Here is a 288,358-nt window from a genome sequence, read left to right on the forward strand (position 1 = left end):
ATCGTAAGACAGAGATTTATGAACCAGGTTCTAAATTGTAAGACATATCCAGGGGCAGATGTGGACTCTGACCACAATTTATTGGTTATGAACTATAGATCAAAGCTGAAGAAACTGCAAAAAGGTGCCATTTTCAGGAGCTGGAAGTTAGATAAACTGAAAGAACCAGAAGTTGTAGAGAATTTCAGAGAGAGCATTATTGAACGATTGACAAGAACGGAGGAAAGAAATATAGTGGAAAAAGAATGGATAGCTTTGAGAGATGAAATAGTGAAGGCAGCAGCGGATCAAGTAGGTAAAAAGATGAGGCTAGTAGAAATCCTTGGGTAACAGAAGAGATATTGAATATAGCTGGTAAAGGAGAAAATATAAAAATGCAGTAAATGAAGCAGGCAAAAAGGAATACAAACGTCTGAAAAATGAGCTCGACAGGAGGTGCAAAATGGCTAAGCAGGGATGGCTAGAGAACAAATATAAGGATGTAGAGGCATATATCACTGGGGGTAAGATAGAGATACTGCCCACAGGAAAATTAAAGGGACCTTTGCAGGAAATAGAGCCACCTGTATGAATATCAAGAGCTCAGATTGAAAACCAGTTCTAAGCAAAGAAGGGAGAGCAGAAAGGTGGAAGGAGTATATAGAGGGTCTACACAAGGGCGATGTACTTGAGGGCAATATTATGGACGTGGAAGAGGACATAGGGGAAAGTGGAATGGGAGATATGATACTGCGAGAAGAATTTGACAGAGCACTGAAAGATATAAATCGAAGCAAGGCCCCGGCAGTAGACAACATTCCATTAGAACTACTGATAACCTTGGGAGAGCCAACCATGACAAAACTCTAACATCTGGTGAGCGAGATGCATAAGACAGGCGAAATACCCCCAGACTTCAAGAAGAATATAATAATTCCAATCCCAAAGAAATCAGGTCTTGACAGATGTGAAAACTACCGAACTATCAGTTTAATAAGTCACAGCTGCAAAATACTAACGCGAATTCTTTACAGATGAATGGAAAAACTGGTAGAAGCCGACCTCGGGGAAGATCACTTTGCATTCCATAGAAATGTTGGAACACGTGAGGCAATACTGATCTTACGACTTATCTTAGAAGAAAGATTAAGGAAAGGAAAACCTAATTCTCTAGCAATTGTAGACTTAGAGCTTTTGACAGTGTTGAATGGAATACTCTCTTTCAAACTCTGATGGTTACAGGGGTCAAATACAGGGATCGAAAGGCTATTTACAATTTGTACAGAAACCTGATGGAAGTCATAAGAGGCGAGGGGCATGAAAGGGAAGCAATGTTTGGGAAGGGTATGAGATAGGATTGTAGCCTACCCTGATGTTATTCAATCTGTATATTGAGGAAGCAGAAAGCTGTATATTGAGCAAGCAGGAAACAAAAGAGAAATCTGAAGTAGGAATTAAATGCCATGGAGAAGAAATAGAAACATTGACGTTTGTCGATGACATTGTGATTCTGTGAGACATAGCAAAGGGCCTGGAAGAGGAGTTGAACGGAATGGACAGTGTCTTGAAAGGAGGATATAAGAACATCAACAAAAACAAAACGACGATAATGGAATGTAGCCGAATTAAATCGGGTGATGTTGACGTAATTAGATTAGGAAATGAGACACTTAAAGTAGTAGATGAGGTTTGCTGTTTGGGGAGCAAAGTAACTGATGATGGTTGAAGTAGAGAGGATATGAGGATATAAAATGCAGACTGGCAATGGCAAGGAAATCGTTTCTGAAGAAGAGAAATTTGTTAACATCGAGTATAGATTAAAGTGTCAGGAAGTCTTTACTGAAAGTATTTGTATGGAATGTAGCCATGCTTGGAAATGAAACATGGACGATAAATAGTTTAGACAAGAAGAGAATAGAAGCTTTTGAAATGTGGTGCTACTGGAGAATGCTGAAGATTAGACGGATAGATCACGTAACTAACGAGTAGGTACTGAATAGAATTGGAGAAAAGAGGAATTTGTGGCACAATTGACTAGAAGAAGAGATCGGTTGGTAGGACACGTTTTGAGGCGTCAAGGGCTCCAAAATTAGTATTGGAGAAAAGCGTGGAGGGCAAAAATCGTAGAGAGATACCAATGGAAGAATACACTAAGCCAATTCAGAAGGATGTAGGTTGCAGTAGTTACTCAGAGATGAAAAAGCTTGCACAGGATAGATAAGCATAGAGAGCTGCATCAAACCAGTCTCTGGACTGAAGATCAAAACAGCAAAAGGCGGATCTATGCTTCTACATTCTTCTTCTAAGCTCTTGAACCGAAGAACTTAGAGTGCTGAATTCGTGTAGAACACAGGAATCTAAAGTTGATGTATAGATGAAATGGAGGTATGGCATAATTTCATCAATGTGAGATTGTCCATACCGTTTATGTAGACATTATTTCTTGTAATAAAAGATGCTGTACTGGTATCATAGAGCAGAATTTTACTTTCGTTTTATAAACTTGAATTTGTTTGAAAAATGTCGTACTGTTGTTCGAGGTTTTTTGCTATGTTTTACGGATCACAATGAACATATCTCGAACAGTTTGGACCAGCCAGTGGTGATTTTCACAGATAAAAAGAGGAAGCAAAGAATCATGTGTAATCTATAACTTCTGTCAGTTATACCTACCTAATGATGAAAGAGAATAAAATCATACCTGACGTCATATCTTGCAAGTGATTTTCGTTGCGTTGTCAATAATAATGAAGACAATAGAAGGTAGAGATCGAGGTTTTGTAGGCAGAGTGATATCTTCTCTTTGTCTATATTCTTAAAAGAAATCTATTTCGGCAGACTTTATAGTTACATTCATTAGGGTAACATGACGTGAATTATTACACTTTTTAAACTTTTTCTAACGAGAGGGGAGGAGGGATTGGATCTTGAGGTGAATGGTTCATAGACGCATGATGATGTGGATACAACGGACAAGGAAATGATTTGATGGGAGTAATAATTTAGTGAACTAAAGCTATGTGTAAGTAAAGGAAAAATAATTAAAATGTTATCGACTTTCATCATTAAGTAGACATTTAGTTGCCAGATTTGTTGGTTAAGTGATTCTTTGTTTCCTACTTTCCTCTATTGATAATAAGGAGATGAGTACTGGTTCGTCGAAACTATTTTTGGGATTGTGAAATGTTGAGGTGACTGTGTCATAGAACATATAGTAATGAAAGAATGAAAGATAATATATTGTTAAGCTCAAAATTTTCCTTTTTATTTACTACTAACACGTTTTGTATTAATAACGTGTGTGCTGTCACTGAAGTCAAAACTTTTCTATTGTTAAATGAGATGATATACTGTATTTTGCATTAATAATGTGCACATTGTCATCTATCTAAGATGTGGGCGAACACTGTACATTGAACATTCTTATATTTACACCAAAAATGTTTACCTAAGCTGGCAGTTTAGTACTTTGATTAAGAGCAATAAACAGATAGGGTCCTATCTGTGGGCTGTTCATGTGTTGCTGTTCCATTTCTCTAGGTATATGTAGCACTTCACTTTTTAAAGCCATGTGATACTAGCTCAGGGGTGGGGATTTGTTTTCTGTATATGCGCTGCTCCGTGGAGTTGCTGGCTGTCCCACTGTAACTCACAATTTTGTATTTTGATGTCAAACTGTGACGTTCAGCTGTCTTTTCCTTGTTACAAGTAAAAAAAAGTCAAGTTTAAAAATTTCGTTTCACATATCTTTTGTAAATATTACTTTCAGTTATGTCGTAGAAGCCACTGATAATAATCCAACAGCTAACGAAGTGGAATGCGTGTAACTTATATTTAAAATTCTGTTGGCCGGTTGCAAAGACGTACTATAAGTAATAGCAATAAAAAACCGAAAATCGGTTGTTTCAGAAACCGGTTATATTTGAGTGGTATTCACAGTTAGGCTAAGTGGGAGATGAAAATGACCGGTATAAGCAAAACCGGTTATTTAAGCGATGACTGCCATTCCTGCTGCAATGCGTGCTCGTGTTGAGCACTTGTTGGATACTGGTCGCGACTGGCAGGCATGAGAGGTCCGTATCTACTCTACGATCAAACGGAAACTCTCTGGATACGAGAGATGATTTAACGCCTCTGCTTCGCTGACGATTCGTTAGGTGTCTCAGCGTGGCTTCTTACACGTATTTAAAGAGCTCTTCTGATAAACCATCCTAGGCATGTGATCACCGTACAGAGTTTCCAAATTTTCTACATTGGAGGCATATTATATCGGATGACGCCCAGTTTCATCTCACGTAAAACGTGTCACAGAGAGAGCAGCCAAGCAAGTTAAGGTGATTGTGGCTACGAGGCGGCCCATCGATGTGAGTGTGAGCAACAGTCGGGAATTGTTAATGTGAATTATAAACAACAATGTACACTAAATAAAGCACTGTGCTACCCTATAACTCATTGTTTCAAATAATTTACACAGCCATTTGATAGACACGCAGCCGATGCCTGCTGCCTTCTGTCACACATGTAAGATGGAAATAAAGTCCTGAAATGCCGACTAGTGCATAGCATCCAACTCTTTGCCTGAGGAAACAGCGGTTCAGGTAAGTCATAAAATATTCCCGACAGTGAGAATTTATTGTTTATTTATTCTAAAACACAAACTGTTAAGGTCAGTAGAATCTGCACACTTGACGCTCTTTTTTTGAAGTCTGACTTTGTTGCACCACATATTTTCTGTAGTAAGTACTACGAACTTTATTGACATTATCTTCTTTAATGTTCTGGAAATGTTGTTATCTTTCAGGTGGGTGATGCGGCTCGTGTGCTCTCATGCGTCAGATGACTTGATAGTGACCGCAGCTGTAAGAAGCTAGACCTGCCAAAGACTGTCGTAGCATTTGTTCTGGGACTGGTCATTTTCATTTTGTTTCCACTGTGCCCCTAATTGTTTTTTTTGTTACTTTATCTTCCATGACTCGTTGGCAAGATTTATATCAAAATGATATAGCAAAACTTCTTTTGGTCCCGAAACACTAAATTCTAAACATCTACAGCCAGTTTGGTCACTAAGGACGTCATACGTTGAAAATCGATCTACTATTAATTATGTTGTTCCCTAACGGAGATTAAACTTTGGTTATGTTACTTCGAATAGTGCCAGTGAGACGCATATTTTTTTGCTGAAGTTTCAGTTTCGTTTCGTATACCTGCTAAAGAACAACACTCCACACCAACCTGAGAACCACGAAAGTTGTGCAAAAGTAGAAACATAAATCTTTTCTCTGAGCATTTGCTTCTATGTGGTCTACTGATATTGCTCAAGGGTGGCTAACTGGTGACGTTCAACGTATACAGAGAAGAGCGGCACCAGTGGTCACAGGTTTGTTTGATGAGTGGGAGGGTGTCACAGAGACGCTGAAGAAACTGAAATGGCAGACTCCCGAAGATAGGCGTAAAAATTCCCGAGAAAACATAATTACAAAGTTTCAAGAACTAGCTTTAAATGATGACTCTAAGAATACACTATAACATCATACATATGGATGCCGTAGGGATCGTGAGGACTCGATTACATTACTTACAGCACGCACGAAGGCAAAAAGCATTCATTCTTTCCGCAATCCGTACGTGAATGGAACGGTAGGAAACCCCAATAACTGACACAGTAGATTGCCAAGCACTTCACAGTGGATTGCAGAGTATAGATGTAAGTGAAGATGTAGATATTTAAAGAGAAACCTGCAAATTTATTAAAGGTGAGTCACTTACTAATATTGGGCGCTAATGACCATAGAAGTTTTGCGCCCTAAAACCACAAACCAAAAAAAAACTTAATACTACCTTTATGATATACGCTTAACTGGACTGAGAATTGCCTTTTCGTGATTTACAATGAGTTTCACAATTCATTTTAGAATCTTCTACGTGTTGTAGAGGGCACTTAGGAAACATAGTTTCGTTAAGGAACCCGTGTCTGGAAATGTACCGTTTGGATGTAAAGTAAATTTGGAGATCGGATCAGTTTCAATAATTCCGCTTTACGGCACACAGACGGCGGAGACAGTGAGCCCTGACCTGCGTGCTCTGAAGGGCTGCTCCACCTGACGAGACAACCCTGCTGTTCGTTGCACGAGGTCTACCTGCAACGCATGCTTTCACACACACGGTCTACAATCCCTGGTGCGCGCCCGTGGAGCGCTACAGTCAATCCACACCCTACAAGATGTGACCGTGCCAGTTTCTCGCAGCCGTTGTTGTAGGCAGACGAATGGAATGGGGTGATCTGGGAAAGGTCCTCGATATGTGAGCTGTGCAGTTCTATCACTGCGCACCTTAGCGTGAATCGGGATTTATGAAAGTCTTCATACTTAATTTTTATCGAAAAAGCATGTTTCTGAACATAGGTTCGTAATTAAAATTTTATCTACAAAGTCCCCTCTGCACCCCCCAAGCCTGTAACAGGAATTCTGAAATACTCCGTATATTATTTTGAGGACTGATCTTGTTGTCTTTCCCTGAATCAGGTGGTTCTAATCCACGCAGGTACGACTTGTTCCTCAAGAGGACAACTTAGGTCAGACGTTCACTAGAATGCAAGCTGACCTTGGTAATTGACTCATGCACATAACAAATATAGCGTCATATTAAAAGATTCCGTTGCACCTCTGCTATTCGTATCTTACGGATTGTAAGACCCTCTTTTTTTCTTCGGAAAACTGCGTGATAAATTGAGGTGCGTCTTATACTTGAAATTAATCTAAAAAAGTCCAGTGTTTGATTTAAAATTCCCGCTAATCTTAAAACGGCCACGTATTCGATGTCGCGGGAAACCTACCTCTGTCTGGCAACACTTTTTTCAACTGGCAGCAGTAGTGCACCGATGCGACGAACGTGAGTTGCGGGGACTCACAAGCTTGCTAACACTGTCTCCCTCCAGCGCCGCCATCACAAACCCAGAACGCTGTCTAGGCTATGATGCGTCACTGCAGTCTACTGTACCAGTGAACATGAACTGAAAGCTATTTTTGTGAGCCGTACAGTACAATATTTTTGTTACCACATAGTTCCGCAATGGAAAAAATAAAAGGTATTCATATGATGCGGGTTATAAACTGTAAGTAACAGCACATGCAGAACAACATGGAAACATAGCAGCTGAGCGATATTTCGGCCCTCTATCAATAGAAAAAAACCGTTCCCTAGTAAATAAGAACTGAAAAAAATGAGGATGGCCATATATGCAAATGGAGGAGTGAATGCAAAATGGACAAAATTGGGAGATGACGAAATGAAATCAAGAACACCTTCAAAATGGTATTGAAATTAATACAAAAATGATTGAAATACATGCTCGTAAGCTAATGCTACTGCGGAACTTAACAGACTTTAAGGACACTGCCTACACTATGCTTGTCCGTCCTCTTTTAGAATACTGCTGCACGGTGTGGGATCCTTACCATGTAGGATTGATGGAGTACATCGAAAAAGTTCAAACAAGGGCAGCACGTTTTGTATTATCACGAAATAGGGGAGAGAGTGTCACAGAAATGATACAGGATTTGGGGTGGGACATCATTAAAAAAGTGTTTTGTTGCGGCGGAATTTTCTCACCAAATTCCAATCACCATCTTTCTCCTCCGAATGCGAAAATATTTTGTTGATTCCGACGTACATAGGGAGAAACGATCACCATGATAAAATAAGGGAAATCAGAGCTCGAACGGAAAGATATAGGTTTTCGTTCTTTCCACGCGCTATACGAGATTGGAATAACAGAATTGTGAAGGTTGTTCGATGAACCCTCTGCCAGGCACTTAAATATGATTTGCAGAGTAACCATGTAGATATAGGTGGAGTTGCTTGGTGCTGCAGGTTTATGAAGCGTCATGGAAGTAACATGCAAACCAAAACCAAAATATATCTGAAAATGCCATAAAAGAATGAAGAGAAAATATTATCTTTCCATCGCTTTATTATTCAACATCGAAAGAAAACCGGTGTGGAACTAAGCCAATTACAGAATATCGACGAGACTCCTCTGACATTTGGTATGCCGAGTAGCAGAATTGTTGCCATGAAGGATGCTAAAACTGTAACTATGAAACAAGTGGACATCAAAAAACGCACTACACTGTTGTCCATTCATGTTATGCTGACGATACTAAACTTAATTCAATGGTCATTTTCAAGCGCACAACAACGGCAAAAGCTTCTGAAGTACAGCCAAGTGTTGTTGTTCACATACGTGACTAGGGTTGGATGGACGAGGTTGGTGTAAAATTATGAATTAACAAAGTGTGGAGAGAAAGAAAGGCGATTTATTCAAGAACACTGCTGTTTTTGTGCTAGATCAGTTTAGTTGTCACCTGAAAAATTCTGTGAAAGAGAAATTGAGACAGGGAACTACAGAGGTTGCTGTTATTCCGGAAAGGCTTATTTCATAACTGCGATCTCTTGATGTCTCTATAAATAAACCATTTCAAGAGCATATGACAGAGGAATGGAATGGAACAAAAAGAGATGGATGAAAAACAACATGAACAATTCACGGCAAAGGGAATTTTAAAACAGGCCACAATGAAAGAAGTGTGTCAGTGGATAAAAGAGTCGTGGTCTTGAGTGAGGGAATACATTATTGTTAAATCTTTCAAGAAATGCGGCAGAAGTAACGGTCTCGATAGCAGTGAAGAGCGTTGTATATATGAAGAGGACGACGAAGAGGAAGGCGAAGAAGAAGAAGAAGAAGAAGAAGAAGAAGAGGAAACTTCAAATGATAATTTTGAGGGATTTTAAAGGTCAATTCGGTTTTTATGATTACGAATATTTTTGTCTGTCTTTGCAATCTAACAATAAGAATGGTGAAAATGTTATTTAAAAAATGCTTATAAATTAAGTTGCGTCTTATAGTCCGTAGCGTCTTATAGTCCGTAAAATACGGTAGTCATCTGACCCCGTTCGTCAGGACAGGTTTCCAGCAAGATTTGTGCTGTCACAATAAGCAGATCTTGTCCTTCTTGTGGAAATTACGATCACGAAGAGATAAAGTAGTATCGAGCGCTCTAACAGAAAGAGCAGCTAATGAAGTTCATGGAGATATATTCCCCCTTTGCTACTGAAGCAAATACTGTCTGTTTTCTGCCATACTCGCTTTGCTTTCCTTTTATGTATCATGTTCAGTTGGCTTTAATACAAGTGTTTTTATAAGCAGGATGCTTCTCAATTCTTGTTGCACACTTCTAGAGGTTGCAGTGGGGTTTAGTAGATCAAGTTTTACATCGGAACCATGATCGGAAACGTCATCCAACCACGCTACAGAGAGTCAAAGTTACAGGCGCTGGCGCCTGTAAATGTATGTACGTACAGAATGAATCTATGATGACATAGCAAAATTTCAAGGATGATAGAGAAGGATAAATGTATCAGTAAGCGTCCCTCTGTTGTAAAAGAACAAGACGATAGTTACAAGCGAAAATCGTTCTGATACCTGTGACAGTGCAATAAATGTACCGGTATTGTTGTTGTTAAGAAAGTAGGAAGCGCAACTTTCAGAGGTGATAGCAGAGACCAAGAAAAGAAAACAAAATGCCTAGTAAACATTAGCTCTAAAATGCATAGCTGAGGAGCTATGAGCACTTGCTCATCTTCGCTATTGTGAAACATATCTCCTCTACCAAACAAGTCCTCATAGCTCTTACGGTATGCATTTTAGAGCCCATGTTTACTAGACTTTTTTTATTGTTTTTCTGCCCTACAATCTTAGCAACGACTGCAGCGGTACATGTATTCCACTGTCAGAGGTATCAGAATGGTTTCCGCTTGTAACTTTCGCCTCGTTCGTTACCGGTGAAGGGACACTACCTCAGATTGATAGATTTATTCATCAGTCGTGAAAGTTTCTTATCACCATGGAATCAGGCGCAGGCGCCTGTAAATTTGACGCTCTGTAGCGTTATTGGATGACATTTCAGGAGATGGGTTCCTACGTAAAACCTGATCTACTAAGTCTATCTGCAACCTCTAGAAGTGTGCACCAAGAATTATGAAACACACTGTACAAAGGTTGTCTCAAACTTTTTGCGTCGAATTGAAACGGGTGACAGTAGGTCCACAACCGATTATACTAAGTTGCGGAACTAATGGCCGGAAATGTATATTTATTGTGTCATGTACATACCCAGCGTACATCGCATAACAAGAAGGTAGCTCATAGTAACTGTTCAAAGTGATGACCGGCAGTCTCAATGCATGCATGGCAATGGTGCCTTTCTCTCTCAAAGACCCCTGCTGTCTGTTGTAATAGGAGACAGGCAGATTGGATCCCAGCAAAACCGGGGCTTTCGTAGCTACACCAACGTCTTAACTTAACCCGAGAGGAAAAAGTCGAGAGGTTTGAGATCCGGCGATCGAATTAATACAATCCAACGGTGAGGACACGTGTTGTTTAGCTGCTCCTGCATTATCATCGAAGTGGGCTGGTGCACCGTTGTTTTAACACACATCCTTCTGCGGACAGTAAGGGGTTCAGTCTCCAGCAACAGTGGCAGCACATCTAACAGGAACACTGGAGACTGGCGCTCGTCTCTTCGAACAGTTACTATGAGCTGTGTTGCTGTTTGCTGTGTACGCTGGACATGTCCATAGCACAATAAATATGCACTTCTGACCATTGGTATCCTACCTGAAAATAATCAGTTATGGACAACTATCACCTGTTTCAGTTTCACCGAAAATGTCCGAGACACCGTACGTCGTAAAGGCATTATGTTGTAATCACAAGAATGTTACTACGTTACGTTTACTCATTTCTTTCTCTTGTTTTTCAGCTGAGAAGAACTTATGCAGGACAAGTTTCGTGAAGTTATAAGATCGTTTGGTGTTACTTGCCATTACCAACGTAGCTAGTCCACGTGTGAGGTCGCCGCGATGTGTTTACTTGGCACCCATACTCCAGATGGTAGTTTTTCTGCGTTTTTTCGCCTACATTTATTGGAACACTTCCCATGCACTTTTCATTGTGCGATTAACGCGCGTGTGTTTACTGTTTATAGTGTTGCCAACTGTCTCTGTGTGTGTGTTTACCTTTGCCCTCTTGTTTGTGTTGTATGTATGGTTTGCTATTTCTTCATTTGTGTGTGTGTGTGTGTGTGTGTGTGTGTGTGTGTGTGTGTGTGTGTGTGCCTGCCTTGCTTTTAGTTGCAAAGACGGGACATACATCTGCGAATTTCCAAGTAACTAAGGAGAACGACGGAAAACGGAAAAAATGAAGTTAATGAAGTCTTCGAATATACACTACTGGCCATTAAAATTGCTACAACAAGAAGAAATGCAGATGCTAAACGGGTATTCATTGGACAAATATATTATAGAATAATTGACATATGATTACATTTTCACGCAATTTGAGTGCATAGATCCTGAGTAATCAGTACGGAGAAACCACCTCTGGCCGTAATAACGGCCTTGATAAGCCTGGGCATTGAGTCAAACAGAGCTTGGATGGCGTGTACAGGTACAGCTGCCCATGCAGCTTCAACACGATACCACAGTTCATCAAGAATAGTGACTGGCGTATTGCTACGAACCAGTTGCTCGGCCACCATTGACCAGACGTTTTCAATTGGTGAGAGATCTGGAGAATATGCTGGCCAGGGCAGCAGTCGAACATTTTCTGTATCCAGAAAGGCCCGTACAGGACCTGAAACGTGCGCTCGTGCATTATCCTGCTAAAATGTAGGGTTTCGCAGGGATCGAATGAAGGGTAGAGCCACGGGTCGTAACACATCTGAAATGTAACGTCTGCTGTTCAAAGTGCCCTCAATGCGAACTAGAGGTGACCGAGACGTGTAACCAATGGCACCCTATACCATCACGCCGGGTGACACGCCAGTACGGGGATGACGAATACACGCTTCCAATGTGCGTTCACTGCGATGTCGCCAAACACGGATGCGACCATCATGAAGCAGTAAACAGAACCTGGATTCATCCGAAAAAATGACGTTGTGCCATTGGTGCACCCAAGTTCGTCGTTGAGTACACCATCGCAGGCGCTCCTGTCTGTGATGCAGCGTCAAGGGTAGCCGCAGCCATGGTCTCCGAGCTGATAGTCGAGGCTGCTGCAAACGTCGTGCAGATGGCTGTTGTCTTGCAAACGTCCCCATCTGTTGACTCGGGGATCGAGACGTGGCTGCACGATCCGTTACAGCCATGCGGATAAGATGCCTGTCATCTCGACTGCTAGTGATACGAGGCCGTAGGGATCCAGCATGGCGTTCCGTATTACGCACCTGAATCCACCGATTCCATATTCTGTTAACAGTCACTGGATCTCGACCAACGCGAGCAGCAATGTCGCGATACGATAAATCGCAATCGCGACAGGCTACAATCCGACCTTTATCAGAGTCGGAAACGTGATGGTACGCATTTCTCCTCCTTACACGAGGCATCACAACAACGTTTCACCAGGCAATGCCGGTCAACTGCTGTTTGTGTATGAGAAATCGGTTGGAAACTTTCCTCATGTCAGCTCGTCATAGGTGTCGCCACCGGCGCCAACGTTGTGTGAATGCTGTGAAAACCTAATCAGTTGCATATCACAGCATCTTCTTCCTGTCTGTTAAATTTCGCGTCTGTAGCACGTCATCTTCGTGGTGTAGCAATTTTAATGGCCAGTAGTGTAGTAATAAATGGATATAGACATTTGCGTTGATGGTAACTTTTTCCGAGACTCTTACACGAAGGAATTCTAGCAGAAAATACGCACAGCAATAATCGATTTAAAACTCGAAATCACTTTTCTGTAGGATGCGTGAAGTATCGTTGAGACAAGAGAGTGTAAAGTGGCGAGGCAAGGCAGGAGACTCACGGCGCGCGGCGGCTGCTCCATGCTGCAGACGCGGCTCTCGGGGCCTCGGCGGACAGCTGGCGGCTGACTGCTGGCGGCGCGGGCGGCGCGACCCGCCCACTGACCCGCGCAGGGCGCTGAGCGGCGCCTGTGTTTCGTTATCTGTCACCAGTCAGAGCGGCTCTCCCAGCTTAATACGGCAGGCGCGCTAGCTAGGCGTCGCGAGATTTTTATCTCTACTCGACACTACTCTGGCCGCCATCTGGTAACGATTTCCCAAAAGCTTCTCAGTTGCATCGCATTTGAAATGTTACTCTGCTTCTTATCTCTTCTTTCCCACTGTACGAGTTTAGTTTCATTCAATACTGTTAAGTATAGGGACCTTGTGGATAACATCGGAAGTTCACTGAGGCTTTTTGCGGATGATGCTGTAGTATATCGAGAGGTAGTAACAATCGAAAATTGTACTGAAATGCAGGAGGATCTGCAACGAATTGGCGCATGGTGCAGGAAGGCAATTAAACTCAATGTAGACAAGTTTAATGTGCTGCGAATACATAGAAAGAAAGATCCTTTATCATTTAGCTCCAATATAGCAACTGGAAGCAGTTAATTCCATAAATTATCTGGGAGTAGGCATTAGGAGTGATCTAAAATGGAATGACCATATAAAATTAATCGTCGGTAAAGCAGATGCCAGACTGAGATTCATTGGAAGAATCCTAAGGAAATGCAGCTCGGAAACAAAGGAAGTAGGTTACAGTACACTTGTTCGCCCACTGCTTGAATACTGCTCACCGGTGTGGGATCCGTACCAGATAGGGTCGATAGAAGAGATAGAGAAGATCCAACGGAGAGCAGCGCGCTTCGTTACAGGATCATTTAGTAATAGCAAAAGCGTTACGGAGATGATAGATAAACTCCAGTGGAAGACTCTGCAGGAGAGACGCTCAGTAGCTCGGTACGGGCTTTCGTTGAAGTTTCGAGAACATACCTTCACCGAGGAGTCAAGCAGTATATTGCTCCCTCCTACGTATATCTCGCGAAGAGACCATGAGGATAAAATCGGACAGATTAGAGACCACACCGTGGCATACCGACAATCTTTCTTTCCACGAACAATACGAGACTGGAATAAAAGGGAGAACCGATAGAGGTACTCAAGGTACCCGCCGCCACACACCGTCAGGTGGCTTGCGGAGTATAGATGTAGATGTGAATGGAAAGAGAAATGGCAAGTAATCGCTAAAAACATTCATATCTATTTCTCTGCAACTAGGAATTACGCTACTGTAGAGTTATAGCTCTAGGGAAATCACATAAATATTTTTTCTCATTTTATTATTTGATTTTCTTAGTTATATTCAGTAATTAATGTCAATTTATTTGCATACACTGCTCTACAGAACTTAACAACGAGATAGATGAAGTGAGATAACATATTAACTACTCAGTGGTATTAGCCGAGCCGTCTAAGGCGCTGCAGTCTTGGACTGTGCGGCTGGTCCCGGCGGAGGTTCGAGTCCTCCCTCGGGTATGGGTGTGTGTGTTTGTCCTTTGGATAATTTAGGTTAAGTAGTGTGAAAGCTTAGGGACTGATGACCTTAGCAGTTAAGTCCCATAAGATTTCACACACATTTGAACATATACTCAGTGGTAGTGAATCTAAGTGCGGGGACACGTTACCAAATGTCTCCCAGTTGCGCAAAGGAAACTGATCGTCACACGGCGTGAGTTCGGCGTGACTATAGGTTCTAGGCGCTTCAGTCCGGAACCGCGCGACCGCTGCGGTCGCTGGTTCGAATCCTGCCTCGGGCGTGGATGTGTGTGATTTCCTTTCATTGCTTAGGTTTAAGTAGTTCTAAGTTTTAGAAGACTGATGACCTCAGATGTTATGTCCCATACTGCTCAGAGCCATTTGAACCAGCGTGACTATAGCGTCAAATGGGGCTGACCGCGAAACTCGAGGCAGTTGAAGAACCGAGAAAAGACAATCTGTATCAGTTAGCGACCAGTTACGCTGCATTATGGTGGTGTTATTCATTACAACATAGTCCGTAGACAACATTTGGATACTTCACACTGGGAAGAATTATCGACAAACTGGAAGGAGGACGAATTGTGACGACTCTAGGCCAGGAGTCTGGTAATGCTCACAGCATTGTTTCACGTGCGTGGGGAGTTTTCTGAACGTAGTCACTGCTGCCTGACGGAAATGAGATGAGATGATCGGCCACGATCAACTGCATCAGCAAATGATCGCCACATTGAGTAACTGGATAGAAGGGAGCCACATCAAACAGCAGGTGCAATTGTAACCACATTTAACAGAACTGCAAGGCGCACGATGACAAGCTCCAATGTGGCACGGTGACGACGCTGGGTGGTCTGTTTGCCCGACGACAAGTACGTCGTGTTCCGTTGGCACCCCCACGTCTGTGGTACTATTCACGATGGTGCCAAGAGCGTAGGGAATGGACCAACGAAGAGTGGGGCAGCGTGCTCTCCCGGGATTCGAGCAGATTCAGTCAATCTCGAACAATGGCGATTGTGATCACGTGCTCTTCTCTGATGAGAGCAGATCATCTGATTAGCGATTCCGGATGCCCTTACATGGCAAAAGTTGGGAACGCGTAATGTACCCAGGAACAACATCGATCGTGGTCGTTTAGCTGGTCAGATTTTTAGGGTGTGGGGAGACATAATGTCGCATGGGCGTATTGACCTCCTGATCTTTGAACATTGTACACTCACAGGTCAATGTTCTTATTACATTTGTACTCTCTCCCCATGTGCGTCTTTTCGAGGATGTGTTCGGCCCTTAATTCATTTTTATGGACGACGATGCGCGACCGCATCGAACAGCCCAAGTGGAGGAGCTCTTGAAACGAGAGGATATTCGCCGAATGAACTGGCCTGTTTGTTTCCCCGACTTAGATGCCATCGAGCGCGTATTGGATGAGTTGAGGACAGGTAGTGCAGCGCGACCACCTGCACCAACGACCAGCCAGCAGATGTTAAGCTGGGCTGGTGGAAGTACGGAAAGCCCTGCCACAAGGACTCCCCACCAACCTTGTAGCCAGCGTGGGAGCACGTTGCACAGCAGCATGCATTGCTGTCCGTAGTCATCACACACCCTAGTAAGAACCACGCCCCGTCTCTTGTAATCTACAGGGGACCATCATAAATTGCGGTGGCTCCAGTGTAAATATTTCCTATGAATAAAAGTGTCATTTGTGTTACTCTTACTACCTATTTCCTTTCATTAACTTCTGCTCTATACTGTAGCAGTTATTTATATGTTTGATCCTAGTTTCATCGAACTATGTTATTTAGTAGCAAGTTACTAAGTAGCAAAGGGTATCTTTCTGCTTTTTGAGCCCTCCTGTATGACACCTTCCTGTGAGCATGATCACAGGGGAGTGCGACCATGACACGAGCGTGAATCAAATGGCAATATGTCTCACCAGGCTCCCCCCCCCCCCCCCCCCCGCCGTCCCACTTTGGCAACACCCTTGATGTGACCCACGCACTTTCATTCTGCGCTTTAAAAATGTCCCCGTACAGAGACTTTGCATTCAACCATGACTACTTGCCTTAGGCAACACTTACAGCACCTCTCAGATATATCATGTGTCCACGAGGTGAAAAAGCATCAGTATATCGACACTCAGGAGAGGCTGCGTCGATAGGATTGCCTATGTTGCCCATATTGCGGCTCATACTCATCGGTGAATTCATGTCTGTGTACAGGGACATTTTTCAAACGCCCATCAAAGGTACACGGTTGGCACTAATGGTGTTGCCAAACTAGGGTTTCCGAGTCATGCCACAGGAGGGCTGAAAAAACATCTGCAGGGCTACAGGGCTGAAAAAGTATCTGCAAACTGAAGTCCACCAGTTTCACATCGGTGTGCTGAACGTTAATTTTTTTTGCACAGTGCGACTTGGTGTTACTACCATGGAGAAATATTGATCCATGGTGCCTCTATAGTTATCCACAATTTCGAAAGTGTTACGAGTGCAGTATTTTGAGCACAAACTGACATCTCGACTATGTCTCATAAATGTTTGATGGGATTCATGTCAGGCTATGTGGGTGGCAGAATCATTCAATCGAATTTTCCAGAATGTTCTTCGAACCAATTATAAACGATTGTGGCCTGGTGGCATGGCGCATTATCATCCATAAAAATTCCATTGTTGTTTTGGAACATGAAATCCGTGAATGGCTGCAAATTGTCTTCCATTCCGTGTTAACACAGCCCACACCATTCTGGAGCCACCACCAGATTGCACAGTGATAGTTGACAGCGTGGGTCCATGGTGGGGTGTGCACCATACTCGAACCCACCTATCAGATATTACCAAATTGGGACTCATCTGACTGGGCCACAGTTTCCCTGTCATCTAGGGTCCAACCGATATGGTAACAGGAGAGACGATGCAGGCGATGTCGTGCTTTAAGCAAAGGCAATTGCTTCAGTCGTCTGCTGTCATAGCCATTTACACCAAATTTCGTCACACTGTACTAACAGGTATGTTCGTTGTGTATGTCCCCCACTGATTTTACGGAGTGTTGCTTGTCTGTTAGTACAGACATCTCTATGCATAGGCAGCTGCTCTCGGTCGTTAAGTGAAAGCTGTTGGCCACTGTGTTGTCCATGGTGGGAGGTGAAGTCTCAGATTTGATAATTTTGGCACACTCTTGACGCTGTGGATCTAGGAATACTGAATTCCCTAACGATTTCTGAAATTAAATATTCCATGCATCTAGCTCCAACTGTCAAAGTCTGTTAATTCTAATTGTGCAGCCATAATCACGTCGGGAATCTTTTACATCAGTCACCTGAGCACAAATGACTGCCAATGCAATGCCCGTTTATACCTTGTGCATGTGATACTACCACTATCTGTATAAGTGAATATCCATAGTCCATGACTTTTGTCATGTCAGTGTATTGCAAAGAAAACAATATTTGTAATGGCGTGAGTGCTCTTAAGCGTAAATAATTTGAATAGAAAAATGGTTTAAATGGCTCTGAGCACTATGGGACTTAACATCTGTGGTCGTCAGTCCCCTAGAACTTAGAACTACTTAAACCTAACTAACCTAAGGACATCACACACATCCATGCCCGAGGCAGGATTCGAACCTGCGACCGTAGCAGTCGCGCGGTTCCGGACTGAGCGCCTAGAACCGCTAGACCACCGCGGCCGGCAATTTTGAATAGAGAAAAAGCTTTCACTCAGTGGTGCAAGACCAGATGTGCATCTAATTCACAGTCCCACCATATTACTCCCATTCATGACAATTATCTAAGAGTTGCAAATCCTGCTCACTCATTGTTGAGAAATGTTGTGAGAGAGAAACCTTTTATTTTGTAACAGCTCTACAATAATAGCCTGCCCCTAAGCTGTAATAACTCTTTTGGCCTCGACGATAGGGAAATGCACGTCTGTTGGTAAAGTTGTAAAATTTACTACGTGTTTCAGGAAGACTGCCTCACTACCAATAGCATTAACCTTCCGTACAAATGAAGGATTCATGTCAATGTGCTCCCGTAGCTATGCAGTTGTACAATAAGCACTCTATCTAGACATCCTCCTATGTTCAAGATGAATACGTGGGATTATCACTGAAATGTTCAACAATAATATTATTTTTCTGTGGAACACATGAGAAATATTGCTAGCATACTGACATGTTCAGTGTATTTCTCTGGAAATTGCTGTGTGGTATTTATTTCTGCAAATATGTTACTGATTCTGGTGTGACTGAGAACTGTGACATGTTCTGACGATTGTGTGCAAATTGTAGCGGTACCACAGTTTAAGATAGGACAGTTAGACTTGGTGCAACATTTCTGAGCGCACAAGTTACAGCCAAGCACGGGCCTCTTGACAGTAAGTTACGCTGACCAGTGGTTGCGAAGTAGAATGGAGGCCACAGGGCCATTGAACCACTGAAAAGAATAAACACAGCGGTTTACATGGCGCAAGTTACAGGCAGAAGGGCCGACTGGCGCAACCTAGGTGTGAGTACGTGACTCAGAGTGGTGCGTTAGCAAAACAGAGACGCACAGCCATGTATAAATAGGTGCCGGTTCACTAACAAAGCGCTGAAGAGTGACAGCTTTCCTGGATGGCGGGGTGTGTCACGCCACCGGCTACAAACAGCAGCAGATCGGGCGCCAGCGTTCCAGTCCACGGCAGGTCGCTGGTTCGACCCTCTGAGACTGACGCGGGGTCCGTAGCCAGCCAGCGACGGGCCACTCCACGGCTCGCTACTGCAGGCAGACTTGTTGGCTCCCAACGCACGCCGGAAGCATCCCAAGGCGAGGGCCGCAGATTCGGACGTCGGATCGCAGGTGCTTGTTGTCGCCCATGATCTGAACCATGACGGCAAAGAAGCGCGCAGTGGATGACCTTGCAGTGGGCGGCGCTGAGGTGGCAGGGGCGAAGAGCGCTGAGTCGACTGTCAGCGCATCCTGACATCGTGGCCGTACAAGGCGACACATAGCAGTGCATGCACTGGTCGCTGAGGCAGCCATTCCGCGCCAAGCCGTTTCGCAGACAGCAAGGTGGCGTCCTCAGCATTGCAGGACCCGGTAGTTGGGAACAATAAATCACTTGGCAAGCTCGGATGAGTCTTCATATGGTGCCTTGTACCTCTTCCCACTACAAAAGTAACTCTGGTAAGAAAAGGAACAAACGATATTGTCAAGCGTTTTTCCAGGATCGTGTGTACGCATTTCAGTGATCCTGGTGTGACTGGGAGCTGTAGCATTCCTACAGTTGTGTGGAAAGTGAGTGGTCAAAAAACAATGATGTCATGCATATCATAAAACTGAGTGCAGCCACCTGCAGTGGAACCTGAATGCAGAGGACTTGGCCTAGGCTGCTCCAGGCACAGCTCCACCATTGCTGTGGAGTCTGAACACAGGCTGCTCCAACGATAACACTTGACCGCACATCTATCGCAGATTCTGTCACGCATTTCTACAGGTGTTGGCATGTGATCTAAAGCTGACACGCATTCCCACAAAACACTGATGTCATACAAGTCCCACAACTGTCACATATACTCGGTCTGAAAAAAAAACCACAAGGCTCAATAAAAGGTTAGTTCAACTTTCTTCGAGTATTGAACGTGCACGAAAAATGTATTCAGGAACTGCGGTTTACAAACAAATAGGACTGAGCTGGATTACTGTGGTAGGTAACTGACAGGTAAATAACATTCATAATCTCCATCATTCCTTCTGTTTCAGTCTTGCATTAATTATTTCACAGTGGTCAACCTCTTCTTCAGGGGTGTCCATATACAGAATTATAGTTTTTTCCCACAAACACGCATACAGCTGCATTTAGAGCATAGAGTACAACAATGAACAAACTGCCACCGACTACAACTACACTCCTGGAAATGGAAAAAAGAACACATTGACACCGGTGTGTCAGACCCACCATACTTGCTCCGGACACTGCGAGAGGGCTGTACAAGCAATGATCACACGCACGGCACAGCGGACACACCAGGAACCGCGGTGTTGGCCGTCGAATGGCGCTAGCTGCGCAGCATTTGTGCACCGCCGCCGTCAGTGTCAGCCAGTTTGCCGTGGCATACGGAGCTCCATCGCAGTCTTTAACACTGGTAGCATGCCGCGACAGCGTGGACGTGAACCGTATGTGCAGTTGACGGACTTTGAGCGAGGGCGTATAGTGGGCATGCGGGAGGCCGGGTGGACGTACCGCCGAATTGCTCAACACGTGGGGCGTGAGGTCTCCACAGTACATCGATGTTGTCGCCAGTGGTCGGCGGAAGGTGCACGTGCCCGTCGACCTGGGACCGGACCGCAGCGACGCACGGATGCACGCCAAGACAATAGGATCCTACGCAGTGCCGTAGGGGACCGCACCGCCACTTCCCAGCAAATTAGGGACACTGTTGCTCCTGGGGTATCGGCGAGGACCATTCGCAACCGTCTCCATGAAGCTGGGCTACGGTCCCGCACACCGTTAGGCCGCCTTCCGCTCACGCCCCAACATCGTGCAGCCCGCCTCCAGTGGTGTCGCGACAGGCGTGAATGGAGGGACGAATGGAGACGTGTCGTCTTCAGCGATGACAGTCGCTTCTGCCTTGGTGCCAATGATGGTCGTATGCGTGTTTGGCGCCGTGCAGGTGAGCGCCACAATCAGGATTGCATACGACCGAGGCACACAGGGCCAACACCCAGCATCATGGTGTGGGGAGCGATCTCCTACACTGGCCGTACACCACTGGTGATCGTCGAGGGGACACTGAATAGTGCACGGTACATCCAAACCGTCATCGAACCCATCGTTCTACCATTCTTAGACCGGCAAGGGAACTTGCTGTTCCAACAGGACAATGCACGTCCGCATGTATCCCGTGCCACCCAACGTGCTCTAGAAGGTGTAAGTCAACTACCCTGGCCAGCAAGATCTCCGGATCTGTCCCCCATTGAGCATGTTTGGGACTGGATGAAGCGTCGTCTCACGCGGTCTGCACGTCCAGCACGAACGCTGGTCCAACTGAGGCGCCAGGTGGAAATGGCATGGCAAGCCGTTCCACAGGACTACATCCAGCATCTCTACGATCGTCTCCATGGGAGAATAGCAGCCTGCATTGCTGCGAAAGGTGGATATACACTGTACTAGTGCCGACATTGTGCATGCTCTGTTGCCTGTGTCTATGTGCCTGTGGTTCTGTCAGTGTGATCATGTGATGTATCTGACCCCAGGAATGTGTCAATAAAGTTGCCCCTTCCTGGGACAATGAATTCACGGTGTTCTTATTTCAATTTCCAGGAGTGTATTAATGAGATTTAACGCAATAAAAGCTCAATGCTGAAATAATGCGTTTATTAATTATTTTAGCGAAGGAACATTGTTTATCTTTCCTGTGCTTAGTAAATGCAGCCTGGTGACAATGCTTTGAGCTGTGTTGCGTAGGACCTTAGACACAATTAAAAAAAAAAAAAAAAACAAAATACAGAGTTCTACGTACACTAGCTGCAATATTTTATATATCATATTTTTTCTGTGTAAAAGTCGTCTACAAAAAACAAAAATGTGAAGAGTCAATATAATTGATTGGAGGGTTGTTGGACCAACGTTGCAGCAAGGTTTTCATGATGTCACTAGAGAGCTAGCACACTGCCTCTTTTCTGGCAAGTGCTTGTGTCCCCTCTATTTTTTTATTACATCGCCATTAGTTCGCAACCACACCATTAATCGATTTCATGCTTGTCTTCTTCTAGCTTTCATATATACCGAAGAGCCAGAGAAACTGGTACACCTGCCCAATATCGTGTAGGGCTCCTGCGAGCACACAGAAGTGCCGCCACACAACGTGGCATGGACTCGACTAATGTCTCAAGTAGTGCTGGAAGGAATAGACACCATGAATCCTGCAGGGCTGTCCTAAATCCGTGAGAGTGCGGCGGGGTGGATATCTCTTCTGAACGGCACGTTGCAAGGCATCCCAGCTATGCTCAATGATGCTCATGTCTGGGAAGTTTGGTGAGTAGCGGAAGTGTTTAAACTCAGAAGTGTGTTCCTGGAGTCACTCTGTAGCAATTCTGCACGTGTGGGGTGCCTCATAGTCCTACTGTAACTGCCCAAATCCGTTAGAATGCACAATGGAAATGAATGGATGCAGGTGATGAGACAGGATGCTTACGTACATGTCACCTGTGAGAGTCGTATCTACACAGATCAGGGGTCATATATCACTCCAGCTGCACACGTCCTACACCATTACAGAGCCTCCACTGGCTTGAACAGTGCCCTGATGACATTCAGGATCCATGGATTCATGAGGGTGTCTCCACACCCGTACTCGTCCATCCGCTAAATACAATTTAAAACGAGACTCGTCCGACCAGGCAACATGTTTCCAGGCAACAGTCCAATGTCGGTGTTGACAGGCCCAGACGAGATGTAAAGCGCGACGAGATGTCGTACAGTCATCAACGGTACACAAGTGGTCCTTCGGCTCCTAAAGCCCATATCGATGATGTTTAGTTGAATGGCTCGCATGATGACATTTGTTGATGGCCCAGCACTGAAATCTGCAGCGATTTACTGAAAGGTTGCACTTCTGTCACTTTGAACGATTCTCTTCTGTCGTCATTGGTTCCGTTCTTGCAGGAACATTTTCCGGCCTCAGCGATGTCGGAGATTTAATGCTTTACCGGATTCCTGATATTCACGGTACACTCGTGAAATGGTCATACGGATAAATCCCCACTTCATCGCTTCCTCGGAGATGCTGTGTCCCATCGCTCGTGCGCCGATTATAACATCACGTTCCAGCTCACTTAAATCATGATAACCCGCCATTGTAACAGCAGCAACCGATCTAGCAACTGCGCCAGACATGTGTTGTCTTATATGGGCGTTTCTGACCGCAGCGACGCTTTCTGCCTGTTTACATATCTCTGTATCTGAATACGCATGCCTATACCAGCTACTTCGGCACTTCAGTGTATATCTATGAGAGCGAATACAAGCCTTAGTTTATTTGTTCCACTGTCTATACCAGCTACTTCGGCACTTCAGTGTATATCTATGAGAGCGAATACAAGCCTTAGTTTATTTGTTCCACTGTGGAAATCAGCTTACATTATGATAAACCACAATGAGAGGCGCACCTATAGAGAAAAAACCTAACACTACTCGTATCCATATCGCTAAATTGTAGAGAGATTGCCGACTGGCTTGTACTAGCCGCAGCATCCGTGTGCATGTGTGTGTACCAGATTGGCTAACTGAACATAAAGATGTGCTGATTAGAAGTGCTGACGAGCCATGTAGAGGCAACATCATGTTGCTTTAAAAGGAATTATGTGTGTGTTTGTATTAATTTCACAAGCCTGGGTTAAAAAGTTATTATTAGAGCACATTGAAACAATTCTCTCTCGCCTTCTTCGTTAGGGGTCTTAAACTACTGAGTGCACTGTATTAACCACTACAAGCTGACACTTACAGCTTTGGAAGGAATTTCTAAAGACTGGAGATCCTAACGTTCATTGGTGGACTGACATGCAGATCTGATTCTGTTCGTATACCAACATGCTAGCCACAACACAGACCACGTTCCAGATGCGTCAAGACAGTATACATTACGTCGTGAGCATACAATTCTGCAATGTCTAAAAAATAAATATTGGTTGGAGGCTTTTCTGTAGCTTCAAGCTCTATAGGAGTTTAACGTATCACTAATAATGTGTCTGGCAGATTGCTTTGTTGTATTAATCTTAAATTCGTTGCATTATACTGGAGCTGAGTGAATTCAAGTATGTAGGAATTTTATTTGTTTTTGCCTTCTTCCTCCTCCTTCGACTATATTCTACTGTTGGATCACAGTGTATATATATATATATATATATATATATATATATATATATATATATATATAGAAAGCTTAAGAACAACTCTCTAGCTGAAAAAAATTCCACAGAGTTACAAGTTTTGTAATTGTTCTGTGTAATATTTGTGGTAAGTCTGCTTGATTGCTCTATACATCATCTTGTTACAGTAAAACTGCTGGATGCCTATATAGATTATAGTGAGCACATGCTGAGGTAACTTCCGCCTAATGTTTGCTTGGTGGTGACATCTCCCATGACATTATTGTTTTATACTGTCAAAGTATCTTACCTCACCAACCGATACAGTGTCTTATCCCTTCACTACAGGACATGGATCTCGAAAGGGGAGCAACAGTGCACAGTTGTTAAGTAATACAGGTACCTTTGAGCACTAAATTATTTATGTTGAAGCAACATTATGCCAGTATGTGATGCATATGAGATGCCAACGTTACATTGATGTGACGCTTGTTACTCTGGTGTTACACCTGTATACCTAATTTACTACTTACACAGGAAATACTACCAGGTTTCAGATTTGGGGTATGTCTGCTTCTCACTACAGTGCCTGATCCTCTCACTAAAGCCCAGATTCCATAAGAACAGTGGAGCCCTACAGCTATTAGCTGAGAGCAAGAGGGCATCGTTGATAAATAATTCAGAGCAGCTCTCATAGAGTGCTTGCATAGTAGAAAGATACATACAGTACATCCACATAAACAGTTAAACCCATTTATTTATATCCTACCAAATTGTGAATTTCCTGCAAAAAATCTGACAGTTACAAGATTCTGCTCCTGCAAGTTTAATGTCATGTTGTTATTGATTGATAGCATTAAGAAAAGTACAGACAAAGAATGTTATAGGATACATATATATTTATAGACCTCTCGAGCTATTACTTCGTTACTCCTCTTCAAAGAGGTGACCATTTGCATCTGTGGCAATTATTCGTTAGGTGGCCCTACTTCCTACATATCGTGCAAATGCCCCCAGTGTATGCTGATGACACTTCAGGGCGTGGGGACCATCCAAATTAGATAGTGTGTGGATTAGTGGATAGAGCTCACCATCTACCTCACTCGTATTACCCCTAAATTCCCACACTGCATCAGGGTCTGCATCAGTAACAAAAAAACCTGAGTATAAACAGCGAATGGCATAACATTATTAGTTTATCTGCAAAAAAAAAACTTGTAGTTAATCAAGGAAGCAGTATATTAGTTGTCATCTCTCGCTCTTATTGACTTTGTTAACAACAAACAAAAAGAACTGGCAAAGTACATGGTATCAGGCTTCTCTTGTCTGACTGACTGACTGCTATTGCTGCTGGCAGTACTTAATGCTGAACAGGAAATGGCAATTCCCATACAGTCAAACTATAAATAGTTAAAATTGCTTGTAGAATGTGGAGCTGAACTTGCATATCCTTAGTGGTGCTGGGTGCAGGAGGGGGGGGGGGGGGGGCAGGTGGCATGGTTGTTTGTGGGAGTCGGTAATGGGCTGGGGGGGAAGTGTTGGGTGATGTGGGATGAGGTTTGCCTTCAGGGGGCAATGACGTAATGATGTTAGGATTCTAGAAGTGGCCCTGGCCCATGTGGCTGGATGCAATGACACAAGAGTGCTGACAGACGCTGAGTCAGCATTTTCTGCCATAATGCCCACTGACCTTCTACTATGAAAGCTGCCATCTAAGGAGATATGGATGAGACTGAACCCATGTTATTAGAATGGCTAACTCCCTTCCCCAAACCCCAGAGGCCTGGGCAGATCCACCGTCTTGTCGTTCGTCACTTGTTTGACTGGAGACACATAGCTCTGTGGCCAGCACGGCCACCAGCCCTCACCTCGGCCCCTCTGTCGAGCCAGTGCTTAGAACTCTACGATTTCAACAGTTATGCCTAGTTGACAGCTTCTCAGTATACACATAAAGTCACAAAGCACAACACTATTTAGTAAAAGTTCTGTGTAGGTTCCCTTGCCTGAACTGTTTTTAGTTCATGTTTCATTTTAATACTAGGCTACACTCCAGATAAATAGTTTTAGGAGAGACTTCTTAACCCTTAAATCTACTTCTTTTAGTGGCTCATTTTATAGTCTCATTCCCTCAGTGTCACATGATTTATCGGCAATACCGCTGTTTTTCTTTTGCAGATGTTCATCTTAATTATATGTTACATATTTGAATGACCTAGCTGATCCGATACTATAACCAGAATATAAGCAAAATCTATCTTAGGGGGCTGCATGCAGTCCGTTGATTGGAACAGAGTGTCAAGTGATTTGATTTCCATGAGAGTTGCGAGTTTTCTGTAAGAAGCAGAAATTTATTTTCAGTATCTTAGCATGGCCACACATACTTACTTCACATTAGGAAACTGATTATGGTGCGAATTGGAAATATCTTTTATTATTCCTCCAAAGGAGAAAATTGCTGTTAATACATTCACATGTATGTTGTTCTTAGATTAGAAATTGCAGTTTTTGTGTTTTACTGAAAAAAGGCAGCTAACATTAGTGAACAAACAAATATCGTCAACAAACACTGCATTTGCAACGCCGCTGCAGCATGATTTGGTTGCTTTTGCGAGATCTCTTTGTTTCTTTTCATCTCCAGATCAGCTAACAGTTCTCTCCAAAACTGGATGCGATCTGCCATGATGTTCCGCTGCATCTTGGGCACAGAAGATATATTCATAAACGCTTGATCCTCCAGCGTGAAGGGGAGCCACTCTTCCTTCATCAACCCATTAGTCTTTGGTGCAGGGTTCCTGTAATATAAGCCAAATGAAAATTAATAATGTTCCTCATAACAGAATGGAAAAGTAACTCACAATACAGAGGAGCAATTCCAGAACATGTAATTTCTCTGCCATTTACTATTTCGAAATTAACCTAGGTTTGGTGCAATATTATTTGACCTGAATGTAGTCGATTCGTTCCTAAAGACAGAAATAATATAAAGCTTCTAGACTGGACATATAAGGGGAGAACATCTGTCGAGAATCTGTCAGACCACTGAACTACGGTGTCTCATCTGGGTTAAATTCTAAACGCGCATTAATTTTCATTAGGAGCTTCAGACGAGGAGACAGCCAATGGATATCACGCCTTCTGAAGTCTAATTAGACCCAGAAGGCCGCTGCAATCGTGGCCGAAATGGTGGTTTTTCTGCAGCAGCAGTAGTTTTTATATAATAACACAAATTATGCTATGACTGTTCTACCATTAAACTAAAAACTTGCAGTTTTTTGGGCTTAAACGGGATTTTTTGCTAATGAAAAAAATGAAAAATAAATATTTGCACTGTGTTCGTAGGAATATTTTTGTTCTTTTGCTACATGTTTCACTACTTTTTCTAGCTGGTTGATCAGGGCACATGAGACATCTTCGTTTTGGTATTCTTTCTGATTCCACAACCTTGGACTGTGAGGTATGGTTTGTTGATTCTCTTCTCAAAATGAAGATGTTCATTTCTTGCACTAATTCTTTGAGCAAAATTCTTCTTTTATCATTCCGCCTTCCTGATAATTGGGATGTTGGTGTAAAAATAAACATTGAATGTTGAATGTAACTATGTCTGGATTCTTTTTACGTCGTTCACCATGTTTTTACCAACTATGTCACTGTGGCGCAATGACTGAGCAGTACGATACTTTTGTTCTTGTTAGGCGCATAACCTACGCTTGTCAAATTGTCTTCTAAACCATATGAAGATGAAAAAACATTTCTGAACTTGGAAGCCTTCATTCCTGATGGTATTTCCTTGTTATTGTGTCTCAAAGTTCTCTTTGCTGTAGTGAATTCCTGCAATAGTTCATCGAATAATAGAACATCCGTCAGCAGGATAAGATCTGTTTTCGAAGAATAATTTTGACAATATTTAGTAGAATTTGTGTCTGCACTACTATCATTATAACAGACGTGTGGTTATGGCTTGAAATGTAACAACAGATGTAGGTCCAGATTGGCAGGACATACGAATGTTACGTAGTGACGATCAGGAAACAACATATCTCTATATGGATGGGTAGACCCATGGGAGGATCTTCCTCTATCTTTAAAATGAATTATCAAAATACGGTACAAGAAACTCAAGAAAATGACAATATACCAGGCATGCTACTAGGACGAGTAAGTAATAATTCTGAGAATATAAATAAGCTAAATATAAATATAAAGAATATAAATAAGCTAACCCCTCCCCCCGCCTCCCCCCCATGGACCATGGACCTTGCCGTTGGTGGGGAGGCTTGCGTGTCTCAGCGATACAGATAGTCGTACCGTAGGTGCAACTACAACAGAGGGGTATCTGTTGAGAAGACAGACAAACGTGTGATTCCTGAAGAGGGGCAGCAGCCTTTTCAGTAGTAGCAGGGGCAACAGTCTGGATGATTGACTGATCTGGCCTTGTAATACTAACCAAAACGGACTTGCTGTGATGGTACCGCGAACGACTGAAGAATAAAAGAGGGTGCCGCCTGGTAGAATTTTACATTGAGAGTAACTTAATCACAGCTAACGCTTGTTTTAAGAATCATGAAAGAAGGTTGTATACGTGGAAAAGGCTTGGAGACACTGGAAGGTTTCAGATAGACAGAGATTTAAGTTTTAAATTGTAAGACATATCCCGGGGAAGATATGGACTCTGACCTCAATCTATTGGTTATGAACTGTAGATTTAAACTAAAGAAACTGCAAAAAGGTGGGAATTTAAGGAGATGGGACCTGGATAAACGGAAAGAACTGGAGGTTGTAGAGAGTTTGAGAGTAAGGATCAGGGAACGATCGACATGAACGGGGGAAAGAAATACAGTAGAAGAAGAATGCATAGCTTTGAGAGATGGGCCTTCTTCGCAGAGGAGTTTCTGTGAAATTTGGAAGGTGGGAGACTATGTAATGGCAGAATTTAAGGTGTGAGGACGGATCGTGAGTCTTGCTTAGGTAGTTCAGTCGGTAGAGCACTTGTCTGCGGAAGGCAAAGCTCCAGAGTTCGAGTTTCGGTCCGGCTCACAGTTTTAACCTGCCAGGAAGTTTCATATCAGCGCACACTCCGCTGCAGAATGGAAGTCTCATTCTGCATATAGGACCTTTCCAACCTTTCACATGAAAAAGTAGGCTATTCGTAAGAAATTATATGCAATGCTACAGAGCAAAATAATCAAACTGGCTTCTAGACCATAAATTACCCATTGTTCACTGTTGACAAGAAAAATGGTGACATCACAATAGTTCTAGATGCGAGACCGCTAAATAAAATAATAAATCCCACCATGGAGCCGGCCGAAGTGACCGAGCGGTTCTAGGCGCTCCAGTCTGGAACCGCGCGACCCGCTACGGTCGCAGGTTCGAATCCTGCCTCGGGCATGGATGTGTGTGATGTCATTAGGTTAGTTAGGTTTAATTAGTTCTAAGTTCTAGGGGACTGATGACCTCAGCAGTTAAGTCCCATAGTGCTCAGAGCCATTTGAACCATTTTTGAACCCACCGTGGAACCAAGAAGAGAACTTAGAAATACTGCTATAAAATTGAGAGAAGTTACAATTTTTGTATTGATCTAATGTCAGGGTACTGCCATGTGCCGTTCTTCCTGAATCAATGAAGCATATAGCGTTTGGTTTCGAGGGTGGAACCTACCAACACTTTTGACTCGATATATCACTTGCTGTTTTGCATCAGATATTTGGGCAAGATTATTGGGAATGAATTAGTAAAGAAATTACAATTCATGTGGACAACATATTGGTCCTATCATACTCTTGAGAAGAATACGCACAGATAGTAGATGAAGTGTTTACAACATTTCAGCGAGCAAGAGTGGCAGAAAATCTTGAAAAATCCGAATTTTCAAAACTTGGAACAAAATTCTTGGGACAAAGGGTCAGCTCAAAAGGTATTATTCAAGTTGACAGCTATTAAAGGCGTTCCAAGGCCTCCTTGCTGAAAATAATTAAAAACATTTTTAGGACACGCTTCAATAGTAAATCTGCAAACAATCGGTAAATAAATGACTCAATTGGCTAAGTTATGAAAAAATAAAGCGACATGGAAATACGGAGATATAAGGACATACATATGTCTCTGAAGACTTCTACCTGGCATATGAAAGCTCAGTCTTTAGCACTGGTGTGCATCTCTATCAGGACGAGAATGTGGATGATGCTATAGATGACAGCAGAATTTGTACAAATGGGAAAGCGAAAATATCATCGAAGAGCAAGAAGTTTAAGGTGTCTTTTGGGGATACGGAAACTTTTGATAATTATTAGCTGTAAGGCAGTTAATGTCGAGTGTGTCCACCCTCCCCCTTTATGACGGCTTGAAGTTTGCTGGAGAGACTTTCAACGAGGTGAATGAATGTCTGTGGAGGAATAACAATCCATTCTTCCTCAAGAGCTGAAACCAGAGAAGATAGTGATGTTGGTCACGGGGTCTGGAGTGCAATTGACGTTGTATCTCATCCCGAAAGTGTTTCATTGGGTTCAGGTCAGGCCTCCGGGCAGGCCAGTTCATTTCAGGAATGCTGCGATCCACCAGGTATTGCCTCAAAGATACTGCTTTATGATAGGGTGAATTGTCATGCGGATATCATCGTCTCAGAACTGTTCCTCTTTTTTACACCGTAGAAGTAGTGACTTGAAGAAAAAGTAAACAGAAAAATGTAAGGATATGAAATTTGGATATAAAAAATGGCAGAACCGAAGCAGTAGTTCTAGGGGGAATTAAGGTCATCTACTTAACGTTTCAATTCTCTCAACTCTATCAGAAGCTCAAACTCATCACTGAAGATTAAGTGTTTTATGCCTTAAGTTTGGTAACAATTATTGTGATCTCACAAGTCGTTGCCACCTGGTATTATGCACAATATAGACGACATGTGGAAATTACCAGAGTGCCTGACATAAAAAAAAAAAGTAAAGCACCCAGAAGAGGAAGCAATATGTTAACGTAACTTCGTTAACGTACTCACCACTGGCGATTAGCTAAATGATTACAGTTTTAATTCTCTGTGACAGGTAGAACGGTCACCAGAGTGCGTTAGTGTTGCTTGTGTTTATTGTTGTCACTAAGCCTGGTAGGCTACGTAAGAGACATGGATAGCGTCACGTGCTGAGTGGTTACTGTGAAGGTGACGGAGGTACCGCGTCTCGTGTGACACAGAGTTACCAGCAGCTGACAGAATTTGAAACATGCGTCACTGAGGGTCTCCATGCGGCCGACTGGTCGAGTCGTGCACGTTTAAAATTTGGGTACATCTGGATGTGTTACTGGCCCTCTGTTCGACTGCACTGAAACATGAGGACAGGCATACTCGTAGTCAAGGTTCTTTCCGCCATGTCCGAGCAGCGCAACCTGGGACCTCCATATTGTACACCAAGCACATCGTGACCCCTTCACATATGCCGCAGCCATTGGAGAACAAGTTATGGATTCCCTGCAACATTTTGTGTTATCCCACATGATCAATTGGGAACTATCAGCAGCAACACTCGGAATTTATCGTCCGTGTATAGGGTGCTGTTAGTATCACCACAGAAACGGCTACGTCTGGAGTAGTTCCATGACCAGGAATGCGGTCGCACTGTGTTCTGCCAAGATTCGAGGTTCTGCACTTCCCCGGATGACTGTCGTCTGTGAGTATGGCGGCGACCTGGGGACACGTAATTTCTTCCAGCGTTTTCGAGAAGTGCAATGGTGCTACTCCTGGCATCGTGGTGTTAAGTGCGACTAGGTATGACTTCAGGTTACGGCTGTTGGCGATTCGGGGAACTCTGACGTCACAGCGGTTCGTCACGGACACCCTACATTCTCTTGCTTGGGGACAGCTGGGTCGCCAACTTCGGTCCAGTGCCAGTATTCAACATGTCAAGGACCAGTTACAACAGTTGTGGACCGCCGGCCGCTGTGGCCGAGCGGCTCTAGGCGCTTCAGTCCGGAACCGCGCTGCTGCTGCGGTCGCAGGTTCGATTCCTGCCTCTGCCATTGATGTGTGTGATGTCCTTAGGTTAGTTAGGCTTAAGTAGTTCTAAGTCTACGGGACTGATGACCACAGATGTGAAGTCCCAGAGTGCTTAGAGCCATTTGAACCATTTGAACAGTTGTGGACCGACTTTCCTCAGGAGGCAACAAAATTGCTTCATTACACTTTCCCCTACACAACCAACTGATGGCTCGACGCCAGAAGTGTGCAACGTTATATTGTTAAGTGTGAGCTCATACTGCTAAGTTATACGTAAATTTGACTCGATTTTGTAATCATTGCAGTAACATCACATACGCATTCAACACATAAATTTCATTTCATTTCGTCCCCCGCTTGTGGGTGCTTTATTTTTTTTTCCAGGCTGTGTAAATTGCACTCAGCGTTTAACTAACTTCAGGCATAGTAATAAATAGATTTGCAAAAGAAATAGATCAGTGTTTAACAGTTAACACAAGATTACTACTTTTCCAAACTATTGTCCAAGCATTTATTAGGCTATATCAAGTTACATGACATATGTTTGTGGTCCGCATCTTCAGCATTGAAAATTAGTATCGTAACAATGAAATCATAAAATTATTTAGAACGCTTATTAAAGTGCCTTATCAACATACAAAAGAACTTTCTTAGCCCTTTTATAATAGAGTCTATTTTCTAACGTTCTACAAAATAAGTAATGTGTTTCTTGTGGACAAAGTCATTGCGAACGCGCACTCTTGTGTAGTTTTACGATGCTGCACTTTCGGAATAATTGTTCAAATACGATGAATTCGTTGCCGTATTCCTATCTGCTTCATTAATATCATTGAAACTTGATTTTTGTATCCAAAAGTAACGGAACACAAACACGGGCCCAAACATTTTAATCTGAAGGTAATTTTTCAAAACAATGTAAAATACATGCGCAAGTGGCATGAGAAATATGCAATGCAAATTGGAAACCTGCCACGTAGAACGATAGCACGCCGCTAGAGAATCCAAGAGAAAAAATTGAGCGCATTTATGAAGTAGAGATGGGACTCGTAATTTTGTTTTGGGTGCTCTAGCGGCGATCTACGGTACTGTGCTCGATATTACAATGTGTACCATGACTGCAGACATGAACCTGTAGACAAAAGAATATTACTAATATCATTTTACTTTTTCGATGTGATTATTAAAATCACCTCTCGTAAATGAGACGTTGTATTCTGTACATATGCCGGCCGGTGTGGCCGTGCGGTTCTAGGGGCTTCAGTCTGCAACCGCGTGACCGCTACGGTCGCAATTTCGAATCCTGCCTCGGGCATGGATGTGTGTGATGTCCTTAGGTTAGTTAGGTTTAATTAGTTCTGAGTTCTAGGCGACTGATGACCTCAGAAGTTAAGTCGCATAGTGCTCAGAGCCATTTTTTCTGTTCATATTGACATGACAACAGAAAGAAATCTAGGAAGAATATGGACAGATGGAAGAAGAATGCAAAATGGGGAAAACAGTAAGAAGTAAACTGGAAATTTGTGGTAAGGTCTTATGGGACCAGACTGCTGAGGTCATCGGCCCCTAAGCTTACACCCTATTTAATCTAACTTAAACTAATTTATGCTAAGGACGACACACAGACCCATGCCCGAGGGAGGACTCGAACCTCCGACGGGGGGTAAGCCGCGCGATCCGTGACAAGACCCCCGAGACCGCTCAGCTATCCCGCGCGGCTGGTAAGAAGTATTGAAACTAAGAGAAGAAAAGGCGAAGTGTACGTAAGTTAATGGAAAAGACGAGTAAACGTGGAAGTAGCTCATTTTTGCGCAGGTACCTGAGCTATTCTCAGGTATCTGGTGCGACTAACCCGGTCCTGGCGAAGTTGGCGACTGCCGTGGCGAAGTAGAGGCGCACCGAGTCGTCCTCGGGGACCCTCTGGCCAGCGGGCGGCTCCCCTGGCAGCAGCGGGAACAGCGCCGCCAGGTCCTCCCCGTGGGGCACGCCGGGCACTGCCGGCACAACACGGACTCATCTCACGCTGGGGAACTTCAATAAAGCAGTCATCAGAGCGACGCGGTACCAACTAGACATGTGAGGACGCAGCCCTCGGCCTACTAGGGGAGCAGAGGCGGCGCGCTCTTAGGTCCGATAACAGTAGAGTCAGTATGAAGGAGATCGCCTTATCACCTTCACCCACATAGTCACACTCGTAGAGTAGCATGGATGGACTGTTGCATCGCTGCTCCAACACCCGAGATGGAGCCGAAAGCGGAACACTAGTATTTTCCAGCGTTTGAAGGAAGAGCGGAATGCTGAGAAAAGCACTCGACAACACTTGGACGCTTGAATAAAGAAACGATCTTTGTCCACATTCGCCTTTCGGCAAAAACGCAATAATGTGTATTTATTTGTTTATTACATATAACATATAGAGCATAAATGAGCATATCATTTTATTGTATTTATTAGAAAATCACTGATTCCTGTGGCAGAAAACTTTCTGACTGTTATTCCAGAGTGGCTTCTGTTTTGAAGATAAAAACGACCATGTTCACGTTATACAGCTACATTGCATGAATTCTTGAAGTAAATATCTGATATAACAGCTTGCCCAAACATTTACAATACCATAGTAATTGCTTCGTTTCTAGCACACTAGCTGCTGATCTACTCTTCTTTAGTTTGAGAAATGTATCTCTCTTCTTTCTTATCGACTCTATTGCCTGATGTTAGATTTAATTGAACAGTGTGGTACCCAGGGACTGTGTAAGAAAGAAGTTTCTTGGAGTTCCTTAGATTTCCTCTCTCTTGCTATTTCTGCCTGTCTCATTCGCAGTTCATGAATAGTTTTTAGTGTTTCCATTCATCCTACAACGTCCGATGGATGTGGCCCTTTATATTACTGTCTCTGCTACTAGAAGCAACGGGTACCTCAAAATGGCAAAAGTGGACTTTGTCCATTTTTGTACTCCGGCGTCCATTTGACAGTCAAACTGCTACCTTTACAGCGTGAGGAATGGGAGCTAATTTTACTCAGAATCTTCAAAAGTTCCGGAGAGGACTGCAGAGATTAGTTTCTGCTGTGCTCCCAGCGCAAATAACGGGAATGAACCATACATAGACACTTGGAACACGTGAGGACGAACCTAATACGGAACAGTAGGCAAGCCCAAATTGTCCAAGGGCTGCCTAAAGGGCGAGTCGAAGTCGACCTAATATGGAGCATGCTGTGTCAATGGATCTATCTACAGTCATGAGCGACGCTAATGAACTACTGTGCGAGAAGACTCTCAAACCATCCGTATAACTCAGAAATGATGTCATAAAATTGTTACAAAGCAGAGGAGAGTTCTGTGAAGAAGCACTCAGGAAAAAAAAACAATGTTACAAAAACATTAATGTTACCCGACATACCAAATGTAGCGGAATGTTGAAATATATATAGCACAGTATTGATATTCCACAATAATATATACACTGCCTGACAAAAATACTGAAGCACTCAGAAGACATGGTCAGATTTCAGCGTAACTTTGTGCACATGCATACCGTCTGGGAGTATGTGCGAAGGGTGATCAAAAGGTTTCCGTTTGAAGGCGTTGCTGCAGTGTATATGCAACGTAACGCGGCTCCGCTGAGGATATCTAAGTACCAACATGCAGGGAAGTGATAAGTGTGGCATTCGTACATTTCCGATGTGAGTGCGATCAATGACAGAACGTAAACTATGGCGAGGTTATTACCAAACGCTTCAAAACAGGGCCAGCGTACTCCAAGAGCCAGCTGCTGAAGGACAGTCACTAGACATCAATGGGAGAATGAAGAATGTGTATGGAGCAACATGTTTGTCGAAAACTATCCTTGTGGGATGTTGTTGCTTCTTCATAACTCGCGCCCCTATGTCGCAAATGTCGTAACGCAGAAGTTAATTCAACTCGAGTGGAAAACACTCGGACACCCGCCGTATAGCCCTGCTGCCTCCCCATGCGATTATCAAGCCTTCGGTCCCCTAAAAAAGGCCATAAAGGCTCGATGACTCCTGTCGGACGAGTATGTGCAACAGACAGTTACGGCCTTTTTGAAGCAGAAGGACGCGGTGTTTTACCAAAAGGGTATCTGAAATATCGTCTGTCGATGGGATGATTGTCACGATGCTCACAGTGATTTTGCCTGATTGGCCTACCGATTCTGGTCTGCAGGTGTTCGAACGGGGTATTTTTTGATCGCACCTTATAAATGAGTATAACTGCAGTTATCTGTGACAGATAGAACGCCCACCAGAGTTAGCTCGTGTTTAGCGTTGTCAAAGCACTGGTGGAGTACATAAGGTACGTGAAAAATGTCAGATTCTCAGTAATCACTGTGAAGGATACGAAGATGCCGCGTACTTGTGTGTGACAGCGTTATTAGCAGTTGGCAGAGTTCGAAATGGACCTCAGTGTGGATTTCCATTTGGTCGGTTGGTTGAACTCCGCAGTATCCGAATTTGTGAGACATCTGTTTGTGAGACTGGCCTGATTATGGACCGCATGCGATCATGAGGGCATATATTCGTCGTCAAGATTCAGGTCAAACATGTCTGAGTACCACAATGGAGGACCGACGTTTTATACCCCAAGGCCCATTGTAACCACTTAGCATCTGTGCCTATCGTTCGAGATCAAGTAATGGATTCTCTGCTATATTCTGTGTCATCCCACAACATTGTTCACAGAGTAGGAGCAGCCGGATTCGTGAATTATCGTCCTGTACATAGTCTGTTGTTAACACCAGAACAGAAACGGCTGCGTTTGGAATGGTGCCGTCACCGGGAAGCATACACTGCTGATAACAGGCGTTGCACTGTGTTCACCTGTGAATCACAACTCTGCACTACTTCGAATGATAAATGTTGCCGAGTATGGTGGCGATATACGGAGGAATTCCATTCTTCCAATGTTTGGAGAAATACTGCAGTGTCACTGCTGGCGTCGTGGTGTGGGGAGACATTGTGTGTGGCTGCAGTTTACAGCCAGTATTGAGGGATTGAGAGGACTCTGACGATACACCGGTACATCGCGGACATCCTACGTCCGCATGTCTTGCTCCTCATGCGAAATTATTGTCGGGTCATTTTTCAATAAGACAATGATTGCCCCCAGACACAGGTGCATCTATGGACTTCCTGCGTGATGTTGAGGAACTCCCGTGCCCAGCAGAATCCCAATACGTGTTCTCAAAAGAGGATGTGTGAAAGCAGCATGGACGTCAGTTGTGTTCCAGTGCCAGTGTCCAGGAGACTAGTGTCCAGTTACTACAGTTTCAGTCCATTTTACCTCAGAAGAGGATACAACGAAAATTTGTGGTAAGTTCCTATGGGACCAAACTGCTGAGGTCATCGGTCCCTAGGCTTACACACTACTTAATCTAACTTAGGCTAACTTACGCTAAGGACAACACACACACCCATGCCCGAGGGAGGACTCGAACCTCCTACGAGTGGAGCCGTGCGAACCGTGGCAAGGCGCCTGAGACCGCTCGGGTACGCCACGCGGCAGAGGATACAACGGCTTCATGTCACGCTTCTCAACCAAGTCAGTGCACGCATCCAGACCAGAGGGAGTGCTACGTCATACTGTGAAGTGTACACATACTACCAAGTCCTTTGTTAATTTTACACTATTTCGTAACTACTGAAATAACGTCACATATCCTCTCAACCCATTAAGTTTCATTCTGTTTCTTCCTTTCCTTTTGGGCGACTCTCCATTTTTTTGTCAGTAGATGTAATTTATAGTTCCTTGTGAAACGACTATCGGTTTTTCAAGCCATCCTTTTTAGGATGGCCTACAAAGCCGAAAATCGGTCCACTAGTAGCTATAAAATATATATTTTGAGGAACATCATCAGCAATGTTTATTTCCGTTTTTAATAATTTCATGATGATGTACTGACAAGTCATCTTGTAATTCACTATGATACTCTCCATCCTCTTCAATTTTTCTCATCCATATGAGGTTGGTATATGTGATCCTTGATTGACTTCATCGTTTCATACTGATATGTTTGATAGGATGCCCATCTTCCCAAAACAGAAAAAAAATTACTCATGTTTTAAACGTAGCCAATGTAAATGTTATTCCTGAATGAAAAAGCAATGAAAATGAAAGCGTTCTCTGAGCCTGAAAAATTAATTCATAGGTATTAAAACTCTCCGCTCTTTTTATTCAACCCTTCTAATATTAATCTATAGAAACTAGTAAGAAACGCGAAGATGAAAGATAATAATTAAAATAACCAAAAAAATAAGCAGCTATTTATGGCATCGACCTACTGCTTATTAGCTTTAAAAATGTAAAGTATCGCATCGTTTTTTGGAATACCTTTGTTTTTTGATGTGCGGCTATTATATCTTACCCATTAATAAACGTGTACAGGTGCAGTGTATGCAGGGAGTATTCAACGAACCTCTAACTTTCTGGAAGCTTTTCTACTACTATTGCTGTAACGGTGAGTGCGTTCATATCATTCAAGACACAAACTGGTTCATCCTGTGCGAACATGTGTAAATACAATGTCGAATTTTATTTTATACCCATTTAATAGATGTTTCACCTTGGATTGCGACGTATGTCACGGGATGTGCACTGGTGTAGTAGGTAGACATAGAAACATACGTTGTCTAGGCAAATATCGCTCACGGCTTTTATGAGTGAAGGTAGCGAGCCATTCGAATTGAGGAAAATGTTGTCTAGCAGCTTTCAGTCAAGGTTGGCAGTATTTCTGCATTGGCGAACATTCCAAAAAGTCAAAGCTAAAGTATTTCCTGAATGGACTACACTGATATTGCGAATAAACATGTACAAACGGCACATTTCCGTGTGTCCCAAACGTGCGGAATGATCTTCGACAATGTGGACACGTAAAGGCCAACTGACACGGTACACATCCACAACTCATCATCAACATAGAAAAGGATATACACTCCTGGAAATGGAAAAAAGAACACATTGACACCGGTGTGTCAGACCCACCATACTTGCTCCGGACACTGCGAGAGGGCTGTACAAGCAATGATCACACGCACGGCACAGCGGACACACCAGGAACCGCGGTGTTGGCCGTCGAATGGCGCTAGCTGCGCAGCATTTGTGCACCGCCGCCGTCAGTGTCAGCCAGTTTGCCGTGGCATACGGAGCTCCATCGCAGTCTTTAACACTGGTAGCATGCCGCGACAGCGTGGACGTGAACCGTATGTGCAGTTGACGGACTTTGAGCGAGGGCGTATAGTGGGCATGCGGGAGGCCGGGTGGACGTACCGCCGAATTGCTCAACACGTGGGGCGTGAGGTCTCCACAGTACATCGATGTTGTCGCCAGTGGTCGGCGGAAGGTGCACGTGCCCGTCGACCTGCGACCGGACCGCAGCGACGCACGGATGCACGCCAAGACCGTAGGATCCTATGCAGTGCCGTAGGGGACCGCACCGCCACTTCCCAGCAAATTAGGGACACTGTTGCTCCTGGGGTATCGGCGAGGACCATTCGCAACCGTCTCCATGAATCTGGGCTACGGTCCCGCACACCGTTAGGCCGTCTTCCGCTCACGCCCCAACATCGTGCAGCCCGCCTCCAGTGGTGTCGCGACAGGCGTGAATGGAGGGACGAATGGAGACGTGTCGTCTTCAGCGATGACAGTCGCTTCTGCCTTGGTGCCAATGATGGTCGTATGCGTGTTTGGCGCCGTGCAGGTGAGCGCCACAATCAGGACTGCATACGACCGAGGCACACAGGGCCAACACCCGGCATCATGGTGTGGGGAGCAATCTCCTACACTGGTCGTACACCACTGGTGATCGTCGAGGGGACACTGAATAGTGCACGGTACATCCAAACCGTCATCGAACCCATCGTTCTACCATTCCTAGACCGGCAAGGGAACTTGCTGTTCCAACAGGACAATGCACGTCCGCATGTATCCCGTGCCACCCAACGTGCTCTAGAAGGCGTAAGTCAACTACCCTGGCCAGCAAGATCTCCGGATCTGTCCCCCATTGAGCATGTTTGGGACTGGATGAAGCGTCGTCTCACGCGGTCTGCACGTCCAGCACGAACGCTGGTCCAACTGAGGCGCCAGGTGGAAATGGCATGGCAAGCCGTTCCACGGGACTACATCCAGCATCTCTACGATCGTCTCCATGGGAGAATAGCAGCCTGCATTGCTGCGAAAGGTGGATATACACTGTACTAGTGCCGACATTGTGCATGCTCTGTTGCCTGTGTCTATGTGCCTGTGGTTCTGTCAGTGTGATCATGTGATGTATCTGACCCCAGGAATGTGTCAATAAAGTTTCCCCTTCCTGGGACAATGAATTCACGGTGTTCTTATTTCAATTTCCAGGAGTGTATCATGGAGAGGGAACTGTGCTGCCTGTAGAGCTGAGATGCAGTCTGATTGTAAATTAGCAACTGCACACGTAATAATCACAGAGCACGTGGAGAAAATACTTTCGAGGAAGAGTCGGACGACTATTACTTCTCCCCTCACACGTCTCGTGAAATGACCACGACGAGAAAGTTCGAGAAATTAGAGCTAATACAGAGTCTTGCTGACAGTTATTCTTTCCCCCGTCGGAGGTTCGAGTCCTCCCTCGGGGATGGGTATGTGTGTTGTCCTTAGCGTAAGTTAGTTTAAGTTAGATTAAGTAGTGTGTAAATCTAGAAACCGATGACCTCAGCAGTTTGGTCCCATAGGAACTTACCACAAATTTCCAAAATTTCCAGACAATTATCCTTTCAACGCACTATTCGCAAATGGATCTGGGACGGGGAATCAGTTAGTGGTACCAGAAGTACCCTCCGCCACATTTAGTCAGTTGGTTAGTCGAGTACTGATGTTCCTTCTGAGTCGTGGGGTTGCTTCCAACAAACTTAGTGAGGGAAGGAACTGTGAAGTAGTAGTCAAAATGCCTAACTTCATAAACAGATGTCTACAAGATGGTTGCAGGTAAGGATCACATATTATTCTTACACAACTTCTGTGAGTGGTGGACAATTTCTTTCTTAAAGTTGAGTATCGGAGAAGATTATTTCATATGACACTACTGAACGAAAATATGCGAAATACGTTTACTTAATGATTTGTCTCTTCTCACGATCTTTAATGATTGGAAGTGCAAATGTGGCTGTATTGAGTTGTTTTAGGAGTTTGAGTTCTCGTGAGTAAGGACGCCAAAATTTTTTTGAAATTTCCACCCTACTTATGATTTCTCTCGATGTATTGCGTTTATCATTGCGTATTACCGTTACACGTGCAAACCTAAATACTTTGTGTCTTTCTGAAACTGAGAGTGAGTCCATTTGTAAAAAACCGCTCAATAATACTTTTAAGAACGTTATTTATCATTTCCTTTGCTGCTGTATGTGTGTTTGGGTTGGTCATCGTACTAGTGTCATCGAAACGAAACACTAGTTGTGCTTCTTGTACATTAGACGAAAGGTAATTACCATATTGTAGCAGAAACAACACTGGGCCTAAAATAGAGCCTTGTGGTAAGCTGTAAGCGATTTCTCTCCAGTCACATGAATCTCTCCCACTTACATAGGCTGAATTATTAAGTAGAACTCAATGCATTCTTTTGATGGATATGACGTTGGTTGGCTACACCATTAATTCCACAAAATCTCAGTTCACACGAAAGGCTCGATAGAGGAAGTAGGAAAGATCCAAAGAAAACAGCACTTTTCCCCACAGGTTCACTTAGTAAGCACGAAAGCGTAGTAATAGAGGTCACAGGAGGGGCGTTAAGCATCACAGTGTGGTTCACAATTGAAATGCAAAGAAAAGTTCTTGGAAAGTCAGCCGATATGTTACTTCCTTTCCAGCACACCTCATGACAAGTCCATGAAAGGGGGACGGGACAGTGTAACACAAAATACCGTCTACTACATGAGATACAGAAGTAGATGTGAATATGAGTGTAGGCTACTTTGTATATAGACTGGTGTCCGTAATGGTGTGAGTGGGTGGCGCGCGCCATTACCATGCTAGGTGTGGTGGTGCTGACCTCCCAGACTGTTTATGAGGTGCAGCGGCGTCCCCCAGAAGCTGTGGCGAGGCTGGTGCGACAGCAGGTAGAGGAAGGCCGGCGGCGGAGAGTGGGCGGCCAGCGCCCGCAGCGTGCGCTCCACGGGCTCCACGACGTGCAGGTCCGCCAGCAGCTGCGCACGGCCTGCACTCAGCCACCTCTCTCTGCAACACGTCTCACAAGCTTTAAGAATTTACCCCTCCAGTTTGGCTTCAGTTCCCCAAAACACTGTGACAGGCAGCCACAAATCACAACCACCCACGAAAAAAATTTAACTCAGCTCCAGAAGACATCACAATAGTACCGTGTAATAGCGATTGCAGTGTTAATAACGGCGTAAGTTCACGAGGAAGCGAGTCTACAAGATTCTTCACGTATGCTAAACCCAATCGAGACAACTCGTTGATGGTGGGGTCCAGCAGAGCTACCAAACTGTGGAGATTCGATTGCTACATTTCACCTGCTGTTCCAAAGTCTCCTATACATCTTCAGTGGGTGTGCGATAGGGTGACCTAGCGGCCCATTCGAGGTGCGATATGATCCCTGAGTGTTCGTTAAACCAGGAACGTACGCAGCAGGCGTGTGAAACGGCTATTATGTTTCTGGAAGAAGTGAATCCTCAAAGCATACTCGTCATGAAGATGTAGAAGAAATGGCTACGTTTCGTCACCGAGAATGCTGAAATAGAACTCGTGCTCCACGTTCACGGTAACGAGAATGGCTGCGCCTAAATCAAGGAACATGAGAAACACTCAAAACACCTGAGAACTACCCTGGCCTGAACAACGTCGTCTGCACACAGCGAATTAAACGACGCTCTCAACGTATTTCCACCTCAACGTGTTACCGCAAGCATTATCTTCGAGAAATATTTGAAGAACAAAACCCCATTGACAAAAATGGTGTCGTAACAGGTCCAACACTTCCCAAAGAGAGTAAATTTGCAGAATAAAAGATCTAATTTCTTGCTAAGTTGAAACTTTTGTCAGCAGTTGACAAGTCTACTTCAGTTTTCAGCAACAAAGTTTCGGATGTTCTTCAGGAAAATTACCTGAGTATTTCGGTACCAGAGACCAGTGGTTTCTAATAGCTCGTTACAGAGTAATAACGTAATTATTAACATCTTGGGTTGTCGGGTGTTCTGCCGGATATCAGCGTCGTACTTGCACGATATTTCGGTCACGTAGCTCGTGATCTTCATCAGGTGCGACCTGAGACAGAAGCCAATAGGCGGTTTGTCAATTGTCTTATTAGTTGACATGCTTCGTTTGTGTGCCCATGTGCTTGCGGCGACGTTTAGTACTCCTCGAAGAGAGCACAATGGTATGTTCTCATTACTGAAGTGGTCCGAGTTTAGTCTTACCAGATCGTGGAGTATTTTTTCTGCTTTGTCCGTCGTGATTTTTATGCGTTTCTGAAAATTCAGTTTTTCATCGATATGAACCCCAAGATAGCGCGTGGCTTGTGATCGTTTGGTGTTGGTGTTTTTGATTTTGACTGTTGGGTTCCTCTGCAGGAGACCTTACAGCTGAGTGTACATTGTTTTGTCTTTTGCTATCTTGAGTTTATTGTTGTTGCACCGTTGTGCGTAGTGTGCCATTGGTTCTTTCTTCTAGCTGGGTCCTACAGTTCGCAGCTATGCCCACCATTACATCATCTGCGTAAGCGACAGCTCCATCTGTCATTTCATGTCCCTGCAGTATCTGTAAAAGGGGTTCCAATGCGATGTCCTAGAAGATAGAGCCACAAATCGACTTTTAGGGACAACCTTTCGTGATACGTTTGATCACTTTCTGGCTGTCCATTTGCCAAACGACAGTTCTATCCATGCAGTAGCTTAATAGACTGTTGTAGGCCACCATAGATTGTCAAATGCACCTGCAATGTCGATCATGATTGCCATAACATATTTGGAAGGGGTTGTGTGTACTACCTCGAGAGCTCTGTTTATAGCATCATCGATTGATTTACCTGTTCGAAATCCAGAATGGTGTGATATAAGGCCGTGTAGGATTCTGTGTGCCTGTAATCGTTTACAGAGCTTTTTCTCTTGGGTCTTGACTAAGGTATTTATTAGGCAGATTGGTCTATAGCCGGCCGGGTGGCCCAGTGGTTCTAGGCGCTACAGTCTGGAATCGCGTGACCGCTATGGTCGCAGGTTCGAATCCTGCCTCGGGCATGGATGTGTGTGATGTTCTTAGGTTAGTTAGGTTTAAGTACTTCTAAGTTCTAGTGGGCTGATGACCTCAGCAATTAAGTCCCATAGTGCTCAGAGCCATTGGTCTATATGACTTTGTATGTGAGGGATCTCTGTCTAATGATTTCTTGATTATGACTGCTTAGGAGGTTTTCCATCCTAGAGGTACTCTGCCCAGCCTTAATGCATCGTTTAGCAGCGTATTTACAAATGGGGTGATCTGTGGTATTATTTTTTTCAGTACCTCTGAGTGGAAGCCGTCCGGCCCGGGTGCTTTCTTATTTTTGAGTTCTGCAATCGCTAGCCCGACTTCTTCCTGTGCAAATGGGCAGGTGATGGTATTTGTGTTGTATGCTGTATTTGTTGTGTGCGTATGACCGACTGATATTTGGTGTCGTGATCAAGATTGTCGTCTTGTAGGAGGTTATTCAGCGCTGTTTGTCTCTATCCCTTTGTCATTGTGCCGTTACTATTTTGTAGGGTTCCCCCCATATGTTTGTTTGCGTTTGAATGGCTACTTGTCTGTCCCAGAAATGCGTTCTCGTCTTTACTGGTTGTTGTTTGTATCTGTTCTTGACTTGCCTATATGCTTGTAGTCTTATTTGTCTATCCTTCTCAGCAATAGTATGTTGGTATAGCTGTCTAGTTCTTCTTGTCTCACGTTTAAGTCGAGTGAGTTCGTTGGTCCATGGTATTGACTGTCGTTTTTTGCTATGAATTGTTGGATTGAAGTGTTTTGCGCGAGTGTAATGATTTCTGTGAGCTTATGTGACCTGTAGTCTACACTACCTGCAATGTCGTCTATGTCCTTGTCTACGATTATTTGTTGTACATTCTCCCAGTTAGCTTTGCTAAATACGAGCGTTTTGGAAAGTGCTGTTATATGTCTGTGTTGTTTCCGTTCTAGGGTGAATATCATTGCATTATGGTCACTTGTGGTAATGTGTTCGTCTATTGTCCAGTTAGATATTTGTTTGTTGGCGGCGTTATTTGCGACTGTTATGTCGATGTTAGATGTATGTCCACTGTATCTACTATACGTCGATATGTGTGTGTCTACGTTCATGATGTTCAGTCTTTTCTCCTGTATTACGTCGTTGACAATTCTGCTCTGTCGCACGTTCTGTCAGACATTTATGTCGGAGCAAATGACCAGTTTTTTGCCCTTTGCGTAGTCGGCAAGCTGTTTTATTCGGCCTGCATAAGGCTGTATTGTGTGGTTGTAGTGGACTTATAGTGATGCTATTATCCATGTTCTATTGTTGTGAGTTACCTCTACAGTAGCCAAATGTTCATCGCATAGTTCTGTTATCTTATCTACGTTAACTTCCTTATTTAGGATTACCACCGCAGCTCTGCAGTCAATGTTGCTGTGACTGTGACTGCATTTCGGCTGAAGTGGAGGAGTGTACCCCGATGGATGTACGGTTCCTGCAGGCATACTATGGCTATTTTTAAGTCGACTAGTACTTTCGGGAGCTCAGCACTTGCGTGCATGCTCCTCGTGGCGTTAATTTGTAGAACGTTCATCATGGGTGCTTAACGTGGACATAGCATTTGCTACCTGTTTTTGCATAATCTTAGTATGTCCTACCATGAGCTCGCACGTGATCGGCATAGACTTCGTCAGTGTTGAACTCCTGCTCTCTCCTCGCACAGAGCTGTAGTAGGAGGTCTAGGAGGGTGTCTGGATCAGTTGGTAAGTTTTCAGACTTTGGGGGATTCTGTCTTTTTTTTCTCGGTAGGTGGAAAACAGACAGAATCACCCAAGGGATGTGATTTCCTGACGACCAGTCTCTGCGTGGCCTGAAGGATATCTTTCCTTTCTAGTCTACTTAATTTTAGGTTTAATTCTACTTTATCATGCAGTGTAGGCTTATTGCTAGGGTTGTGGTTCCTTGAGGCGGCAGACGCCGGTTGTTGCTCGAGGGCATCGTTGTGGGTGAGGGGTTGTGTGGCTGCTTTTGGTGGACTGTTGCTGGTTCTGGTATCGCTACTAGGTGGAGGTGTTGGTTGAAACGTGTGTGGTCGATTCTCCGTTGGCGGGTGCGAAGATGTGTTCTGCAGCTTGTGCAGAGGACGTTGTGGATGGTTGTGCACTACTGGTACTTCACACGGCTTATATAGCGCTCTAGATGTCACACGCGTAGATATTGTATTGGTGTCACACGGGTCAGTCTGAATTTCTCTGTTGATGAGAAAGGGTAGAGTTTGGGTTTCGATATTGACGGTATTAGTGTTTTTGACTCAGGGGATTTTTATGGACACTACGCTCCGTGAGGGGACAGGTATAGTCATCGCCAGGATCACAGTAATCGTAGCAGACAGTAGAGCACTGCATGCACGTTGCGAATCCGCGTGGGTTGCGTTCGTCTGTGTCATTCGCTATGCACGCAGACGCGCAATCACGCGACTGGCAGTTCACTCACTCGGTATCGTGTGGCGCTCACTCACCGAATGATGGGCAACAACCGCATGGCTTTGCGACGCTGGTAAGGAAACATGAGCTCTACACAGCTTCGTCACGTCGGCAAACGAACGAATGCATTTGGAATTAGAATTTCTTTTCAGTTGCTGATTTTCTGTGTTTTCTATGGAGAAAGTGTGTGCTGTATACCTGAGGTTCACCAAGTGTAATCGCAGTGTAACGAAATTTAAATTGACTGTCAAATATTGAATGTTACTGAAGGTCATTGTTTTAGCTGAAAGAATAGCTGCTGAAATAATGCCCGCTTTCCGTCAGCTGATAAAACTGCTCCGGAATTGAGACATGTTTCGAACAACACAAATTAAAGATATTTATGTTGAGGAGTATGACACCGAACTATTCAGTCCAGTTACTCATGAGTAAATCGAGCAAATGAACTAATACAACTCGGTACAGTTGATAAGATGAACTGAAAGAGAAAGGAGGCATAAGATGTAGACATGAGAAGAGATGGGTACCATTCGAATAAATTTTTGTCTGGATAATTAGTCGAATCAGTAGATTATTCAAACAAATGTATTCGCCAATAAATTACTTGTAAATTAAATGACGAATAACATATAACGCCAGCGTATTTTCTTTGTTTACTTCTTGTACAAAATTGGTATTGGTTTCCTTCGTACAATGCAGCTTCTGTTTGATAAATAACTTATTAATGGTTTGTCTAGAAATGTGACTCTGTGGCTCAGTGGCTTAAATTCCAGACTTCAAAACTAAAGCTTTACAGTCCGATTCTCATATTATCCTACGATGTCCTCTGTAACTTACTGCTTCTTTCACCTATAACAGTGACAATAATGGCAAATAAAGTAGCACCGAATTTCGTAGTTCGTGTTGAAATGTAGATCTCCCACTAATTGGTTGTATAAGTTCAGACGTGGGAGGAAGTCAAGGGCACATCACTATGCACAGTAAATTACTGCAAAGTTCAAGCCAACCTTCGAATTGAGAATGGCTTTACTTGATCAACAGTGTAACAAATGAAACATAAAAATACTTATAGGCGGACGGCCTTAGCAGTCAGAGACTTGTAACGCACTAGGCAGCCTGTCTGAGAGCCGCAATGTTGAGCAGCCAGCTGACGGCCATTCACGACCGATCAGTCTAACGCGGTGGACGTGAAATCTGTTATGCCTTTTTTCTCACAACAGAAGCTAAGCCACGTTATTCGTGCTCAATACAAAAATTATTTTTCCGTCATTTTATTTGATTTATACGATTCGGATTTTAAGTTCACCTACATACAGTAGATGTTGAATCATACTGAAAACACAGTGACTCATCTGCTTTTAAGGAATTAATTTTGCATGATAAATTCGTTTAATAATAACTTACCGATATCGAAGGATAGCTCCATAAGCGACAGTGGTGTGCCGATGCTGGATGTCATTGTCGGAAATGATGCATTTGGTTTATCAGGAAATTTAGTGCGTCCTTATGGAGGAAGGAATTTATTAAACAAGAAAAGTATCTTTAGCTACCGATTTTCTCGGACTAGACGTTTTATGGAATGACGTTTAGTACTCTGGCAAATAAATAGAGTACTTTCCATCGCCTAATAGATATTCGAGAAGAATATGATGTTGCCATAATAAAAGCATGCTCTGTTTTACAAAACTGTGGCAGAAAGCTATGGCTATAAATTTGAAGACTGTTATACGTCCTTCTAGGTACTACAAGCTCCCAAGTCATAGCGAACTTTGTTTCAGGATGCAAGCAAGGTCTGCCTAATTCGGAGGTGCACGGACACGGAAGGCAGCCACATAAGTTCTCCACGAGAGACCCGGATGACAATTAGCTGCGCAGAGCCAGCTGGCTGCGATGCAGTCCGATGTGTTGTAATGGCTGCCGCAGCTGGGAAATCACAGCTGCTCAGTGTGAGGGCTGCAATGCACCGTCACTGTTTTATTACTGCAGCAGTTTGGCCTCCACAGACAGGCTAACGCGTGCGTTGCAGGCCTATTACACCACCGGATCGTCTCCATTACACTTTCTCTGCACCTGCCAGTAAATACCCCCTCCCGCTGATAACATGTGCAAGAATTCTGCCTAAGCAGCCAACGATGAGAATGCACCTGTAAAAAACTCTTAATCTTAAACGTCTTTCTTAGATTGCTAAAATCATCGGATATGCAAGTCTCCTTGACATACACTCCTGGAAATGGAAAAAAGAACACATTGACAACGGTGTGTCAGACCCACCATACTTGCTCCGGACACTGCGAGAGGGCTGTACAAGCAATGATCACACGCACGGCACAGCGGACACACCAGGAACCGCGGTGTAGGCCGTCGAATGGCGCTAGCTGCGCAGCATTTGTGCACCGCCACCGTCAGTGTCAGCCAGTTTGCCGTGGCATACGGAGCTCCATCGCAGTCTTTAACACTGGTAGCATGCCGCGACAGCGTGGACGTGAACCGTATGTGCAGTTGACGGACTTTGAGCGAGGGCGTATAGTGGGCATGCGGGAGGCCGGGTGGACGTACCGCCGAATTGCTCAACACGTGGGGCGTGAGGTCTCCACAGTACATCGATGTTGCCGCCAGTGGTCGGCGGAAGGTGCACGTGCCCGTCGACCTGGGACCGGACCGCAGCGACGCACGGATGCACGCCAAGACCGTAGGATCCTACGCAGTGCCGTAGGGGGCCGCACCGCCACTTCCCAGCAAATTAGGGACACTGTTGCTCCTGGGGTATCGGCGAGGACCATTCGCAACCGTCTCCATGAAGCTGGGCTACGGTCCCGCACACCGTTAGGCCGTCTTCCGCTCACGCCCCAACATCGTGCAGCCCGCCTCCAGTGGTGTCGCGACAGGCGTGAATGGAGGGACGAATGGAGACGTGTCGTCTTCAGCGATGAGAGTCGCTTCTGCCTTGGTGCCAATGATGGTCGTATGCGTGTTTGGCGCCGTGCAGGTGAGCGCCACAATCAGAAATGCATACGACCGAGGCACACAGGGCCAACACCCGGCATCATGGTGGGGGGAGCGATCTCCTACACTGGCCGTACACCACTGGTGATCGTCGAGGGGACACTGAATAGTTCACGGTACATCCAAACCGTCATCGAACCCATCGTTCTACCATTCCTAGACCGGCAAGGGAACTTGCTGTTCCAACAGGACAATGCACGTCCGCATGTATCCCGTGCCACCCAACGTGCTCTAGAAGGTGTAAGTCAACTACCCTGGCCAGCAAGATCTCCGGATCTGTCCCCCATTGAGCATGTTTGGGACTGGATGAAGCGTCGTCTCACGCGGTCTGCACGCCCAGCACGAACGCTGGTCCAACTGAGGCGCCAAGTGGAAATGGCATGGCAAGCCGTTCCACAGGACTACATCCAGCATCTCTACGATCGTCTCCATGGGAGAATAGCAGCCTGCATTGCTGCGAAAGGTGGATATACACTGTACTAGTGCCGACATTGTGCATGCTCTGTTGCCTGTGTCTATGTGCCTGTGGTTCTGTCAGTGTGATCATGTGATGTATCTGACCCCAGGAATGTGTCAATAAAGTTTCCCCTTCCTGGGACAATGAATTCATGGTGTTCTTATTTCAATTTCCAGGAGTGTAATTAAGCAATTTCTTCGTGTTTGTAGTGCCACAAAATGAGTGATCCAAGTAAGACCTCAGGGGTTTTTAACTACCAACATCACCAGATGTTTAAATATGAAGTCTCCTATAATGTTTATAGAATGCTGCTGGGCGTCCAAAGTCATCCAAAATGTTCTAGGATTCACTCCGAGTAAGCTTGCCATTAAAATATGGAATATTTTTTTGATCCAACATGTGTTTATGTAGTTACGTAGACATTTGAGGTTCAAAAATTTCTGACGAGACATTGGCTTCCAGTACATAAGAGTTCGTAATATTGCAGCACACTTGCCTCTGTTGTATAGTGAAGGTATCAAGAGGCGACTGAAACACGATTCTCGCCTTACTACACCAACTGCAGTTAAAACAGTTATGTCTTACCCAGGATTTAAAAACAAATACTGTAGTTCACCTGTATGACAGGAGGCTTAAAGAAACCTACAAGGATATAATAGCCAAAGAAATGTCAAAGAAAACGGGTCACGAGTTTCGAGTGTGCTTGAACTCGCCACCGACGGTGCCCCTAAGCACTGGTGAGGGATCAGCCTCTGCAGAATCAACTCGGATGATATCCGCGCCCTCCTAGGCGCCTCTATGCAACAGACGCCGGACCCTGCAGTGCTGGGTGCGGTTGCAGTGCTTCATAATGCCATGTCTGGTGTCCTCCTGCAAGTCATCGATTCTGCACGCACTGGAGGCGACGATTAGCCATGAGACAAATCGTGGACGCCGCCACAGCATCTTCTATAAGCTAATGCCGAGAATAACTGCGTGTCTTCCTTCTGGCAGCGCAGATTAAACCCTACTACGAAACGCTTACTCAACTGTATCTGACAGAAAACAAAGGTTGCTGTGGAGCATCATCGGAACCAAACAGGCGCCGACGGAATTGCTGCACTTCACATCGAAAATGGTTCTGTGTGGAAGGAGATCCAGTGGTTTCTCCACAAGAAATCCTGTAATTCACCGCTACAGGCCGGCGACATCGTCACCAGGGGCCTAACGATGCTGTGGCTATCTTCACCACCAATTGCACTTCGGTGGAGCATCCTGTTAATCCCACCCACAACGCTATGGTTGCTGAGCAGCTTTTGGTACTCTAGGAGAGGTGTGACGCAGATGACGACATTGGACCTTTAACGGTAGAGGAGATCGAAGATCAGTGGAGCAGTCTCAATGGAAAGGAGGCTGGAAAGGCTGATGTAATCACAAAGCAGATACTCAGCGCCTGCCACCACTCGCCTGTATCGAGATCACTGGTGTCTTCAATGCCATACTAAGGACGGTGTAGTATTCCAAAGGATGGATGCATGCACAGATAGTGACTATCCACAAGCCACACAAGGATCCTCGATTATCTACTAGTTACCGCCCAAACAGCGTTTTTCATTGACTCTCTCGAGTTTTTGAATGATTGCATTTGAAGAGACTGCAAGTCCATATCCGTGAGAACAGCTCCTTCCTGGTGAACAATTTGGACCCTGGTGCAACCATTCGACAACTTACTCCAACTGATGCAGCTGAAAGAGAATCCCAGGAAGCAGTGGAATGCCGAGAATACTTCAGAGGTGCCAAAAATGGTTCAAATGGCTCTGAGCACTATGGGACTTAACATCTGTGGTCATCAATCCCCCAGAACTTAAAACTACTTAAACCTAACGAAGCTAAAGACATCACACACATCCATGACCGAGGCAGGATTCGAACCTGCGACCTCAGATGTCATGCGGTTCCAGACTGAAGCGCCTAGAACCACTCGGTCACAGCGGCCGGTTCAGAGGTGTCCTCCTCGTTGTTCCCTGAGCATTTGATTCCATGTGACACGAGGGCCCCCTCGTCAAATTATTAGTGCTATGGTCCCTGTGTCACACGTCTGGCTTCTTAGCTGCTACCTGCACGATTGTACTTTCCACGTCCATGCCTACTCAGGTGAATCATTTCGCCGCCACATCCAATTCAGTGTCTCCCTATCTCCATATCAGTGTGACCCTTGTTGTGCATCCTCTCCGCCAGCAACATGCCAAAGTTGCAGAACACCCATGTCGCGTTATATGTAGATGACAACACGCTTCTCAGCACCAGCAGATACCCACTTATTCGTCAGCGACAACTTGAAAGTGACCTCGACGACCTTGTTACCTGAACCACCATCATCATCTGGCCTACAACTCACGGAAGTCTCACATCACCACTCGCTTTACGGCCCTTGCCTGTAGGTATTCCACCTACAGAGAACAAGGAATGTCGGTTCCATGGTCGAAGAGTGTGAAACATTTGGACATCATGTTCGACTGCGCCTTACATGGCTCCTCCACAACCAAAATGTTCGCTGCTGGGCGAAAGCGCGTTTCCGCCAGCTTCACCCAGTTGAGAATCCGCAGTCAATCCTGCACCTTGATGCTGGACGCACCATCTATAGATCAATAATATGGCCACTCAGAGTATGTAGTGGTTGTCTGGTGAAATGCAACAGCATAGTATAGGACGTCTTCAATGTGTCCAGAACTGAACTCTCAAGTTGTCTCTCCACTTCCCTCCAGACTAACCGACGGAACTAGTCCATCAGCTGAAGGGCGTTCCCTACCTCCGAGAACGCTTCCGCGAGGTGTCTCGGACTTCCTTCAGCAAGAAGAAGGCTCGCTCAGCAGGCACACTCAGGCGCTGGGTAAACCAGTACTGGCTGCCCCAACTTGCTATACAGCAGGTCAGCATTGCTATAAACATTTTTGAGGAAGGGAACAGCACAAAGGACTAGAGGAACAACCTACCGGTTCACCTCCACCACACTCTGGGTAACTGTTTCGCAACATGTTCTCTTAGGAGCAGTGGCAAGCCAGTTCTCTGCAGACGAGCTCTCTGGGTAGCTGCACCGATTGATGCCACGATTATTCAATGAGAAGCTGTCCTGGAATCATCCTCCGATATGTCAACCGACGCCAGCCAGCCAACTGGGAAGCTTCCCCTCCGCTGCGACGTGGGGCAGCCATCTATGGTCTCCGACTAACTCGACACTTGGTCTCCTGGACTGGATACTTTTCATCCGATACAGTGTTTTTTTGTGCAACTAGACATTCCATTCCTCTTATATTGACTCTAGAAACTGTGCTTTAGTTTTCTGTGGCTTACAGTCTACTGGGCTTACATTTATTTTCATTTCAAAGCCAAGGATTTAACTGTGAACTGGTATTTGTATTGTGTAACAAAAGTTTATATCCATTTTAATGAACATACTTACGTGGACCTTAGTTTCTCTGCGCCAAAACTGGCAACTGCCATTTCACAACCGATCCAGTTCGATTGCACCCAGCTGTTTGTATCACGAACGAATATTCTCGAAGGCGCATTTCATTTCCAGAGGTGCTGCCTGCGTGTCTACGTGGGAAATAGTCTTTTAAGCTGACCATACCAGATGAACAGCGTAACACATACTGAAGGGTATAGTACAAACTACAAGCCCAGTTTTAAAGCATTGTGTGTACTCACAAAGCTAAATTTCTTAGACGTCACAATACACAGACACAATAAAAAATACCAGTTTTCCATACTCAGAAAACGTACAGGAACAAGCACAACCAGACATTAACAATCCATTTACCCAAAAGAAAGCCAGGGTATAATACATGCCAGATGGATTGAATAAAACTCCCTCAATGAGGACAACTAAAAAATAAGCTACAAATAATCAAACATATAGCAGTGGACACTGGATACAAAACAAACATGATAGACAAATTAAACAAAAAAATTGTAAGAAAAATGGAAAATGCACCCCAGGCACAGCAGCAAAAAGGGTACAACAAACACACAACTACAGACACAAAACATAAGCACATATTACATAAACACAAACAAGATAACTGAAAAAGAGGCAACCACAACAACAAATATATAACATACACTCACGACAACAACAAGCAGCTCACAGAATAGGCAATGTATGCAAAAAGCCAGGACTGAAAATCGGCTACAGAACAGACAACTCTATGTAAAAGAAACTGAGAGCACCTAAAACCAGCGCAGACAAACCAACATATTTGAGATCTACATATTCATGTGTCAAGACTGCAGCTCAGTTTATAGTGGACAAACAAGCAGAAATCTCGAACACCGAATGGCACTTAGGAGTAACAGCGGTCATTCCATATTTACAGATCACCTCATGGACAAGAAACACAGACCAACAGATATAAACACAGACTTAAAAAATTCGTAGATCTAACAATAGCCCCCCTCAGAAACTTATAAGCGAAGAAAATTACCACACACAAAAAGCCAAAATGGAAGGAAAAGAAGTGATGAATAAATACACAGCACTATGCAATGGAACTCTGTCCTCAGCGCTAAAGGAATTATCAGAAGACCGAGACACATAAGTCAGATTCACACACACACACACGCACACACACACACACACACACATACACACACACACACTGGGAGAGAGAGAGAAACAAACAAAAACACACACTCCCACATCTTGCTGTCACTGCGAAATTCAACATTCGTGCCCAGAACAAAAGAACAAGATGGACGAAAGAGTGAACGTCACATAAACAGTGGAAAAATGTGTACTATGAAGCTCTCCTCAAATACCCTGTAGAAGTACGAACACGTGAGCTGTACAGAAATTAACGTACACACGTTTACGTACAGACTGCTCCCTCTCCCCAATCAATATTTCACAAACCACAACCACAATCAGCATATATCTAAAAAATTTTCGAAAAATAGTACTGTACTATAAAAACGCCAGTAAAAGAGGGAAACAGAGAATCTTTGTTTACAACACAACATAATATAACGGCAGCAGTGCTGTAGAAAAAAGTATCGATAATTTCATATTATGCCTAAAATTTGAGAAATTATGCTTATTAATTGCAGATGACATAGTGAAAAGCGATATTTATACTTGTGCTGCAAATACAGAACAGACTCTTGAAGACCAATGTGTAATAATAAGGTACACACTTTTTCTTCAAGTTAATATTTCTACCAATATAATAATGTAAATACTATAATCTCAAACACTGGCAAATATCGTAAAGAATCGTTAAAAAGATAATAAATAAAATCCACTTAAGATGGTCAAATTTCTCCGAACAAGTCTGGGTAAAAAGATAAGGAAAACTGTGTTTGCTCATTGCAGGACCACGTTTTCTTATTTCGCGAGTGTATTTACTCAGGTTACAACTATTTGTAATGGAAGGTTGTAAAGGCATATTGTTCTACATTCGAAAATAGCTAACAGATAATGCCAACAGTATATTAAGAATATACAGTATATTAAGAATATACTTACATTTGACACATTCATGAGCAGCTTTACGGTTATTGGTTCGCTCCCAAAATAGAAATTTCTTATTCGATCGATCAGTTCTGCATCCATAATAGAAGAAAAAAGATGGTTAAAGTTTTTATCAAAAGCTTCCAGTGACTCCTTCGAACCCAGGCCGCCACCTGGAAGAGAAGGAAAAGTGTTGTGTTCTAGTCATCTGTAGCATAAAACCCTTAGAAGTCATTAAACAACTTACAGTTCTTGAATTAATGGTTTTCTGTCATAAGAATCGCAGTGTGTAAGTTCAGGCGCTCGCTTAGCTTCACTAGTGGTCGCCGCAGACCCCTACCCTATGATAGATTACTTATCCTTTGTTAATTGTTGTTGTTGTTGTGGTCTTCAGTCCTGAGACTGGTTTGATGCAGCTCTCCATGCTACTCTATCCTGTGCAAGCTTCTTCATCTCCCAGTATCTACTGCAACCTACATCCTTCTGAATCTGCTTAGCGTATTCATCTCTTGGTCTCCCTCTACGATTTTTACCCTCCACACTGCCCTCCAATGCTAAATTTGTGATCCCTTGATGCCTCAAAACATGTCCTACCAACCGATCCCTTCTCCTAGTCAAGTTATGCCACAAACTTCTCTTCTCCCCAATCCTATTCAATACCTCCTCATTAGTTACGTGATCTACCCACCTTATCTTCAGCATTCTTCTGTAGCACCACATTTCGAAAGCTTCTATTCTCTTCTTGTCCAAACTAGTTATCGTCCATGTTTCACTTCCATACATGGCTACACTCCATACAAATACTTTCAGAAACGACTTCCTGACACTTAAATCTATACTCGATGTTAACAAATTCCTCTTCTTGAGAAACGCTTTCCTTGCCATTGCCAGTCTACATTTTATATCCTCTCTACTTCGACCATCATCGGTTATTTTACTCCCTAAATAGCAAAACTCCTTTACTACTTTAAGTGTCTCATTTCCTAATCTAATTCCCTCAGCATCACCCGACTTAATTTGACTACATTCCATTATCCTCGCTTTGCTTTTGTTGATGTTCATCTTATATCCTCCTTTCAAGACACTGTCCATTCCGTTCAACTGCTCTTCCAAGTCCTTTGCTGTCTCTGACAGAATTACAAGGTCATCGGCGAACCTCAGAGTTTTTACTTCTTCTCCATGAATTTTAATACCTACTCCGAATTTTTCTTTTGTTTCCTTTACTGCTTGCTCAATATACAGATTGAATAACATCGGGGAGAGGCTACAACCCTGTCTTACTCCTTTCCCAACCACTGCTTCCCTTTCATGCCCCTCGACTCTTATAACTGCCATCTGGTTTCTGTACAAACTGTAAATAGCCTTTCGCTCCCTGTATTTTACCCCTGCCACCTTCAGAATTTGAAAGAGAATATTCCAGTAAACATTGTCAAAAGCTTTCTCTAAGTCTACAAATGCTAGAAACGTAGGTATGCCTTTTCTTAATCTTTCTTCTAAGATAAGTCGTAAGGTCAGTATTGCCTCACGTGTTCCAACATTTCTACGGAATCCAAACTGATCTTCCCCGAGGTCAGCTTCTACCAGTTTTTCCATTCGTCTGTAAAGAATTCGCGTTAGTATTTTGCAGCTGTGACTTATTAAACTGATAGTTCGGTAATTTTCACATTAATTTGTTAATATAGCAGACATATGCGTGACCGCTCAAACCTGAATATGCACCTAGGAGGACATGTCTAAGAGTCAAGACATCTGTCATTTTCTTCCAATTCGCGTTAATTACTACATTCACCAGGAAATGACCGGTGATAATCCTAAGTTAAAATGGCGATTCATGCCTGCGTAGGCCTGGTTTCATGTCACCACATTGCCGTTTATAATTTTTCGGATTTTTCCGCTATTTCGACGTTCATACACTCCTGGAAATTGAAATAAGAACACCGTGAATTCATTGTCCCAGGAAGCGGAAACTTTATTGACACGTTCCTGGGGTCAGATACATCACATGATCACACTGACAGAACCACAGGCACATAGACACAGGCAACAGAGCATGCACAATGTCGGCACTAGTACAGTGTATATCCACCTTTCGCAGCAATGCAGGCTGCTATTCTCCCTTGGAGATGATCGTAGAGATGCTGGATGTAGTCCTGTGGAACGGCTTGCCATGCCATTTCCACCTGGCGCCTCAGTTGGACCAGCGTTCGTGCTGGACGTGCAGACCGCGTGAGACGACGCTTCATCCAGTCCCAAACATGCTCAATGGGGGACAGATCCGGAGATCTTGCTGGCCAGGGTAGTTGACTTACACCTTCTAGAGCACGTTGGGTGGCACGGGATACATGCGGACGTGCATTGTCCTGTTGGAACAGCAAGTTCCCTTGCCGGTCTAGGAATGGTAGAACGATCGGTTCGATGACGGTTTGGATGTACCGTGCACTATTCAGTGTCCCCTCGACGATCACCAGTGGTGTACGGCCAGTGTAGGAGATCGCTCCCCACACCATGATGCCGGGTGTTGGCCCTGTGTGCCTCGGTCGTATGCAGTCCTGATTGTGGCGCTCACTGCACGGCGCCAAACACGCATACGACCATCATTGGCACCAAGGCAGAAGCGACTCTCATCGCTGAAGACGACACGTCTCCATTCGTCCCTCCATTCACGCCTGTCGCGACACCACTGGAGGCGGGCTTCACGATGTTGGGGCGTGAGCGGAAGACGGCCTAACGGTGTGCGGGACCGTAGCCCAGCTCATGGAGACGGTTGCGAATGGTCCTCGCCGATACCCCAGGAGCAACAGTGTTCCTAATTTGCTGGGAAGTGGCGGTGCGGTCCCCTACGGCACTGCGTAGGATCCTACGGTCTTGGCGTGCATCCGTGCGTCGCTGCGGTCCGGTCCCAGGTCGACGGGCACGTGCACCTTCCGCCGACCACTGGCGACAACATCGATGTACTGTGGAGACCTCACGCCCCACGTGTTGAGCAATTCGGCGGTACGTCCACCCGGCCTCCCGCATGCCCACTATACGCCCTCGCTCAAAGTCCGTCAACTGCACATACGGTTCACGTCCACGCTGTCGCGGCATGCTACCAGTGTTAAAGACTGCGATGGAGCTCCGTATGCCACGGCAAACTGGCTGACACTGACGGCGGCGGTGCACAAATGCTGCGCAGCTAGCGCCATTCGACGGCCAACACCGCGGTTCCTGGTGTGTCCGCTGTGCCGTGCGTGTGATCATTGCTTGTACAGCCCTCTCGCAGTGTCCGGAGCAAGTATGGTGGGTCTGACACACCGGTGTCAATGTGTTCTTTTTTCCATTTCCAGGAGTGTATAAACGTCTAATTATTTCTACCCATTGAAAATTGTATTTGGATGACATGGGATCGAGATGAGAAGTCAGAATATTTTTATTTATTTAATGGAAATTTTCCTATGTTTCCACATTTACACAGGTGTCTCCTCCACACGCTTGACGTTCACCTAGATTGCTTGAAGCCTTCCTTCTTTATATCATTTGTATCTAAAGAAACAGTTCATATCGACAGGCTCTGTAGATAAGAAATAGAGAAGAAGGAACGTTGTGTATGCATTTCAAAAATACCAAAATTTACGAAATATTGCATCAACTGGGAACCAAACTTGTGATTTGTGATATAATGAAAATAGGCAGGAATAACGTGACATTTGTGTTTAAATCTTGGAAAATTTTCTGAAGCAGCAAACGTTGACAATGTAAAAATGTCGGTATTCGAATCCACAATCCCAGATGTGTTCACCCCCCTGTGAAGGGCATCTGTCTTTCGTGCGAAGGTCAGTTTAGCCTACGAAATAATTGCCGAAATTTTTTCAAAAATTTTGAAACTAGCGAAAATTGGAAAACCAACTTATAACGAAACTTGAAACTAGGGTCTCTCAGGTGCAAATCACCAGGTGAGGAGCGAGGATATACCACCCATTTTAACTTCAGATAAGTGACGTATCATAGACTGGGGCGTTGGCTAAGACAAGAGTGAAAATAAGTGACGTAGGCACCAGTCTGTCTAGCAAGTGGCGTCACAAGTGCAAGGAGGACACGGTATGTGCACCTGACTGCACATTTCTACACTACTGCTACATTCTGACTTAATAGCAAAGAAATTTATGTTATAGCAGAATCAGAAACAACTCATTAACCATGTTACGTAATTTCCTCTGAAGTATAATGTCCCTATATAATGTAATATGATTGTAATATTCCGGCTCCGAGTACCAGCGATGATGTTCTACCGTAACTGAGAAGGCAATGCTCTATGCTGTGACGACAACGCTCTTTGCTGTGAAAAAAGGAGCATCTACGCTTTTTTTGTAATTGTTGGAGATACGTATGCCTACTGGACATTGCAGTTTCTTGAGGTCAGATAAGTTTGCATATAGAACTAATCTGAAGTTCTGAGGTCAACTTGTAATCAAAAATAAAAAATTTAATTTGTGAAAAAGAAGGTAAATATCGTTTACGAACTTTTATTCGGTGGTGGATCCCCGAACCTTCATAAGAACTGTTAGTGTGTTTAGCAATACAGTGCATAGTGATTTCTTCGCGAATTAACAATACTGGGCAATCTGCTACTATCATGGTCCGAATGACGCGCAATATTTCGCCGTCAGCTAGTGTCTTCAAGACGTTGCCTAAGCGACCAGTTTGTTACTCAGAAGATATCATACTGTCACTGTTGTTCAACCTTCTCATTCTGAAAGTGTTTTCCAGAAGACCCTACGGCAACTGTGAATATTTTTGCTGCCAAGAGAGACGGAGTCTTCATTGCGAGTTGTAGGAGTTGTCTCTGACTTCGCCTGGCGTTCTCTGAGAACCGGAGAAGCGGAAACCTGCGGCCCCCAACTCGTCCTGTATCTAACCCGTATTCTTCTAACAGCAGCCACGAAGAAAACATAATCATATATAGTCAAAAGTTTCTTTGACGGATTTTTATCTTAGACAGGTAATTTTTTTTAGGATGTATACGTCTAGGAAAAAGAATCAAAAGAGAGTTTAAATCCAGTACCTGTCTTATCTGTGTCAAAGTCAAAGAGCAAGTTAATTAATTAATTTTTTTTTTTCTTTTTACGACGTAGCAGTCTCAGTAGCCACTAATCCTGTTTCCATTATAAATTCCTGTTCAGAGAGAGAATTAAGTAGTACATTTAAGAAAGCGTGCTGAAGCGTAATGCCTTCGAATTTTTTATTCTGTTTTCAATATCGAGGTACTGCATGTCATGCATATTACTCGGTCGATCTGCCCCTCTTCACTGATGCAAGTTGCAACCCTCTTTCGTTAGAGGACTCCGAATTGTAGCGTGTAACATGGCGGTGGGAAACCTCAATATGTAGGTGCATCAGAAAAGCGTTCTGTAATCGAGTTTCTAAGCGGAGAAAATGAAATTGGAATACATAGAAGAATGAATGCTGTGTACAGCGATGACTGTATCGATATCAGTAATATGCGACGATGGGTTGTCTGTGGTCGTAATGAAGCAAACGGCTATGCTAACCTAAACGTGTGTGACAGACCTCGAAGTGGATTACCGCGTAAGACAACCGACGTGATTAATTGGGAACGGGTCGATGAACTCTTCAGAAAAATTCATCGTATAAAACAGACGCAGCTCTGTGGTACGTGTGGCATATTACGAAAGCGTGTATGGATCATCGCTACAGAAGTACCGTACAGAAAACTTTGTGCGCAGTGAGTGCGACGAATGCTCACTCCCGCCACAAAACAGTGGAGATGGGAGATCGTCAACAATTTCTTTTGCGTTCTGAGTATGAGGATCATGTGTTCCTTAATAACATTGTGTCAGTTGATGGTAACTGGGTTCACCATTGTGGCCCAAAAACAAGAGGAGGTCAATGGATTTCTGCCACAAAGGATCACAGACTTCACTTTGATACTGATGAAGTCGTGTAAGCAGATATAAGTTTGTGGCTCCATCAACAAAGTCAAACATTCTACAGTGACTGTATCAACAAACTTGTCTCCCGGGAAAATATGTTCGTCTCCAGGGTGAAAATGTTGAGAAATAAATACGTAGACATGAAGAATAAAGATGTAGAATGTTAATAAAGTTTATTTCATTTAAAAATATTTAAGAGTTTTCGCATAAAAAACGGAAACATTACTTTTCAGCATCCCCCTCGTATGTTTTATAACTACAAGGAATTTGAAAACAGATGAATAATTTTCCGATCCTTTTGTGTTTATGAAATTGTGAACAAATACAACCTCATACTGATTTCTAACGCTACTGTCGTTTGGAACTTAATTTCAGACATCTGTAAAATTAAAGATTAATTTGTGCGCAAGTCGATGTAGCTGCAAACAACTATGTATAAACTGAGCAGTGAAATCACACCTCTAAGGTAAAATTAGAGGCAGCACAGCCAGGTATTAGTAGGATGTCAGTGCGAGTTATGGCCCAAATCGCTGATGTCAGCACTTCCTTCCAGGTCAGTATTCCGGGAACTGAAAAATCTGCATTTTCTGGTGTCAGCATTCCAGGAATTGCGACTACAGCTGAGGCAATTGTGCTTGTTGTTTTAAAGGTCACTGAACCTCCCTCTCCTCCACTCCGCTGTTTTACTCTCAGCGAACTGCATTACATCAACTTCTTCGTGCTCTCAGGCAATTGCCATGGGGCCCCAGCACTCTCGGGAAACTTGTTATCATTTCGAGTTCTGTGCTTGTATTGAGGCTGTCGGGATATGGGTATTCGTTGTAACTAGTAAGAACAAATTAATTTTATTATTATTCCAGTTACGTGAGTTTCGTCTTTTTAGGCCTGTATGCTATAGTGAAAAGACCATCAGCAGCGGAGTTGTCCTGCTTAAAAAATGGCTGTAAATATAGCGCTAATTTACGATCTAAGATACCTTGACATAACAGTGTGTATAAATTAATTATGTCATGACATATGCTGCAAAATGGTGAATATTAACGTGGATACTATGTCATTGCGGTGTGTGCAAAATTTAATAATGGCACGGTAAATTCTGCAAAATGATGGAAAAAATTTTAGCCTATCGTTTGCTCTAGGAGAATTTTGTGTGTGACATTGTACTATCCCACCAAAAATGCAATGCTAGCCAATATTACCGTAATTAATGGTCCAAAATGGTTGCTTCCAAGTTTCACATCTTAATTAACACAATTAACAGCAAATTACCGGCATTCTCTGTAATTTTCTCTAACTGTAGTTGATATTTTACACAAATACTAATTCTAAGTGCCATACTATGCGACAAACAAACGATTGCTATGAGGAAAGACGCAAGCTGAAGCGTTACACTTCCCCCACGCAACCTTACATGTGCATTTATATTAAATATTTGGGGCTATGAATATGTATGATCGATACTATGTGTTAGCGATCACGACTGACAGACTGAGCCTTACGTTAGAGGTTCATACTGTGACTTTGTGAAGTATTTATTTGGCGTGATATGACACACGTGTCAGTTAGGCAGCAGCAAGCCTGAACTCGCAGACTAAGCATCAGCCTGTCTTGAGGAAAGCCCACAGGCATTTCTGCCTAGTCGGTGACACATTGGAGATTTGCTAAGTTGACTAAGTACTTCTACAAGACACAACTTCTCAGAACTTGTCGAATCGATGAAATATTAAATTTCAGACGAACTTTAATATGGAATCCGTCTACTGGTCGAATCGGTCGCCACTCCTTCTAAATGTTGTCTGCTTGAAATATTACTTCCTCTCACTCAGATCTCGCGAAATGACTGCGATGAGGTGACTGGAACTAATACGAAGGTTTACCCAGAGTTTTTTTCCACACGCCGTTCGTCAATGGAGCTGGGACGGATGGCAGCAGCTGAAGTATCGCCTTCTGCCTGGAATGTACGAGAGTTGGAACTTTAATAGTGGAAACTATTTATTTACAGCTCGTACAAAATAGATACGTGTTTCAAAGTTTTACTGACGTAAGTAGTCACCAGCATTGTGTATAAGCCGTTGCCAGCGATGTGGAAGTCGTAGGATACTCTGAGCAGTGCCAGTAGTGTTGACAGTTCGAGCAATGCGGTCTGCTGCCCGAGAAATTTGTAGCAGTTGTGAAGCGAATGCCATGAAGTGTTTCCTTCAGTTTAGAATTCGAATTGAAGTCACGAGGGTTTAAGTCAGAGGAGTGGTAGGTGGTACAGCACTTAACAGCCCCATCAGTCAAAACAAACCAGTAGCAGCTTGCACCGTACGTGCGTGAGCATTATCCTGCAAAGTGATGGCCACGTCCTGCAAAAAGTGTCATCACTTTTGTCTCTACGCTGTTCATTTTTGGACCACAACCTACGACCAGCTTAGAGACAGAAGTGATGACACTTTCCGTAGGACCTGATCATCATTTTGCATTTTTTCAAGATTTTTTCAAGACGAAATGGGAGATAAGATACTGCGTGAAGAGTTTGATAGAGCACTGAAAGACCTGAGTCGAAACAAGGCCCCGGGAGTAGACAACATTCCATTTGAACTACTGATGGCCTCGGGAGAGCCAGTCATGACAAAACTCTACCATCTGGTGAGCACGATGTATGAGACAGGCGAAATACCCTCAGACTTCAAGAAGAATATAATAATTCCAATCCCAAAGAAAGCAGGTGTTGACAGATGTGAAAATTACCGAACTATCAGTTTAATAAGTCACAGCTGCAAAATACTAACGCGAATTCTTTACAGACGAATGGAAAAACTGGTAGAAGCCGACCTCGGGGAAGATCAGTTTGGATTCCGTAGAAATGTTGGAACACGTGAGGCAATACTGACCTTACGACTTATCTTAGAAGAAAGATTAAGAAAAGGCAAACCTACGTTTCTAGCATTTGTAGACTTAGAGAAAGCTTTTGACAATGTTAACTGGAATACTCTCTTTCAAATTCTGAAGGTGGCAGGGGTAAAATACAGGGAGCGAAAGGCTATTTACAGTTTGTACAGAAACCAGATGGCAGTTATAAGAGTCGAGGGGCATGAAAGGGAAGCAGTGGTTGGGAAAGGAGTAAGACAGGGTTGTAGCCTCTCCCCGATGTTATTCAATCTGTATATTGAGCAAGCAGTAAAGGAAACAAAAGAAAAATTCGGAGTAGGTATTAAAATTCATGGAGAAGAAGTAAAAACTTTGAGGTTCGCCGATGACATTGTAATTCTGTCAGAGACAGCAAAGGACTTGGAAGAGCAGTTGAACGGAATGGACAGTGTCTTGAAAGGAGCATATAAGATGAACATCAACAAAAGCAAAACGAGGATAATGGAATGTAGTCAAATTAAGTCGGGTGATGCTGAGGGAATTAGATTAGGAAATGAGACACTTAAAGTAGTAAAGGAGTTTTGCTATTTAGGGAGTAAAATAACCGATGATGGTCGAAGTAGAGAGGATATAAAATGTAGACTGGCAATGGCAAGGAAAGCGTTTCTCAAGAAGAGGAATTTGTTAACATCGAGTATCGATTTAAGTGTCAGGAAGTCGTTTCTGAAAGTATTTGTATGGAGTGTAGCCATGTATGGAAGTGAAACATGGACGATAACTAGTTTGGACAAGAAGAGAATAGAAGCTTTCGAAATTTGGTGCTACAGAAGAATGCTGAAGATAAGGTGGGTAGATCACGTAACTAATGAGGAGGTATTGAATAGGATTGGGGAGAAGAGAAGTTTGTGGCACAACTTGACTAGAAGAAGGGATCGGTTGGTAGGACATGTTTTGAGGCATCAAGGGATCACAAATTTAGCATTGGAGGGCAGTGTGGAGGGTAAAAATCGTAGAGGGAGACCAAGAGATGAATACACTAAGCAGATTCAGAAGGATGTAGGTTGCAGTAGATACTGGGAGATGAAGAAGCTTGCACAGGATAGAGTAGCATGGAGAGCTGCATCAAACCAGTCTCAGGACTGAAGACCACAACAACAACAACTTTTTTTTTGCTCTAGGGAGGGTAATACTGTTAATAAGTGTAACTACTTTACAACAGCAATCACACACACACCTGATGGAGGTTGAAACTGAGTGCACAAGTGGTGGTTATGGACTTGCTCTATTATCTGCAAGACTCTTCGATGGTGATTGTGCACCTGCACAGTCGCAGCAGATGGCTGCTGGCCATCTCTACAAGGACTACAGTGGGTCTGCATCTTTGATGGCCCACCAATACCATTATTTCTACAAGGACTGCAGTGGGTCTGCACCTCTGGTGGCCCACCAATACCATACTCTCTACCAGGACTACAGTGGGTCTGCTCTGTGATGACCTACCTACCAATATTCATGAACTTCGACTGACTCTGCTGTGGGTTTGCTCTGTTGTGGCCCATTACCTGTCAGCATGTCAAGAGTCAGCACTGTCTTTCTGTTGGAAGGACAACACTACTTCTTCAAGACTGCATGGAAATCCACTACTTCTGTGTGCAATTTTTTTTACTAATGAGACTTTGTGAAAAAAAACTGTAATTACTATTATGATGAATGATCAGGACTGTCTTTATGGACTGTGAGAAAATTTTAGCTTTTGACCAACATTGTATCAATAAGTGTGTGCATTTGATTTCTTTGTTATTGTAATTATGAAAAATTTTATCAAATCTGTATTGGCCACTGCCCAAAGAAATTTGTAAAATTTTTTGTGGGGAGCATGGGGGCTATGTAAGTAGGCTGTTTATATTTTCTTATTGGCAACGTTACGTAGCGCTCTGTATGAAAATCACTGGCTGTGCTGTGTTCAGCCTGTGGCTAGTTTGCATTGTTGTCTGCCATTGTAGTGTTGGGCAGCGGCAGCTGGATGTGAACAGCGCGTAGCGTTGCGCAGTTGGAGGTGAGCCGCCAGCAGTGGTGGATGTGGGGAGAGAGATGGCGGAGTTTTGTAATTTGTCATGAACTGCTATGTATATGATGATATTAAGGTAAATACATTGTTTGTTCTCTATTAAAATCTTTCATTTGCTAACTATCCCTATCAGTAGTTAGTGCCTTCAGTAGTTTGAATCTTTTATTTAGCTGGCAGTAGTGGCGCTTGCTGTATTGCAGAAGTTCCAGTAACGAAGATTTTTGTGAGGTAAGTGATTTGTGAAAGGTATAGGTTAATGTTAGTCAGGGCCATTCTTTTGTAGGGATTTTTGAAAGTCAGATTGAGTTGCGCTAAATAATATTCTGTGTCAGGTTAAGCATAGTCTTGTATAATTTGTTCTAGCTGCCGCTGCCCAACACTACAATGGCAGACAACAATGCAAACTAGCCACAGGCTGCACACAGCACAGCCAGTGATTTTCGTACAGAGCGCTACGTAACGTTGCCAAAAAGAAAATATAAACAGCCTACTTACAAGGTCAGTTAGCCGTCAGCAAGTCCCATTCAGAAACAACGCATTTTTGCAAACCTCAACTTGTTCTCAGGAAGGAACACATGTATACTGTTGTTCAAAAGTGATGAACCTTGTGGTGTGCAACTGCTCAGTGACTGCCTCAGCCCTGTGACCGTGACACTGTATGCTTATTATATTGGTGTCTCGTTGACTTCACTAACACGCACCAGTAGTTGCACCGTCATTATCCTATGTGGCAACCTTCGGTAGGTTTTTCTGTATAACGGAGGGGGGGGGGGGGGGGGGGAGCAGCCTCGACAATGTGACTAACAGGCGACTATTAAGCGGCGGTGGTATCTGTTACAGAAACCTTCATCTACACAGCGGCATCTACTACTAAGGAATGCGGAATGTGTGTGTACGTAATTGTTTCCTGTACAGATAAATAAAACATTGTATTCTAGTGAGAGATACAATTTATATTCGGGACAGGAATCTATCTTTACAGAAACTTAACGCCATTCGTAGTGGAGCTGGCGTTCGAAAACCTGTCACAAGGCTTTCAGCCACACCAATAAACGTGAAGTTCCAGGTCATTTAAGCTGAAACGTTAACCACGCTATATGGACATGCTGTACTCGTGGAACAGCATAAAAAGTGTTTCTAGCTTCCTGGTTTTCAGAGATGAGTGGGAAGGAATTACTGTTCTTGAGTGAGGGAATTGTGTCACTGTTTTATAGGGGTACAGTAAAAAGAATGGAAGCTGTGGGCTTCACCATAGAGTGGTAAATGCTTTTGTATCGTCAAAAAATATGAAATATGTGTTTATTGCTAAATTTTTTATTTTTATATGTTCTAATTTGCTACATCGTCTTCATTTCTCAACATGCAGTCAGCTTACGGGCGTGACGTACGCAATCTTGAATCTCTGTGGTATATACAGTGACGGAAAGAAATTGCAGCACCAAGAAGGAGTTATACGACATAAACGAAAGTTGGTGGGCGTGTTTCTACATCCAAAAGATGATGACAATTTAGGTTTCACGCCAGTCCATAAGAGTTGCGCTGGTAGCGCCACTATGAGGGTGCAAATCAGTTTTTTTTTTATAAATACACGCTGTAAAGTTCATGTGGGTTAGTTACTATTGAGATTGGACGTAATGAGTTGATTTTAGTCAAGAACGCCTCTAAGGCCACAAAGAGGCAACGTCTCACTGAGTTCGCAGAAGGTCAGAAAATATCGTTCTTGTTCAACACAGCTAGCTCTTTATTCCCATGAAGTAATGAGTGCTGTCGACAAGGTATCTCAGATCCATTCCATATTCCTAGATTTCCAGGAGGCTTTTTGATACCGTTCCTCACAAGCGACTATTAATCCAGTTGCGTGCGTATAGAGTATCGTCTCAGTTGTGTAACTGTATTCGTGATTTCCTCTCAGAGAGGTCACAGTCCGTAGTGATAGATGGTAAATCATCGAGTAAAACAGAAGTGATATCTGGCGTTACGCGAGTTAGTGTCATAGGCCCTCTGCTGATGCTGATTTACATAAATGGTCTAGGTGATAATCTGAGCAGCCCCCTTAAATTGTTTGCAGATGACGCTGTAATTTACCGTCTAGTAAAATCATCAGACGATCAATTCCAATTACAAAATGATCTAGAGATAATTTCTGTATGGTCCGAAAAGTGGCAATTGGCACTAAACAAAGGAAAGTGTGAGGCCATCCGCATAGGTACTAAAAGAAATCCGATAAATTTTGGGTATACGATAAATCGCACAAATCTAAGGGCTGTCAATTCGACTAAATGCCTAGGAATTACAATTACGGGCAACTTAAATTGGAAAGACCACATAGATAATATTGTGGGGAAGGTGAAACAAAGACTGCGCATTGTTGGCAGAACACTTAGAAGATGCGACAAACCCTCTAAAGAGACAGCCTACATTACACTTGTCCGTCCTCTGCTGGAATATTGCTGCGCGCTGTGGGATACTTAACAGGTAGGATTGACGGAGGACATCGAAAAAGTGTAAAGAAGGGCAGCTCGTTTCGTGTTATTGCCCGATAGGGGTGAGAGTGTCACTGATATGATGTGCGAGTTGGGGTGGCAGTCACTGAAACAAAGGCGGTTTTATTTGCTGCGAGATCTGTTTATGAAATTTCTGTCACCAACTTTCTCTTCCGAAAGCGAAAATATTTTGTTGACACCCACCTACGTAGGGAGAAATGATCATCATGATAAAATAAGAGAAATCAGAGCTCGATCGGAAAGATTTAGGTGCTTCTTTTTCCCGCGCGCCACTCGAGAGTGGATTGGTAGAGAAGTAGTATGAATCCTCTGCGAGGCTCTTAAGTGTGAATTGCAGAGTAACCATGTAGATGTAGATGTAAAGAGGGCTACGAGAAGCTGTGTGTTCCTTCTGATACTGCAGAAAGACTTGGCACTAATGAAGCCATTGTATATGATTGCTTTGCATCGGTGGTGACAAGGTGTACAGTTGCAAGAAGATCAGGCTCTGGACAGCCACGTGTCACTACCGACAGGAAAGACCATCGTGTTCATCGTATGGCTCTAGAGCATCTTAATGGATCTGCACCAGCAATATGGGCAGCAGTTGACACCATAGTGACAAAAATAACTGTTACAAATTAATTAGCTCAATGACAGCTCCTGTAACGTCCCCTTTGAACATTTATACACGACTGTGCTTAATCTGACACACAATATTTTTAGCGCAACGCAATATGACTTTCAAAAATCCCTACAAAAGAATGGCCCTGACTAACATTAAACTATACCTTTCACAAATAACTTACCTCACAAAAATCTTCATTACTCGAACTACTGCAATACAGTATTGCCAGCTAAATAAAAGATTCAAACTACAGAAGGCACTAACTACTGATAGGGATACTTAGCAAATGAAAGATATTAATAGAGAACAAACAATGTATTTACCTTAATAGTCATAATATATATAACAGTTCATGACAAATTACAAAACTCCGCCATCTCTCTCCCCACATCCACCACTGCTGGTGGCTTACCTCCAACTGCGCAACGCTATGCGCTGTTCACATCCAGCTGCCGCTGCCCAACACTACAATGGCAGACAACAATGCAAACTAGCCACAGGCTGCACACAGCACAGCCAGTGATTTTCATACAGAGCGCTACGTAACGTTGCCAATAAGAAAATATAAACAGCCTATTTACATAGCCCCCATGCTCCCCACAAAAAATTTTACAAATTGTTTTGGCCAGTGGCCAATAATGATTTGATAAAATTTTTCATAATTACACTAACAAAGATATCCAATGCACACACTTATTGATACAATGTTGGTCAAAAGCTAAAATTTTCTCACAGTCCATAAAGACAGTCCTGATCATTCATCATAATAGTAATTACAGTTTTTTTTCACAAATTCTCATTAGTAAAAGAAATTGCACACAGAAGTAGTGGATTTCCATGCAGTCTTGAAGAAGTAGTGTTGTCCTTCCAACGGAAAGACAGTGCTGACTCTTGACATGCTGACAGGTAATGGGCCACAACAGAGCAAACCCACCGCAGAGTCATTCGATGTTTTGAAGAATATTGGTAGGTAGGTCATCACAGAGTAGACCCACTGTAGTCCTGGTAGAGATTACGGTATTGGTGGGCCACCAGAGATGCAGACCCACTGTAGTCCTGGTAGAGATGGTGGTATTGGTGGGCCACCAGAGGTGCAGACCCACTGCAGCCCTTGTAGAAATAATGGTATTGGTGGGTCATCAAAGATGCAGACCCACTGTAGTCCTTGTAGGGATAATGGTATTGGTGGGTCATCAAAGATGCAGACCCACTGTAGTCCTTGTAGAGATAATGGTATTGGTGGGTCATCAAAGATGCAGACCCACTGTAGTCCTTGTAGAGATGGCCAGCAGCCATCTGCTGCGACTGTGCAGGTGCACAATCACCATCGAAGAGTCTTGCAGAGAAGGTAGCAAGTCCATAAACCACCACTTGTGCACGCACAAAGTTTTTGGAATTGTCCTTAGAAGTCTTGCAGACAATATAGCAAGTCCATAAACCACCACTTGTACACTCAGCAAATTTTTGGAATTGTCCTTAGAACCAGCAATGCTGTTATCCAGTCCCTTGCTGAATTAGTAACACACGTGCAAACACTAACAGTCCCAACTTCTCACATATTGTGCATTACTATGACCAACAGAAATGTGTGCAGTGAAATGAATGCTTACAAGTTACTTAATCTGATGAACTGGTGTCAATTACAATTTTATAACATAAGAATACAATAACAAAGGTACAAAATACATCATTAAAGAACATAACAATACAGATGACATTTGTAGTAATACAGGCTTTACAAAATAATAGAAATAAACAGATATATCAATGTTACAGGAATTATGACAAAAGTAAAAATATAAAGATCAGAATAACTTGCGAAACATCAACTTTACACATGAGCATTAAAACAAAACCGAATAAATAATGTCTAAACATCTTTACAAGGTAAATAACATATTATTAATGCCAATTATATTCGAGGATAACAGTATTCCTCATCATAGTTCATGTAGCTGAGTATTAGAAAAAGAAAAAATTATATGAAACTACACAGAGACAGGAAGAAAACAAATATACAGGGGTACACAAACACATAGTGGGATAACACAAAAGGAAAGGACAGGGTTTGTTTTCAGTGTAACATTTGGTACTGCAGTCCAACCCAAAACTTCATTCCATATGTCGTCCCTCTTATTTCAACATTTGCTCCAGCCAAAAAAACATCCTATCCAAGCATGCTTTCTGTATTCTGTTCACATCCTCTTTCAAAAATAGTTTTTCTCCACTGTGCACTACTTTTTTGGCCAACCTATTTTCTTATAGCTTCTTAATGCATTTCTTCCAATTCATCATAGTTAGTTTCTTATATAGTCTACCCCTTCTTAAGCTAACTTAAATCTACTGAGCTCAGATGCTAAACTAAGGGACGAGGCAATGCAGCAACACAAAACAATTAACACAAACAGCAATGCGAGCAGCAGTAAATCTAAATTAACAGATAAAATGCAAAATTACAACTAATATGAGCCAATAAGCAGCAACAAGAAAAATCAATCAGTAGTAAAACTGGCTTAACAGCGTAATACAAAGTCAAATTCAGTAACACTATGCCTGGCAAACAGCAGCAGCAACTTATACCTAAACATGACATAGCTCAAGCAGAAAAAATATTACAGTAAAAACAACAAATAACTTACCTCACAAAAATCTTCATTACTCGAGCTACTGCAATACAGCGAGCGCCACTATTGCCAGCTAAAGAAACGATTCAAACTACAGAAGGCACTAACTACTGAGAGGGATACTTAGCAAATGAAAGATATTAATAGAGAACAAACAATGTATTTACCTTAATAGTCATAATATATATAGCAGTTCATGACAAATTACAAAACTCCGCCATCTCTCTCCCCACATCCACCACTGCTGGCGGCTTACCTCCAACTGCGCAACGCTACGCGCTGTTCACATCCAGCTGCCGCTGCCCAACACTACAATGGCAGACAACAATGCAAACTAGCCACAGGCTGCACACAGCACAGCCAGTGATTTTCATACAGAGCGCTACGTAACGTTGCCAATAAGAAAATATAAACAGCCTACTTACACTCCGAGCCAGACGCACATTAGCGTGCATTCCACTGAACCCAAACTACCGCCAATTGCTACTTCAGTGGTGTAAAGCGAGAGCTTATTGGAGGATAGGGTGGAGGTCTGTTGTTTTTTTATGATGAAAGCAAATTCTTCTTCAGTTATGGCTGTATGTTGGTTAGAAGCAGGACAGTTGAAGGCCTGCTCAGTCACCAGATCTGTCACCAATCGAGCACATATGGGACGCCATCTTATGACAAATCTAGCGTCATCCACAGCCAGCAGTATCCCTCCCTGTATCGACCAACTAAGTCCAGCAAGCATGGAACTCCATCCCGCAAACTGACATCTAGCACCTGTTCAACACAACGTATACAGGTTTGCCTACAGATTTACATGCGCCGGTTAGCATCCTCTCCAGAAATACCAAGGTGAACGGGAGGTGTAACTTATCGTACCCCATACCGCATTGTAGCTTACTGTGCCCCAGACAATAAGGCCTGGCATGGGACCGGTGTATCTTGGACGAATGCACACTACGAGACAGTACTCACTTGATCAACGTTGTAGGCGTAAACGAACATCACTTGCGTGCAGGCAGAATCTGATTTCATTGCTGAAGACCAGGGCGCACCATTCCATCTTTCAAGTGATCATCTGATGGCATAAGTCTATTCGAGCATGTCGATGTTGTGGCGTGAATGGAAAACGGACTAGAGGTGTGTGTGCCTATAGCCCCATTGGTAATAACCAGTTCGCAACAGTTCGTGTTGACACATCTGAACTCACAAGCCCTCTTACCTGTGGTTGGTAGCTGTACAACGTACCGCTGCTGCGCTTTCAGTATCACGATCCTGGTGGAGGTCAGTGCTGCCTGGGAGCCGAGAACATCGTCTACAGTTGCCAGAATGTTCACGTGACCACTGGTACCAGTATCGCTGCGCAGCTGACGCCACACGTCCAACTTGTGCTGCAGTTCACCGAATGGTCCATCCCGCCAATCAGAAGGCCACGATTTGACCTCTTTCAGACTCGCTCAGTTGGCTGTAGGAAGCTCGCGTGAATTGCCGTGGCATGGTTACCTGCTTGCTTCACACGCTTGCACCACACTGAGGCTTCAGGTTGTTGGCATTCCCTATTAAAGGGCAGACAAAGATGGTGCACTGATAACTATGCCACTATGCTGTCTGTTGACGGACGACGATGAAACCATTATCAATACATCTACTATCCTACAAGTAGCATACGCTGCCATCACATAAAAATCGACTTCGTCTTTACAGGTATACTAATTTTTTCTGGGAGTGCATACACACTGAGGGAAAAAAGTCGCAACATTAAAAAATAATTAATATAGGGTAATGAAATTTCGGGAATACATTTGTATAGGTAACATATTTAAGTGATTAACTTGTAATATCACAGGTTAATGTAAGCAAGCACAGTGTAAATGCCACGCTCAGTGGTAAAAAAGATAAAATAATAGTTTTGTTCCTTGTAAGGTCGACTTCGTGTATTGTGTGGGTGAGGTTTGGGGAGGGAATGGGGTGGAGTTCAGTGTCACACACAGATCCAGACACAAAAACTAAACCCACTTACAAATAAACGTACGCTTCGTGCAAAATGATACCCTTGTATAACACACGAACATGATAACTCAGAACTACTGATAATACGAAACGACGACGCACTCACTCCGCCACACCTCCTGGCATTGGACCCTTACGCAAACCCCATCCTCAGTCCCAACTGAACACCATCCTAACCCCTCTCCAAACCTCACCCACACGCCATGCTATACGATGTCTAACTTACAATGAACAAAACAATCATTTGTTTACCACTGGGCACGACCACTGTGTGAAAGTGTTCACAAGTCATCAAATCACATTGTACATGTTACATTATAAGCTCTAAACCTTCTTCTATTGTCTACCGCCTCATCCATTCTGCTATTGTCTTGCTACCACAAAATGAACCTGGAACCAAAAGATAAGTTAGCGTATAAGTTAAAATTAAGAGAAAGGTCCACAAAACCAGCTAAGGGATCAATAGGGTCAAGTGCACTTCAGCAACCTGCTTGTCTCCCATCAGGAACGGGAATGAAATATATAGGAAATTTTAAAAAACCATCAGTCGTGTTCTCGAATGAGAAGAAAAAACAAAATTCATCAGCGCAACTGATGACGGAAATGTTGTCGTTTGCCTAAATATTGAGCCCGTTGACACTAACATCCGGCAGTTGGACTCTGACATCCGGAATTTCACCCGTGAATTATTTCGACATGAAATAAGGCGGTAGATGCTGAAGAATCACAAGAATGGCTTCTTTCTGCCATACCTCACGTCCTCAAGTTGCCTTACCTGCGTGGGCTGATTCCATAAAATCAACTGGCACAAATGCACCACTTTTCTGTCATTGCTTACGCCACGGCTGGAGGGTTACGTGGCCTCCAGATACCAATTCTGCAGCATCTGTAGCGCTGTTTTAAGGAAGTGATTTATATTTTGTCGTACTGTCTGTTGGATTCTGTCTCAGAATCTTCGAGGGACGTTTGTTTAACGATTTTCCTGGTGTTTCGCCAGCGCGAGTGGCTGACATTTTCTAAGATTCGCCCACTACTGCTTCTGGTGGACTGGAGTGTCGCCCGCTGCCAGAGATTATATGTATCTGCCGCTCCAAGGCCTGATAGCCTTTCCCTGGCCATTACGACTGTGGTTCTCCCCTTCCTACCAATTTTTCTAGCGGTTGAGAAATGGGTTTAAATGCAGTTTTCATTATACAATCAGGAGTTTGAGCTGCTTCTGGACAACTGTAGTGCTCAATCACAACTGAACCAATTGCAAGCAAACACCTCAATTTATACCCCGCCTTATAGCATTAGGTGTTAAGCAATAGGCGTTAGACGTTAGACATCATGCGTTATGTGTTAGGCGTTAGGTATTACTAAAACTTGAATGGTAACACCAGATGGCTGTTAACTGCTAACGTTTGCAGTACATGAGCTTCAAAAAGTGTGGAATAGGATGTGTAATGTACATTAAATTCATATATTTCCCCTGTGTGTGACAGTATAAAATGTGAAAGTTTCCTGTGAAAGCTTTAAATAAAAATTTTAACACTACTTTCTGTGTTTCCATTTATTACTTAAGTAGTATATTATAATGATGAGACAAATGTCGGGAGAGAAAAAGAGAGAGAGAGAGACTTTAAGACAAAAAATAAAAAGCGACGCACAACGAAGGAGTTATGCCAATTGGTCACAAATTTATATTCATACAGGTATCAACGGAAATGCAAAACTGTTAACTTTGAGGGCTGATGCATGAATGTGTGACGTCGCACCACAATTTCACCATGCAGTTGTCAAGGGTACTAAACAGTGGACACGTCGACACCGGGGCAATTATTTGCGAATTTATTTCCATGTTCTCAGTGGGTCAATAACTATGCCTCACAGACACGAGCTTGAAAAATATACGCTGATGTCAGTATCTGGAAAAAATGTTCAAATGTGTGTGAAATCTTATGAGACTTAACTTCTAAGGTCATCAGTCCCTAAGCTTACATACTACTTAACCTAAATTATCCTAAGGACAAACACACACACCCATGCCCGAGGAAGAATTCGAAACTCCGCCGGGACCAGCCGCACAGTCCATGACTGCAGCGCCTCAGACCGCTCGGCTAATCCCGCGCGGCTCAGTATCTGGGAGAGGATGTGTAGCTGGGCTCAAGGAAGCCGGTTGGAGTAATCGGAGAATCGCTCGACAGTTGAATAGCAGCGATGCCACTAATCGACGATGTTGGCAGGAGTAGTTGGACCGTGGCCGAACACAGCGTCGCAAAGGAAGCAGTCGGTCTAGAGAGACGACAGAATGTGAGCAACGAGCAACCATCTGAGAGGCATTCAGAGTCCCGGATTCAACATTATCATCGACCCGACACGCAGCTGGTGCTTTAGTGACCTCAAGGTCCATTAATAGGCGGCTCGCAGAAACGGGTGCTGAGCTCATAGCCCCCCTTGCGCCAACTAGAGTTGAACGCTGTACACATTAACAAGCCAGTTTGCAGTGGTGTTGTGCACATTCGGGCTGGAATCTCATTGCCTGGTGTAGAAAATGAGTCCCGATGACCAGAGAAAGATGCGTCTGATGGCAGCCCGCACAGCGGTGGAATACCATCCTGAATATCGTCCGTCACACGGCCATGAAACCAGGAGTGATGCTCTGACCTGCAGCAAATATATTTTCTGTCGCAGGCACTGCGTGAAATTACATTTGCTCCAGCAGGGTGGTGAACCCCTTACAATATGGTGCGGCACCATAGGAGATTACGTTGTGGGACCTTACTTCCTCTCAGGCATTCTGAATGGACTTTCGTACTCACACTTTCTGACAAGCATTCTGCCGGTTCTTCTCGAAGAGGTACCACTGGATATTTGACAGGGTGTGTGGCTGCAACACGATGGTAGTCCAGCTCACTCGTCGCGTGTTGAAAGTCAAATAGTGAATGAAAGCTTTCCTGGACGTTGGATAGGACGAAATTCTGTTGTGAACTGGCCTGCGAGGTGCCCCCATTTGACTCCTCTGGATTTCTTTCTTTGGGGAGCCCTCAAATATTCTGTTTATGACGAAGCCCCAACTACGCCAGACGATGTGTGTCGTAGAATCGCCAGTGCATGTTCTACCAAAACATCCACTGTACTTATATCTGTTCATCGTCCTTCTCAACGGCGATTGCAACAGTTTGAGTACATGTTTAAACAGAGGATGAACTTCCTTTTTGGAAGACAAAATTTATGTAATGTTATTTGGGTGGTTACCAAATCATTGTTAGTAAATTGTTTGTTTCATTTACGTGTGTACGAAATTGCACTGAAATATCAAAAAAGTCAACAGTGTATATTGCACGTAGCTGGTCACACTGTCATTACGCGCTTATGTTCAGCATGAAAAGACACATCGATAAGAAGAATATTTACTTTTTGGTGTACAGGTGGTCAACAAAACAGTTTTAATAAAATTTTTATTCTCAACGAATGTATCTCATATGATATAGTTTAGAGCAGCTTAGGTAGAGACATTTGTACGACAGCATGTGTTTTATCTTTAAGAAGCACGCAGCCAAGTACAGGAAAAAATAGGTCAAATCTTCCTTCTAACATTTAGATATTTAATACAGAAGTTGCTTTTTGCAGTGTATAAGACCTCTTTATTTTTGAAGAATGAACAGCTGATTTCTCTGGTTCAGCTCACGTATATCTGAAAGGATAAACAAACGAGAAATAGTTTCTCCAAAACATTTTTGATACAATAGATTCTAGCCTATGCCGTATTTCCATATAAAACATTCGTAGGTGAAACTGCATCAAGGTTGTAATTTGTATCGAAGGCAAACAAAGCTTTATCCTCGTATATCAACGTCGCAATTTGTTTCAAGGCAAATACAGCTTTATCCTCGTAGTGCAGGCCTACCTTATGGTATACAATTATGAAGCCTGGTCCGAAACGCCTGCTTGACCCTGTTTGCATCGCTAAAGCCGTTTCCGGCCACCGTGTCTCTCGTTGTAGAACATTTCTCTAATTTTTTAAAGGCAGGTTTCAACGTCAACATTAACAAACGCTATATCATTGTAACTAACTTCTGAAAAGCTTTCGAATGCATGTAAAAAGTATACCGTTCCATTTTGTAAAAACGTACTTACTTCAGTATCTCAGCTGATACCATCGCTAAAAATATTAACCACACAAAAATATACCTCACATTCGACGGTCTAACGTTTGCTAAAAACCGCATTTCGATATGTGTAACCGTACACGAAATTAAAGGGATGTTACGTCTTACGTGTCACACCCTATGTGCGTGCGTGCGCGCGCGCGCACGCGCGCGTGTGTGTGTGTGTGTGTGTGTGTGTGTGTGTGCCATTTTACGTATATAATGAATATCTCTGAACTTGGAATTTGTATATTACGACGGAGGTATGTTTGTGTACGTAAATAAGGCATAACTTTGACCTTGACATCAAGAGCTATGTGTGTTTAAGTAAATAACGTAACTTAACATAATTTTAGTGCCAAAAAGAATGACTATCTTTGACTGTCAAGTGGAAGTTACGTAACTTTTACAGCACATCTGACACAATTTTTATAGGTGATTCTAATACTACGCTCAGATTAGGTGGAAAGAAGAGACGGTATAGAGCACAATTAATGTACTTCCATCATCTTGTTTTTTTTTTTTTTTTTTTTTTTTTTTGGGTGGGTGAGATAGGAAGGAGGGGCGGGGGAAAGGGGAATAACTATGTGTGTACGTAAAGTGTTTTTCACAAGTAATGAAGTCTGAAACAAATGTTACTCATCATTTAAATACTACACTCTTATTGGTTGGGAAGAGGAGGGGGAGGTATATAAAGCTAATTGGTCCATTTCATCATTTTGGAGTTTTTAATTCGTTACTGTAGTTTATTACTCCACTACGAATGGCTGGAAATAGGGGGAAGGAGAGAAAGTTTTTGGTTTCCCACTAGCACCACTGGATATTTCTGATTGGCTTTTTCATTTTTCACGTGCGCTGGGATTGGCTGTAGATAGATGAAGGTATGGGTAGGGAGAGAGAGAAAAGGGGAGTGGGTGGGTATGATTACGCCATGAGGTCAAGGTCAGAATTCATCGACGATGATGCTGCAAAATAAAGGCTTAAATCTCAACCATCCAAAACCCAAGTGGTCTTGGTTAGTCACTCTGGGTTCCTTAGCCTGAAATATGGGGTGTCACTACCATATTAATCTTGAATGAGACAACTAGAAATTTCTCCTCTTCAGTTAGGAGTCTAGGACCTAATAATGAATGAAAACCTTAACTGACCCGAGCACATAGCTAAAATACGCAAGAAGGCATCAGTACCTCTCAATGATCTAAAAAATGTAGAAGCTCTTCCTTTTTGCACTACAAAGTAAACTTGCACAAACGAGTGTACTTCCAGTTGTTGGTCGAAGCAATGTTAGACTGCTAGATCTTTTCCAGGAAAAAGCAGTCCGGCGCTTGGAACTGGCAATGAAGGACTGCGCACGATGTATGTGTCATGTCAAGTTAGACGTTTTGGTTATATTTTGCAATATTATGCCCGGCTATCCCATGTACAGACCAGCGTAGAGATTTCACTCTCACTCTCTCTATTTATTCTCTAACGACTTATCAGTGTATACAGGGTGGTCAGAAACATTCTGAAAAGCTTGTGAGGGTGTTACAGAGGATGGTATGCTGAGAAATTATTATTAAGAAAAAATTCGATATGTTTCAGCATTTTCGATTTATTTAACATTGAAATTAGTCAGTCAGGTTGTTGCACGGGCAAACTGAAGCAGCCTGTTAGAGGCACTGTTGCGAAACATGTTCTTCGGTTTGTTTCTTCAAACCGAACAAGAGAGTGACATAAAAATTAAACAATTGATACTAGCAGCATCGAACCCGAGCCAGTGGCCTCGGAGGCTCGTGCCTCACCCTCTACGCTACGAGAACAAATGGCATTAATAGAATCACCTTTTGTAGCAGATTTTTATATGCCAAAATTTTGATGGTCTTCGGAAATCGTACTGACGCCGTCGATCGATGTCGGAAGCGTTCGTTTAGTTACAAATATGCACGGAAAGGGTTGTGATGAGACAACGACGGAGGTATACTCGACACACATTTTCACAGTAGTGAACGTAGTGGTAACATGGCACGTCATCGGTATTTCTCCGACGATTACGTCGATAAGTATTTAGCATACGGCGCTGTGGGTCAGAAGACGCTGAAGGCCTGCACAATTTAAAATGTAACATTTTCGAATCGCATTATTCCATGTGCGGATACGTTTGTAGGGATTGATAGACGATTGAGGGAGATAGGAGGTTTTGTTGTGAAAAAAGTTGACACTGGACAACGTAGAGCGCAGATAGTTCAGCATGAAGAAAACGTTCTTGGTAGGTTGTTGTAAAACCTACTCCCTCCTCAAGAGCCAATGGTAATCCGTCGGTAGTAAATGAAGTTAATCCGATGTTCTTAAATTATGCCCGAAAAATATACTTGGTAGAACATATCCATTTATTTGTCGTTACAGGTTTCGCAAACTGTAGTGCTGGACGTCCATTACGATGAAAACCTATTTTCTTACCACCAACAGAAAGTGAAAGATGAATAACATTCTCAGAATCAATGTTCCCAGTGGTACTTAATCAGCGCATCGAAATTACAAACTTAGAAAGGAAAGTGCTGTGGACAGACGAGGCAAGTCTCATCAAAGAAGGACCTTTCAAGTCTCGAAACAGCCACATTTGGAACGACGAATCACGCGTGGCAAATATGTGAAGTCATATCAGCACAAATTTGGCGTGAACATTTGAGCAGGTATCGTAGGTGACTGTTTCTTGTTTTCCGTCCAACGTCCTTCCCGTTTAAACGGACGCACGTATTTAGTGTTCCCTGTAGATGTCCTTCTGCTATATTTAGAAGACATTTCTCTGGCTGTCCGTCAGGTGGAGGGGTACGAACATGACGGCACACAAGCGCACCTCGTTGCTGCGGTAATGGAGCGTTTAGATGCGTTATAGTCCAGTTCCCTGGTCAGCACATTCGCCAGATATTACCCCTCGAGATTTTTATCTCTATGTACGCAACTCCAGTAGAAATAATCGAAGAGCTTCTTCCGAGGATAATTTTAGCCTTTGAAGAAATCAGAAAAACATTTGCTTTCGGAAAACACAGCATTTCAATGCAACCATTCAATTTGGAGCAGGACACGTTGAACAGCTGTTGTGAGTATTATTGTTACTTTTCGTTCTTGATTTGTTGTTACCTGAACGACTTGAGGAAATGTCGTATTTATTGCTTCATCATCGTCGTCTTCATTATTTTTCCCTGTTTTGGTTATATTTATGGCTGTTGACTAACAAGGAGAGATCGCCAGGGGTGGGATTCGCCTTATTTCGCGTTTTGAAACCATCCGAATTTTGTGTGACGCTCTAGTGCCTGAAATAGAAAAATACCGTATTTTGCTGGCGTAGCGAAGTGGTGGAGGTATATTGTTTATGTGCAGAAGCTTGTGGGTTCGAAACTCGTCAAGTGTTTCGACGTAATTATTTTTACCGAGGTTACTTTGATCATCTTGCTCTTGCTTATTCAGTTACTGGCTTAAATGTACTTTTTATTTCTATTCTTTTGTCACGTGTTGTAAACATCGTATGAATTTTCCCATTTGCTGTCATTGTTAGTTCCTACTATTCTTTTTCCATGAGATTTTGATTATTTTTATGTATTAACGTCGATTTAATTTCGTCCGTTTTAACATCTTTTGTTTTCGTCTGTGTCACTGCATTCATTATTTCTATTCCTCTTCGTGGATGAATATCGGTTTTACTTATAATCACTTCCTTCGCTTTTATGTTTATCTTTTTCCATAATATCACAAGAATTTATGTTTTAAATGAGTGTTTGACGATTACCGCCGGCAACGAAAAATACATTTTTGACATCGTTGCAGAATCAGTATAAACAGATTTTTTTATATTTTGGTTTTTAACCGATAGATCGCCAATTTCAAACGTTTCAGACGAATTTAGATATTCGAAATCACTTGCACAATGATTCAAATAGGTAGAACAAAGATAGGAAGAAAAAAAATGAATACAAATCTAACGTTACTATGATGATGAACATGACGTTGCAAATAATTAGAAATAAAAAATTACATTTAAGGCAATTAATTGCATACAAATCATGATCAAAATCATTTCGATAACGCATTAAAAATAAAAATTTCTAATAATTTAACGAGATTGGAACCCACAGCCTTCTGCACGTTACGAATGTCCCTTAACCTTTACGCCCCTCCAGCACTGTGTGTAGTACACTTATTTTTAAGGTACTAAGCTATCATGCAGGATTCCAAAATTTTTTTCGTCGATTAATCGCAAATGAGAGCCAACAAGGATGAAAGCCTGCGTATAGATCCTCGCTACCGTCCATTGATTTCCAACTTTTTTTTTTTTTTGTTCGGTTTCAGCTATCCAAACGAAGAATACGTTTTGGCAACATCTCCTCTGTGAGGGTGCTTGAATCTACGTGCAGAACAATTTGATTGTCTAACTTCAATGCTAAATAACTCGGATACGGCGCAATGTATCGAAATGTTTTCGTAATAATTGTTTTTCAGCACAGCCTCTCCTGCAATACCATTACAAGCTTTTCACACGGTTTTCACCACCCTGTATAGTTCCTTATATTTCGCATCGATCTTACCGCTGTTCTCTCAACAAAACAGCTGAAACACTTGTTCTCAACCAAATAGCTGAAACACCTGTTCCCGTGAAAGCAAAATCATTTCTGCTCCACTTCAAAACCGCTTTGTCTATGTCCTTTTGAATACCAGGAAGCCGACACTGGAATGACCTCCCTCTCCACATCGGAGAATCGAATAAAATCCTCAGCTTCAGAGAACCGGTAATAAGATATGTACTAGAACAACAACAATATTTGCCTTTGTCGTTCAAGCACTGATTAGCCCATTACAATTACGTGTCCTACTTTCTCACTACACTTTTCCCGTTTCACAAAGCGCTTAGCTAGCGCAGTCTACCTAAAGTTCTTTCCTTTACAACTCGATATGAGGCACAATATTACTTTTGTACACTTGTAAGTATACTTTGTGTATACTACTACAACCATTATTTTTCGTATTGTTGATAGCTGCAACAACAGAAGTAGTACTGGTGCCTTTAGTATTAGTGCTATTAGTTTTTGGTCAGAACTGTCATTCAGATTATCATTAGATACATTCAAATCATTTTTAATTCTACTAATGTTATTATATTACTTTTTCATAATGAAATTATTGACATTTCTTAAATAACTAAAATATAAAACCCAAGTCTGCTGTAAGAGATCAGATTAAATAAATATGAGGATCGTAGAAGACGATTGTGATTGAACACACATACTATTCTCACTTCTTGCTTTGGTACAATCAATAGTTTCTTCCTGAGTGATTAGCTGTCCCATAAAATTACGCCAAAAGACGTTAAAGAGTGGAAATAATCAAAATACGTTAAAATATTGATTTGTTTGGTTCCAAAATAATCAATAACGGAAGAGAAAAGTTTGCTGGTCGTAGCTGTTGCAGAAATTCGGTACTTGTTTCGGCCAGCTCTAATTTGCAGGGAACCATTTACAAATTATTGGAAAATCCTTATTAACGGTTTATCCTGTTATCCCTCTAAGTAGATTAATTATAACATTTGTGTCATCTTCCAGTTGATCAACTGTGCTCGTTGTATATTAAGTGCAAGGTAACTGACTTATATACAGTAAAATACGTAGGTTGTCAGGGCAGGTAGTAGTCCGTCACTGTCTTAGATGTTGGGTGTTGAAGCTGTTTTTAAGACTTGTTATCACTGTCCACAGACAACAGAAAGACCAACGTTCGGTCACGTCGTCACTTTGTTCTGAGTTTGGCTGACCTCATCTCTGCCAACTGACTTCCACTCGTCCAGTAGATGATGTCTCGCTGCTGTTCAATAAATTTGTCTGCATTTTATCACTATGACAGTTAGAACTGGTAACTACCTGCTGTGTAGATCAATGCCGTGCAGGCCAATTTGGTGGTAAAATACTGTTACGTCCTCTGGCGCCTGCCGGACGACATACCTTCGTACGGCGCGGTATCACCAGTTGAATGATCAGTAGGCGCAGCCACTCAGCAAGACTCACAGCGACGGTCGCCTCAAGAGCGCTCCACAGCCCACTCGGGGCCAACGTGCAAGCAGCTCATCGTCCTGGACTGCGGCAGCCAATCACGCAGATCGAGTGTACTTATCCACAAGATAATACGATCATCTCCGTCGGGCCTCTGGAGTCACTTCAGTCCACTGCGAGTTCACAACGGGTTTATGGCATAACCAGTCCATGATTGGAGTCCATGTTAAGAAGCCAATGAACTACTGTCTATCGCAGTCATCAGTATGCGGTATCGCCACCAGTAAAGCGTAGCTTTATCTATCTTGGTGGATACAGACTTGTAAGGTTGCGGACTTAGTTCCTGAAAGTTACCTATTCCTGTAACTGCTATTTATATTCAATAATGCTAGAGTTCCTCGTTCTATGTCAGTTTTCTGATCAATGCAGTTACTTATTTGTCTAGCTGTTTCCAACATTACACTGGCCCAATCGTTAATTGACGTTCCCGCTTATGAACGTGTAGCATCACATACAACAGATGACTGGTAGGTTATATTAATCGCTGTTGGCCGTTGTGACATACACGTCGACAAACAAAGAAGCGTCACAGGGTTCGAGACTTAATTTGGGAACATTGGTCCTGCTGTGTGGGTCAGCTTGAAGCAACATTTCTCTGCTTATGGACCTTACACAAGCCGTATTTTCTGGTTAAGGAATCAAGCGAATTGTGTTATACAGATATAGTGCATAAACTAGACACATATTTTCAGGGTAACCTTTCTATGATGGCACCATATTATGCCTTTCTTTGTACTTATAAGCAATGTGGACAGTCTTATAGTGATTAAACTGCCTCCTTGCAAGCTCTAATCCCTGACTGTCAGTTTTTATGTGACAATTTGTACAGGATGAGTCACTTAAAAATTGCATCTCAAATATTGCAGAAATGGAAAGCGCTATTGATGTGCGGTTTTCACAGAATGGATTGGTGATCAGGGCCTCGTATTGTTAGCCAATCAACAGATTGTAATAATACTTAGGAAGTGTAGTTTTTGTGCAAATATACACTTTTTTTGCATGGAACAATGTCTGTTGACATTAACAAACTAAAAGTATGCTACATTGAAATGTCAGTGATATTTACTGTAGGATTATAGTGCGAGTCGTTACGAGATATCATATTTGATAGGTTCCCACACCAACACTCGTGCTATAATTGTGGTAGCACACACTGAAGAACAACACAAGTGGATTCTGATCAACGAGGAGACGAGTGACCATCACAAGTTGTGTTCAAAATGACCACCTGCAGCGGCAATACATGCTTCCAGTGTGGTATGAGACAACTGCTGCACACGTGCTATCATTTACGGCAGATGTCAGAGCAGGCTGCAATAATATGTCATTGTTTATCGTTGGGTGTAGTTGGTATGTCCTTGTAGACAGCGTCTTTCAGCTTTTCCCACAGAAAAAGTCTACAGGCATCGAATCTGGGGAATGGACCGGCCGAGGTACAGGTCCTCTCCATCCAAACCAACGATTTGGAAGCAATTTGTGAAGACTTGCTATGGTACTTCGTGTACGAGTATTATGGGCTGGACAGCCATCATGTTGGAACTACAGGATCCTCCTAGTCTGCACAGGAACGTCTTCTACAATCCGTCTGTTAGGAGGCTTCGATGATTGTGCGTTTTTAGTGTTATGAAAAACGGGGCCCTGAGGTGATGTTCCACTATCCCACCCCACACGTTTACACTCAATTGACGCTGACTTACCACATCACGAAGCTAACGAGGATTGTCATCAAACCGACAGTACAAGTTTCGGCGGTTTACCTGACCATTACTGGTAAATGTGGCTTCATCATTAAGCAAGATACATGATACGTTTGGAGTATCTTGTCTTAATACCCATGTACAGATGTTAATACGATTCTGATAATTGTTTGTATGCAGCTCTTAATGACGAGAGATATGGTGAGGTGGAATCTACATCGACGGAGAATGCATGGGACACTTGCCTAACTCATGCTACTTCCTCGAACGATTTCACGCAACCTAACGTGCGGATCAATATTAATTCTTCCTTTCCTGTCGCCACTTATTCCCTTCTGTTACGTTGTCTACGTGTTACACCACTACTTTCACGTAAATGGTTGAAGAAACTGCTAAATAACTGTCTACATGATTGACGTCTATTGGGATATCTTTCTGCAAACGCCGTGCAAGAACGAACATAATTCTTCCACCACTCTCCACACACCATGGGCATGTCGGCTTCTTCTGCATTGGTAAAACCCCATCGTCCATTCAAGACATACTGCTCGGACTGTCACACACTAATTGACTAGTAACTCACAGTACGCTCGAGAAACACACAAGCACACTGTAAGCAAACATAACAACATTGTATCTAGCAACTTCGCAGATTGATTGACACAAACAAGTGTCAGTCTGAAAGCCTTTCAAAATACGATATCTCGTACTCGACTTGCACTAGACTCCTGCAACAAACACCACTGACATTCTAATGTACCCAACGTTCAGTTTTTTTAATGTCAGTAGGCATTTTTCCACCTGGAAAGGGTATAAAAATCACATTTAAGTATTATTACACTATATTGATTGGCCAACCATACGAGTCCCTCACTGCCAGTCCACTCTGTGAAAACTGCACATCAATAGCACTTCCCATTTCCGTACTATTTGCGGTGCAAATTTTAGGTGATTCACTCTGTATGTGAAGAACTTATATTGGAATGATCACATGGATAATGTTTCGGAGAAGGTGAACCGAAGACTACGTTTTATTGATAGAACACTTAAACGATGCATCAGGTCTACTAAAGCGACTGCCAACACTGTGCTTGTTCATGCTGTCCTGGAAAATTGCTACATGGTATGGAATCCGTACCATATAGGATTGACAGAGGACAAGGTCAAAGAAGAACGACTCGTTTAGTATTACCGGAAAACAGGAGAGAAAGTGTCACAGGTATGATAAGCGAGTTGGGGTGGGAATAATTAAAACACACGTTGTTTGTTGCGATGGGATATTTTCACGAGATTTCAGTCGCGAACTTTCTCTTCTGAATACAAAAATATTTCTATGACGACTGTCTACATATGGACAAAAGATCGTCTTAATAAAATAAGGGAAATTAGAGCTGTCACGGAAACATTTAAGTGTGCATTTTTTCTGCATGCTATTCGAGAACAGAATGGTATAGAAATAGTTTGGAAATGGTTCGATGAAACCTCTGACAAGCACTTACGTGTGAACTGCAGAGTAGACATGTAGATGACTGAGCCCTGTCATGCGCAGATTTCGCGGACAGAGATATTTTATTTGTTCATACTCTGGACTCAAAGCTCCTCAACAACTTCCTTCACCTGAGACACTCCTCATTAAATGAATTTTTATCGGCGGCGCATGCTTTTGAACAAGCCCAAAACTCTGCACGCACATTTCAGTGCAACGAATCCGATGTGTTTCGGATGACTTTTCAGCATCCTGCTATTACCGATGGTGCCGGCCGGAGTGGCCGAGCGGTTCTAGGCGCTACAGTCTGGAACCACGCGACCGCTACGGTCGCAGGTTCGAATCCTGCCTCTGGCATGGGTGTGTGTGATGTCCTTAGCTTAGTTAGGTTTAAGTAGTTCTAAGTTCTAGGGGACTGATGACCTCAGAAGTTAAGTCCCATAGTGCTCAGAGCCATTTGAACCATATTACCGATGGTCATCATTTGGGTGGCCAGAGGCGGACACACCCAGACGTCGGGCCACAACTCATGATCTGCCGCCCTCCTCCCGTGCCCTCTCCTCTCTCCTGCTGCGTCGCCGTCACCTGGCCTCCACTTCATCTACCGGTCGCTCACCACTGCAGTCTCGGGGTACGCCACGGGACCAGGCCTCGCCGCCTACTGGTACTCTGTGATGTGCCCAGTACTTCAAACATAACCTCCTTCTCTTGCAGATTATGTAGATAATGATTTAACTATCAATTTCCCATCAGTTGCATTCCAAATAATGTGGCTCCAGTTCTTGAACATTTTGGTGATGCAATTATCGTGGATTTGATCATTGGTGCACTTATTATTACATTTCTTATGGATTCTGGGTCTTCTAAGTCTGTTAACAATGTAGATACTTATAGTTTAATTGATTCTCCGCAACTGTTCTCTTTTGGTGTACAAAAACTGTAATCAACATTAAGTGTCACTTTGCGGGAGTCCTCATGTGCAAGTGCAGTGCAATGCAATCAGCACACCAGTACAGTTGCTTGTCACGCGCTCGCGCTCATCAGCTATCAATTTGGGCCTTAATCTTTTCCAACGTCTGTGTTCCTGTGTCCACGATCCAGCGCCCACGTGCTGCCCGATGTGGTCGACGGAGGTGTGCCACGAACTCCTTCCGTGTCTGACCCGAGCCGCTGGTACAGGGGTATCAAGCTCCCCTTCCACTCCGTGGTTCCCTCCGGTATAGAAATTTAAAAGACAGCGAGTTCACAGTGAGTTCGCGGCACTACGAGTCCGTGATTGCATGCTAGACTAAGAAGCCAGTGAGTATCCTTTATTGCAGTCGTCATTGAGCGGTTTTGTCGCTAGCAGAGTGGTCATATAGAAAGTCATCTCGGAATGTAACTCGATGGATGCATACTTATAAGAGAAACTAGATAAACTATCAGACTTGTACTGCATGTCAGGTTGACGACTTAGCTACTGGAAGTTACATGTTCCGGAAAGAGCTGTCTTTGTTCAGCTGTGCCGTAGTTCTACGATGCATTTGAGTGTTCTAAGAAACGCAGTTGTTGTCCTTTGGCGATTTATTTGTATAGTTGTCTCCGACACTATACTGGCCTAGTTGTTAATAGACATTGCCACTTATCAACGAATAGTGTCGCCAACAATAGAGGACTGGTGGTTTGTTTCGGCAACAGTCGGTCGTTGTAACAGATGTGTCGACAAACGGAATAGTGGCACAGTCGACACAACTACAACATATTAAAAAATCCAACTAAAAGCATTATATTTTTGCATGGTAGTACTGGTTTTAGTATTTTTCACTAATTAATGGAAATCAGTATTGTTTTCGATTAAGGATCTCATTTCAGTAGCGAATCGGGAAATGTTGTATATGTTTCAAAAATATTCCTCCTATTTCGCAAGATAATCTATGTGAACTAAGATAGCAACATGCGGTCAGTTGTAACTTGCGCTACTAAACTGAAAGTTTACCTCGAAGCCCGTTGTAAGTTATCGGTTCGTGAGGTTGGCGGTAGGGGGCTTGCTGGCGCAGGTAACTCGATTGCTAGTTCTTTCGTTAACCAACGAGCGTCCACTCGAGATCTCGATGACACATCAACAACAGGCGATTAGAGTCCTCCGTTTCAACAGGTGCAATCTTCTTCCAGTTTTCGTCAAGAATATGTATTGTACCCCCTACAGCTCAGTGCATTCGAGGATGGCATTAACAGTTTCAAGACACTGGTTGTTTATGTAAGGGAGAACCATGGGTCAGTCCCGTGAGCTGATCTAAGGCGTACAGCGCTTTGCATAGAGTTTTGCACGAAGTCACAAAAAGTCTACACGTGGTGCCAGCAAATTTTAGCCTTTCCTCTTGCCTGTGTGCCGTGTTTAGCGGCGGTGTTTGTTTTTGATCTATACAGGATTAAATTTCTACTAGTCCTTCACGACGATGATGAACAACAATTCTTAGGATTTTGTCAGTTAATTCTGGGCATGAAGAGTGAAGATATCATTTCCTCTCATGTTCAGTGTTCAGTGCAGAGGGTAAGTTCCATTCAAGTGGAAAAGTGAATCGTGACAACGTAAGAATATGAGGAGCCCAGCAGCAACGTATGTAATCGAGCACAAGAAACTCTACAGAGCTTCATGTGTTTTGTATCGTTTTCAGAGATAAGATTAACGACCCGATATATTTTGCGGAAAAGACGATTATAGGAAACACGTGGTTGGATATATAGGAGGTTTTTTCTCTAATTGCGGGAAAAGGATGAAAATTTCATTTTTAAGCAGGATGGAGTACCACACACTTGGCACTTGCGTGTAAGAACATTTTAAGCAGTCAGCTGTCCCGACGACGAATTCGTCTCAATGGAGTATGGTCTCCAAGGTTGACTGGTCTGCCGGCATGTGATGCATTAAGGTTGACTGGTCTGCCGGCATGTGATGCATTCGTAGGGGTTTGTGAGAAACACCGTTTATGTTCTTCGCCTCCAAGAGTCCCGTTTGAAGTACGACGCTGACTACTACAGCCGCGAATGTTTATTGACATGTGGTGTGTCTCCTGTTAAACATGTCCAACAGAACAGAAACCACTCGTTGCACAGTGGCCGTAAACTAATTGAAGAGCTGACATGGAAAAGGGCGTAAGTGCCAAATCGGTCGTTATTCCAATTTTGGATTGAAAATGTCCTATGTGCCATCGCCAGTGGCCTGGAGAGAGAGCTATGTCCAAAGCGTCTGCTTGTAGTTCCCACTGACGCCGCTAGATGGCATCTGATGTAACTCTACTATTAGTGGCGTAGAAAAGGACGCATGTGCCATTTAGTATTCAGTAAGAAAAATGGGCTCTAAACTTCTAAGGTCATCAGTCCCCTAGAACTTAGAACTATTTAAACCTAACTAACCCAAGGACATCACACACATCCATGCCCGAGGCAGGATTCGAACCTGCGACCGTAGCGGTCGCGCGGTTCCAGACTGTAGCGCCTAGAACCGCTCGGCCACCCCGTCCGGCATTCAGTAAGAGTCAGTGCTACACTTAGTGAAGTCTGAGTGTTGGTTTATATTCACTACTCATTTAAGTGTGTTTTGACGCTTACTGAAGAAAGAGCTAAGATGTCAAAGAACATCCCAAAAGTGAAGGAAGAGTATAAACCTCCAGATAAGGTATGTTTCAATCAGTTCTTTGTTAAATATAACAACATAATCAGCACATTGTTTGCATTAAACTCCTTCAATATTGTTGCTGATTCCGCTGTGTTCATTCTATCCAGGCTTCCTGTAAATGCCGATATGCATGTCAATCATTGATCAAGAGCGACATCCAGAAGCTGTATGAGAATTTCTCTCATTTAACAAAATATGCACAAAGCAAGTATTTAATGAGTCGAATTCAACTGACGAACATTACAAGAAAACGCCATGGGAGCTATGAAGATCCAGCAGACTCAAGTGTCAGCTACGTACACTATTCCATCACGGCAAGGTGCCGTACGGGTCTGTAACAGTACCTTCTTAGCTGTGTTCGGAATATCGAAAAAGAAAAACCAACTTCTCTTGGAACGCTTAAAGAAAGGAGATATAGTGTTCACGGATGCCCGAGGAACTTCCGCCGTATCACACAAGCAAAAATATAATGTCACTGACATACATAACATAAAATATCATGTACGATCATTTCCAACAGAGGAAAGCCATTATTCAAAGCAGAAGTCAGCAAAGGATTACCTCAGTCCTAACTTAAACATTAATCGGCTTTATCATGCATTCAAGGAGACACATATTGATGGTCGATTTTATCGCAGAGTCTTCAAGAGAGAATTTCCCAATCTGCGTTTTAGACGGCCGGGAACAGATACCTGGCGTACCTGCGACAAGTGCAGCTGTGAAATAAACGCCAGTAGTGGAGCGTCCAGATTCGCTGAAATTTCTGCGAAAGAGCTTCACCTCAAGAAAGCTGAGAAAGCTGTAAGACTTCTCCATGCTTCCGTTAAATCTAGTCAATATACTTCGAGCACCGTAGCGACTGTAGCTATCGATATGCAACACGTTATGTTCACGCCCACTTTAACACATAGTAACTTGTCTTATATGCGCCAGCTGTCGAATTACAACTTGTGTATTCATGTGGGGAAATTCTGCAGTCATGTGTATGTGGGCATGAAGGAATTGGAGGCCTTGGAGGCAACGCTATTGCGTAATGTCTTTTAAAGGTTCTGGACAATCGATTGACACCTAAGCGCCAGCAGGAAATATGGTGTGACAACTGCGCTGGTCAGAATAAGAACAAGATGGTGTTGCTGGTTCTAATGTATCTAGTAGTGAGAGGATACTATGATTCCATTGAACTGAAGTTTCTGGTCTCTGGACATTCTTATACACCTTGTGACCGAGACTCTGAAGTTATTGAAAAACGAAAACACTTTTGCAAGGCCATGGTACCAGAAGAACTTCAGAGTGTAGTGAGATCGGTGCGGTTACACAACCCATTTCAGGAGGTGCCAATGGCAAAATCTGATTTCTTTGATGTCTCCCGTGCCTGTGATGAGTTTATAAACACAACAGCATTACAGATTACTAACAAATAGGGGATCAAAGTGTCTGTGACAGATTTACCACAAATTAAAACAAAAAAAACCTTCAACAAAATGGAAGCATGGGAGCATTATACTATTTTAAAGAAGGGAAAATATGGGGAATTAGTGAACATGCACGCCTTCAACAATGAGACACATGTGATAAGCATCAGCGATGCCAAGAAAAAAGATTATTGGCTATGTTGGATTACCTAGATCCAAAATATCAACAGTTCTACAAGGACATCTGCTCTTCATAACTTTTTATTGTTGTGTATAACAATGACTTTAATACATCTTGTTAATATCTATAGTGAGTATTGTTCAAAACACACAACTAAATTGATTCTACCTAAAAATTACTAGAAATAAAGCATTTCTGAAGTCCCAGTTCATTCTTTTAACTCCTGAAAAATTTACTTTTTGGCACTTACATCCTTTTCCATGTCAGCTCTTCAATTATGTTACAAGAAATCAGGACTTCAGCTGCCAACAGGCATTGAAATGTATCAGGGGCGAAGGGTGAAAATTTGTGCCGGACTGGGATTCGAATCCGGATGTCCCGCTCCTCTAGAACGGTTGCCTTAATAACCACCTCGGCAATCTGGACACTCTTCCCGACCGACCCAAGTCCTCATCCTTTCACGCGCAAGTAACAACCTCTTCCATTAGCCTCATTGCTCGTAGCACTCGCTGAGTTCCACATGTATTCGGAAGACACGGACCGTCCGCACTGAAAGTACCTAGAATGTTGTAAACTCGTGACATATTGGTTACTCGGCCAGCGCGAGCGCGACTCACTGAGCAGGAAGAAGTTGGCCTCCCCGTCCGTGAGCCCTGCCAGCAGTGGCACGCGGTGCACGCGGCCCGCCGCCAGCAGCCGCGACGGCGCGTCGGGCAGGAAGGCGCCCACGCGCGCCTCCGCCTCCGCCTCCACGCAGGCCGCCAGCACCGGCAGCATCGGCTCAACCGGCTCCTGTGAACAAGAGGAGAGCCGTTGTCAGCTCAAATGTACCTTTGAATATAAACTAAGAGCATATATGGCCAGAAGTTATCCCAAGGCTAGTCTCATTTGAATATTATACTGATACAAAAGCGGTGTACTATCGCAAATAACTTTCCCGCCGACACGATATATAGTACTGCATACAGGGTGATTCAACTGCACCTACCTGTAAGTTTTCTGCAACCCGCAACGCCTTCAAAAACCATACGTGAGATTTTTATATTCTCTCATTTGGTAAAAGGGTCACTCCAAAAGAAATGCACATTACTTTTTTTTTTTAAATCCATCTTTCATTCTATATGTTTCAAAGTTTTACAGTATGTAGATACATTCTTTAGGAACAATATTTTCATTTCTCCACATAATTAACATCCTTCTCAACTGCCTTACGCCATCCTGGAACCTGCGCCTGGTTCTGGACCAACCTGTTGCAGCCACTGGTTGGAAGCGTGCACAAGGGAGCCATCACCTTCAAACCTTGTTCCACGAAGAGAGTCTTTCAGGTTCCCTCAAGAGATGATAGTCACATGGAGCCAGGTCACGACTGTAAGGCGGGTGATTCAGTGTTCTCCATCCGAGTTTTGTGATCGCTTCCACGGTTTTTTGACTGACATGTGGCCGTGCATTGAAGCGCAACAGCAAAACATCCTGCTTTTGCCGATGTTGTCGAACACGACTCAGTGGAGCTAGAAGTTTCTAAATTGTCGTCACATATGTATCAGAATTTACGGTGGTTCCACTTTTCACGATGTCCACAAGCATGACTCCTTCGGAATCGAAAAACACGATACCCGTAACTTTTCCAGCAGAAGGTGTGGTTTTGAATTTATTTTCTTGGGTGAATTTGCATGATGCCACTCCATTGATTGCCTCTTCGTCTCTGGTGAAAAATGATGGAGCCATGTTTCATAACCTGTCGCAATTCTTTCAAGACATTCATCTCCACCATTCTCGTACTGGTCCAAAAGTTCGCTGGATACCGTTTTTCTTGTTTCTTTGTGAACCACTGTCAACATCCTGGGAACCCACCTGGCACAAACCTTTTTTAACGCCAACACTTTCAGTATTCTGCAAACACTTCCTTCCCCTATCCCGACGTAGCGTGACTATTCGTTCACTGTGATGTGTCTGTAAGCAGTTACCAATTCGTTATCTCTCTGCACATTGTCTGGAGTGTGTGCAGTACGAGGCCTGCCGCTGCCTGGACAATCCCCAATATTGCCGTGCCCGCTATCATCAAGTAACCTGCTTGCCCACCGACTAACTGTACTCCGATCGACGGCAGCATCTCCACACACCTTTTACAACCTCTTGTGGATGTTTCCCACTGTCTCGTTTTTACAGAACAGGAATACTATGACAGCACGTTGCTTCTGACGAACGTCAAGTGTAGCAGCCATCTTGAAGACATGCTGTGACGGCGCCATTCACGGTAACAGGTTGAACTAAGTTTGAAAACAAGCGGGAAGGATGTACCTACACACTGTAAAACTTTCACACATGCAGAATGAAAACTGTATTTTTACAAAAATAGTGTGCATTTGTTTTGGAGTGACCCTCGTACATGCAAAATATTAGTTTGACAGAAAAAAATTAACAGGACATTTTTGTAAGAAATTTAGTATAATTAAAACTTTTACTGGGGTACGCTTCCACTGGAGGCCATGATTTTGGAGTCATTCAATGAAAACGTGTCTGAAGTCACTTTTGTACGTTTTACTATGGCCTCTAGCGAATACGTAAACCAGTACAAAATTTCCTACAAAAAGGTTCTGTTAATTTTTTTCTGTCGGACTAACAGTTTGCGCGTAGCGAGCGACAGAGTATAAAAATTTGAGCGTGGTATTTGAAGGCGTTGCGGGTTGCGTAAGACCCATAGGTAGAGGCAGCTGGGCCACGCTGTATAATTAATCTAGTTTATCGCTAACTACAAATTTTTTAGCCATTTCACTAGTTAAATTTACGTCGCGCAAAACTTGCGAGAGCTGAATATTTTACTTTGTGTGGCACACGGAATATAATATCCAGACTTGAAGTTATACCACATTTCCTTCGAAGATTATGATCTTGGAATGAAATAAACGAATCAGTATACAGAAATAGGCTTTTTTTTAAATGTATCCAATCACTTCTTGGCAATTCTAGAGAGAAGTTCATTGGTGTGGAATGAGTCAACACTTTATTACGTCTCCTATGTTTGAATATCGCTGGTGAAAATTCAGTTTCACTGTTTATGAAAAATACGAGGGTTGTCCTGAAAGTAAGTTCCGATCAGTCGCGAAATGGAAACGACTGGGAAAATCCGGTAAAGCTTTGCACAGATGTGTTGGTCAGAGTCTCTAGTATGCCCGTCAATCGTGTCGCGTCGCTCTCTTCAGTTTTGCGTGAACAATGAGCACGCAAAGATGCGTAGGGAATAGCGTCTCCCTCCAAGTATGAGGGCCTGGTTAGAGATTTCGCCTGTGTCATGCAGCCCACATAACACAAATGTCGAGCAGTCCCTTCTTTATGCCAATTATCGGCTGCACACTGCAGGGGCAATGAAGACGCTTGTGCAGCGTTTCCAGTGAAAAGTGTTTGACCATCCACAATACAGTCCGTAATTGGCTCCCCCTGAGTCTCATCTCTGCTCATAAGAACCGCTGGCTATGAAGACAAAATTTTTCCACAGACAACGAGCTCCAGACCAGTGCAGATAACTGCCCGAAAGCATAGGCGGCTGCTTTCTATGACGAGGTTATTGGACAGTTGATACAACACTACGACAACACTCGAAGTTGGAGCGGCGACTATGTAGAGAAGTAGGTGGAAGGTGTACCTAACTGTTGCAAATAAAACGTTTCTGGTTTTCACTGTGGTTTCCATTTCGAGACCGATCGGAACTTACTTTCTGGACAACCCTCCTAATTAATAATAACTGATTCATGATCTTACCATATATAGCCAAGAAGAAGATTATTTTCGACGTTACTACTAAACCAAATGGCAGGGGCACATGAAAAGTTGTTTAATGTCGAAAAGTGCCAGAAGTCAGAAGCACGTCTTTGGTTTTACGACGAGTATTTACAAAAGGATGTTTTGTGTTTCACGTACGGGAAAGAGACACAAACTATTTGTCGTTAATAATTCTATACTTCTGTTACCTTGAAAATAATCCTATTGTCTATTAATGTCGGAAAATATGAATTTCAAGTATAACTGATAGCACACAAACCAACGATTCGTCGGTATAGTTGAATATCCACTTAAACAGTATTGCTGGTTGTCTGCGCGACGAACAAAATCGATAACTGAATTACGATAATTTGCAAAAGTGGCTATAGAAAAGAATTTTCCATTCTTTTCTGAAGATGTTTACGAATTTAACGAACTGTCAGTTGAAGTTATGGTTGCAGTGGGACTGCACACGTTCGTAAGGCGATAAATTATAGTCTTTATCATTGTTTCATAAGCAAAAGGGGTCCGTGTTACTACAAGACATGCCGTTTATGGCTCCCGAATTTTGTGGCTAGACACTGGTATGGAATCTTGTTTCCGGCTAGTAAATGACGCCCCTCTGGTTTAGCCAAGTGACTAAACGCAGCAAAACTCTAACGAGTACATCTTCCGTTTGTTGTTTTGTTTGTTACGGGTTTCAATTAGTCGGAAATGAAACAACGAAATAGGAACCGTGGTGTTGTTGGGAGATATACGAATTTGTCCCCTGCGCTTTCATCTTTTGAATTGTATCATAAAAACGAAGAAACGTAACAAGCATACCTTTTACTGAATTGTAAAGTTTGAAACCTCCCCTTAGAAAAATTTATGAATTTCTGTGCTGGTAAACCCCTTACGTTATTTGCTTTTCAAACAGCTGAGCAAAACTGAACGTGCACAGACATTTCTCTCTTTACTTATTCAGATCATCAATAAACTGACACACAATATTTTTAGCACAACGCAATCTGACTTTCAGTAATCCCTACAAAAGAATGGCCCTGACTAACAATAACCTATACCTTTCATGAATCACTTACCTCACAAAAATCTTCGTTACTCGAACTACTGCAATACAGCGAGCGCCAATACTGCCAGCTAAATAAAAGATTCTAACTACTGAAATCACTAACTACTGATAGGCATAGTTAGGAAATTAAAGATTTTGATAGAGAACAAACAATGTATTTACCTTAATAGTGTTCAAAAGTCATAATATATATATCAATTCATGACATCCAGTCTTACAAATTTACTGTCTCTGATGGACACACGTCCAGATCATCCGCTCTCAAAACTCCGCCACATCTCTCCCCACATCCACCACTGGTGGTGGCTCACCTCCAACTGCGCAACGCTACGTGCTGTTCACATCCAACTGCCCAACACTACAATAGCGAATATTACAACAATGCCAACAAGCCATAGACTGCACACAGCACAGCCAGTGATTTTCATACAGAGTGCTACGTGGCGTTACCAACATAAAAACCTAAACAGCCTACTTAAGTTGTGTTGATCTCAATAAATGAATAAAAGGCCGAGCAACGATTAAGATTAAATAAAAAATGGGGAGATAGCGGTGGAAGTGAGGGGAGAGGAGAGGGCGGGGGGAAGGTCGTGATACTGAAGTGAATTAGTGAACCTAATACCTAGTTACACCACTCACCACATGTGTTTGACTAACGGACGTCGCGTCCCCTCTGCATAGCCGTGAAAGGTGGTCGACAGAGTCAAGTGCGTCCGCCGCTCGTGGTCTCGCGGTAGCGTTCTCGCTTCCCGAGCACGGGGTCCCTGGTTCGAATCCCGGCGGGGTCAGGGATTTTCACCTGCCTCGAGATGACTGGGTGTTTGTGTTGTCCTCATCATTTCATCATCATCCAGGAAAGTGGCGAAATTGGACTGAGAAAAGGTTGGGAAATTGTACGGGCGCTGATAACCACGCAGTTGAGCGCCCCACAAACCAAACATCATCATCAGAGTCAAGTGCACCACACTGGCCTTACCAACCTCCGACCGACTCGTGTCACAGTGCCATCCATAGTATGTCCACTTCCATAGCTAATACAGCGGCGCCGCGTTTGTCGAACTTGTGTGTACTGAGTCTTGTGTACGTAGCGGCCGGTGTCACATCGTTCTTGCGTAGTGGAGATTTTTGTTGGTTTGTTCTCTGCCGGCGGCGTACTTTGCCCGTGTCAAGGTGTACGTCGAGTCTCCCAAGAGTGTTCATCGTCGGAGTACCATTCGTTTCAGTTTTGACTAGAGTACGCGTCTAGTTCAACCGGGCTCTCTAGAAACTGGGTGATATGATTCGAAATACATCCAGTCAGGTTGTTTTGCTTGTTTTGAGTCTCATTTTTATGCATTTTTATGAAGTTCCAAGATCCCTTGCAAGTAGACAGGTTTCTCTCTCGGATGGTTCTGAGTTGATGTTTACACATCGTGATGGTTACGTTAGTCCAGTCCTTCTTGCAAATGCGGCTATCGAGAATATTCCGGTTAGAGTTCCACCCGAAGTGAACGATCCATTTCTTAAGGCGACTTTGCTTCCTCATGGAGCTGTTCGGCGTAACAGGCGGAAACGCTGGACTGCTCAACATCGCTTTCAGTATTACATTGATATCCAAACCGTAGAAATGTGTGTTCAGAAGAATATTTCCTCACGTCCGAATGCTTGTGGTTACCAAAATAGTTCAAATGGCTCTGAGCACTATGGGACTTAATTTCTGAGGTCATCAGTCCTCTAGAACTTAGAACTACTTAAACCAAACTAACCTAAGGACACCAAACACATCCATGCCCGAGGCAGGATTCGAACCTGCGACCGTAGAGGTCGCGCAGTTCCAGACTGTAGCGCCTAGAACCGATCGGCCACTCCGGCTGGCTTTGTGGTTACCAGATTTATTTTACGTATGCAAGGCAAGAAGGAACCTGTTTCTTTTGTAATGAAACTGGCCATCTCAGATACAATTGTCTGCGACGTTTTACGGTCTTAAAGTCGCCCTATGTAAAACGTCGTCCTTTGACATTACCTGAATTAGTGTCTTCGCAGTCTGCTGCTAGTATTTCTACAACTTTAGAGGACGTTGGGGAGACATTGTGCCCCACTCCACGTGACTTTCCGCCGTTATCGGGACATTCAGATGCAGTTCTGCTGCCGTTAAGACGCCGGCACAGATGGCACAATTTAAACACTGGAGGACTCAGATGTTGAAGATTTTGCAGTCGCTATGTTGTCGCGGAACAATGTGGAACAACGTTTGCAACCTGAGAGTGTAGCGTCGTGGCGAAACAAACAAAGCATGGACTCTGCATCTTCCGGTGGGGAGAATTCAGGTCCTGTGCCTTCGTCTCCACCGTGTGCCGGCGTTGTGGAGAGAAGGACGTGATGCGTAAATTCTTTCCTAGTTGTACTGTCATGGCTTACACGTGTTAACTACCTAAATGTTAATAGGATAGCCGCGCGGGATTAGCCGAGCGGTCTGGGGCGCTGCAGTCATGGACTGTGCAGCCGGTCCCGTCGGAGGTTCGAGTCCTCCCTCGGGCATGGGTGTGTGTGTTTGTCCTTAGGATAATTTAGGTTAAGTAGTGTGTAAGCTTAGGGACTGATGACCTTAGAAGTTAAGTCCCATAAGTTTTCACATACTTTTTTTTTTGTTAATAGGATAAGCTCCTCATTACGGCTTGCTGCGTTACGATAGTTTATTTATGATTCCCAAGCTAATGTTCTGTGTTGGCAAGAAGTATTATTTGATGTTTTTTGTCTCCCTAAGTATTATATGTTTTTTAATGTTGCACCGCAAAGTTCTACTGGCATGGCTTTATGGGAATGGTATTCCGTTGACGGACTTCGAAACGCTGGATGACGGTCGGGTATGGGGCGTCATTTTTTAGATCTCGCCTTCATATTTCTTAATGCTCCATCTGGATCTGGTCCTACGTATGACCGCTGCCGTGCGGGTGCGGACAAGCCGTTCCCAAGAACGTTGTTCCTCAGTTGTGGAGTGACGGGTTGCCTTTTCCCAAACCTCGGCTTCGCACTTGCACTCATGCATTTTAGCACTGGTAAAGCGGATGAAATGAGGAGGACTCGTGAATTTCATTATGCTGTCCTTCGTACCCTTTATACAGTGATCCAGGCGTTCCTTTAAAAGTTGAGGAAGTTCACCGCGTGATGGTGAAATTCCTGGAACTCAAAAGACTAGAATTAGTCTTCCTTTGCTTTCCCAGCTATGTTCGATTCTCCAGGATGACTTCACGTCTCTGTATCATCTAATTTGGCTTCGAATGCTATTTCAGAGGACGTGTCTCACTGTCATTCGTGTTTTAGATGGACGTGAGTGGTCATCCCAACGTGATATATTGCGTGACCTCCCCCAGTATTTTGTCGACCTTTAGACTGGATTAGCACCAGATGGTGCCGATTTTACTTCCTTCATCGATAGCGCTGTTACGCCAACTCTCCATGAGGAGCTTTTGGCAGCTTTTCACCGTGATGAGGTATCTGAGGTACTTCGCTCTCCTTCCCGCAAATGCCAGGTTTGGATGGGCTACCGAAAGAATTTTATGTTTCGTTTTGGCCTTTGATACGAGATACGATGACATCTATGGTGAATGAACTGGTGCAAGGGGTACACGTCCTACCTTTTTAAGGTAGGAAAAACTGTTTTAATTCTCAAAAAGACAGGACATCTGTCCGTGAATCAGCTCCATCGATAAAGCTACTCGATTTTGATTAAAAAATATTAGCGCGGGTGCAAAACAGCTGTTTGTCGGTTTTACTTGCTGACATTATCAGAGTTGTCTTCTGGGTCGTACTCTTGTGACTCCTGTTGCTGAATGTCGTAATATCATCTCGACTGCTTAGACTGTTCCTGTGTCGGTATCTCTACTTTTGTTGATTTTAATAATGCGTTTGACCAAGTCAGTCATGATTTTCTGTCGCTTCTATTAACGGCTGCTGGTCTAAATAATCCTGCACGACAGATCTTCAACTCTCTAATGACTGGTTTGCGGAAGTCTATTCACGTGAATCGTCGTCTTACCCCCCCCCCCCCCACCTGCTCTCTCCCATAAAAGTGTGTCGGGGTATCCTGCTGGGGCCTCCTGTATATAAGTAGTTATCAGTGCTATTTGTGGATCACTTACTGCAGTCCATAGCTACTCGATTGGCTGGCTGGTTGTTGTTGGGAGAGAGGTTCAGCGTTCGCGCGTATGACGATGACGATATGTTATTTCTTCGCACTCATGACGACATACCAGTGCTCAAGGAGCTTTTGGATGCATATTGTCGTCTTACGGGAGCACAGATTAATGACAGGAAGTGTCGATTACTCAATTTACGGGGATTTCTCGTAGCTGAGGTTTCATGGTCTGTGGCAGTCACCCTACATCGATCGTTGGGTGTTATTATTAACTGTTGTCCGATGAAGATAACTGCGTTAAACTGGACGTCCATTACGGACAGGATTGAAGGAGCAATCCTTGAACACGAGCGTTTCTTCCTTTCGTTACTTCTTAAGGTTCGGACCTTGGAAACTTACGTGCTGAGAGAAAGCATATTTTGTTGCCCAAATTTTTCCCCTTCCTGCAGCGATATCCCGTAAATTAAAATGATTATCCGGCGAGATTATTTGGCGAAATTCTATTTTTTGGGTGCGCTGTGAGGTTATGGTGAGACCCCAGCTGATGCGAAGTTTGGATCTCCCTGATGGTCAGATCAAGGTTTCTGCTTTATTTCTCCAACGAACTGTTTTAAAGTGTCTTCGCGTCCCCCAGTCACTTACAGATGGCTAGCCTTTTTGACCGTCTCTTACCTACGAGCTTAGCGCCTCCTATAGATGCTGGTAGAATAAATAATAAAAGTATATTAAGAAATTTCTTATTGATGTCAGTTATTGGGGGGGGGGGGGGTTGATATTCTTTCCCAGTCACATCTATCTGTAAAAATGCTATTATCCCGCTGGACGCTTCCAAATGGTGCTTCCTCAGCAGAGCCCCTGTCGCTTGGGACAGATCGGAAGGTTGTTTAGTCCTACCTGTTCTTCTGAAGGGAGTGGCGTCCTCACGATAAAAAATCGTTTTTTAATTTTTTTTGTGGGATCTAAAATTTAAAAAACTCTCTCACACCGGCCTGATTTAGCTTCACTGATCAGGATAGTAAAAACATGCATATGTTAAGGGAATTTTCATTCACAAAGCAGGCTTATCACATTCACACAGTTCAATACTGTTCTATCCTGATTAAATTGAGCATAACTTAAATTCCATAAGGCAGTGAAGCCATTTCGAAGTCTCGGTGCGACGAAAATTGTCAGTCGATCTCCTGAAAACATTTGTAATAATTATTAACTTTCGGTGATCACATGGGGAAGACCGGAGATCTGCTGGTAAGACCGTGTTAGCCTATTTATTTGAAGTAACTGGATATCTTGAGCATACAAAACGGCAGGTTCGTCCAGTGTAAATCAGACGTTCCCCACTGATCCCGTGCAACACAGCGTAGCCAGCAGACACTGCCAATAATAATCAGTTAAATAATACGCGAACACACTTACTTTAGTTTAGTTCATGTATTAAATTCCTTCTCACACAGAATCTCATCAAGATGGCGACTAGCTCAACAATACATACATATACATCCTCCTTCTTTCACGACTAATCGGCAAGCATTCCTTCATTCTTTTCATAAGAGAAAACATAGATAGCAGAGAAGCTATTCCATGGAGTAAATGGACGCTCCAAGGAATAATTGGGCTTGAAACTATTTTGCAATGATAATCGGTAAGATAAGAAGAGATATTTCGAGATATGTACTGAGATATATAATTTATAAAATTTCTGAAAATATCGCGGAGAGACCGCTGCAAGAGACATTACACGTTCATATCCCCACCTACGTTCAACTTTTTCTCGTTGGCCTTAGTGAGACAGAACGATGCAGTCGTTGCCAAGAAACGGATACATCATGTCATCGGTTGCTTGCCTACGAACACGATCTTTGGAGTTGGCTCCGCAGGGTTGCCGGATCTCTCCCCATTTGAGAAAGTAAATATTGTGGCCAGGGCCCTCCAACCAGCTCGGTATTTTGGCGATATAACGTGCAGATTGGACAGAATTTGGCACGATATGCCTCAGAAGGACATCCAACAAATCTATGAATCAGTGCCAAGCCGACAACCTGAATAACAGCTTGCACAAGGGCGAGAGGTAGACCATCGCGTTACTGCTTTTGACAAGTTGTAAAGCTCTCTCTCTTGAATAAATCATCTAATTCTTCTGAAACTGGAATAATTTGTTTGTCTGTGAGTGTAAATCACATCGCCGATTTCTGCCCCATTCGAATATTTTTTTCCTGGTAAGTCGTTTTTTTCTTTCGCATTGCCATATTCTGCATGAAATACTACTAATGGTGAGTGCACACTTATATTTTATATCGCATAAGATTTGAGGTAGTAAAAATTGTTGCATGACAAACGTACCTCAAATTCTTAGTCGAATGCTTTACTGATATTTTCTCATAATTTCAGTTTGTTGCTAGATGTACTAAGGCGATGAACTTACCAATTACATAATCAAATAAGTATTACTGCTATTGTATTAAAACATTTTCAAATTTGATTGCTATTGTTGGTCTATTATTAAAATACATTTCTATCACGTGTTATGTGTCTTGACAGCAAGTTAATAGTAGGGATATGGGGGCACAGGTGCAATTTTGATATCAAATTAATATGCAAATTCATTAAATTGATCAATTAATTCCCCCCCCCCCTCCCCGGACCACTACCACGCCCAGAGATTTCGAGATTACAGCCGGTCGTCGTAAACTTCGTTCCACGACATTGCAACTGGACACCTGCGGGTCATCTTCAGGTGAGCTGTTTCGACAAGCTACGTGGTAACTGAGCAAAACTTTTAAGGTCTAAAAGTTTTTTAATGAGATGTCGGGACCATTGCATAATACGAAAATTTTCCAGAGTGTCACATTTTAAGACGGCCACTGCACGGAAGATAATGGAGAAAGTGAGTCATGTTATTGTGATGTAGAGAATTTGTTATTCGAGACGAAGGAAGCGATCAAGACCACATGGCAGTGTACGGCCAAGACTGTATGTCCTTCCTAAGGTGCACAATGAAGGTCTTTCTTTACAGCCTATAGTGAGTAATATCGATGCACCCACATATGATTTAGCCAAACATCCGGTTTTCTTACTGAGACCATTGGTTGGCAAATGTCACCATCATACACGGAACTCTGTCGATTTTATCAACAGCATGGGGGCTCTCCACCTAAGTAGTTCGGATTTTCTAGGTCAACTACTTTATTTTTAACCAAGAATATTTTGAAAAGACTAACGGCGTCGTCATGGGCAGCCCCTTGTCTCCCCTAGTGGCTAACTTCTTTATGGAGGATTTTGAGGGAAGTGCACTTGAATCAGTGGTTTCTTAACCAACTGTTTTTTTGGAGGTAGTGGATGATACTTTCGTCAAGTGGTTCCACGGAGAAGATAAGTTAAAGGAGTTTGTACAGCACCTTAACTCCATTCATGAGAACATTCGATTTCCTATGGAATTAGATAAAGATGGTTGTCTCCCATTTCTGGATATTTTGGTTAGACAGAATAGTGAGGGCTCTGTGGGACATCCTGTTTCCCGCAAGTCCACTCACACTGATTTGTACTTGCTCTCCTCAAGTTGCCATCACCCATACCAAACCAACAGTGTGCTTAAAACACTGGTACACAGGGTCCATAACATTTCAGATGCAGATAGTTTACCTAAGGAGCTTGCACATTTAAGAACAGTGTTGAGAGACAATGGATACTCGACCCGGCAAATTAACAGGGCATTCTCAGCTTAACCAAGAACCGGAAAATAGATAAAGATGAGAACGTCACTGGAAATATTTCCTTAAAAATGGCAAGAATCCTAAATAATTTTCAGACGAAAAAGATTTTCCACCCACCATCTAAGGATTACGGACCTGCTGGGGCCAGTGAAGGATTATTTGTTGTTGTGGAAGGCAAGAATATAAAAATAATTTGCCAGTGTGGTTTGCGCTATATAGGACAAATAACTCGCACAGTGGAAGAACGTTGCACAAAACATAAACGTTGCACAAAACATAAACGTTGCACTCGCCTTCTGCAACCCAGCAAGTCTGCAATTGCGGAACATTGTACCTCCAATGGACATTCAATATAGTACAAAAAAAAAAAACGCGGAAAATCTAATGGACTGTGACTGCAGCTACCAGCTCGATAATGCGTGGAATCCCGTCATCTCCGAGATTTGCCCCAGATGAAGACTCCAGAATACTCTGACAACTGAGGCGAGCGGCAACGCCGAAGACAGCTGATCGTTGCAGGTCCACCTGCGAGGGCGGTGCCGCCAGTTGGTGTGGTCCTTCTGTTATCAAGACTCTGACACATGTGCAGTAGTACTATCAGCGAGCTATATAAGACGACTGCAGAATGTCTTCGTCTCCTCGAACACATCTGCACCCTGTACATCGTCCGCCGACTCGATGTCCCCCACCCCCTGGTTTCTTCACTCCTCTCTGCCTCCAGCCCGTTGCCGCGCCTTTACCGTTGTGTCCTGCCATCTCTCCATCTCCACCTCTTTTCCCATAGCAACTTCCAGCACCTATCCCTCCCAGATGACGAGCTTCACCCTGAACTCCTCCCTTCCTACCAACTCTAGCTCCATCTGCCCCCTTCTACTCCTCAGGGCTCCCCCTCCCTTCCTCTTCCATTCCACTGAGCGGTTTTCCTTCCTCCTACGCCCCCCTCCGTTTCCCATACACGCCCTCCGTGTCTGTGTGCTCCCTCCTGACTTGCTTTCCACCTCCCGCCCCACCTCTCTCCTGCTTCTTGGTGCACCCCCGACCCCCCTTTTCTTCTTTTCCTCCCACCCCCTTCAAACTTCCCTTCTCCACTGCACCTTCCTCTCCCCTCTTTTTCCCACCTCTCAGGTCCTCCATCCCTCGGCACGTCCCTACCAGTGGTTTTTTATTCTTCGTGAGTGCTTCGTCGCTTACAGTAGTAGTGTGAGGAGGGCTATGCGAGAGGCGTTCAATGAATTAGAAAGTAAAGTTCTATGTACTGACTTGGCAGAAAATCCTAAGAAATTTTGGTCTTATGTCAAAGCGATAGGTGGTTCAAAACAAAATGTCCAGACACTCTGTGACCAAAATGGTACTGAAACAGAGGATGATAGACTAAAGACCGAAATACTAAATGTCTTTTCCCAAAGCTGTTTCACAGAGGAAGACTGCCCTGTAGTTCCTTCTCTAGACTGTCGCACAGAAGACAAAATGGTAGATATCGAAATAGACGACAGAGGGATAGAGAAACAATTAAAATCGCACAAAAGAGGAAAGGCCGCTGGACCTGATGGGATACCAGTTCGATCGTACACAGAGTACGCGAAGGAACTTGCCCCCCTTCTTGCAGCGGTGGACTGTAGGTCTCAAGAAGAGCGTAGCGTTCCAAAGTATTGGAAAAAGGAACAGGTCATCCTCGAACAGATGTGCAGAACTATAGACCTATATCTCTAACGTCGATCAGTTGTAGAATTTTGGAACACGTATTATTTTCGAGTATAATGACTTTTCTGGAGACTAGGAATCTATTCTGTAGGAACCAGCATGGGTTTCGAAAAAGACGATCGTGTGAAACCCAGCTCGCGCTATTCGTCCACGAGACTCAGAGGGCCATAGACACGGGTTCGCAGGTAGATGCCGTGTTTCTTGACTTTCGCAAGGCGTTCGATACAGTTCCGCACAGTCGTTGAATGAACAAAGTAAGAGCATATGGACTATCAGACCAATTGTGTGATTGGATTGAAGAGTTCCTAGATAACAGAACGCAGCATGTCATTCTCAGTGGAGAGAAGTCTTCCGAAGTAAGAGTGATTTGAGGTGTGTCGCAGGGGAGTGTCATAGGACCGTTACTATTCACAATATACATAAATGACACTGTGGATGACATCGGAAGTTCACTGAGGCTTATTGCGGATGATGCTGTGGTATAACGAGAGGTTGTAGCAATGGAAAATTGTACTGAAATGCAGGAGGATCTGCAGCGAATTGACGCATGGTTCACGGAATGGCAATTGAATCTCCATGTAGACAAGTGTAATGTGCTGCGAATACATAGAAAGAAAGATCCCGTATCATTTAGCTACAATATAGCAGGTCAGCAGCTGGAAGCAGTTAATACCATAAATTATCTGGGAGTACGCATTAGGAGTGATTTAAAATGGAATGATCATATAATGTTGAGCGTCGGTAAAGCAGATGCCAGACTGAGATTCATTGGAAGAATCCTAAGGAAATGCAATCCGAAAACAAAGGAAGTAGGTTACAGTACGCTTGTTCGCCCGCTGCTTGAATACTGTTCAGCAGATAGGGCTGATAGAAGAGACAGAGAAGATCCAACGGAGAGCAGCGCGCTTCGTTACAGGATCATTTAGTAATCGCGAAAGCGTTACGGAGATGATAGATAAACTCCAGTGGAAGACTCTGCAGGAGAGACGCTCAGTAGCTCGGTTCGGGCTTTTGTTGAAGTTTTGTGAACATAGCTTCACCGAAGAGTCAAGCAGTATATTGCTCCCTCCTACGTATATCTCGCGAAGAGACCATGAGGATAAAATGAGAGCGATTAGGGCCCACACAGAAGCATACCGACAATCCTTCTTTCCACGAACAATACGAGACTGGAATAGAAGGGAGAACCGATAGAGGTACTCAAGGTATCCTCCGCCACACACCGTCAGGTGGCTTGTGGAGTATGGATGTAGGTGTAGATGTACAGTGGTTTTTTTAAGTGTCTCTCGCTCTGTGTGTTTTTATACTGTGATTGACTTTTAACTTGTGTGTGTCACTCCAGTGTATTTTAAATGTCCCACAGATTTGCAACTGTGTTATTTTAACTATAAGTCGACTTTTTTAACTGTCGTACAATGAGTGTCCCTATGTTAGTGTCTATTTTAACTTCCATTAACCCCATTACTGTGTTTTTATAGCCCCCTTTGTCCACCCTTTTTATGTACAAGTTTCCATATGGGGCAGTGGAAAGAAATTACAGTAAAGAAAAAAAATGTCTTCGTCAGTCTTCGATGGCTCAGCTTAAGATGACTGGCAGGTGTCAACTTGAAATATCGTGAATCCCTAAATGTTTTCGAACAGCTGTTTAGCTTTCTTTCACAGATACATATGGGTAAAGCAGTGCCCGATGTCTGTGAGACAGCCTCGAAAAGCCAATACAAATAGCTCGGATACAGTCTTTAATAAAGCAGCAGAGGGAGAGAGGCGCCACACCTGTGGGTCCAGTGCATCGTGGTAACGCGGCAACAGAACGTCTGGGGCGGCGCCGGGGCCCGCGAGGAAGGCGGCCACAGCGGCGGCGTCGCTGCCGGCTCCAGGGTTGAGGTGTGCGGGCAGCCCCGCCGCCCTCAGCAGACGCAGCGCACGCTGTTCGGGGTGGGGCGGCGTCGCCCACGAGCACAGCGCCGAACCGCTCATGCACAGAGCGCGGTCGAACAAGCCTGCCCCCACACAATAAACACTAGCCAGCTGCCACCCTCAAAGGAAAGGTTAACGGAGAGAAGAGGTACTGTCTGTGATGAATGTAAGGACAGCTCACCAATTGCGTGAGGTAGTCGAGCTGCAACAGTTAAAGATGGAAAATGTGAGTAGTCAGAGTGGGCATCTGTCACATGTCAGGCGTCTGCAGGCAGATGATTCTTCATTCAGTTGTTATACGAACATGAGCATGTATACTGTATGCTCTACGCCTGATATTTTATATAATGGTAGTTTTACTTATGACATACAGATATACTACGCCTTACATGTTCTTGAAGTGTAATGCATGAGATCCGAAGGTAGCAACATAGTTTGCCGAAACCGGTAATCTAAATAAATGCTTTACAAAAGCGGACGTGACTGTTTGAAAATTTTTTACTTCTGTTTTCGTATTGATCCAGATCACCTACAATTTGGACAACATCAAGCACATACAATCATTTTACATTATCTACATCTACTTCTACATCTACAGCTACATCTGCATTTATACTCCCCAAGCCACCCAACGGTGTGTGGCGGAGGGCACTTTACGTGCCACTGTCATTACCTCCCTTTCCTGTTCCAGTCGCGTATGGTTCGCGGGAAGAACGACTGCCGGAAAGCCTCCGTGCGCGCTCCAATCTCTCTAATTTTACATTCGTGATCTCCTCGGGAGGTATAAGTAGGGGGAAGCAATATATTCGATACCTCATCCAGAAACGCACCCTCTCGAAACCTGGACAGCAAGCTACACCGCGATGCAGAGCGCCTCTCTTGCAGTCTGCCACTTGAGTTTGCTAAACATCTCCGTAATGCTATCACGCGTACCAGATAACCCTGTGACGAAACGCGTCACTCTTCTTTGCATCTTCTCTATCTCCTCCGTCAACCCGATCTGTTACGGACCCCACACTGATGAGCAATACTCAAGTATAGGTCGAACGAGCGTTTTGTAAGCCATCTCCTTTGTTGATGGACTGCATTTTCTAAGGACTCTCCCAATGAATCTCAACCGGGTACCCGCCTTACCAACAATTAAGTTTATATGATCATTCCACTTCAAATCGTTCCGCACGCATACTCCCTGATATTTTACAGAAGTAACTGCTACCAGTGTTTTTTCCGCTATCATATAATCATACAATAAAGGATCCTTCTTTCTATGTATTCGCAATACATTACATTTGTCTATGTTAAGGGTCAGTTGCCACTCCCTGCACCAAGTGCCTATCCGCTGCAGATCTTCCTGCATTTCGCTACAATTTTCAAATGCTGCAACTTCTCTGTACACTACAGCATCGTCCGCGAAAAACCGCATGGAACTTCCGACACTATCTACTAGGTCATTTATATATATATTGTCTACAACCCATGGAAGCAAACCTAAGGACAACCAGACAAAACATTGGTCACCTCCACGAGTCATTACGCTGATATCGTTTATCACTAACTCTAGCGCTGATAATGACCTCACTTCGCCGAGGTAGACAGCCCATAACTTTCTCCAGGTATACCATACCCAGCTGAAGCCACTTATTGATATTAGCATTATATCCCGTACAGCTACATAGCTACAGGGATGTTGATTTCTATGTTTCATCCTATGTTCCAACTAGTCTCAGACATTTTCTTTGGGATTACGATACAGTGATTTAGCGGGGAATGAATTCATACAGTCCAGTAAACACAGCTGTAATCTGGAAGGTGAGAGTGCTCACATCATACTCATAAAGATGTAGAAGAAAGGAACACTGACAACACTGAACCAAACATGCTGGTCCACATTCATGGTTCTGAATTTGCAGCACAAATCATGGTACGTCAGTTGACGCCTTGCATCATTTGAAAACAGACAAAATCACGACTCATTTGACCTCACTACGCGCATCCAGTCACGTAGTGTCCGGTTTCTGTGTTGTTTTGGCTACTGAAGACGTGCGGCTTTACGTGCTGTGTGACCAATGACCAGACTCTAAATGTTTGCACACGGTTCCTTTCGTAATGTTTGGTCTTAAAATTGCTGCGTTGGATGCGAATCCACGGACAGCAGCACTTCCTGTCTGGTTCGACGCCGACTGTCGTTGACAGGACGGCACACTCGACTCCAGTCGCTGTCGGTTAGGATCTTTCTGCGAGTGGTAGATCAATCCTCGAAGACGCGTTCGGCAAGCCATGTTGATACGTTAATAATCCTGGGTGTGATTACGGTTTTCTCCAAGCACTGTAGTTCCTTACTGCCATTGTGTCACGTCTTCACGTCCACCCATCACACTGTGGTGAAGTCACTCAGTAGATTGACACACACATCACTTCACTGCCATGACTTACGCTAGCAGTGGAGGTCCACATGTCCGCCTTGCACTGATTCTTGACCGTCTACAGCGTCTCAGTTAAGGTGGCTAACTATTTGTCTGTAATTTCAGGCTGGTCATAGTACATTCTCGGAGCTCTGAGAGAAATCACCTGCGGGGGAAATGAAAAAAAAAATGCTAAGAACTGGCTAACTCCAACAGGAAGCACTGGCAGGAAACAGGTGACCCAGTGAATTGTCCAGTGTACCTAAATGTGATCACGTCGGGATGCGACTGGTTCGCAGCGACAAGAGTCCATTACGGGGATTATTGTCACGAAGCAAAAGACATAAAGATATGACGGGTCACCTGTTTTTAGGAATTTTCATTACATCATCCAACGAATTTTTATATTTTCGCGGTTTGGTTTTCACTGTGGACTACAGAAACATCTATGCAACAAACTGCCGTCGACCCTTTTTGTTTTACACTAATCTGTTATGTGGCAAATAGTGTCTCAAACGTTTGTAGATTTAGATCCCTGTTTTGTATTTTATTAACGATTTGTTGAATAAATACTGTAGAACTAATAGTGCCCTCCGCCACACACAACTTCGTGGCTAGCGAAGTATATATGTAGGTGTAGAAAAAACTCACTCTTAAATAACTCCGAACTGAAGCGAGACTGATGGTTTAAATTTGGTTCACCGGTGTATTGGACCTTGGTCGAAGATAAGTTTTAATCGTTTGAAAATTTCATTTGAAATTTGAAAATCGTTTGAAAAATTCATTTGGATCTTACTATAAAAGAAACTGTTTCTTTGGGACGTTTCTGTAGCGCGCCACTGCTGTGCTCTAAACGTGTACGACTCGGTTCAAACTGTAGCACGAGGGCAGATAAACGAATAAAAGTCAAAAAATTGTTTTATTCAATAATGTTTATCCGTTGTCGAGATACTATGGTTTAAAGTGGAGCTAGACCTAGCATGTAAAATTCATTGTTGCGTGAACTGAATGCGCGGAAACGGTTCAGAGTGAATCAAATTAAAAAATGCGTTCTTAGAATAAAACTGACAACACGCTTTCAAAAAAATTGATTTCATTTTTATTTTACGTGAAAAAATCCTTCTTTTGTGAGATTTTTAGCGCACTATGTCTGTGTTTCAGACTACTGCAAATCGGTTAAAATTTTGTAAGAGGGCAGACAAATACATGTAATTGATGGGTCGTCTTTTTGTTTTGTGAAAGTCTTATCCATTGACACGATATAAGCAACACAGTTCTAAAGGAAATAAAAAGCTATATCTACATCTACATCATACTCCGCAAGTCACTTAATAGTGTGTGGTGGAGGGTACTTTCGGTACCACTATCTGATCCCTCCAACCCTGTTCCACTCATGAATAGAGCGTGGGAAGAATGATTGTCGGTAAGCCTCTGTATTGGCTCTAATTTCTCGAATTTTTTCCTTGAGGTCAATACGCGAGATGTGTGGGGGGAAGTAATATCTTGTCTGACTCCTCCTGAAAAGTGCTGTCCCTAAATTTCAATAGTAACTCTCTCTGTGATGCACAACGCCTCTCTTGTAACGTCCGCCAGTGTAGTTTATTTGGCATCTCCGTAACGCTCTCTCACCTGACGTCAACGATATAGGTCTATAATTGTGTGGATCTGTCTTATGGCCTTTCTTAAAAACGGGAATGACCAGCTCTTTTTCCATTCGTTAGGTACCTTTCGGTGTTCAAGCGATAAATTACTGCTAGAAGGGGAGCAAGTTCCTTCCCATAATCTTTATAGAATCTTATAGGTATCTCATCTGGTCCTGAAGCCTTTCCACTACTAAGCGATTGTAGCTGCTTTTCAGTTCCGCGATCGGTTCTCTCAATATCTGCCATTTCGTTGTTCTTACGGCGATTGAAAGGAGGGACAGTGTTACGATCTTCCTTGGTGAAATGATTTCGGAAGAGCGAATTCAGTATTTCGGCCTTCTCTCTGTCATCTCCCGTTTCGGTGCCGGTGTGGTCGCTGACGAATAGATAATTTTGACCCACTTACTGATTTTACATACGACAAAAATCTGTTAGGGTTTTTACTCAGTTCGGTTGACAATGTATTACTTTCAAAATCATTGAACGTTCCTCTCATTGCTTTCCTAACGCTCATTTTCGCTTCGTTCAGCTTTTGTTTGTCAGTTAGGTTTTTACTTCACTTGAATCTGAGATGAAGTGCTCTTTGCTTGCGTAGCTCTTTTCTGACACAGCTATTAAACCTCGGTTGATCTTTACCATCCCTTAAAACCTTACTCGGAACTTACTTATCTAGGGCGTATTGAACGATGCCTTTGAATTTTTTCCGTTTGTTCTCCACATCTTCGTCCTCTTCACTGAGTATTTGACGCTGACTGCTGAGATATTCTGAAATGTGTATCCTGTCACCCTGTAAGTAGCCTGTTTGTATGTTGGCAGCGCTATAGACTGTGTTAATATCGCTGACAGCGCTCTGCGTCCTCGGCAAGAGATTCTGTTGGTTGGACGGACTAGCAGTTAGCGAGTCGATAGAAAAGTGTACGGACATTCTTTCCTTAGTAGACTGTGTTGGTAGGACACGCAATGTAAAGTGAGATGAAATTTCTTATATGAAATTTCTTATTAGAAAACATGCTTGGAAAGATATGATAATGGATGCATGGTTGATAATGTTTGGGTAGTGGGATTATGGACAACTATATAATTTCTGGAACTGGACGTCATATGAATGAGGTAAAATTTTCTAAATACATTATTTGCTCTTAAACAAAATATTTCTTTTGCTAATCATACGCCTCCTAGTAGTTATAGTCTGTAGTAGTTACAATCTTTTTATTTAGCTGGCTGTTGCTACTTGCTGTAATTGCTGTAGTTCCTATTACAAAGATTTTCTGTGAGGTAAGTGACTTATGAAAAAGTCTGGGGTTTCCACTATCGGATTCGTGATTGAAATGAGTTTAGGCAATTAACAGAGTTGGAGGTAGTTTCATATTTCTTCTATTTAATATTTTTTGGATTTGTATTATTGTTGTAATTTCTTGCAAGTCAGGGCTATTCTTTTGTGTTAATTATGGAAGTCATGTTGTCAATGTATAGCAGCCAGATTGAGTTGGGCTTGTATATTGAGGGTAATAAATGAATAGGTTAAGTTTGAGTTGTCTTTGTCAGGGAAAATTATGTTGGTCAGTGTTTAATAAAAAAATATTTAAAGAGTTAGTTTCACCTGTCGACTCTTAGCCGAGAATACGTCACTTTACTTCTAATTTCCTTGTATTTCGAATAATTAGTGCATGATTAGAAATTAGTTATTGTTTACTGCTGGCGCGTAATTGTATGTATGGAATTTCCTTTGTAGTTGTAGTATCTTATTTTTTTTACTGTATTGTCATGAGAAAAGTAGTTGTGGTATGCAGTATCTCGCAGTCGCGTTTGCAAATAATTAGATATTTATTATTTTCAGTGCTATTTTGGAGTTTGTTCTTAATTTAGCTACTGAAGTTGCTTATGTGTGTTATTGTGTAAAGTAATGTGATAATCATGACGAGTTAAAAGCGTAAGACTAGGCTCCAAAGCAAATTGAGAAATGACAGTAACGACGAGCGTAGCTTGTTAGCACAACCTAGTAACGAATTGTCAAATGTTCAAGACAATAATTTGGTAATAGTGCATAGGGACATGGACCAGACAGTAAATAACGGGGTAGAAATCGAAACAATCAGTCAACAGAACAATATCTTGCAAATGCCGTAGATTCATGTTTTGCATCAATACACTTTTTTCAATTAAATCAAGACAGAAACTCTACTTTTCAAAATACGAATATCGCCAGTGCAAACGCACTGACGAAAAACACAAAGGAACATGTTTCAGTCAATAATGCACTGTTATTGCAATTAATTAAAACATTTGACCAAACAGACCAAAAGCTTCAATAGTTAGACATAAGGGAACAAAATCAGAAACAAAACAGCAACAACTTCAAAAGTTAGACACAATGGAACAAAATCGGAAACAAATAACTTCAAAAGTTACACCCAATCGACGAAATTAAACAAACACTTGAATAAACATATGAAAATTTAACAGCTGAGATACACAAAATCGAATTAAAATATCAAAACATTTCTGAAGACGTAAAAACACAAGTATGTGAGTATTTTCAGCCTATTTTTTGCTGCGTGAAGACACATTACAGAACCACGAAGCAGCAATAAGAGAACTGCAGATCATTGTACATAAAAATCACGACACCTTGCAAGCCAAATTTGACTCTGTAGCGTCTACCGATACGGTTGAGCAAATTGTGAAAAATCAGGAAAACTAAAAGGACACAGTAGATACAATTACGAAACGATCGGACGCTCTAAAACTTGGCTCAGAAAAACACACGGAGGAAATCAGCACACTATCGAAAAAAATAGCGCAACTTTCGTATCAGTTAACAAATTTATCTACGAAGGTAAATGATGATTTGAATGATACAAGACCGGTAGCATTTACTGACAAAGAGAAGTACGAGAAAATTAGGAAATTTAAACAGAGTCAGAAACAAATTAATACGCAACACAAAAAAGAAATGGGGGTAGTACAAGATCAGATGGCACAGGTGATATAAGAATTACGTATTTCAGAGGAGACACGGGAAGAGGGATTTAGAAATACGGAAAAGTCACACGGTAAGTGACCTGTAATAAAACATGGTATTTAGGAGATCTTGAACGGAGTCGGCAGGGAGCAGCGAGCCTTGAGATGGAACGGTCGACACGACGTAACAGTGACCAATTTGCGACTCGCCAACACGATGACTTCGACTATGGGCTCTTCATCACAATGCGTAAATTTAAAACAGTCATGAATTCTAGTAATGACGTACATCCACAACCTTGGCTTCGTAAATTTTCTCATTATTTTCCTCCTAATTGGTCATTAGAGCATAGATTAGAATTTATGTGTGGCTATTTAGAAAATGTACTAGCTGTAAGAATGCGATCGGTTACTCGCGACTGTCACAATGAAGGAGATTTTTATCATGCCTTCCTTGATGTATATTGATGTCAGGCTACAGAAGATTGAGTAAAATCAGCATTATAATGATGAAGCATTTCGAACAGTCTGAATTTTCTAGACCAGTAAAATATTTTGAAGATACGTTCCACAAGAATCAGTATTTGCCAAACCCGTACAGACCCTTGGAACTTATTCTCATTTCCTTAGTTAAATTGCGTGAACAAGTAAGACATATCATTTTGGCTAGACGTTATAAAGATGATATCGAAGCTTTTCAGGGACTTTTGCAAGAACTGGAAATCGACACGGACAATCGCATGATTCGAAAACAGGAAAACAACAACAATTACAGGTCATATTCATCACAATTTCGTGACGACAGAAACAATAACCGTACACGACAAGTCTACCGTTATAACACAAATCGTGATCAAAATAGACCCCACCCTTACGACAACCATTGGCAAAATAACAACAATTACAGAGACAGATCACATTTCCCTGGTAATGAGTATGACAGAGACAACCGTAGAAATAGACAATATGGAAGGTAGAATAATTATTAAGGGAGACAAAATGACTTCAGACGCAACAGTCCACCTCGTAATTATGATTCCGGCAGAAATTCTCCACAAATTAATCGACAAGAAAGAAACTGCAGAAATTACCGACAAGGCGACAGACGCTATAGTCTTGACAACAGACCTGAATTTAATCGGAATTGGCGTGATTCAAATAGGGCAGGGCCCTCTCGACAAGTTGAAATTGTAGAAAGTCGACCTACAAATCACAGTAACGTCACGCGACAACAGAGAGATAATAGACAATGACTCGCACCTCAGGCACTTACAAAACGTACTTGTGGGGGGGCTTATGGGCGCTCAACATCGAGGTCATCAGCGACGTACTTGTGAGGCTGACGACGTGGTTACCATGACTATCAATTATGTGAAAATGGAAGACATTAGGGACATTTTACTCCAGGAACATGACGTGAAACAGAACAATACTGCATATCCTTCAATTCACATCACAACAAATGACAAAATTTACAGCAGTACCTGACTCTGGCAATCCACGTTCGGTAATTAGTGAAACAGCTTTTAGTAAATGTCACAAATCGAACGATTGGCCCACATTTCCTTTACTAAAATTAAATTACAAGGTGTAATTTTTGGGTAAAGTGTAGATGTAAGCCAATAAACAAACTTAGAATTCTTTTGTCAAAGCCACAGATCTATTATGAATTTTCTTATTGGTCCATTATTGTCGACAGAGATAATATTAGGTGTAGATTTTTTGATTGAGTATAAAGCATTTTTAAACTTTCACGACGCTGAAATATGTTTAGAGTTGGAAGGTAAGTCAATAGCCTCGAAATTTGAAGATTGGCTTTCAAACCATGACGTGGAAATCAATCAGCTTCACCTTTTGTCAGATCACAGTTTGGAAATTTCGACGGAATTTGACACTAATGATCACTCTGCAAGTACTGACAGGGATGATATTGATGACGTATTAGATACTAACGTTTTAATTCAGAAAAAATTCAAACAATTGTGAACTGTAATGACAATGATAGGCAGGACCTTCTTGACGTCTTACAATCACATTCCACCGTTTTTACTCACTAAACAGGAACACTTAAAGGATTTCAGTACAAATTTCGTGCTCGTGAGCGTACAAAATTTTGCGTCAAGCCATATGTAATTCCAGCACGTTATAGGGGCTGTGTAGACTGGAAGTACAATCTATGCTTGACGAGGGCATCATTGAACCACGCGGTAAGCTCATACAATAAACCATTACATGTTATTGAGAAGAAAAACGGAACGATCAGGCTTGTCACAGATTCCAGACAAATTAATACGGCAAAATTTTGAAGAACTTCAAAATTTCAATGGCGTAAAAGTGTTGTCTTCTGTTGAACTTAGATTTAGCATATGGCAAATTGAACTTCATCTAGAATATAGAAAATATATGGTTTTTCTTTGTTTCGGTGTTTGTTATCAATTTCGGAAACTTGAACATTTCTTCGGCGGTACTCATTTGTGAGCTAAATTCTATATTACCTGACTTTTTAAAACAACACAATCCCTCGTACGTGGACGATATTTTAATAGCAAAAGTCTCTTGGAAACATCATAATCGTGTCCTCAACAGTTTGTTACGTATTTTTGCTGAATCTGCAATAACAGTTAACTTGGAAAAATCTGAATTCGGTAGGATAAAGGTGAAGTTTTTGGGTCATATTATTTCTTCTGAGGACTTTCAGCCGGATCCTGAAAAGTTGGAAGCAATCAGAACTATTCCTGTTCCATCCAGAAAAAGACAAGAATGCAGTTTTCTAGGTCTCGTGAACTGACGGTCTCGTGAATGAATGGGAAGGGGAGGCTGGCAAAGCTTATAGGTGACAGTGTAGTGGGTGGTGGTGGGACCATTCATGGAAAAATTCCTGTAGTAGTTGGTGTTAGAGCTGCACCTTTTTTAGATTGAAGTCATCTGATAGGTATACCTGCTTAAAGAAAGTCTCTCTAACTAAGGGCTCACCTTCAGAGGACTTCATGTTTCCAAGTAGGAAAGGAATTAGCATGTTTCATCAAAACGTAAGAGGTATTAGAGATAAAGTTAGTGAACTGCTTATAGATGATGACTCTGAAATTATTGGTATATCGGAGCATCCCTTAAATAATTTGACAATTCAGAGTCTTCCTTTAGCAGGATACATATTAGCTGGTTGTTTTTCAAGGTGTTCCTTGTGGGGTGGGGGAGTGGCTAAATACGTAAAAAAATAGTATTCCATTTGAGTCCATAGACGTATCATGGTACTGCACTGAATAGATATTTGAATGCTGCGCAGGGACAGTTGAATTTAGTAAAGCTAAACTTCTAATTGTTGTTGTTTATAGGTCCCCTAACTCTGACTTCGGAGCATTTTTGCTCAAGCTAGAGAGGATCCTTGATTCACTTTGTAGAAAGTACCAGAAATTAGTTGGTTGTGGTGACTTCAATATAAATTTTGTATATGATGGTGCGAGAAAAAGGATGTTGGTTGATCTCCTAAATTCATATGACCTGAAGCAGACTTCGTTTTCTCCAACAAGGGTGCAGGGGAACAATAGCACAGCCATAGACAATATTTTTATTCATTCTTCATTACTAACTGGGGAGTCTGTTAGTAAAAGGGTGGATGGCCTTTCAGACCATGATGCACAAATTTTAACACAGAAAGGCTTTGTACTCAAACAAATGTCACATATAATTACAAACTATGTAGGAAAGTTAATCCAACAGCAATAGAGAGTTTTTTAGACTCTGTAACTAACATTTCGCCAGCACGAGTGGCTGGCATTGTCAAAGGTTTACCCTCCATTTCTGGTGGTGAACGGGAGCCGAGGTTACAGCCGCAGACTATATTTACCTGGCGTGCCAACGTCCAAGGGCTTCTGGTGCGGTTCTCCTCTTGCTACCTGCGACGGTTGTTCGCTGCGGCACGGGAAGTCAGAATTTGTTTACCTTAAGGATTTCTTCTTTCTTGTTGAAGCTATTCTTCTAAAGTCATCAGGTGAACGTTGGCCGAAGAACCCGAGACAGAAGCCAATAGGTAGTTTGTCAACAAGTGGGCATGAAAGACTTAACAATTTTGTATTACGCCTCTACGAGGAGGAGATCTGCAATTGTACCGACGCCTTGACCAACGGTGGAAGAAGAAAGCGCGATCGATGTCCTCTCTCGCCTTTCTGTCGCGGTGCCGGGATGAAGGTGCTACACCGAAGTTCTTGAAATGTAAGCTCTTATTCACCAGTCCCCAAGCACATCGTATCTACGACAGAATAAAACGAGCTTTTCTTCGTGATAGAATTCATACAACACGGAGAGACTTGGCAAGAACGGGTAAGGAACTTTTGGACATTTTCTATCCACTAAGTAGCAGAATGCATCGAGACGACTGAGACAAGATCGACAGCGTCACTCACAGTAGCATGCAAAATTAACTCGAGCGCTGCACTGAGCGACACAAGAAAAGGTTTGAAAGATGCCGGAAGCAGACTGACAAGGCGGTTCCCGACATGTCACGCACAGTGGTCAGCCTCACTGAGTGACAATTGACAGAAGAAGAAGTGTCTGTTCTTCAAAAAGGAGGGAATTTCGCCATCATACCGAGAACTATACCTATGGAGGACATCATTGCTAATACCGAAGAGGCATACGAAACCCTTCCTTGTGAAAGAGCAGAGGAAATACGCAATGAAACAGCCAGGATACTACGCCGAGCACAGCCACCAGAGCCGGCCGGAGTGGCCGAGCGGTTCTAGGCGCTACAGTCTGAAACCGCGCGACCGCTACGGTGGCAGGTTCGAGTCCTACCTCGGGCATGGATGTGTGTGACGTCCTTAGGTTAGTTAGGTTTAAGTAGTTCTAAGTTCTAGGGGACTGATGACCTCAGCAGTTAAGTCCCATAGTGCTCAGAGCCATTTGAACCATTTTTGAACAACCACCAGCTTGCAGTTTGAAGAAAGAAGAGCTACAAGCTATTTAGACTCTTAATGCCGAGAAGGGTATATTGGTACCGAAGATTAAGAACAAAAGATCCGGGTCCTATCAGATCCGACGGCGTACCAAAAACTAAACACAGACCAGACGCAGCGTATCGCACGGAATACGAATCCGTTAATCAAACCGTCTTCTCTGCCAACAGATATACAGAGGAACCGATGCAACACAGAAGCCCTACCACCTCGGCAATATGGATTACCTAAGATCCATAAGAGCAACGTTCCACTAAGACCGACTGTTAGCCCTCATGGCTCACCGACGTATAAACTGGCAAAACACTTGGCCTCTGCTCCATCCGCACGTGACGAAGACTGACACGTACATAAAAGACTCAGGCCATTTGAATGAGAAGCTGAAGAAACTAAAACTTGCACCAAACGATATCCTGGTCAGCTCTGATTTTTTTTTTTTTTTTTTTTTTTTTTTTTAACGAAAGTGCCACTCAGTGACTCTCTGGAGCACATCGGTTCCATTTTCCCGCAAGACATCACAAAACTCTTTCATGCATGTCTCGCCACGAGCTATTTCACTTGTAATGACAATTTATACGAACATCTGGAAGGCGTCGTCATGGTTAGTCCTCTTAGTGCAGTCCTGTCCAACATCTTCATGGAACATTTCGAAGCACAGGCGCTGGACTTGGCGACTTGTAAACCTAAGGTGTGGTACAGATACGTCGATGATACTTTCGCTGTATGAAGTCCTGGTGGGGAACACCTCGGTCACTTTCTAAGACACTTGAACAGCCTCCATGCCAACATAATAGTTACTGTGGAAGTAGAAAAGGACAAAAAATTACCATTTCTAGATGCACTGGTCGCAAGAAATGGCTAAAACCTGGTACACAGCGTTTTTCATAAACCGACTCACATGGACCGATATCTGCACATTTTATCAAGCCACCACCCGAGCTGGAAAAGAGGCCTGATTAATACGCTCGTAACGAGGGCAGGACGAATATGTGAGCCGCAGCACCTCAGGCGCGAAATGCAGCACCTGTAAAGTGCTCTGAGGAGCAACGGGTACTCCACAAGTTATATAAGAAGTGTAACAGAGCCAAACACTCGGCAAAGTGACAAATCAGAAAGAGAAATGTCGGGTACAGCCTTTCTGCCATACATTCCAAGAGTGACGGACAGAATCGGCCGTATATTGCTCAAACACGGCATAAAGACGATTTTCAAACCGGCAAAGAAGATGAAAGAATGTCTTAGATCGGCAATGGAAAAAGGGACCCACTTGCAATGTCGGGGATGTACCGATAACCATGAACATGCGGAAATGTTTATTATCAGGGAAGACGAGTGGCAGGATGTTTATAGTGCCGATAACTTAGATGATAAATACAATGCATTCCTTAACACATTTCTCATGCTCTTTGAGAGTTGCTTTCCATTAGAACATTCTAAACGGTGTACTAGCAGTAATGGGCAGCCCGCGTGGCTGACTAGTGGGATAAGGATATCATGTAGAACAAAGCGGGAATTATATCAACATGTTAGTAGTCACAATCAAGCTACAGTAGCCCATTACAAACAGTATTCTAATGTGCATAAAAATGTTATTAGGAAGGCAAAGAGTCTGTGGTGTGCAAATAGAATAGCCCATTCACAGGATAAAATTAAAATGGTAAGTTCTGAAGGGAGTGTCTGGTCAGCAGCACAAGGTCAACGATATAAAGTCAGTTCACAGTAAAAATATTTCTGTTGGTGATAAATCAGTTATATGTACAGTATTTAACAATCATTTTCTGAGCATTGCTGATGAAATAAATAAAAATTTAGTTTCTACAGGAAATCATATAGCTTTCTTGGCAAATGCCTTTCCGAGATTGAGTCAATAATTAAATCACTGAAGACTAAAGGACTCTCATGGCTATGATGGAGTGCCTAGCAGAATTTTAAAGTACTGTGCTGCACATGTTAGCCCTGTATTTAGCCATATTTGTAATTTTTCCTTCAGGAATGCGCAGTTTCCTGAGCGATTAAAGTACTCAATAGTAAAGCCGCTTTATAAAAAGGGAGAAAGGGGTATTGTAGATAATTTTAGACCTATTTCTACGCCATCAGTGGTTGCAAAAGTTACTGAAAAGGCTGTGTATGTAAGGGCAATTGATCATCTTACATCACACAATTTGCTATCAAATGTACAGTTCGACTTTACAAGTCGTTTAACAACTGAAAATACCATGTTCTCTTTTGTCCGTGAGGCACTGGATGGGCTAAAAAAAGGTTTCGAACGCTTGGCATATTTTTTGATTTACTTAAGGCATTTGAGTGTGTTGAACACAAAATATTGCTCCAGAATATGGACCAATACAGAATGTGGGGAGTAGCTCACAATTGGTTCACCTCTTACTTTAGCAACAGTCAGCAAAAAGTCATTATTCACAATGTTGATAACGGCTGTGATGTGGGGTCTGAGTGGGGTACTGTGAAGTGGGGGGTGCCCCAGGGATCAGTGTTGGGGCCACACCTGTTCTTTATTTATGTCTCTAGTATTATGGGTAACTCTAAAATATTTCTGTATGCTGATGACACTAGTTAGCTTGGTAGTAAAGGATGTTGTGTGCAACATTGGCTCGGTTTCAAATAGTGTAGTACATGACCTAAGTTCATGGCTTGTAGAAAATAAACTAACGCTAAATCATAGTAATACTCAGTTTTTACAGTTTCTAACACAGTTCAAAAAAACCTGACGTTTTAATTTTACAGAACAGGTAAATGGTTAGTGAAACTGAACAGTTCAAATTCCTAGTTATTCAGATAGATAGTAAACTGTCGTGGAAAGCACACATTCAGGATCTTGTTCAAAAACATAACACTGCCATTTTTACTGTTCGAACGGTATCAGAAGTGAGTAATCGTTCGACACGAAAATTAGTCTACTTTGTTTATTTTCATTAGTTTATGTCGTATGGTATTATATTTTGGGGTAACTCTTCCCATTCTAAAAGCATATTTTTGGCTGAGAAACGGGCGGTTCAGGCAATATGTGGTGTAAGTTCACGAACCTCTTGTCGACCTCTGTTCACGAGTCTGGGTATTTTGACATTGGTCTCTCAATATGTATATTCCTTATTGTCGTTTCTTGTTACCAATATTAGCTTATTCCCAAGAATAAGCAGCTTTCACTCTGTTAATACCTGGCAGAAATCAAACCTGCATTTGGATCCGACTTTCTTAACTCTTGTGGAGAAAGGTGTGCAGTATACTGCTGCATCCATTTTCAATGAAGCTACCACTCTAATTCAAAAATCTTAGCAGTAATCCACGCGCTTTCAAATCGAAACTGAAGAGTTTCCTCATGAGTCACTCCTTCTATTCTGTCGAGGAGTCCCTTGAAAAATTATGGTGATTCTTGTTGTATTGTTTATTGCGTTTACTTAAACCTATGGACTGACATTTTTCAGATTCATGAACATTTTTTTTTTACTTTTATGTTGTGTATAATGACCTTTTGCTTACTGTTGCTAAAGTAAGAGGTGAACCAATTGTGAGCTACTCCCCGTATTTGGTAACGGTCCAACATCTGGAGCAATATTTTGTGATCAACACAATCAAACGCCTTAGTTAAATCAAAAAATATGTCTAGCGTTCGAAACTTTTGTATAACCCATCCACTTCTTCACAGAGAAAATAGAATATAGGATTTTCAGTTGTTAAACGACTTCTAAAGGCGAACTGTACATTTGATAGCAAATCGTGTGATATAAAATGATCAATTATGCTTACATACACAGCCCTTTTCAATAACTTTAGCAAACCCTGATGGCATAGAAATAGGTAAAAAATTGTCTACATGATCATTTTCTCCCTTTTTATAAAGCGGCGTTACTACTGAGTACTTTAATCGTTCAGGAAACTGCCCATTCCTAAAGGAAAAATTACAAATATCTCTAAATACAGGACTAACATGTGCAGCACAGTACTTTAAAATGCTGCTAGGCACTCCATCATGTCCATAAGAGTCTTTAGTCTTCAGTGATTTAATTATTGACTCAATCTCTCCATTGTCTGTATCACAGAGGAGTATTTCATACATCAATCTCACAAAGGCATTTGCCTAGAAAGTTATGTGATTCCCTGTAGAAACTCAATTTTTATTTAGTTCACCAGCAATGCTCAGAAAATGATTGTTAAATACTGTACATATAACTGATTTATCACCAACAGAAATATTAATATTACGAATTGACTTTATATCGTCGACTTTGTGCTGCTGACCAGACACTCCCTTCAGAACTTACCATATGGTTTTAATTTTATCCTGTAAATTAGCTATTCTATTTGCGTACCACATAATCTTTGCTTTCCTAATAACATTTTTAAGCAGCTTAAAATACTGTTTGTAATGGGCTACTATAGCTTGATTGTGACTACGTCTAACATTTTGATGTAATCACTGCTTTGTTCTACATGATATACTTATCCCACTAGTCAGCCACCTGGGCTGTCTATTACTGCTACTGTCACAGGTAGCAGAGGAGAACCGCTCCGGAATATATATATATATACTGTAGGTAACATATTTGATTAACGTCTCAAGATCGCAGATTAATGTAAGTGTGAGATTAGCCATCGCCAGTGTGAAATGTTGCCACATTCATAACCGGTGTAGCCGACAGAACGTATATGTGTGTGTGTGGTAAAAAGATTATAACTGACGATCACGTCTGTACTCAGGTTACGAGTTTCGCCAAAGAAGAATTTGTTTTGACGAAGGCAGTTGACGACGTGCCGAGCTGTTGGGTTCACTGATTAGTTGATTACGCTATTGAAATGATGAAATTCTACGGCATTCACAGACTGTGATCTGACCTTTGGAGAGCGGCGACAGCATGTGGAAGATGACGGAGGCGGCCCCTGCACTTTGTCCCGCTAGGGTGACACATCCGGCGTCGCCACCGAACGCAGCGATGTTGCGTCGCACCCAGTACAGAGCCAGGGACTGGTCGCGCAAGCCCATATTTCCTGGCACCCCAGCCCTGGGCCAGCACAGGAAACCTGTGGCAAATCACACTGATATTGGACGGCATCTAGAACAATGGCAGCATCTGATCGTTGAGGCCCATGTTGCAAGACACCAGAGTTTTAGAATGGCAGAGGAAACCTATGGGACAGCAAAGTAATGTTGCGTCTCACATCAGCACAAGAACCCCGTGGAAAAGCATGGCGGTGTTACACAGCACGCAGGACGGTACCAGCGTCTCTCCGCACTCGCCCCTGTAGCGAGTTTCCCTAATAGCAATTTCGATCGCAGAGCGAGGTTTAGCATTTTACTGGGATATTGATACAAGATTTGATGATCTGAGGCTTCAAATCACAACTACTCCTCTTTATGCCAGCCAAATGAAGATGAAAATTTATTCCATCCCCTTGTTCGTAAAAAACAAAGGTGCTCCAAGCAAATGTGATACGACCGCTGTTGTTTCTTTTTTTGTACATAAATGATCTGACGTGTAGGATGAGCAGCAGTCTGCGATTGTTTGCGGATGACACGTACCATATGCGAAAGTGACATCGTTGAGTGACCGTTGAAGGATAAGAATGATTTAAGCAGAATATCTATGTCGCGTGAGGAATGGGAGCTTGTTCTAAATGTATAAAATTTAAGGTTAACAGAGATGAGTAGGAAAACCAACGCTTTGTTGTTCTAAGACAATATTAAATATCTACGCATAACGATGGAAAACGATGTAAAGTGGAAACGATGTTGGTAGGGAGGGGAAATGGTCGACTTCAGATTAACAGTAGAATTATCGGAAAGTTTGGTTCATCTCTCAAGTAGCCGCTTACAGAGCAACTGTATGACCAATTCTTGAGTATCAGACTGCTCGAGTATTTGCGATCCCTAACAGGTCGGATTGAAGGAAGACATCGAAACAGTTCAGAGGCGTGCTGCTAGTTCTGTTAACGGTATGTTCAATAAACACACGAGTATTGCGGAGATGCTTCGTGAGTTAAAATGGCAATGTCTGGAGGGAAGAAGACGGTCTTTTCGAGCAACGCTTTTGAGACAATTTAGAGAATCGACATTTGCAACTGACTGCAGAGCGGTTCCACTGCCGAAACGTAAATTTTGAGTAAGGACTGCAAAGTAAGTGAAATTAGGACTTGTGCAGAGGCATAAAGACGGCCGTTCTTCCCTCGCTTCATCTGCTAGTAGAACAGGAAGGAAAATGGTTGATAGCGGCTCAAGGAACTCTCCATCAGGCACCATTTGGTGGCTTCCGGGGTATGTATGTAGCTTAGATATACAGGGTGTTCGCAAATTCCCGATACAAATGGCAGTGAGTACAGTGGTATTTTGAATAGGAACACGTATCCCGAAACACACCGAATTCCTTCTACGATGATTTCAATTCAGATACGTAATGACGTCTGCTGAGGGTAGGAGAAAACTCTGTGTCGCTTGTCCTGGTATGCAAAAGGGTAGACAGGATGACGTATTCTACGTCAGATGGTAATCTGATGTCACTTAAAGTCGTATGCAATGTTTAACTTTCGAGACTCCTGAAGAGACAGAGAAGATCTTCTGGCGCGAGTTCTGGCCGCTGCACCAGAAACTGAAGCGACGCCAGGTGGGATGGAGTGTGTGCCAGAACATGCTCGTAGGTACAATGTCCGCAACAACGTTGGTGGTCGCCACATCGAGCCGCTGTTGTGATGCATCAGTACTGTTCAGTACGATCAGTATGCTGGATTCATCGTTGCTTTTAAATAATGTAAACACATAATATGTAAGTGTTAATACAAAAAAAAATTCTCAAGTGATAAATGCAGTTATGTTTCCCGTCGAATTGGTACCTAATAATTGTATTGCGTTACGCCTAACGCAGTTCATCAATCAGAAGTGAATGAGCTAAACACTTAAGTTCAAACTGTCCTAGAACGGAAACAATATGTTTCCGAACAGGGGTTCCTATTCAAAACATTAAGTACTCACTCTCCTCACAAGTCCTAGAAGTTTATAACGGGAATTTCCGAACACTCTGTAGGTATAGTTGTAGAATTTATACCAGTTAAGGAGGGTGTGCGAGAGTGATCATAAAAAAGGATGTTACCAAGCCAAGCCGTTGATCAACGCAAGTTCACTGCTGCAGTTTGTCAGGGTAACATAATAACAAAACAAAATTCTATCGAACACTGTTCTTTTGTAATGGTAAAGCACTATAGCAGCTGTTTTGTATTTGCGCTTCAATGGTCTTAATATGTTGATTCCATAATAGAGTGAAAAGCAACACGAACTGTGTAAATGAGCAATACCTGGTATACTGCATGGAAATGTAGATTACATTTAATGCTAAACGTTGATGACTGAGTGAGTAGCGTAAGTTCCAATATAAGACGCTTATAATGTTGTGACTATATAGACTTTCCCAGCGTATTAGTATATCAGATTCTTGTCGGGTTTCCAGCCGGGTCAAACTGTCGTTTGAACACAATATTTCAGCGGTCAACCTGGCCACCATCATAAGGTGACAAAATCTACGCTGCCCTCGTCGATAAATGATTACAGTCGCAAATGATTGCACCTTCATATGCATCGAAGTATAACAGCGAATGCGTTAGATACAGTGCGCACGAGCTCAATCATACGTGCTGCCCCCTGGCGCAAAAAGAGTTGATGCGCCTCAGGTGGTGAATACTGTTGAAAATGATATATCGTTACAAATGATTATTCATAGCCGGCCGAGTCAGATGCCGTTGTTTCTTCATATCTAATAAAACAGGATTCCATGTTTTACTTAGCGGGTGTCCATGATCACGATTAATAATATTATCTGCTAGCCTGATTTCAACTGATTCTTTCAAAACACAATCCCAGTACCGTGAAGCATTTACAACTACTTGCGTCTCATTGTATAGCATCCTGTGTCCCTCTGTAAGGCAATGTTCAGCCACCGCAGATTTGTCTGCTTGTAATAATTGCGTATGGCGATGATGTTCAATACACCTGACGTTGACGGTACGAATAGTTTCGGCAACGTAAATTTTCCTGCACTCACACGGTATTTTGTAAACGCCAGACTTCCTCAAACCTAAATCATCTTTAACCGAGCCAAGAAGCGCTGGAATCTTGGCTGGCGGACGAAAAACACATCTGATCTCATATTTCTTGAGAAGTCTACCTATCATGGCGGAAACTTTCCCAGCATACGGAAGAAAAGCCACAGACCTAAAGGTGTCTTCAGAAGATTCCATGTGGCCAAACAAGAAACATATGGTCAACATATCTCCGAAAACACGAAGTCTTCAGAAAAGATGTTTTCAGGGCCATAACCCCAAAGTCCTCCATAAAAAGATTAGCGACTACGGGGGATAAAGGACTCCCCATAACCGAACCGTCAGTTTCTTCAAAATATTTGTCATCAAATAAAAAATAGGTGGACGTCAGAACATTACAGCAGAGCTTCGTTATTTCCATATCAAGTTTTTCATTAATTAAAATCAATGACTCTTCAAGAGGGACCCGAATAAAAAGAGACACTACATCAAAACTAACAAGTAAATCAGAGGTACCAAGACGAAGCAACCTTAAACGCTGAATAAAATCCATGGAATTGGAAATATGGTGTTCACATTTACCCACATGAGGGCTGAAAGCCGAAGCTATATACACTCCTGGAAATTGAAATAAGAACACCGTGAATTCATTGTCCCAGGAAGGGGAAACTTTATTGACACATTCCTGGGGTCAGATACATCACATGATCACACTGACAGAACCACAGGCACATAGACACAGGCAACAGAGCATGCACAATGTCGGCACTAGTACAGTGTATATCCACCTTTCGCAGCAATGCAGGCTGCTATTCTCCCATGGAGACGATCGTAGAGATGCTGGATGTAGTCCTGTGGAACGGCTTGCCATGCCATTTCCACCTGGCGCCTCAGTTGGACCAGCGTTCGTGCTGGACGTGCAGACCGCGTGAGACGACGCTTCATCCAGTCCCAAACATGCTCAATGGGGGACAGATCCGGAGATCTTGCTGGCCAGGGTAGTTGACTTACACCTTCTTGAGCACGTTGGGTGGCACTGGATACATGCGGACGTGCATTGTCCTGTTGGAACAGCAAGTTCCCTTGCCGGTCTAGGAATGGTAGAACGATGGGTTCGATGACGGTTTGGATGTACCGTGCACTATTCAGTGTCCCCTCGACGATCGCCAGTGGTGTACGGCCAGTGTAGGAGATCGCTCCCCACACCATGATGCCGGGTGTTGGCCCTGTGTGCCTCGGTCGTATGCAGTCCTGATTGTGGCGCTCACCTGCACGGCGCCAAACACGCATACGACCATCATTGGCACCAAGGCAGAAGCGACTCTCATCGCTGAAGACGACACGTCTCCATTCGTCCCTCCATTCACGCCTGTCGCGACACCACTGGAGGCGGGCTGCACGATGTTGGGGCGTGAGCGGAAGACGGCCTAACGGTGTGCGGGACCGTAGCCCAGCTTCATGGAGACGGTTGCGAATGGTCCTCGCCGATACCCCAGGAGCAACAGTGTCCCTAATTTGCTGGGAAGTGGCGGTGCGGTCCCCTACGGCACTGCGTAGGATCCTACGGTCTTGGCGTGCATCCGTGCGTCGCTGCGGTCCGGTCCCAGGTCGACGGGCACGTGCACCTTCCGCCGACCACTGGCGACAACATCGATGTACTGTGGAGACCTCACGCCCCACGTGTTGAGCAATTCGGCGGTACGTCCACCCGGCCTCCCGCATGCCCACTATACGCCCTCGCTCAAAGTCCGTCAACTGCACATACGGTTCACGTCCACGCTGTCGCGGCATGCTACCAGTGTTAAAGACTGCGATGGAGCTCCGTATGCCACTGCAAACTGGCTGACACTGACGGCGGCGGTGCACAAATGCTGCGCAGCTAGCGCCATTCGACGGCCAACACCGCGGTTCCTGGTGTGTCCGCTGTGCCGTGCGTGTGATCATTGCTTGTACAGCCCTCTCGCAGTGTCCGGAGCAAGTATGGTGGGTCTGACACACCGGTGTCAATGTGTTCTTTTTTCCATTTCCAGGAGTGTATTTTGCCAAGTTGTAAGTTGGTGCACCCAGATTAGAAACAATAGGGCGCAATGGGACCCAATCCTTACGGATTTTTGGCGAACCGTATAATCTAGGTGGAACGGCAGCACCAGGACGTAGTTTTTTGATAGTGTCCTCAGGTAAGAAACTCTTCTTCAGAAGTGAAATCGTAGTCCGTTTTATGCGATCCGTGGGATCCTTCTATACTATACGATACGACGGATCCTTAAGTAAATCATACATCTTATTTACACAATCTGTCTTAGAGATTAAAACGGTCGACATTACCTTTGACTGCTGGTAAAATTAACAATTCAGAGTCCTCTCTAATAGACCGAATGGCTGCTCGTTCGGCTGTTACTTTGTGGAGGCCGAGATCGACGCAAGAGGTGAGAAACCTCCTGTCTAATCTCTTCCGCCTGTTCTTCCGGAAGACGAAAGACAGCTTGTTGAACAGAAGAAATGAATTCCATGGTGGGAATGCTTCTAGGCGTGAGTGCTAAGCTTAAACCTTTTTCCAACACTGAAACTGTGATATTATCCAGTTCCTTACTTGTAAGATTAATCACAGTCCGTCGAAAAGTATTGTTTCCTGATATCAAGTGTTGACGACAAAGACGTTGAAATTTTGAGCACTGCCTACTAGAAGCACTCCTGTGCACCCAATCTGATAAAGCCCAGGAGAGACGTCAACCCGCTCGCAAGATATTGCAGATATCAGTGAAAAAATGTCCAAGTGAAGATAAAATAAATCTTTGGATATAATATCCAATCGTCTAGAGTAAAACGGTTTCTCTAACTAAGGCCAAACTTGCTCGCCTTTTAATACTATTGGCCGCTTTTGTATTTACGTAATGGACAAAACTGGCAAATTTTGGTATAATACCTTCGTCACGACGTCTCAGTAAAAAGATGAGGACACTCAGCAGCTTCCCTTTCTTCTTGCGAAGTTTATCAAACTTACTGACGAGTTGAACCATCTCCTCCCCGTAGAGGCACTTGATGTGACTATGTGGACTTTCCCAGCGTATTAACGAGAGCAGCGTAGCTTTTCTCACCTGATGAAGGCGGCCAGTTGGACCGCTGAAATATTGTGTTCAGATGACAGTTTGATCCAGCTGTAAACCCGACAAGAATTTGATATACTAACTCACTATATTCAGTTGTTCAGTTGGAAAGTCTTTTTAACAAGCCGCAAACAGAGCTCCGTCCCCAGCTTCGAAAAACTTACAGTGAAAATATATCAGTATAGCACAATAGCTAGCCAGTGGTTTTTATGTTATAAGTGATAGGAAGTTAACCAGTTTCTACGAAGGACAATTCAGCAGTTGGTCTATCACAGCACCACTGAAGGATTCACAGCGTTTTCAAAGTTATGTATACCACATATTTCAACTAATACATATTTTAAATAAATGTGTTAATATTTTATTCATTTTGTAGATGTCTGCTTTGTTAAGCAACCTTGTAAACTATGGACACAACAGATGTAGAGAAGTGCAAAGTTGTACAGTTCAAGAGTCTTGTAAGTGTTATCCTTGGACCAGAGGTTTAATGAGGCACCATTAGTATGAGCCATGATATGAGGTTGACAGTATGTAGAAATATGAAAATGAACTACATATACTCAGCAAGTGCCAGCTTAAATTCATTGGTGGAGTATGGAGAAGCTTACGTTTCTATGCTTAAGACATTACTTACAGACAATGTGTGATGCCCATATCTGGATACAGGTCAACGGAATGGAATTCAAATCAGATAAGACTAACATGGGGCAACGAGCATATTCAAAGAAGGGCGGTGTGAATGTTCAGAAACTTTTTCATTGATGAGAGAAAGCAACTGATATTTAAGAATAAAATAAAAGGTGGCTGTTACTCTACGAATGACGTATATTACAAGAGAATGTGTTTCGGAAAATTCCAAGGCTCTGCTTTCTTGGACTCCGAGCATGCCTGTACGATCTTCAGGACCCACACGACACAGTGGGCCTGCTGCACTGTGGTCCATCTGTTTACTGTCAAAGCAAAAGCTTTTTGCTGGAAGAAAAATTAGGAGAACAAGGGCCCATTTGAAGATTGTGACTCTGTCGGCCACAAGTCAAGTTACCATCATTTTCTGTGTTTCATACTGTGGCTTTTAATATCTTTTCTGCATACATTGCGCTTTTAATGATTGTTTTTCATGTATTTATTTACACTTCGTTCTTATATTTTTATAATAATTACATACATTTACGAATAAGAGCGTTTGTATGATTTTTCTGTTAATTTATTTCTATGACCAGGAATTTTCCTCCTTCATTTTTATCAGAGTTTTTGTGGTTTGTTTTTAGATTTACAGTTAGTATATAATTACCCGTTGTTACTCACATGCGTAAACCGAGTATGCTTCAAAATGTTCAAATGTATGTGAAATCTTATGAGACTTAACTACTAAGGTCATCAGTCGCTAAGCTTACACACTACTTAACCTAAATTATCCTGAGGACAAACACACACACCCATGCCCGAGGGAGGACTCGAACCTCCGCCGGGACCAGCCGCACAGTCCATGACTGAAGCGCCTTAGACCGTTCGGCGAGTATGCTTCTGCACCCTCTGTTGATATACTGAATCCCATTCCTATAAACGTGACTCAGAAGCAGGGACGACAGCTCGGATTATGTGACTAACATGCGCACATCGTGGCTGCGACACTTTATCTTGTAAAAGCCGCAGGGGAATATTATTTTCCATAATTATGCACTTTTCAATTTTATGCTTAACAAAACTTGTTGCATGTTTAACATTTTTTGTTACACCACAAATAACACAAATCTAAAGGCTGCCATTTCAGCGAAATACGTAGGAATTACAACTGCAAACAACTTAAACTGGAACTATCATGTATGTAATGTGAGAAAGGGAAGCAAAGACTGCCTTCTATTGGCAGGCGTAACAGGTTTGTTAAAGAGACTGGTAATAGTACGCTTGTCCGTCCTTAGCTAGTGTTGCTTTGCCGAATGGAATCGTTACTAAATAGGACTGACGGAGGACATCCAAAAAGTTCAAAGAAGGGCAACTCGTTTTTTATCATCGCGAAATACGTGAGAGGGTGTCACGGATACGATGCAAATTGGGCTGGCAGTCATTAAAACAAAGGCGTTTTTCATTGCGGCGAGCTATTTTCACTAACTTTCAGTAATCAACTCGCTCCTCCGAATATGAAAACGTTTTATTGACACCAATCTACATAAGAAGGAATTATCATCATAAATATTTAACTGTTCATATTTCCCACGCGCTTCGGGAGTGGAATGGTAGAGGAGTAGTCAGAAGGTGATACGATGAATCCTCTGACAGGCACTTAAGTGTGAATTGCAGGATAGTCATCTAGATGTAGGTTACGATGACTGCTCAATCGGGTCAGCTTCGCCATTGTATTTGGTGCCATCAAGAGAATTTTGATGTAAAAATATTTAATACCAAACTCTGTTCACCCGCTATCAGGACGACTATGCTACTGATGAGTTGTTCTTGCAGACACATCTTGACTTACCGAGGGCGCCGAGTCGGTAGTTTAGGGTGACGACGACGAGCTGTTGGTCGAGCAGCACGTCCGGCTGGTAGAGGCGGCTGCTGCCGTTGACGAACGACCCGCCGTGGACCCACACCAGCACCGGCTGCGGCTTGCCTTCCAGCTGCGGGATCAGGCCGAGCGCACGTGTAGCACGTCTTAACCTCGAATAGTACGGAATTTTGGTGACTGTACAGGGACTAGCGACATTTGACGATAACTGCTTTGACAGAAGACCCTAATATTCTGTTTGATATGCGATAAAACTTAAAATTACAGACGCGTATAGTGGGTTTTGTATTTAAAAAAAAAAACCACGTCCACAAACATGGATGGAAGTATTCACTCTAGATGACGGTTTTGCACCTCACTACATTTTATAGTTTGTGAGACACATCGTCTCTATCACGAAAGAAGGATAAAAACAAGAAAACTTCTCAACACAGATATCGCCTGGACAAATCATTCACAGAACTCTGTAAATTTTCTATATAACGAAATTAATACAATGTTTACGTGTCCCTGTCATTTATTTTCTTTGTAATTGATTCAACATTCCCCCTTCGCCTCATTCGCCATCCCATAGTATGATGATGAGTAAAGAAAATATACACTGAATTATAATGCAAATAAATCTGAATCCTGCCTTGACAGCTACTGTTTTGATGATGTCAACAACTGTGAAACGAAGCTAATAGTCCACGCGTGTGCTGCCGGTCCATAGTGTCCAATGGGCACAATATTTCGGAGATCAGACATGCCGCCATCGTCAGGTCCGTTGAATTGTCCAGTTCGTCAGCGCACCTGACGATGGCGACTGCATAACTTCAGTGGAGTGTAGGACCGCTACGTTAAAAAACAATGGGTAGCCGCTTTCGTGTAAGACGACTTTTTTTTACACCTTCGCGTAATCTAAAAGGTTGTGGTACTTTCTTACTAAATTAATAAAGTAGTATCTGTAATATCTGATATTATGTAAATATGTGTGCACTCTGTCTCAAGAGGAACTTTGCTCGATTTTGTAACTTTTTATAAATGTACCTTTTCTTTTTGTCTTATTACATGGTCATGGATACTGTAGTTTTTATTTCTGCAGACAGAACAACATGACTACCACATGGAAAAGCGAGGAAATTTGCGTTTTAATAGAACGAACACAAGTAATTTACGCACGTCCATTTTACTGAACAAACTGTGTGGTTTGCGAACCAAATAAGGTCGACAACTGCCGTTGGAGAGCGCTGAGAGCGCAAAATCACGTTAACCAGATCGTCCCGTGTGCCGACGGCGCTGTGCCTCGCTCTTCTACTGTAAACTCTTTGGTCCCTCTGTTTTGAGAGTCTTTATTATGAAGCAAAACAATAAAAAAATTTGCAGGAAACATGGGCTCTAAAGTACTTACTTTAAGAGCAGCACTTGTTCATCTTCACCTACTGTGGAAAACATAGCTTTTATGGTAATCATTTTGAAACCCCATATTTACTGGACAATTTCTCTTGTTTTGGTGCGTACTAAATCCTCCTAAACCATGAAAAAAAAAAAAAGCTTGCAATAGGAGAGATGGATTTCACAGTACGGAAGATGAACACGTGCTTATAGCTCTTAAGGTATGCATTTTACAGCCTATGTTTACTAGAGCTTTTTCTTCGTTTGGTTTGCACTACCAAATATGAATGTTCGGCGCTGGATCTGTGGCTTACCCCATATACGTTGGTGGCAGCATAATGGTGAGACGAGCTTCCCACTAGGCCATGAAGGCCCGAGGAATGTCTATCGGGTGCCGTATCGTCCTCTACTTTGTGGCGTCATGCGCATGCGGTAAGGAGGGTCATCTGGTCAATACACTGCTTACCCGGACGTTTTCCAGACGTTGGAACCGCAACTATTCAGTCAAGTGTCTCCGCAAATGGTATCACGAGGCTGAGTGCTGCTCGTACTAGTCCTCCCACCAAGGAAAAATCCTTGGCAGTACCGGGAATCGAACTCAGGTCCCTCGCATGGCAGCCATCTGTGGTGACCTCTCAGCTACATACGTGGACTAATGGTCACACAATCATCTTCAAATGTTGGTTGTGTAAATTAACTAACATAACTCCGCGAGACCTACACCGTCTTTCTTCGAATGATTGCCTTGTCAGTTCCCTGAGCATCTACGATCCTAGCATCGTGTCTCTGAATTCGCCCGACGTTTACTGCCGTTTGTGCGTGACAAAGACTCAAAGTATTGGATCAGTACACTAGAATTAGACGCAGTAGCATCTTTTCTGTGATTCCCTGTGTAGATGCACTGCACCCTTCCAGAACCTTCTCAACAAACCTTTGTCTTCCATTCGCTCTCCGTAATACCGATGATACCTGAGCGTCCCAGTTCCATTAAATACGTATACGATGCGACATGCTCGAGATGCTCACCACTAATGTTGTAATTCGATACTGTTGTGGAGTACAATAATGTTCACGAAGTTAAAAATCACAGAACGTCGCGGTTATGTAGAACCTCACTCCCAGTACGGTGGCTGCTGAAGTATATATGTAAACAAGCATGGGGAATACGTACTCTCCAACAGGAAAGTTGCCAAAATACACGAAGAAACAAAACCTTTTCAAATAGCTGGCGGTATCTATTCTTCGGAATCCCACGGGGAGTGACACTGTACACGTTTGCTTTACCTCTTGCCACAGCATTCTGCAGACAGCTGTGTCTAGCAGTGTTTACCTGGAACCCCGAGCTCACCTGCGTGGTGTAGACGTTGAGGGTGAGGCAGTCCTCGTGGCCCACGACGCTTCCAGAGCGATGGTCCAGCTGGGGGCAGTCGTGTCCTGGCGCCGACGCGTTCAGCACGCCCTGCCACGGCTCTGCGACCTGCGGCGCCTGTGGAGCACACAGCCGCTAACAACGTCCTGCCAGCAGGAGGCTCACATACCACAGCAGGTAGCAAAAGTATTTTATACGGACTAATGTGACTACATTTTCACGTTTCTTTGCTTCGTGGATGGCTGTAGGTAGCGCTGCACAGAAACGTATCCAAGGAGGGGTAAGATTATAAAACGTGCCGTGTAGCATCTGCATTTACGTGATTACTCTGCTAATCACAATAAAGGGTCTGGCAGAGGGTTAAATGAACCACCTTCAAGCTGTCTCGCTGCCGTTCCACTCTATAACGGCGCGCGGGAAATCTCATCTTAGCAGTTGTTCTTGATTGAAATTCCGGAATATTTACTTCGTCTTCTTTCGTGAAGGAGTTTCGAGAAACCGTGTTTAATAACTCTGCTTTAGTGGCACATGTCATCATCAGTGACTTCACTGTTGTTATCACCCAGTGAAGGTATTGATTGCGTCTTGCCACGTGTGTGCTTTATGTATGACCAGAATTTCTTTGCGTTTTATGCCACATTCTGAGCCGGAGTTTCGTTGTGGGGATTATTATAAGCATCTCGCATTGAAATACGCTCTTTCTTTCGAACTTCTGTAAAACTTTGCCAATCTTGAGGATTTTGCGTTCTTTTAAATTTGGCATGCTTTTTCGTTGCTTCTGCAACAGTGATCTGACCCGTTTTGTGTACCATGGGGCTCAGTACCATCACTTATTAATTTATATGGTATATATCTCCCTATGTCCGTCGATACTCTCTCTCTTTGAAATCATTCCACATCATGCTTTTTCGTTGCTTCTGCAACAGTGATCTGACTCGTTTTGTGTACCATGGGGGATCAGTACCATCACTTATTAATTTATGTGGTATATATCTCCCTATGTCCGTCGATACTCTCTCTCTTTGAAATCATTCCATATCTTTTCTATTTGTACATGTTGCGTTCGGAAGGAGTGGAGACTCTCTCTTAAAAAGTCGTTAAGAGTATTTTTATCAGCTTTTTTAAATAGACGTACTTTGCGTTTCTTTTTGATGATTGCGATTGTTACGGTTTTCAGCCTAGCAGCAACTGCCTTGTGGTCGCTAATCCCTGTATTCGTCATGATACTCCCTGTTTGTCCAGGATTAATTGTTGCTAAGAGGTCAAGTATGCTTTCGCAAACTTTTACGCTTCGAGTGGGCTCATGAACTAATTGTTCAAAATAATTTTCTGAGAAAGCATTCAGTACAATTTCGCATGACGTTTTATTCCTGCTGCCGGCTTTAAACGTATAATTTTTCTAGCATATCGAGGGTAGATTGAAGTCACACCGATGATAATTGTATGATTGGGGTACCTATTTGAAATGAGAATCAAGTTTTCTTTCAGCTGTTCAGCAACTATATCTTCTGAATCGAGGGGGGGGGGGGGGGGGGGTCGGTATAACGATCCAATTAATAGTTTAGTCCGATTGTCACGTATAACCTCTACCCATACTATTTCAGACGAACTATCTACTTCAATTTCTCTACAAGGCAAACTACCTCTGACAGGAGTAAATACTCCACCACCAACTGTATTTAACCTATCCTTTCTGAACACTGTTAGATCGTTTGAAAAAATTTTAGCTGAACTTATTTCTGGCTTTAGCGGAACTACAACTATTGGAGCTTCAGTGCTTTCTATTAGGGCATGGAGCTCTGGTTCTTTCCCAACACAGCTACGACAATTTACAACTACAATACCGATCGTTTCTACAACTACCTTACTGTGATTTCCTGCCCCCATTTAGACGGACGTCCTTTCTGTGGTTTCCTGAGACCCTGTAACCTAAAAAACCACCCATTCCCTTCCACACAGCCCCGCTACCCTTGTAGCCGCTTCCTGCATGTAGAGGACTCCTGACATATTAAGCGGAACGCGGAAACCCACCACCCAATGGCGCTACTTAAGGAATATGCAGCCTACACGGTCACAGAGCCGCCATGAGCTAAATTGACAAAAAATACACAAAACTTACTGAAACTGAAATGATTTATACTTATCCTATGAGTATCTTTAACGTAGATTATTTTGATACCTAAAAAGTAATTATAGTCAAGTAGGATATTCAAAGTCTATATTTTTGTGTTACTGTTATGAATATGGGCTGACCTTTTTGACTCAACCATCTGACATTGCATCCTTATACAATTAAAGCATGAAAGAAGGTTTTACACGTGGAAGACACGTGGAGACACGGGTAGATTTAAATGAGATTACTTAATGGTAAGAAAGAGAAGTAGAAACCAGATTTTAAACCAGTAAACATTTCTAGGGGCAGATGATGATTCAGATCATAATTTGTTAGTAATGGACTGCTGATTTAAAACTCTGTAATACACGAAATGAGAAATTATCACAATACAGCAAATGAAGCAAGTGAAAGGGAATCAATACGCCGTAAAAACGAAACCAACAAGAAGCGAAAACTGATACACCATTGACGAGAAATGAAAGGCTGTAGAAGCACGTATGGCCATGGGAAAAACTAATACAGCATACAGAATAATTAAAATAATATTTGGAACTGTTTGAATATTGAGAGCTCTGATGCTAACCAAGCATTAAGGGCAGAATGAATGGCAGTAAGGTGGATGCAATAAATGGAGCGTCTAGATAAGGGAACAAGTTTGAAGACAATACTATAGAAGAAGAAGAAGAAATAAATGACGATGAGCAGGGAGATACGATATTGTGACAAGAATTTTGCAGAGTGCTGAAGGGTCTAAGTCGAAACAAATCCTTTGCAATAAACGACATTCCCTAAAAATTATTCAAATCATTGGGAGAGACAGCCTTGAATAAACCATTCCGTCTTGCATGCATGATCTATCAGGCAGGCGAAACACCCGCAGTATTCAAGTGGAGTATAATAAATCCTAGTCCAATGAAGGCAGTTGCTTACTGGTGTGAATATTACCGAATAATCAGTTTAATAAGTAATGGTTGCAAAGATACTGATAAAAATTATTTACAGGAGAATGGAGAAAATGTTAGAAGCCGACTTCGGAGAAGCTCTCTTTGGCTTCCGGAGAAATTTAGGGAGACGTGAGGCTGTACTTACAATACGACTTAACCCCAAAAGATGAACTGTAACAACGCAAATCTAAAATGGACATTTGCAAATTAACAAATAGCTTTTGACGATGTTGACCAAAATAAACTATTTGAAATTCTGAAGGCAGCAGGCTTAAATTCAGAAAGAGAAATGTCACCTACAACTTCTACAGAAATCAGACTGTTATAAAAGTCGAAAGATATGAAGGGGAAGCAGTGGTTGAGAATGGAGTGAGACAGCATTGTAGCCTATGTCAGATGCTGTTTCATCTGTACATTGAGCAAACAGTAAGGAAATCAGAGAGATTTGGAAACGAACTTAAAATTCAGAGAGAAAAAAATATAAGATTTGTTCTTTGTCAGTGGCACTCTAATTCTTTCAAACACGGCGAAGGACTTGGAGCAGTAGCTGAACGATGTGGATAGTGTCTTGAAAATAGGTTCTAAGAGGAAAGTCAATAAAAGTATAAAAATCACACTGGACTGTAATAGCATGAAATCAGACGGGTGCTGTAAGGGTTAGTAACTGAGACGAAGAGAGTACGTCGATGAGTTTTGCTATTTGGACAACAAAAAAACTAATGAGGGCCAAATTAGGGAGGCCATAAAATGCACCCTGGCTGTATAGAGGAATGTGTTCCTGGAAAAAGAGCAGATTGTTAAAATCTAATATAAATTAAATGTTGGGAAATTATTTCTGAAGCGTAGCTCGCATGGAAGTATAATGCGGCCGATAAGAAACTCAGACAAGAAGCGAACAGAAGCTTTTGGAATGTGGTGACACAGTAGAATCGTGAACATTACATGGAATCGGTTGATAGTAAGCATCCTAAGATATGAAAGAATCGTCAGTTTGGTAACGGGGGGGAGGAGGGAGGTAAAAATTGTAGAGGGAGACCAAGGCTTGATTTAGCCTGGCCAGATTACCGTTTAAGTCCCTCTCTTTCATCTGATCAGGAAGAACACATGCCAAAGACATTACAAAATGTTCACAATAATAACAGTAAAACAATAATAATAACTTTTTTCCAGGGCTCTCGGGTGTCTAGTCGGATGCGATCGTTGACGTCCCACGATATTTCGGTATGGAATTCCATCAGAACCACCTGATGATCGCGGAAAGGTTATTCGCCGAAATATCGTGGGACTTCAACGATCGCATCCGGCTGTACACCCGAAAGCCCTGGAAACCACTCATACGCTGGGAAAGCCTCCGATCACATAATAAAAATAATAATATTTGACGCTCCTAATAATAATAGTAAAGGGCATTTAGAATGATATAGATTAACTACCACATGGCAGTCTTATATGAAGTCCAGAAATAATTTCACATTGTGGAAAATGAGTGTTTCTGATGTGGTGTTCAGATAACAGTCTAACAGTTGAAGACAAATAGGACGCAGCGCAGTGACTGAGAAGGCGATTGAGGAAACATGGAATATGACAGTCTCTACGAGTTATCAGCACGGGGCCACCATAATTGTTCGTAGGCTGGCGCGAGCGATATGGTCGAAAAAGCCTACGTCACAAATGTATAGTACCGGGTGATCAAAAAGTCAGTATAAATTTGAAAACTGAATAAACACGGAATAATGTAGATAGAGAGGTACAAATTGAAACACATGCTTGGAATGACATGGGGTTTTATTAGATAAAAAAAAAGAAGTTCACAAAATATCCGACAGATGGCGCTTCATCTGATCAGAATAGCAATAATTAGCATAACAAAGTAAGACAAAGCAAAGATGATGTTCTTTACAGGAAATGCTCAATATGTCCACCATCATTCCTCGACAATAGCTGTAGTCGAGGAATAAAGTTGTGAACAGCACTATAAAGCATGTCCGGAGTTATGGTGAGGCATTGGCGTCGGATGTTGTCTTTCAGCATCCCTAGAGATGTCGGTCGATCACGATACACTTGCGACTTCAGGTAACCCCAAAGCCAATAATCGCACGGACTGAGTTCTGGGGACCAGGGAGGCCAAGCATGACGAAAGTGGCGGCTGAGTACACGATCATCACCAAACGACGCGCGCAAGAGATCTTTCACGCGTCTAGCAACACTTTTTTTTTGTTCTAATAAAACCCCATGTCATTCCAAGCATGTGTGTCAATTTTTACCTCTCTATCGACATTATTCCGTGGTTTATTAAGTTTCCAAATTTATACTGACTTTTTGATCCTCCGGTACACAAGCATTCGTCACTAGTTCCAGCCTGCGTGAGATTTCGTACGAAAATCCTTCAACAATCGCATCACCGTAGTCAAATATGGGGAGTTTTAGTGTCTCTAAGAGCTTTTTTTTTTGGGCTGGTTAGAAAATACTTTTTTATATTTCTGTAGCGAGTGAAGTGATGTCGACACCTCCTTACAGACTGCAGCTGTGTGTGTTCAGTCCATTCTAAGTGATGGCCAAGAATTGTGCCCAAGCTGTTTGCCGTTCTGCGCCGTTTAGAATTAATGGTAGAAGAGATTCTCTGAACTTAGGGGTAGTAAGTCTTTTGTGAGCGACTAAGGTTACTTGCGTTTTAGATGGGTTAAGTTCAAACCTACGTTCTGCGCCCACTCAGATAGGTGAAATAAATCGATATTTACATGCTGGATGGCTGTGTACAGGTTTGTTGGACTTGCATTTGGATATAACTGAAGGTCGTCTACGTGTAGCTGATATTTGCGATGGAAGAAAATAGTTGACACGTGATTAACATATAATTAGAGGAATAATGAGTTCAATACAGATCCCTGTAGGATCCCGGATACTACATTCCTCCACTGCGACCTTTTTGTTCCAATCATTACACACTGTTGGCGAGATGTAAGGTACGAGCAGAACCACTGTACAGAACTTGAAGGAAAAGTTTGACTTGCGAGTTTAGCAAGTAGAATATCAGAGCCGGCAGTGCCGAAAGCTTTGTTGAAATCCGTAAACCTCCTGCTACTTGTTTGTTATACGTCCATAGCTTGTTACAGTTCGTCAGTTACTTTTGTAAGAGCAGTCATTGTGAAGTGATTTTGACGGAAATCGGACTGGTCATCTAGACGATAGTATGGTGTTACTTAGTAAGCTGTTCGCGAGCTGTGTGTTCATTCATTCTTGATTTTATGAATTCCCGCTTCCGGGCTTTTGCAAGGTGTGTGCTATTTTGGGCAGTAGAAGATAGACAAAAAACAGATCGTTCGCGCTGTTATTTTATAGTGTCCTCTAGCTGCCGAACAAATTCAAGCAATTGACTTCCTGATCAGCTCATCGTCTGCAGATACAATTTTCTCTTTGTACCAATCACTGCATTAACCAACGGTTTCAATCCTTATATATTTGTCAATTGAAAATATCAACTTGGCGAAATACTCAATTAGATCCTCAATAGGAACTAGAGGTTGGGTTTGCCCATTCCTAAAGCTCGTAGATTTTTCTACAGGACGGCGGATCTACAGCTACATCTACGTCTACAGGGTTACTCTGCAATTCATACTTAAGTGCCTGGAAGAGTGTTCATCGACCCATTTCCATACTACTTCTCTACCATTCCACTCTCGAATGGTGCGTGGGAAAAAGAAACACCTAAATCTTTCCGTTCGAGCTCTGATTTCTCTTATTTTATTACGATGATCACTTCTCCCTACGTAGGTGGGTGTCAACAAAATATTTTCGCATTCGGAAGAGAAAGTTGGTGATTGAAATTTCGTAAATAGATCTCGGCGCTAAGAAAACCGCCTTTGTTTCAGTAACTGCCACCCCAGCTCGCGTATCAAATCAATGACACTCTCGCCCTCTATTGCACGATAACACGAAACGAGCTGCCCTCCTTTGCACTTTTTCGATGTCTTCCGTCAATCCTACCTGGTATGGATCCCACACCACGCAGCAATATTCCAGCAGAGGACGGACAAGTGTAATGTAGGCTGTCTCTTTAGTAGGTTTGTCGCATCTTATAAGTGTTCTGCCAACCAAGCGCAGTCTTTGTTTCGCCTTCCCTACAATATTATCTATGTGGTCTTTCCAATTTAAGTTGTTCGTAATTGTAATTCCTAGGTATTTAGTCGAAATGAAAGCCGTTAGATTTGTGCGATTTATCGTATACCAAAAATTTATCAGATTTCTTTTAGTAACCATGTGGATGACCTCGCACTTTTCTTTGTTTAGTGCCAGTTGCCACTTTTCGCACCATAAAGAAATTATCTCTAGATCATTTTGTAATTGGAATTGATCGTCTGATGATTTTACTAGACGGTAAATTACAGCGTCATCTGCAAACAGTCTAAGGGGGCTGCTCAGATTATCAGCTAGATCATTTATGTAAATCAGGAACAGCAGAGGGCCTATGACACTACCGTGCGGAACGCCAGATATCACTTCTGTTCTACTCGAGGATTTACCCTCTGTCACTACGAACTGTGACCTCTCTGAGAGGAAATCATGAATCCAGTCACATAACTGAGACGATAATCCATATGCACGCAATTTGATTAATAGTTGCTTGTGAGGAACGGTACCAAAAGCCTTCTGGAAATCTAGGAATATGGAATCGATTTGAGATCCATTCTCGACAGCACTCATTACTTCATAGGAATAAATAGCTAGCTGTGTTGCACAAGAACGATATTTTCTGAATCCGTGTTGGTTATGTCTCAAAATGTCATTTTCTTCAAGGTGATTCATAATTTCGAGTACAGTATATGCTCCAAAATTCTACTGCAAATTGAGGTCAGTGATATGGGTCTGTAATTCAATGGGTTACTCCTATTTCCTTTCTTGAATACTGGTGTGATCTGTGCTACTTTCCAGTCTTTAGGAACAGACCTTTCGTCAAGTGAGCGGTTGTATATGATTGCTAAGAAAGGCGCTACTGTGTCTGCATACTCTGAAAGGAACCCGATTCGTATACCGTCTGGACCGGAAGACTTGCCTTTATTAAGTGATTTGAGTTGTTTCGCAACACCTAAGATATCTACTTTTATGTCACTCATGCTAACAGGTGTTCTGGTTTCGAATTCTGGAATATTTACTTCGTCTTCTTTCGTGAACGAATTAAGGAAAACTGTATTAGTAACTCCGCTTTAGTGACACCATCGTCGGTAAAATTTCCATTGCTATCGCGCAGTGACTGTATTGACGGTTTTTTTTGCCACCGGTGTACTTTACATATGACCAGAATCTCGATGGGTTATCTTGTGGAAACTATTAAAAGAATCTCGCATTGACGTCCGCATTAAATTTAGAGCTTCCGTGAAACTTAGCCAGTCTTGGGGATTTTGTGTTCTGAATTTGGCATGCTTTTTTCGTTGTTTCTGCGACAGTGTTCTGTCGTGTTTTGTGTACCATGGTGGATCAGTCCCGTTTCTTATTAACTTATGCGGTACGAATCTATCTATTGCTGTCTATACGGTATCTTTGAATTTGAGCCATATCTGGCCTACGCTTACATTATTAGCTTCGAAGAAATGGAGACTCTCTCTGAGGAAGGCATCAAGCGAATTTTTATCAAATGGTTCAAATGGCTCTGAGCACTATGGGACTTAACAGCTGTGGTCATCAGTCCCCTAGAACTTAGAACTACTTAAACCTAACTCAGGATTCGAACCTGCGACCGTAGCAGTCGCGCGGTTCCGGACTGCGCGCCTAGAACCGCGAGACCACCGCGGCCGGCGAATTTTTATCTGCTGTTTTAAATAGATATAATTTTGCGTTTAGTATGAAACTTCTCATTTAGCGACTGGGCATACCAGATCGCAGCATTCTTCATAGATTGAATAACTCGGTTGCATACCTTCTTGGAGGTGAGACGATTATCAGGGGTTGGGTGCCATTTGTATGTCATGTGTGCAACATCTCTTACACTCAAAAGATGTTTGAGGTGATGTGCAACCCATGGTGGAGGTTTTCTTCTTCCTCTTACTGATTTTAGAGGAGCATCTTTATCATATACAATATTGAGTCTCTCATTGAAGTTAGATACTTCAGCATTGATGGAGAAGTTATTTCCTGTCGTTTTCCGCCAAGATATAACATGGGAGTCAGCTGTAAGCTCAGACATATTCATGCGCTTGAAATCTCTAAATTTCGCCCGTTTCGGTTTGTTATTTGCGAATTGCAACGAGTAAATAATAAATATTACATCAAGAGCAGATAAGTTAGGTGCAGAAATCCGTTCAGTGCGAATTATTCTGTTTGGTGATTTGGTTGCGAATACATCGATAAACGTATGAGTGCCTGTTGTATGTTGAATAGGCACAAATGGAAAATTGGAAGTTTATCTCCAGTTATAATTACCTTTCATACAAAGATTCAAGACCTGAGAGCGCAGATTCGAAGCTAGAAGAGCTGTCCAACTTTAGGTGGATAGTATATTGCACAGATGAGACATTTTCTGTTGAGAAGTTTAACTTCAATGAACAAGTATTTTGGGCTGTTTGCCTTCGTTTATAGATGTGGGAATGACCTTGGGGCACAAATTTGTTCGTGTATGTGCTGTCACATCACCTACTCGTCTATTGCGTCTTTCACGTCCCAGAAAAATATAACTATCAAGACTTACAGAACTCGGCTCCAGCCATGTCTTCGACAGGAGTATAACATGAATGGCAATGTCCTGAAATGTGTTGCAGCTTCAAATGAATGTAGGTTGCAATAATTGTGGAGAGATGAGGAGGCTAGCAGAGGATAGAGTAGCATGCACTGCTGCATCAAACCAGTCTTCGGACTGAAAGCCACAACAACAAAAACAATAACACCAACAACAACATTATGAAATATAGGGTACTCCAAGAGTTCTGAAATATAGCTGTAGCGTATGCCCAAAGATTTTTCATACTGTCATAAGATTGGGTTGAAATAAAAATTACAAATCTGAAATAAAAAAATAAAATAAAATAAAACAATTGCAATGGCTGAGAAAATCCTGCTAAGTATATTGATAAAAACCAACAAAAATGTTACATTAATATTCCTCGAAGAGCAAAACTGGGAACAAACTGTAACAAAAGCTAAGTCAACTGATTAGAAACACTACTTCGTGTACTTACAAAACTTCGTGTTAATGGATTTATTTCACTGCTTTCGTGCTTTCTATTTTTAATATTGACATAAAAAAATGAATTTGATCAAAACATTTTTTTCAATGATAAATTTTTTGAGTGTGTTGATCTAAAAATGCCACTCTCTACTTAGAAGCTGTGGAATGGAATTTCTAATTACCGGAGAGCAGAAAGTCAAGATTTGCTTGCTCCACTACGTTTCTGATTATTCGGTGCTTCGATAGAGGGTCGACGGCTGCTGCCCGGGAGCCAGCCATATCTAGCGTGCATGGCTGTTCGAATCCCGGAACCATTAGGGCTATCTGAGTGTTAGTAGACCAGCCACTATGCCAAGTTGATGACACTAATCAATGACGCTGTAGTAGATTAGGCGCCCATTCGACTGATGGCTGGTGCACACTGGTTAGGTAGAGTGTAGCCCATGGCCAGTATATGTGTTTAATTATGTACGTGAGAAAACTTCGAACACTATCCTCACATTGGCCGGTAGATCCTCTTTACAGCTGAGGACTGAACAAAACCAATTATTATCCCTTCAATTTGTCACAATACTGTGCTTCACGCAGGCGTCAGTATGTGTGATGCTATCTAACAGGCCATTTCACATATTCTTCTGCACACAACCACCTTAATCCAAAACGAAAAATAGAAATCTAATAGTTTTAGTTTCGCAGATCTTGATGGGTTTACACATAATTGCAGAATCATTGCAATATATGAGTGACGAAAAGTATGGTTTTGATAGTGCCTCATAAGCACGATACAATTTTGCGAGACTCCATCATACTGTATGTTGATATTATTCTGTGTGACCAACAGGTAAATCGTAAAATGGATATTCCGTTAGCAGAACAGCTAAGCAAGGAGGGGAAGTGATTAAAACAGAAAACAAGCACCACTAATGAAACTAAATTGTTTACAAACCTTCCAGAATCGATCTACAGAGAATACATCTACTCGGTGGAAAAACGTTGGATGATGTGAGCTGCCGTAAATGTGGATTTCGTCGAAAAAAGCGCACCTTGACCTTAAAAACACAATCTTATATCCCAAACCGAATGATTTTGTGCCTATCTTTGTATTTCTTGAATTTGATAAGTTGGAGTACGACAACTAAGAGTTTACCAGTTCTAGTGAAAATTGTATTGTTCTCTCAGTATTAATATCGTTGTTACTATTCTCCAATAGCACGAACGTGCTGCTGCGTAGTATCTGGCGACCAGAGGTTGTGTTTTCTGGGCAGTTTCTGAAATGCAAGCTTGGCCAAAGCTGTTGACGCAGAATTCGACGACGTACTGTAACTAACAATGCTGCCTGCCAGAAACTAAGGAGGGCCTACAATTTCCTGTGGCAATGTACATAGGAACTGTTACATGTGTAGTGACTCACCTTGAACCTGAGGTTCCGCGTTGGGGGACTCGCATAAGGGATGCCCTGGAAGCTGGCGTAGCGACGTCCGGTGAACGAAGTGGCGATGCGACCCCGCACCTGTCCCCCCTCGGTCTTCACCAGCGGACCACCGTCGGGATTCTGCGTGCACACTTAGGTCGTCACATCAGGTAAAAAGAGCGTCCGTCCCACTGCATCACACACACACACACACACACACACACACACACACACACACACACACTGAACCTCCTGCCAGAACCGATTTTACGAAAGTTCTTATCCAAATGTAGATGTAAGAGTTTCAGAGGGTCCATATCACCTCAGGGAAGATAAGAAAAAATCTTACCTTCATAGTCTCCGATGTTACTTCGATGTTATTGAATTTAACATATGTTACATTCATGATTAAGAAAGAAGACTGTATTTTTTGTTCTGTCCAAAAGAATTTCTGTCTCAAAATACAAGCTGCCAAATTTGACGCCTCGAGCACCATTTCGCACATACGTTTTTCGTGTAAAATTTGAAAACGCTGTGTCTGTGGAATGGTCTATATATTCTCTTAGTTTTTTTATTTGAAAGGTAATTATGTGATGCTTACAATGATATCCTCGGTTTGGACATGTATCAAAGTTTTTGTGCTGCAGCCTTCTGGTGTTTGTACTTAATTTAAGCAAAAAAATTATTTTTCAATAATGCTAATCTCCAAAAATTTGGTTTCTTACTGTTGATTAGTAGCACACTATACTACATTCACTGAGAAGAACAACTTCCTCTTTTAAGCTGAACGGGTCTTATAAACAACTAGCTGTATCCGGCGAAACTTTGCTGTGGTTCAGTCTGCTTAAATGGAAAGGAAAGAATAGAGAACGCACACGTTTCTAATATATATGGGAATTGGATACACGTTCTGATATCCTTCTCTCCCCTGTCACTGCCCATCTCCCCCTTCCCCTTTCTCTGTCCATCTCCTCGTCCTTCGCCCCCCCCCTCTCTGTTCTCTCTCTGTCCGTCTTCTCCGTCCTCTCCACTCCTCCCCCCTCCCCCTTCTCTTTTTCCATGTCGTCTTTCCCTCCTCTCTCTTTCCATGAGCCTTGTTTACTTTTATTCGGATTCTGTGGTAGTGTTGTAATCATAAACCAAAAAACCATAAATACAACTTGCTAGTTTACTAAAGGTGTTTTGCTACTGTGTGTGTTTTGCATCTAAAAATGCAATCAGGGTGAATCACCTAATACTTGAGCGCGAATATTGCGGAAATGGAAATTGTTATTGATGTGCGGTTTTCACAGACTGGATTGATAGTCAGGGGCTCGTATTGTTAGTCAATCAACAGATTGTAATAATACTTAGAACGCATATTTTCTGTACGAACATACAATTTTTCACATTGAACAATGTCTATTGACATTAACAAACTAAAAGCAGGGTAAAGTAGAATATCAGTGGTGTTTTCGCGAATTCTAATGCTAGTCGTTTACGAGATATCGTATTCTGAAAAGTTCCTGCACCGGCACTTGTACAATATCTATCGTAGCAAGTACTGAAGAACAAGTGCATACACTAGTTATGCAGAGTCTGACCAGTAACGAAACAATTCACCATCATAGGTTGTGTTCAAAATGACCACATACAACGAAAATACATGCTTACAGTCTGGTCTGGAGCGACTGCTGCACACGTGCTAGTATTTCAGCGGATATGTCCGACCAGACTGCAGTAATACGTTGCTGCATATCATCGGGTGTGGGGTTCTTCCCCAAAGAAAAAAGTCTACAGGCGTCCAATCGAGGGAACGGGCCGGACGAAGGTACAGGTCCTCGGCGTGCAGTCCAGTGATTTGGAAATAATTCATGAAGACATGCAGTAGCACTTCTTGTACTGTGGGCTGAACAGCCATGATGTTAGTACCTCAGGTTTCTTCTAGTCTGCAGAGGAACATCTTCTAGCATCCGTAGAAGATGGTCTGTCAGAAACCTACGGTACTTCTGTACGTTTAGTGTTCCGAATGTAAAAAACGGCCCTTGAACTGATAGTTCACTATCCCACAGCGCACGTTTACACCCCATTGACGCTGACGTACCAGATGACGAAGCCAGTGAGGGCTGTCAACAGACCAATAGTGCATGTTTCGGTGGTTTACGTGGTAAATGTGGCTTCATCAACAAGCACAATACATGAAACATCTGGAGTATCCTGTCTTAATGTCGATGTACAGAAGTTAACACGATTCTCATACTCAAACGAGTATGAGAATCGTGTACAGAGACATTCAAGAAACAGCTAAAGAGAATGTTTCTGTGAATTGTTGTGTGTACTTCTTGAAGGATTTTTTGTTTATTATTGTTTGTACAGTTTTGTATATGCTTAATGCAGTTTATGATGAAGAGAAATGTGATAGGGATGGAACCTGTGTCGATGGAGAATGTGTAGGACACTTGTCTGACACAAATCGCTTCCTCGTGGGGCTGCGCAAGGGCTCATGTACGGATCAACTGCAACAGCAACAAGAACACAAATTTCCTCCTCTTCTGTCGTCAGTTGTTCCTTCTGTTACGTTTGCGGCGGCGCGGTTACGTTCGTCCATTACCTGGAGCTACCTGCGAACTCGTTGCAGCAGATCGCCAATAGGAAAGCCTAGCAGAAATCTACCGTACTGCAACACGCGCCAGGCTGCATACAACCTAACTATTCTAAGAATCAGGAATAGGTCTTAATTTTGGATGAAAGGTGGAGATACCGGCAAAACTTCGATATATTCTGAACCTTGACATGTACACGTTCACTGCCAAACCCTTGCTAATCTGTACACAGTCATGCACAAACCTTTTCATTCACGATAACAAGTTTATGGTAACGTATTTCCAGAAACATGAACAGCTACTAAGCACGGATTGTTCTTAAATGAAGATGTTTGCCATAGTGTTAAGTTTATCGGTGTCTGATGCACTCAAGTTTTTAATCACCGATCTTGTCAATATGCCACGCGGAATTACTGTCTTTTCTCATACACAAAATTTTTTAAACAATCCGAACTTTCTAAAAAAACACAACGTAATAAATATGCCTTTACTTTAAAACACTTTAGAAACATGTCGCACAACTAAAACCGGCAAATTATAACTTTCTTCGGAACTCATACTACACATGACCGTACCATTGAAAGGCTGGGCTTTGACCCCCTTAGACTGCTGTAACCATTCTGTATCTTCAAGAGTAAAGACGCGCAAGGAATACTCCGTTCTGATTGATCAATTTTCTTTAAGGTCAATAAAAAAACATTATTCTCCTGCGTTAGTCCGCGCTTTTCATGAAACCAATCAACAAATAACACACTTTCGAACTGTACATTTTCCCAAAATAAATATTTAACATTCTGATATTTTGTTTATACTTTACGTTATTAACTGTTTTCATTTGCACTCGAATTAGCTTCCCTTTTACCATAAACTTACTTAACATATTACGATACAAAATTCTCCGTCGTCTGCATTCACACTGTTTTAAAACTTTCTCACACTAGTTCGCACAGCGTTCATCAATAGAACAATGATCTACATATTTACTTTAGACGACATTCACGCATCATTCACGCTACTAAAAGCATATACAAAACTGTACAAACAATAATAAACAAAAAATCCTTCAAGAAGTACACACAACAATTCACAGAAACATTCTCTTTAGCTGTTTCTTGAATGTCTCTGTACACTACTGGATTGTGGTGGCCAAATTTCTTAACTACATAATAGTTCTTTCTGTTTAGTCCTCTAACAGATGAAAACTAGAAATACGTACTCGACAGAATCGGCTTCAGACCATCTGTCTCTGTGGACACATGAGCCATTCTCCCGATACGCAGGCCCTAGACAGGAGCGATGTAAGGCGCCACGTTTCATGTTCTCTAGGTATTACACTACCACTTTCAATTAACTGGTTGGATAAGGTGATAAATAACTGCCAAGATGGTTCTACATCTACATCTACATCTATACTCTGCAAACCACCGTGAGGTACATGGCAGAGGGTACATCCCATTGTACCAGTTATTAGGGTTTCTTCCTGTTCCATTTACGTATGGAGCGCGGGAAGGATGATTGTCTGAATGACGTCGGTAGTCTGAATGCGTGTGGTAATTATTCCAATCTTATTCTCACGATCTCCGTGTGACTAATACGTAGGGAGCCTTAGTATATTCCTACAACAATCATTTAAATCCACTTCTTGAGACGTTATTAACAGAATCTCTCGGGATAGTTTACGCCTGTCTTCTGGAGTCTGCCATTTCAGTTCCTTCAGAATCTCTGGGACACTCTCCCTGGATTCAACAAGTCTGTGACCATTCCTGCTGCCCTTCTCTGTATGGGTTCAATATCCCCTCTTAGTCCTACCTGGTACGGGTGCCACACATTTGAGTAATATTCTAGGATAGGTCGCATGAGTGGTCTGAAAGAAATCCCTTTTGTAGACTGATTGTACTTCCCCAGTATTCTACGAATAAGCCAAAGTGTACCACCTGCTTTACCCACGACTGAACCTGTGTGATCATTCCGTTTCATACCCCCACAAAGTGGTACACCCAGATAGTCGTATCAGTTGTCCGATTCCAACAGCGACTCATTGATATTATAGTTACAGGATACTACGTTTCTTCGTTTTGTGAAGGGCAGAGTTTTACAATTCTGAATATTTAGAGCAAGTTGCCAATCTCTGCTCCTTGTTGAAATCTTATCAAGATCCGACTAAATATTTATGCAGCTTCTCTCACATAGTACTTCATTATGGATAACTGCATCATCTGCAAAAAGCCTGATTTTATTGTTAATATTATCTGCAAGGTCATTAAGATACGACATGAACGGCAAGAGTCCCAAAACACTTGCTTGGGGAACACCTGAAGTTACTTCTACATCTGACGATGACTCTCCATCGAAGATAACACGCTGTGTTCTCCCTAGCAAAAAGTCCTCAGTCCAGTCACAAATTTCTCTTGATACCCCGTATGATCGTACTTTTGACAAGAAGCGTAGGTGTGGTACTGAGTCACATGCTTTTCCGGAAATCAAGAAACGCTACGCTTACCTAGTTACTTTGATCCAAATCTTTCAGTATGTCAAGTGAGAAAGGTGCAAGTTGGATTTCACATGATCGTTGTTTTCGAAAACCATGTTGGTTGTCATTGAGGAGCTCATTCTTTTCAAGATACTTCATTATGTCTGAGTCCAGAATTTCTAAGATTCTACAACAAATCGATGTCAAAGACATTGGATGATAGTTTTGTAGATCACTTCTACTACCCTTCTGACCTGTACCTTTCTTCGAGAACTGGGCATGGTTTTTCGTTCGAGGGATGTACGATACATTATAGTGAGAAAAGGGGCCAACTAAGCCGAAAATTCAGTATAGAATCTGTTAGTGATTCCATCGGAGCGTGCAACTTTGTTTAATTTCAACACAGCTGACACTAATACTTATTTCATTCACCTTTCAGTGGGACGAGGATTAAATTGGGGCAATTCTCCTGGGTTTTTCTTTGTAAAGGACGTCTATTGGGATATCTTGTCGCATACACCGTACACGAACGAATGACATTCTTCCTGCACTCTCCATACACCACGATGATGTCGGATTTTTCTGCATTGATTAATCCCATCGCCTTCATACCAAATGATTAGCACTCAAGAAACACACAAACACAATGTAAGCAAAAATAACAACATCGTATCTAACAACTACGCAGGTTAGATGGCACGAACAAGTGTCAGTGTGGATACTTTTCAAAATACGACTCATACAAGAACCCTGCAACAAACACCACTGAAATTCTTATTTACTCTACTTTTAGTTTTTTATTGCCAATAGAGATAGTTTTATTTCAAAAAGTGTATGTTTGCTGAAAGATACACTTTCTAGAATATTACAATTTGTTTATTGGCTATTAAAACGAGCCTCTAACTACCTGTCCATCCTGTGAAAACCGCACATCAATAGATCAATAGCACTTTCCATTTCCGCAATGTTTCTGTGCAAGTCTTAGGTCACAGTCTATGTGGGTCTAAATATTTATTGCAGTAATGTGTAAAAATCTGAAGTAAATCAGAAAGGTACGTTTTGAGATCTATAGTAACAATGTTTTCCTTTTTAAAAACTGAGTACCTAAACCACGTCCGTTTGAAATCCAACGTTGTGCCAAAATTTCAAAGCAATCGGTCAAAAACTTTCGGAGATACGCGATTTTAAACAACAAACATTTACATTTTTATTGACATGGATTGAAAATTTTGCCATACATTAAGCCAATTTTCATTACCATATATCGGGCTCATGAGTCCAAAAGTTGCTCTCATTTGATGTAGAATTTTATTTCTTGTGAAATATGGGCGAGAAACATTTTTAAAACATCCTAAACAATTCCAAAATATGTGCGAAAGTAACAAAAACTTGCAGGTTCCAAAGTACTCAACTTCTGTGCCCTCTGTTTAGAACTGAAATTAGGTATTCAATGATCTAAAAATGTGTTTCACTGCATCTTTAATTTGCTTTGGTATTGAGTGATGCCCTCATTTTGTATCAGTAGGAACTAGGGCACTCACAATCTGTGAAACAATGTGCACCGGAAGTGAGCACCGATGGTGGTGGTGTTGTCTTGCAGCTAGAAACCTAGATCCTGCAGTCGGTCCGAATGGTAGCATAAAGTCCACAACGATTTCATTCAACTCAAAACTGATGTCTATAACCTCTGCAATCCACCAGTCACAGTCATACAAACGCGCCACAAATATTCCTCCTCTTAAGTTGTGAATTGGAATATTCTCCAGCAACTTCTGAGGTATTGGCCAGACATATGAACTTTCTCCTTTCTTGCCCTTGATAGTGCGTGCAATTTCGTCCATCACTTTGTACCCAAAAATGGGTCTTCTGAATTTGTTTCACAGATGTAGTTTTTTAAGACGGTTCTTCTCTTTTCTGCTGGTGGTCTTCTTCAGTTTAGGCAACAGAATGAGGGCTGTAGATGTGTACGATTTCACCACTCTTGTAAAATCTTCAGTATTGTGAATTGTAGTTGTACATGGGTGGAAAAATTATGTTTTGTAGCATGGTATTTCAACAGGAGTCCTCTACCATCACGTGACCCTTCTTGTGACCAGTAGCACTATGTACCTGCTCCATTGACACATGCGACTTAGCCAATTCAAACAACTGGTAATGATTTTTGAAGTGACCATCGGAAGCCATAATGATATTTTCGGCCAGTGACTGCAGTTATTGAAGAATTTTGCACATTGCTAGCAAAGGAAATCCTGTCTTGTGTCATCACTTATAACTACAACGCTCGTGCTTTTGTTTTGAAAATATGCCATTCCTGTAAAAATTGAAACTTGGTCATTACTCCAGTGATATTCTTGGGAGAATCACAGGCGAGTTTTCAGCAAACTCACAGTGAAGCACTAAATATAGTTCTTTAGCTTGCATAGGTCCCTTCATTTCTGCAGTGTGTAGGTGTTGTAATTTCTTCACTGTCAATTTCCCAAGTTCATCAATGAGACAGTCAACACACAGCAGTTATCATAATTGGTATATTTTTCTGCCACGTTGCATATGTAACCTCTGAAGAGTCATCTGTTTCGTCTCCCAAACCAAGTGTCTGTACAGGTATCCTCCAATTCCAGGGCACTCATCACATTCCTGCATTCAGTTTAGCTTTGATGTACTCCCTCACAGCTTCAGTAATTTCTCTGCGTTTCTTGGACGCGTAGAGCTTATGACCTGACTTCACCGACCACGATTTCTTAACATGACTAACACCACTGTAGGTGTTAGCCCTGTTAAGAAACATGTAAAACAAGAGACCTTTTTGTTTCAGGAATGTGGTGAGTGCCCTGGAATTGGAGGATTCTCTGTACAGACACTTGGTTTGGAAGACGTAATGGATGAACTCTTCAGAGGTTATTGACCGATTCAGGGAATGTAATTCTTTCTCTACAGATACAAAACTACATCATCTGCGCCGTGGGAAACTTCAATTTGTTCAGTCACTGTCCTCGTTGATATTCTGTCAAGACATTAGAACGCAGAGAGTCGTCACTGAAGACAACTTGATTTTTAAACAGAGTCTTGAAATGATCACACCTATTCCGAACCTGAAGTAAATCTGTTTTTTTTCTTTTTTTTTGCTAGTCTTTTAGATCAGTCTTTTATGGATATACAAATTGTCGGCACACTTCACTCTCCTGCGGTCCCAATCCGAGGACATTTCAAACAGTCCTTCCTTCCAAACACCCTACAACTCTGTCAGTCAGCGGAATCCTCGCGAAAGTTTACAGACATAGAATACCTTGAATGGTCACACATTTCGTAGAACACTCTGCACTAACGAAACTGGCTATGAACAACTGCAATACAGAAAAAACAGAATTTTTGGGATTGATATTTTTGAAAAAATTAAAAAGTATCACAAGGCTACAGCAAAAGAACTTTGACACATGTGTCTAAACCGTGGATATCATTATAAGCATAAAGTAATTATCTTTTAAATAAAAAATAACAAAATATCTAAAACTGTTCCAGAGATACAGTGTTTTAAAATCTCGAGGCGTCATATTTGGCGGCTTGTATTTCCGGCCAAGACTATTTTTGGACAAAAGAAAAAAAGAACTTGTTTCTTATTTTCTTAGTCTTGAATTATAACCTATGCACAATTCCGGAGCACCCGACATTACGAAAAGCCCTCTGCTCCAAGTGATATAGATTATGCGAACACGCACACACACACACACACACACACACACACACACACACACACAAAATACAGCAGCAGTTGCCAGGAGTGATTTTACGCAAAGTGTGGACGACAAGCTACCTATCTAAAAGCAGATGTTGTAAGAGCTACGAGAGGTGCAGAATGCGGAGCTAATGCCTGTCTTCTGATCTCAAAAGTTATTTTCCCACTTAGGAAAAGCGTGACTTTAAAGAGCGGTACAGAAAAGCAGTTAAGTCACATTAAAACATTCTACGAGATGGTTCTATCAGGCCCACTTTTCAGCTCAGACTCGTAAGTAAGTTGTGCAAAATACAGGACAACTCTGCATGTAATATGAAAGAGGAAAGTAAAGAAGTAATTCACCATGTCTCTAAGGAGGCCTTAGGTGAAAAACTGTCACAATGTACGAGGACTAAAGTTGAATCCTGGATGGGCGACACGATCCAGAAAATCGTGGATGAAAAAAGAGAAGGATATCGGAAATGGCTGACCATGAAATTGGACGAGGACCTTAGAACACATCGCGAAAAGAGGAAGAGCGCCAGTGAGAAGATAAACAAAATAAAGAAGAGTATTGGCAAAAAATATGTGACAAAGTAAAAAAAAAGTTGCAGAGAAAATATAAGACCGATTAACGCCTAGGGAAATACTCACCAAAGCGATAAGAACGCAGAATAGAGATCAGGCTGAGATCAGCACAATCAGTATGGAGCGTCGGGTTATCAGAAATTGTTGAGAGAAGACAGAGTTGAATTGGAAATATGCAAGGAAGAGAGAGGCCTAACGAGGTGCCATCTCGTGACGAAGTGTGCAGGCGGTCAAACAAATGAAGACTGGTAAACGTCCGGGACCAGGTAATGTAAGTACTGAACTTATAAAAGCCGCATCTACATTTGTTTGTGAGCTTCTGGGAAAGGTTACTTATATTATCGTTAAGTTGAACAAATCCCTTATGAATGGAAAAAAAAGTATATAGTGGTTCCACATATAACATGGATGACCGGAGACAATGTGAACATTACAGAAAGATTAGTGTGATACCTTCAATAGCTGGATAGTGTAGTAGAGATCTAAAGGAGCGAAAAGATGGAGAGCTAGCAGAGACAGAAGAGCAAACTGGAGATCGAAATGGACGCTTGTGTCGTAATGGAATATTCATTTTACAAGATTTAATAGACAAGATAATGGCTCGAAATCGGAATACCATTATATATTCAAGGATATACATAAAGGGTAGATTAGCCACTGAACATATCTTCACTATAAGGTAAATAATCGTCGAAGTGCTATGAATATAATCACCTGTTTGAGGATTTCAAATAGGATTATGGTAACGTCAAAAGAAAAGAACTGTATCAGATGCTAAAGGATCTGGAACTCCTGTATAAACTGATTAGATTGGCACAAATGTTCCTCACCAGCACGAAATGTTACGTAGCAGGAAAATGTTCTAAGGAATTTGATGTTAACCAATGTGTATGTACAACAGTGGAGTGCGTCATCCAAGCTACTGTTTAACGTAGTGTTGGAGAGAGTGACGAGAAGTAATACGTATGGCATTTTTTTAACCATATGCCCAAAAACTAAAAAATGCCGTTGATGTACTTTGCTGTCTAGAAGAGTGGAAGGGTTGGAAAAAAGGATTTGTCAAATTAGAAAGGGACGCAGAAGAGTTGCTTTTTATGAAAGTGCAAGTGATCATTTTTTGGAAACTTGTGGTAAGTTCCTATGGACCAAACTACTTAGCTCATCGGTCCCTAGGCTTACACACTACTTAATCTAGCTTAAACTATCTTACGCTAAGGACAACACATACACCCACGCCCGAGGGAGGACTCGAACCCCCGACTGGGAGAGATGCTCGAACCGTGGCAAGGTGCCTCACACCGTGCGGCTAACACGCGTGGCAGTGACCATTGCAACAAACGCTGAAGACGTGGAATATATGTTATACAAATTCTGAGAAGAATATGAGCAACATGGCCTTTCAATAAATCTTCGCAAAACTGAATACCTTTCAGTGAGAGATAATGTGACAATTGATATAGAAACTGATGTTGGCAAGATTAAAGAAAGTAAAGCTTTTAAATATCTGTGGGTAACATTATCTGTTACTGGACAGGGCACAGAAGAAACAAAAAATAAAGTTGTACAATGCAATCCGATTGTTAAATTCTATCTTATGGAACGAAAAAGTAAGAGTCTATACCAAAAAGTAGTATGCTGTACAAATGCGCAAAGTATTACGACATGTGGGTCAGAAACCCTCTAAATTAAAGTTGACGACTGGAGGAGGACTAGTGGAATATTAAGAGTAGATCAGTAAGAAATAAGGAAATACGGAGAAAAATGGAAGTTCAGAAGACTATTACAGACAACTCTGAGACAAAAAAGATACTGTGGCATGAGAATTTTTGAAGGGATGGAGGGTACAAGATCTCCGAAACAAGGATGGCAGTGGATACCTCATGGGAGAAGAAAAGAGATAGACCAGCAAGAAAATGGAAACATGATGTAGGTGAGTAATACAAAGTAGATATACAAACTAGATGGACAAGAAGCAAAGGAAAATTGGAAGCGAGAAACGGGCTGACAGCTGTATTGAATTCGCATACATATGTATGGATGATGGATCGTGACTTAGAAATTGGTCCTTCCGAATATGACTCCGCGGAACTTATCGAGTTTAGGGGGATACCCATGAAATCTTTGATTTTTTACCGATTATCGTCAATTTGACTATGCTGATCACGAGTATGACATATTTTTCATAAGTTTTGAAACAGTAAAACAACATATTGTCATTTAATCAAAATGTAACAATACAACAACATAACAATGTGATTGTAACAATAAATCAACAAATTCTCATGTAATCGAAATATAACAATACTTAAAGATCATTCAAGTTAAATTGCAGCAAGCTAAATCGCAGCATTCGGATAAACGCGCCGAGTGCTTTGATGTGCTACGATTTAGCTTCAATGATGTTTGCAAGTAACATATTCGTGGTCCGGGCAAAAAATGAGAAAAAAAATTTTCATCAAAATTTTTGTTTTCTCGATATACTAAAAAGTTTTTATCGGGGATGGAAATAAATAACTTCTTCGAGATGAACATAGTCTAACCGATCAAAAAGTGGGAAAAAATATTTTCGAAAATGTTGTCCCCCTAAATTCGATAAGTGCCGACTCCGCTACCTCAAACTGGCTGCCGCTTCACCTGGTTGCAGGAGAGATACAATGAAGTAGTTGCTACGGAGATGTCCGAATATGCGATATATTTAATTTAAAAATACAATTTTCGGCAAGAGAATATCCAACTTATTAAGTGGAGTAAACTTAACATTCTTCCCTCAACACTTAGGAATACCACGACGATATTCAGAGTTTTGAAACTTGAATATTTTTGACTGTGTCTAATGGCGTAATGTTTTTAACAACTTAATAATGGAACTATAGCCTCGCAAAACATCTGTTTTTAAATCAAATAAATCGCACCTTTGGGCAACTTCTGTGTAAAAATCTGCTTTCTGATATCGTGATACATTTACACTGTGGCTTCGCGGGAGGATTCAGTTCGTTCCGCGTGTTTCCATCCTGGTTAAAGTTTTTCCGTACTTGCCAGTATGGCCATTTAAAAAGACATAGCTTACTTTCTTTCCTGTTCTTGCTCATTTCAGACATTGCTACATCTCTAACGACTTCCATATAGACATCAGGTCAACGTGTTAGTCTGTTACCAAAAGGACATAGATTCTGCAAATGAACTGGTCTGCAGTTCATCAAGGACTGATTCCTAGATTGTCATGTACTGGTAAAGGAAAGCACGATAACTAGAAACACCTCCAGTAAGAGTGCTATATTGTGTGGTGAAGGATGCCGAGACCCGGTTATATAATTACCTAATGACATCCATACTGGTTAAAATATTAACGACACAACAGAAAAACTAATTAATACGGAAGTCACCGATTGACGAAGATCGTTAATATAAGTGTAGGCCTAAATGTGGTCGAAGTAATCGAATAACGAAGTGAGAGGAACTGTTCGATATATTATTTCCTCGTAATACTAGGTTCTTGATATACTGCTTGTAATGCAGACATTCCTTTCTTCTTCTCATGCTTTATGGGATTTTTACAACGATTTCTTGGGACGAAATACCCACATAGTTGCTGCTAATACACTTCAGCACCTACTTCTTCTAAATGCAGGCTGCAAGCGACTTTAATATTTTCGAAGTTTAGGTAGCGTAATGTTGACATAAGTGCTTTCCTGTCTCGGTCCTACGGTTACATTTCCATGGAGGAGAGGATAGAAAGGTAGCTGAAAATATGTTTACGTAGCAATATGAATTAATACAGAGCCGTTACTACGGAAGAAATGAAAGGAATTGTTTTTAGCTAGGATACTGGCTACTAAGTAAGTGTAAGACTTACAAAAAGGGAAGCAAATGAAAAGTGGAAAAGATAATACTGCTTACCTTTGGATTAAATGCGTTGTTTGGTAATACGGCCACTGTGAAGAAAATTATAAAGTATTGCACAATCATGTTATCATATTGCTTTTTGAAGAGAAGACAGTTCTTTGAAAGCGCGTCGTCGACTACAGAACGTGAGACATGGTGCGGTTTATTGCATTCTGTATAATATGTTGTGGAACGTAAGATTTAGCACTGAAAGTGAGCTGTTAAGAAGTTGTGTGAAATTTCGGACTCCATTGTAACAGTATCTGGTGTGATGCCAGACATAAACACAGCCTAAACTTCTCTTCGTCAGATTTGTAAATCAGTACAGGAAACTATCCTCCAAAGATTATGTAATAAGGTCGTGTTACACGGCACAGTAGCCTCTCTGGAAACTATTATTCTCCCGAGGCAAATGGCGTAATATTTGTGTAATAACATATAAATATGAAGAACATACAAATATGGATCCTATATGAATGAATGAACTATGAAAACAGCATCGTTAAAAGTCTTATACAAGTACAAAAAGATTTTGTGTAATGAACGAGATGACACACACTGCAAGTTTTCAGTTTGGAACGACAACATTTCGCGAAACATTTTTCTAATAAAAAAATTAGCCTTTAAATGAAATTTATCAATCAAGTACTCATTTTCCTGTTCTTTCTCACAGTTACTCTCTGAAGATGATTGATTTGTGCCAGTGTGATGTTCAGTACTGACGTATAACGTTTGAACGTAACTCAGTTTTCTGTGAGACTACAAAATCGTTAGATACAGATTAACTTAGGGATTTAGCAGTTAAAATTATTTTTTGATGCAGATGTTGTTACATACCGTTTCGTTGACTTTCTTGCTTCATAACTGTTTTGTTTTACATTTTATTTTACGGGATCTAAGGGTGCTTCAGTAAATGCAGTACGTAATTGAACCCAAGATTACATTCCTCAAAGAACAATCGTGTAGGCCTATTATTAGGAGGAGGAGGATAGGAGAACAGATAAACGATCCGTCGATGTCGACGTCTTTACGCCAAGCCATAGTTCATTTGGAACTGAAGCAAACGTCCGTAATGTGACGAGTCAGATCAATTGACATAGCCCAAGTAGCTGTAGTCAGTTATCGTATCACGCTCTTTTGACGGTTGCCTGCAAATCTTGGTGGGGTAAACTATCAAGACATTCCATTAAAAAATACTTCCTTTCTTCACGGATACTCTGTAGCAAACATACGTGACAGCAGCTTATTTTTGTCATATTATCTTATCTTTGTCTGGCAAGTGCAACAAGCCTATATTTTGACGTCCTATTAACAAGATGCCTTTTGCTTACAAACCAAGTCGTACACTTCTACTGTGACAAGGTCAAGTGTATTCAATTAGTTTTTCATATCTATATTTTCATCTACATACGTAGTCTCCGAGCCACCACTCAGCGCATAGCGGAGGGCACCTTGTACTACTGCAAGTCATTCCCTTTTCTGTTCCATTCGTAAAGCGGACAAGGGAGAAGCGACTGTCTATGTGCTTCTGTACGAGCCCTGATTTCTCTTCTCTTTTCTTCGCAATCTCTACGCGAGATCTAAATTTATGGTGGTAGGATCGTTCTGTAGTCTGTCGCAAATGCCACTTCAATTGTTAATCGAAGATACTGGTAATATATATAGCAATAGAACTCTGAATTGTTTCGATGTCTTCCATTAATCCAACCAGTAGGGATTCCAAACACTAGAGCAGTACTCAACAATGGATTGCACAAGTTTTGTGCACCCAGTCCCATTTATAGGTGAACTACTCTTACATAGAAGTCACCCAATGCCTCCAAGCCCACCATTCGCCTTTTCTACCAGCAAACTTACGTGCTAGTTTCATTTTATAACGCTTAGAAACGTGTAACCCCTAGATACGTTGTTGACGTGTCTGTGGCAAGCAGCACACCAGCAATACCGTCTTCGAAAATTATGGTCTTATTTTTTCCTATTCATCTGTATTAATTAACATTTCACCACATTTAGAGGAAGCTGCCAGTCATCACAAAATTCAGAAATTCCGTTCAAGTCGTACTGTATTGTCCTACAGTCACTTAAAGACGACACTGCCCCGCACACTACTGCGTCATCAAAGAACATTCGCAGATTGCAGCACACCCTACCCGTCAGATAGTTTACGTACAGTACGCGGAGAACAAGAGCGGTCCTATTAAGCTTTCCTGGGCCATTCCTTGCCTTTAAACAGAAGCGATGGCTATAAGGAATGTGGACAGATAACAGTAGAAAAGTGGAGAAATAACATTGATACACATAAATGAGTACTGTAGGCATGAGAAGGTAGTGGATGACAAATGGTTGTTGCATTAACTGCTGTTTATGATATTAATGGTATGAAATATACTAGCACATAGTCATAATTAAGACACAATTATGACTTACACATATGGAAGACAGTACTTTGGTGTGCTACAGTTTTTCTACCAAAAATATTTATTCCACAACTTAAACTGGTATACAGATCAAATGTGTGGGATCACTATTAAATTGAAGTAAGTGAACTTGTAATTCAACAGACAGGAAGAGAATTTAGTTGAAAAATTTTTGGTTCCCCTGAGAGCGAACCGACATCCACTACAAGAAAAATACAGGGAACGAAGAGTGATTTACAAATGGTTCAAATGGCTCTGAGCACTATGGGACTTAATATCTGAGATCATCAATCCCCCAGAACTTAGAACTACTCAAACCTAACTAACCTAAGGACATCACACAAATCCATGCCCGAGGCAGGATTCGAACCTGCGACCGTAGCGGTTCCAGACTGAAGTGCCTAGAACCGCTCGGCCACACCGGCCGGCGGTGATTTACAACTTATACAGAATCCAGACAGCAGTCATAAGAATCGAAGGATATGAAAGAGAAGCAGAGGTTGGGAGGGGAGTGAGACTCGGTTGTACACTATTAACGATGTTATTCGGTCTGTATATCTAGCAAGAAGTAAAGGAAACCAAGGAGAAATTTGGAAAGAGAAATAAAGTTCAGGAAGCAGAACACCTTAAGATTTACTGATGACATTGTAGTTCTGCCAGGAATGTAATGGATTTGGAAGACCGTTTGAACGAAATGTATTAATGTCATGCAAAACGTTTATAAGATGAAGACCAACAAAAGTAAAACAATAGGAATGGAATGTAGTCGAATTAAATCAGGCGATGCTGAGGAAATTAGATTAGGAAATAAGACACTAAAAGTAGATTAATTTTGCTATTTGGCTAAGAAAGTAAATTCTGGTGGTCGAAGGATAGAGGCTGTCATATGCAGACTGGTAATAACAAGAAAAACATTTGTGAAAAGAAGAAATTCGTTAACAAATAATACAAATTTGAGTCTTAGAAATTTTTTTTCCTGAGGCATTTTGCTGTAGCAGTGTACTGAAATGAAACGCGGGTAATAAGCTATTCAAACCAGAAGAGAATAGTATCTTTGAAATGTAATGCTGCAGAATAACGTTAAAGACTAGAGTGGTAGATCGAATAAGTAATGAGGAGGGACTGATTCGAATTGAGGATAAAGAAATTATGTCACGATTGGACTGAAAAGATAGGGTCGGTTCACATGACATCTCCAGAGTAACAAAGGAATAGTCAATTTGGTATTGGAGGAAAATGTGGGAGTAAAATTTGTATTGCAAGATCAATGCTCGACTACAAAAAGCATGTTCAAATTGATGTAGGTTACAATGGCGTGCAGAGATGGAGAGGATTACATATGGGACACTAGGGTGGACAGCTGCAATAGATCTGTATTCGGACTGAAGACCACAACACAAGAAAAATGTCCAACACTGAACGGGAAATAATTTAGACAATTTAGAGTGCGTTGTGCAGTGGAGAACTATAAGAACACCAAGAACGCTCCTACACATTGCTTTCGAAATATCTAAGAACTATGAACATCAAGCAGAAACGCGCTCTATCCATAAATGTAATGAAAATAAACGTTAAGATGATTTGGAATGGAGTTTACGAGGGCGTGCTGAAGAGTTTTTATATAAATTTTTATGCGAAGACTCTCAAGACTTTTAAAATGAAAAAATATTTCTAACATACTACCTTTTTATTCTTCACGTCTACATATTTATTTCTCTGCGTAGTCAACCTGATGACGAACACATTTATCGGAACGATAGACCAGTTTGTCGATCCCGTCGTCGTCGAACGCTTGACTTTGTTGACAGGGCCATAACCTCACCTCTGTTGCACCGCTTCATCACTATCAATGTGAAATCCTCGAAGGTGTTCATTAAGTTTTGGAAAAAGATTACCATCGGATACGGTCGTATTGGGACAGCATGGTGGGTGATCGATGACGGTGAACCCAAGGCGTCGGATTGTTTCAGATGGCGCAGCATTCCTTTGTCATACTGTATGAGAAGATACTGCATGCGTGGACGAATTCTTCGAACTGAAAACTCGATTAAAGCACGCTGTTTCTCATGCGCCGACGTAGTTACTTTACACTCCGCAATGTTAGACGCTGTAATTCAAAGCCTTATTGCGTAATAGGGCTGCAAATATGTAGATATGAAGAATAAAGAAGTAGAATGTTAATGACGTTTGTGTTATTTCAAAAGCCTTAAGAGTTTTCACTTAAGAAATTCAAAGGTATTATTTTTCAGCACGACCGAGCACTTTACAGATGTCTCGTGTTTATCTGTGTCGAGGAATCATGGTCAGAGTTCTAAGATAAACTGCTAATTGCTACAAGATATAACGCTGAAATCCGGAGATAATTAGCGACTATCATGCGCTACTCGAATGCAGGTGCTTCATAAAAATGTATGGAAAGCTTCAAATGATCTAATGTCCATTGTTGAAGAGGTGCAGACCGACGTGGGTCTGAATTTACTAGAGATGCGAACGGATCTTCATTAAGCATTTTCCGAAAAAAGAAGTTGATTACCTTACATACGGTTTGACTGTAGATTAATTTTAAATCCAGAGTATGGGAGGACTTTTTTGTTTGAGTGAATCAACTCTGACGTTTAGAACGAGAAAGTTTTCTTTATCTTAACAGCGACATTGTTTCTGGTGTTCTTTGTTGAATGAATTTTGCGAATGATTTTTTTTTACTTTACTTGTAAATCTTTCGTTTGAACGAACCATTTCCATTGAACGGTGGAGTGACGTATTATGCTATATGTTATAATAATGTATAAAAATGTTGAGATTTTTGAGGCTTGAGGTACGTAAAAATATTATAAAAACTTGGTAAGCTAAGGTCCCAATATTGTTTCCTACAATTTTATCAGTTTCACTACCATGACAGTCTAATAAGTATTAGTCACGGCACTCTGGTACAAAAGTTGTTGCAGTCTCTGACAGATGGATCGACACTAGTGCTCCAAGCGGTAAGAAAGCAGAAGGTCACATGCGTCATAACGCTGTTTGTTTTTAACTATTTTCTACTTAATTAACGGTATAGTGGTTATATCGCTACACGCTTAAGTAAGTTACCAAGAGACAAGAATTATCGAGAAATACATGTAAAAACAGCAGAATCACGCTGAACCAATGACATAAGCTACAACTCATTCATGAAGAAATGCTTTCGAATATGTCTATATTTGTAACTCATTTCACCGAAAGCAAGACAATACAAACAAATTTCATGCACGAGAAGCATATATTTCTGTTGTTGTCTGTTGTTATCATTATAGGCACTTTCCTCGACACTTACTTTTTTTATGGAGTCCAATGATTCACCCCACTGTACACTTCACTCGTCTTTCTAATATATGAATATTTTCGTCCATCTAATTACTCTTGCTTAAAAAGCGAATATATTGAAGAGTCTTGCAGTTTGTGGCTCTGATTTAGTAACAGCGGTGGAATTGGTTCCTCCTGTGCTGGGAAACAGTGTTGTTGGTTTTGACGATTTATTATCACGTCTCTGAGGTTTTCCTTAAGCTACAGTTGTGGTGGCTTATTTGGTACATTAAATAATGTAGGTATTACATTCCAGATAGGTTTCCTCCGTTCCACGTTCACTGATTTTACTAAAAGTGTAGCGAACAAAACTCTGCTTTGTTGGATAGATATAAGACGTCTTTCTGTAGAACGTCAGTTCTTCTGGTGTTTAGTGGCAATTTTTTGTTATTAAAGGAAAACGAAGTTATTCAGTAAACGTCTGTATGTTACAAGAGAATCGTAAATAAGCTGTCCTGAAATGCACCGTTTAGTATTTCTCAGGGTCCTTAGGATCTCGGTATCACAAAAGTGGTGTAATTTTTTAGTTATTGTCGACTTTTATGGCACTACATACACAACCTATCGTAAAAGCTACGTTACAAATCGATATAAACGTTAGTATTCGCACTCATGGGATATCGTCTTCGGAAGCGTCGCTTGCTGGCCGCCTAGGGCGCTTCTGTAGCTGGGGGTAACAAAAACGAGATGGAATGGCGCCACTATTATGTTAGACTGTGCTACCAACGTGATTGCGGTCCGAAACGGAATTTCTATGGATTCAACATAAATTCCATTGTACCGTGATCTCTGGTTAGCAACACAGCGGTGGAATATCAATAGAATTTAGCAACATGCTCCCTCCCACCCCCCCACCCCCCACAAAGAAAAGAAGTTATAGTGCTTAATTACCGTTTCTCATGTTTCAATTTAAATCCGTAACAGAAACAATTGTTGACAGTTGTTGTTACTAATAATTAATGTACAAAAGCAATACACGTACGGGTGTATTAAAATTTCGGTCTTTTGCTAAAAATATAAATAAGAGCGTGTTACAATTAAGCGTCTTCTAGATGGTCAATAATATTGCAAAATTTTTGCTGAAGCTTAACAACGTCGAACATCTAAGGGTGAGACTGAGAGATTGCGCAGTAACATTGAAGATATCAAAAACTTTTGAAATACACTCCTGGAAATGGAAAAAGGAACACATTGACACCGGTGTGTCAGACCCACCATACTTGCTCCGGACACTGCGAGAGGGCTGTACAAGAAATGATCACACGCACGGCACAGCGGACACACCAGGAACCGCGGTGTTGGCCGTCGAATGGCGCTAGCTGCGCAGCATTTGTGCACCGCCGCCGTCAGTGTCAGCCAGTTTGCCGTGGCATACGGAGCTCCATCGCAGTCTTTAACACTGGTAGCATGCCGCGACAGCGTGGACGTGAACCGTATGTGCAGTTGACGGACTTTGAGCGAGGGCGTATAGTGGGCATGCGGGAGGCCGGGTGGACGTACCGCCGAATTGCTCAACACGTGGGGCGTGAGGTCTCCACAGTACATCGATGTTGTCGCCAGTGGTCGGCGGAAGGTGCACGTGCCCGTCGACCTGGGACCGGACCGCAGCGACGCACGGATGCACGTCACGACCGTAGGATCCCACGCAGTGCCGTAGGGGACCGCACCGCCACTTCCCAGCAAATTAGGGACACTGTTGCTCCTGGGGTATCGGCGAGGACCATTCGCAACCGTCTCCATGAAGCTGGGCTACGGTCCCGCACACCGTTAGGCCGTCTTCCGCTCACGCCCCAACATCGTGCAGCCCGCCTCCAGTGGTGTCGCGACAGGCGTGAATGGAGGGACGAATGGAGACGTGTCGTCTTCAGCGATGAGAGTCGCTTCTGCCTTGGTGCCAATGATGGTCGTATGCGTGTTTGGCGCCGTGCAGGTGAGCGCCACAATCAGGACTGCATACGACCGAGGCACACAGGGCCAACACCCGGCATCACGGTGTGGGGAGCGATCTCCTACACTGGCCGTACACCACTGGTGATCGTCGAGGGGACACTGAATAGTGCACGGTACATCCAAACCGTCATCGAACCCATCGTTCTACCATTCCTAGACCGGCAAGGGAACTTGCTGCTCCAACAGGACAATGCACGTCCGCATGTATCCCGTGCCACCCAACGTGCTCTAGAAGGTGTAAGTCAACTACCCTGGCCAGCAACATCTCCGGATCTGTCCCCCATTGAGCATGTTTGGGACTGGATGAAGCGTCGTCTCACGCGGTCTGCACGTCCAGCACGAACGCTGGTCCAGCTGAGGCGCCAGGTGGAAATGGCATGGCAAGCCGTTCAACAGGACTACATCCAGCATCTCTACGATCGTCTCCATGGGAGAATAGCAGCCTGCATTGCTGCGAAAGGTGGATATACACTGTACTAGTGCCGACATTGTGCATGCTCTGTTGCCTGTGTCTATGTGCCTGTGGTTCTGTGAGTGTGATCATGTGATGTATCTGACCCCAGGAATGTGTCAATAAAGTTTCCCCTTCCTGGGACAATGAATTCACGGTGTTCTTATTTCAATTTCCAGTAGTGTATTTTGCTCTGCCGGATATATTATGCCAACTGTGGGCAGAACTGACAATACCTTTGACACCGTTTCGCGTGCTACAGTCCCTGGGAACATTTGTATTCGCAGTTTGGTGTTGTCACCGACGTTGAGGGCGGGAGATTTAAAATGACCGCGATTTTACTACGGTGCTTAGAGCCGCTCTGAGTCAATAATGTTGTGCAATATCATTGCGCAATGTAGGGAGAACTTCACTAACAGTGCACAATATAATTGTACAATATTATTACCATAGACGGGCCTAGGGGCCGCTTTATTTACGTGAAATTTAACGTTTACTGTTGGCAACATGTGTTATAAGCTATTCACATTGCTTAGAATACGAGTATCTGTGTAGCGAGCATTTGCATGCACAGAACATAATTTTAGTCGCCAATATACATCGACTCGAACAACACCTTGCCAATTTTAAATGTAATTGCATAACTGATACGGGCAGAAACTTCTAAAGTGTCATGGATTTTGTTCACGCGATTCATGTGCATCTTAACAGATTGCTTTCGTATCTGAGATGAGCATGGACTGACTGGCAGCACACACCCAAACTAACGAATATGCCTAGCACGCCTCTCATAAATATGTGGTCATACAGTCACACAAATTAGCCCGACGATTTCATAACTTCGTTAATCAACACATTAAGCGCCTCTTATTGGTATGATAACTATAAATAGACCTTTGTTGTACTTACTCATGAAAGGAAACTCTTCCTATTGCAACTAATTTCTGTTCGCCTTGGTAGCATAAAAAATTCAGCGCGAGTGCTTTTAGTACTAAATAAATATGCGAAAACAGGACTAGCAAATACAATATTAAAGTTTAGATCTTAACGCAGAATGTAAACAACACCTACATACTAATGTCACGTGGCTACTTTGTTTGATATTGGTGACATTATCAGGGTAACCAACACTCTTTTCACAAGCCTTCCGGCAAACCTGACGTCATTTTGACATCAAACGCAGTATCAACAATTGATGCGGCAGGCACCATATTAATTTTGGTATATTTAGATATTTTGTATTTTAACTTTTCAAGACAACGGTTCACTGAAAATGTAATACAAACACATCACCTTTATCACTAAACGTCAGTTATGACGCATAAACGATATAAGCATTAAAGCGATACAAAGATAACGGAGACAGTGTTCACATGCCATAGCGTAATAGATAATGTCATGGCTTTCGGAGTTGAATAATGAAATAAATATTTGACTATTTATTTCGGAATATGTGGTGATCTCCGATTATTTGGTTAGGCAGAAACCTAAGGGGGCTGCTTTAATTACTGCGAATCAAACGAACAGCAATAAAATTCGATCTCCCAAATATTTCGCAGGTAACGCTCATCTCACACAAATTCCGGCAAACCAAGGGCTAATGAAAGTCGATAGCAGTTCCTGCGGTTGTCAGTACTGCGTGTGACGTCAAAATGACTTCACGTTTGTATGAAGCCTTGTGAAATGTTACCAACGTTATGTACACTTCATGGATATTCCTACCAAATGGCTCACACCTCAGATATTCCTTCTCTACGATTAGTTTGCAAGCACGTCATTTGTTTTCATACAAGTTAAAGCTCAGTTGACTTCCCACCACGTCGATCACCTATGAAAGAATTTTCGGTGCTTCTGAGAGTAGTACGCTGAATAAGAAAGGGCAAACGACGAGAATACATGTATTAACATTAACATCGAAACCATTGTCCTACGTCAAGAGAACTACAGATAATAAATAGCTCTGTCAAGTAAACGCTATGTTAATGAAAAAAAAACACTAAAATATATCTTGCGCTGAAGAAAGTAATGAAACGCATAGATAACAGCCGTTGTGATGACCCACAATAATTATTTCAATATCTGAAACGCTTTGTCTGAAACAACAGACATCAATTTTGCACTAAACATTAAAAAACACACTCGTTTCTACTAGTTTCTAGGTTGATCGTCACCGAAAGGATGTGTTTATTCCACAAAAGTAAACTTCCTTCTTTGCCGTTAGGTAATCATTTCTTTCCTATCATACGAACATTGCTTTACCATCGCTACAACGCCTAAGCCAATCTTTCATTTCATGCTGTTCAGTTACTGCGAACCTAACATTATTCAAAATTACTAACAGTGAATGGGGAATAAAACATTTTCCATAAGAAACGTTATACGTAAATTAATCGAAAACTCTACTATAAAATTATAATTGTGTAAAGTAAATGATCACAAGAGAACACAAAGGCAGAGAAAGATATCACACCACTGAGTGTCGTTAGTCGGCGGCCACAAGGGGACCGCGAAAAGCAGAGAGTAAAAAACAAACAAGCGCCGGGATGGGAGCTAGCCTAAAAACGAACTACAGTGCAGTGGCAGGCAGATAGGTCCATGTCGACAGACGAGAATGGAAAGGCGGCAGGTTGTTCTTTGCAGCAGTGGCTGGTGCTGTCATTCGACAACTGGGTACTTCTGCTGCTCATCGAAGCTTTCGTTCTCATTGCACCCATCCTCTTCCTCAAGGTACGTTATGCCTGTTTTCATAGAGTCAATCTGCTTTAAAGATTGTTAAGTGGCAAATTATACACTGTAATGCGCTTACCGTCTTCGAGTATTTTGGACCGTACTTCCACGGCTAAATAACCAACTGGTTCTAAAGGAAGCACTTAGATAAACACAGTTAGACGTCACCTGTTGGGTAAAATTGTTGGGGTCTAGTGAAGCAGGGGATACAACCCGTCGGCTGAAGCAGGTGATACAACCCGTCGGCTTTGACCAATGACGTCAGAATTGGCTAGACAGCATTTATTCCACAGACGAAAGAGCTGACAAGACTGTTCAAAAACAAAGGAATACGAGAGACGAAAAATATAGTTGACATATATCAATGCAAGTAGTATTTTCACGTTAAGGATATCGCGTGTTTGTATCGTATTATTTCTGTGGAAAATGAAGGGGAAAAATGGATGGAGATATTGGTAGCATAGACTACCTCACGTCACATATATATGGGTTGTATCTCGAACCTCATTCGAACTGTATTGGTTAACTGAGTACGGGATACAAGTTTAGCGTATGTCGATTTCTTCGTTTTCGTTAGCATTAATATCCTGTTGTTCAGTTGAACTATGTAGGTCAACTGAAGCACGGGATACAAATTTTACATGTGTTGTTTCTTTCGTTTGCGCTACCACTAATAATCTGTTCTTGTACACTGTTAACGAAAACTTGGAAATGGACGTACATTACATTTGCAACCTGTACCTCAGTTAAACTACGCGAAGAGGCAGTAAGAAGACACATATACAATTTATATCTCGTACTTCACTGTGAGGTACAGTTTTTTTTCGCCTTCAATGCTAATAGTATTGACTGGAAGTTATAGTTTTCATCACAGCAGTGACAATAGTATCCCATTCCTTAGTTGAGCTATATAGCTATACACAACGTTTGTATCCTGCTCTCCAGTTGACACATATAAGTAAATCTCATCAATGTTACATATGTCGTTCTTTTCGATTAGGCTCTGAGCACTATGGGACTCAACTGCTGAGGTCATTAGTCCCCTAGAACTTAGAACTAGTGAAACCTAACTAACCTAAGGACATCACAAACATCCATGCCCGAGGCAGGATCTTTTCGATTAGGTAGTGTCAGTGTAAAGGTCAACTGAAGGACGGGATACAAATTTTAGTTGTGGTGGGCTTTTCGCCTTTAATATTGCTAGCGTAGATTCGAAAAAATGGTACTTATACTAGTGCTGGGAAACGAAAGAAGAACGACAGCTGCGAAATTTCTGTTACGTAGTGGAGTACACGATAACATACGTAATGGTGTAATACAACAATGAAATACGTCAAAATAGTCAAATACAGTAAAAGAAAAAAATGTAAAATTGAACTTACAACACGGGAACTTCTTAAAAGAACCGAAGCTCAGCTCGCCTAGAAAGATATCAACAAAAATCACATACCCATATACAAAACAACAACAACAAAAAAAACATTAAGAACACACACACACACACACTCACACACACACACACACACACACACAAACATAGACACACACACACACACACACACACACACACACACACACACACACATACACAAACACGCACACACACACACACACACACACACACACACACACACAAACATAGACACACATGCACACAGGCTCAGACACATATACACGCACAGACACACATTCAACCCCCGACCCCTCGTCCTAATGTGAAATTAGCTAACATATTTCGGATGGTACATTTGTCCAACATGTTTAACAAAACATTTAAATGGGCAATATGTTTGGGTAATACTACGCCTTCATGAATATTCGTCCAAGTGACTTTGAAATGTGGAAATCTTGCGTTTCCCGTTCCCTACAATAGGTTTCACAGCTGACCAATAACCCTCTATGCTATTTGTGCAAGCCCCTGTGGTTAATAATCTTACTCAATATTGTGATTAACTACGAGATGCTGATAACCACTTTCCCCTAAATCCCCATATGGAGAAAAACCATCTGAAATTACAATTGAACCCTCTGCAACGTGATCTTCAATTAAGCTGACCAAAATTTCCTTCCTTCGATTGAGTACTACTTTAAACACTACATCGTCATATTCTTGACCTGAAACTACAGCCTCCCAAACCCATAATCCCACCGGAGGTTCCCCCCTTGCTGTACTTCCTTTTGCCAAAATACGACTCGTCAATTTCTACCATAACACCCCCCCCCCCCCCAACGGCCCCCTATATTTCATATATTTCCCACAAACTTCCCTACAAAAAGTGTACCAATCCACAACTGTACGCTTACTCACACGACATTCATGGACACACAGCTTCACAGGATATCTCAAACACCAACAGTACGTGATTTTCATAATGTCTCTCAAGGCGAGCTTAGATTTTTCGAACCACGTCCCTCGTCTAATGGATTGCCACAACCGATCTTTGATGCAGCGCCAAACGAATAAGTACTGAGTATGGCGCATGTACACTTGTGAGGCGCATATATTCGCCGCACTCATGACAACGAACATACTCGGCAGCGAGACCACACATTTGTAAAAAATAAATTGTGCTCGACATGTCTACGCCCATAGCCTCTCTCAAATGATACAGGTTCATCGGAACAGATAAAGCCATACCTACAAACGAAAATGAAATACTAAAAATTGTCCTAAAATAAGAAACTAATAGTCCAAATCACCCCAATATACTAAGAATGAAATTAAGTACCGAATGAATTGCATACATCAAATTATTTAAATAAACGCACACGAAGAATATTTTGAGCAATATGTAGCGATCTCTTTTAAAATCACATTCAGCTATTTTAATGTACAATGATAGCGCTTGTCCGGAACACAGAACTGTTTTATTATCTATGGCTGAAAGTGAAGACATTATTACCTGTGAGTAATGTATGATGTCATTGGTCAAAGCCGACGAGTTGTATCCCCACCTTCACTAGACCCAATTGTTGTATGCACTAGTTGCTTTATTGATACTATCTTTTCAATTTATATTCGTTCAAAAGCTCCAGAACGTTGTACGATATGTAATAATTTAATAGTGCCACAAAAGATGATTTTAACAGATAGCGAAACATAACAGACATATCAAACGAAAAAGAAAGAAGCAAAATTATATGCTATAGATGGTTCTGGTAAGAGATCAAAATTTTTTCGTTCACTAAATATTAACAAAAGTAAGACGAAGTATTGGTTTGATTTTATTATTTTCCTTGAATGTTATTGCCTTCGTTAATCATCTTACATGGGATGTACGCATTCGATGACCCACTTATCCGTGCTCCAAACTCGCAAATTTGCATGAACTGTGCACAGTCACATTACAGTCTGTAATGTTTCTTCGTTTGGATGATAGATGATCCGGCATATGTAGAACGTAATTGTCTTACACGCTTATCAGGGTGGATCCAAGTACGGAAACATAGCGAGAAATGCGAACATAAATGCAGATGCTTGCCAAGCCTACAGACTGCGTATTTGAATACGAACGACACCTGTGCAATGTCTTCAATACGTTGCAAATGTCATTCGTGGTCAGTACCGTGTTCCGTACAGTTATGAGTGCATTACGTAGGAGCTCAGTGCATACGAACGTGGTAAATTGTTAGTGCTCGTATGCTGGGAGCTTCCGTAACTGAGGTAGCCGAAGTGTCTGATGTTTCAAGAAGCTCCGTATCGATGATTTTACAGCATACAGGGAAAGCGTAAAAACATTATCCACTATGTAACAATGTGAACGAAAATTTGTGTTGAATGATCGTGACAGACGGCACTTGAAGAGAATCGTGACGAAAAATAAGAGAACGACAGCTGCAAAAGACACTATAGAAATTAATGTCACAATCGCAAACCCTGTCAGCTCCAAAACAACACGAAGAGAGCTCCATAAGTTGCGAATTGCAAGGCGAGCTGGAATACCAAAACCACTCATCAGTGATGCAAATGCCTGCAACAAGGAAACGTGCTTCTGAAGCCATAAAACATGGGCTATGGGGCAATGGAAGGATGTTATTCGATCATATACATTTTGGTTAACAATGTTTCCAACTTTTGGTCGAGTTTACATCCGAAGAGTAAAACATGGCGGGGCTTCGGCGATGATTTGGGCAGCCACATCATGGTATTCCATCGGGCTCCAGAGCTACTCCGCAAAGTCGCATTACTGCCAAGTACTATGCAACCATTTTGTCTGATCAGGCACATCAGACGGTGGAATGTTGTTCTCCTGTGATGACGCCGTGTTCCGAGATGACAGGGTGGTTAACTTGAGAGGGAAGGGTGGATGACGGCTCTCCACCTTCAACACCGTTACCTTAACTTACTCCAATTTGCAGGAAGATTGGTATAAGATTCCCCTGAAAACCACACGGGACCTGTATTTATCCATTCCGAGACAACTGGAAACTGTTTTAAATGCCAACGGTTTCCCTGCACGGTGTTAGGAATGCTAATGTGTCGTGATTTTAGTGCTTCATATTTATGTTCAGCCTCTGTATTTCGGTGTTCTCGGCAAGCGTTTGAAGTTATTGCTGCTCGTGCTCTTCGATGAAGTACAGTAAATTTTAATTTATGAAAATGACTAAAAATAAAATTTGTGTAGAAGTTCTGTACAATACTGCATTATTAAATCTCAATAAACGTTAATTAAGCTGTAAGATTTATGATGTGACACCTTGCCCCCATCTCACCCCATGTATTTTCCATATCAGATGTACAGCGTATCTACGTAAAATTCACGAAAATACTCGTTGAAGGTTTCTTAAACAATGCTTCAACGTTTCTGAGTTATCTTGTTTTTTCTTTTAACTGATTATTAAGAAAAATGCTTTAAATATGGAGCGCATGTTAACAAGACTGGTCCATTCTCAAATTACGAAGCATGTTTCACATCTCGCCATAATGAGATCTATTAATTATGTAATAAATGCTGTGGGTGATGAACACAGACCAGAGGATATTGCACAAATTAGTGAGTTACACAAAATTTATTATGTTTCCACTATATTTGACTTCATGAACTCAGAACCAAAATGTCACATTCCGGTTTAATCAACAGAAGAGTTACGTAACCCGTTTTGAGTTTATGTGACGGATATGCATGTAATACAATTGGTTTAATGTAAATTTCGATTTAATAGATGGCTAGCATTCCATTATCTTCGGTCAGTGATAATTTTATTCGTGCAGCATCTGGTAAATATTTGTCGTTGAAACCCATTTTCCTCTTGTTCACTTTGTTTTATTTACTTTTTGTAGTGTTTAGTAGTCCCATATTTTTCTCTGCGTTGAAAGTCTCGATTTGTTTGGGAATTATATTTCGTAATTATAATCGTTCCGGAACAATTTTCTGCAAGAGTTCATTCCACTGTTACCTGTTTCCCATCAACTGTCTTCAAGCTCTTACTGCGTTTCATTTCTCTGTGTGTAGCGTACCCTCAAATATCCTTATTTGGGCATCGTTTTGTTGCAGGACGAAACTGTTTGATAGAGTTAAAAGATATCTCATCTTCTTTCCTTAATAACTTATGGTAACAACAAACAATTTAAATCTAGCTAACTGGAAAAAGATAAACTCTCTAGAATACAGCTTTACTTATCTTTATGTATCAACGTGGATGAGGTAACACCGTATGAGAGAACTCTGGTGAACCTCCAGAAAACATTGTGCTGTAATACTGCAAAGAAACTCTTTGTATCTACATGTGCTGTGGAAACGCCTAAAGCGTTTAGTACAGGACGAAAATGTACTGTGAACCGTCCATTCGCTCCGTTTCTTTTTTTATATAATTACTGCCAGTCAAGATTAATGTTTGCCTACGAGAAAATAGTTGTTCTATGTATTTGGTACAGTGTATTGATAAATGATTACTCAGCTGCAACCGTTACAGAAAATACTAAAATAAACTGTATTGTATGTCAATAACATGGAAAATATAACACTTTTCCACATGTTTCATAGCATAAATTGCCTAACAGCATCGATACATGCTATCACTAATAGGTAGCCTAATTAGTGATATCACCCTGTGTCCACCCTCATGTAGAATATGCAAATTCGAATAACACAATTGTTCAAAATGGTTCAAATGGCTCTGAGCACTATGGGACTCAACTGCTGTGGTCATAAGTCCCCTAGAACTTAGAACTACTTAAACCTAACTAACCTAAGGACAGCACACAACACCCAGCCATCACGAGGCAGAGAAAATCCCTGACCCCGCCGGGAATCGAACCCGGGAACCCGGGCGTGGGAAGCGAGAACGCTACCGCACGACCACGAGATGCGGGCTAACACAATTGTACTGTGAACATGAATACTTCTGCTTTCCTCCCTTAATGGGAAATTCAAATTATGATTCAACTGGGTGACTTGTTCTAAGCAGAAATGATAAACATAGTCCTCATATCGGGCTTTACGCCTGGTAAGACTTAGGTTGATGATGTGATGGGCATCTTTAGGAAATTTCGGTGTTTCCAACATTTTTCACCTATTGGGAACATTTTGCAAAGTTGACTCATAACTTCTGCCTGTCGATTCTGAGTTTCACGCAGCGTATTTGGGGCCCAATCGTGACAATTTTTTGAAAATTTCGGTAATCTCAGATTTTTACGAATTTTTGAGATGTACATGAATTCTACAAATGCCTCATTACTTCTACCTAGCGACATGGTGTCTCAGTACTGGCGTACATCCCCGGAGAGCAAAATATTGTGGTTTTAGTCTAAACAATGATATTTTTACACTTCGCAGCCTCCCACATCTGTTTCTCGAATAGAGATTACAGTTTCATTCCCTGAAGTCAGTTTACAGAATTTTCGTACCTCTCTAGAATTCAATTTACCACTAGTGTCATTTCCTACTTGGACACTGACACTGGTGTCTCTCCAGGTCCATCCAGGCTGACTGTGCGTGTATGATAATTTCAATTATTTCAGAGGGGTTGCTGTATCTTATTTCTGTCATGTACGCTGAGATTCACTTTCGCTTTTTGACAGAATATGGTCAACAAATACGAAAGAAAATCTATGTTTACATATTTGTCGACACGGAGATTATTTTTGTCAGACACAGAAGAAGCATCTGATATCATTCGTCATTAATGACACTCATGCTGAGTGTGTAAAATGTGGGCGTATCCTCTCTATGTGGACATCCTGATGCTTTGTGTTTCCTAAAAAAATTGCATAGAAACGTACCAAACTCATGTCACAGGACTTATATGTAAAAAAAAAGAAGGCGCAAGCCTCTGCAAAACGTTTTCATAATACTGTTTCAGTTGTTCAAAACACGCAAAAAAATGCTATTTCAGACTACACAGCGCCGTTAATGTCTTCCAGAAGTAGGAGAGACGGAAAAGCTGCTTACACTGAACACATATACCACTGACTTGTCCTCCTAATCGAGTCTGCCTAAGTAATACTCATGACATCACGTTAAAAAAGTTGTAAACTCAAAATACTAGGCAAAATACCTGTTCTATTGAACACAGTGAACTATTGTGCTTGAAGCTCCAGTTATCGAGCGATGTGACAGCCGTGGAAAGTCACTACACTCGTAGTCAGGAGGACGGTCGTTCCAGTATCCCTATAGACATACAAATTTGGGTTTTCAAAGATTTTCCTAATTTTTTTAAGACAATCGCCTGGATGGTTCCTTTAAAATGGCACGTCCGGTTTCCTTCGCCATTTTTCTCCAATCATAGACTGTTCTGCGTTTCCTATGATCTCGTCGTCGACGGGACGTTAAGCCCTAATCTTCATTCCTTAACTCCAGTTGTCCCATCTATGAAAGCAAACTCGGAAGGAAGCATAACAGTGACCTCTGACTATTTCCTTTCTCTTGCAATGTTACTCCGTAGCTGCTTGAAAGTTGGTATGAGAAACCCAGTTCAATCCTTTGAATAAAAATCCCTCAAAACCGTGTCACTTCCTCTCCACAGTCTGCATAACGATAATTCAGTCCACCTTAAAAATGAGCATAATCGTTTCCAAACAATGTTCAAGATTCTGCATACAATGTAATCGACATTACTGTTAAGGCTAACGTTAAAATTTTTTTTCTCATATTCTTACTACTGCTGTCATCTGGCTAGGCAGATTGAATATTCGTTGAGCAAATATCAGCAGCCAAAGTGTAGGAAGCATCAGTAACTGTTACAGAGCTCTGCGGCAAACATTTTTTCGGTAAAAAGAGAGAACAGGTACTGGAGATTAAAAGGAGCTGGCTGTCTCCAGTCACTTAATCGTCTGAAAGTTAGGACGTACGGGTGCAAGGTATTGATGAGACAGACAGTCAAAATATGCGGACCGAGTTGTTCTGCACAAGGCTCACGATACCAGTTAGAGGCACAATATCCTTGCACAGCACTATCAAGAAGACTTTCAGACAAGACTACACACATTTATACTTCAGATGTCGGATGTGGGAAATATGTACTACTGTACCGGTTTCAACAGAAGAATGGTGTCCATCAGGGTAGCATTATGATTGTTACCCTCCTTTCCATAGCTGTTAACAGCATAATGTCCACGACAAGGAGAGCAGTTTATGATTCCCTAATTATGGACGATTGTGTGATATTTTGCTTCCACTCCAACTGTGTAACATTGATACGAAATATGTTTACAAACTGAAGGACGATGGAATATTGTGCCAAGGTCAGAATTGGAGCCTAGGTCTCGTATTCACTAGTCATGATCGCTAACCATTAAGATATCTTGGCACAATGGCTTTGCATTCCACAACTACACGTACAGCTCTATCGCACCTCCGTCCTCAATACAAATTTCCATTCACGCCTCAGCCCACGTGATATTCCCCCTAAACTCGCACACCATTGCAGAGGCTCTCCAATTGTATTGGAACAACATCTCAGAGCCGAATGAAACAGGCGATCCAGCTCGAAAATCAGATGAAACTGTATGATTTGAGAAACTTTTTCAAGTCTCAGACATCTATGAACTGCGTAGCTTCATTTGATTAAACCTGATATACTTGGCCTTTCAGGCACGATCCCCAGTTTCGTTCGATGCTGTTTGAGTTTAGGGTGATTACCAAAAAGGCTAATGTCTTGGAATTTGGACTGAGAATGGAGGCACGCTAGGGTAGTCTGTGAAGTTGTGCAAAGCTGCTGTGGCAGGGTGGCATAGTGGTCAGCGTATCTCCCTAGTAAGCGGGAGACCTTGGTTCAGATTTCGGCAATGGTATAAATTTTCGTCGTCGCTTCAGTCTGCATATATATTTATGCATTGTAGATGTTCTGGATTTGAGAAAGTCTCTGGAAACATATAATTTGACTACTGCAACAGTTCCAATTAACAATAAAGAGATTAAAAAGATGTGGATAGTGAACACTGGTTTCAGGTTTTCACCAGGGAAAGCCGTGTAGGGTAATGTATGCCAGTCAAGGCATATTTTGTCACTAAACTGCTCAGGAAGGACACTGAATGATAACGCAAGCCGTTCGGCTCCAGTGTGCGACAGCACGCTGCTGAGGCTTTTGAAAGTAATTGCATGCAAGTCACTTATGCATAGCTCTTGAGGAACAGGTGGATCTCGCCCGCTCCAGTTTTACAAATTCTGTGTGTAGCTCCAGTCTTATTGTGATTTGAAGCTGTAGTGATCATTTAAAGATTATCAAAAACGTATAATATTTGGAGAGGCATGCTCCATTGCCAACTTCTACGTTATACTGAGGCAGCTGCTCATTGTGTGACTGATACATAAGCTCTTTTTGTCTGATTCTTACTCAACGGCATTCCACTAGATTCCTCATCCCAATATAAAAACGGCTTTTGTAAACAACTCATGTCCAATAAGCCAATGTCGCTATTATGACTGTAGGAGTGAATCATATTACAGCCCTTGCCCGCCGGTGGAAACGTTTGTAGACCGGGATATTAAAGAGGCTCAACGATCAATACGAGATGGAGACTGCTCTGGATTTCATTTACATGTTTTCTTTGCGAAACATCTTCTGTCAGCATCACAATTACAAGCTGATTTTCACTGATAGATCGCGTAGGCTAATTATGCTCTTCACATCAACGTTTCTGGTGGCGAGGTACATCGGATATGGTGACGTTGAGCGCACTGGAGAAGATGATAAGTTTACCGCACAACATTTCAGTCACCCTTAGGGACCATCATGCTGAAACGGTGTACCACCACCTCTAATCTCGATAATGCCCTGAATTCGACGAAGAAGAAAATACACGAGTTCCTTCACGTCCGCGTTACCCAACTGAAACCACTCGGTGATTAGAAACATAGAGCTATCAAACTGGGTGGATATTTCACCCGATGTTGCAAACAGACTCCTACACGAAACTTTCTGGTAGACTGAAACTGTATGCCGGACCGAGACTCTAAGTCGGGAACTTTGTAATTCGCGGGCAAGTGCTCTACCGACTGCCGGCCGGTGTGGCCGTGCGGTTATAGGCGCTTCAGTCTGGAACCGCGTGACCGCTACGGTCGTAGGTTCGAATCCTGCCTCGGGCATGGATGTGTGTGATGTCTTTAGGTTAGTTAGGTTTAAGTAGTTCTAAGTTCTACGGGACTGATGACCACAGCAGTTAAGTCCCATAGTGCTCAGAGCCATTTGAACCATTTTGCTCTACCGACTGAGCTATCCAAGCACGACGCACGTATCTTCACGGCAATGCTTCCGCCAGTACCTCGTCTCCTAACTTCCAGACTTCAGAGAAGCTCTCCTGCCGAACTTGCAAGACTAGCGATCCTGGAAGAAAGGATATTGTGGAGACATGGCTTAGCCACAGCCTTGGGAAGGTAGGAGGCGCAGTATTGACGGAAGTAAAGCTGTGAGGGCGGGACGTGAGTGGTGCTTGGGTAGCTCAGTCGATAGAGCCCTTGCCCGCGAAATGCAAAGTTCCCAAGCTAGAGTCTCGCTCCGGCACGCAGTTTTAATCTATCCTGAAGTTTCATATCAGCGGGCACTCCGCTGCAGATTTAAGATTTCATTCTAGTCTCCAACGTTTTGTATTGGAGTGGAAGCGGATGATACAGCAGGCTAGTCGAGGTGTGATAAGGTGCCAGAGTGTTCTTCTCACTATAAACATATGTGTTCAGCCCAGTGAATACACATCTTGTCATCTTGGAAGACATGGAAAACATCCTGATTCATGTGCCCAGAAACCTGAATGAGTTAGCATAAGTCATGGTACCACCCGCCCCCCCCCTCAAAAAAAAAAAAAAAAAAAAAAAAAAAAAAAAAAAAAAAAAAAAAAAAAAAAGGAGAGAACCATTTCTGGCCTGAATTTAATCTTCCACGCATTGCGGATGAAATGCCTCATTTGTGCTCTCGGTGCCTTGTACCATTTGAACGGAGACAAACACTATACTTGAACACAGCTAATGTCTGCTTTCTGCATGTTTGGCCCATTGGAACCACGAACGTTTATAACCTACTGTAAGCAAGACATATGTCCATTGCATTCCGTTCCCATTTCGATGGTCGCTAGTAAAATGTTTGAGATGCATCTACTTTCATTGACAGCAGAAGTTCCTCTCCGGTTTGAAAGCGATTGCCATTCACAAAGTGTAACCCTCAAGACCATCTCCATTAGGATCCGTTTACGATTACTGTCCTTACGCCGTGTTGCATGGCTGCGAATATTACACCATTCCTTGTAGACATGTTGCATGGGGGCTTTATTTTAAATATAAGGAATGCAAATATTTTTTTTTTGTAGCTGTATGTCCGATTACGCAAGTCTCGTAAACGGCTGGCCCTGACTAGTATTATTACGCAATCTGACTGCTTAGAATGACAACAAGAATGTAAGAAAATTTCTGTTAGCACAATTAATTAATTAAGTCCCCAGCAACTATAAAACCTACGAAACCAACAAAGCACAAGTGTAGCTGTTCTGTATGTGGTAGTATGACTCAACGCACATCTGGCACGGTTCTTCTTCAACAAGACAAGAATTTTTAAATACCAATTATACTGACGTGATAAAAGAAAATTACAAATACTATAATTGTGCAAGAAAAGCAAAATTACACTCTAATACAAGAACACACGCCAGATGCTTTGTTGACTGAACCTGTAATGACACATTATGCAGGTCACTGAAAGAATAAAAGAAAATACCTCCATATATATTGACGAAATGCACTCTGACCATTACAATATCTCCATTAGAACAACATCTGCTATCTCTCCCATCAAACCACTGCATAAAACATGGAACAACACTCTCCACTACCACATCTCACTCTGACTTCACGACAAGCAGTGTCCACCACAACTTCTCGGCGAGAACTGCTTGCCGCTACGTCTCAATAATCACTGCCAGTGGAGGCGACGGAACAATACTCTCTGGCGCGATCTTTGGCGCTGTGGCTCAGTGTAGCCACCTTTCATATGCCCTTCCTCCACGGGCTAGAATTTGATGGTATTTTTGCCAGCATTAGTGGTGAAAATACCACCAAATTCGTCAAAAAAATACAGACAAAAATAAAAGATAATATTAATACGTAAATATCATATAACTAGATAAAATTTTGGCTTTGCACTGACCTTTCAATAGCCCAATATATAAAATACACTAAGCAATACAAATTCTTCCATACATGTGACTTTACATAATAGTTTACACAAGTATTATGTGGTTAAACAGTTCAATCAATAGCGTCAGCAATGATGAATATGTACAGTTAAGAGTCTCATAACTTTTCACAAACAGTAATACACAAAAAATCAGTTTATACAAATATTCACATAAAATGTTTTCACAACAAGTGGTTGACAGTTCCAGCAGTAGCACCCAGCAATGTTGAGTAGGTGCAGACACCATCAGGTGACATCATTTCAGTAGAAGCAGTCCACCAGTGGCATCCAGCATTGTGGAACAGGTGCAGACTCCAACAGGTGACATCATTTCAGTAGAAGCAGTCCATCAGTGGCACCCAGCATTGTGGAACAGGTGCAGACTCCATCAGGTGACATCATTTCAGTAGGAGCAGTCCATCAGTGGCACCCAGCATTGTGGAACAGGTGCAGACTCCATCAGGTGACATCATTTCAGTAGAAGCAGTCCATCAGTGGCACCCAGCAATGTTGAGTAGGTGCAGACTCCAACAGGTGACATCATTTCAGTAGAAGCAGTCCATCAGTGGCACCCAGCAATGTTGAGTAGGTGCAGACTCCAACAGGTGACATCATTTCAGTAGAAGCAGTCCATCAGTGGCACCCAGCATTGTGGAACAGGTGCAGACTCCATCAGGTGACATCATTTCAGTAGAAGCAGTCCATCAGTGGCACCCAGCATTGTGGAACAGGTGCAGACTCCATCAGGTGACATCATTTCAGTAGAAGCAGTCCATCAGTGGCACCCAGCATTGTTGAGTAGGTGCAGACTCCAACAGGTGACATCATTTCAGTAGAAGCAGTCCATCAGTGGCACCCAGCATTGTGGAACAGGTGCAGACTCCATCAGGTTACATCATTTCAGTAGAAGCAGTCCATCAGTGGCACCCAGCAATGTTGAGTAGGTGCCGACAGCAGTCCATAATATTCACTATCACTGATCACACTGTTCATCAGCGTTTATTAGCAGAAAGTAAACATGTCCTATTGGCACCAATCATGTAGAAAAAGTACAAGTAACAGTCCATAATATTTACTATCACTGATCACACTGTTCATCAGCAGAAATTAAACATTTCTAAGTGTCACACATCATGTTGAAAAGTGCAGGTAACAGTTCATAATATTCACCATCACTACTCAGACAGTTCAAGCATGAACAATAGTTTGAATACACATACAAATGCTTTTACACTAAACCTACAAATCATAACAAACACAAAAATGATGTCAGATAATTGTCATATTAACTATTACAAGTACACAAACATCAGTAAACCTATAATATTTATGGGTGTCAGTGCAAGCCACTACAAACAAACAAAATAATATTTAGGAGATATGTGGGTAGGATTAGGAAAGGAAAACACACAAAACACACTCACTCATCTTTCATCCACATTAAGTACTACTGTGTAATTGAATAGTGTTAACTGTGTAATTGCAATTCTGTCAAATTTTGATGTTCATCATGAGTATCAAGTGGTAGTGGCAGCAATGTATAACAGTCAATAATAGTTAAGTCAACGTCATAGTCATCATGTCAAGACCAATGTTTGCCAAGCCAGATCAAAATGTACGGTTGCTGAACAACTGCCAGTGTGCCAAGATATGCAATGCTTCCTCTCTCCAAAAAAAAGTACATACTGCTTAGTGATTTAACAAAGTGTGTGTAGGCAATCTTCCTTCCATTTTAGTGTTCTAGTCTGCTATCTTCATCCTCCTTGTTCCATATAGACCATCAAAAAAAAAAAAAAATATGCACCTCACTTACTTTACCTCTTATACACCAAAACTCCAGTCAACTTCATATAATCTCAATACCTCAATAATACCTCTTCAATACGTCGATACATATAAACCTTATTGCCAGTATCATTTCACTTCCATAACAACTCTTTCCTCTAGTCAGTCTCCTCAAATAAGTACAGATAAAATCCTAATGTAAACCTCATCATCCCATACAATCCGAAGACACACTGTCAACACACAACCTCTGTGTAATCCATCTGACCAAAATCTTCTACTCATTATGAATTATAAACAAAGAATGCATACATGACCTTTAACAGACTTAGTTCGAATAACTCTCAGTAGTTAAGTATGATTACGGAGTGTGAATAAACCTAATTTTTCACAGTGTGGACACCACTTCAAGAATTATGGCAAACAGAAGCAAACATGTGGAGTATTTCTTGTGTCAAGTGTCACTTCCTATTTCAGTTGCTCACGAAAAATGCAGTGTAATAACTGTCAATGGTCTAAACCTAGTTTTGGTATGTCATATCGTTAGCTTCCTTCCTATTAGCATAAATTTATACACCTTCCATAAAACCTCCAGCTCATGTGACTTCTATGATGTTTCTTGTACTAATGTCGCTCGTCGAATTACTGCAGTTCATTTTCTCATGTTAAAATATAAAGCACTGAGCGTAAGCAAAACAAGCAATAGCGAGTAAATATACCAGTAGTGAACAGAATGTCAACAAGTGGATGCAGCACAATTCTTACAACGAGGCTCTGCCAAGCGAACAATCTGTAACTAGTACCATAGTGTAACCTAAACTCTATGTTCATTCACAGTATATCAGCATTTCTATATACCAAATTAAAGTATAGTTATGACAACAAGCAGAAATGTGTAAATGTGCAATCCATACGCATAGCAGTAAACATATATCTTACGTACTAAACAGGTCATTAGCATTGTATCAGCGTAAGCAAATAAATGTTCATATGTAATCTTAATAAGTAAACATGAAGGCGCAAGCAGATAAATCACAAAGTATAACTTACATACCTAACCACATCAGCACAATTAATCAGGTGACAATTATAATTTAAATAAATAGGCACAGCAGGCACATAATTAAAAAATATGACATCAGTGAAAAAGCAGTGCAGCCAAGCGATGCATAATATACACAAGTAACAATCCAGTTCATTAATAATCATTGTCAAAATCAATTAACGTACGCAAGAACGTCGCTTCACAAGTAATTTCATAGAACATGTAATTAGCACAAAGTATGAATCACGTAATCGCGAGCAGTAAATTACGTCTAAAGTACGTACCTAAGTGGAAATATGTTACCTGAAAAATAAACTCAATTAATAGTTACCTTTTTTAGTTTATTAGTTTCTTCTTGGAAATTACATTCTTCCTGAAAATTTCTCGATAGCAAGTCGTCTTAACGTCGGACACGCACAGAATTTACCTGAAGTTCTTAAATATTTTATAGAACCGTATCCTGAAGAATACTGAATGTTAATAACAGAATTCATCAAGTCACTATAGCTTTTTACTGAATTTAGTCGGAGAAATTACACTGTGTATTTGTTTACGGCTGTCAGTGCATTCGCACTGAGCGCTCGATCAGCTGTAGGCGCGTGACGTAGGAGGTAATTGTTTGCGGTCAACGACTGCCTTGTGCGGCGCGCAGACTTGACTGTTGCTTTGAGTATGTGCCGCCGCCAAAACACAGCGCGGTATCCTTGTACTCTCCGCATGTTTACATGTAGCTGTTAGTTTCTCTAAAGTATATCATTCCACAAAAATTTTGGAAACTACGAACCTCACGTTTTGTGGTAGGAACAGCATAATTACGAATAGCGTCAAGTTTTTCTGGATCAGGAAGAATACCTTCTGTAGAAATAATGTGACCGAGAAATTTCACCTGAGAACGACCAAATTCAGATTTTTCCAAGTTTACTGTAATGCCAACTCTTGCAAAGATACGTAACAATGAATCCAAAATTTTGTTGTGCTCACTCCAAGAACGTTTAGCAATAAGAATGTCGTCAACATATGAAGTAATATTGTCACGAAGATAAACAGGTAAAATTTCATTTAAGCTACGGATGAATGCTGCTGAAGATACAGTAAGTCCAAACGGTAATTTCCGAAATCACTTTCAGGTAAAATAGTCATATCCGGTTATTTTTTTACACGCTCTCTAGATAGATTGATAGTCGAAGAGTTGTTTTGACAGATGCAAAGAATAGTAAAAGAGTAGGCAGCGGTACAGAAAACTAAAAGAGAAATAGCACCACTACAGCTTGGGGCCCTATGCTCGCTACGGCACATATTCACTTAGAGTAGTGAATCCCCTGAGGACTTTAATAGCTGCACATTAATTTCAGTTTGTGACTTAGTGGCACATTTGGCGGAAGTGCGTACGTAAATTGATCTAACCATGAACATGGATGTATGTCCTTCTTAGAATTGCGAAAGATCTTAAATTTCCGAACAGTCAAAAAGTGTTTATAGTCAAAGTTTACGCCTCGTGGCGACAAAGACCTACCGCGTCTGTCCCAGTCCCAATGACGATTATTGTTAAATTCACGCGCCTGGCGCTCTCTTGTTGCATCCCGTACACGAAACAAATTACTTTCTTCAAACCCCTCTGCTATTTGTGATTCTAAATTCCTTCTACTGTCTTTTCCTACGATTTTGCTTTCAATTTGTTTGACTTGCTTTCCTAATGCCTCAAATTCCTTTTTAACGCGTTCATTAAGTTTTCCGTGATTTTCAACATGCTTATTTATGTTCTGGTGCTCTTCGGTTTCTGTAAATGGTAATGGAGCTGTATCATCCGAATCTCTGTCCCCATTTAAACTAAGACTTGTCAATTTGTCTGAAATTTCCTCAACTCTTTCCGATAAATCACCTATTTGTTCTTTCTGTTTATTTACGTCTTCCGTAAGTGTCGCGACTCGGGTTTCAGTATTAACACATTTATTAGTTAACTGTTCATACTGTTGTGTTAGGTTATTTAATCTGTCATTTGGTACGGATTCCTCGATTCTCTCAAATATTTCTTCCTTATCTTTCGCACGTTGTAAATTTAACTCTGAAAATTTCTGTACTATCACGCGATCTCTTTCTTCCTGTTCTCTATCCTGTTCCCTTTGTCTAATCTCTACTGCAATTAATCTATTATTGTGAGAATTCAAAATCGGTTGTACTTCTTCTCTGATTTCTTTCTTTAATTCATCTTTCATATCTTTGAAACATGTCCCTATTCGTGAATCTAAACGTGTTTCCATTGTTCCCATTGTTCCTATCTCTGTTTTAATTGACCCTAACTGTGATCCCACTGAGTCTAACCGTGTTTCCATTGTTCCCATTTGCGAGTCTAACCGAGATCCCAAATTTAATATTGCACTCATTAACTGCTCCGTTTATTCTGTCGTTAACCACGTAATCTGTGAATTTTCTGATTGAGAAAAATTTTGAACTGTTTCCGGACTATTTTCCCTACTTATTAAATTGTTTTCAACACCATTATTCATGATACTGTTGTCCTGTGTTGGCGAGTTGGCCATGTTAACAATTTCGTCATTCTCACTATCCATCATTTTTGCCTTCTTCATCGATCGCGTAATCATTTACAAAACACAAAACTCGTCACTGTACGAAAATTACACACAATGACTCTTTATCTCCAACAATACCATTTACATGAAAAGTTTCCCTCAAACACGATTAATCGAACAATTGAAATAATTGCACTAAATTGTCAAACGCGTATACAAGACAACAAAAAAAATAAATTTTGAAAAATACCATTAGAAGAATGACAATTACCAAATCTACACATGCAATCTAGACTACAATTACTAAACTAGAAATTACTACAACAATACTACTGTCTACTATTTTTACAATCAGAATAATTCCAAGGGACGATCCTGGCAGGGTCGCCACGTGCATGGGGGCTTTATTTTAAAGATAAGGAATGCAAATATTTTTTTTTTGTAGCTGTATGTCCGATTACGCAAGTCTCGTAAACGGCTGGCCCTGACTAGTATTATTACGCAATCTGACTGCTTAGAATGACAACAAGAATGTAAGAAAATTTCTGTTAGCACAATTAATTAATTAAGTCCCCAGCAACTATAAAACCTACGAAACCAACAAAGCACAAGTGTAGCTGTTCTGTATGTGGTAGTATGACTCAACGCACATCTGGCACGGTTCTTCTTCAACAAGACAAGAATTTTTAAATACCAATTATACTGACGTGATAAAAGAAAATTACAAATACTATAATTGTGCAAGAAAAGCAAAATTACACTCTAATACAAGAACACACGCCAGATGCTTTGTTGACTGAACCTGTAATGACACATTATTCAGGTCACTGAAAGAATAAAAGAAAATACCTCCATATATATTGACGAAATGCACTCTGACCATTACAATATCTCCATTAGAACAACATCTGCTATCTCTCCCATCAAACCACTGCATAAAACATGGAACAACACTCTCCACTACCACATCTCACTCTGACTTCACGACAAGCAGTGTCCACCACAACTTCTCGGCGAGAACTGCTTGCCGCTACGTCTCAATAATCACTGCCAGTGGAGGCGACGGAACAATACTCTCTGGCGCGATCTTTGGCGCTGTGGCTCAGTGTAGCCACCTTTCAATGTTGAACAGTCCTTATTCTTACACCAACAATTATGTCAATATCATTAACTGTGTGGTGCTGACCATATTCAAACACGACCACTCTTTTGTACCATTCTTCCCTGTCACAATGTCGACCCATTGCGGTGCGCTTATTCCATACTACCGACTGGCACAGACAACCCACTTCACTCCCATGAAATGTGCCACACTTGGAGAGTCACGTGACGGTCTTATACTAGATCTATCCCATTTGTTTTCGTGTCATCAGGCTTCTGACTAGTTTGACGCCGCCCACCACGAATTCCTCTCCTGTGCCAACCTCTTCATCTCAGAGTAGCACTTGCAATCTATGTCATTAATTATTTGCTGGACGTACTCCAATCTCTGTCTTCCCCTACAGTTTTTGCTCTCTACAGCTCCCTCTAGTAGTTAATTCCTGATGTCTTAAGAAATATTCTATCATCCTGCCCCTTCTCCTTGTCAGTGTTTTCCACATATTCTTTTCCTCTCCGATTCTGCGCAGAGCCTCCTCGTTCCTTCCCTTATCCGTCCACCTAATTTTCAACAATTGCCTTTAGCACCACATCTCAAATGCTCCGATTCTCTTTTGTTCGGGGTTTTCCACAGTCCATGTTTCACTACCATACAATACTGTGCTCCGGACGTACTTTCTCAGAAATTTCTTCCTTATATTAAGGTCTATGTTTGATACTAGTATACTTCTCTTGGCCAGAAATGCCGTTTTTGCCACTGCTAGACTGTTTTTGATGTCGTCCTTGAACCGCCCGTCTATGGTTATTTTGCTGCCTAGGTAGCAGAATTCCTTAACTTCATCTACTTCGTGACCATCAATCTTGATGTCAAGTTTCTTGCTGTTCCCATTTCTGCTACTTCTGATTACTTTCCTCTTTCTTCGATTTACAATCCATGTTCTGTACTCATTAGATTGTTCATTCCATTCAGCATATAATGTAATTCTTCTTGACTTTCACTGATGAGCGCAATATTATCAGCGAATTGTGTCATTAATATCCTTTTACCTTGAACCTGAATTCCACTCCTGAACCATTCTTTTATTTCCACCTTTCCTTCTTCGATGTACACATTGAACAGTTGGGGGGAAAGACTACATCCCTGTTTTACACTCCTTCTAATATGAGCCCTTCGTTATTGGTCGACCACTCTTATATTCCCACTCGGATTTTGTACATATTGTGTATTACCTGTCTCTACCTATTGCTTACCTGTATTATTCTCAGAATTTCGAACATCTCACACCATTTACCTTGCCGAATGCTTTTCCCAGGTACTTGATTTTTCTTTAATCTTGCTTCAACTATCAACAGCAATGTCAGAATTGCCTCTATGGTGCCTTTACCTTTTATAAAGCCAAATTCGTCGTCATCTAGCACGTCCTCAATTTTATTTTCCCTCCTTCTGTGTATTATCCTTGTCAGCAACTTGGATGAATGAGCTGTTAACCTGATTGTACGATAATTCTGGAAATTGCAGTCTTCGGAATTGTGTGGACGATATTTTTCCGAAAGTCAGGTGGTATATCCCCCAATGATTTTAGAAATTCTGATGAAATGTTATCTATCCCTTCTGTCTTTTTTCATCTTAAGTCCGCCAAAGCTCTCTTAAATTCTGATTCTAATATGGCTCGCCTATCTCTTTAAACTGACTTCTGTTTCTTCGTCTATCACATCAGATAAATGTTCTCTCTCATAGAGGCTTTCAGTGTACTCTTTCTATCTGTCCGCTCTCTGGTATGCATTTAACAGTGGAATTCCCGTTGCACTCTTAATGTTACCAGCCTTGCTTTTAATGTCAACGAAGATTGTTTTGTCTTTCCTGTACGCTGAGTCAGTCCTTCCGACAGTCATTTCTTTTTCGATTTCTTCACATTTTTCATGCAGCCATTTCGTCTTAGCTTCCCTGCACTTCCTCTTTATTTCATTCCTCAGGGATTTGTATTTTTGAATTTCCCTGAACGTTTCTGTTCTTTCTTCTTTCATCGATTAACTGAAGTATTTCTTCTGTTACATATGGATTCTTCGCAGTTACTTTTTTCGTACCTACGTTGTTCTTTCCAACTTCTGTGATTGCCCTTTTTAGAGACGTCCATTCCTCTTCAACTGTACTGCCTACTGGGCTATTTCTTATTGCTGTATCTATAGCCTTAGAGAACTTTAAGTTTATCTCGTCATCCATTAGTAAGCCGGCCGCGGTGGTCTAGCGGTTCTGGCGCTGCAGTCCGGAACCGCGGGACTGCTACGGTCGCAGGTTCGAATCCTGCCTCGGGCATGGGTGTGTGTGATGTCCTTAGGTTAGTTAGGTTTAAGTAGTTCTAAGTTCTAGGGGACTTATGACCTCAGATGTTGAGTCCCATAGTGCTCAAAGCCATTTGAACCATTTGAACCATCCATTAGTACTTCTGTATCCCATTCTATTGCGGTTATTGATTCTTTCCGACTAATCGCTTGATCTTCAGCTTACTCTTCATCACTACTACATTGTGATCTGAGTCTGTCCAGCATCTGATTTCGGAATCTCTGTCTGACCATGATGTAATCTAATTATAATCTTCCAGTATCACCCGGTATTTTCCAAGACTACCTCCAACTCTTATGATACTTGAACAGAGTGTTTACTATTACAATCTGAAATTTATTATAGAACTCAGTTAGTCTTTATCCTCTCTCATTCCATGTTCCAAGCCAATATTCTCTTGTAACTTTTTCTTCTTTCCCCTACAACCGCACTCCAGTCCCCCATTACTATTAGATTTTCATTTCCCTTTATATACTGTATTACCTCTCAATATCCTCATATACTTTCTCTCTCTCTTTATCTTCGGCTTGCGACGTCGGCATGTGCACCTGAACTTTCGTTGTCGGTGTTGTTTTGTTGTCGACTCTGATGAGAACAACCCTATCACTGAACTTCCGTTATAACACACTCTTTACCCTACCTTTCTATTCATAACGAGTTCTACTCCCATTATATCATTTTTTGATGTTGTTGATCTTACCCTATACACATCTGATCAGTAATCCCTGTCTTCTTCCCGTTTCACTTCACCTTTGGTATACCTAGATTGAGCTTTTGAATTTCGCTTTTCAAATGTTCTAACTGCCATACCACATTAAAGCTTCTGACATTCCACGCTCCGACTCGTAGAACGTTATCCTTCAGTTGATATTTCAATCTTTTTCTCATGGTCACATCCTCCTTGCAGACCCCTCATGGAGATCCGAATGTGGCACTATTTCGGAATCTTTTGCCAATGGAGAGATCATCATGACACTTTTCCCGTTTCAGGCCACATGTCCTTTGGATACACGTTATGTGCCTTTAATGCCTTCTGCATCCTCATGCCCTTGATCATTTCTGATTCTTCCTCCTCTGGGGGCAGTTTCCCACCTCCAAGGACAAGAGAGTGCTCTGAACCTCTGGTTGCTTCCCCCCCCCCCCCCCCCCCCCCCCCCTCTTGACAAGGCCGTTGGCAGAATAAGGGTGACGAAAGTCTGCGGCCACCAATGCCGATAATTAATCAAAATTTAAACGGTGGTGGATTTCGAACCTGGGATCGATGAGGTTTTAATCACTAATGATATTGAAAGACACTTTCCCAAGATCATATGTAGGTACCATTTACGGTGTTCCAAAGAAACCTGATTCCTCTTAAAGGCATTACTAATATTTAGTGCGATGAGAAGATGAGTTTGGGCCTCAAAATTAGTTTATCTGTAGGGATTCCTGAGGTGCACCGGTAGCCATCCAGAGTGCATAAGAAGCAGATAGACGTATTTCTTCAATTCCGGACAACTTTCCATCGTTTAAAACTAAGGAAAGACGTATCTCTGTTGGTATCAAGCCATTTAAGAATCTGTGAACGAATTGTTGGAAGCAAACCCAAAGAAACTGTGAGAGTTCGGTCTGTATATGTGTCCCAAATAAACTACATACCTGCCATGCTGTATTCGTAACACTCCCGATTTCATGAAATTTTCTTAAATCGTGAATCGGCGCCAACTTCTAATAAATCAGTACTCTGACAACTTGGGAGCTACAATCATACTTTATTACTCGTTGACCAAACATCAGACAGCAGACTAGCATCCGTCTGTATGTCTGACATCGAGTTCTGGCTATAACATTCAACCAATGAAACGAAGTGCTATTACAACATGATTCAGTATATGTTGATATTATTTGTGTATATCACATCAGAGTCGTTGATACTCTTTGGAGCCGCGCGCGGCACACCGGTCTCTCTGCTGCTCTTGCAATGGCGTCTCCGCATGAACTCCATTAAAAATACCCCAAGCAAAGAAAAGGGACAACGACGACAGAACGTTCTCCGTAATAAATCCTCGTACATAATAAAGATAGTTGTAATTCTTGAAATGGCTTTTCTAGTCAACTTTACCAAAACACACAAATATGTACATTAGTTCATTTATATATCATTGTTAGTACGGGATTTCCTATTAATCAAAGTTTTTCCTGTATTGAAATTCTTACCTATAAAATAGCGAGAAATCTCGCACCCTCTCAAAACCTATACGATACATTCAGTGCCAAACTGTAAAGTATGCCCACTTGTTGCAATCGTTCTATCGAGGAGCACAATGAAGCGTTAGTGGGAGGACGTGGAGGACAACGACATTTCTCTTTTGGAAACAACTATCCGTTGTAAATGTAGTTCCTTCCAGTCGAGTGAGGCGTAATGAATTCTCACTTCTAGACAGGGTGCAGCCATATGACGTGCCGTTTGCTCCTCTGCTATTAGCTTGGTGTAAACCAAATCTTATTACCAGAAGGTCATTCTTAATTGCGTGCTTTTTATGCTTTGCTGTACCGTGAGCTCCAGCAATGGAGAGTTTCTGGAAAGGTGATGATGATGTTTGGATTGTGGGGCGCTCAACTACGCGGTTATCAGCGCCCGTACAAATTCCCAACCTTTTCACAGTCCAATCTTGCCACTTGCATGAATGATGATGAAATAATGAGGACAACACAAACAACCAGTCGTCTCGAGGCAGGTGAAAAGTTTCTGGAGAGAGTGGTGTGGTGTTGGCAGTTTCTGTGCTGGCGGCTGCGGTACTACACGCTGCAACTGCGGGACCTCCAGGAAGAGCTGCTGCGGCGGGCGGACGCGCAGGTGCAGGCCACCACGGAGGTCCTGGGTTCAACGCCCGGCCGCGCGGGCGACGCGCCGCCCGCCAGGCATCGCCGCTCGCGCACCTCCTACTTGTGAAGCGGCCGGGCTCCGCAGTCACATCGCCGCCGTTGGCAGCAGATACAGGGCGGCAACGGAATGCCAAGTGCGTTTCTCATTTTACGTGAAACGACGCTCTTACTCTACTGTCAAATTTAGAAGTGTTGAAGTATTAACAACTGTCCAGAAAAAGGCCTTCCTCGAGCTTGTGCGTGAACGACCACACCATTATTGCTAAATGGTTCGGTACAACGGAAAATTTTATTTATTAAATTCTGAGATTACTCAGTAAGTGATGTAACAGTCATAGCGGGAATTTTCTTACCTATCATACATGTAGGTTTTTTTTAAACTCTGTACAAAGGAATTTATTTTATTTATATTCGTATTAATTATCAGTAAGAAATGATGTGAAATAAAGTCGGAATTTTTAGTTTTACTACGTACTTTATTCATCAATTGTTCATAAAACACTCAATACAGGGACTCATCATGACCTACGACATCCACTGTGTGTCATAAATAGTCCGAAATAACAGACAAGGTTTTTGTCATTTTTGCATAGTAGTAATGTGGAAGCGGACGAATATTTTGCTCTATTCTGTTAAATATTTCTGTAGCGAAACCTGGGTATTTAAACAGGAACTGGGTTCTTTTTTTGCGTGTGACAGCCATTGAGAATAGGAATTTGGCAAAATATTTACAAAGTTTACCACGAACTGTTAGGGAGAAACTACATGAGGACTATGCACCTGACATGTGTTTTCTTTGTAAACATATTTGGCGAAGGTGACGCCGAAACACGTCACAAGGAAAACTGCAAAATAAAATAATTGAAACCGAAACAAAAATTCTCTGTGTAAGTTCTAAGAGATCGCTGACCTCTTTACGGTTTTTATGTCTCGTATTAGTGTGCCTGGCGCTACGCCTCTTTCCATGCTCACGCGAATACAGTGTTTTGCAACCCAAATTGTAGCTTCGGTATTAGTTCATTTAGCGAACGTCTTAAATGCACCATATCACAGATGAATAGCTAATGAAAGAATCATATTACACAGATGTTATGAATGGGAGCTTTCATTTCTACACTACGATTTCCAGTAAGGGTGTTCTATTTATTCATTTATATATGAAAATAACATCATTTATCATTCGTTTTAAAGACATTTAAAGTAATAAGACTTGAACAGAAGCCAGTATTTTTAAATCCTTGAAATCTAGCTCATCAAACAGCTATAAGAATTTACCTCTCCTCTTGCATACAAGGCTCCTAAACCAAGAAACGATAGCCATCAGAGTTTATCTGCTGATCGGCACTGTGAGTAAGCCAAAGGGATCCCAACGTCACCATTCACTCAACAAAGAAGTACCGCTGTTAAGGGGAGTTGGAACTCCCTATCCCGACAGTGTTAAATTTAGTGACTCGGCTTCACTGCATTTCAGGAACCACTGTAGCCATTTATATGAAACATTTACGGGAAATTAAACTGTATGATCTATGTCTACTGAACTAAAATAATTGCATTTCAGCCACTGCTTTCGGAAATACAATTTTTTAATTACACGGTTAAAATTTTGTGCACATTTTTTGGACGTTATCCTAAATAATTTTAATTGTATATTACATTATGTCCTTCTTTTAGTTTAGTAGACTCAGGATATGTATGTTATTACTCCCTGAAAATTTGAATACTCTACTCGAAGTGGTTTCTGAGATTTAGGGAAAAATGCAACAGAAAATGTAAATTTTCAGGAACGGCTTCTGAGGTTTAAAAAGGCTAACTCACTTAATATATGCTGAATTTTTTATTTTTAGCCACACAGAAGCACCCTGCACCATACTTTATATCATACTCTTGATCTTTTTCCAAGTTTTTTCTTCTTTTCTTCTTTCTGGACTTAGTGGCCAACTGTGCTGCATACTCTGCTTTATCGATGCGAACCTTGTCCATCCGTTCAAGTTCTCTGATGCAGTTTGCTCCAGGATTAATTCCCATATGCTGTAACACTTCCACCCTACCAATGATGCCTTCATTAAAAGCAATAATAGCATTACTGACCCCCCACTTTAGTGTCTTCATTCCAACAAACACATTTTTTTGGTCAGCGAGTCCACATAAGATTATTGAAAGACTCATTGGGATTTTGAGTCTGACCAAGCAGACACTTCTTCAGTAATTCAGGATTTGCCAGGTCTTTGTAAATAGGTTTTATGATATCTATGACTGCTGCTGGCATGGAATGTTTATGGCTGTATGAACTGCTTGAGTATTGGGCATTGCAGTCATTGCACCATGAATCAGGTCCAGGAAAGTAAAAGTGGTGTACTGGTTTTTCACAGTTGACAGGCTGTGGAAGAAGGTAGCCCGTACTGCCTGCTTCAGTTTCAACAAATCCTCAGTATTATTTCTAATGGCCATCCCATAACACTGATGTAGTTCACCAATCATTTTGTCTGTCATCCTGCCTCTTGTAGTTTTACCAACAGAAAATTTCTTGTCTCTCAAACTTTGTTCCAACTTTCTCAACCTGGAGCCCATCCTCTTCTGTATATGACCAATAGAAACACTAATTTAATCTTTATAACACAGCAGTCCACAGGCTTCTACATAAAAAAATTGCCGCTTTTATTAGATATTGAAGTGATGCACGTAAAAATACCAGTGTAGATTATATTAAAAAAATAAAATAAAATACTTCCCATGTGAGTTTATAAGTGAAATATATAGAATTTTATTCCGATAATTGCAAATTTAAATTTTATAATGAGATAAAAATCCGAAAATGCGAAAAAAAGTTTCCGTTCTAGCTCCCGTTAATGCTTGTCAATTCTGAGATATTAAAAAATAAAGGAACTACACGTATTTACGTTGCCTCTTAACATAAGCACGCCTTCGAAATTCATACTGTAATAAGGGCACCAAACACACACTAAACACATGACATCACTTGTTGCGTCCTTAATCTAGGGGAGAATATGCCCACAAATGGTCCTTATGTCCATTGGAATCACCACAAGAAACATGAAGGAGTGTTATAGGGAGAACATTTGGTGAAATGTCTCCCTTGGGAGGCTGAAGAGTCAAAAGCGGTGGCTTCAGAGTTCATCGTAGTAACTGGATCTCCCTCCCCCGCGGTATGTGAGATACTCTCTAGTCTCACATCTGGGATGTCTAGAGCTGGATATATTTAATCAGTTTATACGGATTCACTGTTTCATTACTTATTACCCAATATTCCCACGATTTTGTTCTACGACAGTTGAACTGTCTTCAGTTTAGAGATATTTTTTCAATAATTGTGTATAAATGACGGCAGAAGGTATATGTATTTATTTTATGTAACTAGATACCGCAATCATCAGTAGGTCTCCCTATGTATAAACTAGCAGTAACTGCAAGCACTTGGTTTGTGATTGATTTACAAAGGACGGTACTTCAATAAATATTCCAGAATTGATCCTTTGTGGAGTATTTAATTGTGATATATTGCTTGTCCCTAGAACAGTACCGATAAAAATAACGACAAAATTTTCTAGGTTGTGATCAAATGAAACTAGTATACTACCGCTTGTTATTACCTTTGCATCTATGCGGCAAAAACGACAATGTGGGAAAAAGGTACTTCAAAAAAATTCTAAGTTTGGCTTTAATAATTGTTATGAAACAAATACTGTTAGTAAAAGCAACTCTGTAGAATAATGACAAGAGTTGCATAAAATAAGTGCCAGAGAATGTTAAGGACAATGAAAATACACAATTAAAACTTTACGATAATACAAGTTCATTGGTACAACGAATGAGTACACTGAGGTGCCACTCTTAGTTGAAGTAAGGTATTCTCAACATGTAGGCTCCAAACCAAAAAGCGTCTGGTGTTTTCGTGAAATATGTAAGTTGCTGAACATCCGATCCAAGTCGAAACTACAATCAATTTTCCTGAATTCTGTAAAATAATGATAGTTTGTTTTGAAAATGTATTTGTAAAAAACATTCTAATTTGTGACGTGTTGTGTTGTGTAGTGAAGAGGCCTCCACACTCCACTCAACTTGTGCTGGTGTTGGGAGTGAGTGAATGAGTGTCATTTTATAGGGTTCTTCCGCACTGTGTGACAACAGTTTTATTCATTTTACCCACATACGTTTCGTTTAATATGTGTAAGGGCGTTGATTACGTTGAACGTCATTAAGATCCAAACACACACACACACACATTATGTGTGTGCACCCTTTGCTACAGGATAGGTGGAGAAACTGGATCCTCCTGTTACGCCTGCCTTGCTTAGTGCGGCACACTTCACGTTATGTCGTACGTACCTGGTTCGCAGCCATTGAATGCACATTTGAGAAGAGCAGTAAATGAGTCGCTCGGATACTTTGTTCGGCACTTGGTTCACATTATATACCTCACGTATGTTACTGGTTTCCTGCTACTGTCTCTGCTGTGCATACAGTGGCTCTTGTATCTGTAACATGCCTTCTTCGATGGTAAAGTAAGCATAGCCTAACCTTTCACAAAAAGTTCAGGATGCTAGTTCAACCTCTTGTTTAAGTAGACTTCTTGAAAAATTTTCAATTTTTTTCACTTCATGAAAAAGCAACTAAACAATTCGGATCGGCTTCCACATAGGAGAGCCTGCCACAGGCACAGAGATAACTTAGCAGACGCACGACTGTCAAATGATATGATGCTCACTCATTGTTGTGTCTTTATACAATATTTTGGCAAAAATAGCATACAAATGGTACTACAGAAGAAATAAATTATTTCCTGGTGTTACTCAAGATAGAAAATTTGCTGGTTTTCCTCGTATATAATTAATGACTTTAAAACCGAAAATATCTTAGAAAAGGTATGAAAACATGAAATGACAATTTTCTAAGAGAAATGCTAAAAAGGAAAAAAAGTATGCAGAAAATAAAATGGTAACATATACTCCTGAAAATGGAAAAAAGAACACATTGACACCGGTGTGTCAGACCCACCATACTCGCTCCGGACGCTGCGAGAGGGCTGTACAAGCAATGATCACACGCACGGCACAGCGGACACACCAGGAACCGCGGTGTTGGCCGTCGAATGGCGCTAGCTGCGCAGCATTTGTGCACCGCCGCCGTCAGTGTCAGCCAGTTTGCCGTGGCATACGGAGCTCCATCGCAGTCTTTAACACTGGTAGCATGCCGCGACAGCGTGGACGTGAACCGTATGTGCAGTTGACGGACTTTGAGCGAGGGCGTATAGTGGGCATGCGGGAGGCCGGGTGGACGTACAGCCGAATTGCTCAACACGTGGGGCGTGAGGTCTCCACAGTACATCGATGTTGTCGCCAGTGGTCGGAGGAAGGTGCACGTGCCCGTCGACCTGGGACCGGACCGCAGCGACGCACGGATGCACGCCAAGACCGTAGGATCCTACGCAGTGCCGTAGAGGACCGCACCGCCACTTCCCAGCAAATTAGGGACACTGTTGCTCCTGGGGTATCGGCGAGGACCATTCGCAACCGTCTCCATGAAGCTGGGCTACGGTCCCGTGCCACCCAACGTGCTCTAGAAGGTGTAAGTCAACTACCCTGGCCAGCAAGATCTCCGGATCTGTCCCCCATTGAGCATGTTTGGGACTGGATGAAGCGTCGTCTCACGCGGTCTGCACGTCCAGCACGAACGCTGGTCCAACTGAGGCGCCAGGTGGAAATGGCATGGCAAGCCGTTCCACAGGACTACATCCAGCATCTCTACGATCGTCTCCATGGGAGAATAGCAGCCTGCATTGCTGCGAAAGGTGGATATACACTGTACTAGTGCCGACATTGTGCATGCTCTGTTGCCTGTGTCTATGTGCCTGTGGTTCTGTCAGTGTGATCATGTGATGTATCTGACCCCAGGAATGTGTCAATAAAGTTTCCCCTTCCTGGGACAATGAATTCACGGTGTTCTTATTTCAATTTCCAGGAGTGTATATTGGACAGACGTCAAGTTCGTATAACTTAGATGACAGACGGCACAGTAACAAGCAATAGAGCGAAAACTGTACAGCAATTCGAAAATTTCTTTAAAAATTTTTATAGCTCTAGAACTGAATCAGAGAAAAAGGGTTATTAATGATAAAACAGTGACATTCCGTAGGTAATGCCAGATAAGAAGTATATTCAAGGCATAGAGATGTAGATTACAGATTGTCTGGGAAGGAAGGTAATTCTCCAAACCCAGAATAATGCTACAATTGTTTTCTTTTACAAGAAAATAAACAACGAAAATATAATATTATTATGAAGCTATGAGACGATCCTACATAAAGTAGAAGATATTCACTAAAATCTTTCGAAACCGTATAGAGGAAATACTAGATTTTTATAAAGCGAGCTTTTGTAGTCAGTTTAGCAGAACGCACTATTTGAGCGAATCTATGAAACGGAGCAAAGAGCAAAGAGTACCACGTAGTCCGGGAGTCTTCAACAAAACCTGTGATCGTGAAAAACGAGGCATTACTTGAACCTATTTCCTATACTGAAGAATATATACGTTAATGTTACAGCCAGCAGAACAGATACGTTAATGTCACAGCTTCTACTACGCTTCATAAGGTACTGGCAAATTTAGAGCCGTAGGGAAAACAAACTATTCACAAAATTTCTAGAGGAAGGTTTCACATCCTTAACCTAAGAAATTAAAAAAAGAGTATGGGTTAATCTAATTTAATAGAGCAAGTTTGAAAGTAAGACTGAAATAATTATGATCAATTTAACAGAGCATTGTATTGATTAACAATGGTGTGAAATAATCTATCAGCAAGACTTTTTTCCTTCTATTTAGGGCACCTGAAAAACATTGGTTCACGCGCAAGAGAACAAAGAAACAAAATGAAAGTACACTGGTTACTTTTGATAAAGTAATTAGTTTCCAAAACTAAACTTCCGATATATCAGAAAAGGAAAGCTTACAATCGGTGTGTATTAATAGTTTTTAAAACAGCTGTAAAACATGCGTTTTCAGTGTGAAAACTACTTAAAATAGGCGGCTTGCTCGGCAAGCAGTGGAGAAACGTAAGCTGGAAATTTTATTACAAGCATGAAAACAGATGAATGGATTAGATGACAGAGTAATGTGAAAGGCGTAATTATGACTCTAATGAATATGAATTGGAAATGAGTAGCAAAGGTAGCTCGGCGAGCATATGGTGGGCAGACTAAGGAAGTTTTTGCTGTATTCAAAGAAAAAAAAAATAAACAAGAGAGGAGTGAGACGACGAGGTAAATGAAGATGTATGGATGTCATTGCATAACACGCTGGAGCAGCATGGATATACGTCGCTGAAGGTGTTATTGCATGGAAACGGGTAGAGGAGGATTCTGGCCAGCAGCGGACGTCACATGGTTGTTGTTTTGATGATTATGACGACTTAAAGATGGACCAAAATACAGTAAATAATAGACGCTGCATAATATGCTGACGGGCTGACGGCAACCGCCACGCTGACTCCGTAATTCACGATAGGAAGTTTCAGCCATCTATGACAGACAACCGTAATCTCACCGAAAGCGACACAAATGTGGTAAATTTCTGTTAGATAGATAGTTGAGCGCCACATCTCAGAGTGTACGCCTATTTTTCGGAAACAGCTGCAGAGAGAAAATTAAACATTACCAGTATGGTGATAACAATAAAACCCTACGTGTGGAAAAAAATCATTAACCTAATTGTAAGATTAGGGACGCTTTTTCTGTAAAGCAGACGGCCATTAAAACGCACGCCATGAAGTTTTCAGAAACCCACTACTCTGAAATCATGTGTGCTCCAAAATCACTTTCGAGAACGGTTTTTGGTTTGGACAAAAGGCGTACGTGATTCTGTGGGGAGATCAGATTACCATAAAGTATCTGGATTACAGCGAAAGTCAGGGACTTAACACTGTAGATACTACTTAAGAAAAACTGCTCCAAGTACATAGGTTTCCCCAAGTTGCGACATTGTCGGAGCAAAATTTTCCGTGCAATTCTGAAATATATTAACATACTTTTATTCCAATTACGAATAAGAAAAATTTTTATATATCAGATTATTTATTTCTGTTAGTAATGACAATCTTCATAGTTGAATACGCACAGTTATCTAATCATTTCTGTGTTTACTCAGGCTGTAGATTGCCATTACTAACCGAAATTAATAACCTGAGCCGGCCGGTGTGGCCGAGCGGTTCTAGGCACTATAGTCTGGAACCGCGCGACCGCTACGGTCGCAGGTTCGAATCCTGCCTAGGGCATGGATGTGTGTAATGTCCTTAGGTTAGTTAGGTTTAAGTAGTTCTACGTTCTAGGAGACTGATGACCTCAGAAGTTATGTCCCATAGTGCTTAGAGCCATTTGAACCATTTAATAACCTGATAAATAAAAATATGTGCTCCGTAACTGGAATAAAGTTGGTTTTTAAGGGTAACAGTCTTAGCTTTGTAACAAACCAGCTAAGCTGTTGTTATCATGCTATCAATCTAAACATTAAAGTAATTAACAATATAATTAGATCTTCTTGGGGCATTAATGATCAAGTCCTTAGCGAAACAAATAGAACAAGAACAGTAGGCTGAATAATACGAATCACAATAATGAGTGACTTTCTCCATAGCATATCGACGATGCTATCAACATTTAATGTGTACACAGATGTCGTTTATTAAAATCAGCCACGGTCTTTCCTTGAAACTTAACTGTGAAATCTTGTTTCAGTCCTTCAACAGTATTCGAATAAAGGGCCTTTGAACTGAAATACAAACATCCCTACTGCACGCTGTTAGAATTGGCAACGATTTGTTGTTGTTGTGGGCTTCAGTCCTGAGACTGGTTTGATGCAGCTCTCCATGCTACTCTATCCTGCGCAAGCTTCTTCATCTCACAGTACCTACTGCAACCTACATCCTTCTCAATCTGCTTAGTGTATTCATCTCTTGGTCTCCCTCTACGATTTTTACCCTCCACGCTGCCCTCCAATGCTATATTTGTGATCCCTGATGGCTCAGAACATGTACTACCAACCGGTCTCTTCTTCTAGTCAAGTTGTGCCACAAACTCCTCTTCTCCCCATTTCTACTCAATACCTCCTCATTAGTTATGTGATCTACCCATCTAATCTTCAGCATTCTTCTGTACTACCACATTTCGAAAGTTTCTATTCTCTTCTTGTCCAAACTATTTGTCGTCGTCCATGTTTCACTTCCATACATGGCTACACTCCATACAAATACTTTCAGAACCGATTTCCTGACACTTAAATCTATACTCGATGTTAACAAATTTCTCTTCTTCAGAAACGCTTTCCTTGCCATTGCCAGTCTACATTTTATATCCTTTCTACTTCGACCATCATCATTTATTTTTCTCCCCAAATAGCAATACTCTTCTACTGCTTTAAGTGTTTCATTTCCTAATCTAATTCCCTCAGCACCACCCGACTTAATTCGACTACATTCCATTATCCTCGTTTTGGTTTTGTTGATGTTCATTTTATATCCTCCTTTCAAGACACTGCCCATTACGTTCAAATGCTCTTCCAAGTCCTTTGCTGTCTCTGACAGAATTACAATGTCGTCGACGAACCTCAAAGTTTCTATTTCTTCTCCATGGATTTTAATACCTACTCAGAATTTTTCTTTTGTTTCCTTTACTGCTTGCTCAATATACAGATTGAATAACATCGGGGAGAGGCTACAATCTTGTCTCACTCCCTTCCCAACCACTGCTTCCCTTTCATGTCCCTCGACTCTTATAACTGCCATCTGGTTTCTGTACAAATTGTAAATAGCCTTTCGCTCCCTGTATTTTACCCCTGCCACCTTTAGAATTTGAAAGAGAGTATTCCAGTCAACATTGTCAAAAGCTTTTTCCAAGTCTACAAATGCTAGAAACGTAGGTTTGCTTTTCCTTAATCTATTTTCTAAAAATGGCTCTGAGCACTATGGGACTCATCTTCTGAGGTCATCAGTCCCCTAGAACTTAGAACTACTTAAACCTAACTAAACTAAGGACATCACACACATCCATGCCCGAGGCAGGATTCGAACTTGCGACCGTAGCGGTCGCGCGGTTCCAGACTGTAGCGCCTAGAACGCGTTTGGCCACCCCGGCCGGCTCAATTTTCTGAGATAAGTCGTAAGGTCAGTATGTGCCACTCTATTTTCCTTCTGCCAGTACGTTCCATTTAACATTCCCTAATGGCGCCACCATCAACTTACTTCTCGCGATAGTTGATTAATTTCCCCTTTTGCTAGCAAAGAAAATTGACGGAAAGCTCAGTAGATTGACTTATATTTTGTGCTGCACATTTTAATAACAAAGTATGGGGTTTTCCATACAGAGCTAATTCATCACGTCTGTCGGAATATGTTGCGTAATTTACTCACATTAGCGATAAAGAGCACTGAAGGTTTCCTCAACAGACATACCAATCGTAAATAGAACCTTACGTTAGGATATGTTCCTGAGGAAGTGCTGTAACACGTACAGGTGATAGCCCACTCTGCGTGAGTGAGATTAGTGGAATTTTTGAAATTAATTCGTGTTCTTAAACTGTGGAATTGCAATGAAACACGAAAACTCACATTTTCTGAGACAGTTATTTTCAGTTGTCTGTCGATACTTGCAGAGTTACTAAATTTTAAATTTCCAGTGAAGTTTCGTAGCTTCACAAATATGCTGTCACATTGAAAACTTTGAATGAGAACGAGCCTCATGCTAAAAACGGCAGAACTGTGAGAATCAAAGTGAAAGTCAAATGGAATTCCTGCTTTGCAGCTCACTAAAGCAGGTGCGAAAGTTGGCCGTCCAACTGTCTGTCAAGGCAGATAACACAACTTGTTCTTTCGTGCCTGCGGACGCCTTTCGTACCTGCGCCGTCACGAAGGGCGGAAATAGCGTTCGTTCGAGTCGCACGGAAGAGGCGAACACGTAGGGCCAGCTTTTCATGTCCTCCGCGATGTCACATTTCCGTGTTACTCCGTCTTTGCAGCGAGGGTGCTTGTCGCAGAGAACAATAGCCCGGGCCGGGAACAGCTGGCTTTGTGCTTTATCCTTTGGCGAGAGGCACAGGTCGATTTCCAGCGTGCTGGGGTCACCTACCGACACCTGAAATTTACTGCTAAGCGAATATTAAAGCAGTGCCTGGAATTAATTTTCATTGGCCGGAGACAAAGCGCGCTGGGCGTGAAAGCGGCTGCAATTGTACTGCCGTGATATACGGGCAGCTTAAGTTTCTCGTTAGGCAGCGACCGGTTGCAGCGCACCTCAGGCCCCGCGTGAATAGAGACCGTGGTGCCGCTCCGCTGTGGGCGAACAGCCGGCGCTAGCGCTGGCCTGCAGTCCGGCAGCCATCGTCCCCTACCCGTCGGCTACCGGGGCTCTTGTTACTCTCGCTCCACATCGCGCTCTTTGTCGTGCAGGTAAAAAGGGCGAACACTCTGTTAAATGAGAACGTAATGAACTTTTCCCATAAGATTCACTCTAGGAATAAGATGAGGCACGTAATAAAACACACATTAATTTCTTCCAAACTTCGTTATGGTTTTATCACAAAAATGACTGTATAGTTAAAAAAAAAGAAAAAAATGGGCAAATTCTCTTAGTACTTGCGGCTCCGTATTAAAAAATGGTTCAAATGGCTCTGAGCGCTATGGGAGTTAACTTCTGAGGTCATCAGTCCGCTAGAACTTAGATCTACTTAAACCTAACTAACCTAAGGACATCACACACATCCATGCCCGAGGCAGGATTCGAACCTGCGACCGTAGCGGTCGCGCGGTTCCAGACTGTAGCGCCTAGAACCACTCGGCCACTCCGGCCGGCTGGCTCCGTATAAACTTAATCGTGTATATAGTTGGTTCATCTGTAGGTTTTGATGAGTGAGTTTGCGAATATCAAAAATGTGACATGAATGATACTATCTTTCGATTACATTGACTTAGAAGCTTAAATGTTTTACACCGCCAAGGAATCGTAGACCTTAGCATGTGACATAAATGTCATACGGATACCCCACCTACTCCTGTGAAAAGACTGACAGACTTATCGTCCACTATCCATCCCCCAGAAGACATGTATGTACCACAGGAGCATCCAAATAATATACTGAGATATACATTATCAAATCAAAAGTATCTGGACACTAATATGGGTGTGTCCACCCTTCATCATCGTGACGGCTTGAATTCTGTTGCCGGCCGGGGTGGCCGAGCGGTTCTAGGCGCTACAGTCTGGAACCGCGCGACCGCTACGGTCGCAGGTTCGAATCCTGCCTCGGGCATGGATGTGTGTGATGTCCTTAGGTTAGTTAGGTTTAAGTAGTTCTAAGTTCTAGGGGACTGATGAGCTCTTAAGTCCCAAAGTGCTCAGAGCCATTTGAACCATTTTTTTAAATTCTGTTGGGGCACTTTCAGTTAGGTGTCTGAGTGTCTGTGGGGAATGGCAGCCCAGTCTTGCTCATGAACCAAAACCAGAGAAGGCACTGATATTCGACGGTAAAGTCTGGAGCGTAGTTGACGTGCTAACTCGTCCCTACGCTGTTCCATTGGGTTCAGGTCTGGGCTCTACGTACGCCAATCCATTTTGGGGATCTCCACAAACCTTTCCCTCATAGATGTTGGTTTGTGACAGGGCGCATTATCACGCGGCAAGTAACGTTTTCCAGGCACACGCCAAACCGAATCACTTCCATCGGATTGCCACCGAGTGTAACGTTATTCTTCATTCCAAATCAATCATTTCCAGTCATCCACTGTCCTCTGGCGACTGTACATCACCTCACGCATCGCTTATTACTGACTGCCGACATGTGTCATTTGTGAGGAATTGTTCGGCCATTGTACCCAATTCTTTTCAACTCCTGACGTACAGCTCCTGTCCTAGCTGGACTACTCGCAGCACTGAGTGATTGTTTCCGCTGCTTTCACACGTTTTCTTACAACCAACCTCTGCAATGCATGACGGTCCCTGTCCGTGAGTACTTGAGGTCGCCTTTTCTTGATTTAGCTGTGGCTGCTCCTTCGCGTTTTCACTTTCCAGTCGTATCACCAACAGTCAGTTTGGGCCGCTTTGGAAACATTGGAATATCCCTCATGGATTTGCTACTCACGTAGCGTCCAATGACCAAGTCTGTGTTCGAAATCACTAATCTCTCCTGATCCACACATTCTACTGTTACAGTTTCTCTGCTGACAGCACAATAATCTCCTCCTCCTTTTATACTGGCGGGCCCGCCTCTGTGCCGTCTACAAGTCAAGTCCGCGTTACATAGGGGTGCCCAGATACTTTTGAGCAGATAGTGAATGTGATATAGAAGGTACATCATAAATTTCTCACCAACGTTTTGCACCACTGTCATGACTTGTGTAGTGGAACTTGGGGCAGGACGGGATAGCGGGGCAAAACGGGGTTCTGCTTTTTTCTAGTGTGGACAACGCTGAAACCATTTCGAGTGACATGTAATTATGTCTCTCAGCGGAAGGAAAGATGCGACATCCATTTTTACTTGGTTTGGAGTGAGACGTACAAGTGAACGGTTGTCCTTCACATTTTCAGCTCTGCTTTTGTAATTTTGATAAATTTAAACGCGAAATTAGCCGTTAATTCTTAATTGTACGCCATTAAATAAAAGGTAACCTTAAAGTGCATACCATTCGCTATACGTTGCTACATAATACATTTAAATCCACCAGTCATTATGCTCCATAAAAGTGTTAAACTAAAAAGTACTCTTGGGGCGGAAATGGAAGGAACAGAACAGAGTGGTGTCCCGTTCTGAAACTTAATATTTTGATGTGAGTAGTTGTGAAACCACACAGTTTTCTTTCCTTGTTTTACCACATAGTGTGAGCTTACATTACAAAGACTGGTAGACAACAATTGGATTCAATCAATGGAAACGGAAAATCAGGCAGGAAACTTAAAAACATGTTCACTGCACAGCGAAAACACGAGCCGATAGCATACTTGAGGCCGACGAAGTATAGATGGTTTAGTCAGAAGATCAAGCATCCCGCTGTCAGATCATTACTCTATCAGCTGACAGAAAGGAGCAACGATTTACCAAACAGATTTGACGAAGAAACTTGTTTATCAGGGCAGGACTGGATAATGAGACGTGTTGCCAGGCATCCTATTTTGTCTATTCGAGAGCCAGAAAACACATCTGATTTACGAGCAATGGGGTTCAATAAAGTAACAGTAACTTGGTATTAACCATTAAAAATAATTGTACGTTTTTGAATCTGACACTAAAATATTTTCTTATTTGATTTTTTTATGATTCCATCTTCCTTGGTCTAAACCGTTGATTAAGCAGCCTTATGCCCTACTTTTAAGATGATGTACCTAATAATTACAACATTTAGACAATCATTTAAAAAAGATTGCCTTATCGCCTTCCGTCCCGTGAGTGGGGCAGAACGGGAAATATTCAAGACTTTCCTAGAAAAATGTAAAAATATCATAATATACAGTTTTACGTTATTTTCAAGTACGATACGTTAGTTTATACTAAAAGGTGATTTTTTATACCTATAAGAAGGGTTTCCTTGTGTTCCTTTATTTTACACAAATTGTTAAAAGTTGGGTGCATCTTTCTGCCTCGAATTTCCCTACTTCTTTTTTTATCGGTTACCTCTTCCTCAATACTTATACTCAGGACACCATTAGATGCAGTCATCTACGTTATTTTGTAGCCAGATGTATTATCAGCACGGGAAGTTGCCCACCGAGTTGGTAGACCACACAGTGACGCTATTCGAACACATCATACTGTATTGTAAGATATAAAACACTGAAATCAGACTAATTTGGGGTCAGCAACACCAGCTGATGAGCACTACCTAGAAGTTATGGTTCATAGAGTCCCGGAGGAGACTACAACGGAACTTTGTGTTGTGATGCCCTTTTCCTGGCAACAGGGATGGCTGTGACGACCTGGTACGTGCCAAACCGTCTTCATGCAATCAATACGGTCTCCATGGATCCACTACGAACGACAGTGGAAGACCACAGTGGTTCGTGGAGTACGTCAATAACTGAGCCGCCGAAATGGAACCTGGAACCATGGCCTTGGGTTCTCATCAGCGACACTTGCAGGATTTGTTTAAGGCCTCATGATCGCCGTAGCAGTTGCGGCCAGCTAGCAATGGACGTCTCTGGCATATAGCCCTACTGTTTCAGCAGCGAGACGGATAGAACATGTTCTTGGGCTGGCATCATTTATGTCAATTCGGACGCCGCTCACAGGTGTCGAAGGTATAGCCCTACTGCTTCAGCAGGGAGACGGATCGAACATGTTCTTGGGCTGGCATCATTTACCATAAGTCGGACGCCTCTCACAGGTGTCGAAGATAACACTGAAGAGCCAAAGAAACTGGTATACCTACCTAATAACGTATAGAGCTCCCGCGAGCACGCTGATGTGCCACAACACGTCTTGGCATGGACTCCACAACTCCCGAAGTAGTGCTGGAGGGATCTGACATCATGAATCGTACAGGACTGTCCATAAATCCTTAAGAGTACGAGGAGGTGGAGGTCTCTTTTGAACAACACGTTGCCAGGCATCCTAGATATGCTCAATAATATTCATGTCTGGGGAGTTTGATGGTCAGTGGAAGTGTTAAAACGCAGAAGAATGTTCCTGGAGCCACTTTGTAGCAATTCTGGACATGTGGGGTGTCGCTCGTCATCGCTGGAATTGCCCAAGTCCGTCGAAATGCACAACGGACATAAATGGATGCAGGTGATCAGGCAGGATGCTTACGTACGTGTCATCTGTCAGAGTCGTATCTGGATGTATCAGGAGTCCCATATCACTCCAACTGCACACGCTCCATACCATTACAGAGCCTCTTCCAGCTTCAAAAATCTTCTGCTAACATGCCGGGTCCATGGATTCAAGAGGTTCTCTCCATACCCATACAATTCCATCCGCTCGATACCATTTGAAACGAGACTCGTCCGACCAAGCAGCAAGTTTCCAGTCATCAACAGTCCAATGACGGTGTTGACGGGCCCAGGCGGGGCGTAAAGCCTTGTGTCGTGCAGTCATAAATCAAGGGTACACGAGTGAGACTTCGGCTCCGAAAGCCCATATTGATTTTGTTTCGTTGAATGGTTCACACGCTGAGCAAAGCATTGAAATCTGCAGCAATTTGAGGAAGGGTTGCACCTCTGTCATGTTGAACGATTCTCTTGAGTCGTCGTTGGTCCCGTTCTTGCAGGATCTTTTTCCTGCCGCCACAGATTCCTGATATTCACGGTCACTCTTGAAATGGTCATACGAGAAAATCCTCACTTCATCGCTACCTCGGAGATGCTGTGCCCATCGCTAGTATTCCGACTATAACATCACGTTCAAACTCACATAAATCTTGATAACTTACCATTGTAGCAGCAATAATGGTTCTGACAAATGCACCGGACACTTGTTTTCTTTTGTAGGTGTTGGCCGGCCGGAGTGACCGTGCGGTTCTAGGCACTACAGTCAGGAACCGAGCGACCGCTAAGGTCGCAGGTTTGAATCCTGCCTCGGGCATGGGTGTGTGTGATGTCCTTAGGTTAGTTAGGTTTAATTAGTTCTAAGTTCTAGGCGACTGATGACCTCAGAAGTTAAGTCGCATAGTGCTCAGAGCCATTGTTTTTTTCTTTGTAGGTGTTGCCGACCGCAGTGCCGTATTCTGCCTGTTTATATATCTCTGTATCTGAATATGCATGCCTATAACAGTTTCTTTAGCACTTCAGAGTAATTTGAGTGCTGTTCAGTGCCAGGACAGGATGTTCGAACCCAGTGTCTGATCATACAATAAACAATTCAATAAATGGTTCGTTTTTCATGCTGGTAATACTGAAGCACACTGTTCCGACGTTGTGAGAAACCTTCGTTCAGCAGAAAAGAAGCAAACGACTGGTGATGGCATGCGGTATCTCTTGACATTAACCGGACTGAGCATACATGGGACCTGCTGAAACTTCAGGTGGGTTGTGCATAATCCATTCTCACATATCATATGGCCTCAAGAAATGCAACGAAGAATAGAGGAACAGGATTGGCCAGCAACGTCTCGAGCACCTTGTGGTCAGTGTTCTAATAAGGATAGAAGCATGTTACAGTGCATGGTAAGCAACAGATCTCTATTAAATGTACCCCAACAACAGATTCTGATTTCGCAGATTATGTACTTTCGAACATACTGCCCGTATTTTGATTATTTTTTGTTTTTCTTTCACATCTACATCTACATCTACGTGATTACTCAGCTATTCACAATAAAGTGCCTGGCAGAGGGTTCAATGAACCATCCTCAAGCTATCTCTCTACCTTTCCACTCTCGAACGGCACGCGGGAAAAACGAGCAAAATTTTTCTGTGTGAGCCCTGATTTCTCTTATTTTATCGTGATGATCATTTCTCCCTATGTAGGTAGTGCCAACAGAATGTTTACGCAATCGGAGGAGAAAACTGGTGATTGAAATTTCATGAGAAGATATCGTCGCAACGAAAAACACCTTTGTTTTAATGATTGTCACTCCAATTCACGTATCATGACGGTGACACTATCTCCCCTATTTCACGATAATACAAAACGAGCTTTTTCGATGTCATCCGTATGTCCCACCTGATGCGGATCCCACACCGCACAGCAATACTCCAGAGTAGGGCCGACAAGCGTGGTGTAAGCAGTCTCTTTAGTGGACCTGTTGCACCTTCCAAGCGTTCTGCCAATGAATCGCAGTCTTTGGTTTGCTCTACCCACAATATTATCTATGTGATCGTTCCAATTTAGGTTATTTTTAATTGTAATCCCTAAGTATTGAGTTGAATTTATAGCCTTTAGGTTTGTGTGACTTTTCGCGTAATCGAAATTTAGCTGATTTGTTTTAGTACTCATGTGAATAACTTCACACTTTTCCTTATTCAGGGTCAACTGCCACTTTTCGCACCATACAGATATCTTATCTAAATCATTTTGCAAGTCGTTTTGATCATCTGATGACTTTGCAAGACTGTAAATGACAGCATCATCGGCAAACAATCTAAGACAGATACTCAGATTGTCTCCTATGTCGTTAATATAGATCAGGAACAATAGAGGGCCTATAACACTTTCTTGGGGAACGCCGGATATTACTTCTGTTTTACTCGATGACTTTCCGTCTATTACTACGAACTGTGACCTTTCTGACAGGAAATCACGAATCCAGTCGCACAAATGAGGCGATACTCCGTAGGCACTCAGTTTGGTTAGAAGACGCTTGTGAGGAACGGTATCGAAAGCCTTCTGGAAATCTAAAAATATGGAATCAATTTGACATCCCCTGTCGATAGCACTTAATACTTCATGAGTATAAAGAGCTATTTGTATTTCACAAGAACGATATTTTCTGAAACCGCGCTGACTATGTGTCAATAAATCGTTTTCTTCGAAGCACTTCATAATGTTTGATATAGTATATGTTCCAAAACCCTACTGCAAATCGACGTTAGTAATATAGGCCAGTAATTCAGCGGATTACTCCTACTTCCCTTTTTGGGTATTGGTGTGATTTGAGCAATTTTCCAGTCTTTAGGTACGGATCTTTCTGTGAGCGAGTGGTTGTATATAATTGCTAAAAATGGAGCTATTTTATCAGCATACTCTGAGGGAACCTGACTGGTATACAATCTGCACTGGAGGCCTTGCCTTTATTAAGCGATTTAAGCTGCTTCGTTACTCTGAGGATATCAACTTCTATTTTCTCATCTTGGCAGTTGTTCTTGATTGGAATTCAGGAATATTTACTTCGTCTTCTTTGGTGAAGGAGTTTCGGAAAACCGTGTTTAATAACTCTGCTTTCTTCACCGTTGTTATCGCGCAGTGAAGATATTGATTGCGTCTTGCCATTGGATATGCTTTATGTATGACCAGAATCTCTTTAGGTTTTCTGCCAGATTTCGAGACAGAATTTTGTTGTGGAAATTATTAAAAGCATCTCGCATACTTCAATGCGAGATATTTCGAAATTCTGTAAAACTTGGCTAATCTTGGTGATTTTGCGTTTTTTAAAATTTGGCATGCTTTTTTCGTTGCTTCTGCAACAACGATCTGACCCATCTTGTGTACCAGACTTATTAATTTATGTGGTATGTATCTCTTAATTGCTGTCGATACTATCTCTCCCAAAACATTCCACAACTTTTCTGCACTTACATGATCAGATCGGAAGTAGTGAAGGGTGTCTCTTAAAAGGCGTTAAGATCATTTTTATCAGCTTTTTTTAATAGATATACTTTGCGTTTCTTTTTGATGGTTGTAGGTGTTACGGTATTCAGCCTAGCAGTAACTGCCTTGTGGTCACTAATCCCTGTATTCGTCACAATACTCACTATTTGTCCAGGATTATTTGTTGCTAAGAGGTCAAGTATGCTTTCACGACCTTTTACGCTTAGAGTGAGCTCATGAACTAATTGTTGAAAATAATTTTCTGAGAAAGCACTCAGTACAATTTCGGATGACGTTTTACGCCTGCCGCCGGCTTTAAACGTATAATTTTTTCAGCATATCGAGGGTAGATTGAAGTCACCACCGACTATAATTGTATGATTGAGGTACCTATTTGAAATGAGACCCAAGTTTTGTTTGAACTGTTCAGCAACTATATCTTCTGAGTCGGGGGGCCGGTAAAACGATCCAATTAATAGTTCAGTCCGATTGTCACGTATAACCTCTACCCATACTATTTCACACGAACTATGTACTTCAATTTCGCTGCAAGGCAAACTACCTCTGACAGAAATAAATACTCCACCATCAACTGTATTTAATATATCCTTTCTGAACACAGTTAAATCGTTTGAAAAAATTTCGACTGAACTTATTTCCGGCTTTAGCCAGCTCTCTGTACCTTCAACTATTTGAGCTTCAGTGCTTTCTATTAGGGCTTGGAGCTCTGGTTCTTTCCCAACACAGCTACGACAATTTACAACTACAATACCAATCATTTCTACAATTGCCTTACTGTGTTTTACCTGCACACAGTGTTCATAATGTGCGCAGGCAAACAATAAGAAGCTGGGTGAGGTACTGGCGGAAGTTAATGTGTGAGGGCGGGCAGTCAGTCTTGTTTGAACAGCAGTAATTTCCTGCAGAGCGAAAATTCATTCTGAAAACAGTAGTAAGTCCGACTATCTGTGCCGCATTTTTGTAACATTAGGCTAGTCCGATCATGTATCCTGTGAATCCTGGAGACTGTCAAGTGAAACGTACAACTTCCAAGACTCTTGCACGCTACGAGCGATAACCATCCTGATCGAAGTTAATAATACTGCGAATGCTTAGAAGGAATAGTTAGAATTGACGATGAAACAAGTTGGGCGATGGATAGATTGCACTTGAGCTGTAGGATACCCTACATGGTTTCCATAACCTACACTTCTCGATTTCTATCTGTGGGAACGGGGGAGTTGCAAGAAGACACTGAAGCGTCCAGTACTGTTCCTTCAGAGATACATACCACTTTGAGTAGCAGTAGCGAAACAACAATTAAGCAAGAATGGTAACTGCAGTTAATTTATCTGTCGTAAAGTGAGCACGTGTTTCTTGGAAACCCAAGTATCTCAGCGCTGCTATTATGTTTTGAAAGACTCGGGTTACAGAAATTCAAAATCGTATCATAAAGTTTCTGAAATTAGTCTTTTATCTAACCCTTAATTTAGTTGTTTTAATAATTGCCACTGCCTAACATTTACATGGACCTTGTCTGCAATATTAGCGTGTCGTGAAAATGGCACTTTCGGACTCCCCACTGCCGGGGTCGAGAGTCTGACGAATTTTGGACGATGCGCTCCACCAGACAGCTCGCTCGAAGCACACGCATAGCCACCAAACGCCTCTGTGTCCATGTTGCGAAAGGGCAGGGTGGAGAGTGGTTGGCTGGCAGACGGAGGCCACATAGAAGCTGGCGCTGGCGTAGGGGATAAAGGGCAACATGGTAATCTGGGGGTCGTGGGGCTAATCGGTAGATGGAGATTTTTTCTTTATATTTTCAGTTTTTACGTTGTTTACTCTGTAAATAAATCGAAATAATGCTCAGTATACTGTATCTATTAATTTCGTATTAACTTTCAAACAGCCCACTACAGCTGCTTGCTGGTAACACGTTTCTAGTGCAGCTAAATTGGGCCCATCGGCCGTTGGGGACAACGTTAGCTATGGCTACGGAGCCCATTCGCTTGCTAGCTATCAACCGAGAAGCGTGAAGTGTTCGAGGATATTATGAGAACACAGTGAGAAAACAGTAAAAAAAAAAAAAACTATTAAGTGACTGAAAATGTCTGATAGAAAAAGTGACGGTACTGATGTGCCTGGAACATCAGCAGAAGAAGGGCAAGAACCACATGTCGATGGCATCCACAGCGAAGCGTCGAAGCAACGATTGGAAATGGCGATGGAGTATTGTTTACATCTTTTGGCCGAAAACTGCCTGATCACATCAAAAAGCTACACCGTAATAACCGGAGAATACATTCAAATTGAACATAAAATGCAGGAGAAAATAATGGAAGTTTTAGAGCGGTATATTTTTGTGTCTGACGATGAGTTGACTTAGTCTAAATAAGTCGAAGGTCGAGGTGGAATATGAGGAATTGCAGGGTGACTCTGCGCCAAGCGATGACTTTGCAACAGACGAAGAATTCATGAAAGGGGATTCAGGTTTTTTTCCACTCGATTACAAGTTAATTATTGTTAATTATCTAGAAACACATCCAAAGTGGAAGTTGAACAGCCTACAAACGAAAAGAGCATCTCGCTTGAAGTATAAGCAAGATTTGAAAATTTGAGATGAACGTATTTAAAACGGTGGAACCCGGGACGATAAATATGACACAGGTGGATATATGATCACTTCATAGAAACGCAGAGTTGTAATCAAAAAGCTACTACAAGAAACTTGCAGCAATGAGCAGTTGCTGCTGCGAGTGGGTTTCCAAATGTGCAGTTCAAAGCGTCGGAAAATTGAGTCACGGTTCAAACATAACCGAAAGATTTTTCAGAGGAAAATTAAGAAATTTTTGTCTGAAAGAGAGACTAACGCTATTGAGGAAAGTCTTGCTGCGGCAGAGTTTAGAGTCCAGACTCGGACATTTACCCCAATCGTAACAAGCATTTTGTCATCAACACCTATAAAAGAGTAAGTCGAGATTTCTCATTCGTTAACATCAACCGAAATACTCTTCTTAAGGTCAAGTAAAGTAAAATATTTACAACAGTATGTTCTCTTTCCATTTTGCCAGTACCAGTCGACCTACAACCGAACCCTGAAGCATCGAGGGGCCAATGTACGAGGGACGTTCAGTAAGTAATGCAACTCCTTTCTTCTGAAATCAGATCGTTAATCAGTGTTCCAGTACACCGTGTTTTTCCCTACTCTTTTTTCTTCAAATCCCTATTTTCCAACGTAATTTCCTTTATAACGACGGCCTTACGCCACTGAAATATGTAATGGTAGTGACACACCGAAATCACAATAGTAATCCGTTGTAGTTGCTACATATTTTATTGCAATCAAAAGCATTATAAAATCAGAATCACAATAATACAGGAGACTGCCTTACAAGGCCAGAGCACTTGGACAAATAGCAAATAAATTTTCTTTAATCGGAACAAGACCCATAAAACTTTAAATTTGAATATGACTAGGTAAATATACTCAGGTAAAGCTTTACTTCAATAGTACAAATGTCCATACAATTCCCATCAGAACTCTCATTACTTCCAATCAGCTGAGGAACAAATTAAGGGTAAGAACACAGATCTTTTAAGGTTTGGCTAGCCAACTTTCCTAAACAAAACTAACATGACTAAATCAATTAAGGAGATGCTTTAATTTTGACCAAAGCAATCTTCAAATTTACTTACTCAGTTGATTAATCAACAATATTCTTAGAATGATCACAACTAGAACATGACCATATGACAAATTAGCGATAGACGCGAGCAGACCAAGGATTCAAATCAATACGAGAGATCCACGAAACAGGAAATGACATAGAAATATAGTCAACTTTGCACTGCAATTGAACTTCAGATGCTATAATTCTCCACCGGAAAGATGGAATCACGCAAAAGTGACAGCATAGCCCAAGCTGTAAAGGAGAGGCCAGGGCCTAAATATCTCTCTGCCCCCGTGGTGCTCTGCTCCCAGTATGCTCGCGTCGACCGCTACCACTTTTCTGTAACACAACACACATCAATGGCAGACAATATTCTGAGACAAACTACACAATATTATCTAGAGAACAGGTGATCAATACAACTGAATAGAGACAAATTAGCCTCCGTGAGTTACTTGGGCAGTGCCAGTCCTTACCTTTGATTAATAAGTTCGCTAAAAAATGGTTCAAATGGCTCTGAGCACTATGGAACTTAACTTCTGGGGTCATCAGTCCCCTAGAACTTAGAACTACTTAAACCTAACTATCCTAAGGACATCACACACATCCATGCCCGAAGCAGGATTCGAACCTGCGACTGTAGCGGTCACGCGGTTCCAGACTGTAGCGCCTATAACCGCTCGGCCACTCCGGCCGGCAGTTCGCTAAAAGATCAAGCCCTACAGTTACGATGACAAGAATTATCTCGGCGCACATTTACACGCCAAACTACCAAATGAACTACAAGGTAGAGTAGAGGACTTATCTTGGCGTGTCTTGAAACGCCAGAGCCGGACTTACTCACTACTCTTTGCACTTCTAGCTACGTCTTTAACCACGCTTCATGTCGGTTGGTTAGGCGAGGTCACACTTCCTCAACTGTCGTCAATATAGTTAGTCACGACACCGAGGTAAGTGATAAACAACTAAAACAATTCCAAAGGATTTTTAGTACACTGGCATATTCAATTAAGTCGCACGCAACCTACTGAAGCAACTCAGCGACTCCAATTCAATCGGCCTGCGCAGCTTATAACAGACTCGAAGGAGCTTGTCCTTCCGACCTCTATAAAACCAAATCACCACGGGCGGTGGATCTGCCTCACGACTCAACACGCCGTAGCCGCTGGCCCCGCTCCTTCGCTGTCCGACTCGTCCCCTTGCCGTCCTGCCTACGTACACAGTCCCACGTGACTCTCGCTCACCGCCGATCCCGACACACCTCCCCATTAGAGCGCACGCGCTGCCGTTAAATCCGCTCCGCCAAAGATGAGGAGAAGACAAATAAGCATCGAAGTCGACTCAAAGATCAAAATGACGATCGATGGAAACTGGCGCCAGAAACGCACCAGCTCAGTCACCTTACTGGAAAGGCCTGTATGACCGCATGGTACCACTCCACTGGTCGACATCGGAGCCAGCCCCGTCACCCACGTACTTCTTCACGCAGAGGGCCGTAGGGCTGATGAGGAAGAACAGTCCAATGAAGTTCTGTGAGCTCCTCCCGGGTGCACGGACTTATGTGACGCCTTGCATTGGCATGGAGAAGGAGAAGTTAGATTGCATTTTTGTGGCGACGAATACGCTAAAGTCGTTTCTTCAGTTTCCGGAAGATAGCACATTACACTTCAGAGTTAATCGTTGCACCATGAGGGAAGACATGGTTCGAAGTGATGAACCCATGTTTCGTCGCCTGTGACAATATTCGACAAAACAGTGTCACGGTCAGTCTCGTAACGCGCAAGCAATTCCGCACAGACGGTCTTCGTTACTCTTTATAGTCTTCTGTTAGGCGGCGAGGAAGCCAGTGGGCACACAACTCTGAGTACCCCAACTGGTGTCAGCACTGCCAACAGAAACGTCCAGTTATGCAGCGAGGTGTCTGATTGTGACTCCCGATCACCTCTAATGAGAGTGTACGCACATTAGAACATTGCAGAAGTCACCGGTGTGTGCAGTCGGCACGCGGGAGATCGCAGAGGCTTGCGCGACCTTGTTGGTTTTGTTTACTGCCAGGTGTCTGGAGACATTATGGAAGCACCTATGAATTTATAAGTATGTTATATTGGTTCAAATGGCTCTGAGCACTATGGGACTCAACTGCTGTGGTCATAAGTCCCCTAGAACTTAGAACTACTTAAACCTAACTAACCTCAGGACATCACACAAATCCATGCCCGAGGCAGGATTCGAACCTGCGACCGTAGCGGTCGTGCGGTTCCAGACTGTAGCGCCTTTAACCGCTCGGCCACTTCGACCGGCCAGTATGCTATATTCCTATCTGGAAAATTACTACCAGCATTCTACGTATTCCTGCAAGAGTACTGGCTCCTTTGGATGGAGGATTCTAAAAACCTACAACAGCCGTACGCAAAAATTTTTGACTGGTGTAATGAATCCCTACGTGCAGTATAACAAATTTCCTCTGTTAATTGCTTCGTGGGGAGGGCAAATAGATCCACAGTTACACTATGCCGGTTTTTCAAGATGAAGAAGGTTGCCATGTGCAGTATTAAAGTGATTCCGCCCAAATGAACTCCGTTAGTGCAATTCTGCGATATCTATCTTCATCGTCAGATAAAGAATTTCATGAAAAACCGTCAAGACTGCTCTTATCTCATCGAGAGAGAAAAAGAAATCATATCCCGAGAAGTCTGCATCAAAACACATTCCAGATTACATCACCAGCTATCCTCACCAATGTTTGACGAAGTGATGCGTCATGCGTTGTTTGTTGTCGTAGTGTGCGATTAGGGGGAACAATTTATGAACGTTCACTTCAAAACATTTATGCAATTGAGGAAAATGCGGCGTTTATAACGTGTGCGAGATGCTTAAAAAATTACTGCTTCCTCTGCAGGTGTAAATCATGAACTGATAACTGATAAAAATATCTTTTTTTGTACACAAAATTCTCCTGTAAGTTTACAATTTCTTCGTCGAAATTTATTTTCAGTTTCAGAATATTAAGCATTTAGATTTATTTGCACTTCAGGTAAAGTAAAAATTAGAAATTTAAAAAAATCCGCAGAGGGACGCAGTGCCACGTCCCTCCGATCATTGTTTTGTAGGATTACAGTTGTCCCAGCCGTAACGTGGAAACGAAGCTAAGCTAACTGTTTCATATCTCGCCCTGCCCGAGCCAATACACTAAACTCTTGGCCGTCAAGAGCTCCCACTTCATTCACTTTCAGTTTTGGCCAAGCCCTGCATATAGCATAGATTATGACGAAATCGGTGACGACGAGTAGGAGCGGTCCTCTTGTTAGATACACTGATGTGACAAAAGTCATGGGATGCCTCCTACACCTTGTCGGACCACCTTTCACCCGGCATAATGCAGCATATCGACGCTGCAGGGACCCAATAAATCGCTGAAAGTCCCCTGCAGAAACGCTGAGCCGTGCTGCCTCTACGGCTGTCCATAATTGTGAAGCTGTTCCTGGTGCAGGAGATTGTGCACGAACCGACATATCAATTACGTCTCATAAAATAATGTTCGATGAGATTCATGTTGGATGATATGGGTGGCCAAATCATTCGCTCGTATCGTCCAGAATCTCCTTCAAGCCAATCGCGAACAGTTCTGGCTCGGTAGCATGGCACATTGTCAACCACAAAAATTCGATCGTTGTATGTAAACATGTAGTTCATGAACGGCTGGAATTGGTGTCCGAGAGGTTCTGTTGGACAAGAGATCCCAGTCCATACCGCGTAAACAAAGTCCACACCATTATGCAGCAACCACCAGCTTGCGCAGTGCCTTGTTGACGACCTGCGTCCACGGCTTCGTGGGGTCTACGCCACACTCAAACCCTACCATCTAACAGTCGGCAGATGATGGATGAAGTGATTGCTATAGCAAACATCTACTGATACCAGTATTGCTGGTTCCTGTTTTGATCTCAACCGACGTAGAATATCTTACACGTCGGTCAGACGTAGTAAAAAGCTGAAACTGTTTGCCAAATAAAAAAAGGTTGGAATCTAGACGGCTGGAAGATGTTTAATTTGACATTCTGTGTTTTTCTCGTCGTGCGCCCGTAATCACGTCTGAAGCCTTTCCACATGAATCACGTGAGTACACCTGACAGCCCCATCAATGCACTGCCCTTTTATACCTTGTGTGCGTAATACTATAGCCATATCTATTTGTGCATATTGCTATCCCACGACCTTTGTCACCTCAGTGTATGTACAAAACAGTTTTCAAGGGATGTCTATGAGAGGGAACCGTTATTGCGAAGGGATGGAAGCTTGAATACTTAGTATTTGTATTAAAAATGAAATTAACAAGAAAGGATTCCAGAAGTGTCAACCAAAACAAGTAACAAGATTTATATGATCATTAAACTAGATAAAGAAGCTATAGTGTCACATCTTAAAGGGGACTTGAAACTTTTAGCTCAGGATAGAAGAATGTAGAGAAACTGTGACTCAGGTTTAAAACAATATTTGACCATGGGAAAGACCCTCCATGTGTACAGTTATTGGAGAGAAACTTCTAAAGAAATAAAGACCACTGTATGACAGGTGCAAAACAAAACATAGAGCTATAGATGCTGAGTGAAAGGCTTTTGACTGTCAAGAGGGCAAATTGTGAAGCCGTCAGTAACTACCGTAGCAGAATATTATCTAAAGGTGTTCATAAAACCCGGAGGAATTCTGGACGTAAATAAAGGCTCTTAGTTGCACTTGTTGACTTAAAGGAACTGAAATTAAGGGTAGCAAAGTATAATCAGAAATGCGTAATTGTGTGTTCAAATGTTCCTTTATATATGAAAATACTGAGCATTGCAACACAGTTAATTCTCGTATCACCGCGGAATGAGTGAAATAAATATTAATGTCAGTGGCTCTGAGAAACAGCTAAAATCGTTAAAAATGAACAAAGGTCCAGGACCTTACGGAATTCCTATCAGATTCTATACTGATATTACGGCAAGTTTTACCTGTAATATACCGAAGATCTCTCGAAGAAAAATCAGTGCCCAGTGGTAGGACGGAAACACAGGTCTACAACTAGGAGAGCAGAAGTGATGTTCAATTCTACTGTCCAGTGTAGCTGACATATATTGTTGTAGGATATTAGAACATATTCTGTGCTCAAACGTAATGAAGTATCTCGAAGAGGATGACCACCTTCATGCGAACCAACACGGATTGCGGAAACATCGATCATGTGAATCTAACTCGCACTTTTCTCACATGACACCTGAAACGTATGGACTAAGGTAGTGTTCCTTGACTTTAAAAGCGCATTTAACTCAGTACCATGCTTATTATCGAAAGAATGTTAATACGGGTACCAGGCGAGACTTGTGATTGGAGTGAGGGTTTATTGGTATGGAGGACAATGCATGTTATCTCGGAACGACAGAGGTAGAAGTACCTTCGGTTATGCCCCAGGAAGGGTATTGGGACTCAGCCGCTCATGTTATACATTAATGACCTTCCTGACAACATTAATACGTACCTCAGATTTTCAGCATATAATGTAGGTAAAAAGTAGGTATAAAGTAGGTAAAAAGAAGAGGGCTAGTAGAAATCCTTGGGTTGTTGTTGTTGTTGTTGTTGTGGTCTTCAGTCCTGAGACTGGTTTGATGCAGCTCTCCATCTTACTCTATCCTGTGCAAGCTTCTTCATCTCCCAGTACCTACTGCAACCTACATCCTTCTGAATCTGCTTAGTGTATTCATCTCTTGGTCTCCCCCTACGATTTTTACCCTCCACGCTGCCCTCCAAAACTAAATTGGTGATCCCTTGATGCCTCAGAACATGTCCTACCAACCGATCCCTTCTTCTGGTCAAGTTGTGCCACAAACTTCTCTTCTCACCAATCCTATTCAATACTTCCTCATTAGTTATGTGATCTACCCATCTAATCTTCAGCATTCTTCTGTAGCACCACATTTCGAAAGCTTCTATTCTCTTCCTGTCCAAACTATTTACCGTCCATGTTTCACTTCCATACATGGCTACACTCCATACAAATACTTTCAGAAATGACTTCCTGACACTTAAATCTATACTCGATGTTAACAAATTTCTCTTCTTCAGAAACGCTTTCCTTGCCATTGCCAGTCTACATTTTATATCCTCTCTACTTCGACCATCATCAGTTATTTTGCTCCCCAAATAGCAAAACTCCTTTACTACTTTAAGTGCCTCATTTCCTAATCTAATTCCCTCAGCATCACCCGACTTAATTCGACTACATTCCATTATCCTCGTTTTGCTTTTGTTGATGTTCATCTTATATCCTCCTTTTAAGACACTGTCCATTCCGTTCAACTGCTCTTCCAGGTCCTTTGCTGTCTCTGACAGAATTACAATGTCATCGGCAAACCTCAAGGTTTTTATTTCTTCTCCATGGATTTTAATACCTACTCCGAATTTTTCTTTTGTTTCCTTTACTGCTTGCTCAATATACAGATTGAATAACATCGGGGAGAGGCTACAACCCTGCCTTACTCCCTTCCCAACCACTGCTTCCCTTTCATGTCCCTCGACTCTTATAACTGCCATCTGGTTTCTGTACAAGTTGTAAATAGCCTTTCGCTCCCTGTATTTTACCCCTGCCACCTTTAGAATTTGAAAGAGAGTATTCCAGTCAACATTATCAAAAGCTTTCTCTAAGTCTACAAATGCTAGAAACGTAGGTTTGCCTTTCCTTAATCTTTCTTCTAAGATAAGTCGTAAGGTCAGTATTGCCTCACGTGTTCCAGTATTTCTACGGAATCCAAACTGATCTTCCCCGAGGTCGGCTTCTACTAGTTTTTCCATTCGTCTGTAAAGAATTCGTGTTAGTACTTTGCAGCTGTGGCTTATTAAACTGATTGTTCGGTAATTTTCACATCTGTCAACACCTGCTTTCTTTAGGATTGGAATTATTATATTCTTCTTGAAGTCTGAGGGTATTTCGCCTGTTTCATACATCTTGCTCACCAGGTGGTAGAGTTTTGTCAGGACTGGCTCTCCCAAGGCCGTCAGTAGTTCCAATGGAATGTTGTCTACTCCGGGGGCCTTGTTTCGACTCAGGTCTTTCAGTGCTCTGTCAAACTCTTCACGCAGTATCTTATCTCCCATTTCATCTTCATCTACATCCTCTTCCATTTCCATAATATTGTCCTCAAGTGCGTCGCTCTTGTATAGACCCTCTATATACTCCTTCCACCTTTCTGCTTTCCCTTCTTTGCTTAGAACTGGGTTTCCATCTGAGCTCTTGATGTTCATACATGTGGTTCTCTTATCTCCAAAGGTCTCTTTAATTTTCCTGTAGGCAGTATCTATCTTACCCCTAGTGAGATAAGCCTCTACATCCTTACATTTGTCCTCTAGCCATCCCTGCTTAGCCATTTTGCACTTCCTGTCGATCTCATTTTTGAGACGTTTGTATTCCTTTTTGCCTGCTTCATTTACTGCATTTTTATATTTTCTCCTTTCATCAATTAAATTCAATATTTCTTCTGTTACCCAAGGATTTCTACTAACCCTCTTCTTTTTACCTACTTGATCCTCTGCTGCCTTCACTACTTCATCCCTCAGAGCTACCCATTCTTCTTCTACTGTATTTCTTTCCCCCATTCCTTTCAATTGTTCCTTTATGCTCTCCCTGAAACTCAGTACAACCTCTGGTTCTTTCAGTTTATCCAGGTCCCATCTCCTTAAATTCCCACCTTTTTGCAGTTTCTTCAGTTTCACTCTACAGGTCATAACCAATAGATTGTGGTCAGAGTCCACATCTGCCCCTGGAAATGTCTTACAATTTAAAACCTGGTTCCTAAATCTCTGTCTTACCATTATATAATCTATCTGATACCTTTTAGTATCTCCAGGGTTCTTCCATGTATACAACCTTCTATCATGATTCTTAAACCAAGTGTTAGTTATGATTAAGTTGTGCTCTGTGCAAAATTCTATCAGGCGGCTTCCTCTTTCATTTCTTAGCCCCAATCCATATTCACCTACTACGTTTCCTTCTCTCCCTTTTCCTACACTCGAATTCCAGTCACCCATGACTATTAAATTTTCGTCTCCCTTCACTATCTGAATAATTTCTTTTATTTCATCATACATTTCTTCAATTTCTTCGTCATCTGCAGAGCTAGTTGGCATATAAACTTGTACTACTGCAGTAGGTGTGGGCTTCGTATCTATCTTGGCCACAATAATGCGTTCACTATGCTGTTTGTAGCAGCCTACCCGCATTCCTATTTTCCTATTCATTATTAAACCTACTCCTGCATTCCCCCTATTTGACTTCGTGTTTATAACCCTGTAGTCACCTGACCAGAAGTCTTGTTCCTCCTGCCACCGAACTTCACTAATTCCCACTATATCTAACTTTAACCTATCCATTTCCCTTTTTAAATTTTCTAACCTACCTGCCCGATTAAGGGATCTGACATTCCACGCTCCGATCTGTAGAACACCAGTTTTCTTTCTCCTGATAACGACATCCTCTTGAGTAGTCCCCGCCCGGAGATCCGAATGGGGGACTATTTTACCTCCGGAATATTTTACCCAAGAGGACGCCATCATCATTTAATCATACAGTAAAGCTGCATGCCCTCGGGAAAAATTACGGCCGTAGTTTCCCCTTGCTTTCAGCCGTTCGCAGTACCAGCACAGCAAGGCCGTTTTGGTTATTGTTAGAAGGCCAGATCAGTCAATCATCCAGACTGTTGCCCTTGCAACTACTGAAAAGGCTGCTGCCCCTCTTCAGGAACCACACGTTTGTCTGGCCTCTCAACAGATACCCCTCCGTTGTGGTTGTACCTACGGTACGGCTATCTGTATCGCTGAGGCACGCAAGCCTCCCCACCAACGGCAAGGTCCATGGTTCATGGGGGGGAATCCTTGGGTAACAGAAGAAATATTGAATTTAATTGATGAAAGGAGAAAATATAAAAATGCAGTAAATGAAGCAGGCAAAAAGGAATACAAACGTCTCAAAAATGAGATCGACAGGAAGTGCAAAATGGCTAAGCAGGGATGGCTCGAGGACAAATGTAAGGAAGTAGAGGCTTATCTCACTAGGGGTAAGACAGATACCGCCTACAGGAAAATTAAAGACACCTTTGGAGAAAAGAGAACCACTTGCATGAACATCAAGAGCTCAGATCGAAATCCAGTTCTAAGCATAGAAGAGAAAGCAGAAAGGTGGAAGGAGTATATAGAGGGTCTATACAAGGGCGATGTACTTGAGGACAATATTATGGAAATGGAAGAGGATGTAGAGGAAGATGAAATGGGAGATGCGATACTGCGTGAAGAGTTTGACAGAGCACTGAAAGACCTGAGTCGAAACAAGGCCCCCGGAGTAGACAACATTCCATTGGAACTACTGACGGCCTTGGGAGAGCCAGTCCTGACAAAACTCTACCATCTGGTGAGCAAGATGTATGAAACAGGCGAAATACCCTCAGACTTCAAGAAGAATATAATAATTCCAATCCCAAAGAAAGCAGGTGTTGACAGATGTGAGAATTACCGAACAATCAGTTTAATAAGTCACAGCTGCAAAATACTAACACGAATTCCTTACAGACGAATGGAAAAACTAGTAGAAGCCGACCTCGGGGAAGACCAGTTTGGATTCCGTAGAAATACTGGAACACGTGAGGCAATACTGACCCTACGACTTATCTTAGAAGAAAGATTAAGGAAAGGCAAACCTACGTTTCTAGCATTTGTAGACTTAAAGAAAGCTTTTGACAATGTTGACTGGAATACTCTCTTTCAAATTCTAAAGGTGGCAGGGGTAAAATACAGGGAGCGAAAGGCTATTTACAATTTGTACAGAAACCAGATGGCAGTTATAAGAGTCGAGGGACATGAAAGGGAAGCAGTGGTTGGGAAGGGAGTAAGACAGGGTTGTAGCCTCTCCCCGATGTTATTCAATCTGTATATTGAGCAAGCAGTAAAGGAAACAAAAGATAAATTCGGAGTAGGTATTAAAATACATGGCGAAGAAATAAAAACTTTGAGGTTCGCCGATGACATTGTAATTCTGTCGGAGACAGCAAAGGACTTGGAAGAGCAGTTGAACGGAATGGATGGTGTCTTGAAGGGAGGATATAAGATGAACATCAACAAAAGCAAAACGAGGATAATGGAATGTAGTCGAATTAAGTCGGGTGATGCTGAGGGAATTAGATTAGGATATGAGACACTTAAATTAGTAAAGGAGTTTTGCTATTTGGGGAGCAAAATAACTGATGATGGTCGAAGTAGAGAGGATATAAAATGTAGACTGGCAATGGCAAGGAAAGCGTTTCTGAAGAAGAGAAATTTGTTAACATCGAATATAGATTTAAGTGTCAGGAAGTCATTTCTGAAAGTATTTGTATGGAGTGTAGCTATGTATGGAAGTGAAACATGGACGGTAAATAGTTTGGACAAGAAGAGAATAGAACCTTTCGAAATGTGGTGCTACAGAAGAATGCTGAAGATTAGATGGGTAGATCACATAACTAATGAGGAGGTACTGAATAGGATTAGGGAGAAGAGGAGTTTGTGGCACAACTTGACCAGAAGAAGGGATCGGTTGGTAGGACATATTCTGAGGCATCAAGGGATCACCAATTTAGTATTGGAGGGCAGCGTGGAGGGTAAAAATCGTAGGGGGAGACCAAGAGATGAATACACTAAGCAGATTCAGAAGGATGTAGGTTGCAGTAGGTACTGGGAGATGAAGAAGCTTGCACAGGACAGAGTAGCATGGAGAGCTGCATCAAACCAGTATCAGGACTGAAGACCACAACAACAACAATGTAGTTATCTGTAATGAAGTACTGTCTGACAAAAAACTGCAGAAATATTTCCTGAACTTGATATTTAAAATTATGCACTCAACATAATAAAAGATTATAGTGTCCTATGCCTATAAATCACTGAATCACAGTTGAAATCGGTCTGCTTATACAAAAACTTGGTGTAACATTTTGTGGGAATATGAAATGGAACGATCACACAGGCTCAGTCGCAGGTAAAGCACATGGCAGAGAGTAGTTCATTGATAGATGGTGAGGTACATGCAATCATTTTACAATCATTTTACAAAGTAGGTAGCATAGAAAATGGCCGCACGACCCTTCATAGAATATTGCTCAAGTTTGTGTTATTCGTACCAAACTGGACTAAACGACTGGGGAGGACTGGTAGATGACCCCTGAGAGAGTGCCATGCAGATGCTCAAAAAACTTAATTGGCAGACGTTTGAAGCCTACATTTTTAGTGATGACCGAAGGAATATATTTTAGTTTCCTACGAACTGCTTAGATACGAATCGTGAAGACAATGTGTAAGTAGGCTGTTTAGGTTTTTATATTGGTAACGCCGCCGCCATGTAGCGCTCTCTGTATGAAAATCACTGGCTGTGCTGTGTGCAGTCTGTGGCTAGTTTGCATTGTTGTCTGCCATTGTAGTGTTGGGCAGCTGGATGTGAACAGCGCGTAGCGACGCGCAGTAGGAGGTGAGCCGCCAGCAGTGGTGGATGTGGGGAGAGAAATGGCGGAGTTTTGAAATTTGTAAAAATGGATGTCATGAACTGCTGTATATATTATGACTTTTGATGACTATTAAGGTAAATACATTGTTTGTTCTCTATTAAAATCTTTCATTTGCTAACTATGCCTATCAGTAGTTAGTGCCTTCCGCCACACACCGTTGGGTGGCTTGCGGAGTATAAATGTAGATAAATGTAAATGTACTTTGTACCTTTTATTTAGCTGGCAGTAGTGGCGCTCGCTGTATTGCTGTAACTTGAGTAACGAAGATCTTTGTGAGGTAAGTGATTTGCGAAAGGTATAGGTTAATGTTAGTCAGGGCCATTCTTTTGTAGGGATTTTTGAAAGTCAGATTGCGTTGCGCTAAAAAAATATTCTGTGTCAGGTTAAGCACAGTCTCGTGTATAATTTTTCAAAGGGGACGTTTCATATGTCGACCCTTAGCCGAGGATACCTCACTGGAATCTTCTGATTTTTTTCTTGTAGTTTGTGTAATTATTGTAAATTTTGTTTATTGCTAGCGCGTAATTATAGAGAGAATTTCCATTGTAGTCGTAGTTTTTCATTGTTGTACAGTAAAACAGTTGTGGCATGCATGTAGATTTGCACCAAGTATTTCGCAGCTGCACTTGCAATTAAGTAGACATTATTTCCATGGCTATGTTATTTTATTTTGCTCTTCAAATTGTGCTTCTCTGTATTATCGTGTGAAATATTGTGACAATTATGGCGTGTGAAAAACGTGATACTAGGCTCCAAAGTAAACTGAGAAATGACAGAGAAGACAAAAGCATTGTGTTAGCGCCGCAGAGTAATGAATTAACTAATGTTCAAAGTAGTAATTTGGTAATTGCGCATAGGGAAATGGAGCGGGTTGCAAATAATGGTGTACACAGTGAAACAATTAGTGAACAGGGAAGCATTATCGATCGATCGGTCGGCAACAGCTTGCCTCAGGAATCCGAAATGACAGAACACAATATTGCAAATACTGTAGACTTAGGTTTTGGGTCCTCACCGTTTTCTCAAATGAGTCAAGACACATTTTCTGCTTGTCAAAATGTGAATGTTGCCGGTGAACATGCACTGTCAAAAAGCATAGAGAAACAGATTCCAGACACTAATACATTATTATTGCAATTAATTCAACAAATGGAACAAAATCAGAGACAAATGGGACAAAGGCTTCAAAAGTTAGACATAATGGAACAACACCAGAGACAAACACAGCAACAGTTAGACACAATGGAACCAAATCAGAGTCAAACACAGCAAAAGCTGCAAAAGTTAGACACAATGGAACAAAATCTTCAAAAGTTAGACACAATGGAACAACACCAGAGACAAACACAGCAACAGTTAGACGCAATGGAACAAAATCTTCACACCACGCTTGAACAAACACGTGAAGATTTGACTACTGAGTTACATAAAATCGAATCGAAATGTCAAAAAGTCTGTAACGACGTAAAAACACAAATTTTTGAGCATTTTCAACCTATTTTTTCGCGGCATGAAAATTCATTACAGAATCACGAAGCAGCCATAAAAGAACTGCAAATTATTGTTCATGAAAATCATGAGGCCTTGCAAGCTAAAATTGACTCAGTTGCATCTATCGATTCGGTTACGCAACTTGCAAAAACTCAGGAAAACTTAAAGGACACAGTAGAAAGACACATGGGGGAAATTAGTGCATTATCAGAGAAAGTAGTTGAACTTTCGGATCAGCTAAATAATTTATCTACGAAGGTAGATGATAATCTTAATGACACAAAACCGGTAGTCTTTAATGACACAGATGAGTATGAACAAATTAAGAAATTCAAACAAAATCAGAATCAAATTAATACGCAATACAAAAGAGAAATCCGGGAAGTACAAGATCAGTTGGCACAAGTAATACAAAAATTTCATATTTCAGAGGACACTCGCGCCCCAACACGGGAAGAGGAACTTAGAAATACGGAAAAGCCACACAATAATAACACAGGGCATTTCGGAAATTATGAAAGAAATTGGCAGGGTGCACCGAATTTTGAGATGGAACCACCGACACGACGTAACAATGACCGATATGCTACTCGCCGACACGATGATTTTGACTATAAGCTGTTCATTACTACACGTAAATTCAAAACGTTTAAGCATTCTGCCAACGACATTCATCCACAAGCGTGGCTCCATCAATTCTCTCATTGTTTTCCTCCCAACTGGTCATTAGAGCACAGATTAGAATTTATGTGTGGCTACTTGGAGAATGAACCAGCTGTAAGAATGCGATCGGTCATTCACGATTGTCACAGTGAAGGAGATTTTTATCATGCCTTCCTCTCAGCATATTGGTCTCAAGCTACACAAGACCGAGTAAAACATAGCATCATAATGATGAAACATTTCGAACAATCTGAATTTTCCAGTCTTGTGAAATATTTTGAAGACATGTTACACATGAATCTACCTGTCAAACCCATACAGCCCCTCAAAACTCATCCGCATTTGCTTCCTCAAATTGCCTGAACATTTGAGACATATTATTTTAGCAGGACGTTGCAAAGACGATATTGAAACTTTTCAGGGACTGTTACAAGAACTGGAAATTGACACTGACAATCGCGGAATGCGAAAACAGGAGCACAACAATTACAGGTCACATCTGTCACAATTCCGCCATGAAAGAAATAATAACTGGACACGACAAGGCTATTCTCACAACACATATCGTGACCAAAACAGACACCACCCGTATGACAACCGTTGGCAGAGTAGTAATAATTACAGGGAAAGATCACCTCTCCGCGGTAGTGACTATCACAGAGACAATCAGAGAAATAGACAATTTGGGAACCAAAATAATTATTATCAAGGGAGACAGAATAACTTTAGACGCAACGGTCCAGCGCGCAGTTACGATTCAGGGAGAAATTCTCCTCCACGTGACCGACAAGAAAGAAACTATGGAATCTACCAACATGACGACAGACGATACGATCATAACGACAGACCTGAACTGCATCAGAACTGGCGGGATTTAAACAGGGCCGTGCCCTCTCGGCAAGGCGAATTTGTAGAAGTTAGGTCTCCTAATCCCAATAACGACGCGCGCCAACAAAGAAACAGACAATGACTCGCACCGCAGGCAGCCACTTGCCCTGGCTGGCTCAGAAAAAAATTACATAGACGCTAACCTTGAGAAAAATTCCAGTATTCTTTATCGCCGTATACGACATGATAATTCCGTTGAAGCTCGAGCTTTGCATACTAGGAAAAGTAAAGGTTTACACCACATTTCACATGTAAAACCATTTATTGAAAGATAATCTGCTTTATAACTTTGTCTTTGCCATAAAACTTTTCACTTCACATTTCTAGTATGCTTTGTCAGACTTAAGAAACTGTTAACATGCAACAGTGTTTGAAGTTAAATATTCAGTTAAGAACCAAGAGAACTTACTTAAACAGAAATTACGAATGCATTGTTATTGTGAACAGACGACACAGTGTTATTGTGTGTGTGCATTCTTGCTTGTTAGTTGCACGATTACGTATCGACTATAAGGCTCACATACTTAGAACATTTACCAGTACTGCTAATGAGATTTTAATGCAACATTTTGGTTTACTTGAAAATACATTCTGGATTTAAAGTACTTTCTGTGAGATACCAGATGACACAGTGGTTGGTTTATGTGACAGCTACACGATTTTATCACGACACTACTAATGAGTGACAATTTACAATGTTGCTTTTGCGGTGTTTCTGTTTTATATCTGCACAGTTTTTCTGAATTATTCTGGAAAGTAAAACCTGTTTTAGTAGTAACTTTTGTGGTATAGCTACAATGAGACAACCTCTTTCGTAACACAACAATACGTTACAGCACAGTACTTTCTTCATCACAACAATAAGCGTAATAACTAAGATATCTATACGCAAAGCATTTCACTTTTGTTTATCATGAGGTAAGTACATTGACTTCTGCAGAACTTAGCTTTCGTAGGGCAATAACTACGACACTTCCACAGAGATTATCTTACAGCAAGAAGCACATTTAGCGCTACAGGACACGTAATTGAGTGATTAATTTTGTACTTAAATCATTTATTTTTAAAGATATTTGAAGCACAATGATACAAAGGTTTTCCATAATACATTTCATTCCATTGTTATAATCTGTAACACCTGAGGGTATAATTACATTAATCCTCATGGGGGTACACGCTTACTTTGTGTACCATGTGTTTGGCAAGCACAAGGAGCCCCAGCTAATATGGTATTTGCTTATGCAACTTTACACATCGGTACCATATTTCTCCAACACAGAATTACACAGCCACCTGATTATTTAACAGAGAAACAAACATTTTTTTTACTACATCAGTGACACATGTTTATGCAGTTACACAGTTGGGTAACTTCACACTTACGAAATTGTATTTTGTCTGTACTTTGTGAACTGTTCATATTTTTTCGGACCCATTGTGATATTATGAGAGCTTTGAATGATATATTTGGTATGGGATCACGATTTTTAAAGTACGTTTGAGATAGATGACGCTATTTAAATGAGCAGAGATTTTTTTTAGGTTTTGAAATTATTGCAGGAAGCTACGACGTTTTTGAGATTTGACTGAGGTGTTATGATGTTATTATTACGACGACGATGTGTATTATGCTGTTGAGGAATGTTTATTATGATATGTATTTGTTATGATGAAATATTCAAGAAGTGTCGACGAATATGTATATATGTAATAAGGTAAGGAGTAATGAATACTGGTTAGGGCCTCTGACTTGTGAAAAAGGATGTTGGAAACCAAGAATCGTACTTTAAGAGTTATGAAATGTGTGTAAATATGTGAATGTATCACAATGCCGGCAAAAATTTTTTGGACACTGCTATATTCATAAGATTTTGCTTCTACACATTTGCAACGCAAATTCTCGACCCGTGAAATTTTGTATATGAGACTGTCACTGTAGCGGAAACTGCTGTCGTAAATATTTCTCTAAGAAAGTTAAGTGACCACCTGCACGTAATGCGTCGTGGGCACCCAGCTGTGTCAGACGCCTGGAGAACGAGCCATTAGGGTGTGCCTTTTCAGAGGCACAGGTAGAAAAGAAAAAAAAGGGAGGCCATTATACTCGCTATTGACATTCCTTTGTAGAAAGCACCACAAATACGACACGCTCATTACTTGGAAAGATACTTACATCTGCACACCTGATTATGACAAGCGTCTTTCTCGAGAATTGAGAGAATTTTTACTGCCTTTTGAAATGCCATATGGCTAATGAATGATGTTTCATGCCGTCCTTTGTACATATTTGCTCATTTTCTTTAATATCTAGTTTCTAGCTGCACTGCAGCATTGGTTAAAATAAAATTTTATGAATGTACTAATATAGATATTTTATGTCTACAGATCCAGTAAACAATAACTTAAAAAAAACGAAAGAGCACAAAAATACATTTCCCTTCACAGGACTTACATACATAATTTTCTTTTCAACTACTTGGTAATATTTTTCGTAGAATAAGTTGGGGTGCAACACTTTAATTACATAGACATTAAGATGTGAATAGACATTTCCCTTATCTGCATTGTTGTCTTTAGTGTACTTGAGCTTTGTCATGCTTAGGTATAAGTTATAGCATTTACTGCTGCTGTTTGGCAGGCATAGTGTTACTGAAGTTGACTTTGTGTTACTCTTCTATGCCAGTTTACTACTGATTTATTTTTCTTGTTTGCTGCACATTGCCTTATATTAGTTGTAATATTGCAATTGCTTTGCTAATTTCTATAATGCTGCTTGCTTCGCAAATCTGCATTTTTTTCATTGCTGTTTGCGTTAATTGTTTTGTGCTGCTGCATTGCCTCGTCCCTTAGTTTAGCATCTGAGCTCAGTAGATTTAAGTTAGCTTAAGAGGGGGTAGACTATATAAGAAACTAACTATGATGAATTGGAAGAAATGCATTGAGAAGCTATAAGAAAATGGTGTGGCCAAAAAAAGAATTTTGAAAGAGGATATGAACAAAAAAAGTAGGGTTTAGGGACAACAGGTTTAGGTAGGATTTTCTTGGAAATAAATGTTGAGGTAAGATGATGGTAAATAAATAATGAGGTAAGAAATGTGTGAACAGAATACAGAAAGCATGCTTGGATAGAATTTTTTGGCTGGAGCAAATGTCGAAATAAGAGGAACGATCTATGGAATGAAGTTTTGGGTTGGACTGCAGTACCAAATGTTACACTGAAAACAAACCCTGTCCTTTCCTTTTGAGTTATCCCACTATGTGTTTGTGTACCCTTGTGTATTTGTTTTCTTCCTGTCTCTGTGTAGTTTCATAGAATTTTTTTTCTTCTAATACTAAGCTACATTCACTATGATGAGGAATACTGTTATCCTCAAATATAATTTGCATTAATAATATTTTATTTACCTTGTAAATATGCTTAGACATTATTTCTTCTGTTTTGTTGCTCATGTGTGAAGTTGATGTTTCAAAAGTTATTCTGATCTTTTATGTATGTACTCATGTCATAGTTCCTGTAACACTGATGTATATGTTATTTCGATTCTTTTGTAAAGGCTGTACTACAAATGTTATCTGTATTGTTATGTTTTTAATGATGTATTTTGTACCTTTGTTATTGTATTCATATGTTGTAAAATTGTAATTGACACCAGTTCATCAAATTAAGTAACTTGTAAGTTACATTTCACTGCACACGTTTCTGTTGGTCATAGTATATGGACAATATGTGAGAAGTAGGGACTGTTAGTGTTTGCACATGTGTTGATAATTCAGCAAGGGACTGGATAACAGCATTGTTGGTTCTAAGGACAATTCCAAAAACTTTGTGAGTGTACAAGTGGTGGTTTATGGACTTGCTATATTCTCTGCAAGACTCTTCGATGGTGAATGTGCACCTGCACAGTCGCAACAGATGGCTGATGGCCGTCTCTACATGGACTACAGTGGGTCTGCATCTTTGATGGCCCACCAATACCATTATTTCTACAAGGACTGCAGTGGGTCTGCACCTCTGGTGGCCCACCAGTACCATATTCTCTACCAAGACTACAGTGGGTCTGCTCTGTGATGACCTACCCATCAATATTCTTCAAAACGTCGAATGACTATGCTGTGGGTTTGCTCTGTTGTGGCCCATTACCTGTCAGCATGTCAAGAGACAGCACTGTCTTTCCGTTGGAAGGACAACACTACTTCTTCAAGACTGCATGGACATCCACTACTTCCGTGTGCATTGTCTTTTACTGCTCAGACTTTGATAAAAGAAACGGCAGTTTTACTGTGATGTATGATCAGGTCTGTCTTTATGGACTGTGAGAAAATTTTAGCTTTTGACCAACATTGTACCAATAAGTGTGTGCATTTGATATCTTTGTTATTGTAATTACGATTAGGAAAAATTTTAACAAATATGTATTGCTTAGTGCCCAAAGCAATTTGTAAAATTTTTTGTGGGGAGCATGGGGGCTATGTAAGTAGGCTGTTTAGGTTCTTATATTGGTAACGCCGCCGCCACGTAGCGCTCTCTGTATGAAAATCACTGGCTGTGCTGTGTGCAGTCTGTGGCTAGTTTGCATTGTTGTCTGCCATTGTAGTGTTGGGCAGCTGGATGTGAACAGCGCGTAGCGATGCGCAGTAGGAGGTGAGCCGCCAGCAGTGGTGGACGTGGGGAGAGAAATGGCGGAGTTTTGAAATTTGTAAAAATGGATGTCATGAACTGCTGTATATATTATGACTTTTGATGACTATTAAGGTAAATACATTGTTTGTTCTCTATTAAAATCTTTCATTTGCTAACTATGCCTATCAGTAGTTAGTGCCTTCCATAGTTTGTATCTTTGATTTAGCTGGCAGTAGTGGCGCGCCCCCCATGAACCATGGACCTTGCCATTGGTGGGGAGGCTTGCGTGCCTCAGCGATACAGATGGCCGTACCATAGGTGCAACCACAACGGAGGGGTATCTGTTGAGAGGCCAGACAAACATGTGGTTCCTGAAGAGGGGCAGCAGCCTTTTCAGTAGTTGCAGGGGCAACAGTCTGGATGATTGACTGATCTGGCCTTGTAACATTAACCAAAACGGCCTTGCTGTGCTGGTACTGCGAACGGCTGAAAGCAAGGGGAAACTACAGCCGTAATTTTTCCCGAGGACATGCAGCTCTACTGTATGATTAAATGATGATGGCGTCCTCTTGGGTAAAATATTCCGGAGGTAAAATAGTCCCCCATTCGGATCTCCGGGCGGGGACTACTCAAGAGGACGTCGTTATCAGGAGAAAGAAAACTGGCGTTCTACGGATCGGAGCGTGGAATGTCAGATCACTTAATCGGGCAGGTAGGTTAGAAAATTTAAAAAGGGAGATGGATAGGTTAAAGTTAGATATAGTGGGAATTAGTGAAGTTCGGTGGCAGGGGGAACAAGACTTTTGGTCAGGTGATTACAGGGTTATAAATACAAAATCAAATAGGGGTAATGCAGGAGTAGGTTTAATAATGAATAAAAAAAATAGGAGTGCGGGTTAGCTACTACAAACAGCATAGTGAACGCATTATTGTGGCCAAGATAGACACAAAGCCCATGCCTACTACAGTAGTACAAGTTTACATGCCAACTAGCTCTGCAGATGATGAAGAAATAGATGAAATGTATGACGAGATAAAAGAAATTATTCAGGTAGTGAAGGGAGACGAAAATTTAATAGTGAAGGGTGACTGGAATTCGTCAGTAGGAAAAGGGAGAGAAGGAAACGTAGTAGGTGAATATGGATTGGGGGGAAGGAATGAAAGAGGAAGCCGCCTTGTAGAATTTTGCACAGAGCATAACTTAATCGTAGCTGACACTTGGTTCAAGAATCATGAAAGGAGGCTGTATACATGGAAGAAGCCTGGAGATACTGACAGGTTTCAGATAGATTATATAATGGTAAGACAGAGATTTAGGAACCAGGTATTAAATTGTAAGACATTTCCTGGGGCAGATGTAGATTCTGACCACAATCTATTGGTTATGAACTGCAGATTGAAACTGAAGAAACTGCAAAAAGGTGGGAATTTAAGGAGATGGGACCTGAATAAACTGAAAGAACCAGAGGTTGTAGAGAGTTTCAGGGAGAGCATTAGGGAACAATTGACAGGAATGGGGGAAAGAAATACAGTAGAAGAAGAATGGGTAGCTCTGAGGGATGTAGTGGTGAAGGCAGCAGACGATCAAGTAGGTAAAAAGACGCGGGCTAATAGAAATCCTTGGGTAACAGAAGAAATATTGAATTTAATTGATGAAAGGAGAAAATATAAAAATGCAGTAAATGTAGCAGGCAAAAAGGAATATAAACGTCTCAAAAATGAAATCGACAGGAAGTGCAAAATGGCTAAGCAGGGATGGCTAGAGGACAAATGTAAGGATGTAGAGGCTTGTCTCACTAGGGGTAAGATAGATACTGCCTACAGGAAAATTAAAGAGACCTTTGGAGAGAAGAGAACCACTTGTATGAATATCAAGAGCTCAGAGGGCAACCCAGTTCTAAGCAAAGAAGGGAAAGCAGAAAGGTGGAAGGAGTATATAGAGGGTTTATACAAGGGCGATGTACTTCAGGACAATGTTATGGAAATGGAAGAGGATGTAGATGAAGATGAAATGGGAGATAAGATACTGCGTGAAGAGTTTGACAGAGCACTGAAAGACCTGAGTCAAAACAAGGCCCCGGGAGTAGACAACATTCCATTAGAACTACTGATGGCCTCAGGAGAGCCAATCATGACAAAACTCTACCATCTGGTGAGCAAGATGTATGAGACAGGCGAAATACCCTCAGACTTTAAGAAGAATATAATAATTCCAATCCCAAAGAAAGCAGGTGTTGACAGATGTGAAAGTTACCGAACTATCAGTTTAATAAGTCACAGCTGCAAAATACTAACGCGAATTCTTTACAGACGAATGGAAAAACTGGTAGAAGCCGACCTCGGGGAAGATCAGTTTGGATTCCGTAGAAATGTTGGAACACGTGAGGCAATACTGACCTTACGACTTATCTTGGAGGAAAGATTAAAAAAAGGCAAACCTACGTTTCTAGCATTTGTAGACTTAGAGAAAGCTTTTGACAATGTTGACTGGAATACTCTCTTTCACATTCTGAAGGTGTCAGGGGTAAAATACAGGGAGCGAAAGGCTATTTACAATTTGTACAGAAACCAGATGGCAGTTATAAGAGTCGAGGGGCATGAAAGGGAAGCAGTGGTTGGGAAAGGAGTGAGACAGGGTTGTAGCCTCTCCCCGATGTTATTCAATCTGTATATTGAGCAAGCAGTAAAGGAAACAAAAGAAAAATTCGGAGTAGGTATTAAAATTCATGGAGAAGAAGTAAAAACTTTGAGGTTCGCCGATGATATTGTAATTCTGTCAGAGACAGCAAAGGACTTGGAAGAGGAGTTGAACGGAATGGACAGTGTTTTGAAAAGAGGATATAAGATGAACATCAACAAAAGCAAAACGAGGATAATGGAATGTAGTCAAATTAAGTCGGGTGATGCTGAGTGAATTAGATTAGGAAATGAGACACTTAAAGTAGTAAAGGAGTTTTGCTATTTAGGGAGTAAAATAACCGATGATGGTCGAAGTAGAGAGGATATAAAATGTAGACTGGCAATGGTAAGGAAAGCGTTTCTCAAGAAGAGAAATTTGTTAACATCGAATATAGATTTAGGTGTCAGGAAGTCGTTTCTGAAAGTATTTGTATGGAGTTTAGCCATGTATGGAAGTGAGACATGGACGATAACTAGTTTGGAGAAGAAGAGAATAGAAGCTTTCGAAATGTGGTGCTACAGAAGAATGCTGAAGATAAGGTGGGTAGATCACGTAACTAATGAGGAGGTATTGAATAGGATTGGGGAGAAGAGAAGTTTGTGGCACAACTTGACTAGAAGAAGGGATCGGTTGGTAGGACATGTTCTGAGGCATCGAGGGATCACAAATTTAGCATTGGAGGGCAGCGTGGAGGGTAAAAATCGTAGAGGGAGACCAAGAGATCAATACACTAAGCAGATTCAGAAGGATGTAGGTTGCAGTAGGTACTGGGAGATGAAGAAGCTTGCACAGGATAGAGTAGCATGGAGAGCTGCATGAAACCAGTTTCAGGACTGAAGACCACAACAACAACAACAATAGTGGCGCTCGCTGTATTGCTGTAGCTTGAGTAACGAAGATGTTTGTGAGGTAAGTGATTTGTGAAAGGTATAGGTTAATGTTAGTCAGGGCCATTCTTTTGTAGGGATTTTTGAAAGTCAGATTGCGTTGCGCTAAAAAAATATTGTGTGTCAGGTAAAGCACAGTCTCGTGTATAATTTTTCAAAGGGGACATTTCATAAATGTTACTGATTACAACGCGCACAGGGGCGTTGAAGCAATCCTTCATGCCGTGTTCGATGCCTGGATGGAACGGGGAAAAAGAGCCTGAGAACGGATACAATGGGGACACACCGGCTGTTACGCACATTATAATGGTTTTCAGAGTACAGGTGAAACTGTAGATGCAGATGTAATAGAAAGCTGGCGGAGAAAACATCAGTACTCGATAGGGAAGAAGTTTGAAAAGAGGTTGACAAACCATGGGATAGCAATATTCATACAGGTTGGAGAAAAATTGTGTCACGAAATTTTAACCCTTGGTAGCTGATGCCAATAGGCACCAAAATCATTAATATTGTGCAGGTCGACAAGGAACCATTTTTAAACTGCGGAAAATTGGCGCCGCGCTCTCCGATTGGCCTGGGATTGCCCTGTTGCCGTTCGTCTGTTGACAGGCAGCGCTATGGTTGTCGTTTCATACATACAAACGTCCTTCGCTCCGTCCCTGCCCCTACGCACACGTATCGAATAGGTCTCTACGTCATGTCAGAGGCATTCACACGTAAGCTTCGCTTCGGAGCACACACGCGCGTCACCTGCGTGCGGGTCGCCTTGGATACATCGCGATCTCCGGCAGCCAAAGCATTTGCCGTCATGCGTTGTCCAAAGGATGCGGTAACAGGGCGATTCCGCGGCCAATCGGAGCACGTGGCGCCATGTTTCCGTAGTTTAAAAATTGTGCGTGGTTGACCTACACAACATTAGTAATTTACGTTCCTATTGGCATCAGCTATCCGGCTTTACAATTTCGTGACACAATTTTTACCACCCTGTACATACAGATGGCGGTAGTATCGCGTACACAAGCTATAAAAGGACAGTTGATTGGCAGAGCAGTCACCCGTACACAGGCGATTCATGTGACAAGGTGTCCGACATGATTACGGCTGCACGACGTGAATTAACAGACGTTGAACATACTAGTTAGTGCTAGACACTTGGGACATTCCATTTCGGAATCCGTTATGGAATTAAATATTCCGACATCCACAATGTCAAGAGTCTGCCGAGAACACCAAATTTCGGGCATTACCGCTCACTACAGACAACGCAGTGGCCTACAGCCTTAACTTAACGACTGGGAGCAGCGGCGTTTGTGTAAAATTGTCAGACAAGCAACACTGCGTGAAATAATCGCAGAAATCAATGTGGGACGTACGACGAACGTATTAGTTAGGACAGTGCGGCGAAATCTGCGCTGAAGGACTATGGCAGCAGACGACCGACGTCTTTGCCAAACAACACGACATCGCCTGTATCGCCTCTCATGCGCTCGTGAGCATATTGTTTGGACCCTAGACGACTGGAAAGCCTTGGCGTTGTAAGATGACTCCCGTTTTCAGTTGGTAGGAGCTGAAGGTAGGGTTCGAGTTGGGTACAAACCCCACGAAGCCATGGACCACAGTTGTCAAAAAGGCACTGTGCAAGCTGGTGGTTGTTCCTTAGTGGTTTGGGATGTGTTTACATTGAATGGATTTGGTCCTGTGGATATATAGGCTACTTGGAGACCAAATGCAGCCATTCATGGACTTGACGTTCGGAAACAACGATGGAATTCCAGAATGAAATTTTCACTCTGTAGCGGAGTGTGCGCTGATATGAAACTTCCTGGGAGATTAAAACTGTGTGCTGGACCGAGACTCGAACTCGGAATCTTTGCTCAACAAACTGAGCTATCCGAGCACGACTCACGACCAGTCATCACAGCTTCCATTCTGCCAGTACCTCGTCTCCTACGTTCCAAACTTCACAGAAGCTCTTCTGCGAACCTTGGAGAACGAGCGCTCCTGGAAGAAAAGATATTGCGGAGACGTGGTGGTGACGGGTCGTGAGTCGTGCTTGGATAGCTCAGTTGACAGAGCACTTTCCCGCGAAAGGCAAAGGTCCCGAGTTCGAGTCAAGGTCCAACACACAGTTTTAATCTGGCAGGAAGTTTCAATGATGAAATTTTTTGGCTGACAATGCGCCATGTTACCGGAGAACACTTGTTCGCTATTCGTTTGAAGAACATTTTCGACAATTCGAGCGAGTGGTTTGGCTATCCAGATCGCCCGACATGAACCCCTCAAACATTTACAAGACATATTCGAGAGGCCAGTTCGTGCACAAAATCTTGCACCGGCAACATTTTCTCAATTGTGTGAACGCCTATAGAGCCAGGATGGCTAATATTCTGCAGGTGTCTTTCGACCACTTGTTGAGTCCACGCCACGTCGAGTTGCTGTACTACGCAGTTCAAAAGGAGGTCCAACACGATATTAAGGAGGCATATCATGACTTTTGTCACATGAGTGTAGTTCATAGAGAGGCAACAATAATTTTGAGGTTTGCCAGTGATATCGTTATTCAGTCTGAGAAGGTGAAGGACTTGCAAAAGCTTTTGAACGGAAAGAATAGTGGCTTAAAAAGGTGTTTAAGATCTGCGTCAATAAAACTGAAACAAAATTAATGGCATGTAAACGATTTAAATCATGTTAATCTCGGGGAATTAACTTTGGAAATGAATATTCAAGGTAGTACGTGAGGCAAAATATATGGACAGGAAAATAAGGGGCAATGGCTGAACTATGGAGATATAAAACTGAGGCTGCCAGTGACAAGGAAAGCGTTTCTGAAAAAGAGGAATTTAAGTGTTAGTAAGTGTTTTCTGAAGGCATTTGTCTGAAGTATAGCCTTGCAGGGAATTGAAACGTGAACGATAAATAATTGACGCAGAAAATGGAATAGATGCTTTTTAAATGTATTGCTGAAGGGAAATGCCGATGGTTAGATAGATAGATGTGATAACTGTTGAAGAGGTACTGAATCGAATTGACTTAAAAAGGGGATCTGTTGACACGATGCATCCGGAGGCAACAGGTGTTCCTCAATTTGGTAATGGAGGGAAGTGTGTTAGAGGCTGGCGGTAAAAACTAAAGATGGAGACCAAGGTTTGACCGGAAGATGTTTATACAGGACATACTAGTATGGGGAGATGTATGAAGCCAATTTTCAAACAGGAGGAGGAACTTCTTAATACAAAAATTACTTCTGCATTATTTCCATTACAGTCCTGGTAAATAAACCTGAAATAAAGAAAACGTTGACACAGCGGATTGACGATATACGATAGTGAGATTGATCACTGTTGACGTTAAGTACCTGGCAATAATCTTAGAGAAAGCGGAAGTATGTTCTCAAATCACTTTATTTTAAAAGGAGAAAGCGAGTTTTGTTCCCCTTTCTTCTCATATGGTAGTTTGTGCTTCGTCGACAATGAGGTTTATCTCAAGAGCACGATGAAACCGAACTTTGCTTCGTACAGTCGATACGCAGAATCCTGACTTTGCAGCTGCTTGCCGCCTGCCGTGCCGTACAGCCTCCCTCGCTTCACTTTGTAGTCTCGCCCCACACCCCAGTACTTCACGATTCCGCTTGACAGGGCCGCCATAGAAAACGGGAGATCCAATTCTAAAGGAAAAGTTGATCTGGCGCAAGACCGGCCGATAACGCAGAGCAGCTCTTTTGAAAGAGCAGGCAGTTGGCGCAAACTTGTCATGTCGCAAAGCTCTTAACCTGGAATACGCTTTCACCGGTATCGAAGTTACTCTTCTTCGTTCTACCAGTCGTTTGGAAGACCCGTGCGAAAGTTGTGTAAATTCCTACTATGGGCATCTGATTATGGAGTCCAACACGACTACCATTCAGATATCTATGTTCAGAAAATCTCCACGTGTCTTTATGCAACATAGCAAGTCACAAAATTTTGTTTGAAATACGAAAGTAAACTCTTGATGTCCTGCAAGTAATACTAAATCCCTTTTTTGGAGTACACTTGTAGCATCAACTCTAATGAATTTAATAGTGCAGTTATCTGCATGATGCGACTCCTTAAACGAGATCGTGATGCTTGGCACAGAAGTAGCTCATTAGAACCCGTGTCCGAGCATATGTGGGATGTCAATAAATTATCTTTACAGTTTAACTTCAATCTTTTTAAAACTATACTAGATAATAGCAACTGGTTTTCAACAAGTGACAACAAACTTAAAAAGTTTCGTCCCCTCGATAGTACGCATCAGTGGGTGCCATACTACTGCTACAGGCAACATCCAGTCGGTATTCTGTTTCCCTCAGTCTCCAGAAGCTTCACGTCGACATGTTCAGGTGGACTCGTGTCTTTAGTTCCTGTTGGTCTGTAACCGTGGAACGGTTCACTCCATCCTATACAGATGCTATAACATTCTGACATCTAATTTTCTTATTCTGTCCTCTGTATCTAAAATTTAAAATTTATTTTGTGAGAATGAGGACCAAGGAGTCCGTTAGCGATGTTTAATTTACTGTAATAAAATCGCTTATAAATAAAGGAGGGTTCAGCCTTCGCTTTTTCCTGCAAGCAGCGAGAAGAAGCCTTTCTGTTTCGTGCTGTCTTTCGTGTTCCAGCTACCACCGTGTAAGCATCAATAGATTAGTCTCTCGTTAACTATGAATCTACTGAACTCGTTTAACATTTATCTGGTCTGTTTATTTCAAAGCCAGACCACATTATTGTATATTAATGCTACGTAATTATAAGATTTTCATTTACAACTATTACGAAAAAAGGGACGCTAAATTCCAGACATAGGACATGTCCGCCTTTGACGTAATATGAAATGCTAATTTATTAGATAATTTTCTTTTATTTGTGCACCAATGAACCTGCAGTCTCTCAGAAACAAAGTCCAACATTTAATCAACCATGCAGCATAAAGCGATTGACCGATCGTGTCATGGATATACTTTTCAAAATTATGACAGTCCACGTCTTTAACCTAATGTTCTTCCTCCATACAGTGATGAGCCAACACATTATGACCACTGGCTTAATATGTTCTTTGTGCGTCAGTGGAACGAAATACATCACTGATTCTGCGTATCAGGGATCCAACAATTTGCTGTCAGGTATCAGGACGTACGTGGCATAAGATATCTACACACACGTCATGTAATTCGCGTAAATAACGGGCCGTTAATTTACATTATCGGTGATGGCGCCCGGTAGCGACCCATATAGGTTGCATATGATTTACATCAGGCGACGTCTATAATGCTCCTCAAGCCACTGTAGTACGGTTCTGGCTCCGAGACACGGGCAGTTATACTGCTGAAAATTGACTTCGTCGTCGGGGAAGACATCAAGCATGAAGGGATCAGGTGGTCTGGAGCAGAAATGATATCTTCGAATACTACCATAGGTCCCACGAAAGCGATGGACCATAATATTGTTCCCACCCTCCTGCATCTGTCGCGCGCTGCCCGTTTCGGGCCACCGTTCACCTCGATGACGGCTTATAACGTTTCTTTTCACGGATTTAATATAATTTATATCTTTTGAAAATATTAGTATGACTTTGAACTGATTGAACGTGAAACGCCATAATTTAATGTAATACATAGCTGGGGGCTCTACTACTGCAGAATAAAACTTGAAACAGGTAGCTTTTCGTAATTCTTTTATTCTCTTATATAACTGTGATTATTTCTGCACTCCAGTGTATCACTGCATCAGACCACTGACATTGTTGCATAGCGACATTGTTAGGTGGCTAATGACCGACCTGAAACAGTACACCTTACGCACGTAAACATAGCCCGGATCGCGAACAGAAAGATCGCTAAACTGATCTCAGGTACAAAGCCTAACTAACCTAAGGGCATCACACACATCCATGCGCGTGGCAGGATTCGAACCTGCGACCGTAGCGCCTAGAACCGCTCTGCCGTATCTCAGGGACATACGGATTTGAAATTATGCAATAAGCGACGAATGAACACTAGCACACTAGCAATGTCCTTTCGTGGACACTCAATAACGTTCCCGCAACTTCTCTTCAATGAGGCCTAAGAGATTACGTTAAATAACACATAGTAAAACTACAATCCACGAACCTGTTACGCTGCCGTAACAGGCGGAGAGGTGCTACTCCGATGTGGCGGATTGTGGGGGGGGGGGGGGGGGGGTGTCCTCACTGGCTTGCCAGCGGACTTGAGCGAAATAAAATAGCTTTCGCGGACCAAACACCAACCCTCTAGACGAACATTCCAGGTGTGTCTCGAGCAATCTTCGGAAAGCTCCACCATTCCCACATTACAAATTTCATGGATTATGAGTAGAAAAGAAAACAAATTACCCTAGAGAGTAAAATCCCTCGACCTCAGGTCGCAAGCAGGCATTTAGGATTCTGCACTTTCTGCTCTTGTTTCATCGAAAGAAACTCAAATATAAGAAGAAATATAATATAGGAACACTGAACATTAACGCACTGATCAGAACAGGAAAACGTCAAGAACTGACTCAATCACTTGATCACCAAAATATCCAAATTCTGGCTATACTCACTATACTAACTCGCTATACTAATGAAAATTCTTTTGAAACGGGCAATTACCGAATTCATTAAGTAAAACCAGCAGATTATATCTTTGGAAAATGCCCTCTACTGGGTACAGCCTTTATTGTTAGAAGAAATATAACGGAGTCCGTAACAAACTTCAGCTCTACGTCCAAAAGGCTCTCAACACTGACGATCAAATTTAAAAAAAAAATGTATACGCTAGTGAATGATCATGTTCCAACAAATATTGACAATAAAAAAAATTCGAACGAAGTACAGACTTTCTGGGAAGAACTAGAAGACACGATTCAGAAGATTCCAAAGGAAAATGTCATCATTCTGCACGGGGACTATAATGCACATCTCAGCAAGGAGAAAAAATACAAAATCATCATTGGAGAATACCCAGCGCATAAAAGGGCAAATAACAATGGATTAAGACTCGTGGAACTCTGCCAAATCTTCAACCTCAAAATTATGACTACACACATCAAGAAACATCCCAAGAAGATGAAGACTTGGAAAGCACCATATCAACTCCTTGGAGAGTTCCAAATTGACCACATAGCCATTTATAGAAGAGAATTTAAGACAATTAAAAATATTAAGGTACAGAAAGGAGTCAAAATAGATGCGGATCACTATCTTGTTAAGTCTAAAATTAAATTCAGGAAGAAATCATAATAAATCTATGAGAAACCATTTTGAAACCAGGAATACTGAGGCAGATGCTAAACATTATTTCAAATCAAAATTGCAAGGTGAGACGTGGGACGAAATGAAGTCTCAAATGAAGAAAGCGGCAGAAGAATCTCTTCCAACGAAAACTAAACACGAGAATATCTGGTGGAATGAAAAGTGCAATGAAGCTTTGGAAAACAGACAAAAGCTATGGCAAAAATTTAAATCGAATCCGACACAAAAACAACCTGGAAAGGTTCAGAGAAGGTAGAAAAATAGCCTCCTACACAATCAGAAACGAAAAGAGACCGTATGAAAGACTATCCCTTCAACAAATACAGGTGTACTTCACTCAAAAGAAATCCAGAGTATTACCAATCTTTCAAAAGACACCTGAAAGATTACGAACCACCCAGTTTAAATTATCGTGACAAATCATAGGTACAAATGACCAAGAAAAATGCTCATTTTAGCATACTGTTTCGGAGACCTTCTCAACTGTAAAGAGCCTCCAGAGAAACCGGAATTCAAAACTCTAGAAGAAATCCCTGCAGACTCACATCCACCAACACTAAATGACGTCCGGCAAGCTATAAAATACCTCAAGAACAACAAATCTTCTGGTGAAGATGGAATCACATCTGAACTTTTGAAACTGGGGGGGGGGGGGGGGAGGGGAGAAGTACTACACGTCGGTACAATTATTAAGGAAATCTGGAGAACCGACAAGATCCCAGAAGACTGGAGGACGGCACTTATACATCCACTTCACAAAAAGGGTGACAGATCGGATGTGAACAATTACAGGAGGATTTCCCTTCTATCCGTTCCATACATGGTCCTTTCCAAGATATTACTAAATAGGATTGAACTAGTTCTCTATCCACAGATAGGAGAATACCGAGGTGGGTTTAGAAAAGGGAGGAGCTGTTCGGACCAAATTATTTACCTTAAAAACATAATTAGAACACATGCTGGTCAACCACATGTTACGACGTTTATTGATTTTAGAAAAGCGTATGACTCCATTGACAGAGAAAGTCTCATTAGAGCTCTGGAGGAATTTGGAATTGACAGAAAAACTAGAGAGATAATAAAGCAAACACTTACAGATACTAAATCCAAAGTCAAATTTCGAATGATTTCTGAACCTTTTAAAATCCAAAAGAGTTTGAGACAAGGGGATGGACTCTCCCCAATTCTATTCAACATAACTTTGGAAAAGATTATGAGGGAGACAGTGGAGGAATACACACAATAAAAAGTAAAGGGAATTTCTTTTGGAGGATCAGTTAAAGGCCTTACGATACATGCACTAACTTTTGCAAATGATATTGCTCTTCTATCCACAAATGTAGCAGATGCAATTAAACAAATAGAAATCTTAGCAAAGGATGCAGCTAAATTTGCTTTACAGACATCAAAAGAAAAACTAAATTCATGTCTAATAAATATAAGGAAATCAAAGAACTGCACACAATTATTGGATGTATCGAAAAGGGTCAAGCACTAAATATTTGGGAGAAACAGTAATGGATGCTGCCATAGAAAAAGAAGCTGTCAGACTTCGAGTAGCTAAACTTAGGAGGGCACACATGTTAACACAGAAGCTTTACAAGAAAAAATGCCTATCTCGAAATGCAAAGCTATAACACTACAATACAGTGGCGAGAACAGAAGTTCAGTATGCAGCAGAAACATTGTCCCTCAAGAACAAAGGACTAATAGATGAGCTCGAGAAGAAGCAAAGAGTAATTCTGAGCAAGATTCTTGGTGGACACAAAAAAAAATTGGTGAAAAATGGGCAAAGATGAGCAATGAGAAGATCAACCAATTTATTAAACAAGTCACAACGGAAATGAGAAAGAGAAGGCTGATGTTCTTTGGTCATCTGGTGAGAATGGATGATGGCAGATTAACGAAGAAAATCTTCAATATAGCTCAACAGAGGAAAACACCCAACTCTTGGTTGCAAGGAATAAAGAAAGACCTCGCTCAACTTGGACTTACAGAAATAGACGCAATGAATAGGGACCAATACAGAAAGGCAAAAAACGAACTCGAGGTTTTTCAGGAGGCTCTAAAACCGAAGACCAACAGGAAACTATCAGCTGAACATCTGGAAAAAATGGCAGCAGGCAGAAGAGCAGCCCGAGAGAAGAGAAAGAGAAAAGTGAACATGAAATAAGATTAGTAACGCGATTCTTAGTTGGCCAATTCGTGTAAATATATAATAAAAATACAATATGACACGGATGGAGTAGGAAGAGGCATGGAAATAATTACACGGCTACTTAACATAAATAAACCGTAATTATTCAATTAAAATACGGTACAAAAAACACGTGCGATACTTACGAGATATATCTGCTACGACGGCTAAGAACAGAGAGAGAGAGAGAGAGAGAGAGCCGGCCGGAGTAGCCGAGCGGTTGTAGGCGCTACAGTCTGGAACCGAGCGACTGCTACGGTCGCAGGTTCGAATCCTGCGTCGGGCATGGATGTGTGTGAAGTCCTTAGGTTAGCTAGGTTTAGGTAGTTCTAAGTTCTAGGGGACTGATGACCTCAGATGTTAAGTCCCATAGTGCTTAGAGCCATTTGAGACAAGAGAGAGAGTGAGTAACATTAACTTTTCACTCCAGACAAGAGAAGGAAGTGAGATCTCTTGTTCCATAGAGAGCAAAAATTAATTATGTATCACTGCTCTTCAAAGCTGAATCTCTAACATATAATTATATCTTTCACTTACATATGGTTTCAAATATTTTACACGTTTATTTACACAGAAAAAAGTTTATGATGCTGAAGGATTATTCACTACGTTTGGGGCTATTTTCGTGCCTTTTCCTTACATGAGTAATACTTTGCCGCGCTCTTGAGTAATTGGCTGTATTTTGTCCACATAAACACATGTCAAGTATTTAACTAGAGGATATTTAGCAAAGTATTTTTTTAAAATTCTCTGATGAAACAACACTTTTTATATAATGAAACTAATGAAATTCACGTTTAGTCCTTGTCCTTTTGTAATTGTGTACAAAAAATTTTACAGTTCACCATTATTAAGTTGTCACTGAATCAATAGGTTCAAATGTTTCACACAGGATACAACTGTCTTTCGTAAAATTCTCATTCTTGTTTAGAAAATGGACATTAAATAACCGTACAAAAATGAGTTGTTGAAAAATCCAAATGTTTGTTCTTTTATTGTTCATCAAAGATGATAAACTGCGGTCACGAGCGTTGTCGGCGAATGTGCATCTCATACATGAGATGCATGAAATACAGCCAAAGCACGCTTGGCATGGCCTGATGTAAATTCTGCGAAACTAGTTCCCTCAGGTAATTACGCTGAACCAACAGCTGACTATGCTTGGCGATCCATGTCGGCAGGTCAGCGAACTCTGCGGGCAGCTGACAAGGGGGCGACAGCTCGGTGGGGGGAGCTGGACGCAATGGCGGCGCCCCTCCCCGCTCGTTCTGGACGCGTGAGGATTGGCTGCTACTGCTGGTTGACATGATGGCGTACACGTTCCCTCGGAAACATGCGAAGTTCAAAAGGACAGAATCAGTGATACAAAAATATTTAGCCAAAGCAAAGTTGCCCTGAGGAAAAACTCGATTAATACATCACACTTTCATATCCATAACTGTGTTATGTGTAAATGTCTTTGCCATCCATATAAGTAGGGAACTTTAATTTTTCACTAGATTTGTGATGGCATTACTGTTTGTAGACCAGTTCAGATCTTAAATCGAGTGAGTGAACATTTCACACATTATGTTTATCAACACAACAACATTTGTTAAGTATATTAATATTCACCCCAGTCATTTGACTAATATCACAGCACATTCACTATTTATTAATTTCACAGTAGAAAACACACTTCTCACACAAATATGAAGTCAACACATGGCCACAATCGTATTGCGGTTGCATTATATTCGTTAACTGACAAAATGGTTACTGAGCTGGCGTGTCCTCCCCAGTATGACAGTTTTTCCATACGTGTTTATCAAGCTGCATATGTGTGCGCGTTTACGTATATTACAACGCGTCAGCTCTCGTTGAAGACAACAGGCGTCCACGGAACCTTTCCACCGTGTCGTCTGGAGACCAGCCTAACCACGGGGTGTCCCATGAACATATGTGCCCTTCAAGTGACATACTCGGTCACATTGCACACACTGATTTCACAACAGTACTCACTCGAGCGTTCTATTGTGTCATTTGTGGTGACTGTCCACCAGTTCATGCTGCTCCTAATATTCGTACAATATTCAAACTAAACATGTTTTTCATGCCAAATAAAACTTCACTTGTCCCCTGCATCGCATTAAAAATGCAGTTTACATTTATATCATTTACAAGTGGTGATAATTATAGAAGATGCTGATGGTTACAAAAAAATGTGTTGCTAATGTAGTATGTAGCTGTGTTTTTAAAGTGTATTGCTCGATAGCCTGATGCTTATAGATTAGTTTCTTTCTTTTTTCATTTTGTAACACTTATCGCTGTTACCTGAGCTACCACTATCTTACCTGGTGTATATAAAACAGTCCTACCCTAACATGGATAGGATGAACAAAAACACCAAACATACAAAACAAAACTCGCGTTAGCGAAGAAGAAACATATGCACCAAAATCACATGTAGCCAAACGATTTGACTTGAAGAAGAGAGCAGCATAGCTCCTCTGATTAGTGGTCTTATGTTTACAGATACATAAAGAATCATGTTGCTTCTCATTCAGTCGCTGTACTTTCCATGACAACCATTCACTCCCAGGAAAATCATTAAAACACTAAATAGATCATTATGAAAATACTGTACATGTCTAAAATAAAATGTCTGGCAAAAATACTTCTGGTTTGACTTCAGTTTCATCTATCAGCTAAGAGTGTCCTCTTACGAAATATTTATATACAGATATTTACAGATCATATCAGGTACTATACGGCCTGTGGGTTCCACTGACTACATGAGCATTTAAATTGAATATCTCTCTCCAGCCGAATATGTGTAACTGCTCATTACATCCTACGCACTTGGGCGTTGCTTTTTAATTCAGCTAGTGTCCTTGTTTGTCACTGTTTGTAGAATGAATATGTCAAACATTCTTACGGCAAAATAAATTGCCTCTGAATACTTAAGACAAAGTAGTTATTTAGAAGGATAATGTCTTTGCTTTACGTTCTAACTTCACTGCAAACAACAGTTAATCAGTCACTGTTTATACTTCATTTTGAACATCACAAACATGACCTTCTCTTCATGTGAGTAAATTTATCAACCTAAACTTACTCTACATTAACATGACACAAACAAATATATGTACAAGTAAAAGCTTACTCGCCTTAGGTTATTAGAAAATCATCTCTTCCTCAGAGACATATATAAGTCCTCATTTTTTTACTGCAGTTCTTTGTGTCGTATTGATGCACTCTTCTCACTGTACTTTGTCTCATACTTCACAAAATAAACACTCTTCAATAAAACACAGTAAATCATTAAATACTTCTTGCATTATAAGACGTATAACTAAATAGTCACTACTTCTACTAGCACTACTACTTACACCAGAGACCATTAGTCTAAGACATCATCTTGTGTTATGTATATTCTGAATGACCTTTTATGCTTATGTGCATAACTGCACAGTCCTCATAGTGAAAATTAATTCTTTGGCAGTAAACACACATGACAATACATTAAAAACAAACAGAGTCACAATGAAAGTTCATAAGAACATATAAATTAAAATATTTTCCGTCTTAGACAGATACTCTTATTGAATGCATTTCTTGAGATCTTTCTGGTGATACAGTCCTCCAATTTTTAACGACTCGATATGAACGAAAATGTAACATCCGTACCATCGGAATGATCTGAGAAACGCTCTCATCAGATTGCGATTGCACATTCGAATCCATTTCCGAGATGGGCGTATCAACTTCCGACATAATCGGATGGGCTTTATCGCCGCCATCGACCTTTGTCTCAAAACGATCATTATTTTCCGAATCCATGTTTTCCACTTTTCCTATCTTTGTCATAACACCCAAGGGAATTATACTCTGAAATTAATTAATTTTGCAATATAAAGTAAATTAACTATATAATTTCAATAGAATAAAACTATTGCAACATGAAGATAACAAGATGGACGCTCAGTTTCAAAACAGCACACGAGCACTGCGTTCCATTCTGTGTGAGCTTAACGCATAGGCAGCAATATTGCTGCATCCATAAATCAACCAAACTATGCTTTGCAGACTGTAAAAATCAGAAGCAGTAGGTAACATAATGTTAACAGTACCTTTTTTGTTTTAGGTCCGCTTTCTTGTGCATCTCCCAATACAGCAATTATAGCGCTACAATTGGCTTTTAGTTTTGTGGTGGTATGCATCATTTTTCCATTTTACTCCTATAATGATGATTCATTGAACATAAAAATACGACATTAGTTCTGAGCATACACATTTTGTTCGAGCCACTCGTTGGTTGTGTCAGATATAGTGTTTCCTTTTACAGATGATTTATACACTCCATCTATATACTGGATCAGACCTTGAGACTGTTGCATGGCGACATTGTTAGGCGGCTAATAATCGATCTGAAGCGGTTCGCCTTTCACGTGTAAACATAGCCGGGGTCACGAGTAGAAAAGATCGGTAAAGTGATCTCAGGGACATATAGATTTGAAATGATGGAATAAGCGACGAATGAACACTATCAATATTCTTTCATGGTCACCCACCAACGTACCCGTAACTTCTCTCCAAAGAGGTTTGAAACATTACTTTAAAAAACACATAACAAAAACTCCATATCACAAGGATGGAGTAGGAAGAGACGTGGAAATAATGACACGGATACTTAACATAAATCCACCTTAATTATTCAATTAAAATACAGAAACAAGAGCGATGCTTACGAGATACATCTGATACGACGGCTAAGAAGAGAGAGTGTGAGTAACATTCAAGTTTCACTCCAGACAAGAGAAGGAAGTGCGCTCTCTTTTTCCACAGAGAGCAAAAATTAATTACATATCATTGCTTTTCGAAGTTGAGTCTGTAACATGTAATTAAATCTTTCGTTTACATATAGTTTCATATCTTTTACATATTTATTTACACAGAAAAAAATATCATGCTGAAAGAATATCGCCGGCCGAAGTGGCCGTGCGGTTAAAGGCGCTGCAGTCTGGAACCGCAAGACCGCTACGGTCGCAGGTTCGAATCCTGCCTCGGGCATGGATGGTTGTGATGTCCTTAGGTTAGTTAGGTTTAACTAGTTCTAAGTTCTAGGGGACTAATGACCTCAGCAGTTGAGTCCCATAGTGCTCAGAGCCATTTGAACCATTTTTTTGAAAGAATATCCACTGAGTGTGGGGCTATTTTCGTTCCTTATCCTTACATAAGCAATACTTCAGGCGTTTGTGGAGACGACCGTCGACCTGTTACAACAACAATGTGATTCATGCGAAGAGCCGACACGTTTCCATCGATCGACGGTCGAATCGTGATGACCTCGTGCCCATTGCAGTCGTAGCTGACGATATCGTTGGGTCAACATGTGAACACGTAGGGATGGCCTGCTGCGGAGCTCCATGTTCAACAATGTACGATGAACGATGTGTTGCGAAACACTTGTGCAAACACCGGCATTGTGCTCATTCGCCGGAGAGGCCACAGATCACCGTATATCCCAGTTTACAGAGCAGACAAGACTCCGAGCCCACGTTCTATGAAGAATCGCGAACGTCCAACCATTTAGCGCGTCCTGTCCTTCACTGTCTTTCGACTTCTTTCCCTAGATGCTCAGGACAGTATCCAGCGAACATTCGACCAGCTTCGCCGTTCCCGAGACACACGTTCACAGACTCTGCATAATAATAATCGACCCATTGTCAAAGTCGCTTATCTCAACGGATTTCTCCATTTGCAGCCCATATCTTGTGATACTCCATCGGTTTCTGCTCCGCTTACATACTTTTGTTACCGCGTCTCGTACCCGCAACGACCATCAGGCGGTATCCAATGTCGCGGTGGAAAGGATTATAATGTTTCGGCTTATCGGTGAACGTCTGAGTTAAACTACAATGATCAGCATCGGCATTATTTGCGAGTAATATTCTTCGTGCAACGAAGCTTTTCCAGAAAATTAAGTGGCTGACTACAAAGGAAACGAAAGCAATTGCAATCTTTTTTCTTTACTTCCAGTATTATTCCTCCCATCTTCTGAGGTAGCGGTCAACTCACAAAGCTCATAGGAATAGTCTAATGTTGCTAGGTCTTATGATCGTGGTGGATACAAAATCGGGCCATCTCGTCCAATCCATCTATTTCTAAAATTTTCATCCAGAAATTAATGGGTACATACGGACAATTCAAGATGATGCTCCATTTTGCGGAGTTATGATACCGGGTTTCAGATGTTTCAATTGCGATACAGTAAACTCTTGTAACATTTTCAGGTAAAATTGGAGAACAAAATTTTTTCCAAACAACAGTGTTGCGTCAGTCTTTGCTAGTATATCAACTACAAACTATTCGCAGTAACATTTGTATCTCGTACCTTGTACCTGAAGGAGCCGCACCTGGTAGGCGTAAAGACATAAGGCGTTGCGTGCTGTTGATCTGGCCGCCGCACGAACTGAATTTGTCAGTCTCCTTGCAGACGGTTGCCATACCTCGACGACGCTGGCGTCGTGCTTATATTTTACAGATGACTTGCACGCTCTGACTCACAAATGCAGCAAAATGTATGGTAAGTTTTACTTTTAATTTATATGATAATTCCTGTCACAAAAGACTGTGCGCTTTGTTTGTGTTTGTTGCTTCTTAGTCGCGAAGAAACAGTCTCAAAACACGTGCTACTCGTAATAGCAGAGCAGAAGATATTGCAAGTAAGACAACATATTTTGTTTAACGTTGTGTTTCCGAATATAACTTTGTCTCAACATGTACTTCTTACCCTGGTGTAAAGGATTGATGTAAAGTCCTCTGCTTTCTTATCTGCAACACTCTTTCAAAACCCGAAGGTCTTCGTACTCTTCTTTCGATATCGCCAGAGGTCCTGTAAAGACAAGTAATAATAATAATGATATAAATTGTTCTAAAGTATTTTATTATAATCGTATTTTACCGTTTACAACAAGTGGGTATTGTTTGGGTATTCTTCAGACTGCTGCTCTTGAAGTCAATGTGAAGTTTTCACCAGCAAGGTAAGCCAAGCTCCATTACACACTCCTCGATGTTGAATTGATGAAAACTTTTTTTTGATGATTACTGTCTGGTGGGTCTTTTTAGGAATGGACATTTGATCAATTATTTCTTGTCCGGAAATGAGTCCCAATTTTGGATCATATCTTGACTGACCACCACAATATCAAAAGACTCAGATTTATGATAGACTTTCAGTCATGATCTGTACCCAGTCCTTTGGAACTTCTTCAGTTGCTTATGTGTTAAATCAGTCCAGTATTCCTATCACACTCTGAGTCGAAAAAAGCTCTGTATCATTTAAGACATACAGAGACGAGCGAGTGTGTTGGGAGTGACCCCAAGTGCACTGCTACTAGCGCCACGTCACCATAACGCGCCTGTGCGTAGCGGACAAAATATTGCGCCATTATCTAAGACTGAAATGAAAAATTAAAGTAGCTTTTCCAGACTTTGTCAATATTTGCTTCAGTATATTAATGTTAAAATTGTTAAATCTCAAAGTGATCAGATGAATATGTTTCCCTAAATATATCATTTTAAATAAACAATAGGTGGCGCTAAATGATTAAGCTAGAAAACCAATACGATGTTCAGAATGTGCATATGTATATCAGAATTAATTGTTACAGATCTAAACTTCATTGTTGCAATAATTTGGTCAAAATCGCTGTTTTTACGAAAAAGTGAAGATTCTAAATATTAGATACAGAAAGATGAGAATTGGTATGAAGCATCAGTTTGACATAAAAACCTTAACTATATGATGCCAGTAAGCTACCTCTAGTAGTTTTCGGGGTATTTACTAAAAACTAAGTTTGGAACAAAAACGTTCTTATTTGTAATTCATTAAGTACCATGTATATTAATGATAGAACGTTCTAATTACTGCACTTGATTACATCTACTAAATAATGAAGATATAACAAGTTTCATGAATTTGTTGTAAATAACAATCACTAAAAGGTTTGTTAAATATGTAGTTCAGAGTTCATGTTTTACAGTCGGTTCCGTTCTAAAAATTCTAGCTGGCATAGTTTACATGCAGTCCAGCTATAAACTTATTCTATAATTAAAGCCAATTTAACTCCAGTCGTATAAAATTACGAAGATTGTAAACTAATATACAACGGATTTATTAAAAAATATGTGTCCGAAAAAGAGGCCATTTAGAGGCTGCTGCCTGGCCATAGAGCGGACGATGGCAGATGTTCCCTTTGGCCGTCCGCTGCGCCCATATGTAAATACGACCTGAGAGGGAGTAGACGACTTAGCTGTCAGCTACCATACGGTCCGCGTCAGTCAAACGCTGGCTTACGCTCTGCTTCAGATGACGTCGCAATCAAACCGCTATTAAAAGCATGTTTTCAACAGTAGTAGAAAGTGAACTCGCGAGGATTGTACAATGCCATAGATCGCGTAGATTTCGCAGAAGTTACTGTTTGTGTGTGCCGCCCGTAATGTTAACAAAAGTTTTTTTTTTTTTTAATTTCATTTCGGCCTACTAGGGACCACAGGGCTCGTCTTAACTCTCAGCTAGGATCTTCTGCTTTTTTTGGCCCAGTATGCCTTCATCTTCTCGCTGTGAGTGAGCTTCCTCTCGTCCGTCCACTTAGGACTGGTGGTGCCTGTACACTTCTTGCTTGTGAGAGGCAGTGGGAAGACTCCCTGCAGGATGGCCTGCCGGTATTGAGTTCGGTTCTCGGTTGTCTTTAATGGGATCTGCAGTTCCTCTAAATCTGATTTAACAGATGTGATACACTTGGCTTTGGACGCCTTTTCCCTACTTATCACTGTGAGGATTCTGTTGGTGAGCCTGGAGTGATTCAGGCGGGTCATGTGCCCACAGAAGGTCAGTCGCCTTTTCCTCATACATTTTACTGTGTCTTCCTGATGTTCGTAGAGCTCGTTATTGTGCCTGATTATGTAGGTACCGTCTTCCTCTCTTATGCGTCCTAGTATTCTCCGCAGGATCTTCCTCTAAGTTCTAGTTTGCTGAGTGGGCCCTTTCAATTCATCAAGAGGTATTCAGAGCCACAGAGTGCAGAGGGTTTTACTACCGAGTTGTATTACTTCAGCTTTATGTTCTTGGATAGGTACTTGGAGGTACAGATGTTCTCACAGGAATGATAGGCCCTGTCTAACTTGGTGCATCTGGCGTCTGTAGTCAAGGTTTAGCTCTCGCTTCCTGAGATCCATTCTCCCAAGTACTTGACTGCAGGAACTTTACAGATAGTATTGTTTCCTAGTGGGATTGTAGAAGAAGCCTGCTTGATATTGGTGATTAACTCAATCTTCTGTATGTTGACCTTCAATCCGGTTTTTGCAGCAATACTGTAGAGGCTCTGCAGTGGGTGAGTAGCCTCCTCCAAGCTGTTGGCCAATAGGGTGAGGTCGCCAGCAAAGGCTAGACCGGGTACATTGAGGTTGTCTTTCTTGTACCCAAGCTTCAGTCCTGCTTATGGTGACAATGTGGAAGTCCATTTGCCGACGATTTTCTCCAGAACACAGTTGAAGAGGATGCAAGAGAGGCCACCCCCCTGCCTGACTCACTCTGGATGGGAGAGCTTTCAGAGAGTTCACCCCTGAACATGACTTTGGAGGAGGTGTTCGTCAGGCTAGCTTGGACCAGTCTGATAGCCTTCCCATGTAGACCTAGGTCCCACAGGGTTGGGTCTGTCGATCTACTGAGTTATATGTCTTTTCGAAGTCTACCATAATGGCTACCCAGGGGTGTCCCCTTCGGCTCCTATGTGAGAGGATGGTCTTAAGGTTTTGAATCTGTTCTGTGCATGACCTGCTTGTATGGAAACCAGCCTGCTATTCACCTAGTTGGGAGTCTTCCTGTTTGGTGACTCTATTTTGCAGGGCTTTAGAGAAGATCTTGCAGATTATAAGCAATAAGAAGATGCCTCTGTAGTTGTTGAGGTCGGTCTTACTCCTTCTGGCAAGACCTCTGTTCTCCAAATGTTCTGAATGATCTGGGTGACACTCTGCAGGGATTGGTTATCTATGTGCTTCCACATTTCTGCAACTATATCATCTTCACCTGAGGCCTTGTTGTTCTTAAGGTCTTTGATGATCTCCTCTCTTTCTTCCCCGTTGGGTGGTGTAGAGTCCTGGTTCCTGATAGTGGGCTCGGCGAAAGCAAATCTCTCTTTCGGTTGTTCTGCATTGAGGAGTTTCTGGAAGTATTCTGCAAAGGTTTTTGTGCAGACCCTGTTATACATTTGGAGTTTCCCATCAGGCCCTCTGAGATGTAGGTTTGGGGCTGTGTATGAAGTAGTCTGTTTCTTTTCCTCTATAGCTTGATCACATTCTGTGGTCCACCTGGGGTGCTTACCTTTGTTCGATGAAGCAGGTATAGTTTCATGAGCGGCATCCAGTAAAGCCTTTTGAAGAGTAGACCACCCATGTTTCTGTGTGTTCTTCTCAAGGGTGGTCTGGAAGTCGCAGCCCTTATCGCCGGTGGGTGTTAAACCTTGGTATTCTTGAAATCTTTGGGGTATTGTGAACCCTTCTCAAAGGTTGCAGGTTGGTCTTAACTAGCGATAGATAGTGATCAGAGTAGAGGTTTGCTTCCCTCAATACCTCAACATTTTGTATTTCCTTATGGCATCTCCTGTCAGTACCCACATGTTCTATCTGGAATTCACCCAGCATGTGATTTGGATTGCTCCAGGTCATAGTCTTCCTTGGTAGTCGTTTGAATGCAGTTGATTTTAGGACCAGGTTGTACTTGTCACAAAGGTCTTTGAGGCGCTCGCCATTTCTGTTGGTCCTCTTGTGGGCTGTGTAACCACCTACTATCCTGCAGTACTTCTTTTCCTTGCCAACATGTGCATTGAAGCCACCCATGAATACGAGGGTGTAGTCGTTAGGGATCTTGTCTAGGGTCTCTTCAGGGGTGTTCCAGTAGTATTCTACTGCTTCCAGATCTTCCCTGTTCGTGTCATTTGTAGGTGCATGGAAGTTAACTATTGTGTATGCTCTATTGTGGGACTTCAAGGATAACGAGGAGGTTCTGACAGTGAGGGATGTGAATTCTAAAATATGGCCGACCATTTTATGATGTACAGCAAACCCAGCACCCAGGTGTGGAACTGTTTTCATCACTCTTTCACCTTGTTTTCCTTTATAGATCCGGTATCCTTGGGATTCCATAGCATCCTCATCTGGGAACCGAGTCTCTTGTAATGCCGCTATCTTGATGTTATACTTCTGCAACACATCAAGGGTGTCTTTGAGTTTACCAACCTTTAACAGGGAATTCCTATTCACTGTAGCTAGGTAAGTGACGTTTCTTTTCTTTTTCTGTACTTGTTTATGTGAGGTCAGTAGTGGTGGAGTACACGAAGGTGCAGGCTCCCCAGAAACCGATGACCTGTTTGCCCCATCATGATTGGGGGTGGAAAGGTTACCACGTGGGGTGTTGTTTATGTTGATTTTCTCTTCATGTCGTGACCAACGAGTGTGTGTATGGGGTCAACATAGTGGGTGATGAAGTTAATTCTCAAGGTTGTTAGCCCTGAGGTATATTATATCAGCCACCACTAACATATGGATCAGAGTGTGTTGGGGTACCGCCAATGACATGTGGAACCGCCATGCCCTTGGTACTAGTTTTGGTCCAGCCCAGGTATTTTATTTCCGCGGTACCCACCATGTCTGATGAGCATCCCGCTATCTGCCACCTGCGGAGGCGCCCAGTAGGAGACTAGCAACTCCACTGAGCTCATGGCAAGTGGTGATATTATTTATTATTGTGGTGGTGAGCAATTAACATTTATTGTTAGGAGACAGGGCGAAAGATCATTTGATGGGAACCAACCTTAGAGGTCGCCTCTGAGTTGCTACTAGTGTTGTTTTTCATAGGAACATTATTATTGTTATTATCAGAATTACGAGGTGCTACAATAAAGTAATAAGATTTTCTTTGCAAGATATGGCAACCCTGCAGGCTTGCGTAGGCTTCTAGTCCAAGCGGCTCATCGAGGCAACAGCTCAGTCGTCAGTTGTGCTGTAATAAGTTAACACATGTTTTTGTCTCTCGTCACGGAAATGGAACCGCATAATATTGCGCAAGGATATGCCATTTCGTTTTGCGTTAAATTGGGTGAAAACGCGATAACTTACGGTAAGTTTCAGAAGGATTTTGGAGAGGAGATTATGTCAAGAGTCAAGTTTTTTGTGGCATAAAATGTTTAGTGAAGGCAGAACCAATGTTGAAGATGAAGACCGCAGTGGACGACCATCAACCTCACGGACGGATGTCAACTTGGCCATGGTGCGTGAATTCGTACGATCTGATTAAAGATTATCCGTGAAAATGATTGCAGAAGAACTGAACATCAATCGAGAAATGATTCGTCTAATAATAACTGAAGATCTTGGTGTGAGAAAGATTTGTGCAAAAATGGTTCCCAGAAATCTCACACCACGACAGCAAGAAACATGGAAAAATGTGGCAGCCGATCTATTAGAGCAAACGGAAATCAATTCAGAATTGTTGAGCCGTGTTATCACTGCTGATAAAAGGTGTTTTTTTCAGTACGATCCAGAGACAAAATCAAAGTTCGCAATGGTGCTATAAGGGATCACCTTGACCAAATAAAGCTCGCATGTCAAAGTCAAAAGTGAAATGCTTCTTTGATTCCAAGGGGATTGTTCATAAAGAGTGGGTGCCTCCTGAACAAACAGTTAACCACTATTACCACAAAGAAATTTTAGAAAGACTTCGTAAAAGAGTTGTTCGTGTCCGTGCCAACATTGCTGATAATTGGATTCTGCATCACGATAATGCTCCATCTCATACTGCTCTGTCAGTACAGCAATTTTTAACCTCAAAACATATTTCAGTACTACCATAGCCACATTATTCACTAGATATCACTCCGTGCGACTTTTTTTCTATTTCCAAGAGTCAAAACGGCTTTCAAGGGAGACCATTTTCAAACAAATGGCGTCCAAAAAGCTGTGACGAGGGTCTTGGAGGATATTACAGAAGATGAATTCCAAAAATGTTACCATCCGTGGTAGAAGCGCTGGAAAAAGTGTGTGCAATCAGAAGGGAACTACTTTGAAGGAGACAACACTAAACTTGACTAAAACGGTAAGCAACTTTTTTTTTTCACATCAGTCTCATTACTTTATTGTCGCACCTCGTAGTATGTTTTGCTTGTGAACTTTTTCTAAATATATATTAATCAGTTATAACTCAAAACTTTCATTTATAATCTTAGTTTCTTGTCCTGCTGAGTAAATAGTGAGTAGAAACATTTCTTTCAATGGATACCAGAAGAATGTCGACTTACCGACTTACAGACTGGAAACTATGGTCAGTGTGTTCTCCATCACTTTCTGGCTGACCGCAAAATAGTTTTCAGTCTCTCGTCAAAGACAGCATCTCCACCCCACAACTCCATACAAGAGTGTCTTTTAACAGCGAAAGTCTCATCGTCTCAAAAAGTTTCAGTTCATTTACTAGATAATTAAGATACGTTAAAACAACGTAATTCTTGTTCTGCCTGAATACAAGTCACAATAAAATTCAATATGTTTGACTTTATTGCACAATAAGTCTGTTACAAAGTGATTTAAAAAAAGAAATCAGCTCCAATGGCCCCTTTTTTCCAGTATCTTCCATGTAAGTGCAGTTGCATTTGAAAGTTCATGAATAATAAAACAGTAAACGGACAACTGCCTTTTGTAATAGTCATCATTAGTACTTGTGCTTGGTAACGAATAATTTTTTTCATAGTCCATGCAGATTGCTTCTCTTTGATTAGACTTTCGGCTCCTTAAACGAGCCTTTCACTTTCTGGAATAAAATAATAAAATATTTAAGCTTTGACTTTGTGCACCTTGTACCCAATGATAATCTTATTACTCTTTTTCGAAACTTGTTTCTTCAAGTCGTCATCTATATTCTCAAATAATTTTGCATTCAGAACTTTCATCTCTGTGGTATCCTTCTCACAGGTTGAGCATGCAATGCTCGTTGAATATGGAAAATCTATATTGAATTAGGTGTTGAATATTGTTCTATAGGTTTCATATGAAATTTCAGAAGTGTGCCATTTCTTCTGAAACATTCAAGCATTTTTTCTGCGAAGATTCCTCTGAGGGATACAGTTTCTTGGTCTTGTCATTGCTGCAATGTTATGATCTACCTATAAATTCATCAGTGTAAGCAATATGGCGGCGAGTGAGTGACGTGCGTTAGTTTGGCTCGCAAGTTTAAGTGAAATCTGGAGGTGTTTTAAGCAGTTAGGCTAGTCCACATACACTAAAGCCGTATATCTACTGCCAAGTGTCGTATTTTACATCACATACTGTGCACCAATTACACGGAATCGCACTTAAAATGGAAAATCGCCGAACAACGCGCAGTGCAGCCAACGGCCAGGCCGGAGACATCGCAGGCGTGGAGTCTACACCGGGAGCTGCGGCCGCTTCGCCCGGCATCGCTGACATCGCCGCACTCGTGAAGGCTGAGGTGAGTGCCGCGCTGCAGGCTAAGGAGACGCTCGGGCTCGTTGTTCAAACCATCACTGATGCTGTCACTGCAGCAGTGACGGATAAAATACAGAAAACTCTGGAGGCGAATGCGAGCGAGATCCGTGCACTGAACGCATCGTTAAAAGCAAGTGAGGAGAAAGCACGACTGCTCGAACAGAATTTGATTGAGAAGACGGACGAGCTCGAACAATATCAGAGACGCAATAATCTCAGACTGTTCGGCATTCCAGAGAGCAGCAGAGAGAACACAGACGAACAAGTGATAAACCTTGTCCAAGAAAAGCTAGGCGTGCAGGTGACTCTGAGTGACATTGACAGAAGTCATAGAGTGGGCCGTAGGTCGCCAGGTTCTACAAAACCAAGACCTATAATAGTGAAATTTGTGTCCTATAGGAAAAGATCTGAAATCTTCAGAGCAAAGAAGAATCTCGCGAAGTCGGGTCTGACTGTACGCGAGGATCTGACATCTGAAAGACTAAACATTTTGAAGAAAGCGATTTCGAAATTTGGACTACAGAATGTATGGACAAATGACGGCAGGATAATGGTTAAGACCGAAAACGGAAAGAGAACAATTTGCAGTGTTAATGAACTCGAAAGCCTGTGCTCTAGAAGCTAAATCAGTCTAATCTTGCTGCCACTAACCTGTATGTTTATATTGTTTACACTGTCAACCATAACTTAACTAATGTATTATCAAATTTTTCGTTTCTCCACATAACTATTTTTTTTATCTCTAATTGTTCTCTAATGTAATTTTGTTATTATTTGTATTATCAACTTTTCGTTTCTCCACATAACTATTTTAATCTATAATTGTTTTCTCATGTAATTTTGTTAATTATTATATAAGGTAGTCTCACTTTCATCTTTAATTAGCAACCCACCATCATACTTTGGCTGTTATCCTCATAAGTGCAATTAATATCACACTCTACCGTTTTCGTGCAGATTACTCCCGTTGTGTTTAGCGAAATTCCTTCCCCTGCCGGCCCACGGCTACCTCCAGAACCGTTGCAGACCTCGCTGACCTTGGCCGCAGTTCAAGTTGCCTCCCCGGGGACCCACCCCCTCCCCCCCTCGGCCGCTCTCCTTACTCAGAACTGGGAGGACACTCCCTCACCCCCTCTCCTTCACACGCCTTCCGCATTCCTCATGCCAGACCCTCTTGTCACCGCTAACCACGACCCGCAAACATCTGTCGGCAGTCTCCTCGGGAAATCAACACCCGAACGCACCAAGCTGCATATTGCACATGCAAATGTCCAATCTCTGCCAGCTCACTTCGACGAGTTCAAATATATATTTCAGACTACTGATATACACGTAATACTTTTGTCTGAGACTTGGCTGAAACCAAGTATTCCTACAAATTCCGTAAACCTAGATGGCTATATCTTCCTCAGGCACGACAGATGCAACAGACGAGGAGGCGGAGTAGGGGCGTACATACGCTCTGATTTGTCACCTACTGTACTACACACATCCGACAGCAATGTAAATAAACAAGAGGAATATATGTTCATAGAGATCAAATCTCTTAACAGAAAGTGCTTAATATGTGTCCTTTACAAACCTCCTAAAGTAGGCGGGTTCGCCTCCTTCGAAACTGCCCTCTCTAGTCTCGAATCGTCATATGAACATGTAATTATAGCAGGTGACACTAACATTAATTTTCTGTGCAGTAGTCCTTCCACTGGGAAATTTAAGAGGATGCTTTCTTCCTCAAATATGACGCTACTTCAGCTGGCACCTACTCATCACACGACTACCAGTCACACTTTCATAGATATATTCGCAACGAAATCTCCAAACAGAATAATTCGCACCTCTCAAATATCTGCACCTGGCATGTCGGCCCATGACATCATTTTCATGACGTATTCACTAGAATGTCCTAGAAAAAAACAAAAACTGTCTACATACCGAGACTTCAAACGCATAAATTTGCCTGAACTCGAAACTGAGGCGCAAGAAATAGTTTGGGGGATGACATCTACTCCCCTCATGGACATAAACGACAAACTCCAAGACTTCACTACCAAAATTACTAAACTATATGACAAATACGCTCCAATAAAGACCAGAAAAGTAAAAAGGAAACCTGCACCTTGGCTGACTGATGAACTAAAACAGCTCATGAATCTCAGAGACGCTGCTCATCGAGCATACAAGATACACCCTACCCCTGAAAATCACATTGTATACAAGCAGAAGCGAAACAAAGTCAGTCAAGCGGTGAGAAACGCTAAGCTCAGGCATGCCCGTACATTAGCTGACAACAGATGTAGACCAGCTATCCTATGGAAAAATCTCCGTAGTCTCGGTTTAGGCAAAATAAAAGTTGCAGAAAATCCCATGGTCCCAGCTGAAGAACTAAACCGATTCTTCACATTACCTGCAACCACAATTGAACCGCAAAAAAAAAAAAAAAACAGAGAATCATTGATTACTTCATGGGGATGAACGACTGTAGCAAAGAAAAATTCTATCTACGGCACGTCACTTGCAATACTGTCAAGAAAGCAATAATGCGGATTAGATCAGCATCTACTGGACATGATGGCATCACTATCCAGATGGTAAAACTTATTATTGATCAACTACTGCCCTCTATAACAGACATTTTCAACGACTCATTAATCACAAGTGTTTTCCCTGAGGCCTGGAAACTGGGACAAATTAAACCACTGCCTAAAAAGGACATCGCCACAGCACCCTCTGACTACCGCCCCATCTGCCTTCTTCCTGCACTATCAAAGGCCTTAGAATATATAGTCCATGACCAGCTCACCAACTACCTAACTACTAACAACCTACTAGACGAATACCAATCAGGTTTCCGAAAATATCGAAGCACAACATCCGCACTGATAAAGGTGACAGATGACCTGAAACTTGCCATGGACAGACAAGAAGCGACTATCATTTGCTTCTTAGATTTCAGCAAAGCATTTGATACTGTCGACTTCGACATCTTACTAGCCAAACTTAGCGGTCTAAATTTCTCACCAAGTGCAGTGCAATGGTTTCGCTCATACATGACGTCTCGTCATCAACGCGTCCTGTCCGGGAATATAAAATCACAATGGCGGCAGGTAGTGTCAGGCGTTCCCCAAGGCTCAGTACTAGGTCCCATACTCTTCTCTCTGTATGTCAATGATGTGTCATCGGTTCTGACTTATTGCAAATATCATATGTATGCTGATGACCTTCAGTTGTATCTAAGTGCGGAACCAAACAATCTGAAGAAAGCTATTGAAAACTTCAATACTGATCTCGATGCATTATCAAAATGGGCACAGGACATAGGACTAAAACTAAACCCATCTAAAACCCAAGCGGTACTTGTTGGTCACTCTAAGCTCATTAGCCCAAAACATCGGGAATCCGTACCATCTCTTATAATAAATGGAACAAATATTAACTTCTCTCCCTCAGCAAAGAGTTTGGGAGTAATAATAGATGAAAATCTAAATTGGACAGAGCACGTAACTGCAGTGTGCAAAAAAGCATCAGCATCCCTTCATGTTCTACAAAAATATAAAAAACTCTTCCCTTTCGATCTGAAAAAGAAATTAGTACAAACGCTTATATTTCCAATCATTGATTACAGCGATATTATCCTACAAGGCCTCTCTCAGGAAAACTCGCGACGTCTGGAACTGGTCATGAACGCCTGTGTCCGATATATCTGTGACATTCGACTTTTTGATCACATTTCACCAGCATATGCAAAATTGTCCTGGCTGCGTGCAGACAAACGCAGAGTTTTCCATACTCTCTGTTTCATCTACTGCCTTATAAATGTACACTGTCCCTCATATCTCTCCTCGTCCTTAACGCTTATGTCTGAACAACATGACAGAAACACACGTTCCCATCATAATAAAATCCTCTCTGTTCCACTGCATCGCTCAGTCGTCTTCTCCAAGTCCTTTACAGTAGCGGGAACCCGACTCTGGAATAACCTCCCTCGGTATGTTAGAGAACTTAAAAACATGTCCAGCTTCAAAAAACAGTTAATGACGTATCTACTTAAGCAACAGTAATGCTTTCCTTTGTACACAAATGCACTTCATCTCATTACTTCCCTCTTTCCCCCTCCTTAAGTCTCCCTCCCCAAAAACTCGCTATACTAGTAAACATCTACCTTACACACCAAGATATTAATGTACATCTGCACAAATCTTCATTACTATTGCCAATTTTTCTCATGTTTATCATTATTATTTAACTTTTTTTTTACTGTTACTATTATTAGTTTTATCATAATTTGTATGTATAGCACCTGTCGTAAAAATACTGCCAGTACTTACTTTATTAGGTCTTAGTCATTTTTCTTTATTCATATTGTGACTAGAGTAATCTAATTTTCTTATTTAAAGTATTGTCATCATGTAACTCTGATGTGTGAAATGCTGCATGTGTGAAACACTGGTCCGATGTAAGAGAGGGCCTGATGGCCCTAATCTGATCAGGTTAAATAAATAAATAAATAAATAAATAAATAAAACTGTCTTTCCTAAATCTTCCTTATCTTTGCATGACAATTTCCATGCTGCTCCTTCCATCATGAAGAGACTCGCCCAAACTGTCATCAATAGTTATCTTTTATTCCATTTACTGTCATGAAGGATTTTCTGCATATCGGAATCTCATTTACAATATCGTGTCGCTTCACTCTTACTTTGTAATTGAAATTACACCCTCAAAGCTGTTCTTCATAATTCTTCCTTCACAGCTTTCTGTGAACTGGAAATATTGCAACAAGGCCTGTTAAATGCAATGATTGTTCATTACAGTCTTGCATATCATCAGATTTTCTTGTATTCTAACTTTCTTCATCTCATACTTCCTCAAAACACTTTAACTTGCAGTCTTATCATACTCTGTACGAGTGAACCTCAATTTCCTCATGACTGTACTCATTCGCTCTCAAACTTGCCTTTTCCTAACATTCTTATAGAACATTTGACGCCTGGTACAAAGAACAGATCAGAGCATGGATATATCTGGCGAGCCACTCAATTTTGGCAGAAAATTTAAGAGAAATTAGTCACAAACCTACTATAAGAGAGAAAGACAAAAAGCAGTTAGAACAAATAATGAAAGGCACCTCCTAACTATGCAAGAAAATTACCATGTACACAAAACAAAAGAATATGAATAGCTCTGTATTTCATCTTCAGATGAAGTATTCATCATTCAGTATAAATAACAAACTGTCAAAACTGAAATGAATCACTTAACAACACTTGTATTAATAAACAGAATATCTCATACAAAACAAGTAGTTTTCACTAGTTCCAGCAACGCACAGCAAAGGAGAATTTTCTGTTTTTAACATTGTTTTCGAACCCACAAGGAATTTAAAATTTAATATGTAACTTTGAATAAAGCATATTTATAGCGTGTAGCGACGTACATTGGCACGTTCTTTCCCTGCATACCTAATTTAAAATGAGTTACAGAACTTGGGCTATTCATATTAGCACACTGGTCGATTGACAGTGTTAAATAACACGGAATCCTACACCTCATACCATACATATCTCATTTTTGAAAACAAGGTCACAAAGCATGGTGTTTTCCCGTACTCTTCAAAGAGCTATTGCAGATTGAAAGTAGAAGAAACCTGCCTAACTTTATACGAAATGCCTTTCAGGTGACAACGATGGGAAATTGTTAACTAACATGAACACTTCGTGTGCACCAGTGTCTAACGAGTATATCGACATACACTCACACACAAAGAAGTACTCTGAATGTAAGACTGATCATAGAAATATTATATTAACTAGCTTACAAAGCATAGAAGATGCTTAGCTTACTGTGGCATTAGATTTGGTGACTGTACAAAAATGGCTCTGAGCGCTATGCGACTTAACTTCTGAGGTCATCAGTCGCCTAGAACTTAGAACTAATTTAACCTAACTAACCTAAGGACATCACACACAACCATGCCCGAGGCAGGATTCGAACCTGCGACCTTAGCGGTCACGCAGTTCCAGACTGAAGCGCCTAGAACCGCACGGCCACACCGGCCGGCGGTGACTGTACAGCTATGAACATTTCTTTCATACCAGAGTTGAAATAATTTAGTTCGTTGCTCAACATCTCACTATAAATTACACTTTCTGTTTCAACTATGCATTCAGCTTGGCTTTCAGTAAGCTGAGTATTATTTCGCCACATCACACCTTTCATAATTAGGAATCCATCACAGTGCTTTTCGTAAGCACATTAGAAGTTTCACATTACCTCGCAGCGCAGTCTTCTTAAGTTAAGTGCCAGTAACATATAGCGTTTATAATAGGATTTAACAAGTTCATTATTTACGTATTAGCTTTATTTAAGTAACTGACAAATGTTTATTATCATATTTCTACTACCTTATTAGTGCAAAATGTAATCAGTTTAATACACACCCTCAAAGAAAAAAAGAATCGTTTCCTCTCTATACAAATAACAACATGATAGAAGCGTTTGCTTTATGAATAACTCAAATAATTACTACGCAACTTGAAGACCAGAGTACAGCATGGCTTTCACAACTTAAATATGGTTTCCTTGTATGAAGTCTGAATCGCACAAAAGCAGATACAGACATAAACTTGTGTGGTAACTATGTCCAAGTCTCCATTAAAAACGCTACTATAAAATGCACCTCACAGCATACAGTTTTGTTCCACCCTCTGTCTTCCGAGGCTCTCACTGACATTTGGCGGAATTAACACCCCCCCCCCCCCCCCACACACACACATACCGACACACACACACACACACACACACACACACACACACACAAACATACACACACACTCACACACACACACACACACACACAAACACACACGCACATTATATTTTCATGTCAGCCGTTCTGAAATAGGGCTCTGTATGTTGTTGTGGTCTGGAACTACAGTTTCTGAAAACGGCGGGATATACCCGTTCCAGTATATCTGTGGGGATTTCCCTACAGAATATTCCTTAAAATTAAAGCATGTCTCCTTAAAATGAGAAATACAAAACTTTACAATATTCTCAATAACATAATACTTTCAACAAAACAAATCAAACAATATTCACTAGGATATTTCACAAATATGGTTTATGAACATCGGCATCATCAACTGCAAGTTTAACCATAAGGCGGCAGCATGCTACTGTCATTCACAATATTAATTCTCTATACGCCCACTTGTTGGCATATGCTTATAGTTAGGTTATTCTATGACGAACGTCTGTACTCCAGAGAACAGATAAGTGTTGCCAACAGTTAGAATGCAATGTTATAATGGTAAAAAAATTTATACACTTGGATGTTTACTGTTTGTGATTGTAATGATATTTGTATCATTACACGCACTATTGGCGGCATGTCTCTCTCCGCTGCCACGTAAAAGGAAGCCGCAACAATGGTTGTCATGCTGGCTAGAGGTGGGTCGAACTCGTTCATTCCCGTGAACTACTTCATTCATTTCACTCTTTGCCGTGAAGCGTTCAAATGAAGTTGTTCATTCGTGAAGTACGGAAGCCTAGCGAAGTTGCCCAGTTCGCCGCTCAGCCGCTCCTACGCTCGCTTCGCCTCGCTCGTACAATAAAGCTTCGTAATACTTCACAATTTTACCAACAGATGGTGGAACTATGGAGTAACGTGCACGCAAAGTTTTACGCTCTTACAGTGTCTGAGTTACCTTAAATACAGCATGGTCGAAGGGGACAAAGGGCGTTTCTGTCTGTGTCCAAGTGTCTGAACAATTTTATCTTGGACTTTACGCCCGTGAACGGCACCTTGTATTTTAAAAAGTGTTTGGCTCCGTTTATATGTCCACCATCTTTTTTCTCTAATTGTCTTCATTTCTATCTTTTGTGTTTCTCTGCGGCCAAAGAGCGGCGTAGTATGCTGCTGCAGGCCTGCCTGTATACAGGTTTCAAAATGACAATAAAGAAAAAAAAAGGCGGACAAAGGAAAGATAAACAGAGAAGGGTGTCACATATAAAGAAGGTACTACATTTAATCTTGCTCGACATTTTCTCATGAAGCGCCCAAAAAAGTCTTTATCTGCCAAATGAAACATTATTTGTTGTATTCATGAACTGAAAAATAGGGCTACCAACGAAATGCAGTCCAATTTTATGTTCCTTTTAAAATTTATTCCAAAATAGAATGAGTATGTTTAACACTGTCACAAAGCCTATATACCTACGTTAAGTAATTATTCAGAAGTTTTCCTGTAGATTTTATTTTTGTTGACAATAATAACCCACTAGATTCAAAACGTAAACTGTCACCTATAGTCACTGGTACGATTTCAGGTAAAATCCCTCTTTCAGTGTTATTAACAAACCTTTTATTTTCATGTTTGCTGTGCGTGCTCACACAGACAGCCACTTCGTTTCTATCTTTAATATTCATTTGTCTTCAAGCGCTGCCAACGGTAGGCTACCCGTAGACGCGAAGTTTAACTGCACAAATAGTCACGGGTAATGATGTCAGCACTGCAGGTAGCAGCTGACGCTGCCTTCTCCTCACCCCTCACCGCCAAACCTATCGTTCCCCACTAACACCGCGTGATTCGTCGACAGGCAGGACAGGGAGGAGTGAAGTGATGGGAGGAGGAGTGACGTGAGTGAGGGAGAGGGGAAGAGAGTGAGTGAACTAGAAAAAAGTGTGGAGTGTGCTATCTGTGAAGAGTTTGAAGTACCAGTTCATTGAAATTGAGTGGTTAGTTCACACTTCACAGGAGTGAAGCGTTTATTTGAATGACTCATTCACGAGCTCCCCATCACTAATGCTGACAGTTCGTGGTGCTCTAGACGCAGTTGCGCCGTAAGACATTTGTCTTGCAACAAACAATCCCATTTGTTGAATCAAGGTACGTGACGGGGTTGTACGATACTGCAGCACCAAGGGAACATTATGATTGTCCTTTCAGGCACTAATCATGTGGGGGCTGCTGAATTCCTTCGTGGTGTTGAATATAGCCCTTCTGAATTCATATATTCGCACGACAATCGTGAGAACGCTACCCACGAGTGTAGCAATACGGCAGAACAATGAAAGGGCAGTACTGAAGCGCCACAATGTTACAACTGTCGACACCTGCTGTTGGACGTTTCTTCTTCCTACACGATCTTCTCTCAAATAAATAACTTCCAAATGCGAATTCTGAATGAGAAACTTGCTCCGTGATCTTTCATTATATACAGAATGGAGATGGCGTTACTTGTACGTGGTTTGTGCTGTTGTGCTGAAACGCTAATCATTTGCATATCTCAGCATTATAGCAGTCGAAATCAAAACAAACGCACGGATATTTGCAGGAAAATTAACATAGTCGGTAGGGATAGTTGTACATAATGTGTATGCAATAGTATCAAATCCAGTATACTGGCAAATACAGTCAAAAGGTACCGCATTTGAAGTACAGTATATAACAAGAGATCAACGATTCTTGTGATAAAGGTTGGAATTCGGTACGGAGACAGTTGGCTCTGTTCGGCGTTAGAGTGTGCATACGTACCTCTACTGCCGATTGGGAACAGACACCGTTACTGACAATGTGTACCGTGTACATAAACCATAAGTGTGACTATTCACTCCAAAAACAGTTATCATCTGATGAAAAAGCAAAAGTCGGTACGTACAAGGAAATGGGACTCTCTAATCGTCAAATTAACAGGAAGTTAAACTATTCAAGTACAGTGATTGACAATTTCGTTAGCTTGGGCGTAAGATATGGGCAGAACGGAAAATATGGGCAAAGTAGAAAATTATATGAGTCATAGAAAGAGTTATTCTTGCACAAAGCAATGGCCACAGACCATTATTCTTCTGAACTTGTTGCTAATTTTCATGTGTCAGAAAATGCCAGACATGTATGACAAATTTTGCCATACGTCAAACATCTTAGCTTCAAGAAACGACTGCAGAAACCTGCTCTGGCACCCAAACATAGAAAGGCTAGATTGGAGTGTGCTGAAAAACATGTGTTATGGATTTCAGGATGGGATAAAGTCTCAGTGATGAGAAGAAGCTTACTTTAGATGGGCCGGATGCATTTCAATACTATCGGCATGATCTGAGAACAGAGCAGCAGGTAAGAACGAGCAGAAATTTTGGTGTTGGAAGTGTTATGATTTGGGCAGCTTTTTGCGCTAGAAGTAAGTTACGCATTGCTTTACTGACTACTAGAATGAACTCTGACGTGTTCATTGAGACACTAGATACGGAATTGGTTAGAATGTATAAGAACCACGGCGACGAAACTCTAACGTCTCAAAAAGATAATGCATTTGTGGATGGTTCTGCTACAACCAAGACGTCGTTTGAACCAATGGAAGGCAATTTGAGGCTTATGTGATCTGAAAACAGCGATACTGCAAGAACTACATATCCTAACAAAAGCAATGCCAAGGACAATTTTTGAGGTAATTAAGAAGAACAGAGGTTGGACAAAGTACTAACAGTACAATAACACAACAAAACAGTGAGTGCCTTTATGCTAATTTCTACCCAGGGAATGCAAACACCTTATTTTGTTACTGGTGATGTGAAAGATACTATGTAAGTCCATCATGACTGCTAATGTCTTATATGTCTCTAATGGCGAGCAGTGTGTAATAATGCCGGATGAGTTGTATTTAGTTGCCTCAAGTAACAGTTTGTATCGAGGACTACAGAGCAGAACTGAAGAGGTTGGTAACCGCAGCAACCAAGAAATTTACTTCTACGGAAAAAGAATAGAGCACTCTTTCCGTAGGTGTCAAGTTCCCTCCTTGTTTCAGTACAACGGTCATCTGCTTCTAGTTAGGAGGCTACAGCCATTGGAACTCCAACAAAAATGCACATATGAAATTACATCGCGATTGATGAAAATACGACTCTCGCATTCTTTGGTTGCCAGTACAAGAAGACAATCAGCTTGTTTATGAAATAACTTTAAGAAAAGACCAGGTTGGAATAGTTCTCTCTGATTGACCAGTTTTAAGCGCCTTTTTGCTGTCCAAGAGGAAAGACTTTTTGATTCGCGGTTTCTGTCTCTTGCTTGTATGGCTTGCACGTACCTTTAAAGGTATATACACTGAGGTGACAAAAGTCATGAGATACCTCCTAATATCACGTTGGACATCCTTTTTTTGGGCGTAATGCAGCAGCTCGACGTGACTTGGACTCAACAAGTCATTGGAAGTCCCCTGTATACATATTGAGCCATGAATCCTCTCTAACCGTCCACATTTGCGACAGTGTTGGCGGTGCAGGATTTTGTGCACGAACTGACCACTCCATATGTCCCATAAATGTTAGATGGGATTCATGTCGGGCGATTTGGGCGGCCAAATCATTCGCTCGAACTATCCAGAACGATCTTCAAACCAATCACGAACAACTATGGTCCGGTGAAATGGCACATTGTCGTCCACAAGAATTACAAATACATCGTTGTTTGTGAAAATGAAGCCCATGAATGGGATGGAAATGGTTATATCAATTTCGGACCAGGTTGTTCTTATTATGGGTATGGTCCAATGGCGACAGTATATTCTAATGTTAGATACATTACAGGATAACATTTCTCTTCCCCGATACAGTTCCCATTAGCAGCAGATCTATGGGTAACATAAATAAAACCCTTATACTTTTTCCATGACAACTTGGTTGTCAGGGTGTAACGCTCAGATTTCATTATACGAAGGGGGCCGAATGTGTAGACGCAGAAGAAGCAGTACTATTTATTAGATTAGACAGAGTAAGTTGTTTGAAATGGTGGGAGTATTTTATTCATCCTCAGCAACTGTAGTTGTATTTTTTCTAGGACCACAGCATCTTACTGTACGCATATTATTGCCGAAATTCCCAAATAATGGGACAGGTTTAAAAATACACCATCGTTTTTCTTTAATTTTTGAAATTTTTAAACTTTTCGTCCTTAATTTTAATACTGTTATCCGACATCTACATATTTGTGCCCTTCTGAAGAAGGGCACTAGTTCCCGAAAACGGTTGAGCAATTAAATTTCTTTTATGCAGTTGTTTGCTGATTATTCCATGTGTGTGTGTGTGTGTGTGTGTAGTAGTAGTAGTAGTAGTACTAGTAGTAGTAGTAGTAGCAGTAGTAGCAGTAGTAGTAGTGGCAACAGTAGTTAGAAACTAATCATATAAACGTCAGATTAATTTCCATTTTTGACTTGTCAGTCATAATTTCGGTGGTAAGCGTCGCGTGTGATTTCTGTACGGGATAGAGGAGTAATAACTGTTATGGAGTCAGTGTACAATGTCTTTAATGAAGTAGATGGACTTTCAGAACTGGCTGGCTAAAGGCTTAGAGTCATGCAATCCACTGAAACAGGAAATTACGTGACGTCACGGGAGGAGCAGTCTTGGAAATGCCCCAAACAACATAAGTGGGCTATCAACACCAGAGAAAGAAATTGGCTTTGATGAAATGGCTACGAATTCAGTGGCGTGACTAAGGCACTCGCTAAAGAAGTTTCATCAGAAACCGATAGCAATATACGAAGAGGTGAGTAAGAGGGGGATAAAACATGAAGAAGACAGCGTGACGTTCTGGAAGTAAATCTAAGTAGGAGCGACATTTAGGGAAGGGTTGACGGACTGACATTGAATGAAACTTTATTATTATTGTTGTAGCCGTCGTTTATGTACCTATAGAGAGCACAGTCGTATCGACAATCAGGGCAAAGATATGTTGCATCAACTGCATCTACATGACTTTAGTTTTATTTTACCGTTATCGGTTTTGAGGCTTCCAACTTCATCACCAGATGTCTCATATGTATATGAAATCGATGTGTGGTTTATATGGTATAGCACTTTGTCTTACCGACATTGTCCTACACAAACGTATACTGTCAAACTGGAGATCCATAGTACAGCTCACGAAGCAACACCTCGCCTGGTCGTGTGGGAAGAATCAATAAAGAGGACAGAGGTTTTTGTGGTGGAATGGTATTGCATAAGATCGAAACGCAAGAAGCTGTTACACAGAGCTTGCCACAGGAATTTCAAGTGAGATATCAAGCTGAAAAAATGCCCAAAAATGTTGACACTTCGGGAAACAACATGTGACCAAAGGCACTTTGGCGTTTGGGGAATCAAGTGCTGCAAAACGAAAAATGGAGAAAAGTTGTAATGCCTTGACCGAACATTTTAATTAAATGCAGATTATGAGTTGGTATATGCTACATAAGGGATATGGAGTGAAGGACTAAGGAAAAGAAGAGAATGGCGGCGTTTGAGACGTAGTGTTGTACGAGGCTGTTGAAAATTAGGTGAATTGGTAATAAATGAGAGGGTTCTCCGTACATTCGGCAAGGAGAACAGCGTGTGGAAAACATTATCAGAAAGGAGAAGATGATAGAACATGTGTTACGACATCGAGGAATAAGCTCCAGAGTACCTGACAGAGATGCAGAGAGTAAACACCGTAGAGAGAGTACAGAGATCGGGATATATCCAGCAAATAACTGAGAAAGTAGGGTGCAAGTGCTACTCTGAAATGAAAACCTTGGCACGGAAGGGGATTCGTGGTGGTGCGTATTAAAGACTGATGATAAACGAACACTGATAATGCCAAAAATAAAAAAGGCTAACGAGGTCAAATAATTCATAAGTAATTCTGAAAACACTAGAAAGGCTGTGGTGTGTGTACTATTATGAAAGCGCTGTGATAGGAATTGGTACGAAAATCATCAGGCAGTGGAAGATTAACGTTGATAGAATGTGTCCTGAACCGTTGATATTAGTACAAACACTACGAAAAAATTCCAAGATTGAGAGGTTGATAAAAAAGGAAGAATCGTCTACGGCGTTTTACCAGAGACACGTGTGATTTTATCAGGGGAGTGAATCGGTGATTCAGTTCCAGAGTGGTGGTGGAAAGGAGGGCTACTACGCTGTCGTAGACGACGGAGAGGTGATATTCCGACGTGGAGCGTCCCAGGTGGCGGGTAGGGTTTCGTCACCGGCTTGCTGGCGGACTTGAGCGAAGTAAAACAGCTCTCGCGGATCAAACACAAAGAAATGCCTCTCCAGTTAACAACCGTAGTAGGAGCTTGCTCCGTACAAGGTTGACTACCTTTGAAAGTCAAACATGGAAGGAAATCTTCTAAGGAAAAATCTACCACTTGGGAATTATCAAGGAAGATTGCAGTCGGATACGGTGGGCAGCCACTTGAAAGATAACTTAGATGAGTCAGAGAATCTGAAAATACTCAGTACTGACAGAAGATCAAAACTCAGACTCAAGATAGTACAGATAAACTACACAGCAACACACAACACAAAGTCCATCATACCACCAAGGAAACTAAAAATTTTGACCAGACGAAATGGATCGTAAAGGGTCTCTAATGAATAACTGGACTCCAAGAAATGAGAAACATTGATCAGGAACTAATAGCATCACACAGGTATAGAATTTATAACGGAATACCAGAAGAAGAGTAATGAAGCAGCGTTCACAATTCGGAACGAGATTTATGGTCAGTCTCCAAATTAACGGAATCCATTACAGAATTTGAATCACAATCTCCCAGGCTATCAGCCCTAACTATAAAACCTGCAAATAAAACATAGGAAATAATAATTGCCCATGACGGAAGTAATGATTAAAATAACAAGAAAGGATACAGAGAAGATGTGCATGAATTTTTGGAGCGTTTAGGTCGGACAACAACTAACATAAACAAAAATCACACCAAAATTTTAATTTGAAATCTTAATGCCCAGATAGGAAGGAAGAAGAAATATAGAGACAACAGAGAAATGGCCGGCTCAGAAAAGGACGAACAGGAATAGCATTAGACTGGTGGATTTCTGCAGAAACCATCATATGATCTCGAAGTCAACATACTTCACGAAAAGACAAAATAAGCTCAAAACGAGGAAACCACCGGACCAGAAAAAAGGAAAATGGCAACTCGATAGTGTCTGCATACATAAAAACTACCAAATGGAAATCTACAATGTGAAAGTTTTTAGAGGGACAAACACTGGATCAGGTCATTACATAATATCAATAAAAATTAAATTCATACTATTGACAAAAAAATCTCACCCTAAAAGGAAGAGAGCCTGTGAGCCTCATAAGCTGATAAGCAACAAGGAATACGAAGAAAAAACAAAGACCATAAAAGTAACAGGTGATCTAGAGGAAATAGTTGCTAATTGAAACAAATAACCGAACAGGTAGCCCCAGTAAACCAAAGGCGGAAACACCGATGGTGGAACGATGAGTGTGCGAAAACAGTGACAGCCAAACTCTAAGCCTGGTTAAGGTATCAGAGTAGTACAACAGAAGGCTCACACTTGGTATTCACAGAACAAAGAAAGATAACCCAAAAATAATAAGAAAATTCAAACGCCAATATCAAAAAGATATACTTCTAATGATGCAAACAAATAGAGGGAAAACAAACTCAGGGACTACTGCAAAACATTTAGCAGACAACTACAAAGATATGATGTTCCCACATTAATGCCAAAACATAAAAATAATAAGATGATCCATAGTGGAAAAACTACAGAAATATTAGAACAAATATTTAAAAAATTACTAAATTGTGAAAATCCCCTGAACTGTTACAGGTAAAAACAGATACCCATATTGAAACACCAGCAGAAAGATTAACCCACTGGCAATCCATGAAGTCTACAAAGCTTTCAAAGAGCTAAAAGACTACAAAGCAAGTGGAGAAGATCAAATATTTGTGGAACTTTGTATATATATGCAGCAGAACCAGTGAAACATCATTAATCAATGCATAATGAAAATCTGGAACGACGAAGAACTACCAGAACATAGGACAACAGCTATAATCTATCCATTACACAAAAAGGAGACAAATTAAATCCAGACAACTGTAGAGGAATTTCCCTTTTGGATATCACACGCAAATTCAAGTCGAGAATTCTACACAGTAGTTGTAAAGATCAACTGGAACTGGAAGTAGAAGAATATCAAGGACGATTTAGACACTGGAGAAGCTGCCCAGAACAGATAATCACTTCAAAATTGGTAATGTATTATTACAAAATGAAACAGAAACAACAAGCGATAACGTTTGCAGATTTCTAAAAAACGTATGATCATATCAACTTATCTTCAATGACGAAGATAATAATGAATTTTAGTCTCGATCCTAAAGGTTCAGAGGATAAATACCTAAGCCATTTACGACTAAAACAGGGTTAATCGTCGTTACGTCTCAACTGTGCACTCGAATACATCATGAAGGAATGGTAGAAGGAATATTTTAAAAACATAAGAATTGAAGAAATATCAAATCAATTTACGCCGCTTGGGATTCGCAAATTTCTTAACGTTACTAGCTAATAATGCTTAAGAAGTCAAAAATCAAATAACAAAGCCTACAAAATATAGCACAAAAAATAGGACTCCAGATATGGTTCGAAACTAATGAGATACTAGCAGCAGATCCACTACTAATCAACCGCTTAACAGCAAATAACAGGAAAGTGAAAATAGTGAAACAATGTAAATACCTAGGAGGACTTTTAACATACAACTTGAATGAGAAACATGCTTGGAACGTAAGAGCTAACAAAACGATAAAGGTTCAAAAATTAAGATGGTCAATATACGATAAAATATGTCTATTAATCAAAAATGAATTAAACATTATAGAACGGTGGTTCAAACAGAGGTCACATACAGAACTGAAACTCTTTTCAAAGTCAACCAGAAAAACGGATTCGATAAAATTCTAAAATCAGAGAGAAGAATAGCTAGAACACGCGTAATTAAGAAGTATCAAAAAGATGGACAATGGCGGATAGTGCCAAATGAAGTAGTGTACAGCTAATTGGAGCCTATTTAGATACTATACCGAAAAAAGGATCTCTTTTCTGGTTACACTATGAGGACATGACAATCTAAATTATAAAGAAAGTTATAGAGAAACTTTGGAAAATATATCAGTATGTAAGATGTATAAAGAAAATCAGAGAGGATATGAAAGAGGTAGAATTAATCCTAGGCAATTTGGAAAGCAAAACAGAAAATAAAAAAAAAACTTAAAACATCAAATTAAGATTTAAACAAAAATAGACAAATGGCAAACAATAAAAACTGTATGTGCAGATGAGGAACGACAAGAAAGACCAGAACGAACGAAAATATACTGCGCAGTTTGGAAGGAGAACCCACTGAAGAAGATATCGAGAAAATGAAGTCCAATGAGGCTGTAAAACCAGAAGAAGAAGAAGAAGAAGAATCGTAATACCTTCTTTGCATCTATTGTTTGTACAGTGCTTATCCTCTCACTGGATCCACGGCTGACTTCAAGCTCTGGTCTACAGTGGGGCGAGGCTTGCAAACTGAAGGGAATTACCACGTTCTTGGCCTGCCATGCAGCCCGCTGCTGGCTGGTTGAGCCATGGTAAGCATGGCACTACATATGCATCACGTCCTCGTCTAGTTCTAGGTTCAGTGAATCTGAGATCAGAGATCATCGTGATGACCCACGACACCGTCAGCAGCGGTGTGTGTGGGAGAGGGGGGGGGGGGGAGTGCTGCAGGGCAGTGGCAGTGGCAGTGGGCAACGGCAGTCATTGCCAAAGCTACCATCTCAAAATAGCAGCCGCTAGTAAGTCTTACGATTCCCACAAAACTGCAACATCAGCACTCTTCGAGTGGTCCAACTAAACTGTTTCCAAGATTCCAACTGAACTACTATCACATTGAAAATTTTCTGCTGTCCTTGCTTTTTCTTCATATGGCTGATTGTCATTGGTTCGTATGCTGCACATTCCCCGTCCATAGGAGTGTGACACTACGAACTTATGGCTTTCATTAAGTTTCTTTGACACCACTTTGTTCGTCCATCAAATTCTCAGAGAAATAAGTTGCGGTCGAAATCTCCATCTTTGACTGCCCTGTGCTTTTCGTGTCGAGAAAGTTCCTTCTGCCATACCCAGGTCTCACTTACTTTAGTGGTGGTTTCGCATTGCAGCAGATGGAAGGATGTTCTCTGTGTCCAAGTGGATGAGTTGAGGCTTAGGTATAGGAAGCCACATTCCGAGAAAGAATTGACTGGAAGTTCACAGGACTTCTTCTTGTGGTGTCGGAATGTTTCCTTTCCCACGAACTACATCAGTACATGGAATTAAGTCACTCGCAAATCGAATCACCTTCGTATCGAATCACTTCACTCTTACATTCTCCATTGCATGAACAAATTTCCGTCTCGACAGCACGGAAACGCCAGGAACCACAAGCCGTGGTTAAATATTTACGGCCATTTTTATGTAGGGAATAATTCTGTAAAACATTTAGAAGTATATAATTTATAATATAACTTGTTTAATAATTCAGTTTCGTTATGAATGCCACACAAATTTGAATTCAGTTTTTACAGCGTTAGATTTTCAACTATGTTAACAAAATGGTCAAATTCAACATTAATTTATAAATTAATATTTCTTAGCATAAATAAACAATTTCTGCAACTAAACTGAACTCTAAAGCTCTGTCAACAAACAGTAAGAAAATTCTGTGATTTTACTAGTCAGTTCATGTAAAGACAACAGTTTAATGTTTGCCTGTTTGATAACCAAAGAAGAGATTTTTTTCTTTTTGTTAATGTGTTTCTAAGATTATCCGTGACATTATACACATCCAAAATAGTTATGCAGTGTCCTTGCAGGTATTTTACAGTTTTATTAAACAAATTTAAAATTTGGTTACAAAATGCAAGTCAGTTTCAGCTAAGCCATTGTCAGTGTTAAGCACCAATAAGATACGCAAAATCATTCCTCCTAAGGTTACGAAATAACTTGAGATTGCTTTCCAATTTAATATCTCTGAAGGGTAAAAGAGAGTCATCTTGTTCGCATACAAAATATTGCTTCATGGAAGTCTGTATCAGCTGATTCCGTAATTTTTTCTTCAGTTCTTCAATTTTTACAGCAAAGTGAGAGGAAATGTTAATAAACTTTCAAACTTACAGTCTCCATGTCATATGATAAGAAGTTCATTGCATGTCTCTTGCATTTATGAAATATGTGTTCATGACGATCTCCCTTAATCAGTCTAGTGCCAAATCACTTAGATTTTTAAATAATGTATGGTTAACTACAACGTAGTGTTTAAGATGGCATCACTTAGCCCAAATACATGATAAAAATATAATTTGTATTTTTCCATCAACTTCTGAATTACTTGAAAGATGCACTATCAGACTCATCACTATTTTCATAAAAATGTATTAACTTACCTTTAATGAAATTTTTGCTGTAAAATATCGTACATTCGGTGGACACAGCTTTAAATTTTCCTTGTTACAAGCGTCAGTTTCTAAGCAGTCAAATAAATCGTCTTTGTTTAGTCCATCTATTGAATTTGGAAAGTGCATGACCCCAATTCGTTTAATTAGAATTTCCAGTATGGTTATAGCCAGACGAATTCTTGAATTAACGTAAATAGTTTTATTCAGAATCTTAAACGTGGCTGCGAAACAGCAATTGTGTAAATCTGAAAATATTGAAAAATCACCCAATCTGTTGCAGAACAAATATTTGCTAGCCCTTGACCTAGCTTTCGATATTTTAAAAGTATCTTCGTCAGAAGGAGTGGGCGCTAAAAATGTCTGTAACGAGTTACGAAAATTATTTTTACAAACATAACAAAATATTAATATAAAAATATTTGTGAGGTGAGTGTACTCACTTGTTACATCACACGATGGTACATTAGATTAGTTGAAGCCGAGCGGCTCTTGTCATATAAACAACTGACGAATACTAGAATTATGGCTTTAGATAGCAGCCAGATTATATTTAGCGTACTTCAGAATGAATGCTCATTAGTAAATGCTCACAGGTAGAGGCTCTTGTCAACATGAAATTGTAACAGGGGTCACAACAAAATATTTGCATAAGTTAAGTGTACGTAATGCCAGAGACGAAGCATTTTACGTTAAAGTTTGAATGAAATTTCCTCTTCATAGTTACTAAAAATGTAATAGATTTACCAGTATACTTCATTACGTGACCTTGCCTAGTACGGCGGTGCGGGTCTCCCGCATCGTCGCCTAAGCTTTTCGGAGTATGGGACCTCATCATCATCACTACATTACGTATAAAATTACTAATACATTTGCTAACAGTGTAATACTGTACATAATTTCAGCTTGCATGAGGTACGAGATCTATTTACCAAAGATCACTATAACAAATGCACGAGGAAAAAAGAGCAAATAAAAGCTAAAACAACGTTACTAAAAAGAAAAGGACTCTGCTTAACACTACTGAAGTTTAAGCGCTAAGGAAAATGGGAACACAATGGGCGCTGTACACGTGCGCGTAAGCACTGCGTCTTGCTGGTGTTAAATATCATAATTTTACATTAAAGCAATACGACAATTTCTTATAGAAGGTCTCTAACAAATGCAATAATGTTAGAGGTATACATTAAATGTCAAATTAACTGTAAGACATTTCTGTAGCAAAGTGATACCGCACATAGCTTTAGCGTGTAGAGGTTAACAGTTACAAAAAATTACTTTTTTTTCCTCACCCAAAAACAATGCTACGAACGCGAAACCTTACGTATGTATTATCTGAAGTCTCCTGAGTGAACGCGATGAATTTCCGTCACTTCCGATAGATAGCGTACCGTAGCTGCAGGGCAAGTTCAAAATGGCGTCTTTAGGTGATGTACGTTAGAAGCACCGTGCCGTCATTGAATTTCTCACTGCAGAGAAAGTAACTCTGAGGAATATTCACAAATGCTTGTGCTAAGTCTATGGAGCATCTGCTGTCGACAGAAGTACAGTAGTCAGTCTATGTGATTGCCGTAAGATTAGTGACACAGTACATCCCAATTTGTTATACAATATAGCACTGAAGATGGTCACTCAGTGACAGAAAATCGATTTTGCAATAGAAAAAAATATACGACCAATGCTGTCTCTTTTTTCAAGTATACCTGTTACCTGGTCGTAGTGCACAAGACAACATGGAGTCGCCAATCAAAAAAAA

The 288,358-nt window shown here is 41.7% G+C and overlaps 2 protein-coding genes across 2 annotated transcripts in view; both read right to left on the reverse strand.

Moving 5' to 3' along the window:
- LOC126158025 (esterase E4-like) overlaps positions 1-13,085 on the reverse strand; it is a 209,560-nt gene extending 196,475 nt beyond the window's left edge. The window contains exons 1-2 of the mRNA XM_049916414.1: positions 13,074-13,085; positions 12,845-12,985 (exon numbers count right to left, since the gene is read on the reverse strand). Coding sequence (XP_049772371.1) covers positions 12,845-12,985; positions 13,074-13,085 — 153 coding nt within the window. The remainder of the gene's footprint in view (positions 1-12,844; positions 12,986-13,073) is intronic.
- A 6,555-nt stretch (positions 13,086-19,640) lies between these two features.
- Positions 19,641-162,566, reverse strand: LOC126158041 (esterase E4-like). Its single transcript, XM_049916416.1, has 11 exons — positions 162,498-162,566; positions 149,252-149,392; positions 137,604-137,741; positions 134,852-134,993; positions 126,086-126,271; positions 109,211-109,362; positions 93,572-93,804; positions 42,212-42,396; positions 34,035-34,176; positions 26,770-26,996; positions 19,641-19,750 (listed from the first exon to the last, which is right to left on the reverse strand). Exons 1-11 carry the CDS (start codon positions 162,564-162,566, stop codon positions 19,641-19,643), a joined length of 1,725 nt encoding a protein of 574 aa, XP_049772373.1.
- Between the last annotated feature and the right edge of the window lie 125,792 nt (positions 162,567-288,358).

This window comes from Schistocerca cancellata, chromosome 2, assembly GCF_023864275.1.
Source record: "Schistocerca cancellata isolate TAMUIC-IGC-003103 chromosome 2, iqSchCanc2.1, whole genome shotgun sequence".
Classification (NCBI taxonomy): Eukaryota; Metazoa; Arthropoda; class Insecta; order Orthoptera; family Acrididae; genus Schistocerca; species Schistocerca cancellata.

Excerpts from the sequence above, each read along its gene's own strand:
- LOC126158041 (XM_049916416.1), bottom strand. The coding sequence starts at position 162,566 with ATGATTGTGCAATACTTTATAATTTTCTTCACAGTGGCCGTATTACCA. Across the intron at positions 149,393-162,497 it reads ACAACGCATTTAATCCAAAG|AATCCCGACGGTGGTCCGCT; the intron begins GTAAGCAGTATT and ends GTGTGCACGCAG. Across the intron at positions 126,272-134,851 it reads CTACCGACTCGGCGCCCTCG|GTTTCCTGTGCTGGCCCAGG; the intron begins GTAAGTCAAGAT and ends GATTTGCCACAG.